The 278,944-nt window shown below is 33.3% G+C and overlaps 26 protein-coding genes and 1 long non-coding RNA gene across 47 annotated transcripts; 16 read left to right on the forward strand and 11 right to left on the reverse strand.

Annotated features, from left to right (window-relative positions):
- The first annotated feature begins 5,727 nt into the window (after nt 1-5,727).
- LOC110632412 (protein LAZY 1-like) lies at nt 5,728-8,454 on the forward strand. Its single transcript, XM_021780630.2, has 5 exons — nt 5,728-5,867; nt 5,983-6,049; nt 6,595-7,412; nt 7,671-7,953; nt 8,190-8,454. Exons 1-5 carry the CDS (start codon nt 5,862-5,864, stop codon nt 8,207-8,209), a joined length of 1,194 nt encoding a protein of 397 aa, XP_021636322.1. The 5' UTR covers nt 5,728-5,861; the 3' UTR covers nt 8,210-8,454.
- Nucleotides 8,455-15,373: 6,919 nt separating this feature from the next.
- On the forward strand, nt 15,374-17,290 carry LOC110648467 (probable WRKY transcription factor 75). The gene is made up of 2 exons (XM_021802705.2): nt 15,374-15,868; nt 16,970-17,290. Exons 1-2 carry the CDS (start codon nt 15,447-15,449, stop codon nt 17,148-17,150), a joined length of 603 nt encoding a protein of 200 aa, XP_021658397.2. The 5' UTR covers nt 15,374-15,446; the 3' UTR covers nt 17,151-17,290.
- A 3,806-nt stretch (nt 17,291-21,096) lies between these two features.
- LOC110648471 (uncharacterized) lies at nt 21,097-27,000 on the forward strand. Of its 2 annotated transcripts, XM_021802712.2 has the most exons (14): nt 21,101-21,380; nt 22,154-22,227; nt 23,401-23,478; nt 23,898-23,979; nt 24,206-24,270; nt 24,529-24,630; nt 24,930-25,019; nt 25,109-25,183; nt 25,275-25,307; nt 25,407-25,487; nt 25,765-25,803; nt 26,115-26,180; nt 26,472-26,516; nt 26,599-27,000. In XM_021802712.2, the coding sequence occupies exons 1-14, from the start codon at nt 21,338-21,340 to the stop codon at nt 26,782-26,784; spliced, it is 1,059 nt and encodes a 352-aa protein (XP_021658404.2). In that variant the 5' UTR covers nt 21,101-21,337; the 3' UTR covers nt 26,785-27,000. The 2 variants fall into 2 exon arrangements, with proteins under 2 accessions (XP_021658406.2, XP_021658404.2); XM_021802714.2 differs by lacking the exon at nt 26,472-26,516 and having other exon boundaries at nt 21,097-21,380.
- A 678-nt stretch (nt 27,001-27,678) lies between these two features.
- Nucleotides 27,679-34,817, forward strand: LOC110648468 (probable DNA primase large subunit). Of its 3 annotated transcripts, none has more exons than XM_058128865.1 (13): nt 27,679-28,036; nt 28,192-28,253; nt 28,479-28,527; nt 28,619-28,666; nt 28,783-28,872; nt 29,016-29,075; nt 29,447-29,506; nt 29,873-29,945; nt 30,279-30,364; nt 30,535-31,168; nt 31,283-31,390; nt 32,152-32,211; nt 34,689-34,817. In XM_058128865.1, exons 1-9 carry the CDS (start codon nt 27,905-27,907, stop codon nt 30,284-30,286), a joined length of 582 nt encoding a protein of 193 aa, XP_057984848.1. In that variant the 5' UTR covers nt 27,679-27,904; the 3' UTR covers nt 30,287-30,364; nt 30,535-31,168; nt 31,283-31,390; nt 32,152-32,211; nt 34,689-34,817. The 3 variants fall into 3 exon arrangements, with proteins under 3 accessions (XP_057984848.1, XP_057984847.1, XP_057984849.1); XM_058128864.1 differs by lacking the exon at nt 34,689-34,817 and adding an exon at nt 32,731-33,218; XM_058128866.1 differs by lacking the exon at nt 34,689-34,817 and adding an exon at nt 32,731-33,218 and having other exon boundaries at nt 27,900-28,036; nt 28,119-28,253.
- A 350-nt stretch (nt 34,818-35,167) lies between these two features.
- LOC110648470 (squamosa promoter-binding-like protein 16) lies at nt 35,168-40,159 on the forward strand. The gene is made up of 4 exons (XM_058128863.1): nt 35,168-36,611; nt 37,411-37,902; nt 39,022-39,158; nt 39,271-40,159. Exons 2-4 carry the CDS (start codon nt 37,496-37,498, stop codon nt 39,873-39,875), a joined length of 1,149 nt encoding a protein of 382 aa, XP_057984846.1. The 5' UTR covers nt 35,168-36,611; nt 37,411-37,495; the 3' UTR covers nt 39,876-40,159.
- Nucleotides 40,160-57,941: 17,782 nt separating this feature from the next.
- Nucleotides 57,942-64,406, forward strand: LOC110648469 (agamous-like MADS-box protein MADS4). Of its 2 annotated transcripts, none has more exons than XM_021802709.2 (8): nt 57,942-58,415; nt 61,569-61,647; nt 62,999-63,066; nt 63,234-63,333; nt 63,454-63,495; nt 63,567-63,608; nt 63,810-63,946; nt 64,076-64,406. In XM_021802709.2, exons 1-8 carry the CDS (start codon nt 58,231-58,233, stop codon nt 64,149-64,151), a joined length of 729 nt encoding a protein of 242 aa, XP_021658401.1. In that variant the 5' UTR covers nt 57,942-58,230; the 3' UTR covers nt 64,152-64,406. The 2 variants fall into 2 exon arrangements, with proteins under 2 accessions (XP_021658401.1, XP_021658399.1); XM_021802707.2 differs by having other exon boundaries at nt 57,944-58,415; nt 62,996-63,066.
- A 3,495-nt stretch (nt 64,407-67,901) lies between these two features.
- Nucleotides 67,902-102,120, forward strand: LOC110648474 (MADS-box protein FLOWERING LOCUS C). 2 transcript variants are annotated; one of them, XM_058128867.1, is made up of 8 exons: nt 67,904-68,192; nt 99,019-99,097; nt 99,279-99,344; nt 99,448-99,543; nt 100,640-100,681; nt 101,414-101,455; nt 101,569-101,704; nt 101,784-102,120. In XM_058128867.1, exons 1-7 carry the CDS (start codon nt 68,008-68,010, stop codon nt 101,674-101,676), a joined length of 618 nt encoding a protein of 205 aa, XP_057984850.1. In that variant the 5' UTR covers nt 67,904-68,007; the 3' UTR covers nt 101,677-101,704; nt 101,784-102,120. The 2 variants fall into 2 exon arrangements, with proteins under 2 accessions (XP_021658410.2, XP_057984850.1); XM_021802718.2 differs by lacking the exons at nt 99,019-99,097; nt 99,279-99,344 and having other exon boundaries at nt 67,902-68,192; nt 99,444-99,543.
- Nucleotides 102,121-110,410: 8,290 nt separating this feature from the next.
- On the forward strand, nt 110,411-113,179 carry LOC110635385 (uncharacterized). 2 transcript variants are annotated; one of them, XR_009140542.1, is made up of 2 exons: nt 110,411-112,061; nt 112,902-113,179. XR_009140542.1 is itself a non-coding variant. In XM_021784693.2 (2 exons), exons 1-2 carry the CDS (start codon nt 110,885-110,887, stop codon nt 112,916-112,918), a joined length of 414 nt encoding a protein of 137 aa, XP_021640385.2. In that variant the 5' UTR covers nt 110,412-110,884; the 3' UTR covers nt 112,919-113,179. The 2 variants fall into 2 exon arrangements, 1 of the variants encoding a protein (XP_021640385.2); XM_021784693.2 differs by having other exon boundaries at nt 110,412-111,281.
- A 1,222-nt stretch (nt 113,180-114,401) lies between these two features.
- On the reverse strand, nt 114,402-115,015 carry LOC110635390 (uncharacterized). Its single transcript, XM_021784698.2, has one exon. The coding sequence runs from the start codon at nt 114,777-114,779 to the stop codon at nt 114,570-114,572; it is 210 nt and encodes a 69-aa protein (XP_021640390.1). The 5' UTR covers nt 114,780-115,015; the 3' UTR covers nt 114,402-114,569.
- Nucleotides 115,016-117,697: 2,682 nt separating this feature from the next.
- LOC110635391 (uncharacterized) lies at nt 117,698-118,268 on the reverse strand. Its single transcript, XM_021784699.2, has one exon. It carries the CDS (start codon nt 118,026-118,028, stop codon nt 117,819-117,821), a length of 210 nt encoding a protein of 69 aa, XP_021640391.2. The 5' UTR covers nt 118,029-118,268; the 3' UTR covers nt 117,698-117,818.
- A 4,271-nt stretch (nt 118,269-122,539) lies between these two features.
- LOC110635377 (calmodulin-binding transcription activator 4) lies at nt 122,540-130,406 on the forward strand. The gene is given in 14 exon segments (XM_058128868.1): nt 122,540-122,995; nt 123,095-123,220; nt 123,317-123,432; nt 124,090-124,178; nt 124,440-124,485; nt 124,890-125,382; nt 125,639-125,754; nt 126,032-126,119; nt 126,215-126,438; nt 127,225-127,904; nt 128,566-129,148; nt 129,363-129,656; nt 129,991-130,051; nt 130,054-130,406. Coding segments are annotated over 14 exon segments (2,973 nt in total). The 5' UTR covers nt 122,540-122,982; the 3' UTR covers nt 130,098-130,406.
- Nucleotides 130,407-130,920: 514 nt separating this feature from the next.
- On the forward strand, nt 130,921-132,279 carry LOC110635378 (uncharacterized). The gene is given in 3 exon segments (XM_021784682.2): nt 130,921-131,217; nt 131,690-131,825; nt 131,827-132,279. Coding segments are annotated over 3 exon segments (576 nt in total). The 5' UTR covers nt 130,921-131,073; the 3' UTR covers nt 132,123-132,279.
- Nucleotides 132,280-133,996: 1,717 nt separating this feature from the next.
- LOC110635388 (nuclear transport factor 2B) lies at nt 133,997-135,872 on the reverse strand. The gene is made up of 2 exons (XM_021784694.2): nt 135,428-135,872; nt 133,997-134,309 (listed from the first exon to the last, which is right to left on the reverse strand). The coding sequence occupies exons 1-2, from the start codon at nt 135,722-135,724 to the stop codon at nt 134,235-134,237; spliced, it is 372 nt and encodes a 123-aa protein (XP_021640386.1). The 5' UTR covers nt 135,725-135,872; the 3' UTR covers nt 133,997-134,234.
- A 10,963-nt stretch (nt 135,873-146,835) lies between these two features.
- On the reverse strand, nt 146,836-154,526 carry LOC110635375 (histidine kinase 3). Its single transcript, XM_021784677.2, has 11 exons — nt 153,112-154,526; nt 152,416-152,697; nt 151,927-152,096; nt 151,370-151,582; nt 150,905-151,091; nt 150,774-150,825; nt 150,429-150,658; nt 150,045-150,143; nt 148,257-149,377; nt 147,487-147,848; nt 146,836-147,289 (listed from the first exon to the last, which is right to left on the reverse strand). The coding sequence occupies exons 1-10, from the start codon at nt 153,595-153,597 to the stop codon at nt 147,587-147,589; spliced, it is 3,102 nt and encodes a 1,033-aa protein (XP_021640369.2). The 5' UTR covers nt 153,598-154,526; the 3' UTR covers nt 146,836-147,289; nt 147,487-147,586.
- Nucleotides 154,527-159,801: 5,275 nt separating this feature from the next.
- Nucleotides 159,802-165,824, reverse strand: LOC110635387 (uncharacterized). Of its 4 annotated transcripts, XR_009140546.1 has the most exons (5): nt 165,526-165,801; nt 161,516-161,693; nt 160,675-160,793; nt 160,236-160,581; nt 159,802-160,083 (listed from the first exon to the last, which is right to left on the reverse strand). It is a non-coding gene; the product is annotated as an uncharacterized LOC110635387 (long non-coding RNA). The 4 variants fall into 4 exon arrangements; XR_002491142.2 differs by having other exon boundaries at nt 159,802-160,581; nt 165,735-165,824; XR_002491143.2 differs by having other exon boundaries at nt 159,802-160,581; nt 165,526-165,798.
- A 462-nt stretch (nt 165,825-166,286) lies between these two features.
- Nucleotides 166,287-167,978, forward strand: LOC110635380 (uncharacterized). Its single transcript, XM_021784686.2, has 3 exons — nt 166,287-166,463; nt 166,897-167,053; nt 167,677-167,978. Exons 1-3 carry the CDS (start codon nt 166,461-166,463, stop codon nt 167,721-167,723), a joined length of 207 nt encoding a protein of 68 aa, XP_021640378.1. The 5' UTR covers nt 166,287-166,460; the 3' UTR covers nt 167,724-167,978.
- An 805-nt stretch (nt 167,979-168,783) lies between these two features.
- Nucleotides 168,784-174,550, reverse strand: LOC110635379 (F-box only protein 6). The gene is made up of 2 exons (XM_021784685.2): nt 174,250-174,550; nt 168,784-170,240 (listed from the first exon to the last, which is right to left on the reverse strand). The coding sequence occupies exons 1-2, from the start codon at nt 174,405-174,407 to the stop codon at nt 168,995-168,997; spliced, it is 1,404 nt and encodes a 467-aa protein (XP_021640377.2). The 5' UTR covers nt 174,408-174,550; the 3' UTR covers nt 168,784-168,994.
- An 8,067-nt stretch (nt 174,551-182,617) lies between these two features.
- Nucleotides 182,618-185,954, forward strand: LOC110651859 (4-coumarate--CoA ligase-like 1). Of its 2 annotated transcripts, none has more exons than XR_009140547.1 (6): nt 182,618-183,181; nt 183,503-184,084; nt 184,214-184,412; nt 184,506-184,643; nt 184,726-184,793; nt 185,496-185,646. XR_009140547.1 is itself a non-coding variant. In XM_021807321.2 (6 exons), the coding sequence occupies exons 1-6, from the start codon at nt 182,669-182,671 to the stop codon at nt 185,767-185,769; spliced, it is 1,782 nt and encodes a 593-aa protein (XP_021663013.2). In that variant the 5' UTR covers nt 182,630-182,668; the 3' UTR covers nt 185,770-185,954. The 2 variants fall into 2 exon arrangements, 1 of the variants encoding a protein (XP_021663013.2); XM_021807321.2 differs by having other exon boundaries at nt 182,630-183,181; nt 184,506-184,651; nt 185,496-185,954.
- Nucleotides 185,955-187,665: 1,711 nt separating this feature from the next.
- On the forward strand, nt 187,666-193,565 carry LOC110651856 (squamosa promoter-binding-like protein 2). Of its 5 annotated transcripts, none has more exons than XM_058128871.1 (7): nt 187,978-188,404; nt 188,538-189,266; nt 189,474-190,234; nt 190,422-190,558; nt 191,255-191,524; nt 192,590-192,982; nt 193,312-193,565. In XM_058128871.1, exons 3-6 carry the CDS (start codon nt 189,534-189,536, stop codon nt 192,934-192,936), a joined length of 1,455 nt encoding a protein of 484 aa, XP_057984854.1. In that variant the 5' UTR covers nt 187,978-188,404; nt 188,538-189,266; nt 189,474-189,533; the 3' UTR covers nt 192,937-192,982; nt 193,312-193,565. The 5 variants fall into 5 exon arrangements, with proteins under 5 accessions (XP_057984853.1, XP_057984852.1, XP_057984856.1 ...); XM_058128872.1 differs by having other exon boundaries at nt 188,538-188,662; nt 188,923-189,266; nt 192,590-193,565; XM_058128870.1 differs by lacking the exon at nt 187,978-188,404 and adding an exon at nt 187,666-187,808 and having other exon boundaries at nt 192,590-193,565.
- A 2,452-nt stretch (nt 193,566-196,017) lies between these two features.
- LOC110651857 (ranBP2-type zinc finger protein At1g67325) lies at nt 196,018-200,863 on the reverse strand. 4 transcript variants are annotated; one of them, XR_009140549.1, is made up of 11 exons: nt 200,712-200,863; nt 200,455-200,500; nt 200,100-200,215; nt 199,238-199,511; nt 199,021-199,091; nt 198,582-198,633; nt 198,380-198,489; nt 198,128-198,152; nt 197,903-198,054; nt 196,462-196,549; nt 196,018-196,335 (listed from the first exon to the last, which is right to left on the reverse strand). XR_009140549.1 is itself a non-coding variant. In XM_021807319.2 (10 exons), the coding sequence occupies exons 1-10, from the start codon at nt 200,718-200,720 to the stop codon at nt 196,544-196,546; spliced, it is 861 nt and encodes a 286-aa protein (XP_021663011.1). In that variant the 5' UTR covers nt 200,721-200,863; the 3' UTR covers nt 196,018-196,543. The 4 variants fall into 4 exon arrangements, 2 of the variants coding, with proteins under 2 accessions (XP_021663011.1, XP_021663012.1); XR_002494269.2 differs by having other exon boundaries at nt 196,018-196,355; XM_021807319.2 differs by having other exon boundaries at nt 196,018-196,549.
- A 26,613-nt stretch (nt 200,864-227,476) lies between these two features.
- Nucleotides 227,477-233,748, forward strand: LOC110634507 (YTH domain-containing protein ECT3). Of its 3 annotated transcripts, none has more exons than XM_021783535.2 (8): nt 227,477-227,625; nt 228,257-228,337; nt 228,430-228,553; nt 229,241-229,317; nt 229,426-229,935; nt 230,091-230,618; nt 231,215-231,427; nt 233,208-233,748. In XM_021783535.2, exons 2-8 carry the CDS (start codon nt 228,323-228,325, stop codon nt 233,532-233,534), a joined length of 1,794 nt encoding a protein of 597 aa, XP_021639227.2. In that variant the 5' UTR covers nt 227,477-227,625; nt 228,257-228,322; the 3' UTR covers nt 233,535-233,748. The 3 variants fall into 3 exon arrangements, with proteins under 3 accessions (XP_021639227.2, XP_021639225.2, XP_021639224.2); XM_021783533.2 differs by having other exon boundaries at nt 227,501-227,802; nt 228,249-228,337; XM_021783532.2 differs by having other exon boundaries at nt 227,501-227,802.
- An 867-nt stretch (nt 233,749-234,615) lies between these two features.
- LOC110634506 (non-specific lipid transfer protein GPI-anchored 1) lies at nt 234,616-235,860 on the reverse strand. Its single transcript, XM_021783531.2, has 2 exons — nt 235,315-235,860; nt 234,616-235,018 (listed from the first exon to the last, which is right to left on the reverse strand). The coding sequence occupies exons 1-2, from the start codon at nt 235,661-235,663 to the stop codon at nt 234,804-234,806; spliced, it is 564 nt and encodes a 187-aa protein (XP_021639223.2). The 5' UTR covers nt 235,664-235,860; the 3' UTR covers nt 234,616-234,803.
- Nucleotides 235,861-239,013: 3,153 nt separating this feature from the next.
- LOC110634505 (probable methyltransferase At1g27930) lies at nt 239,014-240,045 on the forward strand. The gene has a single exon (XM_021783530.2). It carries the CDS (start codon nt 239,050-239,052, stop codon nt 239,902-239,904), a length of 855 nt encoding a protein of 284 aa, XP_021639222.2. The 5' UTR covers nt 239,014-239,049; the 3' UTR covers nt 239,905-240,045.
- A 1,376-nt stretch (nt 240,046-241,421) lies between these two features.
- Nucleotides 241,422-243,013, reverse strand: LOC110634516 (uncharacterized). The gene is made up of 3 exons (XM_058128874.1): nt 242,762-243,013; nt 242,572-242,664; nt 241,422-242,461 (listed from the first exon to the last, which is right to left on the reverse strand). Exons 1-3 carry the CDS (start codon nt 242,804-242,806, stop codon nt 241,520-241,522), a joined length of 1,080 nt encoding a protein of 359 aa, XP_057984857.1. The 5' UTR covers nt 242,807-243,013; the 3' UTR covers nt 241,422-241,519.
- Nucleotides 243,014-245,510: 2,497 nt separating this feature from the next.
- Nucleotides 245,511-248,781, reverse strand: LOC110634504 (uncharacterized). Its single transcript, XM_021783529.2, has 5 exons — nt 248,369-248,781; nt 248,163-248,266; nt 247,352-247,465; nt 246,134-246,217; nt 245,511-245,784 (listed from the first exon to the last, which is right to left on the reverse strand). The coding sequence occupies exons 1-5, from the start codon at nt 248,664-248,666 to the stop codon at nt 245,728-245,730; spliced, it is 657 nt and encodes a 218-aa protein (XP_021639221.2). The 5' UTR covers nt 248,667-248,781; the 3' UTR covers nt 245,511-245,727.
- A 4,522-nt stretch (nt 248,782-253,303) lies between these two features.
- Nucleotides 253,304-257,586, forward strand: LOC110634524 (alpha-ketoglutarate-dependent dioxygenase alkB). Of its 2 annotated transcripts, none has more exons than XM_058128875.1 (7): nt 253,304-253,621; nt 253,722-253,876; nt 254,198-254,556; nt 255,736-255,874; nt 256,168-256,234; nt 256,331-256,452; nt 257,042-257,586. In XM_058128875.1, exons 1-7 carry the CDS (start codon nt 253,509-253,511, stop codon nt 257,173-257,175), a joined length of 1,089 nt encoding a protein of 362 aa, XP_057984858.1. In that variant the 5' UTR covers nt 253,304-253,508; the 3' UTR covers nt 257,176-257,586. The 2 variants fall into 2 exon arrangements, with proteins under 2 accessions (XP_057984858.1, XP_057984859.1); XM_058128876.1 differs by having other exon boundaries at nt 253,307-253,621; nt 253,725-253,876.
- A 1,077-nt stretch (nt 257,587-258,663) lies between these two features.
- Nucleotides 258,664-263,751, reverse strand: LOC110634519 (uncharacterized). The gene is made up of 6 exons (XM_021783547.2): nt 263,595-263,751; nt 263,382-263,484; nt 262,544-262,806; nt 262,223-262,434; nt 261,827-262,091; nt 258,664-259,323 (listed from the first exon to the last, which is right to left on the reverse strand). Exons 2-6 carry the CDS (start codon nt 263,473-263,475, stop codon nt 259,030-259,032), a joined length of 1,128 nt encoding a protein of 375 aa, XP_021639239.1. The 5' UTR covers nt 263,476-263,484; nt 263,595-263,751; the 3' UTR covers nt 258,664-259,029.
- Between the last annotated feature and the right edge of the window lie 15,193 nt (nt 263,752-278,944).

Consider the following 278,944-nt stretch of genomic DNA (forward strand, 5'->3'; position numbering starts at 1 on the left):
TTGAACCCCTCCATTGCCTTTGGGAAGAAAGCATATTAAATTTCTATTTAAGCAAACTCTTTTTCTTCGAAACAGATATATTTGGAAACAAAGGGAACAGTGGGGGCACAGGGGTAGGGCTGGATACAGATAGTGAGTAGTGAATTATTTTAGGATTATTTTATAAGATATACTGTACACAGGTGATGATAGTCTAGGGTTTGTCCTCAAATAGAGGTTGTTGAATACTTTTATCTATGTTAGGTATAGGATGAGGTCATGTTTGGACTTTGGATCTCTTTCTATATGAGAAGGTAAAACCTATAGCATTGTAATATGCATGTAGGGATTCAAGTTCTCTGCTCATATCACCCATATATGCCTTTTTATAGGTCACAAAAATTTAACTGCAAATAGTAACATCACCATATCTATCTTCCTCAACTCCCAACTCATGATTGGGAAAAAATTAGTCCTTTTATGTTCATATTCATAGTTGTATTTCACATATATAGTAAAAACCAAACTTTTTTAAAATTCATTTTGGATTAGAAATGTTGCTGCTTATTATTATTATTATTTTGGATTAGTAAAATTTAATGTTGTTGCTCTTATTATTATGAATTTAATGTTTTAAAATTCATTCTCTTTAGAAAATCTTTTATTTACTAAAGGCAATCTACAAATTATAGAAAGTAGATGGTACGGTTATGTGGATGAAAAAGCACCGCTCTCAATAGTTTGTATGATTTCTCATTATTAAGGTAGGTGGATTTATTTGTCATAATTAAAGTAGTTAGAACTATATTATCAAAGAATTTAAGGAGTGAATATTGGAGACTGGATGTTAGTTCTTGAACTAGTTAAAAACCTGTCACAAATCAGATATGAAAACCCATAAATCTTGTTCAAATGACAAACGAGTAGGTTCAGATAAGGAGACGTGTTAAGATAGATGACAATTGCATTTGCATTACCAGGTTACAAACAACATCAACCATGAACCATGTTCTTGAGGTGGTTTCCTATACTAAAATCTTCATGTCTTTAATAATAATACTACTTACTAAGGCCAAAGTATAAGAAACAAAAGAATACAACAAATTGATCTTGTTTCTTTGGCAAATTTAATAAATCACTGAGTTTTAAATGACCTTGCTAGAGCAGTGGGAGAATATTGTGCTATCGAGTATAGACAAAGAGACCCTCATCATTTCATCATCCTTCCCTATTCACTAACTAGATTTCTAGGATCTTTTTAAGCATCCAATTAATCTCCTCAAAAGGAGGCTATGATTCTGTTTACTGTTTTTCTCCCCTTCTTTATATGATGACTTTGAAATATTTAAAAAAGAGAGAACTTACCCAATAGCTTCCAATTCTTTTCAGCTAAATTGCTAAGGTCAACTCTAAGGAGGTGCAAAATGAGACTTGAGATTTTACTGCAAAAGTCTACTTCATTATAGCATACATCTCTAGCTTATGTCCCAGCAGGCAGCATTTACCAGTCTTTCACTCCAAACAGTAAATTCTTAGGCGTCTAGATAGACATGGAAACTCTAAAAAAAAAAAATTGCAGTCCAAATCAAAGAACTAGCTAGTTATACAAAATGATCATAAAGCAAAGTCTGTATTGAATGAAACAAGCTTAAGGATGCTAGTCTGGATTGATTTCACCATAGAAAATTTGCATTCTTGTGTTGAGAAGTATATGAATGTTGACATGCAATAAGGCCTCATTCCAGGACAATATGAGCAGGCCCTGCATGCCTAAGCATTGAAATCCAAATAGAAATTAGAAAAAAACAGAACATCTGATGATCATGATATATTATTGCATGGGTTGTCTCTGGTTGTTTGCCAAATAGAGGTTGATATGAGCTGTCCATATCACACTCAGAATTTGGTCAATCGATGACCAAACACGTGTTAAGCATCAAATCAAGGTCCATTTCCAACCACAACAGATTAAGTTGATGATGATACTACCTTCCATTTTAGTTGAGATTCAGCTGTCGAGTAGAACCGACATCATCTTCATCGCTATGTACCCACAACCTGCTAGACCCTTTCTGTTAGCTTGATATTCTCAGCTGGTTTTGTCCCGAAAATTCCTCTGCTCAACAGCTTGATGTGTTCCAACTAGAATTCATATCACTGTGGAAAATCTGTGTCCACACTGGATGATGGAAAAAGATCAAGAAAAGATGAATGGACCTTTTTACTATGTGCTGCAGATTTGGGGCTGGGAACTGTCCAAAAGTTGGTATTTTATTTTCAAGAAGGTACCAACAAAAAACATTCACCTGATGTATTCTGTCGCTGCAGCCAGGGGCGGATCCAGGATTTAGACACAAGGGAGGCGAACCCTGCAATAGAGATGTTTTGTTGAATAATACATGCATTTTATATAGCCATTTAGATTAAATTTCATAGTCATTTTATTAATTTTTTAGTCAATTTTAGTTAATTTTAGTAATTATTTAATTACTTTTTCATAATTATTAATTTTTGAACTAATTTGTAAGTTTGCTTTTATTTTATAGATAAAATGTATTTTTGAGGGATTAAAGAGTAATTGTATAAATGAGAAGTAGTTTCTAGGTCCAAAAGTATCAAAATGAAGCTTGAAAATTTAAGAATATGAAAATTACCGAAATCTGCATAACTTGCTGCAGAGCCTGTGCAACTTTTGCACAGAAATCAAAAATAATTTTGGACTTATCAAAATGTATACCAGGGACTACACAGGCTATCTAGGTTACCTATACACTCTCACAAGAGAAAATTTACACTTGCTGAAATCTGCACAATATGCTACACAGCTTGTGCAGCTCGATTGTGCACTTTCATGAAAGACATATGAAGTTATCGAAACTTGCACAATATACTACATAGTTTGTGCAGGTCAATTGTGCACCTTCACGAAAAATTATCTGACATGCCAAAACTTGCACAGCCTATGTAACTTGGTTGTGCCATTCACAAAAGACCTCTAAACATATTGAAACCTGCACAGTCAACCCGCACAACCTGTGCATCTTCATGAGAAGCCTCTTGAACTTGCTGAAAATTGCATAAAATCTTGCACAATCTGTGCACATCCTCATTTATTGGCTGAAGACAAAATTTTCTCACATGGAATTACCTAAGACACATCATTTTTGGGCCAACCTAGGGGTTCCCTGTCAGGGATATAAAAGTCACTCTTACTTCATTTTGTTGCAAGAAGAAAGACTGGAAAAAGGAAGAAAAAGCAGAGTAGGAGCCGACACTTCCATTTTTGAACTAGGATTTAGATTCTTCTCCTCTTCTTCCTATTTTTTACACTTCATCAACCGGGTTTCTTTAATTTTAGTTTATTTTCATAATTTATTTTCTCTTTTATTTAAAATTTCTTATGCTAAATATGAATAGTAAGTAGTTTTTCTAAGATTCTAAAGTTGAGTATTTAATATTTAAGATATTTTGTGAATTTGAGTTGATTTATCTAGATTTTATGGTTATTATAAGGTTTTATCCATTTCTTGTGTGCCTAATGACACGTTTAGTGTAGAATCCCATTAAGTATTATTCTTAATCCTTGGTTAAAGTATGAAAAGAAAAAAATCTAATGATAGATAATCAATAAATTTGACTTAGTTAATTTAAATTTAAGAAATAAACTAAGGATTAAGTGGATTAATAGATTTATTGAAGAACATAATGGGTCTTAATTAATTTTAACTTCATGAAAATAGGAATAAGTTAATTAAGATATTTTTTGTCTTACTCGAAAGAGTTTTCAAATGATTTGAGAATTAATTTTCTTAAAACTGATAATTTCATAAGTTTGGATAACCAATTTAAAATTTTAAAATAACTTAATTATAAATTCTTAATCTCCGAAATCATTCTTTTATTATTGTTGATTGTTAATTGATTTTTATTGCTTGATATATTTAATTCTTGGCATATTTTATTGAGTCTGATTAATACCTTGTAATTTTAGTGAAATTTTCTATTTTAGCATTTTTTCATATAAAATTTATATTTATACCCTTCAACTTTATATCTCTTCATTTAATTAATTTTTAATCTAATTTAATTTAAATTGGTATGCTTTTATATTAAAAATATAATTAAAAACATAACTCTTCACGTGAATAATTTTTTTTTATACTATTTAAACATTCGTTCACTTGTAGTTAAGTCACATCATTGTACAGGAAACACCACTATTTTCATCCACTCATTTACCAGGCCATAAAAGGGTTCAACACCTGATCACCACTAATCCAGAAATGTGTATGGCCCAACTATACTTGTTCTGCCTCCAATTGCTTTGATTAACCAGAAAGTAAACAAATATATAAGTCATGGAAAAAAATCAAAGTAAACATATCAATCAATCAATCAGAACTACAATTATTTAGTAATTTAGAAGACTCTGTGCACATATTTAACCATTAAGAGTGTAACAGAGAGGTAAATTCTGTATCTGACAAAAATTGTTAGTCAGCTTGCATAGATATTTGTTCCAATCATGGGTATCTCTGTTACATTATCTTTCTTCGTGGTATTAACAGCCCATCTTCTCATTTCTCAGCTAATTTTCAGCCGCTGCTATTTGTAAAGTTGCTTGTGGGGCACACTCAGTATCTGGAGGCCAACAGTCCTGGTTCGGAGCTGACGTTGGTACAGAATCTGATCATGACTCGCTAACTCAGAAGGAAAGCTAATTATCTCCCGTGGCAACTTCAACATCCCACAACAAAAAGTAGCAGGAAGTAGGTCTCAAGTTCAAGCCACAGTTGGAGCCATATCAATCACCAAAAAAAAAAACAAAAAAAGTGGTAGGAAGTGCTGGGGTGGGAGAGCCTTTAATATTTAAAGTAAAAGAGTAATGCATTATAATCAATCAGCATAAATAAACCAGGTTCTTAAGAGTTGGATGGCATACAATAGAGGGTTGCCAACTGCAAGTATTTGTAACTGTGAGGGTGTACAAGGTTTCTTCCATAATTTTACAGCTTTAGAGAGTTCAAGTAGAAGCTATTGATTGATCATTGTAAACATGCAAAGTCTAAGAATATGAAGATATTTAATAAAGACAAACATAATTTAGTGTATTATCAGATAAAGGAAATTTCAGAAAATACCCTCAAAAAAGCAATGGGCATTTCAGCTTATTGTGCCTAGTCCTTGAGCTCATTAAACACCAACAAAATATTCTCTGTCGCCACTTTTGAACGTGGAGTCTTGAGTCTTCTCTCACCAAGTACCCAGCAGAACAACAGTACACAAGTAATAGCTATTATTAGAAAGATAACAGAAAGTGCATGTGTGTAAACATGCCAACTTGGAAAGGGCCATGTGTGTAAACATGCCAACTTGGAAAGGGCATTTTTAAACAAGGCACATAACCCATCTGTCAATTCAATGTACTTAAATGCATCTGCAAGTATAGATTTATTAGTTTTGCAGAAAATAAGAAGCATGCTAGAGCATCAAAAATCAATGGCTACATCAAGTTACATCTAATGCTTAATGCAGGACAATTATATAGAGCAATCAAAGATGAAAATAGAAAAAAAAATGATCAATCTTGCAACAAAACAAGTATGTGGCTTACACAAAATCATCTGTTGGAAGGGCCCAGGACCCACTATCAATTTGCCCACATGATTTGATCTTGAAATGAATAGCCAACCAAAAGCTTGTAACTATCTCCGTGTTTCACTCCAGCCACCTTCATCTTAGGCATTAGAGGTTTCCAGGGAGCAATTGATATCTCATTCATAAACAGTTCTACTTTTAATTATGAAAAGTAGCTTATCTCCTATCCTCTCATCATAGCCAAAGTGAACAAAGCTCAGGTTTTCTGAAGAGAAAAAAAGAAAATGAAGGTTATGTCTATGCTTCTTATGGACCCAATAGAAAACAGTACTCTTTATGCTTGGAAAAGAAAATTATCTTCCTCAATGCTTCATGAGCTAACCACCAAATGGCTTCTTACTGCAGTTACTAGGTTGGATGCACCGTAAGTTCCGGCAGAATAGCAGTGAACCGCTGAAGGATTTTGCCATTGGTAAGTTTCGTTCTTCCATACAGATTTTCCTGCTGAGTTTACAATTCAAATAGGCAAAACCATGGAAACAATAATCATCATTTTTGGGTTGCTACAACACTATCCTTGAAAGAAAGATGAAAACCTTAGGTAACTAAAAGATGGTCATGCATAGCTCATATTATACACCTGCACAATAGAATGAATTCTTGGCAAGCAAGCTCTTATTAATATCCTAGGACACATAGTTAACCATCAGAAGCCTGATATGTACTGGCACTACTTAAGAATACACCAGAGTTTAAATTGATGATTTCACATAAATCAGTAGAATGATTTGCCTTGGGACTTTGTGGGAGGCCATACTCTCTATGCTGCATGCCACTCTGAGTGGAATACAGCCATAAGACACCTGAGAAATAAATTACTCTGAAATATATGAGAGCCGACGAGCTATGGACTTTGAATCTCAAACTGACATAACATCAGAAATAGACTCATATTTCATTCTTTCCTAAATGAAATGGCAGAATTTTTTCAATCACATTTAACACAGTTAGTGTCAGGTCATGCTTGTAATTGTCTTATAGGACAGCCATCACTTGATGACCAACAACACTACACAAAACCAAACTATGCAACCAGATCATTCAAGCAAGCCCATAAAGATCACCTTCGAAAATCTTTTGCCGGTCTGGAAGCAGCAAGAATAGAAGAAGAAGAAGATGAAGAAGAATACTTTGAAGAGGAATCATCAGCTGCCATATCTGAGCTATTCCATGGTTTTCTTGCAATTGGTACCCTGGGTTCAGATCCAGTCAATACCAACCCCTCAACACCAACATTCGCCATCTCTGTTGAAAACATAACTGAAAAAGAGACTGTAACCGAAAATGAACTGAAACTCATCAATGACGAGTTGGAGAAGGTTCTGGGAGCTGAAGCTAGAGAAGATTATTGCAATGACTCATCAGGAAGGAACAGTTATGTCAGTGCAGGGAGAAGCAGTCATGGAAGCACTATTACCCTTAGTGGCAAGCCAATGGAAGGCCAGGAGACCAATGTGAATGGAACAACAGTCTGTCCACTCCAGGGATACCTTTTTGGGTCAGCAATTGAACTATCAGAAACAACGGCTGTGGCAAAGAAGGAGCACAGGACATCACTTGGTGAGTTGTTTCAGAGGACTAAAATAGCAGAAGAGAATTCTGGGGTTAAATGCGAAAGGGATGAGAAGCGCATCGAGAAGGAAGCTGATAAATCTGCTGTGCATCTCATGAAAAAGATACTGAAGAAGAAAATGCTCCATGCTTCTTTTAGGAGCTCTACTGCCGCAGCTGCTGGAACTGTTGATCCTGCTTCAGCAGAAACAAAACTGCAAAAGGTATTTCTAAATAAACATCTCTGTCAAAATCCTTCTTGCTTGAGCTTTGCCAAGTTTGATACAAGAACTAGTATCTCAATGTGATGCAAAGTAAAAAAATTCCAACAATCTCTATCTTGCAGCCCAATGATCATATGTATGAATTCAATGCATAACTAAAAATTTTGCCGCCCTAGACAAGTATTTTACAGATATCAGGTTTTACAGGATACGTGTACTATCCTAAGTATAAACTTTTGATCAATGTGTGGTGTGCAGATCATACATATGTTCCACAGGAAAGTTCATCCTGAAAACTCAACATCAGCAAGGAAGGCAGATAAACCCCAAAAAAATGAGAATAAGAAGACCACCAACAATGGGGGACACAACAATGGAAATCAAATGCTCCTGGATGAAGAGATCACAGTACTTCCTCAGAGAGCCCTTTCAAAGCGGAGCATAAGGCGCTACGAGAGTCAATCTAACCCACCTCAATTCACTCTGAGCGGCAGTGACTCGAATGGAAGCAGGGAATACTGGATCAAAACAGATGCAGACTGTAAGTACATATACAATTCACATTCATAAAATACACAATTCAAAAAACCCAAGCAGGTGTTTGCATGCTACTGTCCAATTGGAGATCTTATTTTAGCTTCTTTTTAAGTTGCACTCAAGCAGATTTTCATATTGTTAACAAGCATGGACTATTCCTAGTATCAGTTTTAGTAGTCTCCTCGGCTTGGTAATAACTTTTAAGCAACTATGCTAATTCAGTTCTACGTTTGATTGTAGACCTTGTGTTGGAGCTCTAAAAGGCAGATGCAGCAGTCAAGCATGGTTCTAAATTGCGGTCTTCGATTTAGTACTGTATTAGTGTGATTTTATGGGTGATTGGTGCTAGTAATGCATGAGTAGTTGTTGTTATATGGAATTTGAGTGGAACAAATAAATAAAAGATTCCGTCCCAAAAGGGGCCTCTAAACAATTAATGTGTAATATAACAAATATTATTTTTGCATTAATCATGAAGGAAACTGTGGTGCATTTACAGATTGTATCATGAATGAAGTCCAAAAGAACCATGTTTAGATGAAGCTCTTTATAAACAAGAACTATATACTTGATGTGCCAAATTTCAACAAGCTTCTCAACCATGCAAAAAAAATCCATTAATTATGCCATTGAGCAATTAACACCACTATTCAATCTCATCTACCCAAAATTTGAGCCTCATCTAAATTCAAGAAGGATTCGAAAAGGATACAGAAGATAAACACACTTTGATAAATAAATATGCATGTGCTAGTAATATCTTCCAGAAATCCTTGAAAATCAAAATTAAACAAAACATAATCATATTCCTTTCATTTCCTTAGTATTCAGAAGAAGCAAATAATGGAGGATCAGAAAAGGAATTTTTTCCTGAATAATAAATTGTCTATTATCCTGATTAAGATCCTTTTTCTACTATTGATTTCTTTTTCCGTGATAAGTAAAACAAGAAGGAATCAATAATCTATAACAACCAAAGCATCAACAAAAAGTAACCCATTATAGCAATCGAGGAAATTTTCCTTGTCTTTCAAAGACTAGCTTATGACAAAACTTTCCCCTTTTTCTCTTGAAAAGCAAACCAAAAAGCAATAACAAAAATTTTTTACCATTCTGAGGATCATAGCATCAATTTTTATGGCGAATTCATTAGAAGAAGAAGAAGAGGCACGACCCAGTTCAGCTCATTATTGGCAGGTTAAAATGATCCTTGCAAATTACTACACATGAACTGGAAGTCACTGAGAAGCAGAAGGGTACAAACAAAAGTGCCTCAAGCTGATAAAACATTTTCCAATACGTGAATGAATAGACAGCCCACCTATTTTCTATCCAGTACACCATTGCAGCTTATGCACCATATTGATTCCGTATAATAAAATTGAGCAACAAAAAAATAACTAAAATCATCCATCAATCCAAGAGAGAATAAAATGATGGCCACAAAGCACAGGGACAGAAATCCACATTGAGAAATATCACAGAACACATGGAGGACACAAATGCTTTGATTTTGATTTTGATTATTTCAAAGCAATCCCGCAGACAGTTGCTTTGGTCTCTTTTCTTGAGGAAGAAATTTCAGCAAACTCAAACTTATTTCAGAATTCCTTTCACAAAAGCGTTCGCTTAGCATATGAATGGGTCAAGCAGCTAACGCAACCAATGTTTGAATCCCATAAAGATGCGTGGAGTCACATAGAAATCCTGGATTAATTAAGTGACTAAAATTAATTAATTACTAACAATTTAATTTATAAACAAGTTCAAAATGAAAATTTCAGATTAGATTCACTGTTTTTGGTATTTGAATTTCTACAAATATTTAAATGTATAAAAATTACAAAAAGAAAAAATAGCAAAGAAAGATAAAACATCGTATCAAAATCATTATCAAATAATTTATAAAAATCATAGTTTATCACGCTACTATTATGGATCAGAGACTGATCTACACTGTTTTTTTTGAAATTAAATTTGAGTGTGAGGGAACGTATTAAGATTTCACATTACTTTGGGATTAAACATTACAAGATCCCACCTATGTCCCTTTTAATTAGGCTGAACCACAAGCTAAAAAGATCTGATCAACTCAGCAACAGCAAAACTATCTTTGAATTCAAGCCAGAGATGAAATGTAGCAAATGAATATATAAAATTGAAGAAACTTAAGAATTAATGCTTGGATTTCTTTTTTTTTTTTTAATTATCATTTAGCCTGAATTGGCTGAAGCTGGCGTCTGCAAAATTTGACTGGACTTTTGGCAATGAAGATTCATACTTGGACGCGGGTTCTGGTGGGTAATAACAATAATATAAAATAGAAATGCTTGCTGAGTATAAACAGATACTCAAATAAACATCATTTTTTTTTTAATTGTTTCAATTTTAATATTAAACAGACGCGTAGTATATAAATATAATCCGACTTAAATATTTCCTATTAACGATAATATTGGGGTGGCTGCCCGTCCAGCCACCGATGATCCATCACTGCTAAAAAAAATGATCGTTGAATAGATTGCAATAATTGGATTCATGATGTTGATTTTCACTGATGAATCAGTACATTGACTGAAAGCATAAAAACAGAGGGACAAGTATCCATCATCAAAATGAAAAATGGTTACCACAACTAATTTCTTAGAACAATCCAAGAAAAGGGTTAGGATCAGAAAACAATAGCTGGTCACCGTCATAATTTGAATTCAATATCTTGCAGTTCTAAAAATCGCATTAATATCATTAAAAAAAATACAAATCTATGAATTCTCTTTTGTCTTTGTAAAGAAAACTGGAAAATGACTCATGGAATGCAATATTCTTCTGTTCAAATTGGACAAAGCTAGGCCAGTACACAACTAGTTTGATTTCGATAGCAAGGTTGCTGAGGTCACTAATGAAGCAAATTTGTAAAAATATCAAGAGGAAATGATAGAACTTCTATTTAATTGCTAAGTATAGACGCAAGTGATGCCATTAGGGGTGCCTGCGATCAATTTTATGTTGAAGTTAGTGATGTGGGAGAACTCGGACTGTAAGATTTCTTTTTCAATTATTTAATATGAATTATATTAATTTCACATTTTTCAACTATTTTTTTAATAATTAAAAACCTAATTTATGTATTAGCTAGGCAAATTAATTTTCTTTTTGTATAGCACTAGGCTACAGGCTGGTTGTAGATAATTTAATTAGCTAATTATTTGACCATAAGATTTAGTTAATGCATCATTAATTTCTTCACTTAATTGGCTGGTGAAACTTTAATGCATAAATAATTCTATTATTTTTTATGTTTAACTCACGTTAAGATCTTATTTGACAGTACTAATTATTTTAGTAACTGTCAATTATTTTATTAACGATGGACGGCGAAAACATTATGTTGGGCTTACATTGACACTGAGAGATGAAATCTAGCTGAGCGAAATCAACAGAGAAATAAAATGGAGTATCTAACAACATATCTTCATAAACAGAGAACTACGAGATCCTACCATTAATTATTATATATTAGCTATTAGTAGTCAATTATTTATATAATAATTTAAAAGATAAATATTCGATAAAAATAGCTATTGAATTAATTATTAAATGTAAAATTGTGGTCATAATTAAAATATTATCTTAACCTTTACAAGCTAATATAAATACTATATCACTGAACAATATAAATAAGAGAAGTAGTCTTTTGATCCTAATCAAAATACTAAACACTATCTTAAAAAATATTATAAAATCTAATTAAAATGAAAATTTAATTTGGAATATAATTTATAAAATTAATTTTCTTGGATTAAACGATCATTTTAGTCTACACCCCTTGAGTGCACAGGGGGATACCCTAGCTAGAGATAAAGAAGAGAGTGGGAGACCAATATAAGATACACAAGATTTGCATTGATGTGATTATCTTTTTAGAAATTAGAAATGATAATTTTTTTTATTTGATATGTTAATTTCATTTGAATTTATTTTACTTAATGCAATAATTCGTTTCAATTTATATTTAATTTAAAATAATTCTAATATTAATAATTCGTAAATTAGATAATTAATTCAATAAATCATGTCATAATTCGATTTAAATTTAATTTATTTATGATTTATTCGTCAATTTAAATTTTAATATTTAAAAATTATATTTTAAATATTTATAAGTACTTTCATCTCATAAATTAATTCAAAACCATTTTTATGTAGATAATTTTCAAATTATAAATGCAAATGATTAATTAGTTTAAAAAATGACAATACTTGAGCATGAATGATTTAAACTAAAGCAGTTTTCATTCACATCTAAAAAAATTTTAATGTAATTTTAGCAGGAAATTAAGAAAGTGAAAATTCGATATCTATATATACAGATGAATAATATATTTTTAGCCATTAAATTAAATTAATTTAGACAATTTTAGTTCATTTTAAATTATAACTGATTTAAAATAAAAAAATAATAATAATCTTTGAATTGGGTGATTGCGAGTTAATTAGATTCGTTGGTCTTCAACCTACCTACAAATCCTACCCTATCATCTCAAGGCACTCAATATGTTTGTCCATATAATTAAATGCAGAACAAATTAATAAAAAGAGTTTTTTTTTTTCATAAGATTAGAAATTTGAGTATCAATTAGAATTAAGTGAAAAAAAAATATGACTAAACTATATCCACTGCTATAAAAAAAAAAAATTAATAACTCATAAAAAATGCAATAGAATTAAAAATTTTAATTAATTTATAATAAAAAGAGAAATTTTTGAAGAATGGGGATATGATTTTTTTAGCTTAGATAAAGATATTTTTTAGTAAATTTATGGGTATTAAGATTTTTTTTTTCAAGTAATTTTAAGAATATCTATCTTCTATTTTAATTTAATATGATTAAATTTTTTTAAATAATTATATATTTTTTTATCGATAGATAAAACACACGCACACACAAATCAGTGATAGAAACAAATCACTATTAAAATCATGACAATTTTAACAGAGTTATTGTTCCTATGTAACTTACATACACACACTTTATATTCGATGTGGGATCTCGAAAATAATCATAATTACTCTTAGCAAAATTCAAATCTAACATTTTCTTTATTAAGAGGAGGTTTTATAAAGTAATAAGAATTACTTTAATATATTTTCAATTATTTTATAAGAATATAATGAGAGTATAAGGGTTTATTTGACATTATTGTTAAAATTATTATTAAAAATTTATTTTTTAAATATATTAATTAAAAAATATTAAAAAATTTTAAAATTAAATTTAATAATTTTTAATCATAAAAATATTAAAATAATAAAAATATTTTTTAAATTATTTTTTTAATAATATTTAAAATAATACTTTTATTAGAAAAATAATTTTAACTTTTCAATTACAATAAGATGGCAAATATTATACGGTTCTTTGAGGCCACATGGTCATTGACTCATTGCCCATTGTAGCCTCCTTTCTCAGTTGGTGACTTTGCGTTCAAATTCAAACCCACGTGCTCATTTTCAACAAAAATAAGATGATTTGAAAAAAATATATCAAATTATTGAATAATGTATTCATTAAAACGTCTCTTTTTGTTTGGAATAAATTATGCATATCTAATCTTTGTTTATCTCATTATAGTTGAACATGAACTAATTAACTTTCTCTTTCTTTTATGGGTTATAGTCAAAGAGGCAATGACTAACAATAGTTGCATACAATAATATATTTTGAATCCCTTTTAACTTGGTGCACTCTATAATAATATAGTTGGTTGTTTCTTTCAATGTCCTTCAAGGGTTTGATAAACTTTCCTTGTTAGCTAATATTTTAATTGTTCAATTTTTTATTTATTTAATTAAGACATAATAAATCAAGTATAACTTAAGAGTTACACAACATGAGAGTAATCCTTTTTTTTTTTTAAATTATAAAGTAAATAATATTAAAATAAATAAATGTAAAAACTCAAACTCGAAATCTCTTCATTTTTTGCATTTTAAAGATAGCAATGGTTACATATTTATACATCATAATGAAAGAAGATATATATTATACAGAGGTGAAGGGTTTGAAAACTTCAATATTTAATATTAATAAGGAATTGGATTAGTTCAAAGTTAAATAATAACAAAAAAAAAAGATTTAGATAATGATTTTAATTATTAAAATTAATTTATTGTGGTTTATATTAAAGAAAATGAAAAAGTCAAATTTTATATTTTAAAAATTCAGTAATTATTAGTAATGTAATTTCCTCAGCACATTAATAGACTTTTTAGATGATAGATCATTCATGTTTTCTAAATTTAAATAGTTCTATTTTACCTAATCCAAGAGAACTTCAATCTTTGCTTTGGAAATTTAGAGATGAAAATTCAAATTTACTCTAATTTAGTACCACTTTGTTTTAGCTTTTTAGGTTGAAGCATTCATAGTCTTTTTTTTTAATATGAAATTACTTTTTTTAAAAAAATATTATTCACTGTTATATATATATATATTGTCTAGATTAAGTCAACCATACATAAAAAATATAAGATATACGGTGAAATTTATCTATTAAGATCATGTTCAATAATATTAATTGTTATAGTAACTATTAGTTATTTTAATAACTATCGACTGTTTTACTAACTGTTAGTTGTTAGATATTAGTTATTAATTATTACTTGTTTATATAGTACTTTAAAATAAAAATGTTCGATAAAAATAACTGTTAGATTAGTTGTTAAATATTAAAATAGTTATATTATTTTATTGATTTGATCAAAACGCTCTCTTAACATCTAAAAGTTAAAAAAAATAATTTTTAATAAATTACTCCCTTAACCTTTAAACACGAATAATATAAATAAAATAAAAATATTACTTTAAAAATTATTATTAAACAATATATAAATATATGTCACTGTATATTTATATATTAAAAAGGTTATCATCTCCTAACGTGAACCATAATTTCAAAGAAAAGTACTCATGTACGAAATCAAATTTGGGTCAAAACCTACCCAAAATATATTTATATAATATGTTTTTTGTTTAAAACGTTTCCCACTACAATTATTTTTCCAATCTTAATCATGAAGTCTGGGGATCTGGTTTTAGTCAAAATTTAATTTGAATTAGTGATTCTTATTTAAAGTATTATTAATTTCTCCTTGATTTAATAATTTTGATTTTTATTTTATAAATTAAATTCACTAATCTCTTAAATTTTACCATATAAATTTATTTTTACTTGAAATTTTCTATATGGTCCACTTTATACGAAATCTTTGTTAATTTAATAGGCTAATTACTAGTTTACGTGACGTTTACGACGAAAAAAAAAGGCTGAGACTCCTCTAGAGTCTAGCCATCTTGTTCACAGCCGCCTCTCAAACATCACACCATATTTTTCTTGCTTTTAATAGCTCTCCATTAGCAGCCACTTAGCTTATCTCTCTCTCTCTCTCTCTCTCTCTCTCACCGTCTCCTCTTCTTCCTCCTTACAACGTCTCCAATGGAGAATAATTTTACATCATTTTTTCCCCTTTCATCTTCTGCAGCAGCAACAACCACGTCACTAAACATGGGCAGTTATCATGGTTTTACAGATTATTTTCAAGCTAAGGAGGAAAATGGATTCTCGGGTTTGATCCAGGAGACTGAAGATCATCATCATCATGCTGTGGTGGGTGGTTTAAATGGTAACAATACCAGCAATAATAATAGCAATTTGTCTTCTTCTCAGAATAAAAGCTTTACTGATGGGTCTGAAAATGAAGAGAAATTATTATTAGGGACGAAGAAGAAGGGTTCTGAGAAGAAGATAAGAAAGCCAAGATATGCTTTTCAAACAAGGAGCCAAGTTGATATTCTTGATGATGGATACAGATGGAGAAAATATGGTCAGAAGGCTGTCAAGAACAATAAATTTCCGAGGTCAGTAACTTTTTGTTCCCTCTCTTATCATATATATATATATATATACATATTTTTTTTCTTCCATCTTTATAATATAATGATCTAGTTATTGGGAAAAAAAAATGATATATTTATTCAAAATAGAATAGAAAGATTGATGAATGAAACTCCATTGCAACAAGTAGTTGCATTGGTTATGTACACGTTCTTTCACTTTTACAAACATAATTAAGGTGTTTTCAATAATTAATAAAAGGATTAATCTTAATGCAGTGATAAATTAAAGTTAATTTCTTTTAAATTACAATTATAGGCTGTGCGATATATATATATATATATATATATATATATATATATATATATATATATATATATATATATATATATTCTGCACAAAAGCTTTAGCCGATGTATGTATATGTGTAATATCCTCTTTAATTAGGATTAGCCAGCTACTTCAAACATTGATAGAATCTATATAATTAAAACTTTCTCAAAAATTCATTTGATCACCTTGCTAAAATTGCTCTTTGGAAATAGAAATAAATTATTGTCAACAGCATAAACTATTTTTAAGTATCCTATCTCCATTGGGTATGTGCATGTGAATAATATGCCCCTTATAAAAACATAGGTCCTATTCGGCAATATTAACTATTTTATAAAATTAGTTGTCAGCTTAGCTGTTAAATATAAAAAACAGTGGTATTATCTTATTAATATTAATCAAAACACTCACTCAAATTTTTTATGAATCACTTCCTTAACCTTTAAATATTATGCCACTGAACTCTATAAATAAGAGAGGTAGTCAAAATATTAAATGCTACTATTGCTAAGCAACACCTTAATTTTGAGTTAGCTTTTGAGAGATGAAACGCTCAATCCATTTTCTTATCATCTATGAATCCATTATTGGTAATAATTTGATTCTTCTCATTCATGTTTGTAGTTGTAAACATGAACAAGTACTCAACTATCTTCTAGATTAACTTAGTGTTTTGAGTTTCAACCATATGATATGATGTAGCTTATATAATAATTAAGCTAAATTAATTGACCTTAATTTACAGTTAGTATTAATTACTAACAAATTTGTTTCTTGTTTACAACTTGTAGAAGCTATTACCGGTGTACTCATCAAGGTTGCAATGTGAAAAAGCAAGTTCAAAGATTGACAAGAGATGAAGGAATTGTTGTGACAACTTATGAAGGAATGCATTCTCATCCAATTGAAAAGTCCACCGATAACTTTGAGCATATCTTAAGCCAAATGCAAATCTACACTACTTCCTTTTAATTAAACAAGTTCCCTCTCCTCTCCTATACAAGAATTAACATTCAATTTTAGTTTCTTGTACATTGTTATTTACTCGTGAGTGCACTTCCAATATAAAGTCCAAAAAATAAATAATGCAATACCTTATTATTTTACTATCATTAAGCTAGTGCGTAGCTCGAGGAGTAATTGATTAAATGTTTACTTTATATATATATATTCAAAACTTTATGTTTTATTTTTTAATATGTAATTTTAATTATATACATAAGATTTGCTTGCACAATCATAGCTAATAAGTGACAAAATTATATCTTCACCTCTATATTTCGTGGCGTTGAATGGGATTCTTCAATCTTTGCCTGCTCAATTCTTTCATCAATGCGTCCGTTTTCTATTTGGGCCACTTCTACAGAATAAAGCAAACTTTTAGCCCAATGGGCAATTGCACAAATCCATATGTAATTGGAGATTAAGGCTTCGTTTGGAAAATTACTTCAAAAAATAATTTAATTTATATTAAAATTAAATATTTTTTAAAAAATATTTCTACATTGTTTCAAATTCACTCAATGCCAATTTGGAGAAGAATCAATAGTGTGCGTGCTAATTTTTTGCTGGTCTGCTGGTCGAAGTATTTGCTTTTGGATTGATTTGTGACTTCTAGTTAAAGGTAATTTGGTTGAGAAAACTATTAGGGAGGTTCTCTCGTTTTTATTAGAGAAGAAGATTGTTGATTTTGTGGTTGGAGGGTGTTGTTGGAATTGGGCAGTGTTGAGAGATTATCTTCTAATAGATTTTTTAGCTCTTATTACTGCAATTCCTCTTCCCAACAATAATCTTGGTCCATACAAGGTGTACTGGGCTGAGTCGTGTTTGGTTTTTTTCTTTATTAAGTCTACTTACTCTGTTTTATATGGTGATAGTTGGAATGTTAGAAGTGTTGTCTGGGATTTAATTTGGAAATGAAAAGGACCTCAGCGAATAAGGTCTTTTTTCTTGTTGATTATGTATAATGCTTTGCTTATTAATATGGAGAAGGTGAGAAGGCATATTGATTCTATGGAGGTTTGCCCTGTTTGTATGTTCATTTTGAATCTATTTTGCATGTGCTCAGAGATTGTGTGGTTGCTAATTCCTTATATCGGGTTCTTGTTCCTTTGCATAAATGGGACGAGTTTAAGTCGGCTAATGTTTTGGTGAAGGATTGGATGGAGAGTAATTTGGGCTGTAAGTGAGTTGAGTTGGGATAGTGTTCATTGAAACATTTTTTTTGGAACTGGGTGCTGTGGAAAAGATGGAATGATGTGATTTTTAATCAAGAAGTCCTTCCTTCTAATCCTATTATTTAGGAAGTGGTGGATCGTTATAAGGAAGTTTTGTTTGTGGAGAAATCTTTGTTGGTGAATGATATTTCTCTTCTAAAGAATCAACAATGGATTACCTGGTCTCCTCCCCTTTCTTCTTTTTCAAACTTAATATTGATGGGTCTGTTAAATCCCACTTGAATTTAGCGTATGGGGGTGGTCTCATCCAAGATGACTTGGGATTGTGACAGAAGGGTTTCATGGGTTTGTTTGGGCGTTATTCAGTTTTGGAGGCTATGTTGTGGGCTATTCTCCATGGTCCAAGATTGGCTTGGGAGCTAGGCATTTATCGTCTGTATCTGGAATGTGATAACCAGCTAGCTGGTACAATCCTTAGGAAGCAATGTGAGGTGTCTGCATCTGTCATATCTCTTTTTCTTCATATTCTTAATTTGGTTAAAAAGAATTGAATTATTAAGATCAGCCATATATATCGAGAGGCTAATTCTTGTGCTGATTTGCTCGCGGATTTGGCTTCGTCGCTCCCATTGGAGATTGTCATTCACGAGGATCCACCTGCTGCTTTTATTCCTTTGCTAAGTACTGATGTGAAAGGTGTGGCTCAAGTTATATTAGTGTAGTTTTAGTTTTTTTTTTTCTCTTAATAAAAAAAAAAAAAATTCATTTGCACACACTTAATGCTTCACTTCATAACGTCTCGCCTTTGCTGCTTCATTTTTTTTTTTAAATTTAAATTTATATTACGTCACATGAGCATCTTATTTTATTTATTTATTTTATTGGTTCCCTATGCAATACCCGTGACCTGCTGAAACAAAGCGCGTGTTTCATTTTGCACCCCGTAAATCCAAATCGTCAAGTAAAACGTTGTTCTTCTGCTTGCCTCCACTCAAAATCTCATAATATTTATGCTTTTTTCATTTTCTTAATTAAAAATATTTATATTGTGAATACTTATTATAAATAATATCATAATAATTATAAATAAATATAAAAATAATATTTTTTTTTTATAATTTATCTATAAATACAAAAATAAATAATAAAAATAAATATGATATACTTCATAATTTTGATTTATATATTGAAAGTATATATATCAATTCAAATTGTTTTTTTATTTCTATTTTAATTATTTTAAACTATTTTACTATTATTATTATTGTTTTATATTATTTTTTTTGTGGTAAAGTATGAGCCACTGTTCTAACAATAATGTTAGATTATTTTATCTTATTTATATACATATTATCCAGAGTAATTTCGTGTTATAACAATGAGAGATTAAATTTAATTAGTTATTGAAAATTATATTTAATTTTAAAATAGTCAGGATTATTTTATATTATTTATTTTTTTTTAAAATAATTTAATTATTAAAAATAAATTCTTTTAAATTTTTACAAATATATCTTGAATAAATTCTTTTAAATTTTTATAAATATAACTTGAAAATTTTTGACATATTTTCAATTAGTTGAATTTTTTGAATTAAAAGGAACGATGAATACACCTTTAAATTTTTATTTAGCTGTTTCATTTTATTAATAAAAAATTTTGAATTTCTATTGATTTATTTTAATTTTAAATTATTTAAGGGTTTATATATAAATTTAATTTATTTTTTTTACTATTTTAATCTATTATTTCAATTTTCATTGTTCTTAATTATTTAATTTGCATTTATTATTATTATTGTTATTATTATTATTATTGTCTTTCTTAAATCAATTTTAAGATGAATTTCTTTTATGGAAAAATTAATTTTACTTTATACACTGACATTTTATTAATGAAATATCAGACTTCCATCTCATTATAAAAACAAATTGTTGATAATTTTAACAAAATTTCTGGTGCTATTTTTTTTTTTATAAACACTACTTTAAAATAATAAGTTTTTATTGACATTTATAATATTATAATAATTATTATTATTAATAAAATTATTGTTGTTATTATTGTTTTTAAAAAATATTTTTTTATATAAAAATATCCATAGACTTTTTTTAATGTCTCTTTAGAATTATTAATTTATTAAATATGTAAATTCAACTTACAAGTAATAATTAAATTTGATTTACTCTGATGTACTTTATACAATATTTAATTTATTTTTTAATAATAAAAAATAATTTTTAAACAATTGCATATACATTTTTTTTATAAACTAAACCTATATATTACCATAAAAATAATGTTAGGCTTTTTTTAGATGGATTAATTATTCTTTTAAAATCTATATTTCTATTATCTTCTTTTATTATTATACTATGCAATTCTTTAGAAAAATTATGTAATTATATATTTTTATTATTAAATTATATAAATACTATATTATGCATATTAGTTGGTCTTAAACTAAACATTTGTAATGTAGTGGTGACTAAAATTTTGTTTTAATTGAATTAAATAAATAATTTTATTTAAACAATATAAGTATAGTATTTTATATTATTATAAAAATAGAATTAGATATGTTTTTAATATAATATTTTTCTATTTATCAATTTATTTTGAAAATATTTTACTTATTAACTATATTATATTAATATGATAAATATAAGAAAAATAATACCAGCATGGCCCAGCCCAGGTTTTTAAAGCTTGTGTTAGTTACCTAACCCGCTGATAGGGTTTTTGCGTTCCTAGGCCAAGGGGCAACGGGGCTCTACTCGATTCCCAGTTCCTCACCGAAGCCAGGCAAGAAGTCAAAAACCCATTCGAACACACACACACACAGAGAATCCTTTTCTTCACCAATTTCCTATTTAGAGACTTGGCTGATGCTTAATAGCTGCGATGTGGAGTGATTTTTATGGGCTATAGATATAATTGATATTGTATCAATCGATTTTCTTACAAGAAGAATCACTGGCCATGGCTCTATCCCTCGGCAAGTTAACCATCCTTGTGGGTGCAGGTCTGTACAATACAATTATTCCTTGTCTGATTTTCCCTGCTTCGATTTTGTTTTTTATGATTACAATTGGTCCCGAATAGATTCCTTTTTTTTTGGGGTTATTTTTGATGGAGTATAAAGTATTTAGGGATTTTGATAAACCCTAGGTTTGGTTTTGATGCATTTATTGATGTGGTTGGATTTCTAAAGGTAAAGATGTTTTGCGTTAACGTGATCTCTTGGTTCAAGGTTAATTACCAGCTGACTTAGCCACCAGTGCATCTGTTTTAGCACTTATTATGAACTGTTTCATTTATTTAAAATTGTATGAATAGGGGATTTTAGCTCATTGAAAAGTTTATGATATGTTACTTCTCTCTGATATTGATGGAGACGTGCATTTTAGGAATTTTATGAGTTTGAACTTCTGTGCCTCTGCTGTGTTCATGTATTTTGTTTTTGCATGCTATTTATAGTAAAATGAGCGTTTAATGTATTTTCGTGTTGTTGGTGCTCACCAGAGCTGTTTATAGACATAAATGGCAATAGTTGGGAAGTTGAAGTAATAGTATTATTTTCCTAGGAAGTGGTTGAGCTTGTTGAGCAATGTGCCATTCCTGCTTTCGTGTATTTTCCTTTTCAATCCCATTTTGCCGTACTTTCTAAATTAACGATTCATCTTTGTTTCTTCTTTTTTTAATTTTTTTAATTTTTTTTATAATTAATAGACATTATTTTGTGTCCAGGTGGAATAATTTTATTGCTTACTGAATTAGTTATATTATGCCTTGCAGGCATTCTTGGCTCAGTTCTTGCAAAAGAGGGGCGCTTGTCAAATGTGTCTGACTTGGTTTCTGGTGCATTCAAGGTACTTGTGGGACTAAAACTAAAGTTATTCTGAGCAATTTGAAATGCAAGAAGGCAAATTGTATTTTTTTTTCCCCTGCTTTTAGTCTTTATTGATAGAGTAACTTTAGACTTATTTTCAGCTTTCTTTGTTATTTTATGGCGTTGGAGTTCCATATACATCTGTCATAGAAAATGTTCCACTTCTCATTGCTTTATTTTCACTCATGTGGGAAGACAGACATGCTACTCTGAAATTAGTTCTTTTTTTCTTTTTTTTTTTTTTTTTTTTCCTTTGTTTGGTTATGGATTCCATTCAGAGCATTACATACTGGTTCTGATATGGTGTGAGCCAACTTCACTGAGTATAATTTTGGAATAATGCATAATTTTACTGGTCTTTATTATTCTAAGATCTTATAGTATACAATTGGTTTTGCTTGATATCATGATCTATCATTTTTCATGATAAATCACAAAGTGATCTTTCTTCAACGTTCCTTTGCATTTAGGCCTCGTTGTTTGTGTTTTACATAGGACTGATGAAAAGTGACATTTGATACTCTTTACATACCATATGTTCCCTAATGCTTTTCTTTGATCATTATGATTGTTATCTTCTTAGACATTATGAGTTCTTTCAAAGTTTGATCTAAAATTTTCAGTCACTCATAGGCTTCATTTGTTTTCTGGAAAATATTTTCCTGGGGAGCATTTTGTGGTTTTTGTTTCTGTAGGAAAATTAGTTAGTGGAAAAATTTTTCCTGGTTGAAGGGTAAACTAGTCATTATTGGACTTTTACAAACTCATAAAAGGGGAAAAGAAAAACCTGCAAGAGAAATACATAGGCATATACATTGATTGCCACTTGGCCATTGCCACCGGCTGCCATCATTCAGCATTGACTGCTAAAATTTACATTTTCTCTGATATTTTCTTTTCTATTCAACAACATTTGGTTAAAGTGGAGTTCTTATGGGTTCAAATATTCTTATATTCTATTTCATGGAAAGAACTTCAAATTTTTCAATCTACTCCAAACAGTAGAAAATAATTTGAGTTTGATATTCGGTTTTATAGCTAAAGAACAGAGTTTTTGGTCTACCAAAAAATGTTTTCCAGAGTGGTTACTTTTAACATAGCTTTAGTCTCTCTGTTCAATGCTAATTACTAATCAATTTGTATGTTATTGCAGATTGCTTTTAAGCAAGTTAGACGAGATGATTCTACCTCATCAATTGGCAAGCAACATAATGATTCTTTGATGGCTCAGGTTTGCATGCCAACTTTTTTGTCATAGATTTAAATTTTTAATATAATTTAGGATAAAGCATGGTAGTTTGATGGTTAATGAATGTGTGATAATTCTCACTTGCTCGAGGAAGCATAAAAATATGTGCTTTCTTGAAGATGGATTATGGTCATCTGCTATCACTATCATGTTTGCCAAGTCTAAATTCTTTTATGTTTAAGTGTTCTTTCTGTTTTCATACGTGCAATGCATGCATGCGCCTGCACACACCCAGATCATTGAAGGGAGCTGAATTTCTTTAAGTTTGTTTTTAAGAATCAAATTTGCTTCAGTTTTCTTTTCTTCTCAAATGTGTTTATCATTTTATGAAAGAATACTATCATTTTCTTGGAAATTTCTGCTAGAAAATGTGAAATAGAACCTGTTTTTGAATTTTATAGGTTGACAGTCTTCGGCAGGAGCTGCAAATGTTAGCATCAAACAGACCGGTTACAATTGTAACTGCAAGTGGGACAGGTTTGGGTATGTATGTAATACTTTGAAAAAGGGCAAAAAAAAAAAAGGGAAAAAAATACTATGATGTTCCATATCTTGAGAAGTCTTAGACCATGTCTTTCTTATTCCTACTCTTGAATTCCTTTAGCTAAAATGACAAATCTCTACTTATTTTTGTTGAAGTTCTTGTGATGTATTGAATTTGTCTTTGGTCTTTCTCTGTGGTGTTCTTAGACGTGTTTATAATGTGCAGGTGCTAGTAGATATGGTGTAATTGTTGTCGTGGGTGTTGTTGGATATGGCTATATTTGGTGGAAGGTGATGTTTTAGTTTATACAAGGTTTTGTGCAATAATTGATAAGAAAATAAAGACATGATGATGAATTTGTACAATCCAAGGCATCTTCATTACAAACTGCAATTACAATTGAATTTGATTCTTATTTACAGTGAAATCCTAATCTTTTATTTGAATGGGTGTTGAGTGTGAAAGTAGATGTAATATTCAGTGGTGCATTTCAGATGCATAATGTTCATTGATATTGGTCAACATTTTGAATTGTTTTATATTTTCAGGGTTGGAAACTTCCAGACATGATGTTTGCAACAAGACGGAGTTTATCTGATGCTTGCACTTCTATAGCCCAACAGCTTGAAAATGTTTATGCGTCAATCAGGGTAAGAGCTGTGCTTACACCTGAATCATGTGCCTTGCTACACATAGCCCCTCCTACATCATTTCCATCTCTTTTGCAATTTCTCCTCTTGTCCGTCTTGTTGCTAGAGGGTTCCTATTCCCTATCTTTTAGCTTCTATTCTTTTCGGCCTCGCTTTCAATTTTGCTTACATTCCTATGTTTCAGATCAGTGATATTACAGTTACAGATGTTTACTCTAGAAATGTTTGTTTGATTGGTTGCTTCTGAATGTAAAAAGGTTTCTTAAATAGCTTTTTTTAATTTTATTTTTTATATATAGAGTACTAGGAGGCAACTATCTTCAAATATTGATCGCGTGGATTCTAATTTGAATGAGGTTGCTGTACTCACTGCTAATACACAACAAAAGGTTGGTCCAAACTCCAATCTTGATAGTCTACTAATTATTTTCATATAATGGAGTGTTCAGACTTACACAAAGTATACCAACCTATTTAGGTTACTGAACTGTTGGAAGATTCAGGAAGGATTGGTCATGATGTTCAATATGTTCGTGATGCAGTTGAAACACTGGTAACTTGATTTTCCTCGTTCAATTTCATAAACTTTTTATCAGATGTGAATAGAGGACCTAATTGCACTTGTTTCTTTTCCTAATCTGTAGGAACTAAAAATCAGTAGAATAGAAGGGAAGCAGGTAATGTTATTGACTTACTATCAATGTCATGTGCAGTCTTGTCAGGCATGAGTTGTTTATCTGATGGCCGTTATTTAATTATTTGGATAAACTCTTTAGGACATGACAAACCTTGGAGTAAAGAAGTTGGTTGACTATGCGTACAATTTGGAAAACAACTTACTTGAAGAGAATACTCAGGCATGTACCCAGCCTTTTGTTCTTGAATAATATTACTCTTGTATATCTGCAATGAAACCCAAGTTTGATTTTTCAGAACTGTTTTTCATGTCTGTTGTTGTGAGACTTACTTTTTAGTCTATCAATCACTTGCATTGCTTTGTATGACACCAAGTCAACCAAGAAAATTTGTTCTGGTCTCTTTGTTAAGCTTGATTACAACTTCTATGAATAGATTCTCTTTTTGGCTTCTATTCTATGAGTTTCTTCTATTAATTGTTTTCTCCAAATTCTGTAGGCTTCATCATCCAGTTCACGAATTACATTCTCATCAAAGGTAATATTTTCTTTCTGAATTATGACTTGTGATGATTGCAGTTAATTTGATTTGGGAGGTTTGGGATATCAACATTTTTAAAAGCTAGATAATGTTATTATTATTATTATTATTATTATTCTTTGCTTGGTCACAAGGTCTGTTCAGAACTGGAAATTTGTAATATGAAACTGAATGCATTTTGCATGTCTATCCCAATTAATGTACTCTGTTCTATCACTTCATTGGCTACAAACTTAAAATGTCATGACTACAGTGCTTGCTGTGTTCTTAATGTTGTTTGCTAATAGCTTGTGTTTGTGCTTTCACAGAAGGGTTCTTTGCCGCCTCCATCAAGTGAACTAACTTCTCCATCTGTTTCCAGCGGATCTTTGGAGGTTTGTTGACTTCCAGAAAATTTAATCTCATTCTTTTACTTGGGCTCATATGCAAGAAATATTTTGTGGGATTCAATGAGAGATAATTGATCATGTTTCTTAAGTTTACCCCTCCATGGTGCTCTTCCATATCTGAAATTTAAAGAATTGTTTTTAGTGACTTTAATTAGTGGTGACTTTTAGTTAATGCCAAGGGCTTCGTTTAAGAATCTTTTTTGTAGACTAGAAGACAGCTCTTTTACCTGATTATAATAAGCCCTTATCCATTAAATGGACTTGGATCTTTTTTAGGTTCAACGACCCTTCCACAGAGCTACCCCAGCCACCCCCCAGCAGGTTGACCTTGATTTTCAATTTGCATTATAACTACTTATTTCAGCTCTTCTATGGCATCTCAATGGCTTAAATTCTGTTTCAGAGGGGTAATGGAATTTCAGAAGCAGTCGAGGTTTTAAGCAATCCTGGGATTTCTAGTAGTTTCCGTGCTGTAGAAGAAACAAGCAATGGCTCTTCGAGTTGGTTTAAACCAAAATTTCTTAGGAGAACGTGCAGTGCAACAAATGCTGTAGTACCTCAAACGAGTTCAAGCAGACAACAATCTTGATGTGATTTTATTCTGAAGAACTTTGATTTTATGTGGTAATTAGTTGTACATTGGGAATAAACTTTGATTTTATGCGGTAATTAGTTGTACATTGGGAGGTCTTCCAAGGTTAGTTGTTTCTGGCTTCAGAATCTTCCCTTGAATATAAATACCAAACTGGTACTGAATCTTGTAGAGAGAGAGATATATATATCAGATTCATTATTTTTTAGCGAATTTGAAATATTTTATAAATTTACGAGGACTGCTAAGAAATTAATTAATTAATTAATATGAAATATTGATTAACTGAATTAATGTAATTTTGAGTGATGCTACTCAACTGTACATGTTTCAGTCTCATCTCTCTCTCTCTCTCTCTCTCTCTCTCTATGTATATATATACTAAAAACCTAAATTAATTTTAAAAATCTCAACCCTAAAACCTAATAAGAGTAAAATTGAAAAAATTAGTTGATATTTCATAATCTTCTTAAAACGATAATTAATAATTATGGACAAAGCAATTTTTAGAGCATGAATAGAGTAATTTATGCAATTTATAAAGCAAATTTTAGAGCATGAATAGAGTAATTTATGCAATTTATAAAATTGATGATTAATAGAACTAAAGTTATATATATATATATTATAATAGTTGGAAAATTTTGTAACATTTATTTTCAAATAAGGTGAAAATATTTATTATTTAATCTTTTCATATGTTATATATTTAATTAAAAAAATGAAATATAATGGTACTAATGAAGCAATAAAGCAAAAGTTTTATTGACTTTTAAAATTTAATTCGATGTAATAAAAATAAAACCGCTTTTTTTTTTTTGGCAATATCTCAATTATTTATACCATCTCTCTAAAATAAGAAATTGCAAGAGTCTCCAGAACGCTGCGGCCCATAATAGTTCTAAGGCCCAAATTGAGGTCCAAAACGGAGTTGCCGTGAGCAAGAACTTGACTGGATTGTTTCCCGCCATCTTACTTCCTCGATTGGCGCGCAGATGAAAGCAAGGAAAAATCGTGTGTCCACCCTTCCATTTGTCTGCACTCAGCACTTTCCTCCTGCTCCTGCAGTTACTCTTTGTTTGTGTGCGAGAGATCAGAGAGATAGTTATATATAAAAATGGAGATAGTTCGACCTCAGTGGAAGCGTCCATCCAACGACGTCGTTTCGACACTCCCCCTCTATCGCTCTGCCCCGTTCTTGAGGTCAGACTCGAAGATTTCGAGCTCTACGCCATGGATCACCTTCGAGGTCATAGAATTTCTGCTTCCTTGCTTTTTTTTTTTTTTTTTTTTGCACAGTACCAATTTTCTTATGCAAAATCGATTTATAGGGTTGAGTCTGATGGATTGTGGATGTACACACATTATACGTATTTGATGCCAATTTATTGCTTGAAATTCCAGTTCTTAAAGGTATCTCTGATGGATTGTCTCGCGGGAAAAAACCTGAAGAAATGGAAAATTTGGTAAATATTTGTACAATGAAACTCTAATCCTTTTTCCCCCTCCTTTTGTGGGGCTAAATCTTGTATGTTGATTGTTTGTCTTTTTTGAACAGGTAAATGACCTATGGAAAGTAAATATGACACATCCGCAGGATGTGCTGCTGCATATAACAAAAGCTTTGCATGGCTCCACAAGTCTTAGGCTCCTTTTACACATTTTTGCGAATGAGGGATTTTTATTTGCAGGAAATGGACATCGATGATCAGAGAACAGGAAAAGGATTGCTTAACTTTTGTGAGTGTGGAATCATGAATACTGTAATTTAAAATAGTCTTGTTATTTTTTTAAATGAGGTATTTGGCGTAATGTTTGGGTACCTTTTTAGATTGTGGAAGCCCTATGCTCAAGTTATCCGGGACCTGACTATTCTCAGGTATTCCAGTACCTATATATGTTTTCAGTTCTGTTACTATAGGTCATATTTTTAAGTTAATTAAGATCTATTTGATTGACTGTAATTAAGATCTATTTGATTGACTGCCTTTACAGCCTAAAGAATTTGCTGACTTATCAATTAAAGACATTGACTTGGTAGCTAAGAGTTCATTCCCTCTATGCAAGAGCCACCTGTTTGAAAAAGTGGGTTCTATCATTTCAAATTTTCTTACTAATTTTCTGTTATATTTTCCCCTTTCCCTTGGTTTGCTTCTTTAAACATAATGGTCATAGTTTCTTTTCTTTTTTTTCCCTGCTTACTTATTGTTGTGTGACACATTTTGCAGCTCAGAGAAGATCATCATTTAAAGCATGGAGGAAGGATGCAGTTAGGTCTTTTTCTCAAGGTTTTCTTTTTCTCCAATTGCATATAAATTCTTGATCTGCCTCGATGAGTGTAATATTCAAAGCTCCAGAATCATCATTTGTTCTACTGGCTCCCATCTCTCCCCTCCTTTCAATTTTTTAGTTGTCTGCATTGATCACACGCTTTTTACTATTTAAATATGCAACCTGCTTTCCACACTTGAGTTTATACTGTTGTTTTCTATAATTCAATAATGACATGATTCATGCATCAGACGAAGTGCTTCAACATGCCAGTCACTCATATGTGTTCCTAAGCCCCTTTTTTTAATTTAAACTAGTACCTCTGCCTTATTTTTAATTTAAACTAGTACTTCTGATTTTATAAGCATTCCCCTTATTTGTACTTTAGGGTGTTGGTTTGAAATTGGATGATGCACTTGCATTCTGGAAAGCAGAGTTCTCCCAAAAGGTAAGTTTACTGTCAAATTAATGGTGATATTGATTTTTCTTTTTAAATTGCAATTACTTTTGGATTTTATTATATTATTGTTATTGACTGTGTCTCCAGAAATAGGATCAATCACATTGTAATTTTAATCTTATTTGTTATGTGTTGTTATAGTTTACAAAAGAGGGAGAGAAATATGTTCTGATCTCCAAGTTCTGTTATTTACTTAATGCCTATCTATGATTAAATATGGTTAAAGGATATTTTGCATCAGAGTCCCTCTCCACACAATTAGCATGCGCATGCCATGTTATTTTGGATGTATCTGGGGAATTGAAAGTACATACTAAGTTACTAACTATTAATTGCTTCTTTAACTTTCTGTAGGTTGGTGCAGAGAGGTTTGACAAAGAATACGCCTACAGCATACGCCATAATTATGGAAGAGAGGGAGAGAGAAGTAAGATATTGAACCTATCAGCATTAGTTTCTTATTTAGATATTGAATATATCGGTCATTGTCATAGTAGACTACGACACTATGTTCAGTATCAGGTGATGCTGTAGATCAGAATTAATGAGATTATCATATGAAAAAATAAACAATGACTAAATTAATTTGTTGGAAACATTACCAGCTTGAGATTTTTTCCCTTAACTGATAAATCCTGGGTAATTTATTTATTTATTTTAACTCTTTAATTCTTCACAAGCATTCCGTCTGTATCCAGGTATTTCCATTTCTCTTTATATTATGATTGCTTAAATTTCTTTTGCATTTTTGTTGTTGCAGGATTATAAACCTTATTCTTGTCAAAGGATCATCTCTTTAACTCCTGGTGTTGGAGATCATCATGGCTGTCCTTATCGGCATTTCAGGTTAATTCTCCAACTAATTTGATATTTTTGCGGACATGAAATTAGGCACAGCAGAAAAAGAACGCAACACAAGTATTTGTGACTAGTCATTTTTAGCAATCAGCAATCCTCAATTTTGTTCCGAGTCTTGTGATTTTCAGATGTTTACTATCTGCCTCTGCCTATTGCAGTTCTCATCCTTCATACGGACTGGGGAACATCCAAACCATGGCTAACCAATTATTAAGGAATATACTATACTTTGGTGCATTTCATCAAGAATTCTAGTGACAGCTTTTTGAGGGCTACAGTATTTTTGAAAGAAATGACCCTTGCAAAACAGTATAATTAGAAGTTTTTGTTCCTTGCTTCCAACTTTTTTTATCTGCATGCAGCTCCTTTAAATTTGTTGGTACTATCAACTTCTGTTCTATACTAAGCCTCATAGCACGTGGGCTTCTTAGTCAAAGACAACATGCAAAATTTGACTTGATATTCTAAATCCAAGTAGAAGGTACCTGATGACACTTGCATTTTGTTTATGGTATTTTTTTTAGAATCTGTGGATGCTGACATTGATGATTTGATTCCTGGAATTTATTAGCTATTCTATTTCATTTTATATTATTTTCTTATTTTAAATTAAGAAAAAAAAATTACTTATTATTTTTATGATGTTCTACAAATGTATTGGATTCACATGATACTTGAGTGTGTTTTTGGCATGACAGTGAAGAAAACTTGAGGGCTGTGCTCAGTGGAATGGGAGTAAACTGTGGTGCAGTGGAGGATGTAATGGACGAAGTGCGAAATAGACATTATCAGGTTGTGAAATTGCCAGTTGATTCTAATTTTGCTTCCAATTGTGCCTTTTTTTTTTTGTTACATTTTTGTGGTCATTTGAATGTGGATTTATTTGATTGACTTTGTAACATGCAGTAGGCGTGCACACTGACATTTGAAGCTATTCATGGTTTATCATGTGATGCTGGGATTAATCATCCTAACCAGTACTTCAGTGAAAGTCAAAAGGTCCTGAAAGTCAAGGTAGATGCTATGATTTTTGAACTCTGATTAACCTTAATATGGATTCTTAATCTGCGTTAAGATTTGCTTTGGTGAGGAAGTTTGTCTGGCATTTGTTGAAATTTTTATTCCCCGGATAACCAGAATCTTGGCATTTAACGAGTCCTTCAAGTATCATGTTGCAGTGAATAGGATGATGTGTTGCCCCCTACTTGAAGGGGCAAGTCATAATCACTGTCATTGTGAGATGTGACAGACCAACTAAAGCTTTAATGTGGCCTATGGCTTCAGATGTATGATATATTCGGTAGCTTTTCTTTGGATGGTCATGAATCAAAAGCGCATGTAATGTCACCATTCTCACTCAAAGGTTAAAAATCCTTAAATGATACTTGTGGACCTGCTTCAATTTACACAGGTTGTCTAATCAACCGACTAGTGGGATGTTTGCAAGAATATGGTGGATCACATAGAATAAAAAAAATAGAATAATGAATAAATAATTCATTTTACTATGGTCATTATTATGTTTTATTAATTTATTATGTTCATTATGTTTTATTAATTTATTATCAATGAACCACTAATAATTTTTAATTTAATAATATTAAAATTAAATGAAAGGATAGGAGTTCGAGAATTTTCTTAATATTTGTGTTGGAGTGATGGTAACCTGACCTGGGCTGCTAACTACGAAAGCTTTAAAAGCCTTTGTCGTTTTATTAATATATACAAGAAGGGGAAGTGGGGAACGATAGGCTTAATATGTTTATTCATTGCAGAGCCATTCCCCGGAGCAAGGAGAATCTATTGGCGATTGATAATGTTGCTCCCCTTCTCAGGTTTGTCATTTTCTGAAACACAAGCTCCCTGCAACGGCATCTTCATAGAACTGTTTTATCACGTGTAATGTAGTTGTGTCAGCCATACGAAGGACCCACAAAACCCAACTAATCTAGCAATTAGTCAAATTTAAGACAGTAATATTACTTGTCCAGATCTTCCACTCACAAGAAGCAATGTGACGTCCCCGTAGGTAAAAGATGCAAACTTGTCCGCTAGTGGAAGTGGCAAAACCCCCTTCTCATTCTATTATTGCACTGAGATTGATTGTCCATTTATTTCACGTGAGTGGTTTTGTTGTCCTTGAAAGACACTGGAAATTGGAGTTGATATATATAAAATTTGTGTGATCTACATAAATAAATGGTCTAAATTTATCAGTGGTGGGGTCACAAGGCTAACGTTTTCCTTGAGGTTAATTTTAGCTTGACACCTTTATGCTTGAGAACCGACCAATGGGGTAACGACAATGCATTGGTTGTTGACCCTCTAGTTTTGTTCAATTTGTTGGTTGGCAGGAAAAAGTCCCACTTAACAACCTTAGGCGTGCAGTCAGAATTGGATGAGCAAAAAATTTGTGGTATATTACTGGAACTTAGATGAGCTCAGATTTGGTTAAACTACAGCGAGCTGTTCAGCTGGGTGCCATTTGGATCAATTGGCTATATTAGTTGGGCTAGTAGGTGGTTTGTTGTATATAGGTGCACTTAAATGCTAAGAGAACCATTCTTCTATATGTTAGGAGCTGACATTCACCTCTTTAAAAGTTGTAAGACAATGTGTGAATCAAGAAAAGAAGAAGGAAGTTTTTTTGGTGTCTAGTGGAAGATAAATGCCGTAATTATGTTACATACTGCTTGCTCATATGGGATTTAAACTGTAAAATGTTGGCGTAAATAGTGTTCCAAATTAGTACTTCTCAGGTCGTTTCATTTTCTCTCTTTGCATTCATTTGGGAGCGATTAGTTGTTTTCTATGAAATTAAGTGAAGTATCAATTTTATTGATTTTCCTTTTAATTCTCATAATGGACGTTTGTAACATATTGATATGCACATGTACCTATTGGAGGTATAGAGCACTTCATTTTTTAGTAAAATATGAATATATTTTGTTAAATATGAACTCTACATTGTTTAATAGAACATTAACTCCACTGAATATTCTGCTTTGGTGGGATTAGATTTTTGATCTATGGGAAAGAAGCGGATGTTAGAGCATTTCTATTTCTGGCTAGATTGGTCCCAGCATTTTTATTAATAATTAAAGATGAAAAAGGATGATAAAAAAAAAAAAGGAAGAAGAATGGGCTGAATTAAGTAATACATGGGAATTATAATCATTGAAGGAGATGAATGGAATTATTGCTTTTAGTTAGGCCTGGGTCTTATCCTGTCTAGAATGTGGTGGTGTAACACTTTTGCATAAAATATTTTAATGAAAGAAACTACAAATATGCTCACAGAAGAGTTATAAAGCGGAACAAGTGCGGCACTATAATGCTTGTATAGTAACTTTAGGTCAGTTTAATTTAGTTTACTTGACAGATAGTGGATGGATGTCATCAACACGTATCAACTTTTGTTAGGGACTTCCTTTTTGGTAAAGGATTGAAATTAGATCATAAGATTCTTTATTTTAATTTTTATTTTGATTCTGTTTATCTTATTTTATTAAATTTAATTATTAAATATTTTTTTTAACTTATTTTAACCTAAAACCGGACTGTCGGTTTTAATTTCAATTTGATTTAAAATTGATTTTAATCAATTTTAATTTTGAATTTAATTAGATTGTTTTAAATTTTGTTTTAAATCAAATCATGATAGGTCTAATTAAATTATTAATTTAAATAATTGAATATGATTTTACATAAATTAAAAATAAATTTTTAATCATTTCATATCTATCATGTCTATAATTTTAATTTAGTAATTATAAAATATTAAATTTAAATTTCAAATGAAATAAATTACATATTAAAAAAAAAGCCATTAAAATCTATTCTTACAAGAATGGGTAAACCACTTCACCTTTGCTTTAATAAATTCATGCTTCTTTTAAATTATACGGAGTGAAGGGCCATCTCCTTTGGTGTTTTATGCCAAGGAAAAGTGGATCAACTGCTGCTGCTGCTGCTTTTATTTATCTTTTTGGTTATTATATAAAAACAAATATGAATTTCTTACTTTTCTAGGGTTAGGACGGGTCAATTGGTGCACATGCCTTTCGTTTAGACTTACAATTACACGAAATCTACTACCCTCCCTAGTGTAGCTTTGGTTTGGTGCAGAAAAATTAATAAATGAAAAAAAAAAACAAAGAGAACCTTCTTTCTTTATTACCTAGTTATAGGCTGCACTGAAATAGGCCTTGCGTTGCTGGACCAGTTAACGAGTTTTCTTCTTGCATCATTTTTTTTTTTCATTAATTCCTTTTTAATTAGGACTATGGAATTTTTTTTGTCGTCTTCTTAGAAATGGCAAAGGAGCATATCGGTTTCGCTCCCATGTTCCTGCTCCACGAGAATTCATGGTCGGGCACTACTTCCCCATCGAGAAACGGGCGGGCGGGCAGGTTGAGTTTTCCGCAATTTTTTTTTTAAATTTTAATTTATTATTTTATAATATAAATTTATTTTTTTAAAAAATAAAATATAAAATTTAAACATAATTTTAATAATATATATATATTTTAAAAATTATAATATTTGAATATATAAAAATAAATTATCCTTTAATGAAAATAATAATATATTATAGGCTCAAAATAAAAAGTCCTTTTCTTTATTTTTACTCTATATAATATTGAAATTGGAGTAAAATTGAAAAAAAATTAATTGAATCAGGTTTATAAATGATTGTTACTCCTATTTTTTCTTTTCTTTTACTACCTACTGCCGCTTATGTGTTAAAAATTTTAAAAATTTATATAAGCAAAAACGTATTTGGACCATCTTAATGAGAGATATAAATAACTTTTTGTAAGATCACATGGACAACACAGACACTGTAGAATTTGTCCTGGACTTAAAAGGACAGGTCCGATCCCCACCACATAAAAACTTGAAGATTAATCCAATGGAAGACGACAAACAACAAAAGTTGGGATTTTGGTCCCGAAATTAAGAGTCTGTCTAAAACAAATATTTGAAGGGGTGAAAATAGAGCTGCTGCTGATCATTCTCCGAGACAATTAAGTTCCATGTACGTCTGTTTTAGACACTCTTGACCAAATTTTGGTGAATTGAAGGTATAATGATGATTAACTTAATAATTCAATATTAATTTTTAACTTACTTTTCATTTTTTTTTTTTAATGTCTCAAATACTGTGGTTCTTAGTCCATGCTCATCATTCCTAATCCTTAAATCGTCCAAAATTTCTCTCAACAAGTGGGCAAATACAAGGCAAAACTGATTATATTAGCATGCAAAGAAAGCTAAAAAAAAATACCAGAAAAAAAAAATTGTAAGAAATTTTGGTTGTTTTCTATCAGACAACTTGTGTTTGGTTTGACTTGAAACCTTAATCCTAGAAATCTTTTAAGAGTCAAAAATCCAACGGGTAAGAGAAGGCACCAAGAAAGAATTGAGGTAGTGGTAGAGAGTTCCCATAATAAAAAAGAGTAGAGACCCCAAGAGGGGGACATCATGGAATGTGAAACACAAAAAACTCATACCTTTCCTTCCCAGAGCCTGGTCCTCCTCTTTCGCTCTAAAGTTGAAAGCAACTGCAACTTGTCGCTTTCTCTGCCACTCGTTCTTATGGCTTTTTATTTTAATCTCTTCAGCATTATTATTATTATTTTTTTTTTCTCCCTTGCCTTCTCTTGGAAACTCTTTTTAGAGCCACAATCCTAAAAAGGTAGGGGAAGAAACTTGGAAAGAGCAACTCTTTAGTCTTCGTAGTCACCTCCTTTCCATTTTCAATCTTCACAACCCACGACACCAACCACCCCCCACCCCCCCCCCCCTCTCTCTCTCTCTGAACACATTATCCACTTTCTTTGTCACTTCCAATAATTGTCACAATAAAAACCCAGTCTTTCTATTCTCCCTCTTGCTGCTTTCTGTCCCGTTCAAGCCGTGGAAGACAAAAGTTATACTCTATCTTTCTCTTTCAAGACTATTGATCAAAGTGTTGTCAGGAATCTAATGGCTTCTTCTTCTGCTCCTGCTTCTTCTTCTTCTTCTTCTTCTTCTTCTTGACCTTCTTTATTCTCTGCAATTTTTGTGTAATTGAGTTTTAGATTTCCAATTCTTGCTTGTTCATACTTCAACTTGCCGCTGTTTCCTTTCCCGCCTCTTTTTCAAGGTGTTTCTGCAATTTGAAAGCGTGGAGATTTCCAAAAGATTCGATTTTTGCCTCTTCTGTGCATCAGTTCTTGGGTTCTCTCAGGTACCCATCATTAAATTTTTGCTTTTTATGCCTTTTTTTTTGCACTTATTATTTATGAATTACAAAATCATTGTGTTCTATTAAGCCTATGTATTTTGCAGTAAAATTTTTATTTTTGTATAAAAGGAAAGCACTGCGAAAGCAATCTCAAACAGTAATGGTTGCTGATACATGTGGTTCTCCTAGCTACCCGAATAAAGTGGTGTTCCTTGAATTAGTGAAGAGCCTTTACACGTATTAGAAAATAATTGTCTTTGAGATAATTTTTTAGTTTTTAGATGCAGTTAGCCAGTCATGCTTGGCCTATAATCAGCTTGTTTAACAATTAACCTCGTTTCAAAAAAAAAAAAAAGGGTTTAACCTATTCGAACATGGCATATTTTGGTCCATAAATGAACTTATATTTTAGTGGAATCAAAATGATTTGTGAATTATTTCTTCAAGAAAAGAAAATATTTTCAAGGCTGATTGTGGCTGGGATGAGAGTGCCGACTAGCATGATGTGACAGGTATCCAGTGGATGAATAGCATTAAAATTGCACTTTATTGTTGAAGTGCAATGACAAATATGGCCCTTTTTCCTGCGCTTTTCCCTCGAATTGTTTCATTGGAAATTCCTTTTGTAACATACCAAGTCCATTTGGATAAATATTTTGTCATGTAACATGGAAAACAAAGGTATTATCTCTTCAAATTGATCTCCTAGCAAACCTTTCTGTTTCACATGAATTCTTTTTCCCATGAATATTCTCCTTCCCTCTATGAATATTCGTTCTTGGTTTTATTAGTAATTGTGTAGTGATTGGCTAGGTGGATCACTTGGAGAAGAATTCTGTTTGAAAGGGCAGAAAGAGAGAAAATTACTTACAAGACAAGTATGTTCTATGGGCTATAATCTTAAGACATCTTGGAGATTAGCTGAATTGGACAACCAAAACATTCCTCACATTGCACAAACTACTGTGTCTAGTTGCTTAGGAGTGCAACAGGCTACAGGGCATTGCTCAGTAGACTTAAAATTAGGGAATTCAAGTGATTTGGAGGACAAGTTGGAAAAATTTGCAGGTCCAGAGGACTCTTTAATGGAGTCATCATCGTCTGGATCATCGAAAAGAGTTCGGACACCTTCCGGTGCAAACCAAGTCCCTACGTGCTTGGTTGATGGATGCACTTCAGATCTTAGCAAATGCAGGGACTATCATCGACGACATAAAGTATGTGAGCTCCACTCCAAGACCCCTAAGGTTTTTATTAAAGGTCAGGAGCAGCGGTTTTGCCAGCAGTGCAGCAGGTAAGAACCAACATGCTTTGAAGGTAGAATTCTTTGAATTTCAGCTATTCCTCAGCTGCCCTTTTAGCTTGATTACCCTTGTTTTTAATTATAGGGGCTTAAATTGAAGAGTGGCGTTCTTTTTTGGGTTGCAATGTATTCTTAGGGTCAGTTTAGCAATGTTGTTGGAGCTGCAGTTTTCCTAAATATATTAGTTAGAGAATATTAAAAATTAATTTATAATTAAATTTTGACATATTTTAGTAAAAGAAAACCAAATAATAAAAAATTATTTTTTAACAGCATCTAAATGGTGCTTTTTCTGAAAAGTTGTTGTTGTTGTTGTTTTTTTTTTTATTATTATCTCTTCAGAAAAGCCCTTTTTTTGGCCCCTAAAACTAAAAGCTCAATGCCAAATGAGCCCTTACGGCCTCCAGATTCTTGACGTTCTCCATTAGATTCACAGATGTGGAAAAACTTATATAAGCTTTAAATTTTAGATGCAGTAATCTTAGTTCAGGCATTCTTAGCGTTACATATGAAAGTGTTCTGACCTCTGCAGCATCTCTTGCATTATGTGGTAGTTACGTTCACAAAAAAGGTTGTTTTTTTTTTTTATTTTATTTTTTATTTTTTATTTTTTTTTAATCAAAGGATTCACAATAAAGTTAGTTACCACCCAATGGACTTTCAGTATGCTATATGCTTGGTTACCATGAAAAAAGATAGCAACTCATTGGCTTTGATGTGATTGTGAAAAGTGATGCAGCAAATAATGCTTTGCCATTAAGGAGAAGACCATAAGATCACAGTCATGGTCTTCAAAGAGGGACATTTCCTTAAATAGTTCCAGTTTGACTACTGTTCTTTAATGCATGTGCTTTGTTGGCATTTATCTTGAGTTGCCAGGGAAAGTAAATATGAATGTAAATAATATGATAATACTAGTTGGTCTAAAGGTCAAAAACAAAATTATGTTGTAATTCAGATGATTGATTGGATGCTGCTTAGTTAAAATGGACAGAAACAAGGAATGAGAGAAGGATCTTATCACTACTCATCCCCAAGAGATAATATTTTGTTTGCCAAATTTCTTCAGCACTCGTAAAATTTTTGTTGCTCTGAATGCCTCTATGATAGGTTCCATTCTTTGGTGGAGTTTGACGAGGGAAAGCGAAGCTGCAGGAAACGTCTTGATGGACATAACCGGCGTCGAAGGAAGCCTCAACCTGATTCTCTGTCTGTAAATTCTGCAAGGTTGTTGTCCAATCGCCAAGGTTCGATTTTCATCTTCAAGTAATTTCTGTTGCGCACTTATCTCTTGTTCCCTGTTCAGTGAACTTTTTTCTCTTTAACCATCAAATTGGAATACACAAAACTACATTGCAGGTACTAGATATCTGCGGTTTGGTGGCTCCCAAATGTTTTCTACCAGTCCTGAGAGCACTGCATGGAATGGTGCAGTCAAACCCGAGAATGATCCAATGCTTTACACAAGCCAATCCTCACTTGACTTCAGCAGCGGAAAAAACCTTTTTCCTGGCTCCCTATCTCATGGCTATAGAAGTGGAAAGCAGTTCCCATTCTTACAATGCACTAGTTCTGCACTCCTTGGAGAATCTGTCTGTCAAAGTATTTTCAATGCTGATTCCACCTTAGGCAGTACCTGCAGCAGCCAAAAAATGTTCTCTGATGGGCCAAATCGATTCCTTGACTCGAACCGTGCTCTCTCTCTTCTGTCATCTCCATCAGCCGAGACTAGGGAGATTGGCTTGAGCCACATGGCACAGCCTAACTTGAACCCCCAAGCTCAGTCCCCGATCTCAAACCTCAACTTTAGCTGTCTCGGAATGGAAAGTGGACCTGTTAATTCTGTTCTGGTCTCTGATGGCGGTAGCAATGCAAATCTCCATGGTCAGGATGTGTTTCAGATTGGACCTGAAGGGTCATCCACTAGCGGATCTCTCCAGCCACTTTCCTTCTCTTGGGAGTAATTTGCACACCATTTCCAAATCTTGTGCATTCTGGCTTTTGTGATCGAATGCTTTAAATTTGAAAAATAAAGGATTTTATGTCCTAAACTATTGGATTGCTGTGACATTGTTATGATGCTCCTGAAATGTGGGATGGATCCCTACTCAGACAACTGTGGGGATTGTAAAATGCCACTGTATTGTATACATGCGTTTTCTCCCTTTCTTCTGTTCATTAAACATTAAGCTTCCAATGTTGTAAGACGAATGCATTTTCTGAAGAAAATAAGTGCATTATTGGCTTCCATAGGCGTTATCCCAGTGCTATTAGTATATCAAATTCCTCATTAGCTAACTCATTGACTGCCCTTTCTCAGTTGCAGCCTTCATCTTTTGAAAATCTAAAACTTTGATGTTGTTAGACACAAGGTATGGCCTATGGGCGCTGCAACAGGAGTTGTCTGCTTACACCGGCAGTGGGTCATCGAGTGCCTCTGAAGCTATCTCATCCTTTTATTTTCAGCATGCCAGGCACTTGCAGACTCAGGGAATAGCAAATGTGTTGTTCTTCTTTAATTCCTTCACATGTAATTGCAGTTGTTTGACTGTTGTCCCACTGATAATTGCCACTTGTACATTGTTGTTGCATTTTTTTTTTCATTTCATATCATGTGCAAAGATGACCTCCACCTCCATGAAAGAAAAAAAAAAAAGAAGCTATATTATTTTAAGTAAAAGTTTAATCTTTCATTAAAAATGGTAAAAATTGTATTTATTTATGAGACTCATAACATATTTAAAATGTTATTTTATATTGCGACATCAGCAAATTAATAGTGTTACAATAGTTTGTCCCTAAGTGAGAATCGAAATCTGAAAAATATTATTCTTACAAAAATTAAATTATAAATTATAAAAACGTGAAACACATAATATTTTATTTATATTTTTCTCTAAATAAAATGCGCATATATTCTATACTTATGGTGACGCCTATATTCATATAACTTGTCGCACGTCTTCTCCTATGGCCTACAATTCATTTTATGATTTTTTTTTCTTTATTTTTGATGTGTCCCATTTAAAGAGTTGTGTTAATGATTAAAATTTTGATATAAAAATTGACTAATTCAAGCTAATTTTAAAATTCAAGTGATAGATTGATAGAAATTGAGGTGTGAAATCTATATATGCAAAATTAATAATCTAATTACCAATATGAAGATTCAAGTAAATTTGCGGTAAATTAAAATGAGCAAATTGAAAAATGGCAAGATTTAAATTGACAAGTAATTAAATTCGATTAGAAATTAACAATGATAAAAGGGCGATTCCGGAGTTTGGAAATTTATATTCAAACTATTTTGGAATTTTTAAGTTGGTTATCAAATTTTATGGAAATTATGAGTTTTAAGGAGATTAATTCTTAAATCCTTTGAATATCCTTTCGAGTGAGATAAAGAGTGTCTTAATTAACTTAATATACTTTTGTGGAGTTAAAATTGATCAAGACTCGTTAGGTTCCTTAATTAATTTGTAAATTCTTTTAATTCTTACTCTATTTCTAGATCTAAGATAATCAAGTCCAATTTCTTAATTATCTATCACAGGATTTTCTCCTTTCGGTACTTCAACCATGGATTAAGAATAATATTTAATGGGATCATATACTAAGCATGTCATTAAGCAAACAAGAAATGGATAAAATCTCATTAAAACCACAAAATATGGATTGCCCAATCAAAATCTATAAAATATCTCAAATATTATATCCCAACTCCAGAATCTATGAAAACTACTCACTATCCATAATATTTACAAGAAATTCTGAGTAAATATGGAAATAAAACTTGAATCTATGCTAAGAACTAAGAAACCCAATACAAGAAAGGTAGAAAATAGGAAAGAAATGAAGAAAACTCCAAATCTAATTCAGAAATAGAGAAGTGACATTTCCACTACTCTGTTTTTCTGACTCTTCCTCTGCTGCTGCTATTTTCTTCTTTTTCTCTCCTTTCTTATGAGATCAGGACATATTTATATCCTTCTGACAAGTAGCCCTAAAATAGTGTGTTTGAGGTGAAGTTCACGTGAGAGAATCTTTTTGTCGGCTCATTATGAAGAGTTGCACAAGTTGTGCAAGCTTCTTATGCAGGTTCCATACAAAATTGGTGGTTTCAAGTGCTTCCCGTGATGTTGCATAAGTTATGCAGGTTGGTTGTGCAGTTTTTTTCAAGTTTTGGAGTCCTCTATGAAACTGCATAAGTGGACTGCATAAGTTATGCAGGCTCTTATGCAGATTTCGGCAGGTTTAAGGGCTCTCTCTGTAAAGCTGCATAAGTAAGGAATGGATCTGCATAAGTTATGCAGTAGCTTATGCAAATTTCGGCCAAGGTAATTATCTCCTCCGTGAAGTTGCATAAGCAGAGTGCGAGACTGCATGAGTTATGCAATTTTCCGTGAAGCTGTATAAGCAAGGTTACCTGCATAAGTCATGCAGATTTCGGCAGGTTTAAGAATTTGTTTCTTCTCCCTGTGCAGAACTGTACAACTTGTGCAGCAGGTTATGCACATTTCGGCTATTTTGCATTCTTCAACTTTCAAGCTTTGTTTTTGATATCTTTGGCTATAAGAATCACTCTTCATTGGCATAATTTTTTTTTAGTCTCTCAAAAACACCATTTTACCTACAAAATAAAGCAAAATTACAAATTAACCCAAAAATTGACAATTATGAAAAACTATCTAAATAACTAATAAAATTAACTAAAAGTGACTAATAAATAAATGAAATGGCCATGAAATCTAACTTAAATTACTATACAAAATGCATGTATCAATTTTTCAAGTTCAGCAGAAAATAACATTAGGTTTCTCATAAAACAATTTGACTTGCATCATTTTTATCTACTTAAATTCCATCCCAATGAGCTAAGGTTCCGTCCTTTTTTTCAATTGCTGATTTGCGGCCGACTCTGCCCTTCAAGGGCTGGCGGGCCTCCACCTTCTCTAGCCCGATAGCGAGTTTATACTCTCCCCTTGTTTGGATTGAATTGCATATATTATTTTGATTTTTCCTGTAGGTCAAAATTTTACCAATAAGAATTGTTTCGATTGATTTGAGCAGCATTATCTTAAATATATGTGCGTTTTGTGACTATTTATAAGTGGTTTGGAAGCTCTCTGAACAGCTTGGGCTCCTCTGTTACTGACTTGTGTACCAATCTTGACTGATGATTAGCTCACAGTGTGCGATAATGAGGGTCGACTCGATCGGTGCGAATGGAACATCAAGGAGCCCCATTGGAACTACCCTTTGCTTAGTTTGGTGAAGTTTTTCGTTGCTTTCATGGCTTTTCAAGATAGTCCAACAACTTATCCTTGTGGATTTTGGTAACTAGGTTGTTTTCTTTCTTCAGCCTCAGACTTGCACATGCTTATAAGATCTGATTTATGCTCTATCTTTCTACTATCTCTACCACATGGAGAATGGTGTTTTGTGGTGGTGCTTTTCTGTTGGTGGCGATTGGTGGGTGATGCATGTAGCCACCTAGGGTTCTTTTCCTTGGCTAAGCCTTGTAATGGGTTGGGTAGAATAAGTTGCTTGGCTTGTTGGCTATGTTGTTGAGCCCCTAAATATTTAATATATTGGATTGGCTTCTGTGTTGGCCGCTACTTTATATTAATTATGAACTTAGCAATTTAAGTAGAAAATTTTGATCTTTGAAAAAAGAAAAAAATCAATCCCATTTTTTTAAAAGAGAGATATTAATAGGCCCAAAATCCACAACTAGTAGGCTGATCTCATATAAGCATATTCCCTCACATCACACAGGTAATGTTGATAGATTACATTTAAGACGGCAGACAATAAGTAGCTGCTTATTATCCATTTATGTCTCATAAAAATCCTTAGAAAAAAGATAATGAAAACATAATCCGTCAAGACTCAAGAATCATCAAGAATAAGTAAAAAACTTTCGGTTGAGCAAAGGTTAACTATTCTTTATAATTGAGCTCACTAATTAAATGACTTCGCAGGTAAAGATCGAATTCTTTCAAGAAATTCTTCAAAATGACCCACCAAATTAGACACCGTTTCTTCCCTTTCAAATGCCTTTTTGGACCATTCCAACACGGTTATCACCTTTCTGCAAAGGTCTGCATTTCATATATTCTAATCCATCACCTCTCTTCAACTATAATCTTGTATAAAGTTAAAAGAAAAGTATACTCTTGTTTTTTCATTATTTAATATCACGATTATTTCCATATCAATTTACAAGTATCAAGAATTAAAATGATATATTTTTATATATCAATCTGATGTATTCAAAATAAATAATTTTAAAATATTATTCAGTGAAGTCGAATCTGATTGATAAAGAATATGAATTTCGCTTTTATTTACTAAATTAATCCTATTTAATATTACTTAAGAATTATATAATTGAATCTAGAATATTTAAAAGAAAATTATACACTAGATCTTACCACTACTAATTAATTGTGAAATACCCCTTCTTCTTCTTCTTCTTCTTATTATTATTGATAAAAAGATATATCCAATTAATAATGTTTATTGCTTTATTTGCTTTTACATATGTACGCAAGGGTTCAAATCTTTTGTGCTATCAAGAAATAGCATTAGATTGAGAAAGGAAAAGGATGGGTCTTATCTAATGTCTATCTAGTGGCTACCAAGGTATCAAACCCCAAGTTCTCCATAATCCAAAAATCTAAGCAAGAAACAGTTTAAAAATTCAGCAAATGAATGGGAATATATCCAAAACCACACAACATAATCTGATCAGAGGGATTAAAAGGGCGGTGGGCCAACTAGAAATTTCATGTCTATTTCCATGAATAACTTTTGCCCTATTCACACAAAATCCTATTACAAACAATTGTTTTACTCATCGGTCGGTACCCACACTGTCCAATCAAAAGCCACCACCTCAACCTTAGAGAGGGGCAATTATCTCATTTACAAATTTTGCAAGGGCAGATTTGTAACTTCAAATTATAACTAGAGAACAACCTCTATATATAGCATTCATGCCTCTTGTAATGGACATAGCACTTGATTGAGTTTCAGCTGTTTGATTTCTTCACCTGTTCTCTATATTCTAATAAATGGAGACAACAAGTCATAAGGGAAGAGGGTTCTTTAGAGGGAAGCTAGCCAAAACCAAGACTTTTCTTAGAGTGAATTCCAAGCCTTCTATGCCAGGGCAATGCGGCAGCAATAAGGCTAGTCCAAGTCCATATAACCAAAATGGCTCTGTGGATTTCCCTAGTTTCCAGAGCCATGCAAATCCTTCATCAATCCAAAGGGTGTCTAGTGCTCATCAACCTAGTAGCAAGGTTAGTCCTAGCCCATATACCCCATATTATAGCTCCATGGATTATTTTCCCCATACCCAATCAACCCAGGTGTCTACTGCTCAGTTGAGAAGCTTCCATGACTATGGTGGTGATGAAAATGTTGATACAAAGGCTTCAAGCTACATTACTTGCGTTCGTGAGCGTTTCAAGGTCGAGAAAGTTGATTCAGAGGCATGGTAAAAGGATTTGGATTCTCTAAAATATATATATATATATATATATAGAGAGAGAGAGAGAGAGAGAGAGAGAGAGAGAGAGAGAGAGAGAGAGAGAGTGTCATGTATTGAATTTCATCCGGTAAAATTAGTGTAGTAGAATTCTCACTGGTAACTACTAAGTGAGAAACAGTGATTAGCCAGGTTACTTATGACTAATAATCTATGTATATTGTGTGTTTTGAATCCTTCATTCTAGCCATCTATGCATATGTATGCCATTTTGAAGTAAATTTTTGTATAAATAATTTTTATAAATTATGTTGCAAATCTTTGTTTTTTTTTTTTTTCAATAGAAGCACAATTGATCGAGTAATAAATACTAGATTACAAATTGAGAGATAGCCATCCTTTTTCTCGTTATAAAAATAAACAGGAAAAAAAATGGCTTCCAAGTTCCAAGCAGGAAAGGAATTTATGCCTATTGCTTTTGTAGTATCTATGCAAAAATGCAGCCAATATCATTAGCATAATAAAGCTTTTTAAAGCACAACATGTTTCATACTCGATCTTTCCAGGAAAAGAGATGCAGAGAACAACCACTGGAAATCTTGGAACTCTCTCAGTGGTTCAGTGAGATTGGTTAATTTATGAGAGCATCCAGTGACGTTATAATCCATTGCCAGCCTTCAAAACCAAAAATAGAGTAAACCCATTAAATATATATATATATATATATATATATATATATATATATATATTATAAAATACCAATTAATTATACTCAGAATTAGTGCTACTGCTACTCCAAGCATATTATAAAGTACACATAATGATCATGAGTGGGGCCTTAGAACATATTCTATTGTAACATATGACATTTAGCTAATAATTTACTGGAAAATCAAGAACCTAATTAAATTAATAATGATCAAAGATAATCTATAGAATCCAGTTGGAAAAACTTCACGAGGAAGTGGGTTTGTTGAAGTTGGTGCAGTTTTCTTTCAGGAAAGGCAAATGTGACATTTAATTCTTTACTTATGAAAGTGAAAGGCCAACCTTTGTGGTGTAGGGTTGGCATGCTGCAGTTTTAGGCCATATCTTACCATTTTTTACTTTAAAGCGAGTTCTATTCTATTGATTAATCTATAAATTTTCTTTCAATCAATTCAGCTTAAACAAAAAATTAAAAGGTAGGATTAGATGTGGTAAATTTTGAGTATGATCCTCCGAATTTGTTTGATTTAAATTTTACCCATAAAATTAAGAATTTGAAATTTTATTATTAAAGTTTATTTGTTATAGCAAAAATATTGAATTTTTAATTATTTAAATTATAATTAAAGGTTTACTGTTATTCTAATTCTAATTTTAAAATTAATTATTTAAATAAATTAAATAAGCTCGATATTACGATTAGAAGTGTCATGATTATTCGAATAATCCTAAAATATTAATGGGGATATCATTATCATTTTCACTGAAAAATAAAAGGAGTAAAAATATAATTGAGCATAAAATTATATATAAATAGGCAATTCATAATCAATCAATCAACTCCTAATCATTCAGCTTGGTACATATCTCAGAATCGAGCTGTGACTAGTAAGTCTCTTCTCTCATGAAGTGTCAGGATTATATGTAAATGAGAATAATGAATTAAAAAAGCTCGAAAATTTTGAATTTTTACCCGTAATATCGGAAATGGCCCAATGTTAAGCGCAACAAAAGATTTTTGTTCTTTGTGGTGTCCGGGCTTGTAAGCCTAACCTTCCCCTATTGGGCCTCTGAGTAGCTAATTCACATCAGGCTCCTCATCCATAGCGTGGAGTTTCTGAAAATATTAAAAAATTATATAAACTATTTAAATGTCTGTTAAAATAAGTAAAAAAAAAAATTAAATAATAAAGAAAAAAAAAATTTATTAATGAATTTTAATTCAATAGTATTAGAGTCATATTTATGATGGTGAAATTTTAAATTCAAATTTTAATAAAAGAAAAATGAATATAAAATAAAAATAAAAAATAATAATAAATTTTAGTAAGTAGAGTAAGTGGGATTTTAAATATAAATAAAAAATAATAATGGTAAAGTAGGTTATTTTGAATTTTTTTTATACAAACAAAGTAGAATAGAGATAAAAATGAACAATCTTTAAAACTATAATAATTTTAATAGAATTCTTATTTTTATATATTTTATAAACTCGCACACTCAGAATTCAATGTGAAAACTAGGGAAGATGCATACACATGCACATGCACGATACAGACAGGTCAATCACATAGCATAGGGTTCACTAAATCATGTAATGAAAATAAAAATCAATAGGTTTAACCTTAAAGAGATCCCAAAATAATTGTGCAAAATAGGGACAGGAAGCAGCAGGTGTTCAGAGCTTTGTTAAGTATTTAAAATCTGGTTATCTCTACTAAACTGGGTAATGAACAAGAAATGCAATAAGGATTAATTAAGGTTTTTTTTCCAAGTCTTGCAATAAATTTACAACTTATATTTGTACCTCTTACCTTATTACTTGTTTTGGTCTCCCTGTTTGAGCATATGATGCTAATAAAGTGCAGACAGCTTCTTTTAACTTGTGGGTTTTCCTTTTGACAATTAGCATACTTCATTAATGGCTTGCCTGTGGACCCTTTATATATATATATATATAATGAAGGATCAATTTATTTTATTTTATTTTTAAGCGTAGGAACTAGGGTTTTGAGCTCCTTATAATTTATTTCCTTTAGAATAAAAAGAATGGTGCAATTAGCAACTAGATTTTTGTGCGATACAATTTCATTGGCTTAGGGTATTTTTTTTCTATTGATTTTTATTGAAATTTGAACTCCAAATTTTATAACCTTAAGAATTATAAGTATTATCGAACTCCAGATTTTATAGTTTTAAAGATTATAAGTATTATTGAATTTTAAACTTTAAAGTCTTGATAAAAATACTTTCTCAATATCTAAATATTAAGAATATTAAGAGTATAATTTTTTTTAAATAATTTATTTAACTTCTAAATATTAGTATCAAATAGTATAAATAAAAAATAATAATATTTTAATTGCTAAATAGTTCTACAACGAAACCTTTGCAATTCTTAATTTTTCCCATAATTAAACTAAATAGTGACACACATAACCATCATGATGACTCAAATTAACAAGCTTGAAGCCCATTAAAAAAACAAAAAAATTCTTGCTCTTATTTTTCTCAATAAGAAGGATTTTATTTTTATTTTTGGACAATGGACAACTGAGACAAGAGAAGTAAGACAACTAAGGCACGGAAAAGGGGCTGCTCACTAGTGTTTCAAGGGATAAGACTTGGGCTACCAGAGAAACCCCACTAGACGTGACTTCCTTAAAGAGAAGTATATCCAACTATAGGTATAAGGGCGACGTGTCATTATGATTGACGTTGATATTGCCTGCCTCAAAATGGAAACAAATCAGACGTTGCTACAGTAGTGGATGGAGCCTACTGCATTCAACTGCTAGCCATTTGGATTTCCATTACACCCCATGAATATGATAATGGTCCCCTCCACTACCCACCTAATTCCTTTGAAACCATTTTAAAATTATGAAAATTCAAGTTAAAACTTGCATTCAAAGCATGATCTTCATCTACTAATTCAGGACAATTGAAATGGTTACTAATTTGGGCACTAATGATCTGTCAATTATTCTTTCTTTCAAACTTAGTCTGTAAATTAGTAAATAGATCACCAGAAACCCAGCCTCCTTAGCTCCGTCAATGGACTTCAACCAAATCTAACCATGCTTTTTGTATATGAAGGTTAAAAAGAAAGGTGGTACATGTCCAAATAGTACCCTTTAGTTGTTTGGCCTCAATTTAACAGATTTTAGCTCAACATCTTCACAAATGGAATAGATCAAGAGTGTGTTGTGTGTGTGATCATCATCTAAATTGGAATTTGTAAACCTTATAGCACATGATAAGTAGTGACAGACGGTTACTTATTTTACAAAAATTTAGATACAGTTAATTCAAATTTGTAAAATTTCAATCTGATTCTACTTCATATTAAAATAGATTTATTTTTATTCAATTTTAAATAAGAACTGAATCATGAACCGTCTATTTTAAGTGGCCCACTATGATAATTGAAGAAGAAGTGGAAAATAAAAGCTCATAGAAAGAGTTGGAAGCTAGTCACAATCAAATAGGTGTAAGTGTGTGTTCTGCTTAGCTTCACTCATTTGCTACTGTACCCTCCCTCTAGCTAGTTTTCATCAGGACATCTATATAGTTCAGGATTTAACTCTAGTTTTACCTTCACCAACTTTTAACTCAATTACCCAAATCTCCAAATAATGAACCCATAACCTAAATCTCCATTAAAATGTTAAGCAGTAAAAATTTAGGCTGTTAATTAGGTTAGAATTTAGTTATGGAACTTTATTATACATGCATTATTGAGGCAATCAAGTGTATATAATAGTATCTTGCTCTAATCACTTGATCAATGCAATGGATGATAGGCCAACTATATACCCATCAAAGGTCCACCAACCGAAGTACTATTGCCTTGTTTGGACCACATTACACAGTGCTTGAAACTTAGCTTTATTTGCGAACCCATGTGGGCTTTATTTTGTCACAATCCACTTGATGTGCTTATACACACCACTGGTCCCCCCCACCTAGCTCGTAATCTTTGATTTTCCTTGAATTCAAAATAAAATTCATATTCTCACCACTTCAGATGATAAAAAAATAATAATAATAAATTTAAACATTTATTTTTTATATTTTAACTAAAATTTTTAATTTTAAATGTTCTCGGTAAATTTTATCGATAAGCCAATTACTGGTGCACTATAAAGGTGTCACTATTTTTTCAATAAATGAAATTGTGGAGAAAATTTAATAAATTACTAATAAAAATTTTCGTTGGTATGTATTTTCATTTCTTGTACTGAATTATATTTAAAATGATAATTAAAAAAGAAATGAATTTTATATTGCTTGGCTTGGTGGATAATGAAATTATAGCAAATTAAAAATTATAATTAAAATTAATGAACTTTATTTATATATTTTTAATAAATAAATTTTATTACTTATAATTATAAATATTATAATTATTTTATTCATTAATTATTGAGAATAAACAACTAACAATAGTTGATATTTTAGAGTCACTAAATAAGTTAATTTATTTGTTAGAAGTCAAAAAATATCAGCAAAACCCTAATAATAATTAAACTAAACACCCTTTAAATTACTAATTGTTAATAATAATGAATTAATTACGATTATATATGTTGGTAATGGAGTTTTAATCTATAGGATATAGGATTCCTTGTAATTGCACTTGAAAAATTGGTGGGATGATCACTCATCATGCCATTAAATGTGATAATAAGATAGCTAGTAAAATGAAATCTTGCATACACTCAAGGTCGAGGGATGGAAATTATAAAATACGTGTATAATAATTTCATTATAATTACTAATTATGGTAGATTTTATATGGATTTCATCATAATCAACGGTTAAAATTTATGTGTTATACATATGATAATTGTATGAATTAATCTCACAATTGAGACATATTAAAATAAAGTTACTCTTTTCTAGATGCTAATCAATTTCAGGTAGATGACACGAATCAACTGAATCAATTGGATTTAAAATTTTAATTTTAATTAATTTTATTTTAATTAAATTTAATTTAAAATTAATTTTAATTCTAAATTGATTTTAATTGGATCTAATTTCAGATACAAATTGAAAATTTTTAATGAAAAATCATAAAAAATAATAATGGTTGGATGTTGAGAGAAGTCATTGTATTAATAGGAAAAAAAAACAACTTAAAAATGTAATATGCTGAAAAGGTAACAATGGAGCAATTTTTTTTTTTTATTGAAGATAAATATACACACACAAATTTAGTGAAGGAATACACTCCTTAATAAAGTAATTACAATTTTATCAAAGCACGCTGATCCATATAAGACCACGAGTAACTTCACTTTTGGCATATTTAGCCTCAGATTTCTCTCAAACCTCAACCTTTAACTTTCACTTACACTTATTAACTTTCGCTTACACCTACTAACACTTTTAGACGGCCTTTATCTAGAGAAATTATATAATATCATTGTAATTTCACGTAAGCATCTGACATGAAATGACAAATAAATAATAACTAGACATATAAGCAAATATATAGTTATTATTTAAAAAAAAAACTTATATATTTTGCATATTCACTCATTGGGACTCACATATATGTATATACATATTCACTCACTATTAAATTCTCATTCTATGTGGGAAATTTTACATAAAATTACTGCTTTATTATATAATTTCTCCCTTTATTTATGTTTGGTAAGACCTAATTAAAAGTATAATTACATTAAGTTGTTATGCTAAGGAGTTAAAGTTATGCTTCTGCTAATATTTCAAACTTTTGACACGGTGGTAAGCGCTCAATCCTCTATGTATGTATGTATGTATGTATATATGTATTTTTACTAAAAATTTAGTGTATACAGGATATATGTATTCAACACCCGAATCGAAATATTAAAAAAAATATGACAAAAAAATCTGAATTTTAAAACAATTAATAAAAATAATATAATTTCATTTCACATATAATTTCATTAAATAAATCATAAGAAAAATTTATAATAAAGTTAACCATCAAAACAAATCATACTAAATAATTTACCTAATTTAAACAAGTATACTACATAAATTAAAACTCAACTTCATTATAATGATTATAAAAAAAAAAAAAAACTTCATAAATTATATCAAATAATATGCCAAATAACAATAAATTGAAAATTTAATCATAAAATTCAATGGGATTTTGCCAGATTTATGACCCAGTTCTATCTCATTGTAAAGCTAGCCAACCTTTTTTTTTTTTTTTCCTTTGTTATGTTTGATCTTTGTGGATTTGTATTGTATAATTTCATTTGTCAAATTAGTGTGCTTTGGCTTGTGGTTTTATGAAAGAGAGCAAGGAGAAAGAGCGAAAGAGCAAGGCTTTGAGAGATTGGATATGTTATTTGAGAGAAAGAGGGGGTTTACCAAGGTTATTTTTATTTTTATTTTTTTGAAGTAAAAAATGCCATATTAAATTCGACACACTCCCCCTAAAATGACTTTAAAATTTAAATTAAATTTTTATGAATTTTAAAATTTTATACAATTGTGTCTAGATTTAAACATTTGGATTAGAACCCAAAAACACAAAAATATTTGGATTATTATTGGATGGGGTTATTATAAGCTCAAGCTTATATGATAAGGAGTTTAGCAACAAATTCTAATATAAATATTTGATTTAATGATTATTAAAATCGTTCCCATATAAAGTTAAGTTTGGATTAGATGCACTCACTATTATAAGAGAAATTTTTTGGTAGATTTAGTCAACCATATCATTCATAGAGTAAGTTAATTAATAAAATCATTGTATGATAAAATAATCTTGGATAAACATATGATTTAGTTTTTAATTGTATGTAAAATGATAGATAATGTGATAGTCAGAGTCCATCTGTCGTGACTCAAATTTTGAGTCGTACCGGTACTAGAACTTAAATCAGCATAAGGCCCTTAAAGCTCATAGTAAGTCTAACTATTTCTAACCTAAATATAAAGCTCATAATTATAGTCTAATTTTAAGAAAATAAACGGACAGAGTCTTGCCATAAATTAAACTATCCAACGGAGAGTTTTTAACTCACCCGACCTGTAAGCACGAAATAACCCAATTTAGGGAGCTCAGCTCACCCTCACAATTCTCGAGACAATTAAATAATCAAATAGGAGCTCAGCTCTCTCGTCCAAGGTAAATCCTCATTTTATACATCCAAACATACCCACATAATATGTTCACAAGCTTAAAAGAATTAGATTATTATAGTACCAAATAAGATTAGAACACTACTAATACATGTGGAGTTATAGATTATAAATTAAGGAAATAAAATACAATAAGCTGCTGCTATGTAAACCTGCAAGAAAGAAAGCAAATTATTCACAAAAAAGAGTCAACTTGTCATCTGAGAAAAAATGGTTGAACATGGGTGAACGTTCGACTTATAGAGTAAGATAATGATTTTAAATACAATTTCTATAACTATCTAAGCCTAATGCACTCCTATGTATGAAATGCAACATATACATATATTTCCAAACAAGTCAAACAATATTCACACAAAAGATAATTTGGAGTATTCACACACCCGTGTGTCACATCAACACACACACACTTACACATACACACACATATATATATGAGAGTTGATCCCTTATACAGCTCTCTTAATTCCAACACCTGCCAGCAAGATCAACTCGAGCCAGATTTTCTCTTAATAATCTAAATGCGGGGATCAGCGAGATCAACTCAAAGCTGTACTCACCCTGACTTATCCATAAAAAAGATTGTGTCCCAGTGAATCAAGCTCCAGTCGCGACTACCCATCCTACCCATATCCATAAACACATCACACGCATGCCGACACGTACACAGTTTCAAATTGCCTTAAGGCGATGTCCATAACAATATCATCAATTAAATATGCAATATAAGGTATACCTAATAATTAACTATATGCATATATTTATAAGTGAATGCATGGGCATGCCTTGAAGATATAATAATATTGAAATTATAAATAAAATCAATATCTACTCACAATATACCAGATATCACTGTGGCAGCTAGACGAAAGAAGAAGGCTGATTCTGATAATCTAAACAGTTATATTATGAATTTATCAGTAAAGAAATGCGACAGAGTTTTTTTTGTACCTAGGACCTACCTAACCTGTAAAGCAATTCAAACATACTTCTAAAATCAAAGGCCTTAGGCTCACATCTTAACAACATCATACAGTCCCTCCTGGGCTCACCAAACTAGACAATTCTCAAGTAATCACACAATTCAGTTATAAGACTTAAAACTAATATTTTTTCAAAAATCATACAAACCAATTTCAAAAATTCTATAAACATGTCCCGCAATGCTTAACGATGCTATTAAATTATTGCAAAATGAATTATAATTTTTTGGCTGCCTATGAATATTTTATGAATTTTTATCCTAAGCCCAACATTAGGTAAACAGGGCAATTTTGAGTTCGGGATTACCTACGCCAATTCTGACACTTGAAACGCATCCGGAACATCTGAAAATGTTGGGAAGCACTGTAATAGTGACCCACTTCTGAAGTGGGTCCGGCAACTCGCTTGTCCGGCCCGAAAATATAATACCGATCACCATTATAATTTCTACAAAACGAGAACACCTACGCGAAGCCCACAACAATAAAGGTTAGAATATAATTTTTTTTAATTAAACAAACTCATTAAAGGCCCGAAAAAATACTGCAAAGCTCGTGGGATCCTCAAAAATTTCGGTGTAGGAAAAATTTTAAATTTATGTCTTTGTAAAGCTCTCGCTGAGTGGAGGGTGCTGGTGGTTTTGTAATCTTCGTGAGGTTCACGGTTTGGGAGAAATCTAGCCCAAAAATTGAAATGGGCTAAAACTTCTCCGACTTGATTCGCACAAACCGCTCGATGAAAATTGGTGTTCTAAGTGTCTATGGAAAACTATCGGAGAGTAGAATGCAAAAGGGACTAGACCTAATCCAATCAGTGCCCGGATCGGCTAGAATCAGGCAGGAAAAATGAAAAGTCGCCCGACTCAAGGGAGGACTTTTGGAGCGATTTTCTGGCTAGCTGGAGGGGCGGCCAGTAGCGGGGGAGGTGGCTGAGGGTGCTCCAGCATGGGAGGAGCAAGGGAGGGTGGCCGACCGGCGGTGGGGAAGGGAGGAGAGAGAGGAAAAAGAGAGACAAGGAGAAGAGGTGATGCGTGCAGGAGGGGAAAAGGAAAAAAAAGGGGATCGATCTGATTTGACCGGTCTGATTCTATCTTATTGAATTCTGCAGATTCGATTTAAGATACCTGAAAATTGATTTTTACTTTACCCTAAGATCCAAAACGAAACTCGAAAATTCTAAAAAAATTACAGAAAACTCAAAAAAAATTTGTGGAGTCCAAATATATTTTTAAATTTGCCACATAATCTTTAAATTATTTTTTAAAAATTGATAAAATTAATTACCTTGAAAAATAAAAATCTGATTTTGAAAACCTAGAAGATTTAAATTAATTATCATAATATTTAATATATTAAAATATTATAATTTTACATATAAAATAATAATTTAAAAATTCAAGGTGTTACACAATCTATGAATCTCTCTTATTGTAATATGAACTTTATTTATTTATATATTTTTTTATTTAAAAAGTTTGAATTTCAAACTTCGAGAACTATTTGAGTTAAAGCTAAGAAACTCTAAATCATAGCTGAAAAAAAAAAAAAAAAAAGAAACTCTAAATCATCAAATATGAAAGTCATGAGAAATTTCTGTAGCTTTCCTATGAAAACCCCATTTAACAGAATGCCGTCTGTGATTTGATTAATTTCATCATCTGAGAATTAGAGAACTTTTCTTTTATCCTCTTAACCAAAAAAGGCAAATTTCCCACATATTTCATGACCAAATAAGCCGTATAAATTACGGGTAAAAAGTGCCAACCAGCCATGTAAGAACTCATCGATCAGCTTCAGTTGAATATGCGTAGCTAGCTGAGAAGCTACAAAGCAAACTTGTTGACGATAAGGGAAATTTTATTTTGGTAAAAGTTCATTCGAAATTTTCCTTTTCTTAATACGTTAATCGTGTGGAACTACTACTTTGAATATATATATGTTTCTTCCTACTAGTCAAATTTAATGAAACACGTACCCTTAGCACTTCACCTTTTTTCCTAGTGTTATGACTTTGTTGGCCTTGTATTATTGATTTCTTTTAATTAAAATGATGATGGAATTTATCAATTAAGCTTTGAAGATGAATAAAAATGATCTTAGGTGTTTGAACAAAGATTCATTCCATTAATTGAAAGGCCTAAAGACAATTGGTTTACAACAAAGTCAAAAAATAAAGATACAGAAAATGATAAAATTTTTGTCTATAACCAGTTCATTATATATAGATTCAGCATATAATATACATGGTGAGACTTACATGTAAAATACGTAAATTATATCTTAAATCCCTATTGATCCGACGCAACTTAGCCAAAGAAAACACAATTTGACAATAAGCCCAAAACAGTCTGAGACTAAGAGTAAAGAGCACTATTTGCCCATAACACAAATTGGAGATGAAGTAGATCATGTGTTTCAGGACAAGCCAACTAGGTACAAGTTCCAAATCGAAGCAAGCAACCAACACAACCCTTAGATTATTTTTCTCACACAAACCAGTTTCTTATGGTGCTTATTAGAAACCTTCAAGATTGCTTAAAATTGCCAGATATATGAGTTTTGTGAAAAAATAAAAGATAAAAACCACTACCACCTATATAGCCTCTGAGAATATCTTGTAGTGCCACCATTTGATGCTTTCTTATCTTTAAAGCATATAAGAGAGTAGTAAAGCTCGAGATTATTAAACCTAAGGAGAAGAAATCAAGATTAGATCTTGAAAGAAGAATAATTTTATATGCTTCAATGGTGTACGTCTTGTAACTTCTATATATTTTGTACACACAAATGATCATTTTTAGGGCTTAAGTGCAAGTCATCTTATACCAAATGAGCAAGATGTAGAGGTTGTTGATAAATTACCATGATATGTTGCCTTTTAACTCTAAGAGTATGTTGCTTATTAATTCAATAAATAGATAGATTAGAGTAAAAATTACCTTGGACATAACAAATAATAACTATATTTAACACAAAAGCAATTAATGTAATTAGAATATCACCATGATTGTATATATTAACCTCTATATATTAATGTCTCAACAATATGAGTAAAACATGTTTGATTTATAAGAGTATTTTTGGCTTTTAATTCAAGAAAATTTCACTACTCTCTTATTCGTAAGTTGGGTTTGGACTTTTGGCGAACGTTTCACAAATTTAAGTAATTTAACTCAAAGAGGATTAATTCATGCCCAGCATGGCATATGGGTTTCAAGTCTTGGCATCAAACAATTGGTAGTAGCTATACATTTTTCTAATTTCTAAACAAGCAATAGGGGATTCCTTTTTGTGAAATTAAGCCAATTAGGAAAAAGAAAAATTTGAAGTAAAGCCTTAGCTTTTATATCTCGAGTTTGAATAAACCAACGAAGAGCATGAAGGTGGTGCGGGTATTAGCTTAAATGGATGGGAGGAAATATAGTAAAATTCACCCTGTTTAAGGTTCGGTCACATGACTGCCCGAACTCGAAAATGATGAAGCGGATTATCGGACGCCTTCACACTTTATCTTTCGACACGTAGCAAGACCCTGACCCACTTTTGCATTTATTGCCACCAACACTGGCGTTTCCCTTCTTTCTCCCCTTAAGCCATTCTGTGTTTTCCCTCGAGATTTCACACTTATCCACCGTCCGATCCATACACTTCACATCATACACGTCCAAACAGTAGAACTACTTTGATTTTAATAAAGGACTAGGTTTTGTGATTCCCTCGCGTTGCTTAGAGTCATATCATTGTTTAAGGAGAAAAGAGAGGCTTCATATAAATTTTTTAATTGGTTTTTTTAGATTCTTGTGAAGGGTATAGCTAGCTAGGTAGCTTACAGTCTTACACTAGGTGGGTGGTGAGAGAGAGGGTATATAAATAAAGGGGTCACAGAGCCAGAGAGAGAGATGAAAAGAGTAGAATCGTTGGGTGTGAAGAATTTTTGTTAAAGATAATCAAAAGAAAAGGAGGAGAAAAATGGGGAGAGGTAGGGTTGAGCTGAAGAGGATTGAGAACAAGATTAACAGGCAAGTGACCTTTGCAAAGAGAAGAAATGGGCTTTTGAAGAAAGCCTATGAGCTTTCCGTTCTTTGTGATGCCGAGGTTGCTCTCATCATCTTCTCTAATAGAGGAAAGCTGTACGAGTTTTGCAGTAGTTCAAGGTATATCACCAAAACAACCAAACTTCGTAGTAGTACCCCCCCAATACACTAAAAAAAGCTCCTCTTTTCCTCTTCTCTCTCTGGTAACCCAACTCACAGCTAGCTAGATTCTCTCATTTCTTTGATTCTTTTTTCTTGTTTTGAAATCTAACTTTAGATCTTGAGAGCTTAGTGAGGTGATTTTTGCTGTTTTCAGTGTTGGTTTCTTTGAGATTTTGTTTTGAAAGAAAAGAAAAAAAGAGAGAGAGATAAATAAAAGTTGTGTTTTCTTATCGCTGTTGAGGTTTTCCGTTTCCGTGAATGTCTTGGCGTTTATAGCAGGTTAAGTGTGTGATGTTAGATCTGCAAGTAAAGAACCAATAAAAGAAAGAGAAGAAGAAGAAGAAGAAGGAGAGAATATCACTGTTATATTGACCCTATTTTATTTTTCTTTTGTTTTGGTTTCCCATGTCTTTGCCTTTTCTTTCCCTCTTTTTTCCTCTTTTGTTGAATCTCTGAATTTTCCTTTTCTGTGTCTTGAATTTCTCTGTGTATGAAAAAGAAAAAAAAAAGGATTTAATTTGATTGATCTGTTGCTTTTCAAAGCTCTTGAAAGTCTGATCATAGCTGATTTGGAGTTTCCTCTTAATTAAACAAAGCTCAGAAATTTTTATCTGTTAATTTCTTTAGAAAGCAATACGTTGTTTATGGAATTTTGTTTACTTTATTTTTGTTTCTTTTCCTCAAGGTTTCTTTGAGTTTCTTTTGGCTTAAAATTTTCTTTTCTAAAGCTTTCATTGCTTTGATTTGATCAGTTATTTCACTTCTGGTTCAAGAAACTTGCAATCAAATTGATCTCTCTCTCTCTCTCTCTCTCTCTCTCTCTCTCTCTCTCCGTCTCTCTTATCCGCAATTTCTGATCTTAGGGTTTTGTTTCACTTTCAAAATCTAAGTTCATGACATTTTTGTTTTCATTTTATAATTTCAAGAATTTTTTGTTGGCTTTTGTCAGCTGCATCACAAGGGAAAAACCAAATTCATACAATGACAAATGGTTAATTTATTGCTCACTTCCCCATGAATTTTGTTTCAGATGTTTTTGGATCAATCAAGCAGATTGAGAACTTATGGCTGCTCTTCTTTTTCTCCTGCTCTTTCAGATTAGTCCTTTCTTGTTAGGAGCTTCTATCCTTTCCACTGGATCATAAACTTATCTCCCTCTCTCTCTCTCTCTCTCTCTCTCTCTCTCTCTCAAGTTTTCTATCAGTTTATCTGATGGAGACGTTTAGGGTTTTGATCTTCCCAAAGCTACTATGAATTTAGGGTTTTCTTTTCTGCAGACAAGTCCTATATATCTTTCTGTGGTCTACAAGAGTCTTATTTCTTTCCGATGTGAATTTATGTTGTTCATGATATGTGTTGAAGTCTGCAATTGAGTTTAAGTGCTTTGGAGTGATCAATCTAATGTCCACAGTATGCTCAAATTCCTCTTCATTAGCACCTCATAAGATCCAAGTGTTATTTATTATATTATATTATATTATAATATAAGTGCTCATTTTAGGGTATCCCTATATCCCTTAATCCTTTAGAAGTTTAGATCCCTTCTTTGTAAACATACATACAAAATTCTGGCACTAAATATTGACATAGATCATCATAGACTAAAATGAGGGTTTTGCATCTGTGTCTTTGGGTTTAATTTGTTAATTGTGACAAAGGAGGAGAAGGAGAACATGAAAATGGTCTCCTCTTGCTATTGATTTAATGGATCAATAGGATGTGTTTCACAAAAACTGCTTGAATTTAAAGGATTTCAGTATTTCTCTATTTTTAATATTTTGACCTTGGCCTTCTCAGTTAACATTGCAGAAATGGAATTGCAACTACTTAATTTTAGATTGTCTAGTTCATCAGGAAGAGAAGAAAATAAAATTTTAAAAAATCACTTGAAATTTTTGGACTTCCTCACAAACTTCTGCCAAGATTCCAATATTCTTCTTTAATTGCTATCATCCTTATTATTATTCATTCCAAAACATTATTGTTGAGATTTGTCACCTAATTCATCCACTAGCTGATGATATATTGCTAGAAAACTTGCTTCCTATAGGCATATCAATTTTTTTTTTTATATCATTTTTGAAAGACCTTTTTTCAACAGACTTGAAATCTTCATCCTCATGGACTAGCATTACAACTATACATGGGAATCAGAGAGAAAGGGGGGAATGGGGTATGTGACCCTATTTAGGTTTTGAATTGCCAAAATGAATTTTAAATGGAATTGTAATTGGTCCTAGTGAATAATATTCTCGTCAACTTCTTTCATTTCCTGAACAAATTTTGTGAGATATTGTTGCTTGAGTTTATATTCTTACGCTAAGCTTTCTTTGTTTTGCAGAAAATAGAAAATATTTTCTTATAAAAAAATTTTCAAATTTAGAAAATGAATCAACAAAAATATTTTTCAGGTTAAAGGAAAGATTAAATTATTTTTAAAGAAAATGGCATCATTTTTTTTCAAAAAAAAAAAAAGAGAAAATGACTTCTTCTTTTCAAAAGAGGGAGTCATTTTCTAAAATTTGATAATCTTATGAAAATGTGAAAATACTTGTACATATATGACACACATACATACCATTGTAACTAAACAATTTCAAATATTTTCATGGAAAATATTTTTCATATACAAGTTATCAATTTTTTACGAAATAAACAGAGCCTAAAATTACAAAATTAAATTATCTTGAATGTTATCTACTTTATTTGTTGCCTTTTTATTGGTGATTGCGGAGAGAAGACCTGGAAATCATTTGATATAAATTTTTTTTGTTATGATTGATTTTCATGAACATTTTTGCTCAATATTCTTTTTGAGTGTAATCTCAACTGCCAACTAAAAGCCATTGACTAGGCATATTTCTCTACGATGCATTTAGTTTCTTGATATATTAATTTGGGATTGATCACTATTGATCTATCAAAAACTCAGATGACTTGTAACCAATCTAGTTGGTCCTCTTACTTCCCCAATATTGACAAATTCTTTATAAGCAATCAAGTTCTATATGTTATGATTTTTGCATCAGTAAGTGTAGAATTTTATATGCATGTTGAGGCCAAGATACCTTTTTATTTTGTGTTTTTTTGTTTTAATTGGTTCAAATTTAGCATGCTCAAAACACTTGAGAGGTACCAGAAATGCAATTATGGAGCACCAGAAACAAATATATCCACAAGGGAGGCTCTGGTAATATTTTCCTCCTCTTTTATTCTCTCAATTTCCCTATTTCTGTCAAATTTAAGTATATGAAATTGGTTACTATTTTCCATATGCAGAGACAATCAGGTTTTACATAGTAATTAAGAGACATATGAAATTATTATTATTTTGTTCTCATTGCAGAAACTTAGCTTGCACAAACCATTAATTGATTGTTTAGGGTGAGTGTATTGAGGAAACCTCTGACTTGAGACAGATCGGTGCACCTTATTAAGTTTATATATATATATAGAATTCTTTAATTTTAATAAAATTGCTATTTCTTATAAAAAAAAATCATTAATTAATTCTTTCAAACAAAAAGTAGAAATTTTTAAATTTTGATTTTAATTTAAATTTAACATATTTAAGTTTTATAATTTTTTTTTATTTGACTCAATTTGATACTCGAACTGAAAATGTTATATTTTTATAGATTACTCTCATATCATTGAGGTAAAAGTCAATGATTTTATTATAAAATTATTATTGCTTATCAAAAAATACTTATTCCCAATGCATATATTTAATAATTTTAGTCCTACTTAACTTGAAATCCTTAATGCTATCATTAGGCTAACCTTAGATCTTTACATTTCACTTCTTAATTTTGTCTATTGAAACTACATCATATTCAGAACACCTCACACCAAACAGCCAAATATAGAGTGAATAAATAAATAAAATCTGAAATCTTGCTATAAACCTTCTCCCCATTGGTTAGAATTAGAATCCTCCTAATGGGAATACATTTCAACTTTTGGCCACAATTTCATATATATATATATATATATATATATATATATATATATAACAAAAACAACTTAAAATCAAAAGAAAGAGATGAATGGATGAGTGACATATGATGAGGGGTTGAAAATTTTCAAAATGAACTTACCTACATTATTAATTTTACCAAATTTAAATTTTAAAAATGAAGCCACAATAGAGGTAATTTTCTTCTTTGTAATTAATCTAGTATGGATTGGCTTAAAAATCATGTATCATGCTTGCATTGAAATAATTATGATACTCTACTGGCAGTTGTTTGATATATATAATATAGCACTTTGTTAAGAAGAGTAACACAGTGCACAAAGTATCTCATATTTATGAGTTTTAGGGAGATTTGATGTATGCAGCCTTACCCTTACTTTATAGATAGACTGCCTGTGACCTTCAGGTTATAAGCGGAGTAACTTTACCATCATACTAAAGCTACCCTTAATATAGCACCTTGTTAGTTGAAAAGAAAAAGAAAGAAGAAGTAAAGTACATATAATTATTCTGAATAATTCATACTTCAAATTAAGAGAATTTTTTTTGCTGTGATCAGCAGGAGCTAAGTAGTCAGCAGGAATATCTGAAACTAAAAGCTCGCTATGAAGCCCTGCAACGGTCTCAAAGGTGAGAGATTAGCCCATTATCTTTCTTCATGCACCATTAATTTTATCATCCACGTACTTAAGCTCTCCAGCTAACCCGTGATTTTCGCTTGAAAATTCCCATATTTAAAAAAAAAAAGATGTATGAACTTTGAATATGATACATTTATGTTCTTGCTGTTGCACTAGAAATCTTCTGGGAGAAGACCTTGGCCCTCTAAGCAGCAAGGAGCTTGAGTCACTTGAAAGGCAGCTTGATATGTCATTAAAGCAGATCAGATCAACGAGGGTAAATTGGCTTCATATGCACAAATATAATTTAAGTCGTAACTTTGTTATGTATATAGAAATTTAAGAATTTGTAGATTGTTTTATGTCTCACCTTCATCAATCCTTCACCTTTGAACAGACCCAATGCATGCTGGATCAGCTCACTGACCTACAACGCAAGGTATATATAGAAAAATCTGAAACTTTTTCATCTCTTTTTTTTTTTTTTTTTAATTGGATTCTTGCATGCAGGAACACATGCTGAACGAAGCAAATAAGACCCTGAAACAAAGGGTAGGTTACATTTCCAACTATATATAACAAAGAACAAAGAACATATATTATTTTGGTCATAAGGCTTCCTTCTTGATTCAGAGGATTTAAGCGTAGCTGTTTCATATTTTAGTTCATTTACCATGATTTTTCTAGCTTTGAAAAAAAAATAAAGAGCATATATCAATCTTTATCCAAGTTAATGAGTTGGTGGCATTGCAGCTTGTGGAAGGATACCAAATAAATTCAATGCAGTTGAATCCAAGTGCAGAAGAAGTGGAGTTTGGCCGCCAAGCAGCTCAACCTCAGGGAGATGGCTTCTTTCATCCACTGGGGTGTGAACCCACTTTACAAATTGGGTATGCTTAGCTAGCTAGTCTCTGCTTTTAATGCATTAATTAACTAAGTATACAGGAATTAACCTTATATTGTGGAAAGAGGAGAATTTGTTTTCTTACTACTGCATTTTGATTCCACTGAAATGGCAGATACCAGCCTGATCCAATAACAGTAGTCAATGCTGGCCCAAGTATGAATAATTACATGCCAGAATGGTTACCCTGATAAGAAGACTACTCTCTCTCGCAGAGCCATTGGTATCCATTCCTTTTCATAAGAATCAGCAAATTTATATTTTGTATGGTATTTTGATGATGAAACAAGCACTTGTAATTTGAATTTCTATACCTTAATTAGGAAACAATATGCAAGTAATGTTTTATGTGTGTGTATGTGTATAAGCACTGCACTACTTTTAGCAGATGCAGGACATTGTTTTAAAATAATTATCATTCGCATAATTTTAGACCATTTAATTAAGCTGTTATTTTGTATCTATTTCATAACAAACCCTAGTTGAGACGGCTCATATATCTGATCCAAATCCCGGAGGGACAACGCAGAAAAGAGAACAGCGCCGCCGCTATTCACCGAACGCCTCTTACCGAGAGAGAGAGAGAGAGAGAGACCACACCAAAGTGAAGCACTTTAATCAAGCAGTGCATGGCTTAATCGTCTTACCTTATATCAGTCACATTGTTGTCTAGATTATGGGCTTGGCTTGTGCTTCATTGCGAAGCCCTAACTTCTTCGTCTTCTTCCCTTTTTTTTTCCCGCGAGGCCCAAAAATTATTCGCCTGTTCCATCGAAGTGGACCACCACCATGTCTAGCTTTATTAAAAATATCAATGGGACATTGTCAACCATCAAATGCCAATTTTTATCTCATAATTTTAATTATATTTGACTTTTTTTAATTTCTAATTTTAAAATTAATAAATTATTGTTATTAAGTCTAAACCAACAAAGTTAAATATTTTTCACATTATTTTTTATTAGAGTGAAGAGTGTAATTCACCTATTAATTAATTTAATTAAATATATTAAATTAATATAAAAAAAATATCTTTTAAAATTATCTGGTGAGAGAATTTAGTCTTGGAAACATAAAATGTTCTATGAATATCCTAACGTATTAAAAAAAATATTAATCTAATAATAGAGATTAAAATGAAATTAATCACATGGTTTAAAAGTTAATCTATAAGTATCAATAGTTGAAAAGTATTTGAAGTAAATATTATTTATAACTTTCATGGTGTAGATATACAATTAATAAAAATAAAATTATTTAGATGTCAGCAATCACATACCTATACATATAGTATTGTTTTTAAGTAGTTATACACCGATTTGTGTCCGTGAAATTATTAAGTGCACTCAGACCAATAAATTTTAGTGTTGATTATATTTATACAAATGTGTATTTTTTTATAAATCACATCTTATGAGTGTATTGTAGTATTTGCCATCAATTCAATATGGAATTTGGAGGGTTACAGGCTGCATTCTTAGGAGGAATCAAAATTTTGTTTATTGTACAAGCTAGCATATTGATAAAAAAAAAATTAAATAAATCATTTATATAATGAAAAATTAATTATTTATTAGCTTTTTTTTTCTTTTATAATTAAATATATTATCTCACATTAATTTAAAATGATAGCTTTATACCTTTTGAATTAACTTTTAGAGTAAAGTTAGGTTCGATTCATTTTTTTTTTTACATAATATCATAATCTATCCTACTTTTATTTACTTATGAATTTTATATTATAAATTTTCATATCTAGTATAAGGAATATATTGTCCTACATTGATTTGAAATAAGAGTTTTTTACTAAATATAAAATCTAAGTGAATGTGTAATTTTAAATTAATTTTTGAGAAAAAATTAAATTTAATGTATTTTCCCGCAAAATAAGTTTTTTCTTATTAATAATGGAAACTTTGAAAAAATTTGAGGTTCCCATAATATTCAGCATAATAATGAAATTCATGTCATTGTCAAGTTGTAGTTTTGCACGTGCGGAATCTAACATTCTTTGTAATTTGTTTGTGTGCAAAAAGATGAAAGATGTGCCTTCTTTATACGCTATTATGGATGTTAAAAGATAAGGGTATTTCAGAGTAAGATAAATAAAATAAAATAAAATAAAATATTTTATTTTATTTTTTATAAAAATTATAATATATAATAATTTTATATTATTTAAATTAAAAAGGATGAAATAAAATATAAAAATTATTTAATATTTTACCATATAAAGAGATATAACAAGTAAATAAAGGTTTTGAAAACTTTTAAAAATCCTTTACTTTCAAACAAGTAAATCATGGGTTCATTATTTTAAAAATCATCCATCACTTCTACAAAAAAGTATTATGGTTGAGAGAAAAAAAATTCAACAAAAAAATTGTCAAAATAATAAAATAAAGTTAAATAAATGGTCAATTTTAAACGTTTTAATATATTATTTTTTTATTAAATTAGTGATCAATTAAATTAAGTGAAGTGTATAAATATATATAATAATATATATACTAAATAAATATATATTGTTACAATATTTGTAATTTTATCACAACTTCTTATAAATTTATATTTTAATTTAATATATTACATAATTAATTTCAAATAATTAAATATATTGAGAATATATTTTTATTTTTTAAGATATATATATATATATATATATATATATATATATATATATATATATATATATATATATAATTAATATAAAAGTAACATATATTCAAACTCAACTCAATAGGATTATTTAGTCTAATAATTTTAAATCCATCAATTTTTAAGTTTCTCTTTATAATTATTCTTTTCTTCACTAATTTGACAAGAAAATTAATAAGAGGGACGTAAAAAATTATGAGTTAAAAATCAGACATTAAATAATATATTTAAAAAAAATTAAATAATTAATTTTATCAAAATATAAATACTAAATTATGTATATACTAAATCATACATATATATATATATATATATATATATATATATATATATATATATATATATATATAAGGTTAACCCGTTTGTGCTATTTCCGCGCCTTCTAGCAGATATTTTGGGTGGGTGCCCAGATAATAAGAAACGGAGGCTGAGATAAAGACAAACGCGTCCACTTGACCGACCGCACACCTTTGTGTTTGTAGCAGAGAGTGACAGCTCCTTTTTTCATATTTATCTTTCTATTTTTAGTAAACAACCCATTTTTCTATTGTTCGAAAAAAAAAAAAACAAAACTCCTTTTTCTATTTATTGCAACCGATTTTTTTTCTCTCAATTCTCTCCCACAATTTCGCTATCTTACAGGATATGAAGATATAATTTAATATAATTAATTATTTTATTACTATACCTTATCAAACAAAAAATTAAATTATTTTTTATTATTTTATAAGTAAATAATTTCATGAAGTAAAATTTAATCAAGAAAATTTTTATAATTAAATAAACACACTTTTGAAATTATCTTTGCTATAAAAGTTATGTGTTGTTTAAAAAGATGAATGACTAATATTTATAAATATATAAATTATTTTATATAATTAAATATATATATATATATATATAATAAATTAACACATTTAATTTTTTTTGTTAATTAACATTTAACTTTATTAAAAGTATTTTTAAAATAATTATAGATAATATATAATAAGTATATTTCATTCAAGGTGAACAAATTTTATACTGTAATATTAAATTATTTGCAAAATTATAAAAATTTTAAATCTAAATTTTAACTGAAATTAAAAATTTTAAAAAAATTCAGAGGATTGTTCTTCCGTGCAATGCTGGTACTTTTTGGACTAACCGTTATGACGGAGGCTCGCCCAATGGCCGGAAAGCGGAGAGAGCCGCAAAGGGAGAAAGACATGCGAAGTACCACGTGTCAGCAAGGCAAACATTTCCATTTTAGACCTTACCTGACCGACCTTCCATAGTCCACTACATTTTTAAATGCAGTCCCAACAGGTATCTATCCCATTTCACTTTTTTCTTCACACTTCTCTTCTGCTTTTCCTCTTGCAAATTGGGCAGGAATTTTGATCGAGCATGGGGCGGAAGAAGGTGGAGATGAAGCGAATCGAAGACAAAAGCAGCCGTCAAGTGACTTTCTCCAAGAGACGAAACGGATTAATCAAGAAGGCTCGCGAACTCACCGTTCTCTGCGATGTTCAAATCGGTGTAATCGTCTTCTCCAACAGCGGCAAGCTATATGAATTCTGTAGCACTGGCAGGTACGCCTCCTCCTTTTTTCCACTTTCTGTTTGGTTCCTTCGAAAATACCTGTAAGAAAAAGCATCCTAAGTCTTAAAAACGCTAGAAAATGAGCTTTTGAGTTGTGATTCTACAGCGCTAGTATCAAGTAATATTTGTGCTTGCTGATAAAAAAAAGAGTAATGTTTATGCCCTTTTCTCTTTCAAAGCTCCCTAAATTTCCCATTTTTAATCTTTATATCTTAATTACTTTTTCCATTATCTCTTTTTATAGGGATTTGGTAAATTTTGTATTTTAAATATATCTCTCTCTCTTCACTCTAATGTTTGACTTATCCACGTCATATTTTTTATATATGCTTCATTTTGTGCTATTTTTCTGTGCTTAACGTGTGGTCGTTTCGTGGTTATATGATACTTCTACACATTCCTCACAAAGTCGCTGTTTCTGTTGTATGTATATACGATACTCCATTAATCAGCTTCTTCACTTTCGCATTGCAATTTTGTCTCTCTTCTATCGGTATAGATAATCCGTAAACGAGATCTTTGATTGCCAACTGCCTTGCGCGTGTGTTTTTATGCTGTTTGTACGCAACTTCTCTCGTTCCCTCTTCACGATCTTTCTCCATTATTCCTGTTCTGCAAATTCAGTGCTAATTTGTTTGCTATATCTCCTCCACTCTGTCTCTCGATTTCTCTGCATTCTAAGAATGCTCTTTTAAAATTTTCTAGAACTTTTAGCCTTCTAGAAACTTCAAATTCCTCGGTTCTGTCAGTGCCTACACGTTCATTAAGAAATACAAAATGGAAAACTGCTAGAATTCTACAAATCTTAAAAATATCATTTGCAAGCTATAGTATTCTAACGTTTACCAGTTACCATAACTCTTACCAGGATTTATGACCACTAATCATAAATATAATTATACAGTAATTTCGACTTCCACATTATGCTCATCACTAAGCCGCTAGTTTGTTGATAATTAAATAATTAACTAAATTCAAATTTCACTATATGACGTTTAATGGTATATATCTTTTTATCAAATTTATTTTTTTTTAATTTACTACTATTATTATTACTTTATAATAATATATATTTTTATTTCTTGTACAACACATTGAAATTAAAGGCTAAAAAAATTATATATTTGTTAACATTTATGGTTTTTTTTTTTTTATTAAGGCGAAACATTCATTAAGATAAATCCGTTTATCAAGGCAAAAGATTCATTAAGATAAATTCGAATATAATACATCAGAAAGGAAAGCAGGAGGGACAGGATCTCACTCTTGAAGACTAAGTTGGGAACTCACAAGCTTTGCCAGACAATGATCAACTTAATTCGCTGATCTAGGCACAGAAGCAATAGATTATGATCTAAGCTCTTGTAAAATAGAAATACAATCTGAAATAGTAAGGCCAAAGTAGGAAGAATTTGATAGTCGGCTCTGAATAGCTTGAATAAGGAGCAAGGAATTAGATTCAAACATAATCTTGCTAAAACCATTTCTTTTCTCCCAACTCAAGCATTTATGGTTAAAACATTGAAAGATTGTATTTATTAATATTTACTAAATTACATAATATGTGTCTTTGTCCTTTTATTCAATTAAGCATTAATTTTTATTCAATCAACCGTTAATTTAGTTTAGTAAGATAAAAGTTATCAAAAGAATTCATTGGTTCACGTCAAGTTGGAGGGAGATTCATATAACTTGAGAGTTCTCGAGTTAGAATCACATTACAAACTTCTTGGTATGATAATATACCTACATTCAATTAAATATCATTCACAATAATATCTTATGCCTTAGCCCCGATATAGAAACCTCTTTGTGTAATGGTATATTTATGTTCAATTAACTCTATCAATAAAAGTATCTTAAATTTTATCCCCAATATAGATGCGATGAGAATGCTTCCAAATATGTATGGGTATGAAAAGTATGATGTTCCCTACTTGATATGTACATTAACATATCCATACATTCATTTTTTTATTAAAAAAAATATTGGTGAACTTTTCAATATTTTATAATTATTTTGTTTCTATTTGTTATGAAAATCACACCCACACAAATTAAAGAATACAAAATAATTATTTAATCACTAATTATTTTTCTCACTCATACAAGTCACTCAAACAAAACTCACGAAATTCTGTGTACCTCTCCACTTTGTAACCCTCTACTATATAATGGCCCCAATCCTTTCGAGAGATATAATTATTATTAAATTTCATAATTTAAATTATATCAAAGTTATTATCTTATCTAATTTCCTAATTTCAATTTAACTTGGATTCTAACAATCTCCACTTCCAAGTTAAATGGAATTAGTCTTCAATATTTTGCAAAAGACAATTTTCTCTTAGGTACTTTCTTGCACTCTTGATTGTTAAGGTTGCCTCTTATCTCAACGGGCATTTTTCCAATCCATTTGCTTTATTCTAATTTGTAGATATTTTTCACACCAATATTCTTACCCTTCATCTCGGGTATCTCTCATGACTCCACCATGAATTGAATACCTATAACCTAAATAATCTAACTTACCTAAAAAAATTAAGTTCCTTTCGAAATTAGGAACACACCTCACTTCATCGAACAATTTCACACGATCGCTATGCAACTTAATCTTTACTTTACCACATTTTGTTCTCATCATTAACCACTCATCTTGTAATGGCTTTTTTTGCTTTTTTCTTGTCATTATCACATTTAAACATTAACTGTCAATACCATCATCAATTGTAATTGAAGCATTTTCTTTTTTCTCTTTTTTGCGACTCTTCTTGAATTGTTTAAACTCTACAAAATCTTCCTTCATATTTGTACAATTATATCAAACATGGCCTTTCTTATGACAGTAGTAGCATTTTTCAAAGTCTATTTGTGGTCTCGAGCTCAATGACTATTCTTTCTTCAGTTGTTTCCACTTGGATTAATTCTACCACAATTAGAATCAGCAATGAAAGCTCCACCTTCATTGCTACTACTTGTCTTCTTAAACTTCTCATCATCCAAGATAACTGCAGTAATCTCTTCCATCTTTAATTTCTCTTTCCCAACTGTTAGGCTATCAACAAACTTTTATAAGATTGTAAGGGAAATGTTAAAAGCGAGAGGGCTTTATCCTCTTGATCAACATTCACACGAACACTAGCCAATTGGGTAATTAATTTATTAAAATCATTAAGGTGAGCCTTCACATTAGTAAATTCATCCATTCTGAGCTAGTACGACTCTTTCTTCAAGTACAAATGATTTATGAGTGACTTTGATATGTAAAAGCTCTCCAATTTCTTCCACAAAACAACTGACGAAATTTCCTCCAAAACATTGTATTTCATATCAAGGGACTAACGTCAATCTAATCATACTTACTGGCCTTTGTTGAAGTTCCACTCAATTATCTTTCATGGTCATCGGTTACTTTTCGTTCAATGTTTTAATTAATCCTTATTGTACAAGGACATTTTTTACGGTACTTTGACACATGCTAAAATTATTTTTCCCATTGAACAGCTCCACCTTAAATTTTATGTTCGCCATTTTTGACATCTCGAAATACAATTCTGATACCAATTATTATGAAAATCACACCCACACAAATGAAAGAATATAAAATAATTATATAACCACTAATTATGTTTCTCATTCTTAGAAGTCACTCAAACAATATTCTCTACACACCTTTCTTGTCACGACCCAACCTATGGGCCGGACCGGCACTAGGACTTGGGCCAGCCTAAAGCCCCCGAGGCCCGTAGTAAGCCTAACTATTCATTAACCCAACTCTACGGCCCGTTTGGGCCCAATTTCAAGAAAACAACCGGACAGAGTCGGGCTATAAAATGGACCTTCCAACGGGGAGTTTTTGACTCACTCGACCTGTAAACACAATAAATACTCAATTGGGGAGCTCAGCTCACCCTCCACATACTCATGTCAGCATAAAAGTAAATGGGAGCTCAGCTCCCTCATCCAATCCATCAAACATGCATAGAATATTAAATTTACAGGTCCAAAATAACAATTTAGTTTGCAGACCCAATTCAAATAATATTTCTATCACATGCGGAAATTCTAGAAGTAAATAAAATTACACAAATATTGATAAACAACCTGCGAGGGAGATAAGCAGGTTAACTACAATAAAATCCTCCTGTAACCTGAAAAAATATTGAACAGGAGTGAGCGTTCGACTCAGAGAGTAAAATATCAATTTTAACCATAATCTCTATAACTATCTAAAACTAATGCAACCTGTAGAGTGAAATACAACATCAACAACATTTTCACATCATAACATCAAAAATGTAATTTGGAGCACTCACACACCCAGTAATATCAATCATAATATATGGGAGCTGATCCCCTATACAGCTCTCTTAAATCCAACTCGTGCCAAGAACTCAAGCCGACTTCGCTTAATAAACCAAATCGGGGTCCCAGAACTCAAGCCGTGACTACCCCCCGAAGGATCGGGTCCCAGCGAAGATCTCAAGCCGTGACTACCTGTCCTATCCATAGTCCACACCACATCACATGCACGCCAATGCAGGCACACTGCTCCAAATTACCACAGCAACATACATGGCACTTTCACAGTTATGAATGCAACATAAAACGTGTCTAGAGTTTATCTACATAGATACATACATATAAGTGATGTATAGACATGCTTGAACATATAATAATAGTGAAATTACAATTAAAATTAATATTTTACTCACAAACTTGACAACGCGGAGGAAGAAGGCTCACACGACAATTATATTACAATTATTTAATACAAATGACTCAATACAAATCAAGAAAAGACCAAATACGCCCTAAGTCTTGAAATCCAGTCTCCCCTATACCTAGGACCTACCCAACCTGCAAAATGGCTCAAAACACACTTCTATATTCACAATCCATATATCCACAGCTCAATCATATCACACAGCCCCTCCTGGGCCCATCAAATCAGTCATGCATCACAATATGTAAAATTTCAATTTAGTCCTTATAATTGATCATTTTTGCAAAAACTGCCCAAATAAGCTCTAAAAATTCAAAAACTTTGCCTCGCGGTCCTTAGCAATATTACTAGGCTATTGCAAAAAGAATCATAATTTTCTGATCTACCACGAATATTTTATGAATTTTTAATCCTATTTAAGCACTAGAAAATTATGAAAAAGCAAGGTTCGGGTTTACCTTTGTCGATTCAGATTTCAGGAACGCGCTCGGGACGTCTGACAATGGGGGGTAGCCAAAACCTCGGTCCAATTCAGAGACTTTTCCTGTAACGGGTCTGTCTAGCCGGAAATTCACAAACCCGGACAACTGTCGAATTTCCGCGAATTGAGGATACCTACACGAAGCCCACAACACGAGGGTCAGTACATAAATTTTTCAGAATTTTCTAAGCTCATTTAATGCTCGGAAAACACTGCGAAGTTCCGTGGGACCCACCGAAAAACGGTGTCGAAAAATTTTAAAATTTATATCCCCGCGAAGCTCTCGATGAGTGGAGCACTTTGGTACTCTCAGTTTTCTCGTGGGGTTCACGGTTTGCGAGAAATCTAGCCCGAAAGTCAAAATGGGCTAAAACTTCCTGGGCAAAAATTGGACAAACCGCTCGATGGATTTCGGTGTTCTTAGTGTCTATGGAAAGCTCTCGACAAGTAGATGAGTTTAGACACGACCTAGTCCGATTGGTGGCCGGATCGGCCGGATTTTGGCCGGGAAGTCGAACGGTCGCGAGGGACGTCGCGCGCTTTTTTAGCCGGGAGGCAGGGGAGGTGGCGGCCCGGCAAGGGGAGGAGGGAGGAGAGAGAAAAGAGAGAGAGAAGGGGAGGAGGTCGGACGCGCGCGGGGAAGAGGAAGGAAGAAAAAGAAAAGGCCGGTCCGATTCGACCGGTCCGATCCGGTCCGGTTCGATTCGGCCGGTTCGATTCAAGATACAAAATTTTGAATTTTTACTCTGCCTCGGGATCGAAAATGAGGTCCGAAAATTTCGAAAAAATTCTAGAAAACTCAGAAAAATTCATAGATTCCAAATATATTTTTAGTTTTGCCACGTGGTCTTTAAATTAATTTTTAAAAATCATCAAAGTTTATATTTTCAGAAAATCGAACCCGATTTTTAAAATCCGTAAAATCTCAAAAAATTTTCTAAAATTTAAATAAAAGTAAAATACCAATAATGCTCATAAAATAATAAAATTTAAAATTTTGGGGTGTTACATTCTTCTCCCCTTACAGAAAATTCGTCCTCGAATTTTACACAAGGCAGAATAAAGCACATGATTATACATTGAACAGATAAGGGTACTTGCTACGCATGTCCCGTTCTGACTCCTAGGTGTACTCTTCCACTGACTGGCTCCTCCACAAAACCTTAATCATAGGGATCTGCTTTGATCTCAGCTGTCTCACTTGGTAGTCCACTATGGCTACAGGTTACTCCTCAAACGTCAAGTTCTCTTTTAACTCTATTACATCCGGCTGTAGTACATGAGAAGGATCTGGAATGTATTTCCTGAGCATGGAGATGTGAAACACAGGATGAACGTGAGAAAGGTTGGGTGGTAGCTCCAACCGGTAGGCAACTGCTCCAACTCTATCAGTAACCTCAAAAGGTCCAATATACCGAGGTGCCAACTTGCCCTTCTTTCCAAATCTCATGACTCCCTTCATCGGAGAAACCTTCAGGAATACATAGTCGCCATCGCAAACTCCACATCCTCCGTCTGGGTCCGCATAACTCTTCCGCCATCTTAAAGTCAAGTTTTCAATCGTTCCCTGATTAAAGGAATTACTTCTGAAGTGTACTGCACTAGATCTACATCATGCACCTTCGTTTCTCCCATTTTCGTCCAACACAGAGAAGACCTACACTTTCTTCCATATAATGCCTTATAGGGTGCCATCCCTATGCTGGAATGGTAACTGTTGTTGTAGGCAAACTCCACCAAAGCTAGCTGATCATCCCATTGACCTCCAAAATCCAAAACACTCATGCGAAGCATGTCTTCCAGTGTTTGGATTGTCCTTTCGGACTGTCCGTCTGTCTGAGGGTGGAAAGCCGTACTGAAGTTCAACTGTGTGCCAAGTGCCTCCTGCAACTTTCTCCAAAACCGAGAAGTGAATCAGCCCTCTGTCAGATATTATGGAAGCAGGAACTCCATGCAATCTGACTATTTCTCGAATGTAGAGTCGGGCATACTGTGCCACAGAATATGTAGTCTTCACAGGCAAGAAGTGAGCTGATTTGGTTAAACGGTCTACAATTACCCATATCGAATCATATCCTCGCGTGGTACGAGGCAACCCAGTCACAAAATCCATAGTGATCATTTCTCACTTCCATTCTGGGATAGGGAGCTCTTGCAGCTTCCCAGACGGTCTCTGGTGTTCAAACTTTACCTTCTGACAAGTCAAGCACTTGGACACAAAGTCTGCTATGTCTCTCTTCATGCCATTCCACCAATAACTATCTTTCACATCATGGTACATCTTGGTGGAGCCTGGGTGGACATTGTACAGTGTATAGTGTGCCTCTTGCATGATTTCATTTCTGAGATTGTCCACATCGGGCACACATATCCTTGAACCTTGCACTAGGACGCCATCATTGGCAAATCCAAATTCACCACCTTCACCCTGCTGTACTCTTTCTATGATCTTCATCAATTGTTGGTCTCTGTGCTGGGAAACTCTAACTCTGTCTCTCAAGTCTGGCCTCACTGAAAAATGAGCCAGCAATACCCCCTCATCTGAAAGATCTAGGATTAAACCTTGATCCATCAACTCATATACCTCCTGAATCAATGGTCTCTTCTCTGCTGAAATGTGCGCCAAACCGCGGAAGATTTTCTCGCTCAAAGCATCTGCTACTACATTGGCCTTCCCAGGGTGGTACTGGATAGTGCAATCATAGTCTTTCAGAAGCTCCATCCATCTCCTCTGTCTCAAGTTTAAATCCCTTTGTTGGAAGATGTACTTCAAACTCTTATGGTCGGTGTATATCTTGCACACTTCATCATACAGGTAATGTCTCCAGATTTTTAGTGCAAAGATTACAGCCGCCATTTCCAAGTCATGGGTGGGGTAGTTTTGCTCATGCCTCTTCAGCTGTCTTGAAGCATAAGCCACTACATTTCCATTCTGCATCAAAACACACCCTAAGCCAACTCTGGAGGCGTCACAATACACGGTGTATCCTTCACCACTCTTAGGTAGTGTCAACACAGGGGCAGTGGTTAGACACTCCTTAAGCTTCTGGAAACTCTCCTCACAGTCATCTGTCCAAATGAATGGAACATTCTTCCGGGTTAACTTAGTTAGGGGAGTTGCTATCCTGGAAAAATCCTGTACAAAACGCCTATAGTAGCCAGCTAGACCCAGAAAACTTCGCACCTCAGTGACTGTTGTAGGCCTAAGCCAATCAGTTACAGCTTCAATTTTCTTGGGATCCACTTGAATACCTTCACTAGAAACCACGTGTCCCAAGAATGAGATGCTTTCTAGCCAAAATTCACATTTTGAAAATTTGGCATATAGCTGGTGCTCCCTCAACGTCTGCAACACCATCCTCAAGTGTCACACGTATTCTTCCTCGGTCTGAGAGTATACCAAAATGTCATCTATGAATACGATGACAAAACGGTCCAAAAATGGCTTGAACACCCGATTCATCAAGTCCATGAAGGCTGCTGGTGCATTAGTAAGTCCAAAAGACATCACCAAGAACTCATAATGACCATATCTTGTCCTGAATGCCGTTTTGGACACGTCCTCATTCCTGATTCTCAACTGATGGTAGCCTGATCGCAGGTCTATCTTGGAAAAGAATCTAGCCCCTTGGAGCTGATCAAACAGATCGTCGATCCGAGGAAGTGGATACTTGTTCTTCATAGTCACCTTGTTCAGCTGTCTATAGTCAATGCACAACCTCAATGACCCATCCTTCTTTTTCACAAATAGAACAGGAGCACCCCAGGGTGAAGTGCTCGGACGTATGAAACCTTTGTCCAACAGCTCCTGTAGTTGCTCCTTTAACTCTTTTAATTCCGCTGGGGCCATCCTGTAAGTTGGCATGGATATGGGGTTTGTACCCGGAACAACATCAATGCAGAACTCTATTCCCCTTTCTGGTGGCAACCCTGGAAGCTCTTCAGGGAAGACATCCATGAATTCTCTGACAACAGGAACATTTTCCATGTTGACACCTTCTACAGATGTATCTCTCACCAATGCCAAATACCCTTGGCATCCACGCCTCAACATTTTTCTAGCACTAATTGCTGACACCAAATTATATGGAGCCACGCTCCTGCCACCATCAAAGCTAAACTCTTCCACACCAGGTATGTGGAAATACACCTTTTTGTTCCTGCAGTTTAAAGTGGCATAATGAGTTACCAACCAATTCATTCCCAAAATTACATCAAAATCCATTACTGGTAGAGGAACCAAGTCTGCTGGGAGGATCTTTCCATCCACTACCACTGGGCTACCCGGAAAAACCATATCTACATCTATGTTGTCACTAAGTGGGGCAGCTACCGACAAAGGGCATTCTAAAGTTGTAGGATTTCTACCCAACCTCATGACAAACACAGGGGAGACAAATGAGTGCGTAGCACCCGGATCTATCAAAACACGAGCTCATAGGAACAAACCAGAAGAATACCTGAAGCCAGGCATCCTAGTGGGTCAGTGAAACCGAGCCACGAGTGGCGTAACTGACATCGACCGGTTCTCCAAATCCACGTCCCCTTGTCCTCGGCCTCCGGTGCTTCAAAGATCGAAGCATGGCCATACAATCGCCGAGGAACATTTGCAAGGGGACCTGTGGATTTGGTCGCTGAACACGGGGCATACCCTAGCAAAGTGACCTGGTTGGCCACACCTGAAACATACTCCTGAACCCATCAAACAAGGTCCTGAATGTCCTCTTCCACACTGTGCACAAGGTGCGTAGGAGGATCTGAACTGCACCAGAATCTGCTGCATTCTAAAGCGTGACCACTGCTGGATCCGTATCCTGGTCTGAACCCTCGAGGTTTGTGTCTAAAACCACTCTTCTTGTTCCTACTTTTTCCTCTGTAATTACTCTGGCCACCACTGTCCGGAGTACCCATTTGGGGAACACCGGTAGAACCCTCTGCTCTGTTTTTCTTTGCTCTTCCCCTGTCATCCACAGCATAGCTAACCTCAATCTGTCTGGCTCGATCAACCACCACATCAAAAGACTGATCAGACATCATGGCCAGGTTCGCATACCTTTTGTCAAGCCCCTTTAGGAATCTCTTCACCTTCATAGTTTCTGTAGCTACTGCTGTAGGGGCATATCTGCTCAATTCCAGGAATTCTGTAGCATATTCATCTACAGACCTGACATTCTATCTTAAGGCCTCAAAGGCCCACTGCTTCTGATCTCTGAAGATTTCTGGCACAAACCGATTGATGAACAGTTCCACAAACTGAGTCCACGACAAACCCTCCATCCGAGGTAATATGTAGTCATTCATCCATTGTCTAGGCATAGGCCCCATGACATGCTGCATACACTCTATAAGTCTTCTATCAGTCCAATCGTATTGCTCTGCTGTCAGAGGAATCCAAAAACCGATATGCATCGTCTGACACATCATAAGTACCAGGCACCAACTTCTTGAAATTTATGATCTGTTTGTAAGGTTCCCCTCTTGGTGCGGTAGACTGCTGCTGCTGTGGAGGATGGACCATATACTGCGCCATCATATCGATGGTTCTCTGCAACCCAGCTAGAGTAGCTGCCATTGGGTCCATGGGACCCTGTGCCATAAAAGACTGATCCTGAACTATTGGCAGCTGCTCTTCTACTTGAGCAGCTCTAGGCCTCCTACCCCACCTCCTCGGGGCAGGCGCCTTATCCTGTGCCTACACCTCGTCCGGCACATCTGGTTCTGGTGCAGTGGCAGCTCTCCTACTTTTACGCATTTTCCTGAAATTCAGCAGCATTAGCCCACAAAATTCAAAACAACATGTTACACAGCTCTATGGACTCATATTTATACATAATTATATGAAGCAGAAACTAGAAGCAAAGATGACAATGCAAGACGAATGTGGACCCTATTTTCCGCATGTGACTCCTAGTAGACTCTTCCCAACACTTTAGACAAACATTCCCTAAGAATCTGGAGCCTAAGCTCTGATATCACATTTGTCACGACCCAACCTATGGGCCAGACCGGCACTAGGACCTGAGCCAGCCTAAAGCCCCCGAGGCCCGTAGTAAGCCTAACTATTCATTAAACCAACTCTACGGCCCATTTGGGCCCAATTTCAAGAAAACAACCGGACAGAGTCCGGCCATAAAATGGACCTTCCAACGGGAGTTTTTTACTCACCCGACCTGTAAACACAATAAATACTCAATTGGGGAGCTCAGCTCACTCTCCACATACTTATGTCAGCATAAAAGTAAATGGGAGCTCAGCTCCCTCATCCAATCCATCAAACATGCATAGAATATTAAATTTACAGGTCCAAAATAATAATTTAGTTTACAGACCCAATTCAAATAATATTTCTATCACATGCGAAAATTGTAAGAGTAAATAAAATTGCACAAATATTGATAAATAACCTGCGAGGGAGAAAAGCAGGTTAACCACAATAAAATCCTCCTGTAGCCTGAAAAATATTGAACAGGAGTGAGCGTTCGACTCAGAGAGTAAAATATCAATTTTAACCATAATCTCTATAACTATCTAAAACTAATGCACCCTGTAGAGTGAAATGCAACATCAACAACATTTTCACATCATAACATCAAAAAGGTAATTTGGAGCACTCACACACCCAGTAATATCAATCATAATATATGGGAGCTGATCCCCTATACAGCTCTCTTAAATCCAACCTGGTGCCAGCGAAGAACTCAAGCCGGACTTTCGCTTAATAAATCAAATCGGGGGTCCCAGCGAAGAACTCAAGCCGTGACTACCCCTCGAAGGATCGGGTCCCAGCGAAGATCTCAAGCCATGACTACCCGTCCTATCCATAGTCCACACCACATCACACGCATGCCAACGCACACACACTGCTCCAAATTACCACAGCAACATACATGGCACTTTCACAGTTATGAATGCAACATAAAACGTGCCTAGAGTTTATCTACATAGATACATACATATAAGTGATGCATAGACATGCTTGAACATATAATAATAGTGAAATTACAATTAAAATTAATATTTTACTCACAAACTTGACAACGGTCACTGTGGCGGCTGGGCGGAGGAAGAAGGCTGTCCCGGCTCACCTGAAAATTATATTACAATTATTTAATACAAATGACTCAATAGAAATCAAGAAAAGACCATATACTTCCTAAGTCGTGCCGAAAATCCGGCAGAGTCTCCCCTATACCTAGGACCTACCCAACCTGTAAAATGGCTCAAAACACACTTCTATATTCACAATCCATATATCCACAGCTCAATCATATCACACAGCCCCTCCTGGGCCCATCAAATCAGTCATCCATCACAATATGTAAAATTTCAATTTAGTCCTTATAATTGATCATTTTTGCAAAAACTGCCCAAATAAGCTCTAAAAATTCTAAAACTTTGCCTCGCGGTCCTTAGCAATATTACTAGGCTATTGCAAAAAGAATCATAATTTTCTGATCTACCACGAATATTTTATGAATTTTTAATCATATTTAAGCACTAGAAAATTATGAAAAAGCAAGGTTCGGATTTACCTTTGCCGATTCCGATTTCGGGAACGCGCTGGGAACGTCTGACAATGGGGGGTAGCCAAAACCTCGGTCCAATTCGGAGACTTTTCCGGCAACGGGTCTGTCTAGCCGGAAATTCACAGACCCGGACAATTGTCGAATTTCTGCGAATTGAGGATACCTACACGAAGCCCACAACACGAGGGTTAGTACATAAATTTTTCAGAATTTTCTAAGCTCATTTAATGCTCGGAAAATACTGCGAAGTTCCGTGGGACCCACCGAAAAACGGTGTCGAAAAATTTTGAAATTTATATCCCCGTGAAGCTCTCGACGAGTGGAGTGCTCTGGTACTCTCGATTTTCTCGTGGGGTTCACGGTTTGCGAGAAATCTAGCCCGAAAGTCAAAATGGGCTAAAACTTTCCGGGCAAAAATTAGACAAACCGCTCGATGGATTTCGGTGTTCTTGGTGTCTATGGAAAGCTCTCGACGAGTAGATGAGTTTAGACACAAGACCCGGTCCGATTGGTGGCCGGATCGGCCGGATTTTGGCCGGGAAGTAGAACGGTAGCACGCGCGAGGGAGGGACGTCATGCGCGTTTCCGCCGCTTGGGGCGCGGCCGGTGGGTCGACGGTTGGGGCCTGAGCCGGCGAAATGGGAGGCAGGGGAGGTGGCGGCGCGGCAAGGGGAGGAGGGAGGAGAGAGAAAAGAGAGAGAGAAGGGGAGGGGGTCGGACGCGCGCGGGGAAGAGGAAGGAAGAAAAAGAAAAGGCTGGTCCGATTTGACCAGTCCGATCCGGTCCGGTTTGATTCGGTCGGTTCGATTCAGGATACAAAATTTTAAATTTTTACTCTGTCTCGGGACCGAAAACGAGGTCCGAAAATTCAGAAAAAATTCTAGAAAACTCAGAAAAATTCGTAGATTCCAAATATATTTTTAGTTTTGCCACGTGGTCTTTAAATTAATTTTTAAAATCATCAAAGTTTATATTTTCGGAAAATCGAACCCGATTTTTAAAATCCGAAAAATCTCAAAAAATTTCCTAAAATTTAAATAAAATTAAAATACCAATAATGCTCATAAAATAATAAAATTTAAAATTTTGGGGTGTTACATTTCTACTTTGTGATCTCTTTACTATATAATAGCTATTCTTAGAAGTCGCTCAAATAACACTGTCTACACACCTCTCTACTTTGTGAGCTCTCTATTATATAATAGTCAACCAACTAATTATATAAGCAATTAAAATCTAATCCTTTTAGGACTTCTAATTATTATTAAACTTTATAATTTAAATTCTATCAAACTTTTTATTTTATCTAATCTCCTAACACTACTTTTATTATTCTTCTTATATATAATTAGAGTTGATATGCTATCTTGATCTCACTTTTATTTACTACTGACATGGTCGAAAGTAGAAAATGTATTTTGCAATTAAATATTATCTAATATAATAAAATCTCAAATTGATATGCTAATGTGTATAAACATTCAAAAGAAATCTAGCTTAAACTCGAACTTTGAGCTCAATAAAAAATTAAACTGAGTCTAGCAGGAAATCTTTAAAATTCAATTCAGCTTATCTCATTTATACCCCTGCTTGTTACAACCGGCTAACAAGGAAAAACCTCCATAAGAAATGAGAAAGTCTTATGAAACCTTTCCAGAAGTAGGTTTACAATAATAGGGCTTAGATAAAGGCCGTGCATTGATATCATGTAATAAAGTATAGGAATTGTTTTTACATAACAGTTATAACAAATACCATTTTTAAGTTAGCAAACTAATAAATTTTTTGTTTATTCAAATACAAAATAAAAATTAACTTGAAAAATAGAGAATAAATTATATATGATTCTAAAAGTGAGAAGAAAAATAGATGTCAAAGCATAAATTTACGTTAAACAAACAAGAAAGGATATATTTTATCTATTTTTCCTGTGAGGAAAGATTATAAACTTAAGAATCCTTTAACAAGAAAGAAAACAAAGCCTCTCAGATTAATTTATACACACTCACACCAAGTCTCCTCTTTGGATGATTCTGAGAATACACTTCTCCATGTTGGTGTTGAGAAATTGAATTCTAATTTATAAGAAAGGGAAGCTCCAAATTTTATTACTGTCACGACCCAACCCATGGGTCGGACCGGCACTAGGACCTGGGCCAGCCTAAAGCCCCTGAGGCCCGTAGTAAGCCTAACTGTTCATTAACCCAACTCTAAGGCCCATTTGGGCCCAATTTCAAGAAAACAAACGGACAAAGTCCGGCCATAAAATGAACTTTCCAACGGGGAGTTTTCGACTCACCCGACCTGTAAACACAATAAATACTCAATTTGGGAGCTCAGCTCACCCTCCACATACTCATCAGCATAAAAATAAATGGGAGCTCAGCTCCCTCATCCAATCCATCAAACATGCATATAATATTAAGTTTACAGGTCCAAAATAATAATTTAGGTTACAGACCCAAATCAAATAAATATTTCTAACACATGCGGAAATTCTAAGATTTAACAAGTTTATACAAACATTAGTAATCGACCTGCGAGGGAGAAAGCAGGTTAACCTCAAAATATCCTCCTGTGGCCTGGAAAAATTTTTGAACAGGAGTGAGCGTTCGACTCAGAGAGTAAAATATCAATTTTAACCATAATCTCTATAACTATCTAAAACTAATGGACCCTGTAGAGTGAAATGCAACAATAGCAATAATTGCACATCATAACAGCAAAAAGGTAATTTGGAGCACTCACGCACCCAGCAATATCAATCATATATATATGGGAGCTGATCCCCTATACAGCTCTCTTAATTCCAAAGAACTCAGACTTCCACTTAATAACCAAATCGGGTAAGAACTCAAGCCGTGTCTAAGATCTCAAGCCGTGCTTACCCGTCCTATCCATAGTCCATACCACATCACACGCACGCCAACGCACGCACACTGCTCCAAATTACCACAACAACATACATGGCACTTTCACAGTTATGAATGCAACATAAATCGTGCCTAAAGTTTAACTACATAGATACATACATATAGGTGATGCATGGGCATGCCTGAACATATAATAATATCTAAATTACAATTAAAATTAATATTTTACTCACAGACTTAACAACGGTCGAGGAAGAAGAAGGTCATTCCACAATTACATTACATTTATTTAATACAAATGACTCAATACAAATCAAGAAAAAGACCAAATACGTCCTAAGTCGTGCCGAAAATCCGGTAAAGTCTCCCCTATACCTAGGACCTACCCAACCTGCAAAATGGCTCAAAAAACTCTTCTATATTTACAATCCATATATCCACAGCTCAATCATATCACACAGCCCCTCCTGGGCCCATCAAATCAATCATCTATCACAATGTGCAAAATTTCAATTTAATCCTTATAATTGATCATTATTGCAAAAACTGCCCAAACAAGCTCTAAAAATTTTAAAACTTTGCCCCGCGGTCCTTAGCAATATTACTAGGCTATTGCAAAAAGAATCATAATTTTCTGAGCTACCACGAATATTTTATGGATTTTTAATCCTATTTAAGCACTAGAAAATTACGAAAAAGCAAGGTTCGGGTTTACCTTTGCCGATTCCGACTTTGGGAAGACAATGGGGAATAGCCAAAACCTCGATCCACCTCGAGACTTTTCCTGACAAGTGCATGCTGCGGGAAAATCACGGACCCGGTCCCGAATTTCCGCGAATTGAGGATACCTACACGAAGCCCACAACACGGGGGTTAGTACATAAAATTTTCAGAATTTTCTAAGCTCATTAAATGCTCGGAAAAACACTGCAAAGTTCCGTGGGACCCATCGAAAAACGGTATCGGAAAAATTCGAAATTTATGTCGCCGCGAAGCTCTCGACGAGTGGAGCGTGCTGGTACCCTCGGTTGTCTCGTGGGATTCACGGTTTTCTAGAAATCTAGCCCAAAAGTCGAAATGGGCTAAAAACTTCCCGAGCAAAAATCGGACAAACCGCTCGATGGATTTCGGTGTTCTTGGTGTCTATGGAAAGCTCTCGTCGAGTAGATGATTTTAGACACAAGACCCGGTCCAATTGGTGGCCGGATCGGCCGAATTTTGGCCGGGGAAGTGGAGAGAGAAAAGAGAGAGAGAAGGGAGAGAGGTCGGAAGGGAAGAACAAAAAGAAAAAGGTCGGTCCGATTCGACCGGTACGATCCAAGATACAAAATTTTTAATTTTAACGAGGTCCAAAAATTCGGAAAAAATTCTAGAAAACTCAGAAAAATACGTAGACTCCAAATATATTTTTAGTTTTGCCACGTGGTCTTTAAATTAATTTTTAAAAATCATCAAAGTTTATATTTTCGGAAAAATCGAATCCGATTTTTTAAATCCGAAAAATCTCAAAAAAATGCCTAAAATTTAAATAAAATTAAAATACCAAAAATGCTCATAAAATTTAAAATTTTGGGGTGTTACAATTACTAACTAAACTAACTTAACTTTATTGGATAAATTCTCCTCATTGTTAATTTTTATGTTATTATACCATGAGATTTGGATGAAGTAAATGGCTAAAAAGCCTTTAGTTTGTTATTCTCAATTAAGTTGCAAGCTATTGTACATTGTTTGTTTATTTGTTTTTTATTAAGAAATAATATATAAGTAAATCTTTTGTTTGGTGATAGGTTAAGGTAATGTGTTCTAGAAGCGAATGTTTTCATCATTAAAAAAATATATTTCTTAAAACAGTTTCTTAATTAAATTATATTGTAATGATCAAGTAATTTTATGAATTAATTTTAAGGGAAATAAAAAAAATCTTTTTGTCAATTACCTTAAAATAATGAAAATTTATACACAATGTAACGACCCAAACTAAGGGCTGTTACCGGCGCTAAGCTAATGGGACCTGTAGTAAGCCTAAAAATTATAAAACATACACATATTCCTGTACTTCACCATTTAAGTATACTACAAACCATTACACTTTAATCTTTTCATACATATTTAGACATTCATAGCATGGCATATACATCATCATATTTAAAAATACTACATAACTTTAAATTTCTTAAATTACCAGCACAATACTATCCATTCACAGTTTACATGTCTATTTACTCATACATCATCTATAAAGGGAAAGGCTAAAGCTACCCTTGATGTTCTTCCTTCAAAAAACTCATCTAGTTCTGCAACCCTGCATCTAAGAGTTAGGGGAATGGGGTAAGCTCACACAAGCTCAGTGAGTAAACTAACCAACATTAACTATATCATTCATTCACACATATGCAATATATCATTCACATGGGATTCTACATCACAACTATTTCACGTAGGATGGACTCGTCACCAGTAACTCTCCAAACTTTCACTTAAAATATTATTTATGTCATACACCTTGGGGCAACTTACAAACATAGTCATAAACATGGGAAGAGTCAGTGGGTCATTAACATCCATCAATACACCAACAATAAATTATGCAATATCTTCATATTCTAGATGCAGACAATCCTAAATAAATATGACATGATTCATGAGGATGATTATTACTTACCTTTAAATGGTTTCCATTTTATTAAGGTTATAGTTACTCACCTCTTGAAACCTATCAATCACCTAACTCGAATGATAACTATCCTTCGATCTTTTAACCTTCCAAGTCCCTCAAGTCTGATTTTATAAAATCGGATCCTAGAGTGTTACACAAAGTTTTAAAATTCTATACGTATCATAAACATCTTATCCTAGGCCCTTGAAAATTATGAAACTATGTTTTGGAACCTTAGAAAAAAAGAGAGAAAAAGTGAGGCAGAACCCACTTCGACTGTGGAAGTCTCGGGCTTTGGATGACATTTTTGTCCAGTGCTGACTTCGGCTGCTGAAGTCTTGGACTTCAACTGTCAAACCTGAAAATTTTTCAGATTTTCTGAGAAACTGCATGTTTCAACTGCCGAACCCTTAGCTTTTGGCAACTGGACCTGGTAATTTTCAGAATTTCCCAGTCGAAAACTTGCAGAATCCTTCTCCCATTAGCGCCAAAACTCATTCCAAGGTTTCAAAACACAATCTTATCACATATACATATATTTAGAGCCTAAAACAACTTAAAAACATGCTTAATATCTATATACATTAATAAAAAAACCCAAACCCTAGGTTTTCCCCAAACCCAACATAACATATACGTAGATTTTTTCAAATCTATCGAGGGAAACTAGTCATTTAAGGCTCATAACCCTTAAACATAACTATTCTAACTACAAAACATGCAGCTTCAACATAAAATCACAAAACTCTAACCCTAGCATATATAAACTTTCCAAATTTCAATTTAAAAAAAAAAAACTTTAATAAAATTGAAGTTAGAAAAACCTAATTCCTCATTAACTCTCTTAGATCTACCTATTAGATCAAGAAGAAAAGGAAATTACCTCTTTTCTTAGAGCTTGGAGATGAGAGAATCAAAATCTCAAGGCTTGAAGCTAATCTTCCAAACTTCTAAATGGAAAAATCTACCTCAAAATCTTTAAAAACTCAAGGAAATCTCTTTAAAGAGCTCCTTGTATGTCTCAATGTTAAAAGAGAGAGGAAAGAAGAAAAACTCAAATGTTTTGGACAAAAAAATGAGCTAGTTCCTTTTATACCCTTGATAGTCAAGGGACTTTCAGTTACCGAAATTCATACTTTTGGCTGCCGGAATCGGTTATGTCCAAATAGATATTTGAACCATAAAAAGGACTTTGGCTGTTGAAAGTTTTTCCTTCGACTGCCGAAGTTCCTTCTGTGCAAAACAACCACTTTTAAAACTTTTAAGAAATAAAATCTTTAAAATATTTTTCATTTTTTTAAATACATTTTGAACATCTCAACCACACATACTTGAATATACTTTCATATCTTACCGCCACTCCCTCGACAGTGAAGTTTTAACTTTCACCAGAATATTCCATTAAGGATAGATATTTCAACATTAAAAAATAGCATGTATTACATTCTCCCCCCTTAAGAACATTCATCCTCGAATGTTAAAACAAACATATAAAAACATAACATACATGGCATACAGAACATACCTAGACAGGTGGAGATGTTGTATCATAGAATCAAGGGTTTCCTACATGCACTCTTTCATATTGTGGCAATTCCATAACACCTTGACTATAGGTACCTCCTTGTCCCTCAGATTCTTTGCTTGAGTGTCTACAATCCGAACTGGTTGTTCAACATAAGAAAGATCTTCCAAAATTTCCATGTCAAGTTCATTTATAACCTTGTTCGGATCTGATACAAACTTTCTCAACCTAGAAACATAAAACGCTGAATAGATTTTCTCCATTTCTAGTGGCAGAGCTAACTTATAAGATACATTTTCCACCCTTTGCAACACTTCTTATGGTCTAATGTACCTTGGAGCTGGTTTTCTTCTCTTTTCAAACCGGTTGACACCCTTCATTGGAGAGATATTCAGAAGCACCATGTCCCCTTCCTAAAAAATCACTTCTCTTCTACGGAGATCTGCGTAACTCTTATGTCTACTGGCTAATGTTTTCAACCTCACCCTGATTAAGGGCATGGCTTGATTGGTGACTTCCACCAACTTCGTTCCCGCTAAGGCTCTTTCACCTACTTCTTCTCAAAACATAGGAGATCTACATTTTCTCTCATACAGAGCTTCATACGGTGCCATTCCAATACTAGAGTAATAGCTGTTATTATATGTAAACTCAACTAGGGGAATGTAATTTTTTTATGATCCTCCAAAGTCAAGTACACACATTCTCAGCATATCTTCCAAAGTCTGAATGGTCCTTTCTGACTGTCCATCCGTCTGAGGGTGAAAAGCCGTGCTGAAGTCTAACCTGGTGCCTAACTCATTTTGAAGACCGCGCCAAAATCTTAATGTGAACTGTAGTCCTTTGTCAGAGACTGTTATCATTGGAGCTCCATGCAATCTTATTATCTCTGCCACATAGATCTGAGCCAACTTATCCACAGAATAGTTAGCTCTAATAGGAATAAAGTGAGCAGTCTTGGTCAACCTGTCCACTATAACCCATATCGAGTCATGTCTGTTGGAGGCTACTGGTAACTCTACAACAAAGTCCATGGCCATATTTTCCCATTTCCACTCTGAAATGGGTAGGGGTTTGAGCATTTCTACTAGCTTCTGATGCTCCAGCTTCACTCTCTGATAGACCTCACAAGTAATCACAAACTGTGCAATCTCCTTCTTCATGAAAAGCCACTAATATACCTTTTTTAAATCCTGATACATTTTGGTGGCTCCGGGGTGCAGACTATACTTAGCATTATAAGTTTCCCTCATAATGTCTCCCTTGAATTGGATGTCATTTGGTACACACAATCTGTTGCCATACCTTAACACTCCTTTTCCGTCGAACGGAACTCACTAATCTTACCTTTTTGTACTGCTTCTGCTATTTTTACCAATTTAGGGTTTTAATGTTGTTTTTCTGGCATTTTCCTTGGGTACAATGGTGTCACCTTCATCTGAGCTATCCAAGTACCCTTAGCTGATAACTCCAACTGCAACCCTTCTCCAATCAGCTGGTGCAACTCCTTCAAGATGGGCCGTCTTTCTATGGATATATGAGCCAAACTGCCAAATAATTTTTGGCTAAGGACATCTGCAACGACATTTGCCTTTTCTGGATGGTACTGGATTGTACAATCATAATCGCTGAGTAGTTCTACCCATCTCTGCTATCAGAGATTCAACTCTTTTTGCTTGAAAATGTACTAGAGACTTGTGGTTTGTGAAGATCTCACATTTTGCTTCATAAAGATAATGCCTCCACATCTTTAAGGCAAAGACTACGGCCATTATTTCTAAGTCATGAGTGGAATAATTAGCTTCATGCTTCTTCAACTGTCTTGAAGCATAAGCTATTATTCTTCCCTTTTGCATAAAAACACATCCCAAACCCACTCTGGAGACATCGCAGTAAACAGTGAAATCTTCATTACCTGTAAATAGAACCAGTACTAGTGCAGAAATTAGACACTCCTTAAGCTTCTGAAAGCTCTCTTCACACTCATCACTCTATTCAAACTTTTTATTCTTCTAATTTAACCTAGTTATTGAAGCAGCTATCTTGGAGAAATCAGGTACAAATTTCCTATAATAGCCAGCCAAACCTAGAAAACTCTTGATCTCTGTCACTATGGTTAGCCTTGACCAATTTACCATTACTTTTACTTTCTTAGGATCCACTTCTATTCCATTCTTTGACACTAAATGTCCCAAGAAGTATATACTCTTTAGCCAAAACTCACACTTAGAGAACTTGACATATAACTGATGCTCCCTCAACGTCTAAAGAACTATTCTTAGATGTTGTGTATGCTCTTTTGGATTTCTGGAATTCACCAAGATATCATCAATAAAGACAATTATAAAGTGATTCAAATATTGTTTGAATACCTTGTTCATGAGATCCATGAATGCAGCTGGGGCATTGGTAAACCTAAATGGCATTACAAGAAACTCATAATGCTCGTATCTGTTCCAAAAAGCAGTCTTCGGAATATCTGTCTCCGTAGGCCTGATTTGATTCTGTTTCAGAACTTATTCTTCTTTTGCCTCTTGCCAAACTTCCCTCTTTTATCTTTCTTAGTTTCGGATAAGGAAGTTGTCTTGGTTAAGTGATCAAACTTCCCTGCATCCGTAGCCTTAAGAATTGCTAATTGCTCAGTTTTTGTACTTTTCAACTTTATACTCCCTTTTAATGATAGCCCCAGCCTCCATATCAATGAGGAGTATCTAGAGTGCAATCTCTAAGTGTACCTATTCGCCTTCTTCTTATCCGTATCATACTCTATACTGCAGAAGATTAACTTGTTTGTATACTCGTTAACACTCATATCAGCAGTATGTCTCAACTATTCAAACTCCACCACCTTCAGTTCCTTAGAGCTTTCTGGGAAAGCTCAATTAACAAACTCTGTCACAAGCTAAGACCAGGTCATACTGTCGACCCTGTTAACAATACAGGACTTATATCAATCCTTCGTCTTCTTACATTTTATGGTAAAGTCAGCCATTTGAATGGCCTTACTATTTTTGGCGTCCAAATCATCGGCTATCATTTTGACCGTCTTTACTTACTCAAAAGGATCATCTCCTTGTACTTGGGAGTATCCAGCTTTAAGTAGTCCGTCATCTTTATTTTACCTCGACTACTTGTCCCAGTCTCCTGTGTAGGAGTTGTAGGAGCTGCAGGGGATGGTGGTACTTACTCTCTTGTAACTCTCTCCATGGGATTTTGAGTTTCCATGGTGGTGAAAGAACTTTGGGGGTACTGTTGTGGATGGCATATGGGATATGAGTTGTACGGTGAGAAGTAAGGTGGGTAAGGTGTAAAAAGAGGATATTGGGGATAACCCATAAATCCAGGGTTTCCAAAACTTCCCTGTTGAGGATATTAATATCCAAATCTATACTCTAGTCCTGGCTGTGGAGGAGATACAAACTCTTACTCATCTCCTGCTTTGTGCATCTACAGACATTCTGGGTGTCTGTGCAGTCTCCCTATTGACTTCAAAGGACTTTCTAGGACCTCTTAAAGATCTCCCATTCCAATTCTGCTTGCTCTCTCTCTAATAACAAGGTTGACGGGTGGTGATCCAATGCCCTTCTTCTCGGGTGGAGCACCAATTAACCTAGCGGACCGTCTTAAACCTTGCATTTCTAAAAGTAAACAAGAATTGTTGAGCACATAAAAAGTTCATGCGCATTTACATGAACACACAACATATAATCAGACATAACATGAAATCTAACATGTGCATAACATTCATCACATAACATACAGGGACTCAACCCTATTGGACATGTATTTTCCTAATTGTGCTGGTCAACATACTTCCTTTCACCTCTCTTCTATACTTTTACTAGAGCAAGCCTAAAGCTTGTAAAACTTGTAAAGGAACCCAAAGCAAGCCTAAAGCTTGTAAAACATACACATATTCCTGTAACTCACTATTTGAGCATACTCTAAACTATTACACTTTAGTTTTTTCATACATACTTAGACATTCACAACATAAATTTGGTTTAGAATTTGAACCTTAACATACATAACCTCTAAAGCGTAATGGTTCGATTGTATACTCCCAAAAAGGGTTATCATAGCATATACATCATCATACTTAAAAATACTACATAACTTCAAATTTATTAAATTACCAGCACAGTATTATCCATTTACAATTTACATATCCATCTACTCATACATCATATACAAAGGGAAAGGTTAAAGCTACCCCTGATACTCTCCCTTCAAAGAACTCATCTAGTCCTGCAACCCTACATCTAGGGGTTAAGGGAATGGGGTAAGCTTGCACAAACTCAGTGAGTAAACTAACCAACATGAATTATATCATTCATTCATATTTGTGCAATGCATCATTCACATGAAATTTCACATCACAAACATTTCACGTGAGATGGACTTGTTACTAGTAAATTCCTAAACTTTCACTTAAAACATGACCTATATCATGCACCCTAAGGTAATTTACATATCTTCCCTGAAGGGCATAGGATTTACTTATGGGCCATAATATACATAATGTAACATAGTCATAAACATAGAGGGAGTCAGTAGGTCATCCAGCATCCATCAATACACCATAAATTATGCAATTATGCAACATCTTCGTGTTTTAGATACAGACATCCTAAATAAATATGACATGATACATAAGGATGATCATTACTTACTTTTAAATGGTTTCCAATTTATTAAGGTTAGAATTATTTACCTCTTGAAGCCTATCAACTACCTAACTCAAACGGTAGCTATCCTTAGATCCTTAACCTTTTGAGTACCTCAAGCCTGATCCTATAAAATCAGATCCTAGAATATTACACAAGGTTTTAAAATTCTATACATATCAGAAACGTCTTACCCTAAGCCCTTGGGAACCATAAAATCATGTTTTAGAACCTTAGAATAGAAGAGAGAAAAAATCAGGCAAAATCCACTTCGACTGCCAAAGTCTTAGGCTTTGGACGGTACTTTTGTCCAGTGCTGACTTTGGCTGTCGAAGTCTTGGATTTTGGCTGCTGAACCTGAAAATTTTTCAGATTTTTCAATAAACTACATGCTTTGGCTTTTGACAACTGAACCTGAGAATTTTCAGAATTTTCAAGTCGAAAACCTGCAGAATTCTTCTTCTATCAACGCCCAAACTTATTCCAAGGTTTAAAAACACAATCTCATTACATATACACATCTTTAAGACCTAAAACAACTTGAAAACATGCTTAATACCCACATACATTAATAAAAAACTTAAACCCTAGGTTTTTCTCAAACCCTAGGTTTTTCCTAAACTCAACATAATATATATATGGATTTCTTCAAATTCATTGAGAGAAACTAGCCATTTAAGGCTCATAACACTTAAACATAATTATTTTAACTACAAAACATACAACTTTAATATAAAATCACAAAACTAGCCATTTCATAAAATTGAAGTTAGAGAACCTTAATTCCTCATCAACTCTCTTAGATCTACTTATTAGATCAAGAAAAAAAGAAAGTTACCTCTTTTTTGGGAGCTTGGAGGTGAGAGAACCAAAATCTCCAAGCTTGAATCTGCTCTTACAAACTTCTAAATAGAAGAATTCAAATCAAGGTCTTTAAAAACTCAAGGAAATCTCTTCAAATAGCTCATTGTATGCCATAAAGTTGAGAGATAGAGGAAAGAAGAAAAACCTAAGTGTTTTGGGCAGAAAAACGAGCGGTGATCCCTTTTATATCATTGATAGTCAAGAGACTTTCGATCGCCGAAATCCATACTTTCGGCTGTCAGAGTTAGTTCTGCCCAAATGGGTATTTGAACTATAAAAACGACTTCGGCTGTCGAAAGTTTGTCTTTCGGCTGCCAAAGTTCCTTCTACCCAAAATAACTACTTTTAAACTTTAAAAAAATAAAACCTTTAAAATATTTTTCATTTTTTTAAGTACATTTTGAACATCTCAACCGCACATACTTGAATATACTTTCATATCTTACCGCCACTCCTTCGTCAGTGAAGTTTTAACTTTCACCAGAATATTTTGTCAAGAACAGATATTCCGACATTGAAAAATGACAAGATTACACAATATTTTTTTTTTCATATTTTGACCACGTTTTAGAAGTACATTAAAAATTTGAACTTATTAACCAAATAAAATCATACCACCATTTTTTTAAAAAAAAAATTAATGTTTGATCTTTGTATTTTAACGAAACTAACTATTTGATGCTTATATTTTGAAAAGTATAATATTTTAGTTTTTATATTTTGCTTTCGTAAAATTATTTAGTCCCTCTGTCAAATTTTTTGTTATTCATACTATTCACACTACTATTTAGTCTATATATTTTAAGGAAGCTAATTAGTTGATCCTTGTACTTTGAAAAATACTATTATTAAGTTCTTTTATTTTAGTGAAATTAATTAGCTGGTCTATGTATTTTGAAAAATATATTCTTTGATGAAAATAGAAATTTTCCTATATGAAGACTAAATATGAATTTACATTTTTTTTAAAATTTTCAATTCCTTAGATAGTTTATATCATTTTTATCAACAGACAAAAACAAAGAGAGAATGAGGAAGAGAAGGGTATGGGAGTAGAGAAGAAGAAACATGGAAAAAGAAAGAAAAAGGGGGAGATAATTGGGGTAGTTTAGGTATAAAAATAATTATGAGACTAAATAGTTAGCAAAGTCAAATTAAAGGGACTAACTAATATGTTTTTACAAAATATAGGAATTAACTAATTAATTTCACTAAAATAGAGAGACTCATATTGACAAACAGAAAAATTGATGGAGGGACTAACCAGTTTAATGAAAATAAAATACAGGAATTAAATAATGTATTTTTCAAATATAGAGACTGAATAATTAATTTCATTAAAATATATGACTAAATAGTAATTTACTTTTTTTTTTGTTTTAGATTCCTTCACTTTGTATCCGATCACATTTTGATCACAACTTTTAAGTGATCTATTAAACATTAAATATTTTTTTCTTTTGCTGAAGATAAGGATTCATTAAAAGCCTCTAAATAGGTAAAATAAAAGATAGAGAGTGCACTTACGATTCTTCTTGATCCAAGGTGGATTAGGATAGGACTTAGGATTCCAAAATTCTGATTTGCACAAAACCAAATTGCCACTAATTTGCTAGCAGACCCTTTTCTCTAACAAGTTACTTCCCCACATAATATTTGGCCAGCCTGATGAAGCATTCCTGTCAAGCAGAGCTTCCAAAAAGGATGAATAAGGGAGATACTTCCCTTGTAAAAGACAAACCAAAAGAGAATGAAGTTTTGAGATCAAGCCTTCATCCTTATTTAGCTAAAAGGGCCATATTAAAATCCTACATATCCTTAAATCCCATACCCCTATGTCCTTATTTTGTCCTCAGCAACTTAAGTATACAAGTCCTAAACGAAGAAGGAATAAACACTATTAAAGAGGAACCAAATTCTATCAAAATAGGAAAATTAAACATTCCAACACATGGATTTGGTACGAATATGAAAAGAAATACTAAAATTGGGAAAGCTTGACACATCCATCTAGAGGCCAGTTTATGAATCCGATTCGGATTCCTTGTATGCTTCTGCAAGCTTGGATGCTTGGACTTACAACTATCCCTGTCCAAAAAAATTTGTGCTAACATCTCCCAGGTCATTCACCTCTACTTGGGTAAAACTCAGCCTTAAGTTTTAAAGTGTAGAAGAATCATAAACTGTATTAGAAGAACGCTCAATATTAACTTTTTGGATGATATCAACAACATTAACTTGAAAAACTTCATATTTGTGTTTGAATCCTTTGAAACATCTGGGAGAAAAAATCAGTCAAAACAGCAAGTAAAAGACTTTAATTCTCTAGGAATTAAAGAATTAAATAAATCTTGAATCTCTATCAATTCATGACTTGAGTTTCTTCAGTCTCCATTATTGTTTCCATGGCTTATTTTCATCAATCTCCTTTGAAATTTTCTTGGCTTGATATTCTTTGTTCCCTACGACAAATTCCCTAAGCTTTTTAGCTTCTTCCTCTAGAATAGATTGCTCAAAAGTTCTCAACTGAGCTTACCATCTTCAATTTCATTATATGCAACAGCCATAGTGGAAGGCACTTCAACCAAAGCTTTGGACTTTTCATGTTCGAATTCTTTAAGCTTAAGTTTTTCAATTTCCAGTTGCTTTTGTTATTCAAGTTGTTCTCTTTGTTCTTGCTCTACTCTAAACCTTTCACTAGAACCAACCACCTAATAATTTTCAAGTTTCTTCCTCCTATCCTGTTGCATCAATTCTGCTTTCGTTGCCATATTCTCTGCCTCTAATAAAGTATGCAGCACCTGAACACCATTTCTATCTCTATAGCCAGTCTCATCCATTCCGAATACCTCGTAACATGCTGCCCTTGAGACTCGTGCAAATTATCTCAAGACCAAGCTCATAAATTATGCCATATACTCCTGTACAATTTTATTTTCCTACGACATTGCTGGTATTGTTAAAATAAAATTTGCTCATATTTGGGGGGGGCTGAAATTCTCTTTGCAACAAATACTTCATTCTATATCATGTACGAACTTGCTCGTTCCCCTCTCCTTCTCTTTTAGATTGCACTTGGTCCACAGAGCATAAGCACTTCCCTTTGAATGACACAACACCAATTTGATTCGTTTTTTTGGCATTCTTTTCATGTAATCAAAGAATTGATTTTTCTTATCTAAACTCAATCAATCATGGACCTAAGACACAAATAATGTTGTTCAAAGAACTTGTCAATATCCACAATCCAATCCAAAGGCTCCTTTATATTCATACTCCTATTAAAGCTAGGAATATCGACTTTCAACCAGAAATCATTATTATCCCTTTCATAGACCTGTTGTCTACGTACAGTAATAAGTATGTCGATAGGGTCAGCACAAGTTGATTATACTCTAACCTTCTATCATTATTATGATTCTTGTTTGCATCAATTCCCAAGGCATCCAAATTGCTCCAATTATTGCAATATTTTGTCCCTTTGGTCTAGGGCTCCAGTCCTCTAATCACTGTTACAAGAACCACTACCAGCACTAACAATTTCCATCCTTACTTCGATACCACTTAAACGTAACGAGAAGCACTACAATTCGTATACATCCCAAAATAATTTGAAGAAAAAAAAATTGTTATTGTTCTTGTATGATATTTAGGTGTAGTAAAAACAAAAAAAATAGCCTTCGCCATATGAAATATAAATATCAAGTAATAATAGCATGGCATTTTGAATTCGATATAGATATAATTTTTTAAAAAAAAAATATTAAATTAGATTGGATTATATTTATTTGATATACTGTTGTCAATATGAATGTGAATATATTGAAAAAAATAATACACAATGAAAAAAAATAAATATGAATAAAGTATGAATAGAACACAAGAGAAGGGAGGGGATAGTAGAAAAAACTTATAGAAAGCTATATATAAACTTTACAAATCCTAAACTAAGAAGGAATAAATATATAAATAATAAACGAAAAAGGAATAAACTCTACTAAACAGGAATCAAATTCTATTAAAATAGAAAAACTATAATTCATCAAAAATGGGATCCGCAACATTGCAATACAAGGATCTGGATACAGATCTGGAAAGCTTGGCACATCCATTCAGAATGCATTATTATGTTTTTTTTTCCCTTAGTATATAATTTATTATTGTATAATATTTTTTTCTCTAGTCAAACAAAACAAAATTTTTTTGATCACACGAGCTCAATCTCTTGACTTCGCCCTTGATCACATATCTTATTTAATATCTTTTTTTAGTTATTTTACTAATAAATGTATTTATAAGTTATTTTTATCAAGTACATCAACCACTTATTAGTCATTTATAAACATTTTAACTAAATACGTATATACTTAAAATTTTAAATGTTTATAAGTTCAAATTACCTTATAAGATAATTATTATAAACTAAAGTCAAGCACCCTTTAAAACTTGCTTTTCAGTTGTAAAATGAACTTTAACAGCTTATTTAAGAGGAAGTCTTTGGAGGTAAAGAATGAATTTTTAAAGTACCAAGAGGAAAGTATTTTAAAGAAGGTAAAGTTTTCGAGGATTTCAAAACCTCTAAAACACTCACATTTTCAATCCATCAAATTGAAGAATTGGGAGATTTTGCTAACTTACTTTCCATTACCTTACTTTATAAAACCTTCCCCCACTTCATACAAACACACTAAAAAAATACTTACCCCTTGTTACTCCTTATTACCTGCAAATTTTCACATAAGAACTCAACCATAATAATTTGAGTTCATCACATTTTTAGCTAGTGAACCCTCACTTATAACTTTAAATCCTTGTAACGCGCAAGAACCTATAAAAATTCATTCACAAGTCACTGTATGCAAGTTATTGTTCAGCCTCAGATTGCGTAAGAGCCAAAAGCCTTTTTCTCATCAAATTAAGTAATTAGGGCTTTTTATCACCCAAAAAAAAAGGGCTTTTGCTTCGAGTTACTTGTAACCCTATTTCTCATTTTCCATCAATTCATGAAACTTCTAAATAGTTCAGCAAGTAGTTGAAAATAAAAGATGGTTATACTCTTAAATATTTTGATTAAAAAACTAATAAAGCTCAATCTTGATGGTTTTGGCAAGTTTTGAATATAAAAAGTGGAATAACTGCCTGCCTCCTGGAAAGCATTTGAAAGAATGTTGATCCAACAGGCGACTTCAAGAGTAATACCAATTTAGCCTTGGTTAATTAATTATCAGTCAAGGAATTGCTGGATCAGCAAGCTTAAATTTTTTGGAAAAATTAGTGAATGCTGTTTATGAATATTGCTTTTAGCTTTTCCTTACTGTTATATGATGTGTTTTGAGATCATTGTTGTTGAACTTAGTTCCTTGTCTTTTGCCTACTTTCCACTCGCCAAATGCTTAGCTAAATCTTCTATAGTACAATTAAGCTTTATAAATGTATTCTACATGGATTTTGTGTTTCAATTAAGAAGGTTCATGTTGTTAGTTCTTATGACTCAGTATGGCCAATTTTTTAAAAGAATACCAGTGGCATCTTGAAGTGGAAGCTGCTTCTGTCAAAGGTGCTAATGATACAAAGGTAACAAATTTAAGACTAAGTTGGTCTACCTAGCTAGTAGCTTGAGACTAAAATCATTTCCATGTGAAAAAATATTATGCAAGATAAACTTTAAATGGATTCCGTTCTCTAAGCTCCTAAAATTTTCTGTGTTGTGGTGTATTTTATATTATCTACTACTTGCTGAATATTTTTCACACAGAGCTATCAAGTGGATTATTCAAGCTCTAAGTCATATGCAGAGCTACTGCAAATAGTTGAAACGCAAGTACTCTATCTCTAACTACTCTATGTGTGTCTGTTCTAGAAGCTAGAAGATAAATGCATATAAAAAATGGTTGAATGACTATAAATCATGTTGACACAGGCAGCTTGAAGGGCCAAATTGTGAGCAGCTTAGTGTGACTGATCTTATCAAATTGGAGAATCAATTTGCTGCCGCATTGACACAAATCAGAGCTAAAAAGGTTTGTTATAGAACTTACGTGTGATGCCTCTCTCTCTCTCTCTCTCTCTCTCTCTCTCTCTCTCTATATATATATATATATATATATATTTATATATATACCATGACATTATTGAATATCCACCTTAATAGTTATACCAGTTTCACTTTTCACTCTCTTGCTGTGCTTAATTAGGATGACATAAATTTAGCTTTGAAGGCCTCATCTCATAATTAAGAGAATCAGTCATCACAGATGCTTCTTGACCAAGGCTAGAAAATAAAGCACTTGTTTTTGTTGCACCTTGACAAGGATAGTCTTGTATACCAGTGTCATTTATTGAGTACGAGAAAGCAGGTGAAATATGTCAAAATGTCTACTGCCATACTATCATCGCATATTTTGAACTCCCTAGATTGATATGGTTTATGGCAAATGCAAACAGCATTCCATCTTAAAATAAGAGAATAATATGCAACCATTGCAGCCTTTAACATCTAAGACTATGATGTTGGTCTGGCTAAGAAAATAAAACCTTATTTTGAGCTATCTTCATTTTACTATTCCAACTCGATAGCTGCTTAATCCCATGTTTGATACGCGCATAGGCGCGCAAAATTGCATAATTAGACAATGGAGGTAGCAGCAGCACCTACTGTGTAAATTGTTAAACAAGACTAATACAACCTCTTAGTGGAGAAATTGATGTATTTTGTTTCTGTAATTTAAGTTACTTTCTGGTCTACATAAATATTGTTTTTCTGATTGATACTTTTCATCATATATTTTCTGCATAAACTAAGCCAAACAACAGATGAAATTGACTTACAGGTAATATTGCAAGTATTACTTACTTAACCTCTACCTTTATCTAATTAGCTAAAATAACCAAATAAATTATATGGCATTTTTTTTTTTTAATTTGATAAACACCAATATTAGACTTGCCACTTGTTGCATGACGGTGAATTTTGTTCTTCTTTTATCCCTGCTTTTCTTTAGCCAAATATGTTGCAACTACTTTCTGTCATAGAAGTTTGATATATTATTTTCACTGAGTTCTTTTTCCAGCTCATATAGTTATACTTCTTTTCTCATAGCATAAATGTTCTTGCAGACAGAACTGATGTTGGATTTTATAAAGGCCCTCCACAACAAGGTATGAAATTGATTCAAACTCTACTTAAATTTTTTAATTCTCACCTTCGGATCTAGTTAGTCTACACAATGGTAAATAATATGAATAAAATCCTAGACAGGGATATTTTCGAATAAAGCATCTTGTTTCACTTCCTAACTTGAAGTTTTATCCACTGGGCCATATCTAATTACCCTGCTAATAGCATGGTCCTTGAACCAATTTCATTCACCTGTAACTTAATAAAAAATTTTGACCTCCTACAATTATTGCAAGTAAAATTGCCCCTGTAATTCCTGGCTTCAAAAGTTATATGTTTGTTGAATTAAGAAGTGTACTCATAACTTTAGCTCTCATTGGATCAGAATACCAAAACAGAGTTGTGATAGAAAAGAAACCTAATGCTACTTCCAGGTTATAGTAACCTGAACTCCCAGAACAGGTTAAATTCTTTGCTCATTTCCTCATAATACTTTATTGAATGATGTAAATAGAAGTGAGGGAGATCAAACCAAAAATTCCTTATAATACTTCATTGGTATATCACATTATCATACCAAAAAGTAAAATTTTTTTGTGCATTTATTTCCTGAAAGGCTATGTTATAATTAACTTCTTGATAGTTAACAATTTATAAGTACTAAGGTTTTTCTAAATTAATGAAAACCTTAGCACTAATATTATGAGTAAGATAACAAAATATTGAAGGACAATTTTATGTTGGATTGTTCTGCGTGATAATTCTCTTAACAGGAAATTATGCTGAAAGAGGACAATGTTCATCTAGAGAGGGAGGTAAGAATATGGAATTGAAATATTATGCTTCTTTAATTAAAGAAAATCACATTCAGCAAAGTCCCAGAAAAAATGAATCACACTGACATTATTATTTTACCTGTTACTCACAGATGGAAGCAATGAAGAACGGTGTTGGCATGGTGAAAAGGCTTAGAACCCATCCAAACCTCCATTTGGTTCATTCTCCACAACAGGCAACTCTAAGTTTACTTCAGTGATCAGCTATAAGACAGCATTGATTGCCAGGTTTGAAGTTAACTGTGATGGGAATGAGGATTTGACAATTGTTGAAACTCTACTAATCTCCTTATTAATTTCTAAACAGGTAGACTTCCTGTTCTTGTTGCCATGTGATGTGTCCACTGATTCCGTGTTTGTTGTCATATTTGAAAGGGTATTATTTTAAGCACATTTCCTCCTTGCTCCCAAGTATCTTGATCTATGGCTCAACCATCTTTGATCAAGTGATATCCCTCATTGTTGACTGTACTCCGTGAAGTTGTATGACACACAATATTATGTTCTGATGAATCATCAACATATCCAATAACTTGTGTGGAAGACATATTAGTTAATAAGTTGCAGGAGCTTGTACTCATTTGGGATCATGCAAGACTGGGTTTTATTTGATTTTCTGTGTCATATATATTTCTCTTTTATTACTTGTTTCATGTTCTAGAAAAAATCCTGCATATATTGACTGATGCGTATGTAACAGAATTTATGCGTACGATCTTTGAACTTGAGTTGTTAGGATTAATTTGAAGAAAGTACACAAGAATGTTGATCGCATGCTAATCATGATGATGGAATTTATGAAGTTGCAATTTCAGTGCAAGGATAAATCTGCCTTGTGTGGAATTTGAGAAGAACATCTAAGGATATGCTGAACTCTAACCAAAAATGAATTATAACATACTCCTGATGATGCACTAAAAAATAGTACACGTCATGCTTACAAACTTCTATGTATTCTTTGAAGTAAAGAATGTAAATCCTGTGTATGTGGAGGAGCATTTGCTCCTGGAACATTGAATATTCTTCTCTTTATTATGTATTCTCAACTGAAATGGCTCCTGGGAGAGGAATGGCATATCACAAGATGGGTAAGTAGTAATGTAGAGGTGTAATGCATAAACTTATTTTGATATTACTGTGCTGAAATTTTCTTTTCAGAAAGAACATGCAAAGCTGTTCTAAAGCATGGAGAAACTTTACAACAGTTGGGATACAAAGGAATGTCCATTCACTCCTTTGACCATCGAAAAATCCAAAAAATATTGGACGCATTCAGAGTACTAAATTTTAATTTCATAAATTGTGAATAATGAGTAAGAAAACAATACTACTGATATATTTTATAATTTGCTAAAAAATAAAATATAAGAGCATGGAATTCTTTTTTCAGATGAACTTACCAGGATTCCTTCTATGCCGAAAGAATCAATAGAACTCTAACCAAGGTTAACTTGCCTTGCCAGCCAGCCCTGAAAGGTGAAGGGCAAAGAAAGGGACTTGTGCATTTATCAGTTTGCTTTTATTATCACATTCTACTTATAAAAAAATGCTTAATGATAGCTAACCTTAAAAAAGAGAACCTGTGGAGGCACCGCAATGAACAAGGCGCTCACCGGGGAGACGCACGTGACAAAGCATCAAAGCATCTTACTCCTTCCTTGTAAGGGCCTGTTTAGCATTAGTGTTGAAATTGTTGTTGAAATAATTATTTTTTAAAATATATTAATTAAAAAGTATTAAAAAATAATTAAAAATTAAATTTAATCAGTTTTAGTTATAAGAATATTAAAATAATAAAATGATTTTTTTTAAACTGTTTTTCTCAATAGCATCTAAAATTATGCCTTTTTTCATAAAAGTAATTTTAGACTTTGAAAGTCAATACTAAACAGAGGCTAAATAAAAGCCTACGGGACAAGTGCCCTTATTACTTACGGTTCCTCTGTTGGGCAACCTCTTGAGTTCTACCTCCCGATGGCGGGGTGGATGCCGGATGCTGCTGGTGCGTGTGTACTCTTTATTTACTAGTATTTTTGTACTGCTAAATTATTTTCGAAAGATTATTGAGTTTTTTTTTTATAAAATTTATTTATTAAATATGTAAATTTTATTGATTTATATTTTAAGTAAATTTAAAATCAAATTTTCTTTAATTCACATAAAAAGTAAGTATTTCTTTTCTTATAAAAAAAACTGTCATTATAATAATTTAAAAGGTAAATTTTACATGATTATAAAAAAAATATATATATATATATTGTAACACCCTAAATTTTTAAATTTATTATTTTGTGAGTAATATTAATATTTTATTTTATTTAAATTTTAAGAAATTATTTGAAATTTTTCTGATTTTAGAAATCGGATTTGATTTCCCGAAAATATAAAACTTTGATGATTTTTAAAAATTAATTTAAAGACCACGTGGCAAAACTAAAAATATATTTGGACTTTACGAATTTTTCTGAGTTTTGTAGAATTTTTTTCAGAATTTTTGGGTCTCGTTTTCGATCCCAAGGTAGAGTAAAAATTTAAGATTTGTATCTTGAATCGGACCAACCGAATCGAACCGAACTAGATCGAATTAGTCGAATCGGACCGGCCTTTTTTTTTCTTCTTCTTCCCTTCCCCGCGCATCCCGACCTCTCTTCCTCTCTCTCCCGTTTTCTCTCTCCTCCCTCCTCCCCACGCCGGCCAGCCACCGCCCCAGCCTCCCTAGCTCGCCGGCGCGCCTCCTCGCCCTTCCCTCCTCGCCTGTTGCCACCTGGAACGCCGGGAAAATGCGCGCGAAGCCACCCGACACCTCACCTTTCCAGCCAAAATTCTGCCGATCCGGCCACCGATTGGGGCGGGACTTGTGTCAAACACCATCTATACCTCAAGAGCTTTCCATAGATACCAAGAACACCAAAATCCATCAAGCGGTTTATCCAATTTTTTTCCAGGAAGTTTTAGCCCATTTCGAATTTTGAGCTAGATTTCTCGCAAACCATGAATCCCACGAGAAAACCGAGAGTACTAGAGCGCTCCACTCGTCGAGAGTTTCGCGGCAATATAAATTTCAAAATTTTCCGACATCGTTTTTTGGTGAGTCCCAAGAAACTTCGTAGTATTTTTTCGAGTATTAAATGAGCTTAGAAAATTTCGTAAAAATTATATACTAATCCCCGTATTGTGGGCTTCGTGTAGGTACCTTCAATTCGTAAAAATTCGACGGTTGCCCAGGTCTATGAATTTCCGGCCAGACAGACCGACTACCGAAAAAGTCTTAGAATTGGATCGAGATTTTGGCTACCCCACCGTTGTCAAATGTCCCGAGCGCGTTTCCGAGATCGGAATCGGCATAGGTAAACCCGAACCTTACTTTTTCTTAATTTTCTAGTGCTTGAATAGGATTAAAAATTTATAAAATATTCGTGGTAGCTCGGAAAATTATGATTCTTTTTACATTAGCTTAGTAATGTTGCTAAGGACCGCGGGGCAAAGTTTTAGAATTTTTAGAGCTTACTTGGGTAGTTTTTGCAAAAAGGGTCAATTACAAGGACTAAACTGAAATTTTACATATTGTGATTGATGACTGTTTGGATGGGCCCAAGAGGGGCTGTGTGAAGTGATTGAGTTTTGGATATACGGTTTGTGGATATAGAAGTGTGTTTTAAGCCTTTTCGCATGTTGGATAGGTCCTAGGTATAGGAGAGACTCCGCTAGATTTTCGGCATAACTTAGGACGTATTTGGTCTTTTTCTTAGTTTATATTGAGTCAAATTTATTAAATGATTGTAATAAAATTGGCAGGTGAGCCGGGACAGCCTTCTTCCTCTGCCCAGCCGCCACAGTGACTTTCGGTTGAGTCTGTGAGTAAAATATTAATTTTAATTGTAATTTCGATATTATTATATATTCAAGCATGTCCATCCATCACTTATAAATATGTATCTATATAGTTAAACACTAGGCAAATTTTATGTTGCTTTCATAATTGTTAAAGTGCCATGAATGTTATTGTGATAATTTAGAGCAGTGTGCGTGAGTTGGCGTGCGTGTGGTGTGGTGTTGGCTATGGACAAAACGGGTAGACATGGTTTGAGATCTTCACTGGGACCCGGTCCTTCGGGGTAGACACGGCTTGAGTTCTTCGCTGGGACCCTGATTTGGTTTATTAAGCGAAAGTTCGAGCTTCAGTTCTTCGCTGGCACAGTTTGGATTAAGAGGGCTGTATAGGGAATCAGCTCCCATATATGTATTGTTTGACATTATCGAATGTGTAAGTGCTCTAAATTACCTTTTTGCTGTTATGATGTGAAAAGATTGCCGATGTTGCATGTCACTCTACATGGTGCATTAGTTTTAGATAGCTATAGAGATTATGGTTAAAATTGATATTTTACTCTCTGAGTCGAACGCTCACTCCTGTTCATTATTTTTCAGGCTACAGGAGGATTATTGTTGTGGTTAACCTGCTTTTCTCCTTCGCAGGTTGTTTATTAATGTTTGTGTAATTTTGTTAACTTCTAGAATTCCGCATGTGTTAGAAATATTCATTTGATTTGGGTCTATAATATAATTACCATGTTGGATCTGTAAACTTATTATATGCATGTATGTTGGACTAGATGAGGGACTGAGCTCTCCGATTAATTATATATTGTGTTTACAGGTCGGGTGAATCAAAAACTCCCCTTTGAAAAGTCCATTTTATGGCCAGACTTTGTCCGGTTGAATTCTTGAAATTGGGCCCAAATGGGCCTTAGAGTTGGGTTGAGGAATAGTTTGGCTTACTACAGGCCTCGGGGGCTTTAGACTGACCCAGGTCTTAGTGCCGGTCCGGCCCATAGGTTAGGTCGTGACATATATATATATATATATATAATACAAGTTATTCACTATTTAAAAAAATAATTTAAAAAATAATTTTATTATTTTTAATTAAAATATATAAATTGAATTTTAAATTATTTTTTAATATTTTTTAAATGACTAGTCTTGTTGGTTTTTACCAGCCTTATCTATCAACCTTAATTTTATAAATAGAAATTGCTCAATTATCTCAAAAAGAAATTGCTCAATTGAAATGGTTCTGCTTTAAAGAAAATAAATGAATATTCAAATTAAGGTTTATAAAGTCTTATTATACTACTATTAGGAATTTTATAATTGAAATTAATTGTTTATTTAATTGAATGATTCAGTGACCATTTTCAATTTTTAGATTTTTAAATATTGGTTATAAATATTTAATAAATATAATTTAGTCAATTGTTAATAATTTAAAATTATAACTATATTATTAAAAATTGAAATTTCTACTAACATTAAAAAATATATTATATAATATATAAAAAAATTAAATTATATATACACTTTTAACAACAAATTAAATTATATATAATATACATGAAAACATTTAATCTTCGACTCAGTTTTAACTTGATATGATTTTAATATAATTTTTAATGAAAAACTAAAATTAAATTAAAATAATTAAGCATATTTGATTCAATATAATTTAAAATTTATATTAATAATACTTTTTTCAATTCGATTTTTAATTAATATAATTTTATAATAATTTAATTTAATTTATTTATTTTTTCAATTCTTATATTTTTATTGAGATGATTAATTTTTTTTAATTTAAAATAAATAAAATCAAACATAATTACATGAAAAATCAATTCAACTAGTTTAGGTGACTTCTCTTTCCTGACAGCGTTTCCCCATATCATTGAACTAGAGCTTGTAATTAGACCAATGGCTGCTGATGGTCTTTATAATTACAACTATAAGGCACGAGGGATGAGGCAGCTTGCCAAGAGCATGCGTATTTGGTTTCAATTAAGTGGCCCTGACAGAGACTCAACACCAAAGTGGACCTTCCCTTGAGAGGGGAAAAGTTCAGTGTGCAAACACATTCAATAATGTCATGCACTCTTTTTAACTCATAATTCTTGGCTCTATATGTAGGTGTTGTTAATCTTTCAAAATCATACACTAGCTTTTCCAAAAAGCAACCCAAAATTAATTTATATAATTAAAATATAGTAAATATCTATTTAAACATTAAATCATGAAACTTTAAACTTTTTTAAAATTTCATATCATATAATAAAAATATATATAAATTATATAAAATTAAAAATTTTATTAAAATTATCATAATTTTATCAGTAATTTAATTAAAAATAAAAAAAAAGATATGAAACTTTGACACATCAATATTTGTCACTTGAAGTGCCTTGCAAGCTTAGACGCTTGACAGTGATCAAACATGGAAAAGTGTTGGAATCTTTGACAAACACATGTTGCTTTTTGTTTACTATTGGGTCGATTTATTTAAGTGAATTAATTATTATTTTTTAATTATTATATAAAAATTTAAATTGTGAATAAACGAAGTAATTCTTATTTATTGACAAAGAAATCTTTGACTTTTTTTTATCATTGCTATATCACAACTAAACTTTTTCTTATATCGTTTATATTACGTTATTTAATACCAACATTTTTATTTATTAGGGGTAGAAGCTTATAATTAAAAGCGTAGTATATAACACAAAAGGTATGTCAATTCCAATTATAAAATTTGAGTAGGTAATAAAATGAGGTCTTGATTTAATTCTAATGATTGTAAGGTAAAGATTAAATTATGATATCAAATTCTTATTTAATTAATATAATTCCATTTAGAATTGAGGTTTAAATGATAAAAAAAATATTTTAGATATTATTAAAGGCTTCATGTTAATTTATTTACTTGTCAATTATTTTATAAATAAAATTATCTAATTAGTGGTTACTGGTAGAAAAAAAAATAGAGAAATGAGATAAGTTTGATGGTGAGAAAGATAGTTGGATGCGTTTTATGAATCTTATTTTTTTTATTCTTTAAAAAATTAATAAAAAAATATTTATAAAATAATTAACAAGTCAGTAAATTAAACTAAAATTTTTAATTTTCAATTATAATGATTTTTAAAATCAATTTGAAATTCAATAAGTTTTAAAAAAGAAACTAAAATTTAATGACTTTGATGAAAACATTCATAAAGTTAAGTGATTACATGTAATATTTGCCCATATATAAATAATTTCATATTTTCATAAGATTACCAAAAATTATAAGGTAAAAAATGACTTATTCTTTTTAAAATTAAAAAGTTATTTTTTAAAAAATATTTAATTTTTATTTTTTGTTAGATCAATTTTTTGGAATATACTAAATGCTAAAAAATATAAAAAAAAATTCATGAAACAAAATAAAGCCTAGAAAAATAAGTAGGGGTAAATAACTTTTAAAAGACTTTTTCATTGTTTAGATAAGAGAAGAAAAATAAATTTTATTTTTTTCTAGTTAGTTTCTTTTCAAATTGAAGAGAAAGTAAGAAAAAGGAAAAAAAAAAAAGATTTTAATGTCAACTCTTTTATTTTCCTTTTATTTTTTATTCATATAAATATACTCAACTCAACTAAATCTTTATCTCAAAAATTTTGAATCGACTATATGGATTCATTTTCTCCACTCTAAACGATTTTAGGTTAAATTTTTAGAAATGTGAAATGCTTATAGGTCATATTGTATTAGTCTCCTCCAAGTCAATTTAGGTATGCCGCTTTTTTTCTTTCTATCCTCTAACCTAATGTGCTATACTTTAACTGCAGCCTCTGTATGTCTATGCTTCACATGACCAAACCACCTTAATCTCTATTCTCTCAACTTAGCCTCAATTGGCACCACTTCTACATTTTCTCTAATATTCTCATTATGGACTTTATCTAGTCTAGTATGACCACTCATTCACCTTAACATTCTCATCTCCGCAATTCTTATCTTGGACACATACGACTCATTCAGTGTTCAACACTCATTACCATATAACATAGCCGATCGTATGATTGTACGGTAAAATTTTCCTTTCAACTTATTGAAAATCTTGCGATCACATAAAACTCTAGTGGCACGTCTCTATTTCAATCATCCGACTTTAATCTTATGACTACCATCCTCCTCACATCCCCATATACTTGAAGGACTGAGCGGAGATATAAATATAAAGAGAAAAAATAAAAAATAAAAAATATTTTTTTCCTATTATTTTTTTTTTCTAAAATTTATTTAAATACAGTGTTAAAAAGAAGAGATAATTTTATTTAAAACAAAAAAGAATGGTAATTTGGTTATTATCATTATTTACCCCTAATTGATCGGATGAACTTGATCCGACGAGCATTTTTGTTTTTAGTAGTGGGTAATTTGATTATTTTATAACTCGAAATTTATCTGAAAATTAGGTGTTATAACTGTGCGTTATCCTGTACACTCAAATCACTAACAAATTCACATCTTCGCCACGCGCTTTATCCGATTCACTATTATAACGCCAGGCAATTACCATGTAGGCTGTGTAATTTTTGGTATAAATTAAAAAATTGTATTGAATTAAGTTGAATTGATTTAATTTTTTTATTTTTATTAATTTAATTTGATTTAAAAATTTAAATATATTCTATTTTTAGTTTAATTTGACTTTTTATCAGTTAAAATCGATAAAATTAATTAAACTGAATAGTAAAATGATTTAAATAATTTTTTAATTTAAGATGTATAAGTCTTAAAATTTAAGATACATAATTCAATCTAAAAAAAATAAAAATTTTAATATTTTTTATTTAATACAATAAAATAAAATTAAATTAATATTTTTCGATTTGATTTTTTTTAGGTGATCGATTTAATTTGATTTATATTTTTAAGTGATTTAATTTTTTAATTTTTAATATTCAATTCGAAATCGATCAATTGAATACTCTATACCCTAAAGATAAGCTCCACGTCACCTTACCCCATGGTCCACGTCACGCCAAATCCAAAGAGCGTTCTTCACACTCTCTCCACCGACGCATGGGCCTGCCCATAAAAAAAAAAAGGAATTCTTAAAAAAAAAAAATGGAATTAGTGAGTGGTGAAGCAATGTTCCTTATGGATAAAACTATACTATATATTTGCGTGGATAAACTTCCTACATTCTGCATTTTCTCTCGATCCAAACGCTATCGAGAAAATTTGCCAGAAAAATTTAGTATACTTTTAAATACGATAGATACAAACGTCGCGTCACCTTCTCTCTCTATTGTTGTCAAAGAATTACCGGAGAAACAAACAAAATTTCGCTTGTCAGAAACTCTTTGCAAGTGCAGAAGGTTAAATTGATAAGTTCTTCTCCAGTCAACCGGCGTTGTAGATAGAAGTTTGTGTGTTTATCCACTTACCTCGTTTTTAGCAATATGAATTTGAAAATTTTCTTAGCGGATTAGGCTAAAAAGATTTTTAAAAAAGTTTTATTTGGTTATATTGGGGTTGTTTTTTTTCTCCCTTTTTTTTTTTTTTGGTTTTCGAGAAAGGAAATTAGAATGATGAGAAGTCAGCAGCAAGATCAGCAACAAGATCAGCAATCAAGAATTTTCTACGAGCTGTCCGCTCTGGTTCTCAATCTGCTTCGTTCACCTCCTTCGCCGATCCCGTTCTCTGACCAATCCTCGGCGATTCCATCTGATTCTTCGAGGAGGAGGTCATCGGCGCCGCCCCAGATCTCGCCGGCGGGCTTCGCATCGTTGATGCTGGGGATTTCGATGGCTTTGATGCTGTGTGGTTCGGTCACGTTCTTTATTGGGTTCATGTTGATGCCTTGGGTTCTTGGATTGGTTATGGTTTTTTATGTGGCTGGGATTGTTTCTACCATCTCCATGTTGGGCCGTTCCCTTTTTTGCTACGCCTTGGCCCCCTCGTCTTCGAGAAAGGAGATTCCTGGTAAGTAACTTAACGGTTTATTTTCAATTACGTCTTTTTTGTCGGTTCTAGATTTCATTACTGACTTGTTGGGGAAATATCTGTTGCAATTGCCTCTCCTTTTTGTTTAAAGGTTTTGGCTTTTCCTTCTCAAATTTGTCTGGATGTTGTTCTATTCCCCTCCTTCTTTTCTGTTTTTTCCTTTAGCTTTCGAGTGTCAAATTTCACATATTTCGTCTCATCTGTTCTCTTATCTTTTTGTAAATAAAATTGTGGTGTTCTGAATCTATTACGACGGTGAAAATTGGGAACTCTCTGCAATTTTGTGCAGAGTATTATTATTATTATTATTATTATTCAGATTTCTTACCGTTTTTCCACGTTATTTTAGCTCAGTTAAGAATGAAAATAGAAAATCAGCGTCGAGTTTATTAGAGGATGCTAACAGAATTTCTCCAGCCACAATCTGCTAGTTCTTAATTCATGGGTCTTGGGTTCTCTTTTTAGACTCAGCAATCCTATGATTAATAAGCCTGCGAGATAGTCCCCAATCTTTGTCTTCTGTCAGATGTGTTTTCATGTGCCATAAGATTGGAGCTTCTGGGCATTCATGGTTAGATTAGCTAGATTGGCAGGATCGCTGAACCAAACCTGTAAACCAGGTTTTCCACTCGAGTGGGATGCCTTTTATTGATCTTGCCCACCGTCCTTCATTTATGGGAAAACTGCATTTACTCACCTTTCAACATCCCTTGTCCTGCTGTAGATGCCATCAATCATAGTGTGTTTATGCTACTCAAGGTAATGCTAATTTGACAGCTATACAAACTATTTGTTTCGGTGGGATGTTGTTTTCTTTAGTTACGTTTATATTTTGTCTGTTTTATTGGCTTATTCCACAATCTATTTTTGGTCAATACATATTTGCTTTCTTAATTGGTTGGTTTCGTAATATTTTGGAAATATAATTTTTCTCTACACGTAATCTTTGGCTTACATTGCTGCAACAGCTGCTCTTGTATCGCATGATGAATGATTAATCTGAAAATGTTTTTTACTGTTCTTATGAGTTCATTTTTTTTTTTAAAAGTCACTTCAATGTGGTTCATAAATTATTTGTCTAATGCCACAACTTTCTATATTTGACGTTTTTAAGATGTTCTGAAGTCCTCGGTTGGTGGGCTCTTCATTAGTTGTAACATTTTCTTTATGAAGAACATCCTGGATAAAGTACTTTGGGCGTTGAATCTTATAATTTTAATGTCAAAACCTTCAAATGGAAGAGATTTGAGAAGAGCTTGTATAGTGTTACACTTGTATTTCTGCACCTTTCTATTGGATCTGAGTTGCTTCAGCATATATTGGTGCTTTATATTCAGATAAAGTAAGGCAAATATAGGATTATCTGAATCATTTTGGAAATATTTTAGGTGCATCAGTCACTCTCTGCTATTCATGCTGTGAAATAGGGAGCTTCAGGAAAGGGTGCTATTTTAAAAGGGAGATATAGCGGGATTCTTATTGAAAAGTTTATGAAGTGTACTTGCAATTACTTATGTTTGCAGTGCCTGTGTATTAATATAATCAAGCGTGCACTACTTGCGAAAAATTATACTAATTTTCCCCCCCTTTCTGTTGCAGCATGGAAACTTTTGTGAAGATGAGGGGGTTGTTCAAAGAGTTTCAGGAAGGATTATGCAGCAGTCATATTCTAGTGAGTGGTGCTGCTGCTAGAGACGTACAGGGAATGTGAGAAAGTACCCAGCTTTTTCAAGTATTGAAGCAGGAATTATGGATAAACAGTTTTTCCTGATGACTGAAAATTTGTGGATATGGCTTCTTTATTAAGTAAAAAAATAGTGAATCGTTGAAGGTTTTAAGAACTAATATTTTAATGAATTCCTACTTGTTAGAAGAAATGGGAGGATTATCCCCAGTTTTTCTCTCTATTTGATAAGCACTATATCTGTATGTGATCAAGCATCAGGAATCAGGTATTATGTGTTGCTTTTTTTTGGTGGCAGTAATTGAATTTTACTAGGAACAAGATGATTGCAAAATCTGAAAAAGGCATTAGCTATCAAAATGTGTGTTGAATAATTGAATCCAGAAAGGACAAAAATTCAAAAGAAGAATAGAATTAGCTAATCAATACTAAAATCATCTTACAGAGTTTGAGGTTTTAGTTGAAGTTAAATGATATATGGATGAGATTTGACCTTGTTGCCAATGGAAGTGTCATTCATTTGATAAGCTTGTTCCTATTTTGGCTTAATCATGATCTAATAATATTTTAAATTTAATAGACTTCACATGTGGTTGATTCTATAAATTTAATCATGGATTTTGGTTTTTTCTAGTTCTAAATTATTAGATTCTGTAATAATTTTAAAACTCGGTTTACTCAAACTTTTGGACATAGTGAGTCCCGTCCTCGTTTTCCAGCCGTGTACTCTATTAATGCCAATGAAGATAAGCTTCTTCTTGGTTGTTTTTGATATATCTATACAATGAAACACACTTATGTCGTTTATATTTTTGTCTTAGTTTATAAAAAAATAAATAAATTTAAATATGTATTTATATTTTATTATATCCACGTGGCATGAATGTGGACTTCCCATCCTTAGATGATGCATCTCTGATGCCTTTACTTCACTCTCTTCCACCTCAGCCGGGACAGGGAGGAAATTATACTTATCACGGATTTATTTAATTAATAAAATAAATGTAATTACTAAATTTAATTAAAATCAAATAATGATTACTTTTTAAAAAAATATGATTAATCAATTTTAATTAAAATCAAATTTATTAATTTTAATTTTAATTAACATAATTTTGATTAATTTTAAATATGAAGAGTGTGTGAAATTTCGATAATCACAGACTTTCAACTCATAAATTAGCATTTGAGAGGGTAGAAAGCATATGAAACATTATTTAAATATTTAATGTCCATTAAATTTATATAACTTTCAATTCAGAAGTTAACTTTCTCTTAGGTATATTAAAAAAAAAAAAAACTAGCCAATTTAGATTAAAGAGTAAAATAACAACATTATTGCCAACAAAACATAAAGTAATAATTAATAAATTATCATCCATACAGAGATATCTATATAAGTTTCTGAAAGATGATTAATCCAATTCAGAATTTTGAACCTCTTATTAATTAGAAAACGAGTATTTAACAACACATGAAAGTACACTAAAATTAAGAAAAATTAAAGCCCATAGTAACAAAACACAAGAGAATCAGACAGTACAAGTGAACAAAACAAAACAAGCTTTGAAAAGGGTGATGAACTATCCTGTGTAAATATGAACACCAATAGCTATAAGGAAGATGGTGATAAGAGCAAAGAAGATGATTGTATGAACTAGTATAGATATCCCACTTGTCTGCATATTCCCAAACTCCACAATTCTGCCTTTTCCAGGCAACTGGATTAGCAATCCAGGACTTAACAGCACAAACAGCACCACTGCTATTACCACAGGCCCCCAATCTGCCATTTTTTTCTGTCTGTTCTTGTAAGTATATAGCTACCTCTCTCTCTCTCTCTGTCTCTTTTAATATAGGAAAAGGAAGGAAGAGCTGAGTGATTCTGATCTGGTTTTGCTTAACAAGCTAGCAAGGAATATATGAAAAGAAGGGGATTTAGTTCTGGCAAGAATTATATACCCTGATGTCACATTCGGTGTGCTCTGGATACCTGCAGTAACAGTACAGTGACACGTGCCAGCTTTACTCGCTTGCTTCCTAGTTAGGACCTGGACATTAATATTTTTTTTTTGGAATATGGTTTTAATAATTACTCTTATTATGCATATTTTAACTAATTTTATATAAATTTCGATAAGAGTTTATATTAATATATACTTTCCCTAGTTAAAATTCATTGAAAAACTTGCAGGAAAAGTGACTTCTGAGTTGGGTTTACATTAAATTCAGGGAAGCCTACGTCCAGAAATAATATTAATAGCACCTACCAAAATTTTCAAGGTCTATTAATGTAATTTCTATTGTGGCAGATTAATTCGGCCTTCAAATATCTTCAAGGAAATCGATTTTTGACCTTTATTAGGATTCAAAATCATCACCATCATGGGTGGGGGCACTTGATGCTGCTCGGCGAACCCAAAAATTAATGGGGATGTAATGTATGAACAATTGTCTCCTAACAGCACAACCACCTTCCGATATTTATAGAGACGTGGTGCCAAGCTAAAATTTATTGCTGTGTAAAATTTTCAAGGCTCAGTTTGTTTCACTGCATTTTCTAGCATTTGAGGTGTTGAGATAATTGTTAATGAAAAATATTTTTTTATTAAATAAGGAAATTAAGTTATTTTTATAAAAATTAATTAAAAAATATTATTTTTTATTTTTAAGTTTGATAATCTTATATTAAAATATGAAAATACTTATTCATACATAATATAAATATATATTATTAATTTAGTATCGCAATCAAATAATGAAAAAATATTTTTATAAAATTTAAAAAATATTTTTGTTATTTTTTATTAAACAAATAAAGTCTAAATGTAAAAAATTAAAATAAAATTTTTTTATTAAGTTGAAATAAAGTTTCAATTTAAATATTTATAACTTAAAACACAATTTAAATATTATATAAATAATTTCATTCATTATAAATAAGATTAACATTATAAATTATACAAAATTTTCAACCATTTCATGTTATTATAATTTAATTGAATTTTATCATTGTAAATGTGTTCATTCTTAAAAATGTGAATTTCACAAATAATTAAAATGAACTAATTAATAAAACACAATTAAATTTTTTTAAGCAAGAAAAATCTTAGAATCCTATGGCTTAGACGTGTCTATTGTGAGGAAAGTAATATCCTGCGTAATCTTGTGCTGTAAAGCTTTGAGAGCAATGCTTGCTGGCTAGCTAAATGCTTCTTCCTGCTAGCATTTTTGGTTGCCAATTAAAAGAAGCTACTTAATTGAATCGGATTCCATTGCCCCCTCAGGCCTTTAAAAAACAACATCTAGCACAGATTTATAAGATAGCAACAGATATGATACCCGTAAAATCACTTTATTCAAACCTGAATTCGATTAATATTATTAAAGATATCCGTAAAATCACTTTATTCAAACATGAATTCGATTAATATTATCAAAATTCGAATCTGTCTTAAACTCAATTAAAATTTATTCTGAACCACTCAAACCATTTCTAAACTCGATTATTATTATCCGAAAAAAACTCGAACCCGTTTAATTTTATATATTTTAATTAACATTTTGCATAAAAAATTATTTTAATTAATGATTTATATTTTAAAAATTTAATAATTTTATAAAATATTTAAATCTCGTTTTATATAAAATAAAATATATAAAAAATTATAAATATTATAATAAAAAAAATATATTTTATATTTAATTAAGTATTTATATAAAAACGTTCGGGTAACGGATACCCAACATGTAAAACTTGAACTCGACCTGAACCCATCACGAGTATTATTTTTCAAATTCAAACTCATCCTAAATTCAATTATATAATGTCTAAAAATATTCTATTAAAATTCGATCTAGTCGAATATCCATAAAAACCCGACCCATTGTCATCCCTAAATTTGTTCCAAACACATTTTTTAATGGCTTACATTTTTTAAATTTATGCTCATAAAAGTTTAAATTTTTAGTGCGCTTACATTAAAGATGGTAAAAAATTTAGTTTTTTTTAAGTATTGAATTTTAATAAAATGAATTCGAATAATATATATTATAATAGTATTTAAAATTTTTTTATTTTATCAGTTTATTGATTTTAAAATATAAATAATTAATAAATTTTATTTTTATGTAAATTATTAATTAAAATAAATAAAATTAAACAATTTTAAATAATATTCAAATAATAATAATAATCAAGATTAAAGTAAATATGAATAATTTAAAATAAATTTTAATTAAATTCAGGTGTTAAAATTACACATTCTATATTCATTGCCATATCTCTCGTCTATATTATTAGTAATTTAATATTAATAAAAAGACTTAAAAATTGCGTTTATTTATATATTAACTCATTCAAAATTATGATTTTTTTAAGAGAATGAGATTTCAACCTTCATATATATATTTTTCATCATGAGAAACTTTTACCTATACTTAATGTGTATGAACTCAATATATAAATATATAAAATTAATATATTTAACAGATAAATCTCATTATAAATAAATCTTAAATGCATAATAATAAATTGATAAATTTAAATAAAAAAAATTCCTTCTAAAACCAAAATGGTTCACAACAATTTTTTTTTTTTTTGGCAATAAATGCATTACAAGGCTAATTATTGCATACTTCCAATCCACATTACATTCACCATGCTTTTCTCTTTCCCAATTGCAAACCCATTTCACTAATAATTCAATAATCTCTAATAATTCAATAATCTCAAAGAATTACAAATACTTGCATTGATGCATTAGTAGATAGCTTATGTATAGGATACAACTTAAACAAAGCAAGATACCATGATCACTAGTACTTACTAATTAATCAAGGTACAAGTGAACCTTAACAGCTAGCAAGAAGACGCAAACAAGAGCGAAATAAAGCAGAGAATGGACCATAATAGAAGCACCACTGGTCTGAAAATTCCCAAACTCCACGCACCTGTGGTGCCCTGGAACCTGAAACAGCAGCCCAGGACTTAAGAGCACAAATAGCACCACTGCTATGAATACTGGACCCCAATCCGACATTTTCCTCCAACTGGGTGTTTGTCTTTTCTTTGTTTTTTATTTAAAGAAGCGAGAAGATGATAGGGACGAAGAGGAGTGGAGATGGGTTTTTATAGAGAGGGTGGTAGTGGTGGCGTGGGGCGGAGGTTGGAAGATGAAGTCACTGGGGATTCTGTCCCCGCCGTCCTTCATTTGTGATTCTCATTTCTTAGTGGCTTTGTGTTCACGTGACACAGCAAGGGAGTATAGCTGTAGTTGATGAGTTGGGCTTGGAATGAACCTTTTAAAGCCTCATTGGCGACTGCTGTTCATTGGGTTAAAAGCAATTGGGTTTTGTGAAGGGATGGTACGTGAATTAATTGTTCCATTTTTTAATTGAAATTAAGTAAAAAAAAATATGTGATGATATATATTTATTTTTTGTGATCTCAATAATTTTTAATTGTAAAGAGTTTGATCACATATTTAAGACTGATCCAAGTTAGTTTTTGATCAAAATTTATTATTTCAGCTTAAGATTTAAGGGGGATTGGAATTTAATAGTAGGATTTTATTGGTCTAACTTTGATTTAGTTTTAAATTTTATTTTAATTTGATTTAATTTAATTTTTAATATAATTTAATTAAATTTAATAATTAAAATTTTTTTAAAATGACTTTAATTCAAAATTACATCAATTAATTTCAATATAATTTAATATCGATATAAAAAAAGAAAATAAATATATACATATAGTAAAAAAGTATTTTTAATAATTCAATAAATAACTAATATGTAATATTCTCTTTCATAATCTCTCTTTCATAATATTATCACGTATAATTTTTTATTATATATAAATTATAATTTATTTAATAATTACTTTATTAATATTACAATGAGTAGCGATTATTATAAAATAACTTACGATACATTAAGATATATTAATTTTATATATTTATATCTATATTATATAGACAGAGGTTTTAATTATTTTTATTATAAAATATCTATTAAAAAGTTTTAAAAATAAAAATTAAAATAATTAATAAATTTTTTTTAAAATGTTATATTATTTTTATATATTAAAATTAAAAAAAATAAAATTATTAATAATTAATTGCATTAACATGGGCAGTTGATATATAAAGACAACAAAAGTTACTTTTTTTTCTTTCATTTCCTTTTTTTGAAAAAAAAAAAAGTATATTGGTATATATGTAATTTCAGCAAGTTTACATTAGTCCATGTGTGGGGTCAAATTATTGCAATCACTTAGTTGCCCACGTGAACTTCATTGCATATTTTACAGCTGTTCAATATAATTATTATGTGTATAATAAATATGAATAATATTTAATTCCAGCTACTCACAAATTTAATTTAGTTTATTTAAATTTATATTTTTTTATCTCTATAAATTAATATATAATTTAAAATTGTTTTTTAATTTGAAGTCAATCAAATTTATTTGAGTTTATAATTGACAATTGTAAATTCTCTTAATTATTAAGTGGAACTCAAGTATTTTAAGTATTTTTTCTAAGTTTAATCTTTTTTTTTTTTGAGTTGGACTAGATAATATAGTAATTTAGGATTAAAAAAATAATATAAAAAATTAGAAATTAATAAAATAATTAAAAAAAAACTTGATGGCACTATAAAATAAAGATAAATGAATATTTAAATTAATCTATTCAAACTTTATATGAAAAATTAAAACCATTAATTTTGAATATTTATAAATATAAAATAATTTAATTATTTAAATTGAATATCATGAATAAGAAAAGAGTTAATAATGAGAGAAAAGATAAAATAGAAAATTCATATTAAATGAGAGAAAAGATAAAAAGAAAATTTTTATTGTCCCATAGGATAAGAAATAGAACAAAAATCTAAATTAAGAAATCCCATTTGACTTTAAATGATGTAACCAGAAATTATTAGATTGATTTATATTTAATTTTTCAAAATTATTACTAATCAAATTTTAATTTATAAATATAAATTTTAAATAATTAATTTAAACTGAACTTACTATTTATTTAATGATAATTAAGTAATTTTAACCCTTCAATTAAAACATAATATTTCAACAAATAAAAAAATTTTAAAAATAATAAATTAATTAATTATAAACATTAAAAAGTGAATAGAAAATTTGAGAAAATTAATTAATAAAAAAATAAAAATGACTTTGTTTGGTGTCCAAAATCTTTTTTTTTTATATAAAAACTTAAATTTATTAATGATATATCAAAATTTTAAATATTACTAATAATTATAAGAGGAGTAATACTCCACTTCCGTAGATCAGGTATAAAATTTGCTATCGCAAATAATAAAATTCGCTGATTTTTTAATATAATAATATTAAATCTTTCTACTTGAAGAATACCTTAGACAAAAAATATAAATTTTCTAAATAGTGATTATTTTTTTTTTATTTGGATGACAAATAACTTCTCTGAATTTTTTATATCTATATTATTTTTTTGGAATGAGTTTCAACCATTATGTGTCAGTGTCAATGGAAGAATAGGCCATACTACTAGGCTCTATTGGTATAATTCATATATGCAAATGAAGATTTAAGATCTCTAATCAAATAAAATTAGTAATTATAATTTTATTTATAATGACTAAAAACTAAATACTCACAGATAATCATAAAATTAGAGAGAAATAAATTGAAGATATTTTAAAAATAGACATGAGAATAAATCCCTAATATCCATTCTAAAAGGTCCAACCTCTGATAACCCTTAATAGAGGGATGACAAGTGAATTGAAAGTTCTCTATAGTTTTTATTTTATTTTTGATTTGGTTTGATTTTAATAAATTAAAAGTTAAAATTCTTATTTTTATAAGGAAAAAAATTTTCATTTTAGTGCAAAATTGAACCAAATCATACTAGCCTATTTAAATTAAATTCAAATAAAATTTTATTTAATCAAATAATAATTTTGATAAGAATCAATCCCATTTCAAACAGGAGCGTGGGCCTATAGTTGAAGTCATTGTTGTAAGACTATGAAATCATTGTAATAATACCCTCAAAGAAATTCTGGTTGCTGAAACGTGAGAAACTGGAAAAATAATCTCAACCCAGTCTTCCTATTCACATTGGTAGGTTGCTACTTACATTAGCCGTTGGATGATTCAGGACTCAATCCAACGGTACACACTTCGAAGTCAAGAGAACAAAAATTGTTAATCCACGAGTCGACTCGATAACCAAATACAGCCAAACTTTTTGACCCGTGGCACCAAAGTCTACGTACACAGGGCTTTGCAACTTAACTCAAGGGCTACCGCGGGCCTACCGTTGGCCAGTAGCAGCTCTTTGCTCTTCCATTTTCCTTTGATTTTCAGTTATAATTTTTTTAGTCAAGAAAGATAATTTCTTTCAAATCGATGAATTTTTCACGAGTTTTATTAGGGTTTCTCCATTTGAAAGAAGAGTTATATATATATATATATATATATATATATATATATATATATATATATATATATATTCCAGATCTTTGCAAGTGATATCTTTTTTTCCTTTTGAAGTTTTTTTTTTTAAATTAGTATAGATTAATAAGCAGTTTAATGTTCTTTATTTTATGAATTTTGTTTGGAAAAAATATTAAATAAATTCTTATATTTTTAGTTATGGGTTAAATAAATTTAAAATTAAGTTTTGAGCTAAATAAGTTTTATATTTTTTAATTAAGACTAAATAAATTTATATTTAATAAAATATTATTTTTAATAACAAAATATTAATTTTTTAGTTTTAAATAAAAAAATTTATTAACTATGGTTTTTAATTTCTTTTTTATTAATTTTATTTTAATTAAAAGTAGTAAATAATTTTTAATATGTAAAATTAGGGAAAATAATCTCTTAGATTAAAAAATGATATTTTAATCTAAAATTTAATTTTAAATTTATTTTATCATTTATCGAAAGTTCAAATCTTGTTTAGTATTTTTTTTTTTAATTTCATTAGGTAAAATCTAAGTATTTTATAGAGAAAATCTTTTTTTTTTTAACTGACACAGGACTACTTTAGTAATTTAAAGAGTACGGTTAAGGAAATAAAGTTTATTTTACTCATTAAATTTAATTAGATAATTACATTAAATATTATAAAATTAAATAAAACTATTATTAATACTAAATTGCTTTATTACTTTTAAATAATTTATTATTAAATTTTTAAAATTTTAAATGAGTAATAAGTAAATTTTATTTTTTATAATAATTTTATATAAAATGATTTTAATTTTTTAAAAAATGTTTTTATAAAATGATAATTTTTCTTAATTAATTTGGGATGCATATTTTATAGAGAGTTAAATTAAAATAATTTATTTTATTAAAATTATTTAGTTTATTAAAATTTGAATATAATTGACACAATTTTATCATTTTAAAATTAATTATTTCCTATCTCTAAATTTAGAGGGTAAATTGATCTTCGATCAGAATATTAAATTATCTTATCCACAGACCAACAGCTTGCTGCCACCCCACCACTTCTAAAGTACTTCCCTTGTACGTGCAAGCAGCAGGTTAAAACCCTGCTGCTTCTCAGTTTCTGGTTTCCACAAACCCACCTGGAGCCATCGTCTTCTTCTTCGTTCTGTGACTCTGTCGGGTTAAGACGTTCAAATCGTACGGCCAAAGTCGAATCAAAATAAATAGATTCTCTCTCTTTGTGTATATAATCTTTTTTTGAGTTTCAACCGGTTAAACTCCGACCCAGTACAGGATTGTCTCTCGTCTCGGAATTATGCTTCTTTACGGCCATGACCTCGACGGTTTCCACATGTAGCGGCTTAGCTTTGTTTCGTGCTTTATCGTAGATTTTGCCGATACTTGAACTGAAGGATGAGCGTCTCCGGTTCGCCTATGAGCTCCAGGTGAGCTCTAGTGAAGTGAAGTGAATTGATTTCTCTGCAATCCGTACGGTGCTATCATTTTGGGAATCCGATATGTCAAAATCAGGTGAGGACCTGAATTAAGCATGGAAGGAAAGGTTTTTAGTCTATATTAGATGATTTGGTGTTTTCGATTACTATATAGCTGCTTTCTGTGCGTTTTCAGGGTATGATATTAATGTTCTGTTTCAAGAAGCTCAAACGCGATGGCTGAAACCTGCAGAAGTGCTCTATATATTGCAAAACCATGACAAGTACCAGTTTACCCAGGAGCCACCTCAAAAGCCAACTAGTAACCTTTGTTTTTATTTTTTAATATTATATAGAATTGACACAATTCATTTGATGGTTTTTCTATGTTAGACTGACTTTTTTTTTTCCTCAACAGGTGGATCATTGTTTCTTTTCAACAAGAGGGTCCTTCGGTTCTTTCGCAAAGATGGTCATGATTGGCGTAAAAAGAAGGATGGAAGAACTGTTGGGGAAGCACATGAGCGACTTAAGGTTTGTTATTGATGCCAATGTGGCATTCGCCTTTCTCAAATTAGAAGCCAGCTAGTTGTTGCATTTGTCTGTTCGTTCCCTGTTGGCACATTTAGTTCCATTTTGTAGATTCCTTCAGTTTTGGTAAATCACTTCTTCATTCACCATTTTTGTAGTATTTTGCACAGAGTTGCCTTATTTTCTAAACTTTTACATATAGTTTTTTATTTAAAAGCCGCAGCTGCATGTCTATTGTGCCATTCTCAATTTCCTGTGCATTCAGATTTCTTGCATATTAGTGTGTGGAGGATCACTTTTTATGTTGGTTTTTATATCAAAGCATTTTATCCACAACCACATGCATAATGCTCCTGTTCCCTGTCTTGCAGCTATCTGCATCATTGAAGCTTGGTGATGCAAAATGTAATAAATAGTTTAGAAAAATAAAAATAGAAAACAACCAAAGATACTATGTATTGCATGGTTAGATGGAAAATTATCTGACTTAGCTTGAAATTAATAAGTTAATTTTTGTTGCAATGGTGTCCTACAAAAAGAAATGGTACTGTTTGATAGGTTTAATGGCTTTTTATGTGAAAAGTATTTTGTTTCATGCATTTAGTGTACATCTTGGGGTTGATGGAGTTCTATGTATTGACTTTTTGTTTGCATGAGTAGGTTGGAAATGTTGAGGCTTTAAATTGTTATTATGCACATGGAGAACAAAACTCAAATTTTCAGAGACGTAGCTACTGGATGCTGGATCCGTGAGTATACATATCTTCATTGGTGACACTTATTTTTCAACACCTTAAGTTTCCTCATATGCTATGATTTTAGAGAATTTCTTATTTAGTTGATGAAATTTGGAGGAGATGGAAATGTAAATGTTATGCAGACAAAGGGGGGAAAAGTCTATCTTAAACTATCCACCCAACACTCCATTATAATATATCTTACTGATAAACAAGATAAATTGATGATAATGTCAAGGGCTGTATTTACTTACATTTTACTTATCTTGGCAGGGCATACGAGCATATTGTTCTTGTTCATTATAGAGAGATTGGCGAGGTATGTTTTTAGAACCAGAAATTGTAAATGCAATAACTCATAGTACTTTTTGACCTTTGTATATGTACAACAACTGCAGCGATAGCGTATGAAGCCAGGACATGTTGACTTTACTGCAAAATCTGTTGAACTCTGATCTATATCCATCCACAAAACTTTGGGGATTTGTATCTACCTCCACCTGCAGATGAATTCCCCACAACCTAGTTTCCTTTTTTTTTTTTTTTGGTGGGACTGGGGACATCATTCACTTCTACTTTGTTTGCTTTTATATGATACCTTTCTTTTGCTATCAAAAAAATTTGTATATATATATATATCAACATTTGAAATAACAACTAATTCTGCACAGATTGAGTTTCAAATATTATAATGTGCACACATGGTTACATTTATGTCTGCAGGGAAAGTCCACTCCTGGATCTGCTGCACAGTCATCACCACAGTTCTCTTCTGCTTTCAGCCCAAGGTCAACATCACGTACAACTCAGAATCGAGATTCTACCTCTGCAGTTAGTGATTTATGTGACCCACGTCAGACTTCATCCAGTCCAAGTTCTGTAGAAGTCAGTTCAGAGATAGGCACCAAGGACAATGGATTAGAGACTACAACAGGGTATACTAGTTCTGCAAAGGATGAGGTTAGTCGATTTTTGAGAAGTCTGGAGGAGCAGTTGAGTCTGAATGAGGACAGCATCGAAGAAGTTGATCCGTTATACAGTGAGCAAGGAACCAAAAATGATTCAGAACTTTTGGAATTTGAAAAACAGATCTCCAAGAAGGATCACTATGAAAATTTGCTGCATGGATCCGAATATATTGTGAATAAGCAATGTTATGCTGAACCTCCTGGGTTTCAAATGCAGATCAACAATCTTGTTCACCTTCAGTATGCAGGTTTGTTGTTATGACATATATATGAATTGAACTAGTTTAATGGGTCTTGATCAGTTCTGCTAGTTGCTTAATGGCTTGTTATGTTATTATACACTTTTCTCATATCTTGTTTAAATTGAAAAGGGAAACAATTTCAAATGAGCATCATACTTACATATCTTTCGCTCATTTATGTCCCTATTAGTTATTTTCTTTGTTCGTACATAAATAAAATAAAATGGGGAAGCAAGGAGTTGCTAACGACTTTTTTTTGTAGGTGATAGTGGCAAATACCATCAATCTGTACAGGAGCATGCAGATGGGAGTAAAGAATCCATGTCCTGGAATGAAGTGTTAGAGCCCTGTAGAGTGTTATCTTCTGTGGAGTACCAGGTGAAATATTCAGAAAGTATTCACATTTATGATACTTATATCATGTTTGTGATATTCCTTGCAGCATGCAGTCATTTCATAACTTAAATTCACATCTTCAACATCAGGTGTCTGTTCACTCTGTGACTCTTGTGTGTGTGTGAGTGCGTGTGTACATGCCCGCACGCACTTGGATGACGCTATATAAATCATATTGATCCATGTAAATTAATTCAGAATTCTGAGAGCCAATTTCGGTAATTCTTTCATGATGGTGATCTAGTAATACTTGCAACAGGAAAAGCCACAGCCTTCTTTGAGGGAACCAGCTGAAGAGCATGAGTACTCTCGTTGGCTAAATTTCAATGGAGCTAAAGTCAGAAATTGTATGATTTCTTCTTTTCTTTTTGATAATTGACATGGTAACTTTCAGCATCTTGTGAACTCCTAATAAGCTTTGACAATCCTTTCATATTGCCAGCTTCTGTATTGCTGCCTCAAGAAGTTCAAAATGTTGAAATTCCTGCGTACTCTCCTGTCTTGGTAACTCATGAAACCAATCCTGACTACCATCCAGTGCTATATGACCAAGGCCAGCTTGAAGTGCCAATTGAAGCAGATTCAAGTTTGACCATTGCACAACAGCAAAAATTTACAATCCACGAAATATCCCCAGAATGGGGTTTTACCTCTGAGGCTACTAAGGTGTGCTTCATCAAATTCCATATCTTTCTTTCGTCTTACAGAGTTTCACTCTTCATTTAATGAGAAAATCGTAATATTCCAATAATGGATCTATTCTGTGGTTTAAAGACTCCACTAATTCATTGTTTAAGCACTTATTGAAACAGGCTTCTTTTGGTGTGGCTTAATAGCATTCCCACCCACTATTCTGTTTGTAGTGCCTTGATACTGGTGTAAATTAGAAATGGCAGAATAGGATATACTGGGGTAATCTTAAATAGTTGACTAGAGCATATTATTTGGCAATCCTCCTGGCAGACAAAATTTGCATCTAAGGCAGGACCTGCACCAGCATATATTGAAGCGCTGTCAATCTCAAGAGATGCTTCCTACTCTGTCTTTATATATATCTCTCTCTTTTGGCTAAGTAGAAGTAACCTGAGCCCTTACTCAGCTGCTCCCTATCCCATGTTTGATCTGGCCAGAGAGTCAAGTCCACCTCATGATGACTAGATATGTTTGAGAATTCAACTTGCAAAGGCGATATTGGCTTCATCTGTGACCCAGATAGCATTTTCTGCCTTTCTTTAGTTTAATTATGTTTGCTCTGCTTAATAAGTTGCATTGTAAAATTCTTGTAAATAAACCTGCTTGGTGCACTGGCCTCTGGATTTTATTTCTTAGATAACGGTGCATAACACTTACCATCTGAATTTTCTTAAAATAATATTCTGATGCATCTTTTGTTGTGTTGATTTTCCCATTAGAAGAATTTTGCAAATTTTGAAGCCTATATTCTTGATGCAGGTAATTGTTGTTGGATCTTTTCTATGTAACCCATCAGAATGTGCATGGACTTGCATGTTTGGTGATACTGAGGTTCCCATTGAAATCATTCAAGAAGGTGTTCTCCGCTGTGAAGCTCCTCCCCATCTTCCAGGAAAGGTCACTTTCTGTATTACTTCTGGCAATCGGGAGTCTTGCAGTGAGGTCAGAGAATTTGAGTATCGAACTGAGAGTAGCTGTCCTCATTGCAGCTTATCCCAAATGGAAGTTGCTAAGAGTCCAGAAGAGTTGTTGTTACTTGTCAGATTTGTGCAGATGCTTCTGTCTGATTCCTTTTTGCAAAAAGAAGACAGCATAGAAACAGGAACTCAACTACTGAGAAAATTAAAAACTGATAATGATTCATGGGGTACTATCATTGAGACTCTCTTAGTTGGTAATGGAACTTCGACCGGCACTGTTGATTGGCTTCTGCAACAGCTTCTAAAAGACAAATTGCAGCAGTGGCTTTCTTCCAAGTCCCAGGAAAGACAAGATCAACCTAGTTGTACCTTGTCCAAGAAAGAGCAGGGGATCATACACATGGTTGCTGGGTTGGGCTATGAGTGGGCCTTGAGCCCAATTCTCAGTCAGGGAGTCAATGTAAATTTCCGAGACATTAATGGATGGACTGCTCTTCATTGGGCTGCTCGTTTTGGAAGGTAACTAAAAATCTAGTGTATTTCCATAAATTTTCAATTTCTTATTTTTGGTTGTAGTGTGTTAATGCTGTAATAGAAGAAGAGGGTTACATGTCTCAAGGCAGGGTGAAACCAACTATGCTCTTAAGTTTTGGTACTGCTCAAGTGGTTGTGCATAATTAGCTTTTATGTGTGTACATGAGAGAGAGAGAGAGAGAGAGAGAGAGAGAGAGAGAGAGAGAGTAAACCAAAGAAATTCTCTGCACACTTTCAAGATAACGCATGAACTGGAACAAAAAATGGTTATGATCAGTGGGTAAATTATGACTATGAACTTGAGAAATACCCAGATCTTTAAGAATCAAAGTTTATCTTTGTAATTGCTCTGGGACAAAAATAATTTGTCTTCCCTCTTTAAAATAGTTTGTCTTCCCTCTTTATGGGTTTCTACTTTAGGGGGTTTTAAAGAAGTGTCTTTAGCTGGTATTCAAAGAGATTGGAGGGTGTTAAATCATTAGTTTTCTCTTCTTCTTTTTTTTTTTTTGGTTTTTGGTTTATTTTCTGGTTTCCTTGAGAGGGGTAGTTATCTTATCCTTGGACTTTGAATTAGCTAAATCTCATGCAAGATTTTTTTAGTGTATAACAACCGGTTTTTTTGAGTGGTGTACATTGTTATGCACAGGGAAAAAATGGTTGCAGCCCTTTTAGCTTCTGGTGCATCAGCTGGGGCTGTGACAGATCCAACTTCACAAGATCCAGTTGGCAAAACTCCAGCATCCATTGCGGCCAACTGTGGGCATAAGGGGCTTGCAGGTTATCTTTCAGAGGTGGCACTAACAAGCCATCTTTCATCCCTTACACTAGAAGAGAGTGAGCTTTCTAAAGGATATGCTGAGGTTGATGCTGAGATAACTGTAGATAGCATCTCAAAGGGGAGTTTTGCTGCCAATGAAGACCAGGTTTCACTTAAAGATGCCTTGGCTGCAGTCCGAAATGCAGCTCAAGCTGCTGCACGAATACAAGCTGCCTTCAGGGCACATTCTTTCAGGAAGCGACAACAGAGAGAAGCTGCTGTGTCTACTAATAATGTAGATGACTATGGTGTCAATTCCGGTGATATTCCAGGGCTTTCAGCTATGTCAAAGCTGTTCTTTCACAATGCACGTGATTACAATTCAGCTGCTTTATCCATTCAGAAGAAATATAGAGGGTGGAAAGGTCGCAAGGATTTTCTAGCGTTTCGACAGAAAGTTGTGAAGATACAGGTACTTTGTCTTTTTCTTTTTTCCTTTGAAACTGTCTTCTTTCTATGTACTTGTAAAAATATCAAAATGTGTTGAAATTGGGATTTGCTTCATGCTTCACTATTTATGCATGTACACACAGCACATTCATGTATCATCTTGCACAAATGGAATGAATAACGTATTCTTTTGAGGGATGGAGTACATTGGATTAGACACTTATCTTTTTGGGCAGGCTCATGTGAGGGGTTATCAAGTTAGGAAGCACTACAAGGTTTTCTGTTGGGCTGTTGGAATTCTAGAGAAGGCTGTGCTGCGTTGGAGACGTAAAGGGGTTGGTTTGCGAGGTTTCCGGAATGAGGCAGAGCCTATTGATGAAAGTGAAGATGAAGATATTCTCAAGGTGTTCCGCAAACAAAAAGTTGATGCAGCTATTGAGGAGGCTGTCTCACGCGTGCTGTCAATGGTTGATTCTCTAGAGGCACGTAAACAATATCGTCGGATGCTTGAACGTTATCACCAAGCCAAAGTAAGTAGATCACAAATTTTCATTGACATGAAATTTGAGAAATGTACTGTGATCTAACTGGTTAATGTGTTGTCTAAGCCTCTTGTCTCTTGAGCATCAGTTGATTCTGCAGTTTATGGAACTAACAAGAAGCAGTGCATTAAATTACCTTTTAGTTTTTACACTTGTTATCTGCTAAAGACCAAGCGGCTCAAAGAAGTCACATCAATTAGCACAGGATAGAATCTGGATCACTAAATGATTATTTAAAGCAATAATGTTTATCTTCTTTAGATTATGAGCATCAGTTTTGGAAGGTCAATCTCAGTAATGTGTTATTCAACTATTCTTTCAGGCTGAACTAGTCGAGGCAAGTGAAGGAGCAGCAACTTCTCTGGCTGACATGGAAAATGAAGATATTTACCATTTCCAGTAGGAGCAGCTTCTAACAAGCTAACTTAAGTTTTTACCTCCTTGACCAATCTTAAATTGCCTGCTACAGGGTTTCTGGATTGAGTCTCTGTATAATGGCATGCATTCACCTTAGTTGTAAGTGATTAGGAATGATATGCACGTTTTCCCATATCAATGCTGTAATTGCTGCTTGTGATATAAATAGTTTCCTATGAGGTTGGTTTTGGTTTGTATAATCTTTCTGATACTTATGTGTCAGAATGTCATTCGTAAGGTGTAGCTTAATCCATAGCCATTTTGATCATAAAAACAAATGCAAATTAATCTATGAAGCTTTTATGAGGTGTTTTTCACTTATTCAAAGGGTGAAATGTATGCCCTTGTGTTTTGATTTGTAGGAATCTGTTGTCAACTTGCAAGAACGTGCAGTAGAGTCGAGTAAAAATTGTTATTCTTGTGTAAAATGTGAACATTAAATTGAATCAAGTTAATGAACAAATCGAATTAATTTAATTTAAATCAAATTGAGCAAAAAAAATTAAAATATCTTTTTATTTTTATATTTAATATTTATATAAAACATATTAAAATATATGTAAATTTTATTGATTTGATTCTGAGTGTACCATTGTGTCATTTGGTAAAATTAAATAGAGATATTGCAATTCAAGAAAAAAGAAATGGAGATGTTGACTAGTTATCATACTCGTAATGCAATCTAAGATGCCGATAAATTACAATGGGCACAACAGTCCACGTAATCTGAGACCATCCCAAAATGACAATGAAACGGTCGGTGAGTAACAGCTTGTCCACTTCCAAAAAGCAAAATTCAATAGACGACATGACGTTTCAGAAGTTGTACTGTTTTAAGCGATGAGTAGCGTATGAGCCACGTGGCTCACTTTTCCGCTCTCGACATTGATAAGCTGGCCGGTGAGGTTTGAGTTTCTTGTTCTTGATTCTTGAATTATGTATTAGATTCTCCTCATTACCTAAGACAGAAAGATCGCAAAAATTAGCTATGGAATCAACTCAAAAACTGGAGCTCATTGATCAGGCGATCCAGCAGCTCTTAGCAGACAAGATCAACAAAGAATCCTTTGCTGATACTCTCCAAGAAGATCGTGATACTCATAAGATTCTTCTCTCTAGATTACTTTCTAAGGTATTTATTACCTTATCGCTCTTGGGGAATCCATTATCTCTATTATTTGATCTACTTTTAGCTTTTGTCTATTTTATAAATTAAATTTATAACTGGTATTAGAAAAAAAAAAATTAGAAAAGCCCGTGTGTTTTAGATTGATGAGGAACTACACGAGTTCAACTTTTTTTTTTTTTTTTTTTGATAAGCCGAGTTCTTTAACTGTTACTTCCTCTTGGGAGTTGGGTTTGCGTTAAAGACCTTACTATTGACTGCAGCTTCCGATCAGATTACCCTAATTGATGAAAGCTTGGTCTTAATAGATGCATTAGAGGCATATGCACATTTTATTAGTGCATATTCTTAATCATATCCATTAGATTTACATTTTAATTAGTTAAACAAGGAAGCTACTGCTAATTATCCAAGATTAATTGTTTCTTAGATTGAGGCTCCAGCTTAAGTTTCTTAGATTTGTTTCTTCTGTTAACAGTTGGATTCATTGAAAAGTGGAAGCAAAGTAGAGCAATCTGAAGCATCAGCTGAACAGGAGGATCCTTCAGTTGTTGAAGACGAGTTGAAAAATGAGAAAGCCAGCCAAGTGGATAATTGCAGCACTCAAATTGGTGAAGGAGCTTAGAAAGGTAAGGAAGCAGAATTTTCTGACCCATTGCCTTCTTTCAGGCATGATTGTCCTCACTGTAGCTTGGCAATTATCTGAGGTTTCTCTCATTTTGAAAATTAAAGATGGGCTGAATCACCCATTTAAATCCTTGGGAAGTATGATTACAGGAATGCTAAAAGCCCCTGGATCAAATGCACAAGATGCAGAAAAACAACAGCACACAGAACCATCTTCTTCCATTCCTCTCCAAATGCCAGAGCTTCCACACGTGGACTTGGGCTTAAATGGTAAAGAAGAATGAGAAGGTTTTTATTGTATTCTAAAATAAAACAAGGGAGGAAACTTGCCCTTTGCTGGAATAATCTGAAATTGTTTAGACGCTATAGAGAATGTCATTGTTGTACCATATTGTAGTCTAAATTTTTTAAAAATAAAATGGAATAGCTTTTTTCAGCTTATTCTCTGCCAGTGTTCCTTCTTTTAGACCCACAAAACTGCCGATGTTGTATTATATGCAATTTGTGTTTTTTATATAACTTTTATTTTAATTTTGATTAATTAGATATAATTATAATTAATTAAATCCAAAAACCCCAAGAGAGAATACAACACTCATAAAAAAATACGATATATATAAATTAAAAAACCATGTGACCCAAAAGGAGAGGAGTTAGAAATAGACCCCATGCAGTACGACAGACAATGGCTGATGTATGATACTTCTCTTCTGAAACTCTAAGAAGGCTGCAACACTTGATTTCCAATATCTTGTCTTGGTTATATTTATTTGACAACAACCAAATTACATCTCGTTAGGAGGCATAAGCACAGTATTCTTATTCATAACGTTTGCCTAGCTTTCATTGCACTAGCAAATTCAGTGATTTAGTTGCCAGTTGCCGTTTACTCGCCAGATAGTTTCTTCAATTTGACAGATATCAAGCTCAAGAATCATACTTAATTTAGGCAAAAGTTAGAATTATTGGAAGGATCCCTTCAATCGGTGAGGCAGAACTCAAAAATGGGAATGGTCGGGTGCATGGTATTAATACAAAAAAGATAGTGGAGGAGCTTAGAAAGGCAAAGACTAGAGAGGCAAAACATAGAATCGATTTAAATCCTTCCTAGTCTATCTTTTCTGCACTAGGATAACCTGCAAGTCATCAACCTAAAACTAGGATGGAATATGTGCCCTTTCCTAGAATAATCTGCAAGTCATCAACTATTCAATAAATAGTGTCATTGTGGCATAGTCTGTTGACATTTTTGAAAAAAATTGAAATGCTATGCATGGCTTCTTGTCAAGTTGAACTATGATAATAGCAGAATGCTTCCTATCAGCCATTGCAAGTTGCAAGATGATACACAACACTTTGTAAACCACAGCTGCATTGGTTTAAATTTTCAATCAAATTCACCCACAGTGTCCTTGCAAAGTTTAACTCAACTCGACTAAGTTTTTATCCTAAAAATTTATTGGGGTCAGCTATATGTATTCTTTTTTTCCACTCTAAACGATTTTGGATTAAATCATTGAAAATGTGTAATGCTAATAGGTCATGTTATACTACCCTCTTCTAAGTCAGTTTAGGTCAACCCCTTCTTTTCTTTCTACCCTCTAACCCAATGTGCTCTACTTATCTAACTGAAACCTCCGTATATCAACGCTTCACATGACCAAACCACCTCCATATCCCTTCTCTTAACTTATCATCAATAGACACCACTCCTACATTTTCTCTAATACTCTCATTATAGACTTTATCTAGTCTAGTATGGCTACTCATCCACCTTAGCATTTTCGTCTCTGCAACTCTTATCTTAAACACATACGACTCCTTCATTGCCCAACACTCACTACCATATAACATGGTCGGTCGCATGACAGTACGATAAAATTTTCCGTTCAACTTATTGGGATGTCCTCGCAAGGTTCATGGTGACAAAATCAATCATACGTGATGGAGGGATAGGGCACATACTTTAGGATGCCAACTACACTTCCTAACCAACAATGTTTACTAATCATGCGGAGCAAATGCACACACAATCCTAAATATTAACATAGCAAATAATTTATGCAGCTTTTTCATTCCAAATCATTCTGAAATGCTAAATCCAGGAAACTATAAAAATTAAATTAACTAAAAAGTTGTGAAATCTTGACCACTCATCTTTTAACTAGTAATCCAGAAGAGCATCTTTTTACCAATCCAACCAATCACAATAAAGCATCTCTGAATTTTCAAGACAACAAGGCGGCAACATGCAACATTAAACATAAACAAAAAAAAAAAAAAAAAAAAAATCATTGCAGTTTAAATATAAAACGTCTAAAGCCAGACTGAGATAAGCAAAGTTGTTTAACCCTGAACATTTGAACCACAAAGACTTGAGTGGTTGATCTTTGTCTTCATGCATAGTTCAACCGGAAAATGTCATTGAACACGTAAAAGCTCCCCTGTGGTGTTGGCATCAAATGGAACATCTGAGAGCAGAAGCATGACAATGAAATGGTGAGGTAGCAGCAAAAATTAAATGCCATATGCTAAGTACATTTATGATCCTAGAAAAGCCAAGGACAAAAACCAAGCCAAAATCACGAATATACTGCTCATCATTGACAGTATTCTGAACTTCTTTTCATAAATCTGGACAAGAATTTGAATAACAAACTTCTAGAAACACTCATTATGCATGTGCTTATGACTAAAACTAGCAAAAATATATAAGCTCAGCTATATTTAACACCCATAATTGCCTAGTTAAAGATATGTCATTAGGATTTGAGAAAAAATTAATAACACAACCCATCCGAGGCTTAGATGCATGAAAACTAGACTAATTTTCATTAAATGATAATATATCAAAGCATTGATCATGCAAAAACACCATTACAGCTCAAAATCTTACAACATAAGAAATTTAATCATTTAAACATGAAGTAATTTTGGCCTAATTTATCAAATCATAGAATCTCACTTTTATAATATTCACATTGTGTAACACCATGGAATGCAATTCGTAACATCCAACTTGGAGTACGTAAACCACCAAACAAGTTCAAGCAACATTTGAGAACAAAAATCCCAGGAAACACAATATGCATCAAACACCATCACATTTTTGACGTTGCCTAAATTTATATCACATATGACTGATGCCAAAAGCTTGGACTTGAGTAAAATGCACACCAGATTGTGAAAAGAATTTATTGCTCCAAAAAATTAATTAAACCCCATAAGCCCACATTAATAGATATATTCGTAATCTTCAACGGCAGAACTTGATAAAGTGCAATCCAGAATCCAGATCTACTTGACAGAACAGAAAAATCGAACTATGGAGAAAAAATCGGGAAAAAGAACTAAACAAACCAAATCCACAATAAACTCATTCACATTGAAGTTCAAGGAGATCCAGATTTCCACATCCAAATACCTCCACAGGCAACCATAAACAATCAATCACAAATCTAAGATCGATCACCAAAAGATCAATCCAACACAAACTTCGAATCTCAAAAACCCCAAAAAAACTCAATCGGTATCAAATATTTTTTTTTAAAAAAATCTAATCCATACATGCATTAATTCATATCTGTACCTGGCTGAACTTGAGAGCATGTTGTTCGCCGGTGAGCTGGAGGTTGCCGGAGACAAAGACGAGCATGCCACCGGCGGGGCCCGAGGGCTGACAATCGACGGTGGTGATGCTGTGCTGGCACTGCTGGAAGGGAAGGCTAGTAAGCTTAGCGACGATGTTTTGGGCGCCCTGGATCTTCTGCCCCTCGAAGGTGAGCATCGATCCGTCTTGGTAGAGATTGGCCAAACCCGCCCGATTCGCATCGAAAGTGGTGTAGTAGTGCTCGACAAACGCCTTGGCCACCGCGTCTGGATCCATGTAGGACTTAGAATTCTGATTATTTGCTCTGTATCTGTTTATCTCTTTTTCTTGGCCGCTCTTAGTTGTTTCGCCGCTTGCAAGTGACGCTAGTTAGCGTCGAGAGAAAGTGAGAAGTGGCGAGAAGAAGGACGAGGAAGAGAGAGGGTTTTCGTATTTATATTGAAATTACAATGGCTCCATATTTTTATTATACTTTTAACATATTAATTAAATTTTACACAATTATTTGTTAAAATAATTTCCGAAAATTTTGGTCCAAATTTATATATTTATCATATAATTATATTTTTATAAATATATTAAATATTATTTCAAATATTATATATTAATTATTGTTGAAACAATAATAATAATAATAATGAATGAGTTTACTTTGTTAAGTTTGAATTATTAAATTAATATTTTAATTAATTTTAAATTAATTAACGTAAAATTCACAAATGAAAAGAAATGGAAAAAAATCTGATCGGCTCGAGGGGGAATCCGTTCCCCATAGTACATACCATAAATGGTAACAAGATGGGACGGGATTAGGCCTTCCCGCCGCAGTCTCTACCTTGATTTCCATTAATATATTTTATATTATAATTTAAGTTATATAAAAAAATATTTTTTAAGAAATCATTTAATATTATTTAATTTATTAATTTTTCTTAACTATAACATATAAATTATAATAGAAGTATTTTATAATAATATAAAAAAATATATTATTATAAAATTAAAAAAATAAAATAGAAAAACTGCTTCCACTGAGTTTTTTTTTTTTACACATTTCTTTTAAAAACTTAATAAATAAGTTTTATTTTAATAGTATTAAAATTATTTTTTAAGACTTTAAAGTAATAAATTTAAATACTAATTAAAACTAATTGTAAAAATTATAAAATTCAAATTTAATTTAATTTTTTAATATTTTAATTCAATTTTGATTAATATTTATAAAACGCTTCAACAACTAAATTTCCAACTCTCGTACGGAGCAACAACTTTTATTAATAACTTTTATTAATAGAAAAATTTTTATTTAAATTAATTTATTATGAATTCAATACATAAATATATAAAATTTATATATTTAATATATTTTATATTTTGAGTTTAAATCCAGACAATAAAAATCTACAGTTAAAAAAATGGTGGATGACAACCTGTACCTTTATGCAATGGAAGGGCATATGATCTCACCAATAACAGTAGCATGAGGTCAAAATGTTCTAATCAGAGAAGAATTGTTGACCCCGTGTAGCTCAAAATGAGCATTGATTTTGATGATAACAAAACTCAAAGAGAATCTATCTAACCTAACCTTGAAGTGATGTGTAGATTCTTTGTCTTATGCATAAAGAACCTTTGAAGTTGTATCTAAGGAGAAAGGATACTCAAAGGTATTTCAAGACAAATCCAAAATGAGAAAAAGGCTATGGAAGCCAAGACTCAAAGAAAAGGTATGAAGAGTATAGTGTTAGAGTCTTAGGCCTTTTTGTGAAAAAGAATATATGAGAATTTAGTCATATGGAGCTCAAAAATAAAAATTTATTTTCTGATTACTTTTTCTCATCATGACCTTGAACACAACCATTGAAACATTTTTCAAAGGTCTAAATCATTTTAAATTGCAAGTTGAGAAATGCATTGTTGACTTAGTTTCCTAAGCGGTTTGCTAAAATTTTCGGTTTGCTAATATGTTTGCTAAAAACATTAGTTTGCTAACAGGTTCTTTGATCGCTCCTAAAATTTTATTAGTTTGCTAACTGTCCAGAGCTGCTCAACTTCGCACAAAAGGACAAAATAACGGTCATTTTGTCTTGGGCAGTGTGTATAACGTTCCAAAAGGGTTTCAAACGGTCTAAAATAATTTGGGACTATATATACACCTTCTCTACTTCATTTACAATTTGATGAAAGCTAACAATTGAACTCCAACATTGATTTTTCATTTATTGCTTTCATTCAAGAGCTTTAAAGATTTTGAGCTTCCATTGGCAAATCAACTCATCTCTTCTTTACAGTTTGATTTGTATTGAGTAAGAGTGAGTGTTGAAATATTAAATTGCATTCAAGAGAGGTTGTACAAGCACCTATTGAAGCTTGGGAGAGTTAGTGCTTGTGATTGCACTTGAGAAGGTTTCAAGCTACCTTGGTGTAAAAGCTTGGTGTGGAGATATTGTAAAGGGCTTTTGGTCTCTTGCCTTCAAAAGAGCAAATAGTGGAGACAAGACTCAAAGAGGGTTCTTTGAGAGAGTGGATGTAGGCTAGTTAAGCCGAACCACTATAAAAATCATTGTGTTTGATCTCTCTAACCTTTACCTCCTTAATTTTGTGCAATTTAAATTTTTCTTGCTATACATGATATTGAATGTTGTTTGAATAAGATTGAGTTGATATATTTGAGGACATATTAAGTGACTTGAGAAATCAATTGTATATTGTATGGTGCATGCCTTGTTAGATATTGCCATATACATTGATTGAGAGTTAAATTGCAACTTAGGAACACATTGTTGAAGCTCATATTATTTTCATTACATATAGAGAAACACTTAGTTGAACATAGCCACAATTTTTCATTAGGCTACAAGCAAGGGCCGAAAAATTGTTAAAGTCCAATTCACCCCCCTCTTGGACTATATTTGGGACAACAAATTGGTATCAGAGCCTGACTCTCTTGCTTAGGGTATTACAACCTTAGAGTGATCCATAATGGCTAGTTCATCTAGTAATACTGCCGGTATACCTGCACCTTTAGTTGAAGGCTACTCAATCACTAGACCACCACTTTTCAATGGCACTAATTATTCATTTTGGAAAGTAAGAATGAGAAATTTCATACAATCTGTAGATATTGATGCATGGAGAATTATTAAAAATGGTCCACATGTTCCTCAAAAGAATGGTACTGGAACTACAAAAGTTCCAAAACATGAAGATGAATATGATGACAATGATTGGAAGAAAATCTCTATAAATGCTAAAGCTATTAATATTTTGCATTGCTCACTTGACCTTAATGAATACAATCGTGTTTCAGGATGTCAATCTGCTAAGGAAATTTGGGATAAGTTTGAAGTGACTTATGAAGGAACTGATGTTGTTAAAGAGTCCAAAGCAAACCTTCTGATTCGAGATTATGAGTTGTTTGAAATGAGGCCAGGAGAATCAATTGCAGATATGAGTACAAGGTTTACTGATCTTGTAAATCTTCTCAAAGCACTTGGTAAAAAATTTGAGGAAGCTGAACTTGTGAAGAAAATTCTTAGATCACTTCCAAAGTCTTGGGAAGCAAAGACAACAGTTATCCAAGATACCAAAGATTTCAAAACATTCACCTATGATGAACTCATTGGTTCTCTCATTGCACATGAGATGGTATACAAGAAGGATGAAGTTGAAAATGAGCAAAAGAAGAAGAAAAACATTGCTCTCAAATCAAACAAGGATGAAGATAAGAAGAAAGGAGTTGCATTCAAAGTTGACTCAAGTGACAACTCAAGTGCTTCAAGTGAAGATGATGATGAAATGGCTATGCTTGCAAGAAAATTTAAAAGAGCTTTCAAGAAAGGAGGAAGCAAATACAAGAAATTCTTGAAAAAGCATACTCCCAAGGATAAGTACTTTAAAGATTCAAAAGAAGAAATTGTATGTTATGAGTGTCACAAACCTGGACATATCAAGCCCAAATGTCCATTGCTCAAAAAGAAGAAAGGAAAAGAAGATAGGAGCAAGAAAGCTATGAAAGTAGTATGGAGCAACAGTGAAGAGTCTTCAAATGATGAATCAAGTGACAAAGAGGCTGCTCTTCTTTGTTTGATGGCATGTGAGGAGAAAGTTGAGAGCTCACAAAAAGATGAAGAAAGCGACAATGAGGTAAATTCTTATGAATCTCCTAATGTAGAGGAACTTGAACTTGCATTTGCTAGAGTATATGATGAGTATAGAAATTACAAGAGGAAGTGCACTAAAATGAATTTAGAGATTGAATCATTGAGATCACAAAATATTGCCATGTCCAATGTGTATAAAGAAAATGAATTTTACAAGGGACAAATTGCCATGTTTAAAGAACTAGATTTAGAGTTGAAAATCTCAAAAGATACTTGTGAAATGCTCATTGAGAAAAATAAAGTTCTTGAAACTAAAGTAGAGTCTTTGACAAATGATTTGGCTAAATTTACAAAAGGAAAAGAAACTCTAGATGTACTCCTTGGAAACCAAAGAATTTCAAATGAGAAATATGGAATTGGTTTTGATGGTTTCATGAACTATGACAAGTACAAGAATCATTTCATTAAAGCATCTACATCCTCCTTGCCTAATGTTACATGTTATTATTGCAATAAAAGAGGTCATATGATTAGTTCTTGTGCATTTAGAAAAGGTCGTCTTAAGGTAAAGAAGGTATGGGTACCGAAGGGAACCTTACCTAAGGTCACTAACCCCCAAGGACCCAAAGTTGCTTGGGTACCTAAAGTTCAATGATTAAATTTCAGGTTTGTTTCAAAGGGATGAAGGGAAGTGAAAAATGGTACATAGATAGTGGTTGTTCAAAGCACATGGTAGTGAAAAGGACAAGTTTTCAAAAATCACAATGAAAGATGGAGGATATGTAAAATTTGGAGATAAAGGTAAAGTAAAAATAATTGGAAATGGCACAATTGGAACCAAACCTTGTATTGAAGATGTTTCACTTGTTGAAGGTTTGAAATACAACTTGCTAAGTGTAAGCCAACTCTGTGATAAAGGTTTTGAGGTAAAGTTTACTTCTTCTCTATGTACAATCAATAACTTAGATAATGATACATTGTTCATTGCCAATAGATCCAATAATGTTTACTTGCTTGACATGAATAATTTTGAAACTAATCATGGTACATGTCTAGTATCTCTTGATAACTCTAGTTATTTGTGGCATAGAAGACTGGGTCATGCAAGCATGCATACACTCTCAAAACTGTCTAAGAAAGAACTTGTTAATGGTCTTCCTAAGATTAAGTATGAAAATGAATTTCAATGTAGAGCATGTGCACTAGGAAAGCATACTAGAGCATCTTTTAAGTCTAAGAATATTGTGTCTACTACTAGGCCATTAGAATTGCTTCATCTTGATTTATTTGGACCCGTAACTCCTACTAGTCTTGGTGGAAAGTCATATGCTTTAGTTATTGTTGATGACTATTCAAGATATACATGGACATTTTTCCTTGCTCATAAAGATGAAACTTTTGAAAAATTCATTTCATTTAGTAAAATGGTTCAAAATGAAAAAGGCTTTTGCATATCATCTATTAGAAGCGATCATGGAACTGAATTTGAAAATCATTTATTTGAGAAATATTGTGATAAACATGGAATCAATCATAATTTTTCAGTTCCTAGGACACCACAACAAAATGGGGTAGTAGAAAGGAAAAATAGGACTTTGCAAGAAATGACTAGAACTATGTTGAGTGAAAATAACTTGCCAAAGTACTTTTGGGCTGAAGCTGTTAATACATCTTGCTATGTGTTGAATAGAGTTTTGATAAGACCAATTTTGAAAAAGACCCCCTATGAGCTTTGGAAAGGAAGAAAACCAAATATCTCATATTTCAAAGCATTTGGTTGTAAGTGCTATATTTTAAATAACAAGAAGGATAATTTAAAGAAATTTGATGCTAAATCCGATGAAGGAATCTTTCTTGGGTATTCAACAAAGAGTAAAGCCTATAGAGTGTTCAATAGAAAGACTTTGGTTATTGAGGAAACTATTCATGTATTGTTTGATGAGGCTAACCCTTCTATTAGAAAGAAAAATGCTTGTGATGATAATGATGAACAGGTTTTTGAAAAAGAAAATATAATATCAAGTCAAGAAATGGAACAAGTTGATGACAAAGATGAGGAAACTCAAGGAGAAACTACAATAGATGTCCATGATGCCAATGAAGATCAAATTAATGAAGAAATGCCAAATTTGGAAGATTTACAAGTAAATGAGCCCCAACATGAAGATTTACCTAAAGATTGGAGATTCCATAGAAACCATCCTCAAGAAGACATTATTGATGATCCATCTCAGAGGATGATGACTAGAGCACAATTGAGAAGATATTTTGGTAATGTTGCTTTTGTTTCACAAATTGAACCTAAATGTTTTGAAGATGCTCAAAATGATGAAAGTTGGATTCTTGCTATGCAAGAAGAACTAAATCAATTTGAGAGAAATAAAGTTTGGAATTTAGTGCCTAGACCAAAAGATCATTCAATTATTGGTACTAAATGGGTCTTTAGAAACAAAATGGATGAAAAAGGCAATGTTGTTAGGAACAAAGCTAGACTAGTGGCTCAAGGCTACAATCAAGAGGAAGGTATTGATTTTGATGAAACCTTTGCTCCGGTTGCTAGAATTGAAGCTATTAGAATGTTGTGTGCCTTTGCATGTTTCAAAGATTTTATGCTTTATCAAATGGATGTCAAGAGTGCATTTTTAAATGGTTATATTGATGAGGAAGTGTATGTTGCACAACCTCCAGGTTTTGAAAATCATGAACATCCAAATCATGTTTATAAACTTACTAAAGCCTTATATGGTTTAAAGCAAGCTCCTAGAGCATGGTATGAAAGGCTTAGTAAATTCCTTTTACAAAATGATTTTCAAAGAGGCAAAGTGGATACAACACTTTTTGTTAAGAAGCATCATAATGATATGCTCATTGTGCAAATTTATGTTGATGATATAATTTTTGGTGCTACTAACGAATCTCTTTGCAAGAAATTTTCTAAGATTATGCAGAATGAATTTGAAATGAGCATGATGGGTGAGCTCACATTCTTCCTTGGACTTCAAATTAAACAAATGAAAGATGGCATCTTCATAAATCAATCAAAGTACATCAAGGATATGCTAAAGAAATTTAAGATGGAAAATTTGAAGAGCATGGGCACTCCTATGAGTTCAACAATTAAAATGGACGTGATGAAAAAGGTAAAGAAGTAGATACCAAACTTTATAGAGGTATGATTGGCTCTCTTTTGTATCTTATCGCATCTAGGCCATATACACTTTAGTGTTTGTTTGTGTGCAAGATTTCAATCATGTCCAAAAGAATCCCATCTAAGTGCAGTCAAAAGGATTTTTAGATATCTCATAGGCTCACAATCAATTGGTTTATGGTATCCAAAGTGCGAATCATTTAATATTGTTGGCTATAGTGACTCTGATTTTCTTTGGAAGTAGATCGATGAAAAAGTACCTCAGGTACTTGTCAATTTCTTGGTCATGCACTAGTTTCTTGGCACAGTAAGAAACAAACTTCAGTAGCTTTATCTACAGCTGAGGCAGAATATATAGCTGCTGGTAGTTGTGTTGCTCAAATCTTATGGATGAAACAACAATTGGAAGATTTTGGTTTAAAATATAATCTTGTTCCAATTAAGTGTGACAACACAAGTGCCATAAACTTGGTCAAAAATCCAGTCCAACATTCAAGAACTAAACATATTGAGATTAGACATCATTTTATTAGAGATCATGTTCAAAATGGAAATATCAAAATTGAGTTTGTTACCTCTGAAAATCAACTTGCTGACATTTTTACAAAACCTCTTAATGAAGAAACATTTTGCAGAATTAGAAGGGAAATTGGTATGTGTAATGTTTTACATTTTGTTTAATATGTGAGTGATCTGCTGTGATATAGGTTTGCTAAGAAATCTTTAAAGAATATTAGCTAACTTATTTGTGTACTCGTGAAATTAGTTTACTAAGTTGTATGCTAATATTGCGTGACTAAAATTAGTTTGCTATATCGTGTACTGTTCAAATCTCAAACCAAAACGTGATTGTGCTTGAAATTTTCTGCGTGTCTAGCAATGCATTTATCTTTTCACATTTGATATCACATTTTTACTGCTGTGTCAGACATGTAGAAATATATATTTGTGCATATAAAGATAGATAGACTTGTTTGAAATAATAAAAAAAAAAAAAAAAAAAAGGAGAAAACAGGTTCAGAGAAAGTACACTGAAATAAAAAGCGCGGGACTCAAGAGAACTTAAATCCTCTGCCACACGAAACCGTCACCTTCTCTCCTCTGCTTCGGTTCACGACACCTCCAAAATAAACCCATTTTCTTTCCGGCAAAATATATCCAAACCCATCAGACCTCTCGTCTCTCCTTTCCTCTCCACTCTTACATACCGAAAAACTAGTACTCAATTTCACATTTTTTTTTTTTCGTCAATGGCTCATGCTAAATGAAAATCTCCAGTTGCTGCGGCTGCTTCCTCATCCTCATCAGCCTCCGACGATATCCCTGTCGCTGCATTACGAAAGAAATTGAAAGGGAAGAAAAATTTACCTGAATCGAAATTAACAAGTGGGTCTTCCGACCCATCCAAGGCTGTCGAACCCACTGTAACGACGCCAGAAAAGAAAAAGAAGCGGCAAATGCGAAAGAGTGATACCCAACGCAAAAATGGGGCTGCCCAATCTTTGAGCTCAGTGGATAAAGCACTATTAGATTGAAAATTTATCAAATGGGAGTACTTCAATCAGGTAAACTTTCAATTCAAAGAGATTTTTGAGTTTCAAGAATGGATGGCTGTTTGTGAATGTACAAATGCATATTACCCTAGGCTTGTTCAAGAATTTTACAGAACTATGAGAACAGTTGATGATGAGGACAGATTTGAAATGATTTTGAATAACAGTTTATATGATGTATCTGTTGAACTGATAGCTACGGCTTTGAAATTGCCCAATGATGGAAATAAAATTTCCACACATAAGGATGTTGCTAGGATGGCAGGCTTTAATTTGGTTAAGTTTGAAAAAGGTGCTTAGAGCAATTTACTATGGTTATTTGAGTCACTTGGATATGTGTATCATGTGGCACATTGTTAACAAAGTAAAAATGAATTTGGCATATTAGATTTTTAAGAACATGTGCAAAGCTTATGGATTTGGAAAATTGCCTTATGCACATCTCTTGACTGCTGTGTTTAAAGAGCTGAATGTGAATGTCTCTAAGGAAAGCTCTAGGACTGATTTGATGGTGCTTAGAGAAATACATTGCATAATCGATGGGAGAAAGAAAAGGTTTGAAAAGGGTGGTTCCTCCTCTGCTAAAATTGGTTCTGATTCTTGCATATTTAGTTTCCTAGTCTGTTTGCTACTTTTGGTTTTTAGTTTGCTACTGTCTACCTTACTGCGTCTACTTTGGGCTGACCTGCTTCTTTTTGGATTATTTTCTCCTATTTCCTTTTTGATTGATGACAAAAAGGGGGAGAATGGAAATATGTTGATGTGAATATGAAATATGTTGATGTGAATATGTGTTCATACTTACTTGTGTTGATGGAAATATGGAAATATGGAAATGTGTTGATATACTTGTGAAGTGTGAATATGTTTTATAGCATAATTTCAGGGGGAGCTTATGTACAGAAAATGGATTTCTTGGATATTATGTGCATATATTTAGGGGGAGCATTTTCGGTATACTATACTTGGATTTACATACTCACATAAATTCTCACACACTTTTATTTTTGACTGATTGATTCAGTTGAGTTTTGTCATCATCAAAAAGGGGGAGATTGTTGACCCCGTGTAGCTCAAAATGAGCATTGATTTTGATGATAACAAAACTCAAAGAGAATCTATCTAACCTAACCTTGAAGTGATGTGTAGATTCTTTGTCTTATGCATAAAGAACCTTTGAAGTTGTATCTAAGGAGAAAGGATACTCAAAGGTATTTCAAGACAAATCCAAAATGAGAAAAAGGCTATGGAAGCCAAGACTCAAAGAAAAGGTATGAAGAGTATAGTGTTAGAGTCTTAGGCCTTTTTGTGAAAAAGAATATATGAGAATTTAGTCATATGGAGCTCAAAAATAAAAATTTATTTTCTGATTACTTTTTCTCATCATGACCTTGAACACAACCATTGAAACATTTTTCAAAGGTCTAAATCATTTTACATTGCAAGTTGAGACATGCAGCTGTTGACTTAGTTTCCTAACTGGTTTGCTAAAATTTTCGGTTTGCTAATATGTTTGCTAAAAACATTAGTTTGCTAACCAGTTTGCTGACTGCTCCTAAAATTTTATTAGTTTGCTAATCGCCCGTAGTGCTCAACTTCGCACAAAAGGACAAAATAACGGTCATTTTGTCTTGGGCAGTGTGTATAACGTTCCAAAAGGGTTTCAAACGGTCTAAAATAATTTGGGACTATATATACACCTTCTCTACTTCATTTACAATTTGATGAAAGCTAACAATTGAACTCCAACATTGATTTTTCATTTATTGCTTTCATTCAAGAGCTTTAAAGATTTTTGAGCTTCCATTGGCAAATCTACTCATCTCTTCTTTACAGTTTGATTTGTATTGAGTAAGAGTGAGTGTTGAAATATTAAATTGCATTCAAGAGAGGTTGTACAAGCACCTATTGAAGCTTGGGAGAGTTAGTGCTTGTGATTGCACTTGAGAAGGTTTCAAGCTACCTTGGTGTAAAAGCTTGGTGTGGAGATATTGTAAAGGGCTTTTGGTCTCTTGCCTTCAAAAGAGCAAATAGTGGAGACAAGACTCAAAGAGGGTTCTTTGAGAGAGTGGATGTAGGCTAGTTAAGCCGAACCACTATAAAAATCATTGTGTTTGATCTCTCTAACCTTTACCTCCTTAATTTTGTGCAATTTAAATTTTTCTTGCTATACATGATATTGAATGTTGTTTGAATAAGATTGAGTTGATATATTTGAGGACATATTAAGTGACTTGAGAAATCAATTGTATATTGTATGGTGCATGCCTTGTTAGATATTGCCATATACATTGATTGAGAGTTAAATTGCAACTTAGGAACACATTGTTGAAGCTCATATTATTTTCATTACATATAGAGAAACACTTAGTTGAACATAGCCACAATTTTTCATTAGGCTACAAGCAAGGGCCGAAAAATTGTTAAAGTCCAATTCACCCCCCTCTTGGACTATATTTGGGACAACAAGAATCAAGAGATTACTAAGATTTGATACACTGTCACTATATAAGTTACATCAATTCTTGGTACAACAAACTCTTGGTATTGTTAGAAACAAAACGAAGCAGAAATGAGACAGCATGAGTACATCAACATCTTATTAATGAGATAATATACAATGTACATGATGTGTTTCTCTCCCCCTTTGCCAAGAAGTTTTCTTTCATCCTTTCACATTAATCTACCCCTACACTACAAATTGATAATCCTCAAAGAAAGAGTGCTACTTTCGGATTATCACAAATTTATTACAAGAAGAGGGTGCAATTCCATAGCTTCTATGATCCACTCAGATAATAGAATTCTCCGTCCATTTGAAATTGGTATCTAAGTATCAAATTCGATGTCCTACCCTAAAAGCTTTGCCTCTGCACAAGTCTCACATAACCAACCCTAAACAACAACTAGCAAATGAGATCAACTTTACAAGGAAAATTGAACAAGCTTCACCGTGTGGTTCACAAAACAATCAATGAAACTCAAGCTCAATCAATCATGGCTTCTATTTACACTCTCTGAAACAACACATGTTTTCCTGGAGAAATGTCAAGTAACCAAGTAGTCAATGAGCCAGTGAAAAAAAAACAAACAATTCCAAGTTGTAATCTATAATAAAATGATTCAAAGACCAGTTGATTTATATCAAAAATATATTCGGGAATTTTATAAGAAAAACTCTCAGTACAAAGACAGTAAAATGTAAATATCAGATTAGGTCAATGGGATACTTACTTTTGGGAGAAACTCTCAACCCCATTCAAGTATCCCACCACGTCCCAGAGAACAGGCGCTTATGCTCATGTCATGAGCATGTTTCCAACAGAAGTCCCCTCTATATCACATTGGAAGTTGTCTGCAAAAATCGTGAAACTTCCCTATACAGTTGTTCAGCTTCAAATGGTTTAGAAACATATCCATCCATTCCACACTTCAGGCATTCCTCATGTGTAGCTTGGATTACATCTGCAGTCATTGCTAAAACGGGAACATGCCAATTAGGAAGATTTTCATAGGCTCCAACTAAAGCATCTCCATTTTGAATAGAATTGTTGAAATTGCGTTCTTTATCACGAACTTTCCTGGTAGCTTCAAACCTAAGGGGAAGGACATTATATAACTTTAGAAAAAGCTATAGAGCACTTGACGTAAACTAAACAAATTGAATGGAGATGCAATTATACAAATGCACATTATACTTTATTTATTTTTGTATCTTTTTGTTGCAGTAAAGCAGTATACTCTACTGACCTACCGTAGCATATCCAACAATTTGCTGCTTTCCTACTTGTGTTAAGTGTGATAACACAATGGACAATTATGCCCTTGTACACATATTTTGAAGATTAAGCACATAATAATAATGACATATCTCTAACACAAACAAGGCAGCTACAGAAAACAATTTTAGCAGAAGAGGATGTAAATTCTAATTTATATGGGTCTCAAAAATTATACCCCAAAACAGAATAAACTGACCAGAAAAACTTAAAAAGGAAACATACCCATCCATTTCTGGCATCTGGATATCCATAAAACAGGCATCAAACTGGTGGGGTGGGGTAAGCAATTTGATTGCCTTCTCCCCACTATCTGCGCAGACCACATCAGCTCCATACTTTTTCAAAGCACCAGCAGCTACTTTGAGGTTCACACCATTGTCATCTACAACAAGAATTTTTCTTCCAAGAAGAAGGTTGCTGAGCTCTCCATTGCGTGCATTCCCCTTATTCCCAACACCCATTGCTCGTTGTAAAGATGCAGCCAGCATACTTGCCCTCAGGGGCTTCATGATGACACTTGGGGTATAAACACCAGAAGTTGCATCATTTGTTCTGAAAGAACTGATAGAATTAGCCAGAAGGAATAGTTTTAGAGAAACACTGTGATCAATTTTCCTAATATTATTGACAAATAGAGCTGATTTGCTTGAATCCCTATCCCAAACTTCCTGTTCAATAAGAACCATGTTGACAACTGCATTCCCATTGCTTGTGCTACATAAAGCTTGATTTAAATCAGAAACCACTTCAACATTAATTCCAAGCCGCTGGATATGATATCTTGAAACCTTGGCCCTAACAGGCCTTGGATCCACAACTAATGCTGTCATGCCATGAAATTCTGAAGAGATAGCATTAGACTGGTTGCTGATTTTGTGACTCTTGTACTCGTTTGAATTGGTGCAGCCATTGGTAAAAACAGCAGTAAATGTAAAGGTGGTCCCAATCTTGGGTATGCTTACAAACCCAATTTCCCCATTCATGAGGCCGACCAAACACTTGCTTATACTTAGGCCAATCCCTGTGCCTCCATATTTTCGGGAAGTGGATGGACCAACCTGCATAAAAGGAGTGAAAATGCGAGACTGGGCTTCAAGAGGGATCCCTTCTCCTGTATCCTCAACAGAAATGATTAGATTGATAAAGTCAGAAGAGCATGGCAAGAGAGTACGACCAGATCCTTCTTGACTGAAAGTCCTAAATCCTGCCCAGCTGCCGCATCTATCTGCAACAGGCAAACCACTCAAGGTGTTCCTTGATGATGATTCTGTCTCTACATCTATGGAGTCGATCACATCCTCCACAAGATGTACAGTGACAAAGATGTGCCCTTGATGTGTGAACTGGAGGGGGAAAAAAAAAAAATTAAAGTTGCTACTTTACAAAAAGGGTATAAGACAATGTGGATTAAACTATGCAGATGAGTACATTAGAAATTCTATAAGCTTGTTTCAGGGATCCTGTTCTTCCATACTCTTCCTCCAACAGACTATTCCATATGAATTTTCTTAACTTTCTTAACTTTCTTTTAGAAATAATTTCTTGGTCACAAAACAGTCAATCCCCTATACACGCCATGTATAGTGCAATAGGCTCCCCATAGAATTACTAACAAAAAAAAAATTGTCCAGTTGGAGAGCTCCGTGAAAAATAGTCTTCTGTTCACCCAGAACTTGGCTGATCACCAACTTTGAGTCTGCTATGACCTTAAAGTGTTGGACATTGAAGCAGAAGCTCAAAGTCTGGCAATGAATGATTCATGCTCAGCGCAGAACAAACTACAAGCTAAGTGTTGGAAGTTGAAGTTTTACCCAGGTGCAGCATTCAAATTGCAAAATTAAAATATGCTTCACAAGAAATAAAGATTGAATAAGTAAATTGATAGATAATATTTTTCTCCTAAATCTCTATGGTGAAGGAAGACAGAGAAAATTTTGCGGTACCCAATGATTGTAAATCTGAAATATGTTCATTATAGAGGCCTCAATCCAAAATTAGCTAGACACTTACTTTTATTGAATTTCCCATGAGATTTATGATGATTTGCCGGAACCTCCCTGGATCACCAATTAGCATTTCAGGAACACTATCAGAGATGTAAACTGCCAACTGCTCTTCCCACCAATTTGACCATGCCAATGTTGAAATTTAGATATTAGATAGTGAAATCAAGGTATAGATAAGAAAAAGTAACTCGGAGGGGGAGGATGAGAGGAAAAGAAACAATATAATGTGCAAGAGGAGAAATTATTAGATACTGCTTATGTAGTGTCCTCTCATAAAGTGGTTTCCACACAGCATATGCCAAATTTATGGTAAGACTAGTATTTATGTCAGACTAGGAAGCAGAAAATGGTAGTATCTAATAATTTCACCAGCTAAATAACACATTACCTCTACTCCTTTCCCTTGAGACTTGTCAGAGAAGAGTGACAGCACATCATCCAAAATTGCCCGTAGATTGAACTGCACTTCCTCAAGCTCAAGCTTACCAGATTCAATTTTCGCTTGATCCAAAACCTCGTTGATTAGTGAGACAAGAGCTTTTCCACTGTCTTGTGCAGTTCTGACATAATCTTGCTGAGTTAAATCTAGATCTGTGTCCATAAGCATATGTAACATTCCTGAAAAAATGAACAGATTCACATTATCACATGAAGTTTACTCCTACTTATTCTTAGCATATATGCCAAACAATGCATAAGATTTTGAAGAGCAAAGAAAAATTTTACAACTCACCTAGAACACCATTCATTGGGGTTCTGATCTCATGGGAAACTGTAGCCAGAAACTGTAGAAAGTTGAAATTGGATTAGGCTTTCATGCTACTGAAACAAAATCCTACCAAGTAAATTAAGAGCATCAAATACCTGAGATTTTGCAATATCAGCTGCCTCTGCTCGTTTTTTAAGCTCCATCATTTCATGATAATCATCTTCAACTTTGGCAATTCGATTTACAGTGGCATGGAAAATATGTCCAATAAGCAATGCAATCACAAGGACCCCAAATGAAGTTGTTATAGCCAACCATGGCCATGGTGGTTTTTGTTTGAATCTGCATCAAGTAAAACCTAATTTATGCTCCAATTCAGCTAACATACATATTAAAACCTTCTATTTAGTGCATTCCAGGCCCAGATAGAGGATAAAGAAATTTTTTTCTGTATCTATGATATGACAACAGAAACACCACAGTGCCACATGTAGATTTGGAATAGCCATATGAATAACTGGACTTTCATTGTGTGATCCTTAGCAGTAAACTGGAAAGGTCCAAGTCAGGCACAATTTGAACTCAGAACATTGAATGAAAGAGAAATGTTTGTTACTTACCTGCAATGCATCTCATGCTTTCTATGGGGATCTCCAAAATTAAGAGAGCTCACATGTTGCAACCCATCATCTGATACATTTGAGCCATACATGCTAATGGGGTGAGATTGATTAGTAGTGTCATACACATCCACAAGGATGGTTTGTTTACTTGCAAGTTGTTGAAGTAGCTTTTCCACAAGTGATTCAATATCAAAGACTCCTCCAAGATAGCTGCTTGGCAGTAGCAGGAACACTATATGAGCACCTTCTTAATGATCATTGTTGTAATAAGTAATAACTCTATTTTTGTAGTTTTTTCATCAGATTATCAATTGAAAGACATCTTCACAGTTCACACCACAAAAACAAAAGATCATTTTACTTGTTCTCATAGCCTATATCAATATTAATTTTTCTTCTTATAGGATTTTCAAGCATTGCCTGTACTTCTAGTTTCTGAGTCTGCATTTCTAAGGCAGGAAGGAGCACCTATTTCTACACTAATTCTATAGCCTGTATTAAAAACCACATGAAATGTTTCCCATGAAATTTCCAACTGATGACAAAAATCATACCCATCAGTCGCTTGAATCCTCTCATTTGGAGTCGCATTTGAGGGGAGATCCCTCTTGTAGACAGCAAAGGTCAATATAACTCCAAGACGGTTAGTTTTGAGTAACCTAAATGGAGCAGTTAGAACTCCAGTTCCTGATTCTCTAGCACGCAACACATTTTCGCGGTCTTCCTGCAGGAATAGATATAAGCAGAAACCCATAAACAAGTATCCACGCTATTAATTCAATGTGTCAGAAAAACAAACAACTCTCAAAATGTAATAAAAAGAGTATCCCAACTTATGAAGTAGTGACCACTGCAAAATCTGTTTAGTACTTCATTTTAAATTATGAAGGTCTTATTGAAAAAGTGAACGTGAAGTTATCACTGCAATTTTAGATTTAAATTATATTGTCCCATGTGGTGACTGATGGTATAAATTTCAGTCAAATTCACAAGTGCAGCTTAGGTATTAAACCACAAGAAACATCCAAAACAAAGGAGCATACTTTTCCAGACAGCATATCAAGAGAAACCACATGAGAAATAGTATCCTGCGCAAAGATGACAGGGGCATATTCTTCTTGAATTGGGGATGGCTCCAATAATTCTGGGATATAGTCATCTTTGTGAACTGGATTTTGTTCAAGGGTATCCATCCTCTTAATCGTCCAGCCTTGTTGTCTCTCAAATTGTTCCCTTTCAGAGTGAAGTACCCTTACAGCATATGCCACACCACTTGTGAGGGGTCTCTCAAAAGCAGTTCTTTCTGTGTACCTTGCAAAAGTCCTCTATAAATTCTGAAAGTTAGATTGTGTTTTTGACTGGATGATAGTGATTATAGACAAAAGAACCCAGATCTGCTTCTGGATTAAGCTTTAATATTCAAAAATGGAAACCACAAGTAAAATCAGCAAATTTAAGATTACAAATTGATTTCTCGTTTAAAAGAAACCCAAAAGAAACAAAATTATCCACTGAAATTAGAGAATTACAGGCAGATGCAGATTAACTACGTTAATCTAATTGAGTGAGGCAGTGAGCTAATGGATCAAGGCTAGTTTGCAAATTACAATACCGACATCAAGTTCACATTCTTGAGCAGAAACAACAAAATAGTCAGGCAATTAAGGATTGCGTATGGAGAATTATCATTTTCTAGCAGACTTAGTACCTAGCTAAGATATGAAAGGAGATCTAGTAACCTGATCAATAGCGGAAGGGTTCTTGCCATGGTGAAAGGTTGAGATTAAAATGGACATGGCCTGCACATGGTTCATGCTCACATTAAACTGATCCTGTAGCATCCTGGCCCTCTCATCACACATGCTTGAAAGTGTCTCTTTCCTCTTCTCAGTGGCTTGTGAGCTCATGTACCATAAGATCCATAAAGAGACCATGATCCAGCCAATTACCCATGCCACCAAGAGCTTTCTCCACCATGTTTTTCTAACTCTCTTCGACCCAAAATACTGGTAGTAGTGATGGTGCATCTTGCAACTATTCCCTGAGATCTTCTCCCAGAACCTGAGCCACATCTTGCCACCATCACCAAGCAAACCAGTCTTGCTCTCCACAATTCCACCATTAATGAACCAGTTCATGGAAATTACTGATACAATCCAGCAACATAGCATCCAAAGTAGATGCCCCACCTTTAAACCAAACCCAAATACATGGAGCAAACTCATCCAAAACAGTAGCCGACGCAAGCTACCAAGAAACAGTACCAAGCTGAAGTGGCTTTTACTGCTAATTCCGGGTTGAAAATATAAAAGGGGGGAGAGAGAGAGAGATAGAGAGAGAGAAAAAGACCCACTATCAAATCTACAGAAACTGTCTAGCAAAAACCCAACGTGAAGAAAATCCAAACTAAGAAGAACAAACGAGGCACAAGAAATAAGGAGGAACAAATTCCACCAAACTCCAAATTCACTGTAAACAAGTGAAATCGAAAAGGAGAAGTGATATGAGAGAAGATGCTATCTTATCCACTAACAGGAGCTAGAAATTCAGATAGAGCGCAGGAAACAACCCAAAAATTGAAGATAAGAAATTCACACACACCCACAAGAGAGAATCATAGAATACATAGATTCTGAGTTTCTAATTCCAAACAGAAGTCTGTTTTTATCCTTGTAGACACCACCTCCCAAAACCCAGAACACGAAATAGACCAACAGAGATTCGAACGTCAGTTATGAAATCAGAAACCTCTGACGGGAAAATCTAGTCTATTAAGAGTCCATAAATTCCCAAAATCAAACAACAAGAAGAACAGAAAATCAATAACCCATAACCATGTGAATGAGTTAAAGTTTTACCCTTTACTGTATACATCACCAACTTCTTGCAAAATCTAGTTTATGCAACCCAAGTAGTAACATATGAAGAATTGTTAAGGTCAATAGCAGAGGTTGTAGCAGTTTAAGTAACAGCAGAAGCAGATGTAGTATTGCAAGAAAAAGAAGCTAATAAGAGTGGATTCATGGACACAACAACAAAGAAAGAATCTGAGAAAGGAGATGAAGTCGAATATGGTTGTAGAAATGTCTGCTAGCGTAGACCATTATCTCTATCCATACCATCCCAATCCAGCCCAAAAATAATTTTTTTTTCAAAATCATAATATCATTAAAACTAAAATATTTTTGTTTACTACTAAGAATATTCTTGTGTTGATTTTCATATAAATATTTTAAAATTAAAATTTAATAGATATCAGTGATAAAAAGAGATATTCTTATTTATATTAATGAAAGAAATTTTATTAAATTACATTAAAAATTAAAGGGCAGAAAAGGTACAGTCCCACTCAGCAGAAATCACTGCTTTTTCACAACTACAGTTTGCGTTCATATCCCCATCCATCCATCCATCCATTGGCCAAAGCGGACAACTTACACACGTTAAGTCGTTAACTCCATGCGTTTGTTTGGGCTGTACTTTTATTTATTTATATATATATGTAAATAGACCAAAGTACCCTTGCATGAAAAATAATAAAACATAGACAGGGTAATAGTCTATTTTTTTATTATAAAAATAAATAATTTTAAAATTAATAGATTTATCTATTTTCTGCATTTTAAAAAGAATACTAATCTAACTAGTCCTGATTAGTTAGACATTACCTTTTCTATCATCAATTTTGTCATTAAATACCATAAACTTTACCAAAATTACCACTAGATAGGACCATAGTCAAAAAAGATTAGGTAAATCAAAGATGAGTTAGGCCCCATGATGGGTGCCTCTCAAGGTGTTATTATGTTATCCATCTATTCCTCCATTGGAATCTAATTCCCCATTTCTATGATTATACACTTTACTTATAGCACCAACCTATCAACCCCATTAATTATTTCTTAATAAGCTATAAATATCTTACACATATTGATGTTGCATAAATAATTTATTTATTTAATTAATTAAGAATAATTTAATTTTTTTAAAAAAAATTTAAATTCAAATCTCTCCATTTATCTATTTTAAAATAAAAAAAATACATATACAGACCTAATCTATTATATCTTTATTGAATTAAATAAATTATCATCAAATAACAATATTATCATCTCATTTAAAGTATGTCACTTAAATATTACAATAACAAATATATAAATTTTTTTTGTCATTAAATTCTGTTTAAAAGGAATAAAAGAAAAAGTAAAATTCCATGGAAAATGGGCTTTTATAATACAAAATGGGGTTGTGACCAACTCTCCCTAACCTATGGAAGATAGGGTAAGCATCTTCTTCTTTTTAGCCTTTTTTTTTTTTTTTTGAATTAAAATGTTATAGGAAGCCACAAGAGGCAGAAGAAGCAATCACTTTTTGACCAAAGAAACTACTTATGGGATATATTGGAATTAGGGGTAATATTGGAATTAACGAAGAGAGAGTTTCGGGACAAAGGAAATGGAGAAGAAAGGTGGCAAATTGGTAAATAAGTGGGGGAAAGAGGTGCAAATGTATAAAAGGCACTTTAATCAAGGCTTGTCACGAAGTGATTAGGCCATCACAACCCACTTCTTTTTGGTGTCCTCTGGGGAGCTCTTTCTGACAGCGACAACACACGTCAGCCGCACTGTTCTCTGGCGGCAACCAATCACATGGTCCAACGTGTACCGTCGTAATACGTTCAGTTGCTGCGTGTCAGCTGCGGGTTCGGGATAAAATTGTACCTCTCCCTTCCACGTGTACACATGGGCCACCCTCTTTCTTTTATAATACCTTGTTCAACTTGCCAAAATAATCAATTCATGCTAATTTTCCCTGTTTCACTTTCACCCCTAACATCAAAATAAGCAATAGTAAAATTTTAAAATAAAAATTATAAATAAATTATAATATGATATTTACTAGTACAACTTTAATATTTTTTTAGTGATAATAATTTTTTTATGATAAATTTAAATGATAATTAAAATTATGTGTAAAAAAAAAAAAGGAGGTAGAACATAATTTCATATTTTTTTTACTTGAAAATCAATAATGGGTTAAAGGAATTTTTTCAAAATTTTTTAAAAATAAAATTAAAGTTTAAAATTTTTTTAATAATAAATTAAAATTAAAAAATAAAAATAAAATATAAAATAAAATTTAACGATCTGGTAAATGATAATTAAAATAAAAATGAAAACTGAAATGGAGAAATTCTTTACTCCAATTTCAGTCTCCTTAATTCTAAAATCAAAATCATTGATTTTATTTCAATTTAATAAGTACATTAATTTCCTTAGTAGAATTCTTGCCAACTCATTGCTCCTTTTTTGGGTTGGACAAGAGTAGTAGACTAGTAGCTAGGCTTTTAAATATTATTTAATAAAGATTAAATCAAAATTAATTTTGTAAAGCAAAATTAACAGTGTCCCACAACCCTCATTATGTCAAATTCTAGCTTAAAAATATATATATTCTCAATAGGTTGAGAAAGGTGACTGAAGCTGGGAGTGGGTTCCAGGGCTCGTTAACTTAATAAAAGAAAATACTCATAAAATATTATAAATAAATATATTAAATATTATTTTGACTTTCCCTAAAATAAATATAGGCTGCGTATTAGGTTGAAATGTTTGAAAGTTTTCTAAACTCGCATTTATTTTCTTTAATTTTCTTGATTCGTTGATTTTCATTGTTTTCTCACATATTTTTGTTATCTTATTATGGCTATTTAAATATCATTCTCTTATTTGTTTAGTAGTACAGTATTTAAAATAATATTTAAAAATTAAAAATTAATTTATAAAAAATTAATTTTTTTAAAAATATTTTGATAAGAATTAAAAAGATAATATTATTATTTTTATATTTAATAGAATCAAAAGGATAATATTATTTTTTTTATATTTAATAACTATTTTTATCAAATATTTTTATTTTAAATAAATAATTAATTATTGTCAATTAATAGCTATTAAAATAAATAACAGCTACTAAAATAATTAATTTTATCAAATATTAAGTTTTTTTTTCTTAATTTTCTGAAAGTTTGTTGTTTTTTTTTTACTACATTCAAAGGCAATCCAATATTGTTGAGTTATTGTTAATCTATCATAAGTATTTAACATAATTTTCTTATATTGTTTAATTAATTAGAAAAGTTTAAACTTTAATTAAACCCAAATGCCTTTAATTTATTTTATTTTATTTTTCTTGTCACAAGCCAGCAACAAGTAGGAGAGATTAGGTAGAAAGTGAGTATTATTTTTTTTAAGTGACCAAGAAAATTCAACATTCAATTGGAATTTTTCTCCATTTTAATTACTAACTATATTAACAAATTTAACACGTTTTAATAATAAAAATTTTATAATAATTAAATTCAAATTACTTTTTTAATATTTAATATGATCATTTTAATTTATTATTTTTGTTAACCTTTCAAATTTAAGGTCAAACAGACCTATTAGCTTATACATATTACTGAACCTATTAAGAATTATTATAAAATTTAAAATCCATTTGGAGAAGATTTCCAAAATATAAAAGGATTCGCTTTTATATTATGTAAATGCTCTAGTGTTATATTTTTGCAACGTGGGAAACGTTTCATTTCATTTTCTAGCCTGATTGTTAAAATTAAAAACAAATAATTAAGACTGGTTAAGATTAATAATAATAATAATAATAGTAATACTAAGCATCCAGCCTCAAAAACAAAACCAACCAAAGCGTCAGAGATTGCGGCTTAGCAGCTTGCACAAACCACCAATGTGCAGGCAGCCCTGATGAGATGCTTCCGTCAACAAAGCAGAATCAAACCTTCATAACTTTTTTCTTATTTTATATCAATAAATAATATTTTTAATATTTTAATAATATAGTATTTGAAGACTTCTATAAATTAATATTTCTAGCTCTTGCTAGGCAAATCAAGATGCCGGTGAGCTTTTGCTGAGGTGCTATGGTTATTCGGCATGTGGCATGGGTAGGAAAAGAGGGGATCTAATCCAATAGGGTTGAACTTTGAAGCAGTGTTAAAGAGAGTTGATCAAGTCCAGCGTTTATTAGCGTTTAATTAAAGATTAAATTAATGGAGAAATTTGGTCACAGAACATTTTCCATGGTGGACCAACTTGTCCATTACTGGTATAAGAAAACGATGTGTCCACACATGATCAATGGTGGGAATTTGCCTACCTTATTCTTTATCAACCCCAACAGGCAGCAGCAGCAACAGCTAATTAACCACCGACTGAGGAGTGGGGACTAATCTATCCTGAGAATAATTACAGCTTAATTAAGATAAAAAATGAAAAAAAAAAAAAGGAAAAGGAAAAGGGCACAACTTTAGTTAAACCACAGAATTAAACAAAGAATATGTGATTGTTATTATTAAATATGCTCCATCAAATCACAATTGGGGTTGGTTGATAATCCTACTTTTTCTTGGTGACTCACAGCGCAATAGCAACACTAATCATAAAACATCAGCTTATATATCTAATCTAATCTAATCTAATAATAATGTAAAAAGGAAAACGAACGAAACACACCATCACTCTAGTGATCGAATGTTTCATAAAAGCTCAAATTCTTACTTCTCATTTGAGCGAAGAAAAAAAAAAATAAATGTATCACAATATTGATCAAATGAATGTTTTATAAAAGCTTAAAACTCTGCTTTCCATTCTAGTAAGGAGAAAAAAAAAATAAAAATAAAAATAAAAACAAAAGGGATCTAAGAACATCATTTTAATGATTAAATGTCTATTTCATAAAAGCTCAAAACCTTACTTTCTATTCGAGCAAAAAAGGAATTAAGCGCGCCAATCTAGTGATCAAGTGTCTATTTCGTAAAAGCTAAAACCCTTGCTTCCCATCTGCTCCGTTTTCGAGCAAGGGGGGAAAAAGGGGAAAGGGAAACAAAATGATGATTTGCATTCTTCAATTTTTGGTCTGCAGATGTCCTAGAATACACGGAACAAAGTCTACATAGAAATGGGTGGTCTAAATAGCCAAGCCAATTATGTCCAACATTTTCAACACCAGGTAGGGACTGGACAACTGAACTGCTAGAACCATCAACAATTATAATGTCACACAGCTATCCCAAGGGAAAACAGGATTTTTACTGTGAACTGTGCAGAAAAATTGATCTATCTGAAATAATATTCCTGCCTTTGCCTGATGTTTGGGACCTTCCAATTCATTTATTTTTCTAATTCTCTTAGAAGCTTTTATTTTGGATATTGATGCAGAATTGATTTTAAATAGAGTTAGCAAAAAATAATTAATATAGCCGATCCTAACTAATTTGAGATTAAGGCTTAGTTAGTTTTATTGTACTAGAGGTTTATTTCTATTTCTAAGTTCAAGCACATCAAAATGCTGATACAATCACAATTTGGTTTCATAGCTAGATAATACAGCAAGCAATCTACTAAAAGTTGAGAAAAGGGATGGATTTTAAATAATTAGATGAAAGAGAGACGCACTACGTGGCATTTGTGAGCAATACAGAGATGAAAGAAAGAAAGAAAGAAAGAAAGAAATAACCCTTTTTTTTTTCCTTTAACATGTGTCACAGTTGATAATTGACTTGGTACATGGCTGGCAAACAAAACACTCCAAGCAAATTGCGAGTCCCCCCAATGGATGATAAAAGAATCCATGAACGGACCTTTTTGAAACGTATGCAATGTAAATGGGTCCGCCAAGCTCATCACAATCTGCTGGCCAGGCAAATGGTTGTTTCAATCATTGTTGATTCAGTATAGGAAAAAAGTTAAGGGGAATAATAACACTTGAGTAGAGAAACAAAAACATCAGCTCCCCATATCATAATCCTAACATGCATCATCCCACTTAGATCAAAACCTACCGGGCCAATGTAAAAATCCAACGATAGAGGATAATCTCTAAAGTGGAGGTGGTCTGCCTGCTTGATGGGTCCTAGTTTCTTTTCTGTTGGTAAAACAAAGAAGGCAATTTACCATCTCCCAACAATTGGCCAGAGAATCATACATACGTCTCCAGTAAAAATCCTCAATTAATAAAAGTGCTTGTTATTCTTTGAAAAAATGTAATTGCTTGTACTGCAAATAGGACAAAATGAATTTGACAATTGAAAATTATTGAGGGACCATTTATGGCACAAAGCCACCAACTGGCTCCAGGCGTTCAGGTTGAAGAACCACGGAGTCATGAACTTTCTCCTAACTTTTTTCCTGTTAAAAGAATTTGTATAAAAGCAAAAACTAAATAGAGGATCCTAACAATAATGAGAAACAACTATGACAAATTATAAAAAGGAATCTTACAGTGCATCTGCACAGTGTCCCTCATTAGTTCTACAAAACAAAAGCTCTGTACAACATTGACTTCACAGTTGATGACAAAACTGAGCTTCAACAATGCTTCTAGACCTTTATTTGGAACCCTGTAAAGCCAAACATCAAACAGTTCTAAGATTCTTATATGCAGAAAGATTCGACTGAGTTTCAATAACTATCCCAGAATTGTGAAAATTCCTGAAAATCTCTAAACCATAGGCCCCTCCTCCAAAAGAAAAAACTTTTAACTGAAACGAGAGATGAAAAAACAACATTTGATTAAGCCTTACATATGAATCTCAGCAGAGAGAATACTAGCAAGATTTTCTAAAAATTAAAATGGAAGCCTCATTAGAAAAAATTTAAAAGCAGAAGGGACCAAAAGCCAGTAAGAAATAGGACTCTTAAAACCACCAAAGATAGCACATAATGACGACTCCACATTAAAACTTCTGACATGAGGTCTGGCAAGCACATAATGGCAATACCTGTACCAGTTGACCAAGTGATGTTTTTCCCCTCTTCCCTAAATTGACTAACTTAAGCCTTCTAACCATATTAACACCATTTCAAAATCAAGCATCCCTCAGGGAAGCCATTGACCATTGGATCAACAACTCCAAAAAAAAAAAAAAGGAAAAATAAACTGAATCAATCAATTCTTGCCAGAAGCCTCAACTGAAAAGGGAAAACAGATCCATATTATCAATGGATTGCAAAAGTAAAACCTCCAAACTTTATCTTCTATTTCTAGCAATAGAACATGAAAAGTGCAGTGTTTAATAAGAGCTATAAATTTCAATCAAGTGAGGAGAAAAAAATGAGAAACCTGCAAATGTCCTGAAATATCCTCTCATGCCTCCTTAAGCGCTTTAATTAATATTGTAATCATGCACTCAGTCCAAATCTATTTGCCTAGTGTTGCATTGCATGTACTGCCACTCTTTATACCACCTCCTTGTTCTGCCGGATTTAACAAAGAAACTGGTGCATAAAAGTGCTCTGAGCTAAAAATTTACAAATAATTAGGGATTATGACATGGAATCAAATAAAGTGGAAAAACTAAGGCAGTAAGAAAATGGAAATTGAGATAATATCATAAGAAGCATTTTGCAAACTAATAATCACCTCAAACACAACTCAACTCAACTCAACTCAACTAAGCCTTTATCCCAAAAATTTGGGGTCGGCTATATGGATTCGCTTTTTCCACTCTGAACGATTTTGGGTTAAATCCTCAGAAATGTTTAATGCTTCTAAGTCATGTTGTACTACTCTCCTCCAAGTTAATTTAGGTCTACCCCTTTTTTTCTTTCTATCCTCTAACCTAATGTGCTCTACTTGTCTAACTGGAGCCTCCGTATGTCTACGCTTCACATGACCAAACCACCTCAATCTCTCTTCTCTCAACTTATCTTCAATTGGCACCACTCCTACCTTTTCTCTAATACTCTCATTACGGACTTTATCTAGTCTAGTATGGCCACTCATCCACCTTAACATTCTCATCTCTGCAACTCTTATCTTAGATGCATACGACTCTTTCCAACACTCACTACCATATAACATAAAAATTTTCCTTTTAATTTATTGGGAATCTTACGATCACATAAAACTCCGTGCACGTCTCCACTTCAACCATCCGGCTTTAATCCTATGACTAACATCCTCCTCACATCCCCATCTACTTGAAGGTGAGCCTAGATATTTAAAGTGATTACTTTGGGACACTCCATTCAAACTAACTCCTTCCCTATCACCTGGCCTTCACTGAACTTGCAATGCATGTATTCTGTCTTCGTTCTACTTAACTTAAAACCCTTTGACTCTAGAGTACTTCTCCAAAGTTCTAGCTTCCTATTGACTCATTCTCGTGTCTCATCTATCAGAACAATATCATCCGCAAACATCATGCACCAAGGAATACTCTCTTGTATATGTTTCGTCAGTTCATCTAAAACTAATGTAAAAAGGTAAGGGCTTATGGCTGATCCTTGGTGTAATCCAATTGAGATCGGAAAATCACTTGTGTCACCTCCCACTGTGCGCACAATAGTAGTTGCTCCTTCATACATATCTTTCAATACTTGTATGTACCTAATAGATACCCTCTTTTGTTCTAACACATTCCATAAGACCTCTCTTGGAACACTATCATAAGCCTTCTCCAAATCAATAAAAACCATGTGTAGATCTTTCTTCACATCTCTATATTTCTCCATCAAGCTTCTATTGAGAAAGATCGACCGGGCATGAAACCAAATTGATTGAGAGAGATAGAAGTATCATGACGTAGTCGATGCTCCACAACTCTCTCCCACAACTTCATAGTATGGCTCATGAGTTTAATTCCCCTATAGTTTGAGCAACTCTGTATGTCTCCTTTATTTTTAAAAATAGGTACTAAAATACTCTTCCTCCATTCATCAGGCATTTTCTTTGAGTTTAGAATCTTATTAAATAATTTAGTTAACCATGCCACTCCCATATCTCCCAAATACTTCCACACTTCAATTGGTATTTCATCGGGTCCACAGGCTTTACCCACTTTCATTCTCTTAAGTGCTTCCTTTACTTCTAAAGATCGAATCCTTCTGGTATAATTTACATTCTTTTCTATTGTTCTATAATCTATATTCATGCTATTACCATTTTGACTATTATTAAAGAGATCATTAAAATAATTTCTCCATCTTTCTTTAATGTCCTCATCTTTTACCAACACTTTTCCTTCTTTATCCTTAATGCACCTAACTTGATTGAGTTCTTGACATTTCCTGTCTCTACTCCTTGATTATCTATAAATATCTTTCTCCCCTTCTTTAGTTCCAAGTTTCTTATATAACTTTTCAAAGGCGCTCTTGCTTGACTAATTTTGCTTCTTTCTTTGCTATCTTATACTGTTCATATGCCTCATTATTATCACATTTAGGTAATTTCTTATACCATTCCCTTTTTCTCTTCTTTGTACTTCCTCATTCCACCACCATCTCTCTTTTGAGGGTGGTCCATGTCCTTTAGACTCTCCAAGTACTTTTCTAACTACTTCTCTAATCTTTGATGCCATCTGTATCCACATATCATTGGCCTCCATATCTAGCTTCCATACTTCGGACTCGAGAAGCTCATTTTGAACTTCACTTGCTTTACTCCTTTGAACTCCCACCACTTTGTTCGAGCTACACTATTTCTTCTAACCTTACTTGAATTGTTCCTAAACTTGACATCCAAGACCACCAACCTATGTTGACTTGTTAAAGCCTCCTGGAATGACCTTGCAATCCTTGCATGGAGCTCTATTTGTCTTCTGGTTAAGAGGAAGTCGATTTGGCTTCTATGTTGCCCACTTTTGAAAGTCACTAAATGTGACTCTCTTTTATAAAGTAGGTATTTGCTAGTATTAGGTCGTATGCCATAGCAAAATCCAGGATGCTTTTTCCTCCTCATTTCAAAACCAAAACCTCCATGAACATTCTCATAACCTTGCCTATCACTTCCTACATGTCCATTCAAATCTCCACCAATGAAAACATTCTCTTCATTCGGTATGCTTTGCATTAAATCATCCATATCTTCCTAAAATCTTTGTTTACTCTCTAGTCCTATTTGTGGGGCATAAGCACTAACTATATTTATTGTTTCTCCTTCTAGTACTAGCTTTACTAGTATAATTTTATCTCCTACTCTTTTCACCTTTCAATGTTCTGTCTATGATTATACCCACTCGTTCTTATTTCTCTCCTTTCCTTACCCACTTCCTTACTTTTCTCTCCTACCCATTTAGTCTCTGAATGCAAGCAATATTCACCCTTCTCTTTTCCAAGGTATCCACAAGCTCCATCAATTTTCCTGTAAGTGATCCAACATTCCAAGTACCAACCCTGATCCTCCTCCTATCCTGCTCCTTCCTAATTGGTCTCCTTCTATGATATCTTCTATTGTTTTCTATATCTATCTTGTGTTCTGTTCCACTATTTGTTCTATTATCTGTCCTATGGACTAACTTCTTTACCCACACATGATGTGGGAACCCTTGCTCACTTAACACCACACCGAACGCCCTACACCCTTGCATATTTATCACTACACCCGATGTAGCGTCGTTAGTAGAGGACGCCCCAACGTTTATATCATTTGAATCCATATCATAGGGTGTGACGAAATTTTTACGCTGGTTGTCACCTACCGCAACCCTCCTCCTTTATCCGGGCTTGGGACCGGCTAAGCGCAAACTACTTAGGCGGAGTTAATAATCACCTCAAACACAATCTCAATAAATTGAGCAAAACTACAGACATTGAGATGGGCGTTCCTAAAAAATTTTACATGAAACCCTTAAAACATTAAGTCCTCAGTTTTCATGTGCTTGTTTGGCGAGGTTCAAAAGTTGGCTTGAACAAACAGCATTGCCACATTCATTAGTATCCTCTTCCCCTTCCTTCCAGATTCCAGAACTACCAAACTCATGCAAAAAGACTAAGAGCCTGTTTTGAATAGTGGTTCAAACACACCTTTTATAAAACCACCATTTTAAGTATCATTTAAAAAGTAATTTAAAAAGAAAAATTAGCTATTTTATAGTTCATATAACATATTAAATTTAACTTAAAACCAAATTTTAATAGCATTTAACTAAAATATTTAAAGAGTTGTTTCTCAACATCAATGACAAGAAGAAATGGTACAAACAGCTAATGAATCAGAAGCACAGAAATGGTACAAAAAATCTGGACAATTTATCCTAGCACATAGGTCCCGCAGTGGGCCTTCAACGTTTGCCAATGGAACGCAAATTTTTATCACTTTTATGCACTCTTAGTTATAGCAATTTCAGATACCTTTCTTGAAAGGCGAAGAATGATCCAAATTTTTTGCTTCCACATTCAAGAAACTTACTTCCCAATTTACAACCAACAATTCCCAATTCAAGTTGAAGAATGAAAATCCGAGATTAACACTAATACTATATCTTGAGGAGAGACGACTAGTTATGAAGGAAGTAATTCAAATAATCTCAACAACAACAAAACAAAATGTTAATCGAAACCTGAACAGAACTGCGAAATGTGATTGTGATGGAGAAATAGAACGCCACCATTATGGCGTTGTGCCTTGGGCTGAGAGGAACCGATTAGTGTTTGGAGAAGGATTTTTTTTGGGCTCTATGGTCCAGAAGCGATGAACAGAGAAGGTGTACGTTTGGTTACAGGCCCAGGTACTCAACTAGGCCTAGACTAAGTGTTGAAACCAACATAAATATTTAATTTAAAAATTATTAATTTTTTTTTTATATAAAATTAAATTTATATTAATTTCACTAATAATTTTACTCAAAGATTTTTTTAATAAAGAAATTGAGAAAGAGAATTTAAATAACATATATTTAATTAGTAAATTACAGAGGAGACCGCGTCTCACCGGCTCCACTTCAACCGATATAATTAATCCGTCAGTCCACACATCCCATTACTATCCGACGCGTGTTCCTTTCACATGTATAGCCAATCACATCGATGGCTGTGACGCTACTCTCCGGCACTCTATCAAGTTTTCTTTTTTTTTTTTTTTTTTTTTTTTTGGTTCGTTTGGTTGAGGATTGCTATAAAAAAAAAGCAAGGGGAGAAATTGGTCTAGTCTTCAGATTATCAGGCACAGATCGGAACTCGGTAGACAGCGAGTGGAAGAGCGAATTCGCCGGAGAGGGAAGAAACGGTATCAATCTCTAATATCGCATTAAGTTTTCTAGCTCCGGCTACCAGATCTCCCCGTAACCATGGTAAATTTCGCAGATTTGCTTATTAATTTTTCAATTTCCGTTTGGTTTTGACCTTGATCCTGTCATTGTTTAGCTTGAGAAGATCCTGTTGATATTTAGTTCTACTATAGGATCATATTCGTCGTTGATATACCTTAGACCTGAAAATTCGATTATTGATGATAAAATCGATCTTATCTGTGTTATTTTTTTTTCCCTAAAATTTGCCATTTTTCGTTTGTGATATAATTCTTGCTGCAAATTTTTATGTTGTTCATGGATAAGGTGATTAACATGAATTTTAGTTATTTCTATTGGAAGCGGTTTTTTTTTTAAAGAAAAATACTGTGATTGATTTAAGAGTTCGTTCCTGCTTGCGTTTTGATAAACTCATTTATGGGTAACGATGGTAGATTGTACTTAATTTTATGGGTATTGTTTGTTGTTTATCTAGACTACATCAAGGCGCCTTGCTGATAGGAAAGTTGAGAAGTTCGAGAAGAACATTACTAAGAGAGGAGCTGTTCCTGAAACAACTACTAAAAAGGGAAAGGACTATCCTGTTGGCCCTGTTCTCCTTGGATTCTTCATATTTGTTGTCATTGGATCATGTAAGGCTATTGAAAGTTAATTACTTTCTTCACCATCTATTTATGTTTTCATTGGCTTGTTATAATTTTCTTTCAAATTCTTAATCCTTCTGGCGACTTCGCTGAAGCTTAAATTATTAGATGTAAGAAAGGTTTTATTATATTAAGACTTAACACTTAGATGAGTGTGATTTGTCAAATGGTACGACTATGGCTAGATTCAACATAATTCCTGTAGTTTGTCTGCTTTGACAAGTGGGTTCCATATTGGGTTTTCTACCATGCAATGTCTCACATAGCTGAAAGATTTGAATTTGGAACTAAAGATTGCCATTGGAAAGTGTAGAGAAAAATTCTGCATTCTAGTACCAAATGGTCATATCTACAATTTATCAAATCAAAAAATGAGCAAGAGAAAACACATATAAATTTGTCCAATGAGGATTTCTTGGCAGTTGCTTCTGGTTTGCGAAAGTTTGAAAACTAGGGTGTCATTCCAATATGTTCATAAGAATTTCGAGATGCTCCATTTGGATCAAGATTTGCTAATAATAAAAGCTATTGCAAGATTACATATCTCTGTCCTTATTAACATGGTTGTTTCCATTGTTAATGATATCATTTTCATTTGATGTTTGTAACAGCTCTATTCCAGATAATACGGACAGCAACAAGTGGGGGCATGGCATAAATGTAGACAAAGACGTCGAGAAACGGAAAGATGATGTTAGTCTGTAGTTGATATATGAGAAATACTTTGATGACTTGTTATTCATGTTCTGAACTCTGTTATTTTCATAAAATTGTCCTTTCCTAATATGTTTCTATGAGGCATATGCATATATCGTCATTCCATTATACGATTGGGAATCCGACGTATATTTTTGTAACCCATCCTGTTAATCTTATTCTTTTGAGTTTACAATAAAACGAGAGGGTTTCAATATTTGATGAGTGACTTTCTGCAATTGCTTTATTCAATGTTAATGTTAGGAGATTCTTGCAAGGCATCAGATTTTGTGCTGAAATATTTTATGCACTGGCTTCCTTGCATTGGGAAGGCTCTAGTTCCAGCAGTTGATGTATTTCACGCTTTAAAATTATGATGGTATGCATCGGACTTGAATTTTCATCATTTTTTGTTATTCTATGCGATCCTTAAAATCCTTGCGGCAGCTAAGAAAAAGGTTACATTGAGGATACTTTTTAGTGTATGACTCACAGAAGAAAGCTGCAAGTGTAACAGAATGTCAGATCTGATGCCTGCAACCCTACATGTGTACAAAACTACGAATAAACACTTATAGAATCGTGATGCTGTAGCTGTATTTGGCGCCCGGAAGGCATATAAATCAAATAAACATTATGTTGCGTTTTGGTACCTACATTCAGCAGGATTCTATATGCTCGTTAACCTCGTTGCAATAACACGCATTTTCTCCTAGCTCCAGAGAAACATCTGCATTTTTTAATGATGAAAATACTACATGCAAGCCTGAAAGAATTGTGAATGGCATATACTGTAAAGCTTCACAACGTGAATTTGAATAAAATACCATGGGCCTCGAAGAACCATTTCTTCTCCTGTAATCTTCCAGCAGCCTTACAATGCATACTTGCGAGGATTTCTTGAAGCTTCATCTGACGGCAATTCTCAACAAAAAAGAAGCCATCAATGGCAATGGGAGGTTCATTTAATAGCTCCCGTCTCTTTGCGACGTAAAGAAATATAAACCACCTAGCTGAGCAGATTTAAAACATAGTCTTTCCCATTCATAGTTATTTTTTTTCAACAGGTTTGTACAATAATCCCACGGATCATCAGCTTCATTAAAATTAAAAAGAAAGTTGGCTGGAGAATTAGCAGCAACAGTTTGCAGCCAAGTGACTGACCATAATGCCAATAGTGAGTACCCAGCGCTAGCATGCAGACGCTGCTACAATGCACAAAGACAACATAAATCAAGCCGTAGCAGTAAGGCACGGGTAGAAGGCAGTGCCACATGCAATCCACTGCCGCTTTCTCCCTCGTGGTACCAAGCAACCAGGAACCTTAAGCCATTCCCTGGTCTTCACATTATAAGTAACCAGTCGGTTCATTTGTCTTGATCTCAATGACAACATAAGCAGACCTTTGTTGCCCAAGCAAGTCATCCTAACGTGCTTCCCGTAAAATTCCAAGCACCATATGTTTGGCATTCTGTCAACCTCCTTCCACAAGAGAGTCATCTTCTGCAGCTCCCATATGCACACACATGTAGCTGCGTTCTTTGTTAGCAATCCCGCAAGCATGATTTGGCCACCACACTCTGCAAGTGTGTGATCACTCAGATGGAGTGGGGCTGGTATTATAAATTGCTTCCATACCCCAGTTGCCATATTGTAGGACATTATCCCTTCAGGGTCTGAACGCATGAAATAGACGGTGCCATCAATGGAAACTGCTTGTGACCGAAAGTTCAATGATAGTGGTAGCTTAATATCGGAAGGCATGCTTCCTGGTCGAATCCAAGACTTCTTCACCGAGTCATAAACTTCATACTCTCCATCACAGCAAACCCATAGAATCTTATAGCCCCCACTGCTTGCATTTCCATTCAAAGTCATCCCCACAGCAATACGAGACCAGACCTTAACTGACCGGGGTGGCAACTCTTTGAAGGATTGAGTCAGAGGGTTGCAAACATAGAAGTTTCTGTGACCAATATCAATAAAGCACACCAGACCTCCTGATGAAGCAACAGGCAAGACAATCATTTTAGTGGGAAGAGAAGAAATTGTGGGGTGATGCCATTTCTTCAAGGAAGGATCATACATGGCTCCAGAATTCACATTTTCATGAGTTATGGTGTAAAACCAGGGATTAGCTTGTGGAACTTGGGCACAATGCTGAGAAAAGCTCTGAGAGTCCAGCAAAGCATTCCATTTTCGACAAACAGTGCGAAAGCGGAAAAATGTAGCAATAGGAAGTCTGGCAATGACAGCTTCAAAAAGGTCTTCTGGAAATTCTTTCCAAATTTCTTGCTCCATAACCTCAGCTGTATCAGTACTTCCAAGTAACTTTCCTCGGTTCCGCTCCTTTCTAGATTTCTTGGAAGGGGGAGGCTTGGAAGGCTCCAACATCTTGAAACTTCCAGATTTTCCAGCAGCCATCACAAGATCACAGTAATCATCTGCAGAACCATCATTGATATCAAGGACGCACCATCTGTTTAAGAAAAACAAGAAGATTTATATTTTCCTGACATGGAGTATGTATCCACTTAATGCATTTGACCAATATAATTTGGTAAAATCATTGCAAAAGATAAGCACACTGGTTCAGAATCACACAATATCAGACTTGAACAAGTTGTAAATTTAAAGTAGCTTTGTTAGTCCCATCAAATTACATGGTAAAACTAAAGCCTAAAACTTTTGTGAAAAATGAAAATATCTAATTCTACATCTGCAAAATAAAAGTGACAATAGAAATAGCAAATGCAGTCATAGATTACAGCTAGACTCGATTCTTCCACCACAAGAAATAATAAAACAAACAGTGCAAATACCAAAAAACATTTCTTCACTTATACTGACCCATGAAACCACATAATAAAGGAAAAGCAAAAAGGGCCCACTCTAAGCATAACCCTTGTACAAAGCAGATATATACAACTCACATATGGATATCATATAAATTTTAGAAGATTATGAAGCTGTTCAAAATCAAGATGGACAATTCCACTCATGCTTTGAATTGGTTTAGGACTAGGCGCAAACCCTCTTCTTTCTTTAGACTATGGCTCTCTGTTTTCCGAATATGGATTGAGCTTTTTATTAAGCAGGTGACATCACATAAACGTGCATAACTTAGCCAAATTATTGCAAACCAATAATGGAAGAACTTTAAATATAAAATATTTTTTGTAATAAACATTATAGTAGGAGATATGACATTAAGATGTTAAGAACAGAACTAAAATTCATATCAGATTAAAGCAACATACAGGATGATGAATTTTGAATCAGACAATTGGGAAAATCAACCATGGGGAATAAAAAAAAATGCAATGAGAATCCATGACTTTGAACAAATTCATTATTCCATGAAATCCCTCAAGATGAGAGATTTGAATTCCCAACTAGGAGGTGCAACATTGTGAAATCCCCCATTTTAAAGAATGGAGCATTTCATAATTTTTTAATACCAAAAATGTCCATCAATTCCATGGATTTGGAATGGATACCAAACAAGAAAGAATCTCTACCAGTATTCCATGATCACCACAGGAAAGAGTGCATGATAAATTCATTGGATCAATTACTATGATCTAAAAACAACAATAATTCAAAACAATTCTCACCATCTTCATCTTATATATGTTTGTGTATGTATGTGTATAATACAAGGTGATAAACTCACATCAGAAAGAATTTTACATGGACCTTCAGGCCAAATAAAATATTAAGTTCCCCAAGGAAAACAACTTTTAGATGACTTCAACTATACCAGCATTGACCAAAACAGCATCATTCAGGCTTCTGTTCTCTAACAAGCTATTAGCCCAAGCATAATTACCATGTTGCAATATTCACAGCACCCTGACCCAGATTAGAAGACATGGCTGTATGAAGCAATAATTGTTACAAAAGATATCATGATGAAAGAAATGATATCAATCATGAGTTTCTTCGAGAAGACATCATTCTTTGTTCCATGAGCACTATTGTAGAATCTTACAATTCTCGATTCGAATCTTACAATTAGATTTCCCGTCCTAATGATTCAAATATATAGGGTGTCAAGAGTCCCACATTGAAAAGAAAAAAGAAATTCATAGTGCTTATAAGGATGGAAGATCAACTAACTAATTGGTTAGTTCTAACCTTTTAGCAATGGTTAGTCCAAGCCCAAGTAAACCCATCTCGCATGTCACAAACTCTTGTCTCAGTCCGTTCACTCGTCTCTCTCGTTCAATTTAAGTTTGTAATATGAGGTGAATCTCAAATGTATCTAAATCTTAACTGAATCTTACGACTTGATAGTGAATCAAATGAATCGATATGAATCTACCGACTTGGTCGATTCCTTTTTTAGAGGGTTGTTAGACCCTATAGCTTCAAATTTTAATATTTCACTTCATTTTTTGCTATGAAAAGTGAACATAAAACCTTTACTTAGCTATTTTTTCTTCTACTAGCTATTCTTTTCCCTCTCCCTCTCCCTCTTATTTCGTTTTTTTTTCTTTCTTAAATATACTTCTCTAATTATAGTTGTCAAATTATGACATTTTATATTAATATATTCTAACCTTTTAATTTAACCCATTATCATTTTTTATTATTAATTATTTGTTCAAATTTAAATGGGAGTTTCAGCACATGTACAATGATAATCATTATCTACAATTCAAGAGTTCATAATTTATAACGTAAAACCACATAACAAATAAGAATATTTTATTCTATTATAAAACATCCTTCACATTAGTTAAATGATAATTCTATTTATTTATCAAAAGATGTCATCGTATTTTTTTTTTTTTACCTATGTTTTAGAACATATATTATTTTTAAATAATTTTTTGAGAATTTTTAAGATTCGATTCTCGACTCATGAAATTAAAATTTTGATTCTTGATTCGAATCTCAATTTGATAATTATGGCCATAAGTTGTAGCTTGAAATTATTGAAAAGGAAAAAAAGACAGGAAATAGGTTTGACTCACTTATAAATAAAGTCTGAAGTTGTTAGATTTACAATTGAGAAATCCCCAAAAATAACATCTGAATAAATCCTTGATCTTCATATTTATGAAAATGATAAAACTGGCACAATCAATTGAAGCCAAAGGAACTATCTCTAGGGGGAAGCATCAATACCCACACTTCAAATTCCATTTCATCAGCTCCAATAACAATTGTTACACAAAGTACAGAGCCAAGGAGAGCATTTTATCATCCATCCAAAGATTAACCACTAAAAATGGAATCTAACCATAGCACTAGCTGCTCCTCAATGAAAGAAGATGCACATATGCATGCACACAACCAAACACAAAGAGACACAAAATCTTGGAAGCAGAAAGCATTGGTACTTGATATTTTGTGAATTAGCTATAAGGAACTACTTTGCCACCATATGTGCATCTGCATTAGTGATAAATAAACAAAGGAGATCATGTAAAAAATTTGTGTTCCAAAGACAATTCTTTTTACATGCATTAAGATTGACTCAAAGCACTTGACGAATGAATAAGACAGGATTTAAGTGCAATAATTCATGGCTATATAACATATCCAGGATTTATCTCCTACAAACAGTATATTGAATCTCTTCTTTCTTTGTTTTTCCCTTTGGGAGGCAATGATAACCCATTTTATGCATGACTTTCTAAAGCATTAAAAACTAGCAAAAAGATTTGACACCAAAGATCCAATGTTCATAATCTATAATAGCATAATGCTGTGAAGTATGGACAGCATGTACCAGTTATTTAACTATAGCCATAAATTTGACCATCTATAAAACACAACAATTAATGAACAGGGTTTAAGCTGATCACCGTGATATTTAAAAAAATCAGCATAAAGCAATGAGATTCGATAACCTTCCCTAAAGAATTGTGGGGGAAATAAGCAAAAATAAAATTAAGAAGAAAACATGAACTAGAGAATGAAACACAATTAACACCCACATGATGACATTTATCTACAAATAATAGGGATAAAAAATTCTAAAACTAACCAATTTGATAGCCAAGATATCTAATTAAGCTGACACGGTCCTTAAGACCATCAAATACAGTGAAACTTGAATTTCCTTGCAGATTAAAAAGAAAAGAAAGGGAAAAAATAATTGGAAGAAATGGCAATGTCATAGTCTCATAGATCATCCCGGGAAATTAAAATAAAAAAAACTCCAATAAAAAAAAAAGCAAGAAGAAGAAGAACTACAAGCACTAAAATCGCATTGCGTGACAGAACACGGCAAGGCAAGTCACAAAGGTCACCTAACTTACCAAACAAAAAAAGGAACACACTAAAAGATGATGACTGATAACAACAACAGAAAAACTAAAAATCAGAAAACGAAACAAAAAAAAAAAGGAAGAAACAACCAAATTCAAGTTCAGGTCACCGAGAAAACAGTAAACACTACGAAACAGGAGATAATCGAGAAATGAAAGAGATCTATAGACAGAGAAAGAGAAGTAGGCGAAGGAAAAACAAACCTGTGGTGATTGTCATCGCGCCGGTGGTATTGGAGTTGAAGAAAAGGCTGCTGGTGGCGGTGGAAAGGAGGAGAAGGAGGAGGAGGAGAGCCATGGCGATTCAAGAGGTCTTGAAGCTGAGCAATAAGCTGCCTAAGCATGGCAAGCTCTTCTTCCATGCTCCGGAAGAAGCAAGGCTGAGGGAGGAGGAGGACAGAGGCCACTTTCTCCGCCTCTAAAAAGAAACCCACCAACCCAATCAAACCTGAGACACCCTGCGAGAGAGAGGCCAAGTCCCTTTCCCCTGTCTCTTCTGCCTCTTTCCTTCTTCTTTTCTCTCTATATATCCTTTACCCAATGGCCTTTTGCCACGTCGGATAACGACAGTATTAAACAACTTTAAGCTACATCCATGGAGTACGTAATCCTTCTCTCACACCATATAAAACTCATTTTCCCTCAAACTAAAGAATAATTTTTTTCAAATAATAATTAAATTATTTCTACAAATAAGCATTATATTTTAATAATCCTGAAATATTTTATAAATTTCTACCATTATTCTGGTGGAGTGATTGGATATTATTATGAAAAATTATATATAGAAAGTAATTAATATTTATGTTTGATTTAATTTATAAAAATTAATTTATTATAAATTAATTTAAATTTATAAATATTTATAATTTTAAATAGTTATATATTTAATTAAAATATTATTATATTTGATAAAAAATATTTTATAAATATATTTATTAAAATTTTAAAAATTAAATAAAAATAATATAATAAAATATTTAATCAAAATAACTTATAAATATATGACTTATAAATAATAAAATAAAAATTTAAGCTCCCAATTTATTTTTCTAACTTATAAATTTAATTTATAAATTTAAAAATTATTATAAATAAATACATTAATCTATTTTTAAAACTCATAAATTAATTTAATCAATTTATAAATCGAGATAAACACATTCGAATCCCTCCAAATTGCTACTTTCAATACTTTTCCATTAAAAAATATTTCAAAGTTTGTTGACAAGCATAATATTATAAATAAATAAATTTAATAATTAATTAAAAATTAGTTTCATTCTGTTGCCTATAATTTAAATATTAAATTAAATTATTACAAATGAAACATTTCCTTTATAATTAAGTCGTTTATTTTTTAATGAATTAAAAAATAAATTTAATATAATGTACAAAAATACTACAAAATATCACTTTATTGTAATATATAAATAATTAATTATGCATTTAAAGTTTGATCATTTATTTATTTGAAATAAAATTGCTTAGCGTAAACGGTTGGAATATAATAAATAAATAAATAAATGCTTTAATTAGGTTTCATTATCCAATTTCACACCAATTAAAGCTGAACATTCGATTCAAATCGAATTGAATTAGCGAAATTAAATTAATCAAATTATTATATTTTAAAAACTGAACTAAATCGAAATGAATGAAAAATTGAATCAAATTAAATCGTTATATTTGATTTGATTTGTTTCGATCCGATCAGTTTTAAGTTTTGATGAGCTTTTTTAATTTAGACTTGATTTTTAAGTTTTTTTGTATGATGTTAACCTTGATTTGAACCTAATAACTATTAATCAATGAATTAAATAATATATATATATATATATAATTACATATAATTCATAAATTTATTATAAAACTAAATCAATTTAAAAATTAATAAAGTAATTTGATTTAGTTCGGTACAACATATTTTTTTTGCTCTTTAAAATTAAATATAATTGAATTAATCAAAATTTTTAAAATGTAAAATCAAACCAAACCAAATTATCTTAAAAACTTAACTAAATTATCAAATTAAGACAATTTAATTTAATTTATTATATTCAAATTGAATAGTACTCATATCTGCACACAATTAAGATTTCAATTGACAAATTAATATTTATTATTTTATTATAAGTAAAGTGATAAATATCTAATAAAATTAAATCAATTAATAAGGATAAATTTTTTATTTTTATCAATTAGGATCCGAATTCGTTATGGAACTTTTTAATAATTTTAAAAGCATCAGATCGTTATGGTTAGTAAAATCTTAACCTCGTTCAAAGAAATGATTTAATTTTAATGTATAAAAGTTGATCCAAAGAGTACTCTAACCTTATGTAAAAAAGTAATTAATTTGTACAATATATTGAAAATATAAATTATAATCATCAAATTTTGATATAGAGAGTAAATATATTCAAAAATTAAATGCAATTCAAAAATAAATTCGATTTGAGATTGCTAATCAATATTATTTTTTATCATCAAATATTATTAAAAAAATTAATATTTTTATAGAATCATCATAATTATCGATTTTTAATTTTTATTTGTAAAACTCGAAGCTAAAATTTTGATATTATATGTTTATCTGACAATAAATTTTAAGATATTATTTAATATTTTGATTAGAATTAAAATATTATTTTTTATTTATATTATTTAGTAATATAATATTTATATTAATATTTAAAAATTAAAAAAAAATTTATAAAAAATTATATTTCATAACTTTTAGAGATTAATAACTATGGTTAACAACTAATTTAATGATTATTATTACTGAATGTTTCTATTTTAGTAGAGCATAAATAATTAAATATTAATAATTATTACTAAAATATGTAATATTATTTACTTAAAATTAAAAAGATTAAATCTAAATCAAATACGTAGATAAATTAATTGGGATGAAAATGACTGCATATGATTCCCTCCGCAAAGTAGAATTTTTATTTGACCTGCCTTCCACGTGTGTGTGAACGCAGGCTTATTATGGTCAAATGACCAAAACCCAAAGAACTAGCTTTTTTTGACCCAAGCTTTTCTTTCGTTCCTGTCCAATGATCAAACGGTCTACATTTCATCTCCTCCGTCTTCTTTCTTCGTTCCACGCACACCGCATCATTGTCCTCCCACTTCTTTTATCATGATTTTGTTAGAATTACGGAAGTACCGACTCCATTTCCTTTATGTGAAACGTCCTCTTTGCTCTTCCATGAGTTTTCATTATTATTATTATTAAAAATTTTATTATTTTATATTTTAATAACATTAACTATTTAACCCTTTATATTTTAATTTATATTTATTTATTCATTCTATTAACTTATTTATTAGTTAAATTACTCATATAAAAAAGGATAATGATAAATAAAAATTGAATAAAAAGGACTAAATAATTATATTATTTAATTTATAAAAATTAAATAATTAATTTGTGAAAAAATTTATTTTAAAATAAAGGAATGAGTTAAATAATTTACAAACTAAATACCCAATGAATAATAGTATAATAGTATATTTTTTAAAATTTATAAATTAAATATTTGGTTTTGAATTATTATTATTATTATTATTATTATTATTATTATTATTATTATTATTATTATATTCCTTCCGTCCTTCCCCACCCACTTTCTTTCCCATTGCAGGAGTTTGATCATTATGAACAGAACTAATAATTTCTGCAGAATAATAATGATGCCCATTTTCTTTTTCTTTTTTTTTTCATAATAATAATGATGACAAATTGAAAATGTTGAATTCATCACAAGGATGTTTAAATTAAAATAAAATATAATGGCATTTTTAAATTGAGGTGATTAAAAATAATTAAAATGTCAATTAATTTTTAATTAATACACCATTCCACATAATAAAAGGAAAAAAAGAAAAGTGTGATTCAATCTATTTAGGATCTTAAAAATAGATGTTACAAGACAAAGAATATCTCTTTGTTTTTTTTTGTTTTTAAATACTTTTCTAGAAAATGAACAAAAGTGTATAGTAATTTGTAAAATTAAAGATTCTAAATTAAATTTAGGTTAAATTCAGACTTTAAATATTAGGTATTAGTTATTTGAATTTATTTATATAAATATTTAATTAAATATAAACTATAAATTTTTTAATAATATTTATAAATTTTTATATATTTTATTTAAAATAAAATAAAATTTAAATATTTTATAAAATTATTAAAATTTTAATATATATTATTAATAAAAATAATTTTAAGTAAATTATTAATTAAAAATATAAAATAAAACAAATTCAGATAAATAATTAAATTTTTAATGAGTTTTAATAATAAAAAAATAAATTTAATCGAGTTTAAATTAAAAAAAATAATTAAATTTAAATTTAAATATTATAATTTTTACTAGTATTTTATTCATTATAATCCTAATTTTGATATAATTTAAAAGAGAAGAAAAATTACATCATTGAATCTTCTAGTAAACTTTTTTTTTTTGAAGTTGATTTGCAACTTTATAGTTTTGGATATGCTAAAATACATTTTCTTTTATGTAAATTTTTATATTTTTTAATAAAATTGATTAGACTTAAATTTAAAATTTCATGATTTAATATCATTAAATTAAGTCTATTGATTTTTATAATGTTTTAATGGATGGGATTTTTCACTAAATATAATAAAAATTATATTTTTTGAATTAATAAATCTGATAAAAATATGTGTAGATTTAAATATTAATAATAAATTAATTAATTTTGAGATTCCAATATATTCTTTTTCACCTAATGAAATTGTTTCAGGTTAAGTGTCACAGCCATCACACAGACAAATCTTGAAAGCCCAATCACAAAGTCAAGTGGTAAGTGAAGCTCAACCACCTCCAAAATCTCAATGCACACGGGTCCTTGGGATTGTAGCAGAGAGATTAAAAAATAAAAATATTATTATTTTATTATTTAAAATATATCATTTTTAATTTTAAATAAATTCATTAAAAAAATATTTTTAATATTATTAGTAAAGTAATTATTAAAAAAATATTGCTTAAAATTTATTATTTAAAAATATTAAAACATAATTTAAAATTAAATTTTAATTATATATATATTTTTTCCCAACCTCAACTCCAAACCAACCCACATTGCTTTGCTTTTGCTTCAATTTGGCACTTGGCCTTTGTTTTCCTACTGCTTGTTAGGTTATATCCCATCATTATCAAAGCAATGCTCATACAATTTATATAATTATATTTATTTATATTCTTTTAAATTGTTTTTTAAATTAAAAACTTTAATTATTTTACTTTAAGTATAAAAATTACTAAAAAATTAATTAAATTAAAATTTTAATTTTCATACAACAGGATTATAAAATGACAATGTAAAAGAAGGAAGAGAGGTGGAGTATTTGGCAATGGAAAAAGGTAATGATGAAGGGTAAAGTCTAAAGCTAAGGTAATAGGCAAGTTTTATATATATATATATATGTTAAATGATTAGGTTTGTCAAACCAAAGAGGATGGGATGCGATGGGTAATCATTTCGTTTGTCTAGGGAAGATAAGCTTTAATTTCTTTGTTCGGGTAGGGATATGCATCATGCCTCATCGTGATCATTATCTTCATCATCATGGATTCCTTCTTTTACGTGTGCATCATCTCTTTTGTTGATTGTTCTTTCCCTTTTTCAACATGGGCTTTCAAGATTTTTCCTCATTTTGGTTTTGAAAGAATTTATTAGGTCACTTTTTGTTAACCAATTGTTTTGCTGGTTCCAATGGGCAAGTACAGATTCATACCCATAAGCAATTGCAAGCCCATCCATGGTTTTCTTTTCTAAATGAAGTCCATCAGTGCTACAACCCTATAACCCATTTACACTATGTTTAGAGGTTTTATAAAGCAAAATTTTTTAAAATAAAATATGTGATGATTTTTAAATTTTTTAAATTTTTATTATTTATAAAGAAGTTGATGTTTTTCAAAATATTTGTAGATTTTAAAGACAAAATCTTGTTAATCTATTAATTTAATAATTAATTTAATAGATTAGAAAATAAAAGGTTTTTGAAGATTTTTAAATATTTTAAAAAATTATACTTTAAAAAATCTTTTTACTTTTTTAAGTGCAAGTTAAAAATTTTTAAATCTTAAAAATCTTCCTATTGCTTTAAAAAAATTTCTTCCCAAACAAAGGCTTACATGCTCATTGCATCTATGATCTATCAATCTGGCAAGTAATGCAACGATACCAATTCATCAGTTTTAATTGAATGATATTAAAATTATTTTTAAAATATTAAAATTTAATTTAAAAAAATAGAAAGATTAAAAAATGGCAATAATAGCCTCTCTATTTCAATAAGTTATTAAATATTCTGAAGATAAAAAAAAATAAATAATATAAGAGTATTTGATTTGTCTTCTAAATCGATCAAATCTACTTATAAGTAAAAAATCATGATTAGATTAGTATTTAATTTAGTTTATAAATTAAAACACTACTTAAAATAAGTTAAAAGTCATAAGTAAAGAAGGTATTTAGTTTAGCTACTTACTTTTAAGTTTTGACTTAAAATATATTTTTTAATTTATAAGTCAAATTAAAAATAAGTAATTAATTATTTGATAAAATTACTTAAAAATAACTTTTAAATAGTTAAGTAATTGGTTAAAATGTGCTAAAAAGTAATTTAATTAATTAAAATTACTAAAAGGATATGTAATTAAATGTTATAATTGTTAAAATAAGGATAATGTTGATTTTTTAAAAATTATTATAATAATAAAATCTTTTACTTGATTAAAGAATAATTTTAAAGTAAGAAGATGAGTTATAAGTAATGTGTCATTACTTATAATTTTTACGTATTTTAAGTAATTTTTTAACTTATAAGCTAAATCAAACAGTAATCTACTAATGATTTTCTACTTATAAATAAGTTTGACCGACTTATAAGTCAAACCAAACATCCTCCAAATACTCATTGCTTGTAACTTATTTACTTATTCTAAAATTATATTTTAACAAAGTAAAAGATATTATTATCATAATAATTTTTTAAAATATCAATACTATCTTTATTTTAATGACCACAATACTCAATAATTTATTATTTTTTATCATTTTAACAAATTAAATTACTTTTAAGTGCTCTTAAAAGGTGTTTGGTTTGACTTATAAGTCAGTCAAACCTATTTATAAATTAAAAATCATAAGTAAATTAGCATTTGGTTTGGCTTATAAGTTTAAAAACTACTTAAAATAAGTCAGAAATCATAAGTAAGATTATCTACTTATTTTAAAACTATGTTTTAACCAAATAAAAAAATTATATTATTCTAATAATTTTTTAAAATATCAATACTCTCTTCATTTTAACAGTTACAATACGTAATGATATTTTCAGGCATAAAGGTAAAACGACTTATGAGACAAATTTAAGGGAGGAGAATGGAAATTTTATTGCTAGTTGCTCAGGTTTTTTCTTGGGTTGTTGTTGGCCAAGGGAGGCAGAAGTCCTTTCTTGGTTGATATCACGATATATTGTAATGATATTAAGGAAGTTTTTGATACAATAAATTGTAATGGGTCCAATCTCACAAAGTTTAGTCAAGATATTGAGCGATGTTAGTTTCTTTTGAAACAAGTTTAGAATGTACCTCTTAGTGGGTTCGGAGACAAGTTAATAGGGTTGTTTAGTCTCTTGCTAAGGTGGTTCAACCTCGTGTAGGTCTAAAAATCTGGGAGAAGCCTTTGAGCTTTTCGGTTTCTATTATTGTTTTTCCATATATATATGTTTTTACTTAGCATCTTTATCATATATTGAGTGTAGTGAAATGGCGTGCTAGCCTGAATTGTCTAAACTACGGAAGATTTTATCTTGTTTATTTTTTTTTAATATTAATTAAATTTTTTGTAAAGAGTAATAGGTCACTAATTAAGTAATGATTAAACTACTTCAACATTTTTTTGTTGTTATATGATTTTATTTATCATAATAAAATTTTATCATATTTAAAAGTGAATTTTAGTTAAAAATTCATTTATTTGACAGAAGATAATTTATTTATGTAAAATTATTTTTTCAAGAAAAATATGTTTTTTTAAAAATAACTTTATATATATATATATATATATATATATATATATATATATATATATATATATTACATAAAATGACACCACTTTAATTATAATTTTAAATAAAATAAATTAAATAACAAGCATTTCACATGTTAATAATTAATTTAAGCTAAAATAAGAATTACTTTATGATTTATGCTAAAATAACAGCATGGTTGGTTGGGTGTATTCATTTAGGATAGATAAGAATTACCCAATATAGATATGCTTCGTATTCGTATTGAGAGAGAGATATTTGCTAAAAAATTTTAAAGATAATGAGTTTCATTGCAATGAAGATGGTATATAAATTGAGATCATTGATGTAAACATTGTATGTACAACTGATAAATTTTGACCGTTGATTGTGAAGGAATTCATATAGTATATTCTAAAATTTTTCATGAGTTGGTGGCTCATGTTTGAGATGACTCAACAAATTCCTACCAACCAAGCTTCATTGCAAGCTTACTTCCTCACTTGTATAACTTTCCAATCTCATGCAAGAAAGATGATCCTAAAATTTCTATCATTCCAGTTTCCTTTAAAGCACTGCTCGGTCCTACCCTTTTCCCCTCGTCCTGTATACAAATCTATAATGGCAACTCCTCCTCCTGTCCCATTGTCGGCACATGAAGAGCATATTTTCCGAAGCCGATATCCCGCAGTTCTGGTGCCAGAAAATGTGACATTGCCAGATTTTGTATTCCAGGATTCTGAATTATATGCAGACAAGGTAGCATTTGTGGAAGCTGTGACTGGAAAGGCATATACTTATGGCGAATTGGTTAGAGAAACCAGGAGGTTTGCTAAGGCCTTGAGGTCTATTGGCCTTAGAAAGGGACATGTAGTGATTGTTGTGCTCCCAAATGTTCCTGAATATGGAATTGTAGCACTGGGAATTATGGCTGCTGGTGGAGTTTATTCTGGTGTCAATCCTGCTGCTCATGAATCTGAGATTAAGAAGCAGGTTCAGGCTGCAAATGCCAAGATAATTGTCACCAATGATCTTAGCTATGGAAAGGTGATTGTTTTCAATCTTATAATATCCATAAATGAGATTTTGTTGAATTAAAACCACCAATGAGATGGTGGCCTGATTGGTTAAGAAGTGTTCATCTGCCTGTTTGATCAGGTTATTTGATCCTTTCAATATGCAACTTATTATGTGTGATGTCTAAATATTAAGCTCTAGGGACTGTGACTAAGGACCAGAGACTCCAATGCTTGATCGGCGGCCCCAGACCGATCAGCTATGACTAACAGACCCAATAATTCTTTTCTCCACAGTTCAAAAATAACAATAATAATAAAATGAATTACAGTTTCTGATCATATTCTGCAGGTGGCGGGTCTAGAGCTTCCAGTGATTCTGCTAGGTGAAGCTCGCATTGGAAGTGCCATGAATTGGTATGAACTGCTTGATGCAGCTGACCGAGCAACCGATAAATATGCCTATGAAGACGTCCACCAGAATGATCTATGTGCACTTCCATTCTCATCAGGCACCACAGGGATGTCGAAAGGTGTAATGTTAACTCATAGAAATCTGGTAGCTAATCTATGCTCAAGTCTCTTCAGTGTTGGACCTGAAATGGTTGGTCAGGTTACTACACTTGGGCTAATTCCATTCTTTCATATATATGGGATCACTGGAATATGTTTTGCCACTCTTAGGAACAAGGGGAAAGTGGTGGTGATGAGTAGATTTGAGCTCAGGACATTCCTGAATGCCCTCATCACACAAGAGGTCACATTTGCACCAATTGTGCCGCCAATTATTTTGGCCTTAGTTAAGAACCCTATAGTAGAAGAATTTGATCTCAGCAAGCTCAAACTCAGGGCAATTATGACTGCAGCAGCTCCACTTGCTCCTGAGCTACTCACAGCGTTCGAAAACAAGTTCCCTGGAGTCCAAGTCCAGGAGGTGAGTAAATTCTTATTAACTAGTTAGGCCTCTAAGGCTGAGGTCTCAAATTCAAAATTCAGTCCATGCTAATGACTTGAAGAAATTAAAATTACATGTAAGGCCTTCTCATCTCTTGCTTTTTAACAGGCATATGGACTGACTGAGCACAGCTGCATCACACTCACTCATGGGGATCCTAATTTAGAACATGGAATTGCAAAGAAGAACTCAGTAGGGTTTATCCTTCCAAATTTGGAAGTCAAGTTCATAGACCCTGACACTGGTAGGTCTCTCCCCAAGAACACCCCTGGTGAAATTTGTGTAAGAAGCCAATGTGTAATGCAAGGTAAACAAATACTACAAGCTAATAGTAATTAATAATTTGAATGATTTAATTAGCATTTCCAGTGCCATTAAAATGATCTTAATTAATTTACAGGTTACTATAACAATAAGGAGGAGACAGACAGGGCTATTGACAAAGATGGATGGCTACACACTGGTGACATTGGGTACATTGATGACGATGGGGATATTTTCATTGTGGATCGTATCAAAGAACTTATCAAATATAAAGGTTTCCAAGTAAGATTAAGATATTATTGTTTTTAGCCAACTTTCTGGTTGAATTCGCTAAAAAATATCATTTTGGCTCACAGGTAGCTCCAGCTGAGATTGAGGCTATCCTCCTCACTCATCCCTCTGTTGAAGATGTAGCTGTCGTACCGTGAGTATCACTAGCCATAAGAGATATTTATCTAATTTCATTAGCGATTGTGACTGCGTGATTAAAAAAATAAATTTTTAATAAAATTTTAAATATTATTAAAAAAATAACTTAAAAAATTAATTATTTTAAAATTTTATAATTAAAATATATTAAATTTAATTTTAAACTAACTTTTAATACTCCCTATCTATTATATTTAATATAGTATTTTCTTTAACAGTTCTAATAATAATGGTAGATAAATTCATATAAAAGCTTGTTTGGAATTGTAGTTCTAATTTATTTTTTTGGAAAATCACCATTTTAAGTGATGTTGTTTAACTGTTTTTAAGTGTAAAATTTAATTTAAAATTAATTTCTCACAATCACTAATTAATATATATATTTTTTTCTCAACACAGCTCAATCACTAATTAAAGAGTTGTATTTTGATCACATGGAATTTTGCGCATTGATCCAACAATATAGGTTTTTTATATATTAATAATTTTAATTTACATAATAATCACTATATATTATTGTATTAATAGGATAATTATTAAATAATTTATAATTTATATATAATAAAAAATATCACATGACAATCTCTTGAAAATATCTTCCTACTTTATATATATATATATAACCATCAGTGGATAAATAAAGTTGATGGCCAAATTAAAATCATATGGATGATTAATGTTACTTATGGGAGTGCAGGCTGCCAGATGAAGAGGCAGGGGAGATCCCAGCTGCATGTGTGGTGATGAAGAAAGAAGCCAGAGAAAGTGAAGAAGATATAATTAACTATGTGGCATCTAATGTTGCCCATTATAAGAAGGTAAGAGTAGTTCACTTTGTAGACGGTATCCCAAAATCACCTTCTGGAAAAATAATGAGAAGGCTTCTTAAAGAAAAGATGATTGAGAAGATTAAAGTCAATGATCCAAAGCCAATGACCAAGGCAGCAGCAGCAGCTCCAGCTCTCATATGATGACCCACACCAACTTTGATTAATTACTTTTTGGGGTTAATGTTTAATAATTATGTTTAATGACTTTGTTTCAGTTATCATCATAACCCCTTTTTTGCTTTTTTATTTTTATTTTTATTTTATGGACAATACATTCATGTCTTTGTGTCCTTTGGTTAAGATAATGTTTGGCTCCTTTTTTTTTCCTTTTTTGTCAAGAGTGTTTGGCTTTTTTTCAATTGAGAGAAAACAATTTAATAAGTTAATATATATCAATGTATGTGTGCAATTTGGATTGATGGTAAAGGAGAGAGGGACTAGTTGCTAGAGAGGGGAGATGGAACAAATATATTGGAAGTTGTTAAATGCACTGGATAATCTCTTGTTGAATATGAGTCCATGATGGCACCCTTTCCTTCCCAATCCCTCAATGTAATCGAGCTCTTGGGAGGTCCACAGCTACGGTTCATAATGTGCCAGCATTAGACATTGACATTTGGTGGGTGGTCCTGTGACCTACTATAGTGATTAAGGCATGCATCATTTTATAATTTCATTAGTTTAATTATATCCCAAAAATTGACTCAACAAGAAACAAAAGTACAAATTGGTCCGTATGTGTCATCCTCCCAATAATTAACAGTAGAGGATCTATCTGCCCTTATGCCAAGTAAATAAATAAATAAATCTATCCTGAGTTTATGGTTTAGATTCTCTTTCACCCTTTACTCTATCTGTTTCATTTATAAATGAATTAAAAAAAAATTATTTAAAATTTATTTTCCATCAAACAAGAAAAAAGAATGATAATTTTATAAATATGATAATTTTATTTATAAAATAATTAATAAATCAATAAAATTTTTATTTTTTAATTATCATAATTTTTATATAATTAAATTAAAATTTAATAAATTTTATAAATAAAATAAAATTAAAAATTTTTATAAAAATATTTATAAAATTAAGTCAACAGTCAGTGATAATTACCCGTCCCCCCGCACTTATCAATCCAACTTCCCACGCTACTGCAAATAAAAATCACGGCTACTTATTGAACCATATCATCAACATTAACTTTTTACCTTTTCTTAAATAAAAAAAAATTACCTAAATATATAAATCTTTCCCAAATTAGAAATTTAAAATCATGATGAGTTTGTATCCCATGGTCAAACTAGTAGCATATTGGCCTAGACTTAGCCTAATAGATACCACTCATTTTAAATAATATCTGAATTTGAATATTTTCAAATAAAATGTACATTTGATAAAAAAAAAAAAAAAATTTAACAGCACAGGTTAAAGGGTAAAAGTAATAATTGAAGTTATTTTTTATTTGATATTAAGGTTAGAGATTAAAATTGTTTTTTTAAAAAAATATATTTTAAATATTATTAAAAAACAATTTAAAAATATTTTGTAATTAAAACATATTAAATTTAATTTAAAATTTTTTTATTATTTATATTTTTTTAATAACAACTCTAATAATAATGTCAAATAAAATTTTAATTTATATAATAAGTAATAAAATTTAAGGCTTTATACATATTTTTAAGTTCATTAAATTTTTTAATATTGAAATTTAATATTTATTTTAGTAATCAAAATATTTGATATAAGAAAATAAATAAAATTGTTAAAGAAATGTTTTAATTAAGATAAACTTCATAAATTAAAGTTAATCAATTAAATAATTTTAAATATAAAGAATTTGATAAAATTAAAATTTGATAACTATATTAACTAGTGCCAAAATATATCATTTTTTATTAAAAAATATTAAAATATAAAAAATATATTTTTTTTGAAAGAAAAAGAAAATTATTTTAATATTATTGAGTTTACTGCTAATTATTTATAAAAATAATATTAATAACTTTATTATTGTGTTGACAACACATACTGATGCGATCAACGTTGAGGCTGAGTCGACTCGACGCGAATCAACTCAGTTCACCAGCATATGTAACATACACCCGCACCATGCTCCTCCTATTCCTTCTGCGCCACTGACAATTATCAGGCTTTTTAAACCGTCCAAAAAAAGCCAACTGGTAATTGTACCTTCACTTCACTTCTCTCTCTCTCTCTCTGCTAAACGTTTATATAATCTCTTTTTCAGATTCCATCCTCCTCTTCCACTTAACCAATTGCCTTTTCTGCTCTTTTAGCTGATAGGTATTCTTTTTTCTTTTTTTTTTTTTTTTAACTGTCAAGTTTGATAATGATAGGATGGAAAGAGGAGGCAGAAGGGTTTTTTATTTTTATCTTTTAATGTTATTCAATTTCTTCTGGTTGCTAAATTTGGTGAAACTTCTGGGTTTTTGCTTCTGAGATTGAGACATCATTTTCTGGATGGTTCCAGTAAGGAGAAATATGGAAATTGGAATGCTTGCTTTTTCTCTGGACTTTGGAAAAGATGCTTTCTTTCTTTTTGCTTTTTTTTTATGCCTTTTTTTTTTATCTGCACCATTTAATTATCCTCGGGAAAGTGGAAGATGAAAAAACTGTGTCGTTTAATATCTGACGATTTTCCCCTGCTGAAAACCCACAAATATTAAGGGGCTCAGAGCTGCAGCAGTAGTTTGTTTTTTGGTTCTCCTTATTTCTTCCTCGTTCATGGGTGAAAAATTAGAAAGATAAAAACTGGGTTTGTTGTCTTTCATTGGTAGATTTGATCAGCTTGTAGATTGGCTATTTATTTTTTTTTTGTCAAGTTTTTAGAAGTAGGTTGTTGGAGAAAGCTGTTAATTATTGATCTACCTTTTTTTTTTCTGGAACAGATTTGTTGATGAATGGATGTGGGTCTTTCTCAGGGCCCTACACCTTTGATTTAGCCCGAACAAATTCAATTTGAATTATTCCAGTTGAAGTTTTCTTAGTACGGATCAAACTTTCATGGTAAAAGGTGAAACATTTCTCTACTCACAGTTAGTTTTGGGGAGAGAGAAAGAGAGAGATTGTTGTTTTGATGAGTTTCATAAATAACGGTAAAAAAATTCTTGTGGGAATTTGACCACAAAGTAAAAGTGTTGCAGGGAATTGGGGAACAGTTTTACTCCGATTAAAAAAAAAAGGGAGATTTGTTTTTTATGATATGAATGGTGGAGAAACTTGTTAGGTAGCAAGTTATGAGAGGAAGTGATGCTTTTGTATCAATATCTTTAGGTTCCGGGAATCTGCAAGATAACGTTTCAAAGTCACTGGATTGAAAAAGTCTGTGACTTTAATTGGTTTTGGTTGGATGTATCTGTTCATGGAAATTGAGATGGGGGGTTCTTGTTTGCAACAGAGTTTGCTGTGTTGGAAAGCGAGTTTCCTTCTTTAGATGCTGATTTTGTGTTGTTAAAAGTTGTGTCTGGTTGCTCTCGTTGAATTCTTGGAGCTGTGGAAGTTAGTGAATTTGGGCACTTCATCCACTGGGACTGTTTCTGCAGTATCTGGAACAGACAGATCGGATTTTATTCTTTCAAGGGGGACTAAAGATTGGCTTGCCTAATTCAATTAAACAGGTATGGCTAACACCTTTTGATTCGGTGAAGTTCAGAAGCACGCTTTTTTTTTGGGTTCATATGCTGCTTGTAATACTTTTGTATTTGTGTAGAATTCCTTACCAATATTGACCAATTTTGGTCTGTTCGACTTTTCCTTGATTGCTTTTGCAGCTTCATCCTGCTTTCTTGATAAATTATAAACGTAGATGTCGTTTTTTTTTTCAGGATCTGGCGTCTGTTTGCTTGTGTATTTTATAAAAGTGTGTAATTGGTGAAGTTTATTCTATGAGTTCCTCCTCACTGATGGAGTGGAATACAAAACCACCCATTCAGTGGGACTGGGAGAACCTAATGATGTTTAATGCAACAACTGAACATCCAAAGAAGTTACGATTGACAGAGTGGGAAATTGATGGGGGAAGAGGAATTGATTCTGGGTCTTTGTACTCTTCTGGGAGTGGAAGTGGTAGTGGTACTGGTGGTTCTGGTTCTGATTTGGGACTTGCTTCTTTGTCAAAGAGCTCAAAGTCAGCTTCCATAAATTCTTCATCAGTTGGGGAAGTGAAAACATCCAAACTTACTTTGGAGGCCTCTGAAGCTATTCCAGAAGATTCCAACAATGAGAAAGCACTTGCAAAGGCAAAGCCTACTGGTACTTCTTCTCTTGAGGCTTCAGTTGGCTCAGGCGAGGCTCTGCTAGGCTTAAAGCTTGGTAAACGGACGTACTTTGAAGATGTTTGTGCAGGGAATAATGCTAAGACTTCATCATTTTCTGTGATTCCTGGATCTTCTGTTTCTCCTGTAAAGAAATCCAAATCCAGCGGTCAGGCTTCACCAGCCTCACGGTGTCAAGTAGAAGGCTGTAACCTTGACCTCTCATCAGCTAAAGATTATCATCGGAAACATAGAGTTTGTGAAAGTCATTCAAAATCCCCAAAGGTCACTGTAGCTGGTCTGGAACGCAGGTTTTGCCAGCAGTGTAGCAGGTAAGGCTTCTAATGAAATTAGTACATGATTGAACGGTGGAAGATAATGAGATCTCAGATTGTCCATTTTACTGCTTGTTCTGTCTCTTTTGATTAATGATGGTTATCTTGTGTGAGAATTGTGATTTATATATTTTCCGTCACATTATTAGTAATAATTCCTAGCTTGTGTGATTGATTGAGATAGGTTCCATGGACTGTCAGAATTTGATGAAAAGAAGCGAAGCTGCCGCAGGCGTCTTTCTGATCACAATGCAAGGCGTCGCAAGCCACAGCCTGAATCAGGCCAATTGAATCCTGCAAGGCTGTCATCATCCCTATATGGTATTGGTTTTAATTCTGACTTTGATGACTTTTTGGTCTGTGTTTAGAACATGCTTGAAATTGATGTTGACCTGTATTTTAATAAGTTTCATGAATTTCAAATATACAATGAAGCTCTATGAATTGAAAGGTAGATGATGAAGCCTGAAACACAGGGGTCCTATTTTTGTCTCAGCTTGGTGAGGCCTATAAAACAAAGGATAAATGAGTCAGAGGGTCCACTGGGGATGTACCCAGTGAGGACCTTGAGAGAGATAGATAATTCTTTGAATAGAAGTATATTTTTTAATTTAATTATTTTATATTGTATCAGAGTGACTGGTTTCCTTTTATTGTAGCTGCAGACTTATTTCCTTTGCCTTAATGTGCACACACTTGCAGGGACCTCTTTGCTAAGTAGCAAATGATAGAATAATGAGTTTTCTATTTTACTCATTTTTAGTTTAAATAGAACTTTTTGTCGGTGTGATTACCACTTGCAATTAATGTCACTAGTTGCGAACAATTTATCTGAAGGTGTCAGATGCCAGGTCTGAAACACTCTGGAAACTCATTAGGAAATAGAAATAACCATGCATAATCTGGCATTACTAGCATGTCTGCTAATGCATAATCTGGTACTACTAGCATACCCATTTATGCAACTTGACTTGGCAGTTAGCAGCTTGACACCTTGACCTGTGTTTGCCTGTGCAGGTGAGAGGCAACAAACGAGTCTCGTTTGGAACAGGGCCCCACTTATTCATTCCAGGCCTAATGCAAATTTGACATGGGAAGGCACATCCAGCTCTAAGTTCACGATAACAAAAAAGTGTGTAATGAAGCCTCTAAAAGTAGGAGGTACTGATGGGCAGCTGAATTTGCCTGTTAATGAGATGACAACTTCCATTCCTATGCATCCTCATGATTCCAAGAGCTTGTTGCCATCCAAATCCAAGGTCACCACAGTTGAGGTTCTCAACCAAGGTTTGTTCTTCTTTGTATTAGGAAATGAGCTTTATGATTATATCATTAAATTTCTAACTCTCTCATGCAAACATTTATTAGTGAGCACTTAGAAAGATTTAGATTTTCCACATGACCTCTACTGTCCATTGTGTTCTAGTAACCACTATTTAAGGAAGTGAGTATGTCTAAAGATCCAACAAGAGTTTGTTCTCTGTTGAAAGACCCAAACACAATGAGAGCAGTTGATTTATTAGATTCACCGGTTTAAGTCCATACGTACTGTTGTTATGCCAGGCATGCACTTTGGTCTACTCCTTTTGTCTGCATAAATTACCCAAAGACGGTTTCACATAACAGTATTTGTTATGAGCTTGAGGTTACTAAAACTTTTAGGTTTTTTTTTTTTCAGCAGAAAAGTTAATGCTAGACAAGTTTGAAATTTTTAACAGAGGCCTAATGTGGACTTGCATGATTTTGTCACGAGTTCTTGGATTGTGAATTTACAGTGGAACTAAAGGCTTAGGTTCTCAGTTTTTGAATGATAAGAAGAAATCAAGGATCTTAGCATATGTCAAGATGAAATAGTAGAGGCTAGCCTTGGGCCCTTGGCTACGGCATACTATGAAGGTTTTTCCTTTTTCACCAGTGGGTCGTGGATTCAAATCATGGAAACAACAAGCTGGGAGAAGATTGTGTATGCAATAGACACCTCTCTTCCAACCCTTTCAAGTCAAGGACCCTTGTTCATAAAGATGCCCTTTATAAAGGTCCATAAAGTATGGATAAATTAAGAGAAATAAAGATTGAATTAAAAGAGAAATTGGAAGAGATGATAGAATTCATAGTAAAGTTTCGAAATTCAAATGAGACTTTAGGAAGTATTAATTTTTCAATCACTAAAAAAGAATGGATAAGCTATGCATTTACACAATTCATCTAACTGTAGTATGATTTTCAAATTTGAAGATGTTAGGCTTTGTGAATGAGAATCAATGTTGAGAAACCTAATGCTTAGCAATAGTCCTTTTTGCCTTGGCTTTTCCTTTTTGTCTTATGTTACAGGATTGCTAGATAACTTTGCAGGTTTAGAAGAATCAATTATCTCACCCAATGTGGATGCGACACAGGATCTTCATCGTGCTCTCTCTCTTCTGTCAACCAATTCTTGGGGTTCATGTGAGCAAAAATCCGTTTCACATGAGCAGCCTGCACACACAAGTGCAAGTCACACAGGCATGCCACAGTCCGTGCTGCATGTTATGTCCCAAGGCATGCCACTTGCCTCAACCGATTACTGGAGGACTGAACAGACTACTGACTCTCGAGAGCATACCTTGACTGCTCACAATGATAGCAGCAGTTACTTTCAAGAGTTCCAGCTGTTAAGAAACCCATATGATAGTGACTTCTACTCTAGTCAGTTGAACTGACTGCTTGAAATTCAATCATTTTCAAATTGATAAGTTCACTTGCCAAGTAAGTTCTGTGTCTTGGTTCAACATCTAGCTCAGTCACTGTCAGATAATATTTTCTTGCCTTGATGCTTCAAATTTTATACTACAGTATTTGATGATTGCTTTAATAAAGTGGACTGCAATAGAAGAAGGAAAAAGTCATTAGTAATTAGAAACTATAATTCTGTGATACTAGGATGAGAAAGATTCATAGTTTCTTGAAATTATGCCATTTTCAGAATTGGTGGAATCAGATGAATCATTTAACCAACAAACCGTGAAGGTTTCGTCTCCCTGCCGAAAGTTCTCTGCTTACGTAAAGTTCTTACCAGTGTTTGTTCTTTTCTCCAGGATCTTGGCTGTCTTGACCTGTGCTTCAGATTTCAGATGATGGTGATTTAAAATTCCAAGATGATGTTTTCTCCCAAATTATCGTTGAGAATTGCAATTTCAAACTTTCCATTAATTGCATGTTATTGTAATTGATGGGATGAACATTACTCCTGACAGTGTTTTGGAACTTCTGAAAGTCAGATGGGATTGTAACTTAGATCGTCTTTTCTACTTATCAACGAAGATTGGCATGTCTCCTCTGTGTTTTTCAATCATCCTTTAGTATGCTGGAAATAGGTAGAACATGATTCCTGGCATGATAATCTCATATGATCGCATATGGTGCAGCCAATAAGTATGAGAATTTGGGTATTTTAGTTAATTTGTCTATTTTGCTTTTTTGTTTTAGTGCTCTAAATTTTATTTTATTTTTAACTAAAATAGACAGCCTCTCGAAGTATAATGGTCATAATTCACTTAGGCTCATAATGGTCATAATTCACTTGGGCCCGAGATAGGATTATTGGTTGACATTTTCAATTTAATCATATCTCATAGAAATGAATCTATTACTGAATTGGAGATGACAATTAATGAGACGAATTATTAAATAGTTTGCTATTTACTCGTGTTAAACTCCTAAGTATAAATAATATTTAATTATTATGCTAGTGTAGGGAGTCGAATCGATAGGATATGGTTATCTTACTAAGTTAACCATTAGGCTGCCACATTCGGCAGTAATTTTTTTTTATTTATTTAATTCTAATTATTGTAGTTCTATCGATAAATTTAAGGATTTTAAGGGTCATGATTTTTTTAATCAATCTGTGTAGTTCAACTTCCACATTAGAAAGGGACGATTGGATGGTGAAAATTAATATAGAATTAAAATTTTAATAGATGGTCTGAATGAACATTGAATCCGTAACATTTTAATTAATATAGAATTAAACTTTGAATAGATGGCAAATTTAAATATAAGCGTCAATTTATTAAAGAAATTAAATTTGAAAATTTAAATTAATTTTATAAAAATTAATTGATTAATTAATAATTTTTAAATTTATAAAAATTAAAAACTCGATCTAAGTAAACTTAGAGCATAAAAAATAAGAAACACAACATATATATGCTCTATTTAATATTATAATCTAAATTGTTATTTAAAAAACTTATTATGTTAAATATATCAATTAGAGATTATTGAAATTTTCTTTTAATTTAAATTTAATATATTTTATTAATGAAATTTTAATCTTTTTTCAAATTATTTTATAAATAATATTTTAAAAAAATTGAAACCATGATTTCAAAGTCTTTTGGAGAGAGAGAGAAAGAGAGTTACAGGTAATTCTATTGACCAGTAATTTAATTTAATTTAATTTAATTTAATTTTATAATTACTAGTACCATGAGGCTTGCTTTACTACCATTGAATCTCTATTATTTCAAAATTAAAACATTTAATTTTTATATTATTATAAAACAATATAAAACTTTGAAAGACTTAAACATTTTATAGAATGATAATTCAAGAAAACTAAAGTTAAATTTTAAAAAGATGACTTAAGTATTGCCAAAAAAAACTATGATTTCTCCTTTGTAAAATCACCAAGTTGTCGAGTCTCAATTGTTAACGAACTGCAATTTTCTCTTTGATTTTATCACCTAAGTATTGACGTTGTGCTTTTTTGTTTTTCACATTTTATTTTATAGATTGCCATTGGCATAGACCTAATCACAAGCCGATTTTAAATCAAATTAGAGGGTTCTGAAAAAGGAATAACCTGAAACTGAATCAACCCTAGACAGTTTTAGCTGATTTTGATTCAAGACGATTCACAAATAAATTCAATTCAATTCAATGATAATCTTGATTTCAATTTGAACCAATTTTGATTTCAATTTATGAGCAATCCAGTTTACTTTGATTTATATGATGCCCTCATAAATTTGCTCTGTTCCTTTTTTGTTAAGACATAATTGGAACTAGTATCGACAGAGATTCAAGAGTAAACACCAAACAAGCCTTTTTCTCTCTCGTGCTCCACCTACAGCACCGCTCCGGTAACTTGCTAGGGTGCTGCCAGCCACCATTTTTGGCTGGCAGCACCCCATTCTCCATTTATGTTGACTTCTCTTTTTCCTTTTTTTAGTGTTTGATTTTTTTTTTCCTGAGTTTTCCTTGTTCTTTTAACTTGGTGTTTTATTTTGTTTATTTTTTTTATTTTTAAATAAACTCCAGACCCTATGTGATTTTCTATCTCATTTTGGAGGTTTATGTCATCTCCATTTAGCTAAAGTTATCTTTGTTGGATCCATATGCAATGTGCAGAGCTTGTTTGTCGATGTTTGATCTTTTTTTTCTATTATATCCTGATAGTGCAATCCATTCCTCCACAGGAATATGGAATTCTTACCTTCTGCATTCGCTCATTCGCAGCTAGTCATTGGATTTTCAGGCGAAGCATAAAAGATTTAAATAGCTCTTCACCCACTTTGAAGATCTTTCTATTCATTTACTCATGATCCGTTCATTTATATAAAATTTCATGTAAAATCCCCAAATCTTCTTGTATTAAGTGGTCTTGTCCTTCCTGACTACTTGAATTTGATGAATAAAGTCCTTTAAAAAAAAAAAAAGCAAACCAACCTAGAATAGACATTTCAATCCAATTTCAGCTTAGGACTGGGAGGGAAGGATAAAACTGACCCACTATATAAGACTCAAAGCCAAATCAGGCTCATAAACCATTGACCAAAATTAATCCCAGATTTAACCAGGAAAAAACCCAAGCTAATTTAGGACCTAAACCGGCCCCTGGCCAGCTTTAACATCCGGTCACAATAAGAAATGAAACCATAAATCTCTCCTCCATTTTGGCCCAAAATTCTCCTTTTTTCGAAAAATAAAAAAGAGCTATTCCTTAAGCCATCTTCATTTTTTGGCCGCCCGAACACCGTTCAGGGGTTAATACAGTCCACGGAGCATCACCAACAAATAATGGAGTGCTCTATCTTATCACCTCATCAACCATGCTGCGCATAGGATTCACCGCCTGGAAGATGGGTTATCACAGCACAACCCAATAAAAGAAAAAATACGGAATGGAATTTCAACTATTTTTAGCCCTGCTAGAAACCCAAATCACACTTGAAGCATACCAGGTTGGCTAAAAGGCATTCATCAGCCATGCAAAGCCCAAGTGTAATTCAACAGCACCGAGCTACTGCCAGCTGGGATCACTCAGCCCTACAAGTATTTTAGTTTAAGCTGAATTGAATTATTTAAAAATCAAGTATTCAGAAAACAACAGGATTGATCCATAGCGACAACCATCACTTCCTTGTTCTATCTTCTGCCCCAAATTCAGATTAGACATTTCAACTATACTATTACTACATATTTACTTTGCATAATTATCTGTATTGAACAATTTTGCAGTTCAATCCAAGATACTACTGGCCCTTCTACACTCCAATTAGTATTCATTTCCCACTTAAATGAATAATAACAGAAAGACATGAGGACAGGAGTTCCTCAAACTGCAAGATCAATTCCAAGCTGAAATCATCTTGGACTGAATGGAAAAAATAGAGGACTCGTTACTATGAACTAAACAACGAAATTCACAGGCTAACAGGAGAGAAATATCTGGGCTGGCAAAGTTAAGATTACAAATATTGCATCCATGAACCTTAAAGCAAAGCTAACAATTAAAGTTAGTTAACTAAGACAAGCACATAATGGCTGTGCTATCAAAGCTTCCAAAAACCATATGACTGCATAATGAGTGCTTTTACAGTCTAGACCGCTTCTAGTTTCACACACCACTGGACCATATTACAGGCACCTAAATGAGGGGAAATGGTCACTGCATTGATTCAAACTACAGAACTACCAGACTCATTTACGAGGAGAAAACTAATTTAAATTTTGAACTTGGGATCCCATTAACTTCTAACAGAAGCATCTACTGAAACAGTGATACTGAATGGACAAAACAATCCAAATGAACATGAAACATGCTGCCTGCAGTATTCTAAGTTCATGGTAGCATACCCACTGGAATAGATGAGTTGATGCCAAAAATTACAAAAGCCTAACTAATAAGGAAACCAGAACCAACCTGTAGAATCTTTGCCAGATCAAACTGGCAGACACATGATGCATCAAAGGATCCATAAAGACCATAAGTATCATTTCAAGTAATACAACAACTTGACAGACATCATGATAAGGTAGAGTAACTTGACAACCGCTGCAACATGAGGACGACACAACTGACTTTCAGACACCCATATTGAGCAATGCTGGACGACAACTTTGGACCTTCTCAAACCTCAAACATGTCCTAGTACTCACTGGAACAATAGACAATTGCAAATCAATTGTTGCATAGTAAAAATTTAATTGACATTTAACAAGGTACATGGATCTACATAATAAAAGAGATGGGAAGGGAGAGAAAGAAGAGGGAAGGATTTGCATTGTTAGAAACATCTTACTAATGCTCATTGAGTTTGTGAATACACATGTAATTGATGAAGACAGCAGTATAAAGCAACCAAAGGAAACACAAACAAGATGAATCACATAACAAACCTGATCATTCTCATCTGCCGCTGGTGAAGGGGACTTCTTTGATTCAGCAGGTTTCTCAGCCCCACAATTCTGTCTATTGCACTTGGTCCTAAATGGATAGTTTATGTTGTTGCATTTCTCGCACTTCCAGCTTCCGTCAGGCATTTTTTGTTCTGAAAAGCATGTAAATAAGTATCAAATTCAAACTATGAGGTTCACCACCTTCAGGAATTTAGGAAGACTTACTGGAATTTTTCTCTGACTTTGCAGCCTGCAATTGTAACAGGATATTGCCAGAAATCAGATGAATTACTACTAATAAACAAGATAGAAAGCTAAAACAACAAAGATGCTACTAAGCAAGCTATTTCTAAGTTCAGTTCCCAAACGATAGAATGTTAGCAAGAAGAAATAATTATATAACAAAATGGAAAACATGAACACACACAATTCTTCCAAATTGATTCTAATATATTAAAGTAAAAAAGCAGAACAAACCTGGGATCCTGGCTTTGGTGTATTGCACTTCCTCATGTTACAAACAGTTCTAAAAGAGAAGTTGATATTCCCACATTTTGGACATGTCCAGTCATTATCACGTGTTGCATCTACATGCACATGATATGAAGAAAAATCAAAGTTAAAGCATGCAAAGGTTCCCAAAATAGTTGCTCATCCACAGCACACAGAAATGACGAACCTGCACCCTTTTTTAGAGATTTATCATCAGGAAAGAAGCCTGGCCTAGGCCCCTGTCCAAAAAAAAAACAGGTTCTCTTATGAATTCAACATCATATTAATTTCAAGAGAGAGAGATTCAAAGGGGAAAAGGGAGAGGAGAGGGGGGGGCGGTTTTGTGGGTTCTTCCGATTCTTTCATGAATACATAGTGAAAAACACACATGTGCATGTGTATGAGTATGACCTTGCATTTCTGCTAATGATGGCATGGTGCACAGCACTGAAAAACGCTGAATGATAAAGAGAACTTAAAGCATTTAATATTATCATCAAGTAATCCATCCATTCATACAAATTCAATAATTCAACAAAGAAACAAGTTTAATTTCATGAAAATTATATTAAACCCCATCTTTGTAATCTAAATTATAAATGCCAACACAGGAAAAAGAAACATACCAAAGCAGCAGGGCCCATTGGCATACCTAAACCATACCGGTCCATCAAGGGTGGCATACCATACATCCCACCTGACAGAAAAGAGGAAAAGTCATTACCTAACCAATGGAACCCCAAAAGGGCCAATTTGGTATCCCTGCTAATGTTGGTTTCTTTATTATTGTTATCCATTAGTAAGAAGTTATGCGAAAAACAAGTTGGTAAAACAAGATTTTACCATTCCCCATCATAGATCCACCCGAATATGGTGGTGGTCCAGACAAATGGAGCGGCCTATAAGGGCTGCCAGCAGAAAGGCGGCTACTGTAATTATAATGATAAGCTGAACCCCCAGAAAATGGAACATCATATGGAGGAATAGAAGATCCAGTGAAAAGGGACGATCCATATGGTGGGACACCCATATACATTGAAGAATGTGCACCAGAACCTATATAAGGAGCTGAAGATGAGTAATTCTGTGGGGGTTGCACTAGCTTGGCAGCAGATTTCTGGAAGAGGAAAAATAAAAGTACAGTTCAGAAAATAAAACTAAGGTCAATTTTTTTTCCCAAAAAAAAAAGGGTAAAACAAGCCAGAAACAGATATAACAAAATGAGTGCATCAATAAATACAAAAGGCAGACAGTTCAGCAATGATTCTGTATAATTATTAGTCAATCAAATGTGAGAATGACATGCTAGTACATAAATAGTACAACATAACTATATAAGCAGAGAGGTTCTAAAGAAAGATTAAATTCAAGATGAATAAGCAGAGACTAACCCTGCTGCAAAAACCAATCCTTACGCTGGAATGCATTCAAATGTGTTGACACCAGCTGCTTTATATAGAAATTATGGCATATCTATCATGTTTAGTTCTTAAAATTGCATAAAACACTTGAACATCATTTCATATATGATATCAAGTAAATACTGACCATCCCATCCTAAATTAAAATCCAAATAACCGTACAAGAAATGTTAAAAAAAACACAAATGCAGTCTATATCCTACAAATGAGTTGTAGAGGCAAACACCAGAATTCTAGATAACATCAGGCAAATTAGCTATAAAATTACTCCAAAAGTAACTTACTGAGTTATGATCAGCCGGCCTGGGTTGGGTGCAATTACGCATATTGCAAGTTGTCCTAAATGAAAAATTGACATTGCCACAACTTGGACAAGTCCAATCATCTTCCCTGCGACTACCTATAAATCACCAAAAAAAAATGATAAACATGATCAAATCCCAGCAATGCAGGTAATCAATCTGCCAATGATTATTTGTCCTTTGTTTGGTCCAATGACCAGGCCAGTAGGCTATTCGTCGTCCACCCATGAATCCCCATCCCCATTCCCAATCCCAGTAATTGAAATCCCAAATTCTAAACCACTCCCACAGACATCAGCCAATAATTCTACTTGACTAAAAGAAGCAAAGTGCATACCGTCTGTTCTAGCCCGCTTGGCTGCAGAGGAATTTCTGTTATCGACCTGAGCACAAAAAGAAAAACAGTAATTCACCAAATACCATAACTGATAATAGATAGCTTCATTTGCATCCCAAATATCATAAAATTGAGAAATAACAGAAATCGAGCTTAATTTTTAGAATAATGAAACATATAACAAAAATCATTGGATCTTCTAGGGTTCAAAAAAAAAAAAAGATTCAAAACAAATATTATAGGATGAGAAGGAATACCTGAGACATGGCGATGGAGAGGAATCAAGAATAAATCAACGGACCTCTGCAGCTCTGCTTTAGATTTGGGAGGCTAGGAGGGAGCGACGAGCTGTAGAGAAAAAAGTACTATTATTATTATTATTATTATTTTAACCCTTCATTTCCCTTTTGTAGGACGGTCTCCCACACGCCGCGCACCGTTTAAGGAGATACCGCAACGTTAATCTATTTTATAAAATAAAGGGTTTACTATTAATAACTATCAAATTAAATATTTATTTTAATTTATATTCTCATTATTTATATTTTAATTAATTTTATATAAATATTTAATTTAATAATTATAAATTTATTTTTATTATATTAAATGCATCCAATAATCGAACAGTAAATTAAGTTTCAATTCAAATATTGTGATTTTAACTATTTAAGCAAAATTTTTGAAATTGAGTTAGTTTTATCAATCGATCAAATTGAATAAATTTGAGATTAAAAATAATATTTCATTTATTAAAAAAAAAATAAAACTCTGTTTCTTTTACCACCCTCCCCCTATCCTCAATTCTCACAACTTACGCCCCACACTTTCTCACCACTCACAAGCCACCCCTTTCCCATACAAGTTACCCATACACGAGTTACTATTTTCTCTTTGCTATGATAGGTATTTCGTGTTATAAATTTTATTAAATTTAATTTTAAATTATTTTTTAATATTTTTTTATTAATATATTTAAAAAAATAATTTTTTTAATATCAATTTTAACGAGCCCATAATCATGACCACTCTCTTTCTCGTTAGAGATTTTCCAAAATCAAAAAGGCATCACAAGAAGGAAAAGAACCACGATTTTCAAAAAAATAATTCCGACCATTCTATGCAGCAAGTCGCCTAATCAAGATTGACTCTCAATTCCTTTTACCTAAAACTTTGAAATGGCAAAAATATCTTGCCAAATTTGGGTAATATTTTAATAGGTTAGAGATAATTTACTTGTAAGTCAATATGATTTCTATTGATTTAGGGATAATTTATGAAAATGGATAGATAGATTCAATTTCATCATATGTTGAGTAGGAATAGCAACAAGACAATGTGAGAGGCGAGGATTGCTTCCCATTCTTACTCCATAAGTGTTCAAGATTAGGTAGATACTTTTTTGCGAGAGTAGAGTAGGCTTCTACGCGAAGATTTTTTTTATTTTAATATATTATTATATAATATAAATTTATTTACTTATTAAAAATAAATTAGAAATTAGATATGTAAATTTTAAACATAATTTCAATAATATATTTTTATTTTTTTAATTATAATATTTAAATATATAAAAATAAAATATTTTAATTAAAAAAAATAATATATGATTGTGGAGCACAGGTAAAAGGTCTTCTCATATCTATTCCGCACAATATTAGGGTTGGAGCTGGATTAGGAAAATTTGATGGATGGATCGAATTAGATTTGGTAACAATTATCATCCCTAGTGTTATGCTTTCATCCATAACCGGTCATGCAATGAATGGCAACTAGAAAGAGAAGAATGAGAGAGAAAATAAAAAGAAAACAAAAGAATTTTTTTAATATTTTAATATAAAATTTGATTAATTTAATTTAGCTTAAATTGCTAAAATTAAAAGATTTTGAATTTTTAGTATAATAGGATTTTATTTATTTATATGTTATTTGATGTGCATGTAACCAACGTGTTTCAAAAGCTTTTTTTAATATAAAATAACCTATATAAAATTATTAATTAGTAAAAAATTAATATATGTAAAATGATGAATTTTAATTCATTAAGTTATTTCAAAACTTAGGATGTTTTAAATTTGGATTCAAATCAAAACCAACTATATTAAAAAAAAATTAATTAATATGTAAATAAAAGAAAAATTTTTAAAATCATAATTATTTATTCTTATATTTTTTAGTACAATTTTTTAAATTCAATAATCACTTTATCTATGTATTTATTTTAGTTAATTATTTCATATTAAAAGCTTTATATTAAATAATCTATTCATAATATAATTTTTTACGTTAAGATTGTTTCTTGGATTAATTATTAAAATAATGTGTTTTTTAAAAAATATTTACAATTCCATTATGAATAAAAAACTATTTACAAAATTAATATTTACTTAAAATATATATTAAAAAAAATTACACAGTATATGAATACATTAACAGAAGTTTTGTTCATTTTTCCAGCAATTATCATAATCTTAATAACAAAACACTAAAATCATAAAATTTCACAATCATAAATAACACTAAATTTATCACATGATTTAATATATATATATATATATATATATATATATATATATATATATATATTTATTTATTTATTTATTTATTTATTTATTTATTATTATTATTATTATTATATAATTAGCTTCAATTAAAACTTAAACTTATACCCTAAAATAATTTTAGTATTATTAAGTTAAAATTTATTAATACGATAAAGAAATTAATAAAATAGATTAGAAATCAATATAAACATAGATCATTGGTTGAAATTTAATGTATTACAAATAAATTTATTAAAATCATATAGTAATTTCATTTATAATTAATAATTTAAACAAAATAGTTATATAGTAATTTTGTTAAAGAATTTACTGAAAACTAGAAAGATACAAAAAAAATAATTAAAACATTTTAATTTACTGAAAAATCTAAAGGGAAAAAATAAAACTAATATAATTTATTAAAACAATTTACTTAAAAAATATTTTTCTTAAATTATAATTTGATTTCTAAAAATAAATTATTTAATTTATTTATAATAATTTTTTAACTTATAAATTGAATTTATAAGCTAAAAAATAAGTTGATAAATCCATATTTTCATTTTGCTAATTATAAATTTCATACTTATAAGTTAATTTGACAATATGTTTCACTATATTATTATCATTTAATTTTAAAATTTTATTATAAATCTCATTTAATAATTTTTTTTATTTTTTTAATAATAAATATACTTATAAGTTATTTTTTACAAAACAAATTAACTTTTTATTAAGTACTTATAAATAGTTTAATTAAACACACAAATGTAGAAGATTTTAAATATTTATAAGGTCAAATTAACTTATAAATACTAAGAATTTCATAAATTAAGGTAAACACCTTCTTAGACCTTTTCAAATTTATATTTATTTATATTTAACACTAATTAATTATAAAGGAAAAATTACTACTTAATCTATATATTTTAACGAAATTAAGCATTTAGTCTATTTATATTAAAAAATATGTTATTTAGTATTTATATTTTATATTTTACTTTCGTTAAACTATTTAATTTTTCTGACAATTTTTTTTTATTTATGCTATTTAAATTATTATTTAATTTTTTTATTTTAAAAAAATTAATTAATTATGTATTTAAAAAATATTATTATTGTCACGACCCAACCTATGGGCCGGACCGGCACTAGAACCTGGGCCAGCCTAAAGCCCCCGAGGCCCGTAGTAAGCCTAATTATTCACTTAACCTAACTCTAAGGCCCATTTGGGCCCAATTTCAAGAAATCAACCGGACAGAGTCCGGCCATAAAATGGACCTACCAACGGGGAGTTTTTGACTCACCCGACCTGTAAACACAATAAATACTCAATTTGGGAGCTCAGCTCACCCTCCACATACTCATCAGCATAAAAATAAATGGGAGCTCAGCTCTCTCATCCAATCCATCAAACATGCACAGAATATTAAGTTTACAGGTCCAAAATAATAATTTAGTTTACAGGCCCATATCAAATAAACATTCCTAACACATACGGAAATTCTGAGATTTAACAAGTTTATACAAACATTAATAATCGACCTGCGAGGAGGAAAGCAGGTTAACCTCAAAAATATCCTCCTGTGGCCTGGAAAAATATTGAACAGGAGTGAGCGTTCGACTCAGAGAGTAAAATATCAATTTTAACCATAATTTCTATAACTATCTAAAACTAATGCACCCTGTAGAGTGAAATGCAACACCAGCAATAATATCACATCATAACATCAAAAAGGTAATTTGGAGCACTCACACACCCGGTAGTATCAATTATAATATATGGGAGCTGATCCCCTATACAGCTCTCTTAAATACAACCTAGTGCCAGCGAAGAACTCAAGCCGGACTTTCGCTTAATAAACCAAATCGGGGTCCCAACGAAGAACTCAAGCCGTGTCTACCCCGAAGGACCGGGTCCCAGCGAAGATCTCAAGCCATGTCTACCCGTCCTATCCATAGTCCACACCACATCACACGCACGCCAACGCACGCACACTGCTCCAAATTACCACAACAATATACATGGCACTTTCACAGTTATGAATGCAACATAAATCGTGCCTAAAGTTTATCTACATAGATATATGCATATAAGTGATGCATGGGCATGCTTGAACATATAATAATAGTGAAATTACAATTAAAATTAATATTTTACTCACAGACTTGACAACGGTCCTTTGTGGCGGTGAGCGGAGGAAGAGAAGGCATCGGCTCACCTGACAATTACATTATAATTATTTAATACAAATGACTCAATACAAATCAAGAAAAGACCAAATACGTCCTAAGTCGTGCTGAAAATCCGGTAGAGTCTCCCCTATACCTAGGACCTACCCAACCTGCAAAAGGGCTCAAAATACACTTCTATATTCACAACCCATATATCCACAATTCAATCTCATCACACAGCCCCTCCTGGGCCCATCAAATCAATCATCCATCACAATATGTAAAATTTCAATTTAGTCCTTATAATTTATCATTTTTGCAAAAACTACCCAAATAAGCTCTAAAAATTCTAAACTTTGCCCCGCGGTCCTTAACAATATTACTAGGCTATTGCAAAAAGAATCATAATTTTCTGGGCCACCACGAATATTTTATGGATTTTTAATCCTATTTAAGCACTAGAAAATTATGAAAAAGCAAGGTTCAGGTTTACCTTTGCCGATTCCGACTCCTGGGACGCGCTCGGGACGTTTGACAATGGGGGGATAGCCAAAACCTCGATCTAATTCGGAGACTTTTCCGTGAACAGTGCATGCGTAGGAAATTCACGAACCGGACAATCGAATCTGCGAATTGAGGATACCTACACGAAGCCCACAACACGGGGGTTAGTATAAAATTTTTACGAAATTTTCTAAGCTCATTTAATGCTCAGAAAAACACTGCGAAGTTCCGTGGGACCCACCAAAAAACGGTGTCTAAAAAATTTAAAATTTATGTCGCCGCGAAGCTCTCGACGAGTAGAGAGCTCTGGTACTCTCGGTTTTCTCGTAGGGTTCACGGTTTGCAAGAAATCTAGCCCAAAAATCAAAATGGGCTAAAACTTTCCGGGCAAAAATTGGACAAACCGCTCGATGGATTTCGGTGTTCTTGGTGTCTATGGAAAGCTCTCGACGAGTAGATGAGTTTAGACACAAGACCCGATCCGATTGGTGGCCGGATCGGCCAGATTTTGGCCGGGAAGTCGAACGGTCGCGCGCGCGCGTCGCTCCACTTCGAGCGCCGTTTTCCGGCGTTCCAGGCGGCGGCCGGTGGGCTGGGACGGCTGGGGGTGGGCGCCGGCGAGCTGGGGTGGCAGGGGAGGTGGCGGCGCGGCAAGGGGAGGAGGGAGGAGAGAGAAAAAGAGAGAGAAAGGGAGGGAGGTCGGACGCGCGCGGGGAAGGGGAAAGAAGAAAAAGAAAAGGCTGGTCCGATTCGACCGGTTCAATCTGGTCCAGTTCGATTCAGCCGGTTCGATTCAGGATACAAAATTTTGAATTTTTACTCTGCCTCGGGACCGAAAACGAGGTCCAAAAATTCCAAAAAAATTCCAGAAAACTCAAAAAAATTCGTAGACTCCAAATATATTTTTATTTTTGCCACGTGGTCTTTAAATTAATTTTTAAAAATCATCTAAATTTATATTTTCGGAAAAATCGAACCCGATTTTTAAAATCCGAAAAATCTCAAATAATTTCTTAAAATTTAATAAAATTAAAATATCCATAATACTCATAAAATAATAAAGTTTTAAAATTTTGGGGTGTTACATTCTTCCCCCCTTACAGAAAATTCGTCCTTGAATTTTACACAAGGCAGAATAAAGTACAAGATTACACATTGAACAGATAAGGATACTTGCCACGCATGTCCCGTTCTGACTCCCAGGTGCACTCTTCCACTGACTGACTCCTTCTCAAAACCTTAACCATAGGGATCTGTTTTGATCTTAGTTGTCTCACTTGGTAGCCCACTATGGCTACAGGTTGCTCCTCAAATGTCAAGTTCTCTTTTAGCTCTATTACATCCGACTGTAGTACATGAGAAGGATCTAGAATGTATTTCCTGAGCATGGAGATGTGAAACACAGGATGAACATGAGAAAGGTTGGGTGGTAGCTCCAACAGGTAGGCAACTGCTCCAACTCTATCAGTAACCTCAAAAGGTCCAATGTACCGAGGTGTCAACTTGCCCTTCTTTCCAAATCTCATCACTCCCTTCATTAGAGAAACCTTCAAGAATACATAGTCGCCTACTGCAAACTCTACATCCCTCCGTCTGGGGTCTGCATAACTCTTCTGCCTACTGAAAGCTGTTTTCAATCGTTCCCTGATTAAAGGAACTATCTCTTAAGTGTACTGCACTAGGTCTACATCATGCACCTTCGTTTCTCCCATTTCCGTCCAACACAAAGAAGACATACACTTTCTTCCATATAGTGCCTCATAGGGTGCCATCCCTATGCTAGAATGGTAACTGTTGTTGGAGGCAAACTCCACCAAAGCTAGCTTATCATCCCATTGACCTCCAAAATCCAAAACACTCATGCGAAGCATGTCTTCCAGTGTTTGGATTGTCCTTTCAGACTGTCCGTCTGTCTGAGGGTGGAAAGTCATACTAAAGTTCAACTGTGTGCCAAGTGCCTTCTGCAACTTTCTCCAAAACCGAGAAGTGAACTGGGGTCCTCTGTCAGATATTATGGAAGCCGGAACTCCATGCAATCTGACTATTTCTCAAATGTAGAGTCGGGCGTACTGTGCCACAGAATATGTAGTCTTCACAGGCAAGAAGTGAGCTGATTTGGTTAGACGGTCTACAATTACCCATATCTAGTCATATCCTCGCGTGGTACGAGGCAACCCAGTCACAAAATCCATAGTGATCATTTCCCACTTCCATTCTGGGATAGGGAGCTCTTGCAGCTTCCCTGACGGTCTCTGGTGTTCAAACTTCACCTTCTGACAAGTCAAGCACTTGGACACGAAGTCTGCTATGTCTCTCTTCATGCCATTCCACCAATAATTATCTTTCACATCATGGTACATCTTGGTGGAGCCTGGGTGGACATTGTACAGTGTATAGTGTGCCTCTTGCATGATTTCATTTCTAAGATTGTCCACATCGGGCACACATATCCTAGAACCCTGTACTAGGGCGCCATCATTGGCAAATCCAAACTCACCACCTTCACCTTGTTGTACTCTTTCTATGATTTTCATCAATTGTTGGTCTCTGTGCTGGGAAACTCTAACTCTGTCTCGCAAGTCTGGCCTCACTGAAAAATGAGCCAATAATACCCCCTCATCTGAAAGATCTAGGATAAAACCTTGATCCATTAACTCATGTACTTCCCGAATCAACGGTCTCTTCTCTACTGAAATGTGCGCCAAACTGCCAGAAGACTTCCTGCTCAAAGCATCTGCCACTACATTGGCCTTCCCAGGGTGGTACTGGATGGTGCAATCATAGTCTTTCAGAAGCTCCATCCATCTCCTTTGTCTCAAGTTTAAATCCCTCTGTTGGAAGATGTACTTCCTCTTGTGATCGGTGTATATCTCGCACACTTCACCATACAGGTAGTGTCTCCAAATTTTTAGTGCAAAGATTACAGCCGCCATTTCCAAATCATGGGTGGGGTAGTTCTGCTCATGCCTCTTTAGCTGCCTTGAAGCATAAGCCACTACCTTTCCATTCTGCATCAAAACACACCCTAAGCCAACTCTGGAGGCGTCACAGTACACGGTGTATCCTTCACCACTCATAGGTAGTGTTAACACAGGGGCGGTGGTTAGACACTCCTTAAGCTTCTGGAAGCTCTTCTTACAGTCATCTGTCCAAATGAATGGAACATTCTTCCGAGTTAACTTAGTTAAGGGAGCTGTTATCCTGGAAAAATCTTGCACAAAACACCTATAGTAGCCAGCTAGGCCCAGAAAACTTCGTACCTCAGTGACTGTTGTAGGCCTAAGCCAATCAGTTACAGCTTCAATTTTCTTGGGATTCACTTGAATACCTTCCCTAGAAACCACGTGTCCCAAGAATGAGATGCTTTCTAGCCAAAATTTACATTTTGAAAATTTGGCATATAGCTGGTGCTCCCTCAAAGTCTGCAACACCATTCTCAAGTGCCACACGTGTTCTTCCTCGGTCCGAGAGTATACCAAAATGTCATCTATGAATACGATGACAAAACGGTCCAAAAATGGCTTGAACACCCTGTTCATCAAGTCCATGAAGGCTGCTGGTGCATTAGTGAGTCCAAAAGACATCACCAAGAACTCATAATGACCATATCTTGTCCTGAATGCCGTTTTGGACACGTCCTCATTCCTGATTCTCAACTGATGGTAGCCTGATCGCAGGTCTATCTTGGAAAAGAATCTAGCCCCTTGAAGCTGATCAAACAGATCGTCGATCCGAGGAAGTGGATACTTGTTCTTCACAGTCACCTTGTTCAGCTGTCTATAGTCAATGCACAACCTCAATGACCCATCCTTCTTTCTCACAAATAGAACAGGAGCACCCCAGGGTGAAGTGCTCGGACGTATGAAACCTTTGTCCAACAGCTCTTGTAGTTGCTCTTTTAACTCTTTCAATTCTGCTGGGGCCATCTTGTAAGGTGGCATTGATATGGGGTTTGTACCTGGAACAACATCAATGCAGAACTCTATTCCCCTTTCTGGTGGCAACCCTGGAAGCTCTTCAGGGAAGACATCCATGAATTCTCTGACAACAGGAACATTTTCCATGTTGACACCTTCTACAGATGTATCTCTCACCAATGCCAAATACCCTTGGCATCCACGCCTCAACATTTTTCTAGCACTAATTGCTGACACCAAGTTATATGGAGCCACGCTTCTGTCACCATCAAAGCTAAACTCTTTCACACCAGGTATGTGAAAATGCACATTTTTGTTCCTGCAGTCTAAAGTGGCATAATGAGTTGCCAACCAATCCATCCCCAAAATTACATCAAAATCCATTACTGGTAGAGGAACCAAGTCTGTTGGGAGGATCTTTCCATCCACTACTACTGGGCTACTCGGAAAAATCATATCTACATCTATGTTGTCACTAAGTGGGGTAGCTACCGATAAAGGACGTTCTAAGGTTGTAGGGTTTCTACCCAACCTCATGGCAAACACAGGGGAGACAAATGAGTGTGTAGCACCCGGATCTATTAAAACACGAGCCTCATAGGAACAGACCAGAAGAATACCTGCCACAACTGCATTTGAAGCTTGAGCATCCTGGTGGGTCAGGGTGAAAACCCGAGCTTGACCCCTACCCTGAGTGGCAGAACCCTGATACTGACTTCTACCTCCTGATCTGCCTCCAAATCCACGTCCCCCTTGTCCTCGGCCCTGTTGGCCACTAAACCGCCACTGCTATCTTTGGAAGCACCCGGATACAACTGGCGAGGAACATTTGCAACAGAACCCTGTGACCCCATCTGTGGCTCACTGAACACGGGGCATTCCCTAGCAAAGTGACCTGGTTGGCCACACCTGAAGCATACTCCTGAACCCATCAAACAAGGTCCTGAATGTCCTCTTCCACACTGTGCACAAGGTGCCAAGGAGGATCCTGAACCAGACCCAGAACTGCTGTACCCTGAACTGTGACCACTGCTGGATCCGTATCCTGGTCTGAACCCTCGAGGTTTGTGTCTAAAACCACTCTTCTTGTTCCTACTTTTTCCTCTGTAATTACTCTGGCCACCACTGTCTGGAGTACCCATTTGGGGAACACCGGTAGAACCCTCTGCTCTGTTTTTCTTTGCTCTTCCGCTGTCATCCACAGCATAGCTAATCTCAATCTGTCTGGCTCGATCAACCACCACATCAAAAGACTGATCAGACATCATGGCCAGGTTCGCATACCTTCTGTCAAGCCCCTTTAGGAATCTTTTCACCTTCATAGTTTCTGTAGCTACTGCTGTAGGGGCATATCTGCTCAATTCCAAAAATTCTGTAGCATATTCATCTACAGACCTGCCATTCTGTCTTAAGGCCTCAAAGGCCCACTGCTTCTGATCTCTGAAGCTTTCTGGCACAAACTGATTGATGAACAGTTCCACAAACTGAGTCCACGACAAACCCTCCATCCGAGGTAATATGTAGTCATTCATCCATTGTCTAGGCATAGGCCCCATGTGTAACACCCCGTTTGCATAGCCTGGTAGATTTCACTGTTCCGGTGACCCGTGTCAGACCGAACAATTAAGGAGATTAGAGCCACACTTAAGACAACTTGAGAAGCCATAAACACAAATAATTAGTAATGTTTAATTAGTTAACTATAAATAAGAAAAACAGAACATAAGAAGTTAAACGAGCCGAGAGTCACAGCGATGAGTGACCTCCTCGAACGCATCGTGAAGTCATTTTAAACTCAAATTTCGAACCGTAAAAAGTGACGCCGGTCCTTAAGACCCTTGTGAACACAAGTGGAAAAGAAAATCATGAAAAGAAGCATTAAGCGGTCAAATAATTAGGTCAGGGAGCTGGAAGAAATATGGAATTATTTACAAACCGGAATGAACCAGCGAGGCGCAATTTGGTCAATTGATCCCGAGAGCTGACTCCTGACCTAACTGTCAAATAAAATCGGAGAAAAGAAAATTTCAAAATCGATAATTAAATTAAAGAACTAATAGAAAAAAAAATAAGTAGAAAAAAAAAAGAAAAGAAGTTAGAAAAGTCAAAGGTGATGACATCATGAATGATGTCATAAAAGATTAATTAACTTATTTTATTAAATTGGGATTTTTGGTCTTCAAAAGGGGATAAGATTAAAGAAAATAAAACAAAAAAAACAAGATAGAAAAGTCTTCTTCTTCTCCCTTGTTGCCGCCCCATCTCCTCCATAAGCTCCCATGAAAAATCTTTCCTTAGGCTTATATTAAGCTTGATTTTCTTTACCCAATCAATATAACTCCCACCTAAAAACTTCATTCTTGCATCTTGAAAAGTATAGAAAGGAAGAATATAGGAAATAAAAAGTGTGAAGTTGGAACAAAAAGTGAAGATCAAAGGCTTCACCTAAGGTTGGTATTCTAACCTTCAATTTCTATTTTAAGTGCATGCTTATTACTTAAAATGAGATTAGAATTCATTAAATGAAGTGAAAATATGGGGGAAGGACTATTAGTGAATTTTCAGCCAGCCTAAGGGAGTATGAATTGCATGAATTCAAAGGGTTTGAATGAGTATAAAAACCTTAATTAGTTGAATGATGATAGTTTAGAACTTTGAAATTGTTAATGGTAACAAAGTTGTGAGTTTAGGGTTTGAATGTTAGGGTTTGTGAACCAAATTTTAGAGAAATGCATAAATGATATCTTTGACCAATTGTGGACTGAAAAATGGTCAATAATGACCAAAGGAAATGTATGGGAATTTTTAGAATGGAAGACAAATTCGTAGGTCAATTGGTCATGCTGCTGGCAGCTTGACCAAACCCACTTTAAAGGACCAAAACTAAAATTTTACAAGTCCAATTGATATTCCACCAATTGGGGATGAAAACAGACATAAAATAGCACAATTTTCATTAAGGAACCATTGCCAAAAACTGACCAAAACTTAGTGAAACAATTGACCAAAGTGAAATGAGAGCAGGCTGCCACTGCACCAAACTGACTAAACTGTTCATTTGGTCATAACTCGAGTTAGGAATGTCAAAATGACCTGAAATTTTACCAGCAATTAGATAAGATATAGATCTAAAACTTTCATGAAGAACACCAACCCAAATTATGTCATTAACCCATTAAAATCATTGAACAAAGTTGAGTTACTGTACCTGCGATTCTACAGAATTCCATTTGAGCAGTAATGTTTGAAGGGCTATAACTCTCTCTAGGAAACTCGGATTTAGGTGATTCTTGAACCGATGGAAACCTAAGACATAGTAGAACATTTCATATGAAGAAATTTAGACCAAATTATGAACTTAACTTAATCAAATTACTGAACAAAATTGGACCAAAAATCTGCCAGAACTAAAATCTCAGCATGAACAGTGCACGTGAACAGTAATCTTATTTTGGCTATAACTTGAGCTACAAAACTCCGATTGGGGTGATCCAAAAATGAGAATACACTTAAGACAATAAGGAACATTTTCTATGAAGGAAGTTTTGCCAAATTCCAACAGTAGATTGACCAATGGAACAGTGCAACTTCGGAGCACCAAAACCGAAAATTGGCAATTTTGCCAAAATGACCTAAGCTTTAAGAAAATGACCAAAACCAACAAGTTTAATGACTAAATGTGGTATGTGGGTGAAGTTGGAGTTCCCATACCTATTAAGCCTTAGAAAGTCAACTATTTGACTTGAATAGTGCAGTGCATAGTAACTCGAAACACAAAAATTTCAAGCACGTCGAAATTAGCACGTTAGAACTAGGTATAAGTGAAGTTAAATTTATTTTTGGATTTATGTTAAATTATGGTACTGAAACACTATAAAATTGTGTGTTTCAGTGGAAAAGAATACCGGGACAGAACCCGAGAAGTCGAGTTAAGGCCAAAAGGCGACTCATCTGAGGTTTGTGCACAACATCTCCATGCTTTGAAATTCATTGATAAAGTGAACGAAATATGTATTTTACTTGTGCTTTGGAATTGTTGAAAGTTTATTTGTGACATTATTTATGATGTTTTGATTTAAACTGTGAAAGTTATTGTGTATATTTGAAATGACAATGTTTAGCAAATTGTTAAGATAAGTTTTGAAACCACAGTGTCATGACCATATATTTGAACACCTCACTAGCACGACTAGTGGGGGTAATTAGTTTCGAATTTTGATTCCTTCTCTGGAGAAGTGTTGAGGTGTGCCAGTAGAAGAGGATGTGAATGGATATCCATATATTTGAGCTAGCTAGCTTTGTGATGTGATTTCTCTTTAGCCTCTGGCTATTGAGATTCTATTTGTTTCGAATGGCATGATCTAACTGTGGAATTTATGAAAGGTGTTTTGATACTTCGAAATGAACTTGGTTTGCATTAAAACCTCATAATTCATGTTTTGTGTTTAATGCTCATGTTTAATCAAAATTTCGAATAAGTGTGATTTATATTTTGCATAAATATTATTTTAGTATGTTGTGCACCACTGAGTCCTAGTACTCAGCGATAGCTTCTATTGCTGTCGCAGATACAGAGACTAGAGGAGCAGATCGAGCCGAGGTGTGAGGAGTCATCAGCTTGAAGTCTTCGGGTATAATTTATACCCTAACTGTAAATATTTCTTTTGACGTATATATTGCACATAAACGTATGGACATGTAAATGGGTCTTGAGCAGCTGTACAAAAATTTGTATGAAGTTGGTAATAAAGTTTAGTTGTATTTCTTTTGATGTAAATTTTGTAAGAATGTATATAAATTATTTTGTCTCTAATGAAATATGAGTACAACTATTTTATTTAATTTGAATGAAATGAATTGCTAATATTTTGATGATCATTGGATAGTGGATTTGAAATTTGAAAGTTGATAAATGTGTTGAGAAATTGATTGGGATTGAGTATGAAATTGAAGTAGTGGTTGAGAAAAATTTTTAGAAGTGCTTTTTACAGGTAATTGAAGAACGATTTTTTCAAAATACAGAGGAAACTCTGTCAAAATTTTTATAGAATTTGCGGAAAATTAATATGGACAAAAATTTTTACTAGTATTTAAACTTGTATAAATGGTTTTTAATTCCTACCAAAATGCTCACCACTTCCAAAATGTAAGAAAATTATTTTAAAATCTCTTGTAGGGTACCTAATGAGTTATCGGTAGGTGAAGTTCGGTAGTTCATTAGGTATTCTACGGAATCATGTTATGCCTTACAGGGGGATAAGGTGTGACACCATGACATGCTGCATACACTCTATAAGTCTTCTATCAGTCAACTGCAATTCTGTTCCTGCCTGTCTGCAGGAATCCAAAAACCGATATGCATCATCTGACACATCATAAGTACCAGGCACCAACTTCTTAAAATTGATTATCTGTTTGTAAGGTTCCCCTCTTGGTGCGGTGGACTGCTGCTGCTGTGGAGGGTGGACCATATACTGCGCCATCATATCGATGGTCCTCTGCAAACCAGCTAGAGTAGCTGCCATGGGGTCCATGGGACCCTGTGCCATGAAAGACTGATCCTGAACTGTTGGTAGCTGCTCTTCTACTTGAGCAGCTCTAGGCCTCCTACCCCGCCTCCTCGGGGCAGGTGCCTCATCTTGTGCTGACACCTCGTCAGGCACATCTGGTTCTGGTGCAGTGGCAGCTCTCCTACTTTAACGCATTTTCCTGAAATTCAGCAGCATTAGCCCACAAAATCAAAACATCATGTTACACAGCTCTATAGACTCATATTTATACATAATTATATGAAGCAGAAACTAGAAGCAAAGATGACAATGCAAGACGAATATGGACCCTATTTTTTCCGCATCTGACTCCTAGTAGACTCTTCCCAACACTTAGACAATTTTTCCCTAAGAATCTGGAGCCTAAGCTCTGATACCACATTTGTCACGACCCAACCTATGGGCCGGACCGGCACTAGAACCTGAGCCAGCCTAAAGCCCCTGAGGCCCGTAGTAAGCCTAATTATTCACTTAACCCAACTCTAAGGCCCATTTGGGCCCAATTTCAAGAAATCAACCGGACAGAGTCCGGCCATAAAATGGACCTACCAACGGGGAGTTTTTGACTCACCCGACCTGTAAACACAATAAATACTCAATTGGGGAGCTCAGCTCACCGTCCACATACTTATCAGCATAAAAATAAATGGGAGCTCAGCTCACCCTCCACATCTCCCCTATACCTAGGACCTACCCAACCTGCAAAAGGGCTCAAAACACACTTCTATATTCACAACCCATATATCCACAATTCAATCTCATCACACAGCCCCTCCTGGGCCCATCAAATCAATCATCCATCACAATATGTAAAATTTTAATTTAATCCTTATAATTTATCATTTTTGCAAAAACTACCCAAATAAGCTCTAAAAATTCTAAAACTTTGCCCCGCGGTCCTTAACAATATTACTAGGCTATTGCAAAAAGAATCATAATTTTCTGGGCTACCACGAATATTTTATGGATTTTTAATCCTATTTAAGCACTAGAAAATTATGAAAAAGCAAGGTTCAGGTTTACCTTTACCGATTCAAACTCAGGGGACGCGCTCGGGATGTCTGACAATGGGGGGGTAGCCAAAACCTCGGTCCAATTCGGAGACTTTTCCGGTAACGGGTCTGTCTGGCCGGAAATTCACAGACCCAGGCAACTGTCGAATTTCCGCGAATTGAGGATACCTACACGAAGCCCACAGCACGGGGGTTAGTATAAAATTTTTACGGAATTTTCTAAGCTCATTTAATGCTCGGAAAAACACTGCGAAGTTTCGTGGGACCCACCGAAAAATGGTGTCGAAAAAATTTGAAATTTATGTCGCCGCGAAGCTCTCGACGAGTAGAGTGCTCTGGTACTCTCGGTTTTCTTGTGGGGTTCACGGTTTGCGAGAAATCTAGCCCAAAAGTCAAAATGGGCTAAAACTTCCCGAGCAAAAATTGGACAAACCGCTCGATGGATTTCAGTGTTCTTGGTGTCTATGGAAAGCTCTCGACGAGTAGATGAGTTTAGACACAAGACCCGATCCGATTGGTGGCCGGATCGGCCGGATTTTGGCTGGGAAGTCGAACGGTCGTGCGCGCGCGTCGCTCCACTTCGAGCGCCGTTTTCCGGCGTTCCAGGCGGCGGCCGGTGGGCTGGGACGGCTGGGGGTGGGCGCCGGCGAGCTGGGGTGGCAGGGGAGGCGGCGGCGCGGCAAGGGGAGGAGGGAGGAGAGAGAAAAAGAGAGAGAAAGGGAGGGAGGTCGGACGCGCGCGGGGAAGGGGAAAGAAGAAAAAGAAAAGGCCGTTCCGATTCGACCGGTCCAATCCGGTCCAGTTCTGTCACTACCCAACTTATGGGCCGGACCGACACTAGAACCTGGGTCAGCCTAAAGCCTCCGAGGCCCGTAGTAAGCCTAACTATTTATTAACCCAACTCTAAGGCCCATTTGGGCCCAATTTCAAGAATTCAACCGGACAGAGCCAGGCCACAAAATGGTCCTTTCAACGGAGAGTTTTTGACTCACTCGACCTGTAAACAAAATAAATACTAAATTGGGGAGCTCAATTCACCCTCCACATACTCATAACAACATAAAAATAAATGGGAGTTCAGCTCTCTCATCCAGTCCATCAAACATGCATGTGATAATAATTTTACAGGTCCAAAATAACAATTTATATTACAGACCCAAATCAATTAAATATTTCTAATACATGCGGAAATTCTAGAAATTTATAGAATTACACAAACATGAATAAATAACCTGCGAGGGAGAAAGCAGGTTAACCTCAAATATATCCTCCTGTGGCCTGGAAAAATATTGAACAGGAGTGAGCGTTCGACTCAGAGAGTAAAATATCAATTTTAACCATAATCTCTATAACTATCTGAAACTAATACACCCTGTAGAGTGAAATGCAACATCAGCAATAAATTCACATCATAACAGGAAAAAGGTAATTTGGACCACTCACACACCCAGTAATATCAATCATAATATATGGGAGCTGATCCCCTATATAGCTCTCTTAAATCCAACCTAGTGCCAGCGAAGAACTCAAGCCGGACTTTCGCTTAATAAACCAAATCGGGGTCCCAGCGAAGAACTCAAGCTGTGACTACCCCTAAAGGATCGGGTCCCAGCGAAGATCTCAAGCCGTGACTACCCGTCCTATCCATAGTACACACCACATCACACGCACGCCAACGCACACACACTGCTCCAAATTACCACAACAATATCCATGGCACTTTAACAGTTATGAATGCAACATAAAACGTGCCTAGAGTTTAACTACATAGATACATACATATAAGTGATGCATGGGCATGCTTAAACATATAATAATATCGAAATTACAATTAAAATTAATATTTTACTCACAGACTTGTGACAAATGTCACCGTGGTGGTCAGCGGAGGAAGAAGGCTGTCTCGGCTCACCTGACAATTACATTACAATTATTTAACACAATTGACTCAATACAAATCATGAAAAGACCAAATACTTCCTAAGTCGTACTGAAAATCGGCAGTGTTCTTCGCTGGCACCAGGTTAGATTTAAGAGAGCTGTATAGGGGATCAGCTCCCATATATTATGATTGATATTACTGGGTGTGTGATTGCTCCAAATTACCTTTTTGCTGTTATGACGTGAATTTATTGCTGATGTTGCATTTCACTCTACAGGGTGCATTAGTTTCAGATAGTTATAGAGATTATGGTTAAAATTGATATTTTACTCTCTGAGTCGAACGCTCACTCCTGTTCAATATTTTTCCAGGCCACAGGAGGATATATTTGAGGTTAACCTGCTTTCTCCCTCGCAGGTTATTTATTCATGTTTGTGTAATTCTATAAATTTCTAGAATTTCCGCATGTGTTAGAAATATTTAATTGATTTGGGTCTGTAATATAAATTGTTATTTTGGACCTGTAAAATTATTATCACATGCATGTTTGATGGACTGGATGAGGGAGCTGAGCTCCCATTTATTTTTATGTTGATATGAGCATGTGGAGGGTGAGTTGAGCTCCCCAATTGAGTATTTATTTTGTTTACAGGTTAGGTGAGTCAAAAACTCCCCGTTGAAAGGTCCATTTTGTGGCCGGGCTCTGTCCGGTTGAATTCTTGAAATTGAGCCTAAATGGGCCTTAGAGTTGGGTTAATGAATATTAGGCTTACTACGGGCCTCGGGGGCTTTAGGCTGGCCCAGGTCCTAGTGCCGGTCCGGCATGGTATCAGAGCTTAGGCTCCAGATTCATAGGGAAAAATTGTCTAAGTGTTGGGAAGAGTCTATTAGGAGTCACATGCGGAAAATAAGGTCCACGTTCGTCTTGCATTGTGAACTTTGCTTCTAGTTTCTGCTTCATATATTGTGTGTAAATATGAGTCTATAAAGCTGTGTAACCTGTTGTTTTGAATTTTGTGGGCTAATGCTGCTGAATTTCAGGAAAATGCGTAGAAGCAGGAGAGCTGCCACTGCACCAGAACTAGATGTGCCTGACGAGGTGTCAGCACAGGATGAGGCGCCTGCCCCGAGGAGGCGGGGTAGGAGGCCTAGAGCTGCTCAAGTAGAAAGCGGTGCCAACGGTCGAGATCGATCTTTCATGGCACAGGGTCCCATAGACCCCATGGCAGTTACTCTAGCTGAGTTGCAGAGAACCATCGACATGATGGCGCACTATATGGTCCACCCTCTACAGCAGCAGCAGTCCACCGCACCAAGAGGGGAACCTTACAAACAGATAATTAATTTCAAGAAGTTGGTGCCTGGAACTTATGATGTGTCAGATGATGCATATCGGTTTTTGGATTCCTGCAGACAGGCAGGAACAGAGTTGCAGTTGACTGATAGAAGACTTATAGAGTGTATACAACATGTCATGGGGCCTATGCCTAGACAATGGATGAATGACTACATATTACCTCGGATGGAGGGTTTATCGTGGACTCAGTTTGTGGAACTGTTCATTAATTGGTTTGTGCCAGAAAGCTTCAGGGATCAAAAGCAGTGGGCCTTTGAGGCCTTAAGACAGAATGGCAGGTTTGTAGATGAGTATGCTCTGCAATTCTGAATTGAGCAGTATGCCCTACAAAGATCTACAGAAACTATGAAGGTGAAGAGATTCCTAAAGGGGCTGGACAAGAGGTATGCAAACCTGGCCATGATGTCTGATCAGTCTTTTGATGTGGTAGTTGATCGAGCCAGACAGATAGAGATTAGCTATGCTATGGATGACAGCGGAAGGGAAAAAAAAACAGAGCAGAGGGTTCTTCAGGTGTTCCCCACATGGGTACTCTAGAAAGTGGTGGCCAGAGTAATTTCAGAGGAAGAAGTAGGAATAAGAAGAGTACTTTTAGACACAAACCTCGAGGGTTCAGACCAGGGTATGGATCCAGAGGGTCACGATTCAGATACAGCAGCCTGGTGCAGTTCAGATCCTCCTTGGCACCTTTTGCACAGTGTGGAAGAGGACATTCAGGACCTTGTATGATGGGTTCAGGAGTATGCTTCAGGTGTGGCCAACCAGGTCACTTTGCTAGGGAATGCCCCATGTTCAGCGAGCCACAGATGGGGTCACAGGGTTCTGTTGCAAATGTTCCTCGTCAGTTGTATCCGGGTGCTTCCAGCGTGGAAGGCAGTCAGTTTAGTGGCCAACAGGGCCGAGACAAGGGGGACGTGGATTTGGAGGCAGATCAGGAGGTAGAAGTCAGTATCAGGGTTCTGCCACTCAGGGTAGGGGTCAAGATCGGGTTTTCACCCCGACCCATCAGGATGCTCAGGCTTCAAATGCACTTGTGGTAGGTATTCTTCTGGTCTGTTCCTATGAGGCTCGTGTTTTAATAGATCCGGGTGCTATGCACTCATTTGTCTCCCCTGTGTTTGCCATGAGGTTGGGTAGAAACCCTACAACTTTAGAATGCCCTTTGTCGATAGCTACCCCACTTAGTGACAACATAGATATAGATATGGTTTTTCCGGGTAGCCCAGTAGTAGTGGATGGAAAGATTCTCCCAGCAGACTTAGTTCCTCTACTAGTAATGGATTTCGATGTAATTTTGGGAATGGATTGGTTGGCAACTCATTATGCCACTTTAGACTGTAGGAACAAAAATGTGTATTTCCACATACCCGGTGTGGAAGAATTTAGCTTCGATGGTGACAGGAGCGTGGCTCCATATAACTTGGTGTCAGCAATTAGTGCTAGAAAAGTGTTGAGGCGTGGATGCCAAGGGTATTTGGCATTGGTGAGAGATACATCTGTAGAAGGTGTCAACATGGAAAATGTTCCTGTTGTCAGAGAATTCATGGATGTCTTCCCTGAAGAGCTTCCAGGGTTGCCACCGGAAAGGAAAATAGAGTTCTGCATTGATGTTGTGCCGGGTACAAACCCCATATCAATGCCGCCTTACAGGATGGCGCTAGCAGAATTGAAGGAGCTAAAGGAGCAACTACAGGAGCTTTTGGACAAAGGTTTTATACGTCCGAGCACTTCACCCTGGGGTGCTCCTGTTCTATTTGTGAGAAAGAAAGATGGGTCATTGAGGTTGTGTATTGACTACAGACAGCTGAACAAAGTGACTGTGAAGAACAAGTATCCACTTCCTCGGATCGACGATCTGTTTGATCAGCTCCAAGGGGCTAGATTCTTTTCCAAGATAGACCTACGATCAGGCTACCATCAGTTGAGAATCAGGAATGAGGACGTGTCCAAAACGGCATTCAGGACAAGATATGGTCATTATGAGTTCTTGGTGATGTCTTTTGGACTCACTAATGTACCAGCAGCCTTTATGGACTTGATGAACAGGGTGTTCAAGCCATTTTTGGACCGTCTTGTCATCGTATTCATAGATGACATTTTGGTATACTCTCGGACCGAGGAAGAACACGTGTGGCACTTGAGAATGGTGTTGCAGACTTTAAGGGAGCACCAGCTATATGCCAAATTTTCAAAATGTGAATTTTGGCTAGAAAGCATCTCATTTTTGGGACACGTGGTTTCTAGTGACGGCATTCAAGTGGATCCCAAGAAAATTAAAGCTGTAACCGATTGGCTTAGGCCTACAACAGTCACTGAGGTGCGAAGTTTTCTGGGTCTAGCTGGCTACTATAGGTGTTTTGTGCAAGATTTTTCCAGGATAGCGGCTCCCCTAACTAAGTTAACTCGGAAGAATGTTCCATTCATTTGGACAGATGACTGTGAGAAGAGCTTCCAGAAGCTTAAGGAGTGTCTAACCACCGCCCCTGTTTTGACACTACCTATGAGTGGTGAAGGATACACCGTGTACTGTGACGCCTCCAGAGTTGGCCTAGGGTGTGTTTTGATGCAGAATGGAAAAGTAGTGGCTTATGCTTCAAGACAGTTGAAGAGGCATGAGCAGAACTACCCCACCCATGATTTGGAAATAGCAGCTGTAGTCTTTGCACTAAAAATCTGGAGACACTATTTGTATGGTGAAGCGTGTGAGATATACACCGACCACAAGAGTTTGAAGTACATCTTCCAACAGAGGGATTTAAACTTGAGACATAGGAGATGGATGGAGCTTCTGAAAGACTATGATTGCACTATCCAATACCACCCTGGGAAGGCCAATGTAGTAGTAGATGCTTTGAGCAGAAAATCTTTTGGCAGTTTAGTGCACATTTCAGCAGAGAAAAGACCGTTGATTCGGGAAGTACATGAGTTAATGGATCAAGGTTTAATCCTAGATCTTTCAGATGAGGGGGTATTGTTGGCTTATTTTTCAGTGAGGCCAGACTTGCGGGACAGAGTTAGAGTTTCCCAGCACAGAGACCAACAATTGATGAAGATCATAGAAAGAGTACAGCAAGGTGAAGGTGGTGAGTTCGGGTTTGTCAATGATGGCGCCCTTATGCAAGGTTCTAGGATATGTGTGCCCGATGTGGTCAATCTCAGAAATGAAATCATGCAAGAGGCACACTATACACTATACAATGTCCACCCAGGCTCCACCAAGATGTACTATGATGTGAAGGATAGCTATTGGTGGAATGACATGAAGAGAGACATAGTAGACTTCGTGTCCAAGTGCTTGACTTGTCAGAAGGTGAAGTTTGAACACCAGAGACCGTCAGGGAAGCTGCAAGAGCTCCCTATCCCAGAATGGAAGTGGGAAATGATCACTATGGATTTTATGACTGGGTTGCCTCGTACCATGCGAGGATATGATTCGATATGGGTAATTGTAGACCGTCTAACCAAATCAGCTCACTTCTTGCCTGTGAAGACTACATATTCTGTGGCACAGTACGCCCGACTCTACATTCGAGAAATAGTCAGATTGCATGGAGTTCCGGCTTCCATAATATCTGACAGAGGGCCCCAGTTCACTTCTCGGTTTTGGAGAAAGTTGCAGGAGGCACTTGGCACACAGTTGAACTTTAGTACGGCTTTCCACCCTCAGACAGACGGACAGTCCGAAAGGACAATCCAAACACTGGAAGACATGCTTCGCATGAGTGTTTTGGATTTTGGAGGTCAATGGGATGATCAGCTAGCTTTGGTGGAGTTTGCCTACAACAACAGTTACCATTCCAGCATAGGGATGGCACCCTATGAGGCACTATATGGAAGAAAGTGTAGGTCTCCTCTGTGTTGGACGGAAATGGGAGAAGCGAAGGTGCATGATGTAGACCTAGTGCAGTACACTTCAGAGGTAGTTCCTTTAATCAGGGAACGATTGAAAACAGCTTTCAGTAGGCAGAAGAGTTATGCAGACCCCAGACGGAGGGATGTGGAGTTTGCAGTAGGCGACTATGTATTCCTGAAGGTTTCTCCAATGAAGGGAGTCATGAGATTTGGAAAGAATGGCAAGTTGGCACCTCAGTATATCGGACCTTTTGAGGTTACTGATAGAGTTGGAGCAGTTGCCTACCGGTTGGAGCTACCACCCAACCTTTCTCATGTTCATCCTGTGTTTCACATCTCCATGCTCAGGAAATACATTCCAGATCCTTCTCATGTACTACAGCCGGATGTAATAGAGCTAAAAGAGAACTTTACATTTGAGGAGCAACCTGTAGCCATAGTGGACTACCAAGTGAGACAGCTAAGATCAAAACAGATCCCTATGGTTAAGGTTTTGTGAAGGAGTCAGTCAGTGGAAGAGTGCACCTGGGAGTCAGAACGGGACATGCGTAGTAAGTACCCTTATCTGTTCAATGTGTAATCATGTACTTTATTCTGCCTTGTGTAAAATTCGAGAACGAATTTTCTGTAAGGGGGGAAGAATGTAACACCCCAAATTTTTAAATTTTATTATTTTATGAGTATTATTGATATTTTAATTTTATTTAAATTTTAAGAAATTATTTGAGATTTTTCAGATTTTAAAAATCGGGTTCGATTTTTTGAAAATATAAACTTTGATGATTTTTAAAAATTTATTTAAAGACCACGTGGCAAAACTAAAAATATATTTGGAGTCTACAAATTTTTCTGAGTTTTCTGGAATTTTTTTCAGAATTTTTGGACCTCGTTTTCGGTCCCAAGGCAGAGTAAAAAATTCAAAAATTTGTATCCTAAATCGAACCGGACCGGATCGGACCGGTCGAATCGGACCGGTCTTCTTCTTTTTCTTCCTCCTCCCTGCGAGCGTCCCGACCTCCCTCCCCTTCTCTCCCGTTTTCTCTCTCCTCCCTCCTCCCCTTGCCGCGCCGCCGCCTCCCCGGCCACCCCAGCTCTCCGGCGCCCATCCCCAGCCGTCCCAGCCCACCGGCCGCAGCCTGGAAAGTCAGAAAACGGCGCCCGAAGCGATGCGACGCGCAAGCGCACCGCTTCGTCTTCCTGGCCGAAATCCTGCCAATCCGGCCACCAATCGGATCGGGTCTTGTGTCTAAATCCATCTACTCGTCGAGAGCTTTCCATAGATACCAAGAACACCGAAATCCATTGAGCGGTTTGTCCAATTTTTGCCCGGGAAGTTTTAGTCCTTTTTGACTTTTGGACTAGATTTCTCGCAAATTGTGAACCCCACGAGAAAACCGAGAGTACCAGAGCGCTCCACTCGTCGAGAGCTTCGCGGCGACATAAATTTCAAATTTTTCCGACACTATTTTTCGGTGGGTCCCACGGAACTTCGCAGTGTTTTTCCGAGCATTAAATGAGCTTAGAAAATTTCGTAAAATTTATGTACTAACCCCCGTGTTGTGGGCTTCGTGTAGGTATCCTCAATTAGCGGAAATTCAACAGTTGTCCGGGTCTGTGAATTTTCGGCCAGATAGACTCGCTACCGGAAAAGTCTCCGAACTGGACTGAGGTTTTGGCTACCCCCCATTGTCAGACGTCCCGAGAGCGTTCTCGAAGTCGGAATCGGCAAAGGTAAACCCGAACCTTACTTTTTCGTAATTTTCTAGTGCTTAAATAGGATTAAAAATTCATAAAATATTCATGGTAACTCAGAAAATTATGATTCTTTTTGCAATAGCCTAGTAATATTACTAAGGACCGCGGGGCAAAGTTTTAGAATTTTTAGAGCTTGTTTGGGTAGTTTTTGCAAAAATGATCAATTATAAGGACTAAATTGAAATTTTACATATTGTGATGGATGATTGATTTGATGGGCCCAGGAGGGGCTGTGTGATGTGATTGAGTTGTGGATATATGGAGTGTGAATATAGAAGTGTGTTTTGAGCCATTTTGCAGGTTGGGTAGGTCCTAGGTATAGGGGAGACTCTGCCGGATTTTCGACACGACTTAGGACGTATTTGGTCTTTTCTTGATTGTATTGAGTCATTTGTATTAAATAATTGTAATGTAATTGTCAGGTGAGCCGATGCCTTTCTTCCTCCGCCACCGCCACAAAGTGACCGTTGTCAAGTCTGTGATTAAAATATTAATTTTTATTGTAATTTCACTATTATCATATGTTCAAGCATGCCCATGCATCACTTATATGCATATATCTATGTAGATAAACTTTAGGCACGATTTATGTTGCATTCATAACTGTGAGAGTGCCATGTATGTTACTGTGGTAATTTGGAGCAGTATGCGTGTGTTGGCGTGCGTGTGATGTGGTGTGGACTATGGATAGGACGGGTAGTCACGGCTTGAGATCTTCGCTGGGACCCGATCCTTCGGGGGGTAGTCACGGCTTGAGTTCTTCGCTGGGACCCCCGATTTGGTTTATTAAGCGAAAGTCCGGCTTGAGTTCTTCACGGCACCAAAGTTGGATTTAAGAGAGTCAGATAGGGATCACCCCATATATTATGATTGATATCACTGGGTGTGTGAGTGCTCCAAATTACCTTTTTGATGTTATGATGTGAAAATATTGTTGATGTTGCATTTCACTCTACAGGGTGCATTAGTTTTAGATAGTTATAGAGATTATGGTTAAAATTGATATTTTACTCTCTGAGTCGAACGCTCACTCCTGTTCAATATTTTTCCAGGCCACAGGAGGATATTTTTGAGGTTAACCTGCTTTCTTCCTCGCAGGTCGATTATTAATGTTTGTATAAACTTGTTAAATCTCAGAATTTCCGCATGTGTTAGAAATGTTTATTTGATATGGGTCTGTAAACTAAATTATTATTTTGGACCTGTAAACTTAATATTCTATGTATATTTGATAGATTGGATGAGGGAGCTGAGCTCCCATTTATTTTTATGCTGATGAGTATGTGGAGGGTGAGCTGAGCTCTCCAATTGAGTATTTATTGTGTTTACAGGTCGGGTGAGTCAAAAACTCCCCTTTGAAAGGTCCATTTTATGGTCGGACTCTGTTGGGTTGATTTCTTGATATTGGGCCCAAATGGGCCTTAGAGTTGGGTTAAGTGAATAGTTAGGCTTACTACAGGCCTCGGGGGCTTTAGGCCCAGGTCCTAGTGCCGGTCTGGCCCATAGGTTGGGTCGTGACAGGTTCGATTCGGCCGGTTCGATTCAGGATACAAAATTTTGAATTTTTACTCTGCCTCGGGACCGAAAACGAGGTCCAAAAATTTCGAAAAAATTTCAGAAAACTCAGAAAAATTCGTAGACTCCAAATATATTTTTATTTTTGCCACGTGGTCTTTAAATTAATTTTTAAAAATAATCTAAATTTATATTTTCGGAAAAATCGAATCTGATTTTTAAAATCCAAAAAATCTCAAATAATTTCTTAAAATTTAATAAAATTAAAATATCCATAATAATCATAAAATAATAAAGTTTTGAAATTTTGGGGTGTTACACATTTATTTTGATGAGCCTAATTAATTGATTCATATATTTTAAAAACTATAATATTTTAAAAAATATATTATTGAAAAAAAATGCTATGTGAAAATTAAATATAAATTTATATATTTTTGTAATTTTTAATTTCTTGAATATTATTTTTATATTTTTCCTATTGAAAAATAATTTTCTTAATTATTTAGAAATTTAAGAAAATTTATTAATTTTATTTTTTATATATATTTTGTACTATTTTATAAGTGAATGAAAACAAAGAGAGAATATGGAAAAGGAAAGTGTGAATATAGAAAAGAAAAATTATGAAAAAAGGAAAATAACTGAGGATAATAGAAAAATTAAGGAGAAAAAAATTTTAATAATTTAGATATAAAAAATAGTTATGGACTAAATAAATATCAAAATTAAATTACATAAATTATTAATGTACTTTTTTGGAAATAGAGAGATTAATTAATTATTTTTATTAAAATAAAAAAATAAATAAGAATTTAATTAATATTATTAATAAAAATGTTAATAAAAAATTAAATAATTTATTAAAAATAAAATATAAAATTTAAATAGTATAATTTTTAAAATATAAAAATTAAATAATTAGTATGGTGTGAAATATCGTCTTTAACCCAGCAATAGGAGCGCAGCAGAAACACTATATCGGCGAGCAGGTGGACAAGTAAGGTTGAGCCAACTGGGCAGCGAAATGTGAAGTTGCAGTTACGTTTGCATCAGCCGTGGCGCTTCTCATCAGTCTCAATGTCTACCCCAAAACGCGATAGCAGTACAAGGTTGTTCTCATTTCTATCGACTCTACACACCCTAAACCTTACCTTCCTTTTTTCCTCCTTCCAATTTCACTTGCCAAACACTGTACTGTAATCTCCATTCTCCAAAACATAACTCTGTCCATACCCTCGCATGGCTTCTTCCGCCTAAAACACTTGATGATCGCTTAACATCTACTGGTATGCGAGAAACGGATTTTGGTTTTCCTTATTTAAACAAGATTAAAACCCAAAAAAAAAAAAAGCAAAAAAGAAATGAAGACTTTTTTGGTTTTGTAATTTATGTTCTTGATTTTGTTCCAATGGGTGCTCTTTAATTCAGAGGTGTCGTTATTATGCCTCAAATTGGAAGAATTTCAAACGATCAGAAGGGTCCCCCCTTTTTTGTTGTTATTAAGAAATTGTATTCTGGATTAATTGAAAGTGGTTATTTTTTTTTAGCTTTGATTGTAATGATATCCATGATCAAGGAAAAAAAAATGGAAATAAAAAAGATCATGGAAATTCTTTATTAATCCTTGATTTTACAATGTGCAATTTTGTAATTCCCGTTTATTTGAATTTTTTTTTTTCTGGTTCCTTTTTGCCTTGCTTGATATCTGATTTATGTCTTTCTGTCTCTTGAGATATTAAGTTTGTAGGTACTGCTGGAGCCTTTAGTATTTTTATTATCAATACAAGAAATCTACTGGTCCAAAACATGTCCAAGGATCAGGTAGTTGCTAGTCTTTCCACATATAATTTCATTTTGTTTTTGTTTATGCAATAATTGGGTTCTGTTACAATTCTTTTGAAATCTATTGGTAGCCTTCTCTGGCCGTAGATGAAAATGTGGTTGATCCTTCAAGGGCTGCTATTGCTATTGGGTCTTTAGGGGTTGATGATTCACCCATCGCTTGTCCTTCTCAGACACAGTCAGTCTACCATGGAGGTTGGTTCTTTATATTTGTGGGTAAAAAAAGTGGAGGAAATGATATATTGTGTTCACGTGTGCCTGTTGGAGAGTATATTTCTGCCATTGGATAGGTGAAAAATGTAAACTTAAGTAAATATATGTCCACTTTCTTATTTACCATGAGATGAATATGATGGTCCTTTGTCCACTTAGGTTTTATGCTTATAGATATTTTCAAACAAAGAACTTCAGAATTTTGCTCTTGTCATTTCCATGAGATATGAGTTTTGACTCATCAAAACTTGCTTTCTTTATCTCAGTTGAATTTTAAACCTAATTAATATATTGATCATATAAAAGTATTCTTGTTTCAGGTATAACAACCTAGAAATATTGGAAATATCAAATTCCATAGCATTGTCCATGTCGATGTTTGGTTTAGTGGCATTCCATTTTTTACCGTCTTCATTCATTTGCATGAATGTTACTCATAATCTTATGATAACCCTCTCTCCCTTTTTAGATGTTGGCATGTGTTTCCAACTAAATGTTAAATGGTAAAAAGTATTTATGGAGGAATGGTCTATTGATGGAGCTGTGTGCGATTATGTTGACCGTGATGATTTGGGATGCCCATGGAGCACCAGGATTATCTAAGTTTGTAGCACATCAAAAAATTGCCTTGTTTGCAGTTTTTGTATCTTTCATTTTGGTTTTTCTCAGGTAATGGAAATATGGTTGGCACATGGGGTACATGCCTTCCAGATGTTAATGCTGAAGGCTTGGAAAATAGTTCTTATGTAAGAATGTTTCTTTGCCTTCAATTTTCCATTACCTGTTATGTTCCCATATCTGAGTTCTTCTAAGCTCTACTCTGATGTATTTGTTTCTTTTCCATCTCGCATAAGGGCATCTACGATGATTCTTCATCACTTCCATTTCATGGCCATGGGTACACTCCTCAAATGCCACAGAGGCCATTTGCCTCATTCACAACACCTCCCCCTTCTGTAAATTGTCTTGGCCCTCTATACAATGTCCAAGAGTTACCAAACTCAGATGCACCTTTCTACGAACAATTCATGACACCAAATGTTCCTAACATTGCTTCACAAACCGCACTTTCTTCTGCTAAGTGGCCAGTTAGCACTAATCCTCAAGGAGATGGCAACATATTTGGGCCTCAACCAAGTTATCTGCCTGCAATGGGATCTTTCGGTAGAGGAAGCAATTTTTCAGGAGATTCTGGAGGATTTAAACTCTTGCAGCAGAGATATGATGGGTTTGAAAGCAGTGGGTTGTGGTCAGATTGGTCAAAACCTAGGAATGGGAAGGGTTCTGTGGTGCATTTGTCATCATCAACAACTGGTCCAAAACCAATTGGTTCACTAGGTTTTTCTGCAAATCATTTTGGAATGGTTAGTTATTCTTCTAATCCATCAACAGAATTTTCACTTTAACTTTACTATTTTTCTATTAAATGGAAAAGTAGCATTCTTTTGAGATCTTCTAAGTCCTATTTATTAATATTATCAAGTTTTAGTTTGCCATCTAACAATAAAAATTTATTCAGGCTTCTCAACAAAAGGAATCATTTTATGGATTTGGATCTCATTTAGGCCCCGGCTATAAAAGCTATCCTCAAGGTCAAACTAATCGAAACTCTGGCTATGATGTTTCCTCTTCCATGTTTGGAATGAATGGTCAGAACTGGCCCACACTTCATGAAGCAAGACAGGGGGGAAGGTGCAATGACTTTTCATGCAGTTGTAATGTTGCAGTTGATACATTAGGTGAGCGAAATAGAGGACCTAGGGCATTCAAACCAAGAAGTCAGACAGGAGCAAATGAGTCTGTGATTGATAATCACAGGAATGCAGTTTCTGATGTTTATAATGAGTCTTACAACCGCCTTGATTTTGTCACTGACTACAAGGATGCGAGGTTCTTTGTTATCAAATCTTACAGTGAAGATAATGTTCATAAGAGCATAAAGTATGGTGTTTGGGCAAGTACCCCAAATGGCAACAAGAAATTAGATGCTGCATATCATGAGGCAAAGGAGAAACATGGGACATCTCCACTCTTTCTGTTGTTTTCGGTAATTTACCCATTCTCATGTGCTGATGTTTTATAATCGGACATATCCATAGTTCATCCAACTGGGAATAATTGAATAACCTGCTAGGAATATTGAAAGTTGAGAAAATGTGTAGGAAATGTAGTTTAAGAAAGGGGGAGATAGGGTAGATATTTTAATGCAAAAAATGTAGTGGAATATGATCCCTTTCTTATTTGGCAAGGTCAACAATGCAACTACATGCTTCTTAGGTGATGCATCTTGGTTTTTCCACTAATGGTTGGTTGATGGCCTTGAATACATGCGGAGCCAACTAAATGTATCTTTGCATGTATTTTTTATTCTCTCATCAATTTATGTGTTTAGATTTTGTTTATAATTTCTCAATGAAAGCAAAAATCTTCCAGAGTTATATTTTTCTCTTTCTTTTCTTAATTGGCCATTGCCAGAATATATTTGTCAAGTTATTTCTCTAGCCGGCTATTAACAGATGCTTGCACTCTTGCATTGGCCAACTTCTTCTTCTTCTTCCTTTTAAGTATAATGTGAAAGCCATAAAGTAAAAGATTGAATTACCAACTCAATTTTTTTTTTTCATATTGCATGATTATATACAGGTGAACGCTAGTGCTCAGTTCTGTGGAGTAGCCGAGATGGTTGGGCCTGTGGACTTTGACAAGAGTGTAGATTACTGGCAGCAGGATAAGTGGTCTGGACAGTTTCCTGTCAAGTGGCACATTATTAAAGATGTTCCTAACAGTCAGTTTCGTCATATTGTGCTTGAAAATAATGACAACAAGCCAGTCACTAACAGCAGAGACACTCAAGAGGTAGGACTTCACTTGGTTTGATCAACTTTCTCCAATTTTATTGTTGATAATGGTACCACTATGGTGATTTGCTTGCCAATAAGCAATTTCAGTTCAATTTGCATTTGGTTGCGCACGTTTACCAATTTGCTGTCAGCTGGCTTTGCTGGTTATTATCTAACTAGTTGCTTTGTCTGTGCATTGTGTAGATTATTTATTATATTATTTTAATAATGTAACTTAATATTTATTTTTTTTATATTTTATATTTTCAAAAATCATATTATAAAATGTTGTAAATGATAAAATTCTTAATTATTTATAATTTTGTTTTAACTGTTAATAAATAATTATTTTAGACAACTGATATAACTTTATATTTAATAAAAGAAATAAAAATATATACTACTTAGTTTTAAATTTTGAAATAAGTTGATTAAGAAATTATTTTCTATTATTTTTTATATTAAACCAATAAAAGGATAAACAAAGTTGAAAAATAAAACTTATGCCACATGGCGATTTTTGGAAAAATAAAACTTATGACACATGGTGATTTTTGGAAAAATAAAACTTATGCCACTTGGCGATTTTTGAAGTATCATTAAAATTCTTATGTTTAAAATATGAGAAATGTTTTTAACAATAAATGTTTAACTTTTATAAATAATTTTTTAGTGAATAATTATTTAAATATATATTAGTTTAATTTTAAAAATATATATTTCAATTACTATGAATAATGGGACAATCTAAAGATTTTAAGGTAATTCACCATTTTTCTGAAAATTTAATTAAAAAAATTGATTTTCAAATATATATATATATATATATATATATATATATATATATATATATATATATATATATATGATGAGTGGAGTTTTATAATGCCGAAAATTGTAAAGTTAATAATTTTAAAATTCTTAATAGATGTAGTAAAAAGAACTTTAGACAACTATTATTATTATTATTATTATTATTATTATTATTATTATTATTATTATGTGTGAGATAAGATTTTAGCAATTAAATTTTGAAAACATTTAGATAAAAAATTAATGTTTAATATAATAAGCTAATTTTTTTATATTTATATAAAAAAAAAAGCAAAAATAAAGATAAAAAAAGGCCTCATGGTGATTTTTAAAGCAAGCTTATTGCCTTACTCTTGTGAAGCCATTTTTAAGGTTTAGCTTAAATATGTGTGTGTGTGTGTGTGTGTGTGTGTATAAGAATTAGTTGCCGAAAGTGTGAAGCCAGGTATTGGACTTTTACAGTATTTGTTTCATTTTTCAATACTGTTATACACAAGGCTGTAGTTAACTACAAGAACTAGTAATCACAGTAAGTTTTGATATTTTTCAAATATGATTCAGGAATGGCTCTCTATGACCTGCAAGATAACCTTTTTTCTTTTTTAATCTAGAAAGCCTTTTAATGGTCTTCTCTGATTTATAGCACATCTTGAATTGAGTTGATTACTTATCCTTGTGCCACGCAAACTAAATGTAATAGTGACATTGCTAATTTCATTACTCTTCCCAAGATTTGTCTCCATATGACTAATTTGTGGATTGTGGATGGTTATATCTTTTCTGCATACATTTTATTAGTCGACTCTGTTAAATGATGAATGTACGCAAAATATAAACAGTCTATGTGAGATGTTGTGTTCCTTGGTTCTTTAAACTGAAGCCTGCGCTTCAGGTACGATGCTTTGTTTTAGGTCAGCTTCATTTATTGTGAATTGTGTTATATTTCTTCTTAATGTTATTTTATGGTGTGTGAAATATTACAGGTAGAACTGGAACATGGTGTTGAAATGTTAAAAATATTTAAGAACTATGAAAGTCATTCATCCATCCTAGATGATTTTCATTTTTATGAAGAGCGGCAGAAAGCGATGCAGGCAAGGAAGTCAAAACAGCATCAGCGAGTAAGCCTGGTGCCTACTTCAGTGATTGGAGATGGTGAACAAAATCCTGTTTCAGTTTCTAATGATTTCACAAAGAAAATGTCTAAGAGCTTTGCTGAAGCTGTATCTCTTAATGAGACCGAAACAAAGTTGTCTATTTCACATCTGCCTCAGGGGGCCATGGGAGCTCAACATGAAAAACGAAGCTGACAGAAACAGCATATCCAGCTAATTGGATAGGTAGGAAATTTATTTTAGGTGTCTTGAACAGGGAAGTTTGAACTTTATATTACCTCTCATTCTCTGTTTTTGTTTCCATTTATTTGATTTTATTATATTTGAATTTACATGGAGATTATCTGGATTGTTTGATAAGATTTATGGGGTTGGCATATTACATACAATATATATTTTTGTTTTACAAGTTCTGTTGTGGAACTCATGTTGCATCATTTTCATATGGATATTGCATCTCTTGCAAACATCAAGGTATGAGAAAAAAGGAGGCAGAAAAGTGAAAAGGGTATGTTCACTATGTCTCTTTTTAAGATTAAAGCAGGAATTTCAGCTTGGATTTTTGTATTGGTTCTTGCTTGTGTTAATTATTAAAACCTTGAAGTTGAGAATGCTGTACACTTTCCCCTGTGGTACTTCAAAATTAATTTATTTTGATCACTAATTTTTTTTTATTATTTTATCTTCTCATTTTATTTTATATTTTTAATTACAAATTACCAATTAGAACATAGTTAAGCTTAAATTTTTTGTTTTTATAATACACTATCAAAACATAATATAGCTCATTGGCATTGAAGTCTCTAGGGCTAAGGTTATTTGCACTAAAAAAAATCAATATTTCACCCTTTTCACTGATAAGGAGAATATTTACATTAACCTAATGATGGTAAAGTGAGACCATCTACAGATGGAAAATCCATGTATGTACAACTGTTGATTGTGGTGAGTTTCATATCAGTCTCACCGTGATCATTGGTTTTTATTAAAACCCACTATGATCAATGGTTTTAACCATTGTATGTACTACAAATGGGTGTCATGATTTAAATTTAACCCACGTAAAATCTCTTCACTGATAAAAAGTAATGATATAAAGAACAATATTCGACAAAAAAAAATGTTAAATATCAATGTATGTCATAATTATATGGTAATCTCTTCATGTAAACGGATGTTAATTTGCTTATTTAGGTGTTAACATTCTAGAGCTTTTGACTAGCACAGCGCAGTAGCCAGGAACTTTCCAGAGAGTTAAAGATGAGAGCTTTGAAGATGATGGTCTAAAATGCCAAAACACGTGATAGAGAAGTCACAAAAGTTCAGAAGATTACAATAAAATGCATAGAAACTCAAATGCAATCCTGGGAAAGTTGAGAAGAAAACAACAAAATAATACAGAAAAGGGAACTCAGGCTTTCGCTACTTTTCACCCTTCCCAAATGGTGATGGCCTTCCATATTCTCAAGCGTAAACCATAGAAGTAGACTCAGAAGAGAAAGTGTAGATAAAAATGGCCACAGCAATCGCCGGAGGACCGAAGAGGAGAGGCCTGTGCGTGGTTGCAATGGAGGAGTCAGATTTGTCCGATGTTGATGATCCGGTAGAAGTAGTGGGAGCAGTTGTAATATTTGTGAAAATTGCAGCATCTGGGGAGCTAGGAGAGAGGCCAAGAAGCTCTGTCCATTCAATATAAACAGAGAAATTACATCAGAATAGTGAACCACTCAGTGGCAAAACCATCGGTTTACATGCAAATTTGTTATGTGAAAATGCCAAGAAGAAAAAATAAAGACTTCAAAAATCTTCAATCGCAGTAATTGCTAACTAGATCTACACTGAATCAGGGAAACAAGCCCAGGGGCCTTGAGGGTTTGGCCTTGTAGGTTGAAAATACAAGAATTAACGAAAAAAAAAAAGTAAAAAACAAAACCCTTAAGGATAGAGAGGGTGGGGGGGAAGAGAGAGAACTCACTAGGGCAAAAGCTAACACTGGCATTTTGGAGCTGGCAAGCAGAAGGAAGTTGAAGCAACCTATCCTTTTGGATACCCAAGTTCTTGATCTGAGCACTACCATTATTAGTCTGTTGAATTATATAACACAAGCATTTTGGGTCATTTTCCTTCAAATCCGTCACTGCACTACAACATTCTTTTGAAGGTGTATTCCCTTTCCCTGTTGCGTAATCCAGGCATGGCATCACCTTCTGAATATCTTTGTTACACTCCGCACTTACCCCATCTCCATCTACACCTCTAAACACACTAAAACTCGAAAAAATTATCAACAAAACACTGAACAGAACAATTGAGTGGCCACCCATTTCCTGATATTGAACTTTTCAAGCTCTTGTTGTTCTCTGAACAAGAGAGAAAATGATAGCTTTCTTGTATATATAACAAGTTAACAAGTAGTATAGAAAGTAACCGTAGTCTATGTAAGAGAAAGGCCCACCATGTTTTAGATCAACGGAGGAGAGGGAGCGGTGAACTGGTTCTAACAAAACAAGAAAGAAAAGGTTTTAAATGGAGGTCTATTAAGGTGGTTGGGGTTGCAGTTAAGGCCAGAGGCCAAGGTAGTTGGCGGTTTCGGATTTAATGAGTTTGAGAAGTAAGAACTGAGAAAGGGAAGCCACGTGTCCCGAAACCCACCATGCGTACAGTTTGTTGAAAATTTATAAAACGAAATCCTCGTTTGTACACCGAATTTTTACTAGTGTATATAATAATTTAATTATAATTATTAATTATGTAAAATTTATTATAATTAATGATTATATTATTGTAATTATTATTTAATTGTATAATTTTTTTTATACAAAGGTTCCACATGGGGACCATGTATACATCAGTCCCACTAATTTGTGATGCTCTTATTTTATACCTTTAATTGGACGGCTATGATTTTATAACATTGAATACTTTATTTTATGGCAAAGATATATATATATATATATATACCCAACCACCAAATTATGGGCACTAAGTTAGATTGATCCATGAATATGAAATTGAGAAATTAACTAGTGGTGAATTAGGAAGATGAAAGCAAAGTTTGATGTGCCTTAATAAAAAAAATCTCAACCTCATTATCATCATGAAAACTAAGATAAATAAATATTTTTGTTCAAATCTAATTCATTATATCAGAAATAAGTTTAAGGGTCCGTGACAAGGATTCAGAACCTGCAGCCTTCAGAATGGTGGCCCATGGCAGAAATTAAGGGTAGGTTACCAATTGGTCGACATGAGTAAAGCACAAAGATACTAGTCAGTCAACCTCATGATCCTAGAGATATCATGCACAAAACTATCACAACTCCCTCCATAATCAAATACTGAGATATACTACAAAGATTCACAAACAAATCGATTGAAGCAAGTCCATAGATGAACCCTCTCCAAAAAGCATCAGACCAACAACCAAAATAACAACATAAAGCAAAGTCCTGCAACTCGAAGGTGAGAAGGAAGAAACTCACACTCCAGGCTAGAGAGGAGTCTTCCCTTACTTGGAAGGGGCAAAGAAAGGCTATAGGATAGAACTTGGGCAGACTGAAAGTCTTGAGAAACCAAGAAACAAAGAAAAATTTCTCTCTTTAGAACTTAGAGGTAGGGTATTCTAAGTACTGAAAATTAAAAATTATCATTGATGTTACTTTATAATTTAGATTATTGATTAATATGAATCTTATATAAGTAGAGACTTAAATAAAATTTATTAATGAGAATTATCTTTAAAATTATAAAATCTCGAATTCAAAGGAAAATCTATTTCAATCAATTATTTAAATTACATGATTATATTACATTAATTAATTGTTTAAATTAAGTAATCTTGTCATACCCATGACTACAATTAGCATTATCCATAGAAATGTTTAATCAATTTTGAGAATTTAATTCAGCACCGATCTTTTTCTACTCTTCAACCAAACACTCTTAATTCAACCCAACACCCTTAAACTCAACTGTATCATTTATGGCCTGGAATTTCCTGCATTCAGCAGCGTTCTTTTCAATCACATTCATGCAGTTGTGCACAGTTTTGACGGAATTTTTTATGAACCATAAGGCCATAGCTAAATTGGTCTAATTGGGTAGCCTTATTCAATTCGATTTTCTTTAGCAAGAGAATTAAATCTAAATTTGTCAAGTAAGTAAGCGTTTTACCTTCAACAATCAAGTAAAATCAAATTAAATTATCCAAATCTTTTTTTTTATTATTATTTATTTTTATCGAACCTCCAAAACGAATTATTCCTATCATCCATGCATTGGATGTTAAGGCAAGCATGAGGATTGGCCCATTGAATTGGACCAGATATCAGGGCTCTAAGTGGAGCCCCTTTCAATGAGCTCGCTCAAAGCACGCCATTTGAACAAAAGAAAGGTCCATACTTCCATATGAACAATCAATTGTACAAAATTTATGTTAATTTAATTTTTTTTTATTTTAGAATAAAATAATTCAATTTTTTAAATTAAAAAATCATGTTTAAATAAAAAAAAAATTATATATGATTATGTAAGAATTAATTTTTTACAAATAATTTATTTCAAATAAAACTATTGTATATTTAAAAACTTTTTAGATAGTCAATTATTTATAAATTAACTTAATAAAATTATTTTATGAGAAATATAATTTTTAGTTAATTTTTATATTTATATAATTATAAATAAATAAAAATAATATAAAATAATTTAATTGATTTAACCAATAAATGACGTGATAGATTATAATTAACTCATTATTTGAAATACAATAAAATTTTATTTATAATTTACAATTAAATTTAAAATATATATATATATATATATATATATATATAGAGAGAGAGAGAGAGAGAGAGAGAGAGAGAGAGAGAGAGAGAGAGGCAGAAAATCGATGAGATACTAACCTATATGCCACGAAAATACGCGAAAAAGGAAAAGAACTATAGCGTGGGTGAATTGACGAAAATTTTAGGCCTGACAAATTTATCAGTTTTGATTCTTTGGGCTCAGGATTTAGAATCTAATTGTATTATAATATTTTCAATTTTGAACCTGTAAATGTAGAGGATTAAGGGTTTTAAAATTTAATTAAGATCCAATTAGAATTTAATTGATATATTATTAAATATATATTATAAAATTAATAATAATGATATTATAATTATTTTTTTTATATAATTTATGAATAATTATTAAAATAACTTTAATTAACTTTTATATATGTAAATAATTTTTTAAAAAAAGCTTTTAAAATTTTAATTAATAATATCAATTATTTATAATAAAGAAATGTTTAAAATTAAAATAATACTATTTAAATTATTATAAAAATTATTATTTCACAAATATTTACTAAAATTTTTAAAATTTATACTATTTGAAATTTAATATATGTTATTTATAAAATTTGGAGCAATAAAAATATTTTAAAAACCAATTTATATGAAATATATTAAAAAAATATAAAATTACTTATTATAATTTGTAAAAAAAACTCATATATACAAATATAAAAATATTAAATTTATTTCTTTAATTAAAAAAAAAAAAAACTTGACCCTCAATCCCAAAACGGTCATTTGGTAATTTGTCAACGGCAATACTAACCACTCATCTTTAAACAGATATTCTTTCATTTAATTTTAAGATAAACACCAAACATCATTCCCTTCTTGCTTTGTAAAAAGACAAAAATAAAAAAATCTAAGATATGAAGAATTATAGACATTATCTGCTCCAAAAATCGTGGCTTATCGGTGTGGCCATCGGAGGTCTACTAATAAGCGGACTGATACTATCCGGCCTCATACACTCCGGTGAGACCACCTTCCTCTGCTCCTCGGCCAGCTCCAGAACTCGTACTATGGCAGAGTATGCGGCGACGCCGATCCAGCTCCAAGCCATCGTCCACTATGCCACCTCAAAAATCGTCCCACAGCAATCTTTGGGTGAAATCTCCGTCACCTTCGACGTCCTCAAGGCTCTCGCACCTTGCAAATTCCTCGTCTTTGGTCTCGGGCATGACTCTCTCATGTGGAATTCGCTCAATCCACGTGGCACCACCATATTCCTCGAAGAAGACCCAAAATGGGTGCAAACCGTCCTCAAACACGCCCCTACTCTCCAGGCTCACACCGTAAAGTACCGGACGCAGCTTCAGGAGGCAGACCGGCTTCTCGCCACGTACCGGAGCGAACCATACTGTTCGCCAAGTAAAGCATATTTGCGCGGTAACTATAAGTGCAAGCTCGCATTGACTGGATTACCGGACGCAGTGTACGATAAGGAGTGGGATCTGATCATGATCGATGCACCGCGAGGATACTTCGCGGAGGCACCGGGAAGAATGGCAGCGATATTCTCTGCGGCGGTGATGGCTAGAGCGAGGAAAGGATCTGGTGTGACGCACGTGTTCCTGCATGACATAAACCGGAAGGTGGAGAAGGTTTACGCGGAGGAGTTTTTATGCAGAAAGTATCTGGTAAAGGGCGTAGGTAGGCTATGGCATTTCGAAATACCGCCTGCAGCCAATGCGACCACCGCGGGTGGCGAATGGTTTTGCTAGAAGCCACCCTAGCCGAGGATGCCATTAACCCCCTTATTAGATTGAGTGCAGCCCATATTGTATAGAATCATATTATATGGTGTGTTTTTTCATTATGGATATAATAGTCTAATAAAGTTTTTATTTAGTAAGATAATATAATATGGTAAAATAAATATAAAAATAATTAAAATATTTTTTATTATTATTTTAAATATAAAAATAATTTAAATATATTTATTTAAATAAAATATTAATTTATAAATAATAATAATAATAATATATATATTTTATATTTTTTAATTAATTACTAAATATATCTTAAAAATATATAATTAAAATTTTATATTTTATACATAAATAAAACAAAAAAAATAAAAATTTTAAATTATGTCAAACGTCGATTTGAAAAATTATAATAAAATGATTATTAAAAGATAATCATTTTACAGTTTCAAATTATTATTTTTTAGGAATAATCTTTCTAAATACATAGAGTAATTATACCATATAATATAAAACCATTCCAAATCATCATCCAAACATTCAGTTGGGAGACATAAGAAATTTTTTTGCTAATGTTGAATTTTTAGGTATATGAAAGGAATAGATAAGGTGGGATCTTTAGACATTTCAGGTTGAATTTTTAGGATTTATATTGAATTTATTTAATAAAAATTTAATATTAAATAAAAAGATATTGTCCTTATAATTTGCATTTTCTTTCTTTTAATTTATTTTTCTTCTAAAAAAATAAATTTCAAATTTTTAGAATGGAAAGAACTGTTGATTTTTAATTTTATCATTAAAACAAAATCTTTAGTTTTGGAGTTATGCGTGGGACTGAATCACTCAATGCAGGTGGGCAGGTAGGCTTTCTATATATGGGTGTTGGTGGCAATGCGCCAATGCTAGATCATGTCTGGTTCAGCTCTTCGCGTGTTGAATTTCTCTCTCTTCATAGGGGGGGCGGGCGGTGTGGGTTTGGGGGGTTTTGTGGTGGGCGGGGGGGCGCACAATTTGCAAACCCTGGCTGTCCAAGCATACCTGAGGCATCAAGTGGTAGTAACTCGTGAAAGGAACCACATCCATGGGAGCTGCTCCTAAGTCCTAATCTCTTACATTTCCTTCCCCTGTGTTTCATAAGCGTAAACCATTCTTTAACAAGGAGTGCTAGGGTTAACACAGGCGAGGATAAGATATATTTTGGATCATTAATCTTTAGAGAGGTATAGCATAGCCCAAATATTATTGGGCCGTCGGGGATGGCCCGTGGGCAAAAACAAATGAAATTCTGAGGTGTGCTCAGAGCTTTGTAGCCATACCACTCAATAATAAGGGGACTCAACATGGTGAATTTTTTTTAAAGAACAGACTCAGTGATCGAACTTCTATTTAATGATATTGAAGTAATTTCAAAATTAGAAAATTGCAATTTTTTTATACTTATATCAGGAGTATCTCGAGACTAAATTTTCTCTTCAAGTAATCTTAAAAGTGCATTTTTTCCATGTATGCATTCAGTTTTGAGCATGCAATTGAGAAGAGAATAAAAAACGTTCCAATTGAAAAAGGAACATAATGGTAAAATGACATCCTAACATCCTCATTACCGGCAATTTTGCAGTAAGAGAATCTAGGCCAAAGATGCCGAGGTATCAAATGATATTTTCCTGACCAAGAGGCAAGTGATTTTTGAAGGCTGACCATGTGTATTATCAAGTGTGCACAGCACAAAATCTGGCCGGTGGAGTGCAAGGGCTAGCCGATCCTCCCCAAAAACCAAGCCTGTAGCATCGAGGAGAACATGCCAAGAATTTCTATGTGCCTCTGAAATCCAATGCATAGAGTATCTAGTCCCATTCACAGCAACTGGATAAGAGAAAAGGCCCTTTGGTGTGTACTTGCACTTCCTTCTAAAGTATTGGCTAAGTTGTGACCCTTTGATCCTGAGATCCAACCATGTTTCTGGCATTGGAATAACCTTTGATTCTCTCTGAGTTGCAAATTCCCTAATGGTGTCAACTTCTTCACCAAGAATTGTCATGTAGTAGTTGCCCTTAAAGAAAGGGTAGCTCTCTCCAATCATCACCATAGCGTCCCTATAGTTTGGCATGAAAAGGACCAAGTAGTCTTCTTCGCTAAGACCACAGTGTTTCAGGGCTCGATTTCGAGCTTGGATTTCTGGGATTGAAATGAAATTCCCTTGAAAGGAAGTTTTCTTGGAAAGGATATCTAGAAGTCTTGAGGCCTCCAATTGGGTTTTGTCAAGATCGGAGAGGCTACGAGTGAAGGAGGGAGATGAAATCTCTTTAGATGCAAGACTCTTGGGGGAATTATTGCGCTTTTCATCCTGAGTAGATTCCGATGATTCCTCGTTGATAGAGAGATTGGTTAGATCAATTGTGACTCTCTCTTCCACAATTCCATTGCAATATTGAGGGTACTTGGCGAAGACATACTGCCTAACATACTCCATTTCGCTAGGAGTTATTGGTCCTGACCATCTCAGGTCAAGGCCTCGGATGGTTGATATGGCTTCAGCTACCAGGTGAGCTGGAATTACCCTATTTGCTTTCTGTTATTACCAAAGCAAAACTTGAATCAATTTAAGCAAGAAACACCAATAATGTATACATAGATCTTACAAACTCGAGAGGGAAACTATTCAAAGAGAATAAGACTTGCCTTGATAACCATGCTGCTTGGCCTGCCATTCTGGATTGGTGAATTATCGGATATAGAAGCTTGTGGGTCTTCAAGTTTACATTCTATCATGTCCTGAAAATTTACAAATCCATAAACCCCACATATCAGGAATAGATGAAAATACTAGATGGGCTAAGAATTCTTGAAAATCAATGGGAAAAGAAAGTACCTTAGATTCTCCATTTATGGTAAGTTGTTCTGGATTACTCAGCATGATTCTTGCTTCTTTCTTAAAGTTCTTAACAGACCAGGAAAGACTAAATTATGAAGCTGTTTAAAAGAAAAGAAGGGAGAAAGAACAAAGCCACTGAGGTTGATGTCAAAACCAGCCAATACCATATAAACAAATTTTGTAGCAGGAAAGGATCAAAATTGGGGTAGTCATGAAATTAAAGGAATCAGGACAAAGAGAGAAACATTAACTAATGACGATAGCAAAATTAATAATAAAAATATTCATTGATTTGGACTATTCACCTAATCCTATCAATCTGAGTTGCAGAAACTGATAATACAACTAGGAAATGGCAACAACTTTCATATTATTTTTAATCAGGAATGCTAAGGCAACCTAAGTAATATAAAATTATGAAGAGATGTTGACTGGCTGAGCATTTGAGGACGTTGGAGCTTGTTGGTTATGTTTATGGTCCATTTGGATGGTGGGAGGAGGCATTTAGTGAGAATGGGAGAAAGTGAGAATCTTTAAGGACTGAAAAGGACTGGTCATGGCGTCACTCCATGACTAATTTCAAATTTGCTACTATTCGATTAGAAAATTGTTCCTTCATTGCACCTTTTAGCCCCCTCACCCCATTGTGGCATCTCGGAGGCTTAGAAATCCATTAGTAGATTATTCTTTTAATAACTATTAAATGCGTTAATCATTACTTCTTTGGATTTGAAATCGCTAATTAAGCATTATCGTCCATAATTAAAATCTCCTATAAGATGCATCAACCGTCAAACACTAATACTAAGTTATAAAATGTTGGAATCAACTATTGAATCTGCAAGATAAGAAAAAGAACACTGAATGGATTAGTTAACTGTCGTTCCGACGTCCTGGTCAATAATGGGAAGTAGACTTTAAATGGATAGGTAAAATTATTTATTTTGTGTACTTTGATGTAAATACCTACTAAGATTTGGTGTCCATAGATGAGTAAGACTAAGAGTCTATCTTGTTTAAAAGTTTTGATGTAAACGAATATCTAATTTTGACAATTATCTTGAGATTTTATAAAATGATTCGAGTATTATGTGTATAATTGAGCGAATAATTCCTTATTTAAACACTATTAAAAAAGATGAACCCTTCATTGTGATTGCCGTTATTTAATCCCCCATCATAAATCAAAGCTATCAATCATTAGTTATTAGAAGATGCATAATTAACTTTTAAGCTAGAGTTCATTGTATTGGTATTTTTTCTTCTTTTTGCCAAAACACTCCTTCTTTATTTTAACTGTATTCTTGTCAATCCCATTTATATATTTATTTGGTATGGTGTGTAGAGGTATGCTAATCTAATAAGCAATGCTAGGTGATAGACACCAATAATGTCTCAAAAATCGAAGAATCAAACTTCTAGGGGTCAGAATTTCAAATCTCGTATGGAAAATAAGTGGAAATTTTATGCAATAAAAGAAAATGAAAAAAACAACACATACAAAGAATACATCTGTTATACAATACATATTCTAGGCCCCAATGAATAAAATAGCAGAAAAGAATAAATGATTAAAGAAAAAGTAAAATAAACCAAAACTTTGAAGAGTGCAAATAGACTGTGGTAGAAGAAAAACCCACCTGCAGTGTGCCATCAATAATCAGGAGAGGATTTTTTAAAAAAATAAATTTCTATTTTATTAATTAAATTTCTTTAGTTTATGTATGTTGAAAAAGTCAAACCATGAAAAGCAAAAGAAATTAACCCTTAAATTTGTTAATTTTTAAAGTATTGTTCCGTCACTTGTGATAAATACAACCATTTAGGTTTACCGAATTGGCTATTATATTATACCATCTAAAGGTGGAAAATTTTAGGAATTTCATAACTCACACTTAATCAAATAGAGAAGTTTTCCTCGCTTGATGATTTCAGAACTCTGAGCAACTAATAAAGTCAAGCACACCACCATAATGCTAACAGTTTGCTACTTCCAAATTTCTGTAGTAAAATCAAAATGATTAAAATTGAAAAATTCGAGCTTCTCCCTAGCCTCAAATTTTTATAATGGCAAATGGCAGCATCTGGCGATTCCTAACTGCTCTATTAGATGAGTCATTGCTAGGTGAAATTAACAAACTGCTAACAGCCAACAACAGTGGCCACATAATGCCATGCATTTGGAATTTAGTTTAATGCATATTCTCAGAAGCATTTTTCAACCACTACTCTCATCATGCCTCCCATCAGCATCAAATTGACTTCTGACTTCAAATTATTATCTTAATCTAAATGGCTAAAGGAGATCACCAAAAATTCATGATGTTAATGATAGTGCTTACTTTGACTAATGCAAATAGAAATTGGAACTTACAGAAAACCTGATCAATGAGAAATGCGTTTGTTAGAACACTTGTCACTAAATAGAAAATCCCCACACCCCACTACGGGCGTATACGCATTGCTGTCTAAGAATCAAATAGTGCAATTTGAATAGGGAAAATTAACCTGAACCAATTGAAATCCAGCTTCTGCTTGGCCTCCAGTTTTTCTTTCTCAACGACCATGGAAGCAAGGAAAAAATCAGATCCCACAGTAGCAGATGCTAACAAAATCCACGCTTTCAATGCACTCAAAACACCACAAAAGTTCAAACAAATAAATTAATTCATTTCACCTGCCCAGTGTGGTGCTTATTCATAACCAATCATCTATAGCTGATTAAACATGCGATCGCAACAACGAATAGATAAATTTGCATCCTAGTTTCCACTAAAATAATCACTATAACATACATCTTCTGCAGGTATGGAACAGATCATATTGAATCATGATTTCTTCACCAGGAACAGATGGGTTAATCAAAGAACAAGAAGGAAGACGGTAAAGAAAATTTTGCGAAAGAGGCAACTGTAAGGCCCCACATGATTAGTACTCTATACATAACAAAAAGAAATTTCATACTACAAAAAGTACTTCATCCGATCATCTCTCCTCATGGCATTGTATACAGCTTGGACCTGGAAAGCAAAACAAAAGGTTCATATCAACTACTCTTCTCCTATTTCTATCCACGGCAAAGCAGAAAATATAACTACACATCAATTATTAATAGTGAACAAAGTTTTCTTGGTATTTACTTGAGCCTAGAAAGGATCACTAAATTCTTTCTCTTCCCCTTTTAGACGGGAGGAGGCATTAAAAATCTCAAGCTGTCCACATATCAACCTAAAAACCTCTTTCATTTTATTTATTGGCATTTCCATGACAAAGTGATAAATGGTACAACACTGATTCTTTTGTGTCTGTGCATGCGTATATATATATATAGGGAGAGAGAGAGAGAGAGAGAGAGAGAGGGAAGGAGACCTGTTCACTGGAAACAACTTGAACTGGACCAATGTTGACAGATACATACTTGCCCCTTGATGATACTTTCTGCTTCACATGACCCTGATTTTTTTTTTTTTTTTCTAATTAGATGTGTTCTCGAATAAAATTATTATAGGCAGCTAATGTTAACTGGTCCTCACAAATTCACCACCATAAGAAAAAGAAGCAACATATGCACATCAGAATCGCATTTGCCTATAATCAGAAATTATATTTATTTAAAATAGCAAGAAGCTCTACAACAAGAAAAGATTTGAAACAGATCACCAATAATTAAATATAACTTCACAATTCCAGACATTGCAACCACTGAATAAAATAAATTCATCATGCATAATGTTAAAAGTAATAAAAAATGTCACTCTTTAATAAGAACCCCATTTTACAGAGATTCTTAATTCCATATTATATTAAGTCTTGGAAAACTAACCAAAGTATCTTAAGTTGATCTTCAGTCCTTACTCTATAGCAATGTGTAGTATGTATTAGTAAAGTAAATTATATAATATTTATATTCCACTTATGTAACTGACCAGACATTTCCCAGCTAAACATTTCTCTCATTCAGATATTTCAGGTTTGGATGATTGCAATCTCAGCAGGTACCAGTACTTGCAATGAAAGAATTAAACTGATCAGGTGACTCACCAATCATCACCTTATTTAAATGATCATTCAACTCTCAGTGTTCTGCAATCTAATCTGGCATGGATAAAAACTTAAACTATAAAATATTTGACATTATAATGGCAGACAACAGGCACCTCAGTTCAGTTCTGTCATGTTCTATGGTTCTACGTACTGCATGCATCAAATTAACATGTTTACAAGATTCCACTCAGGAGATAAGGTGTGGACCGACAGTCACTATTCATGTCAGAAACATCTTCTCTGCTAATGATTGGCACTTGTTTAAAGCAAAGGATAAATAAAAAATCCAGCAATACCTTAAACTAACAAACTTTCAAAGAAATCTGCCAAATATAAAGTCCTCTAAAAGATAAGAAACAAAGAGTTGCTAACTGGTATAAGAACAAACTGAAAGCAAGATAAGGAACACATAATAATTGCAATAACATGCCACCTCAAGTTTTTTTTTTTTTTTCCTTCAATGCATCACTATTCAATAAGTTAAAAATCTTCATCTTTAAATCCATTTGCATCAACATGTGGGGGGAAAAAAAGAATATTTACCTTAGGAATTGGTTGCTGAATTACAGATTCAACAGCAACAACCATAGCTTGCACAAAATCATCACCTCCAGTTCCAATCGCTGTAAACCCTCTCACTGTTGGGTATGAATTTACCTGGGGAGTGAAAGATATGACTTAAAGTCAACACATTAAGATAAATTACTTTTTTTCGTCCTTGTATTATGTCATTGTAACATTTGGGTTTCTATATTTTGAAAAACAATGAAAACATCCCTAAATGTTGATCCCTTCATACACATTTGTCTTTTGCTCATTTTTCTTAACTATTGTTGTTAATGAAGTGTGAATACCTTCATACCCCCTCATAATAAATTACTATTTCATCCCTGAATTTTACCATTATGAACATTTCCATCCCTGATTTCTTTCCATTATTATCACTTTAGTCTCTCATTGGCCACTTGTTAGTCCATTGACAAACAACTAAATTGACAAAAATGGATGGAGGAATGAAGGTGTATGATGAAACTAAGGACGTTTTCATCTATTTTCCAAAATACAAGAAACCAAATGTTAATTATAGCATGACAGGTACAAAAAAGTAATTTGCCCTATCGCCAAACTGATAAAATCACAAATCAAATCAATCTAGAACCTCACTTCCTGAATTTTTTTTAATAAATAAAGCATTCAAAGTACTATGAGCTGTGCTTAACTGTCTATTGCATAACCAAATATGCAACTACGATTAATATATCATCTTAAAAAAAAAGTCCATAACTTTATAAAAGCTCAAAAAATAATAAACAGAAGGAAAGTGAGAATCAGGAAGAAAGCAATAAATCGATACCTTCTGATCCAAAGCAAGCCATTCGTTGGTAGAATCATCAGTCACTGTACCTCCAATGACCACATTTGTGGTCTGCCCAACCCTCCCTTCGGTCTTAGACACCTCTGGACTCAAACATATGCAAAAATTATCAATCAACACACCAAAATATCAACCGGGAATCACAAGTAAATCAATAATTTGAAAACAAATGGTGAACTAGGCACCAGAAATAGCTTTGAGAACGGCTTCTTGGGCCGGCCCTTGGTCCTGCTCATCCTCGGAAGCTGAGGAGTTGTTATCACCAGCAGAAGCAGAGCAATTAAGGTGGCTTGGTCCCGCGAAGTGGAAATCGTGAGCCCTACTGATGCTTCTACAAAATCCACGGATCGATTTCCCGCTAGAAAATCCAGGGGCGGCAGCAGTTCTCGGCGGAAGCGAATAGAGGACTCGATTTTGGTGGTGTAGAGGTCTCAATGGCTCTGTTATGAACGCAGAGAAATGCGCAAGAGTCCTGGAAGCCATTTCTAGTTTCGATTACGTCTCTTCTTCCAAGCGGCTTTTATATGGCTTTTGATTTTGGCCATCCGATTGACGAGATTTTTTTTCCCTTTTCATCGGTGAAGTGGCAGTTTGTACTGTATATAACAAACGCTGGGAAATTTATAGAATTCTCACGATTAAATGAGGATATTTCGTACTCATAAAATTTTAGTGGAAACATAGCTATTTAACATACCTTTTTTAAGGAAATTAATTATTTAATTTTTATATTTTTTAAAAAATATTAATTAATTTTTTAATTTTTATTTCGTCACTTTTTAATCATTCTATATAATTAAATAAAATTTTTATTAATTAATATATTAAAAAAAGTGAAATTATCATTAAAGAGGTTATATAGTAATTTTTTTTAAAATTTAAAAATTGAATAGAATTTAAATTAATATTTAAAATAATTAAAGAGATTATCAAGATTAATTAATATATTTTTTAAAATAAAAAAATTAAATACTTAATTTTATTAAAATAAAAAAATTAAATAATAATTTTTTTTATTTTAATTATTTCTTAAAATATGAAGTGTGAAGTCCATGTGAGAAAATAAGTATATACTCCATAAGCATTAAATAGTTTCTCCAGATACGAAAAAAAAAAGAAAAAAAAAACTCCCCCACTCTTTTTCTAATTTTGGAGAGAGAATATTTCTCTTGTTGGTTTGTTTTCCTCTAAAGGAGTAGTCCTCTTTGCTTTCCTTCCCCCATTTTATCTGGGTAGGGGACGACCTTTTAACCTTGTCCGAAGAGTGAGTTTTCCTTTCTCACCTCCGGATAGAGTGTATATAAATTTTGTTTCTCTTTTGTTGTGCTAAGTGAGAGATCTTTTTAGTTTGCTTCATGAGATTTTTTTGTATTGTGCCTTTCATGACTTATGGAAGGAGGACCTCTGTCTATGGAATAGTGGTATCCCTAGGGTATTAAGTGTTAGCTACTTGTTGCAGTACCCCTTAACTATAAAAGAATGAGAGGTCATGGGGTTCTGCCACTCTTCTTCTTCCTCACTCCTTGCTTGCCCGATGGTTTTAGTGGTCTACCCTTATGGGTATTGCGGTCACCTAAGTGATAAATTTTAATAACTGTCCCTGAACTTATAAAGTGTAACACTATAATCCTTTAACTTTAAAATGTAACATAAAATCTCCTAAACTTTTAAATTTTACACAGTAAAATTCCTCAAACATTCAATTACTGATTTTTCAATTACAACTGATTTGAATAGCTTTTACATGACGCTTAGTTAATATTTTTTTTCATTTCTTATGCAGAGTGTAAAATTATTCTTTTTATGTATGAAAAATTATTCTATCTATAAAGAAAAAAATAATTTAATTTACATATGACTTAAGAGAGAAAAGAAAAATACTGACTAAATTTCATATAGAAATTATCCAGACTGACATCCAATTAAAAAATTAATAATTGAAGATTAGATGTATTTTACTATGTAAAATTTAAAAATTAATAAAATTTTATATTATATTTTTAAATTAAAAAATTATAATATTATAATTAAATAAATTTAAAGACAATTATCGAAATTTATTCGTCGCCTAAGTTGTGGTGCTTCCTCTTCTGTTTGTTTTAGGCTTGCTTTTCTTAAAGATGTTTTTTTTGCTAAAGAGGTTCACTTCGTTTCGATTGATTATCTTGATCCATAAGGGTTTTGGTAATGCTGGCTTGTTAAGGTGCAAGAAAATCACAACCCATTACTAGGTAGGGCTTGGCTTATGGGTATGGGCTTTGTATTTGAGCTAGATAGCGTAAGTTGTTGGTCCCTACGAGCTGGCCTTGAGTTTTGACTTGCAATATTTTTGGACTTGATCCTTTTAACGAAATATCCTTGATCTTTGGGAAAAAAAAAAAAAAAACCTCCAAATATGATGCTCATTTCAGATCAATGATCAAGACTTCTTAAAAAACTAAAGTAGCCTTTAACTTGTGATAATTGGAAAGGAATGAGGCATTACGGCTGGTCATTGGTTAGGGCATATTTGGTTTTAAGTTGCAATTGTTATTTTCATTCATAGAATTTTGGACTTAGGATTGGATTTTAGAGTCTTCATATCCCAATTTCGACTTCAGTTTGGCTCAAATTTAGTTTAGAATTTAGTTCGATTTAATTTAATTTGATTCAATTTAGTGATTTTGATATCAATTAAAGGCTGCATTTTTAATATGATTCACTAGTTTTCAAGTAAAGAGAGTACAATAATTCAAGAAAATGATTATTAAATTCTAAACATCAACGTTGATTTTCACCAAGCAAATATTTTTCACGAGCTGCTTTCATTTAAAATTTCCTTACCTAGGCTGTAGTTGAACAAAACCAGACCTACAAATAACAAAATCATAATTTTTTTTAAAGTAAAATACCACTTTCATTAAGAAAATAATGAAAAATTTATCTCATGATTAACTAGAGGTGCAATAATTTTAGGAACCTCCTCAATCCAAATAAATTTAGAAAAATCAACGCCACATTACTTTGCTAGTCCATGAGCTACTTTGTTACCTCCCCATAATGTCAAAGACCAACTTCATGAATGAAGCAAATCTTCAAAAAGCCTGCAGTACGATGAAGCTACACTTAGGTTGTTCCTAAAAATCTCCCGTGTTGGAGTTTATATATGTTACCTTGGCAATCTGATTTCATAATAATTGATATAAAACATAAGTTGGACACTAGTTTTATACCATACGCTAAAGCATAAGCCTCAGCAATCTCTAGTGACTAAGAACCAAATACACTTTTTGCAACACAAGCAAGAACCTCACCTCTATCATTTCTGAAAACTACTCCAAATCCAATTTTATCCTCTCCCATAACCCTTGCATCCAAATTTAATTAATCAATCCCACAAGAAGAGGGGACCATTTGTGTAATACGGTTTTCATAATTTAGATTTAGATTTCACATATGATTTTAAATTTCAGTCTTTAAAAACATTTCTCCAATCCTTCCAAATCATTATCAAGAAAAAAAAAAAAACTCAATTGATTTTTGAATAAGCTTTGATAATGAGAGATACTGCTAGTAATAGACGATGGGTACATGCATGGTAATGAAGGAAGGGGCTATGTGGTTTGAAAGATAGAAGGAGAGAGAAGGGGTGAGTGAACATTGAGGTGAGGTGAGGACTGTGGGTTGCAAGACAGAAGGAAAGATTTAAAGGGAGAGGATAGGTGGATGATAGTAAGGTGAATGAGAGCATTATGGGTGAAGGGCGATGGTTTTAAGCACGTATTTCTCTGGTTAGATGTTGACGAAGTTAATATCATATCCAATCATGTAACTTAATTTGGAAAATTTAAACTTAATTGGTATATGGCTTAATATATTTTAAAGCTAAAGTTGAGGTCCAATTTAGACTTTTGCTCAGCTTTTTTTTTTTTTGAAATAAAGTTCTTATTAAAACATAACTGAAACTAATGAAATGTATAGACATATGTAGACATAGTTGTCGGTTTAGTTAATTTTCTAGAGAGAGATTCTTCTCTCAAAAGCATCGGTTTCTTGGATTCCTAAGACCCGATTTTCTCGGTTTTGTTGAGTTGTTCTTGCCCTTTGAGGCAGAGGAAGGTTTCTTTCTTCTCCTCCTTAGGGTATGGGTTTCTCTCCTCATTACTGAGTGAGGCTGTAGATAGTTTTGGTGTTTGGTTTTTGGTTGGTAATATGAGCGATTTAGAGAGGGATTCATAGGTTTCCTGCGTTGTGGGTCTGTCGGTGGAAAGAACCATGGTTAACATGGCTCTGGTCTTTCTTGACGCTGTTGAGAATCAAGTTTCGATGGGATGAGAAGGCGATCGACTTAGGAGAGATTCCAAGGAAGGTGTCTTCAAGGGTTTAGAGTCAGCACTCTACAAGTCTCTTCCTAGTTTTCCCAGGTTTAGTAAAGCCATGGCCACTATTTTCCTCCCTCCTCTATTGATGGTGGTTTTTCTAAGCTTGGTGTATATGCTGGAGGCAGTAGTGTTTTCTTTGGTTAGCCAAGCTTGCATGGCTTAGGCAAAAGAAGTCTGATTTTCTGGTCTTCGGCGACTCTTTCGATGGTACTCATAGGCGACTGCACTGCATTTGTTTTGGTGGCTTTCTGTTTCGGGTCCCTTAGTTTAGAGTTAGGGTTATGGCTAGTTGGGTTCTAGGCTTTATGAATGGGCCAGCTCATGGGTTGGGCTTTCTTTGTTTAAGGCTTAGACCTATGTTGTATTTGCCCTTTGAGCTTTTTTATGCGATGAACTTGCATTTAGAAAAAAAAAAAAAAAAAGTTTATTGATTCAATTTAAGTGGGTTTGAATTGAAATTAACAGTTTTGGTTTATTAATTTAATTAAGAGGACAATATCATACTGCAAAATTTCTCAATTTTAATTTTGATTCGATCTCACTTTAACTCAACTTAGTTTTATTTTAATTAGATATAAAATTATTTTTTTAAAATTTTTCTTCTTTTAAAGAAAAATTTTCAATTTAATTTAGAATTGAATGAAATCGAGTAGTTAAAATTTTCATTCAGTTCATTTTGATAAATTCAAATCGGTTTTGGTCTGTTTTCAGGCTCGATCAGACCGTGGCCATATATGGATAATCGATATATTGTTGCAAAGTAGATGTTGGTTAAATACTACACTTCCATTTCAAAGGAAAAAAAAAAAGGACACTTCAAAACGCAGCCAAGACGCAGTGAAACTAGGATTTTTTTTTTTTTCAAAGGAAAAACTAGGATCACCTGCTATGGAATAATTAAAAACCCTAAGTTTGAAAATCGAGAGAGCGAGCGATTCCCCCCTCCGTAGCACGACTCACAGAAATGTACGGCTCCGACAAAGTCAACGATGAAGTGGCATCGGAGCGAACAGCATTCCGGAGAACAGAGAAGAAGTACAAACTTTACTACGATCAGGATTCCAAATCCTCCAAAAAGTAAAGCTATACTTGTTCTCTTTAATTGGTCATTGTATTTTTTTTGCTTTTGCTATTGAGATGATACCTTTAGGCTTTAGGTTTAATCTGCATTTTTCAGCAGGAAAAAGCGACCAAAACAAGTGGATTTATCTGAGGTTTTAGATTTCAAGACGATTTCGGAATCTTACGACGAGAACGGTGATCTTCCTCCTGGAATTGTCGCGTTTCAATGCGGTTTTGACCGTCCCGTCTTCCGCTTGCAAAATTGCCCCGGTATTAATTTGTTATATGTCGATCAATTTTGTGGATGGTTAGTTTCGTATTGCATATGAGGTCTGATTACTTGCATAGTTACCACAGGGCCCTTGGACTGGATAGTTTGCTTTGTAATATGGGTTTGTTGATTATGGCTTTGAAATTTAAGGAATTGTGAATTGTGTACGTTTGTTGCGTAGATTGTAATACAAGCAATAGTCTTTATGTCATTATTATTAATTTAAATCAAAATGTAAAGGTTTAGGACAGATTTTTATGTTGTAGGATCGGTTTATTTCTTTAAAAAAAATAAAAAGATTATGTTATTTTTCAATACAGGTTTTTCTTTCATTCCTGGAGCATTGGGCATTGAGGAACAATGCCGATGGATAAAAGAGGGCTTGACGAGTTTCCCACAGCCTCCTAACAGAACAAATCACAATGCTATGTATGGGCCTATACATGACTTATTTATTGCTGCAAAGGAGAGGAAAGTACTTGTAGAGGATGAGAATACACATACAAGTTTAGATTCTGGATCTAATGCTTGTGTCAGCAATGAACATTCTTATAAATGGAAATTTTGTGAGGAGCATGTTGTTTCATCAAGAGGAAAGACATGTAAATCCATTTCAGCCTCAGCATTATTACGAAAGCTGCGGTGGAGTACCCTTGGCTTGCAATTTGACTGGTCCAAGGTAATTACCCATTCAATTATGTTTACGTTTCAAATTTCAGAATTGCTTCTTTCACCCTATTCCATCACATGCCCAGTACGTATCAATTATTTGTCCTTTAGGGATGTCTTCACACTAATTTATAAGTGTTGCTTATTAGGATTTCGTAGTTTGATTTATGCTGATGGATGAAAACTAACAAGTATTTCAGACATAGATCCTTTTGCAATTGTAACAAAGAACCTATTTTTGTATGGCCATGAGCTATCTATCTGACTGAAGCATGATGTTTTCTTTATTTGCTTTGCAAATCCTGAGTTTCACTTGTAGATGAGAAAACCCACTGTTGCAATGCATGCAAAGTCTGTGAATTTGAGCTCAGTCTCTGCTATGTGAGTATGATACTGATACCATGTGGTCGCTAGGACCATTTTAGCTTTCACATGAACTAGGTTGCATGTGATAAGTAGTTTTCTAAAGTTATTATGCTCTTGGTTTCTTGAGCTTGAGTTATGTTACCATGCACGATGTAAGTTTTTGTATATTATAGTGGATAATAAAAAAATATTCTTCTCATCTGGTTATTTACAACTATGGTTTTTTTTTTTTTTTTTTTTTTTAATTTTCTTCATGCATAGTCAATTTTTACAGTTTTATTTCTTTAGTTGCTGATAACTGTATGATTCTGTGAAGGTCATAATGTCCTATGCCTGTGTCTAGACAGTGGCAATTTCTTTTCATTTTTAGGTAGGTTTTCATAGGTTTTGCCCTGAAGGTAGTAGCTCTGTTTAGCCAGTAATGGTGAAAACACATGGAAGCTCATCTTACAGTGTTTTCTAAGTATGAACTCTTTGTAAGCTTGAAGTTAGTAACCCTTTATGTGGACAAAAATATTATCAAGTAATTGCACTTTTAGCTCATATTGTATGTATGAAGAATCAGCTGTATGCTAAATATATGTTGCTGCTTAAATCCATAGCAGAACATATGATGTTACTTGGAGATGCTAGCTAGTCCTCCACACCTCTTTTCTCTCTCTTCCCCCAACGACCCTCCCTTTTTTTTTAATCTACATCTCTTTGTACCTGGACACATTGATTGAGTATGCTGGGGGCAAACTAATGAAATCCAACATTAATATTAATGGAGACATTTAACAAGTGGAATGAGTTTCTAAATGTGTGTTTGTTCATGGTGTAGCGTAATTACAATGCATCTCTCCCACATAACAAGATCCCTGATGCACTCTGTCAGCTGGCTAAAAGATTGGCTGCTCCTGCAATGCCTATGGGAGAAGAATTCCACCCGGAAGCTGCAATAGTAAACTATTTTGGATTAGGTAATTTTTAATTGAATTTACATAATGAAAGATTCTTGATTGTGTCTTTTGTTCAACTTTAAGTTGTTAACATTAGTTTCAAAATGTTGTTAAATCAATAGACTGAAATTAAAAGGCAAGATGGGGATATGCCTGTTCAAGAACACTGGCACTTTCCCATGCTTATTATCTTATACGTGGCTATAAACTTTATTCTTTAATAAATTTCAATAATATTGAAAATGGAATTGACACAATCATCCATGCAGACTTGTATATAAATCGCCATCCTTATCACTTGCATCTCTTTGCAGGTGATATGCTTGGGGGTCACTTGGATGACATGGAAGCTGATTGGAGTAAACCTATTGTAAGCATGAGGTGCATAAATTGGAAATTCTCTTTAATATTTCATTCTTCATGTATTCCCAATTTGAAGAAGTTGTTGGTTGCTGATTGTATCCTTCCCCTGTTCAGTTTGGGATGCAAGGCTATTTTCCTTTTGGGAGGAAAAAGTAGGGAGGATCCACCATTAGCCATGTTTCTCCGAAGTGGTGATGTAGTGCTCATGGCTGGAGAAGCAAGAGAGTGCTTTCATGGTAAATTTTAACTTTTGGACTCTGAATTTTCTGATATTGAAGATCGAAATTACAAAATTTATAATGAGAATATTCATCTTGTTTAAGTTAAACAAATGGAAAACCAATCTGGTAGAGAAATGTGCATGAGATTGAGATGATGACAATAAAAAATTCTTCCATAATGGTGTACTTTATGTATTCCAGAAGAAGAATTTGTGGTTTGTTTTCAATAAAGATAAAAGTGTTAGTGATGGCTAATTGCCTCAATGAAATATTTATTTCCAGTACATGTAGGAGAGAAGTGTGCTACTATGCAAAGAAATAATGTTGTTCAGATCTGTGATACAAAAGCCTTTTCAAGAGGCTCTTCATTAACAGATGGGGAATTTTTTTTTTCTGGCTATGGTACTACCTTGTAGCCATAAAAGATTTCTACTTTGTGGTGGGCGATATCATTTCTGAACTATTGAAACACAGATAAAAGGGGAAGATGACCATGTGGCCAAATGATTATTTGGGTTATTATGGATAGATTTTTAATCTAGTGACTTCACAAATTTCTTGTTTCCAACTATTACTTCATGCCTTTGGTCCGTAATTGTTGTAGGTGTGCCTCGGATCTTCACAGACGAAGAAAATGCTGAAATCACACCACTTGAGCTGCATCTCTCACAAGAAAATGATTTCTTGAAGTATATTAGAACTTCGAGAATCAACATCAATATCAGACAAGTATTTTGAGCATATTGATTTGTCTTCCAAATTGTGAACTTCGAATCAGTATTCAATTGAAAAGCCCTTACCATAGAAAAGGTTAAGGTGGCAACAGGACGGAATAATGGAGAATTGATGAAGTTGTTGTAGAGAAGCATTGGAACAAGGATTAATGAGTATATCATTAAAAGTAGTGATTTCTTCGGTTGAAGGGCCAAATGATAGGTCAGAAAGAATTTAGAGTCATACATTTGTACCGCTGAGATAACAAAGATTTGCCATTTTTTTTACCATTTTACTTGCTGTTATATTTTTAGTTGAAACTGAAAAATAAATTATCAGCAAATTATTAAAAATGTCATGCCATCTTGGATTGTAAGTTTTTGTTTTTGTTTAAGAAATCGTGAATTTCAGTTGACTTGTTAGTATTGGCTATCATGTGATTAGAAGAGCATTATGATTGTACTGAAAATTTCCCCATTTGGTATTTAATGAGAGGAAAAAAAAAATTCCCTCAAAATGTTACATTATTTCCATTTTGGTTCCTTTGATTAGAGCAATACAATTTGTTTTCTTTTAGCATAATTGGCTATTTATAATCATGGATATTTTTTATTAGTTTACATGACTTGCTAAGTTTTACATCCTACAATTTTTTAGGACGGATTTTAAATCCTGTCTAAAAGGAAAAAAGTAAATAATTTGCTCAAAGTTGAATGATGTGTCCATGTGACGACCTTGAAAAGGTAGAGGTACAGGAATTGGATCGAAATTGATCTGGATCAAATTTGATTTAAGGATCTGAATCATCGGAATTGGATTTGAATGGTCGGCTCTAATTCAATTTAAACCTTTTTATTTTTTTAAAGTAATTGATGATTGTAGAGTGGATTAAACCATTTTCGAATCAAAATCAAAACCGTTAAAAACTGGAATCGGAAAGGACAGAAACCGATTGAAACTGTGGCCAACTGGGTCTATTTTCACTTCATTCTCTAGTCAGGCTCTGAATCGCTTGTTCCAGCCCGGACCGAATCGGTGGCTCGGCCGAAGAGAAACGGAGGCCTTAAAGGAGTCGTCGTCAATCAATGCAGAGGGAGTATAGTCAACAACATAATTTAAGCAGTATTAATGTAACTTAACTGAAATAACAACGTTTTATGATTCATCACCACTTCCACACAGAAGTCTGTAATTCTTCATATCATATTAGCATTAGTTGTACTGTTCCTCTTTCCATGATTCCATCTACTGATTTGCGCATCACCAGCCATCAATGGGGGATTTCATTCCACATCCGATGAGTATACTCTGAATTATCACCTTAGAGCATTTTCACTTGCCCCATCAATGACAATGCATTATCAACTAGAAATGCCATGTACAAGATAACATAACCCAAGCAATTCTTATGAATTCCAGAGTTCATCAAGCAATTCTTATAAATTCCAGAGTTTATCCAGTAAACATAGTCTTCAAGGTCGAAATCCAAAGCTAAGAAGAGTTTCAAGCATGGAACTTTAACAGGGGCACTACTAACTATTTAATCAATCAGAAGCATTTCACATGCAGGACACAAATTGTGCATGTATTGTTATTGATATCAGACCACTCAGCAGATAAACTGAGGATCCATATCGGTCAGTTCATCCTTTCTACAGCTCAACGATTGCCAACTCACTCAAAACAACCATTCCAGGTTGGCACAACCAATATTTAAATCCAAATAAATCCCACATATTCAATCATAAGACACTAGTACAAAATTTATCTTACACAACAAAATGAGTAACAGAAATTTCAAATCCTCAGCTCGGACAACAAAGAAGACCAACCAAAAAATTCTGACCTGAGGTAGCCCATCAACAATGCAGAAGGTCGCTACTCTCCAGTTAACATTGCCTTTATAATCTTATCAGACATCCCATCGATGAAAGGAAAAAAGTGCCCAGAACCAGGTAACTCATGATAATGAATCCAGGGAAGTTGTCGAGTAATGTAGCGCTGCAACTTAATAGGAACCAAACGATCTTCATCTCCTTGCCATAGATGAACAGAAACTTTATTGTTTGGGAATGGATTATCCAGATCCATAGGATCTAATTCCCAGGTGCCAAATGCAAACATCATGTCACGATGGTAGGATTCATATTCTCCTTGCTGTATCACATGTTCCTGAGAGGCCACAAATAATAGGTAGAGGAATAAAATAAACCTAAAATCTTTTAAAAAATAACAGGTAGCAGAAGTTATAGAATATTAACTCTGCTATCATGCTAACCATAGTGTGTGTTTCAACATTCAAAGTACCCAAAAAAAAAAAAAATCCTAATTTCATCTACATGAAAAATAAACTGAAACTCATTGCAAGATATCAAGATCTAATAGCTTAGTTGGTTATCAGTCTTGACGCTTTTTCACAAAATCTGGTTAATGCGTTTTAGACTTGGCCAGGGGCCAGTTCAGGCCTAGGTCAAACCCGGAACCAGACTGGGTTGATGGTTTAAGGGCCTGAACTGGAACTGGACCGGAACCAGCAGTTTGAACAGCTGGTTCTGGCCCGGTTCAAACCATATTACAAAAAAATTGGTGGTGGCTTTAGAGGGTGCCACATGGACCAAACCGACTTGAACTGGGTAGAACAGTGTGGCCTGGACTGTTGGCCAGGCCTAATGTGCATAGAAGTTACAAACCTCACCAATAACTAGAGTTTGACTTGGTTATCTACTGACAAAGTCAGTAAACAGACCTAGAATTTGTCAAGTGCTGCTCTTAACAAGAGGTGAGATGGGAGATCCTCCTAGTAACAGATACTATTACAGTCCTATGTTAGGAAAATAAACTCCAAGACTCAAAAGAACAAGATGATTACTTTTTCATTTGCAAGTATGAACTTTAAGAAGCAGTAAGATAATTATTTAGGCCTATACATGGGTCAGTTCAAACGGTTAAGCATAGAATGCCATACCGAACCAATCTCATCAGCATTAGAAATTTCAAACCACTATCCATAAAAACAAGAAAAGTGATTTTATTGGATACGTTAGTTTTGGATTTGAATCTTGGTTTCAATATCATCCCTGGCAAAACAATATTATAAAAAGAAAAATAGAAGAAGAACTAAATCAGCAGTATATAAAACCATTGATAAAAGGCAAATTATCAATTTAAGAAAAAACAATTATCACATTTGAGAACCAATCAAATTCATGTTGTCACTCATAAAATAAATCAAAGCACATTTCTTGTGAATTTCCAGAATTCTTATGATATTATTAACAAAAGCATATAAAGAGAAAATGGAAAAGGCCACATGCAAACCAAATTTAGCAATCTGATATCCTTGTAATGCCTGGAAGATCTCTAAATTGTCAGCACATCAAGTTTCTCATATCAAAATGGAGACCACCACATTGAAGTCCATCAAGATTATGGGGAATTAGATAATTTAGCTGAGAGAAGAGGGAAAGGACTCATGATAGATTTAAGGAAAGGAGACAATGCGGCTGCAAATTGGACTTACTAGAGAAGGGGTTGTACATCAAGATTATTATATACAACCACAAAATGGTGAGTTTTGATTATATAATTAGATACATGGATCAGGTCGGTTTGGTTTTCATGACTCATTGTTTTTTAGAACTCAAACTGAAGCAGAAGGATAATCGGCTTGGGCTTTCTAAAACCAGAACCGAATCATATTAATGAAAACCCATTGATTTTGGTTTAGTGATGCAGTTTCATCGGGCCCATCAGTTTACGTAGGTTCTCGTTTACACATTCATTGATAAAAAATGGTATTAGAAAATCTATAACACCACAAAAAGTGGCCAGATGAACTGGCTGGACGGGCATATTTGCCCTGGTTATGTCCTTCATCCTCTACCTCTAATTCTCATATTCCTTCTATGGGTACAAGATGAAAAACAATACTATCTTGTACATAATGAGTTCCAAAATCAAACCATGGCTGATGAGTAATGCACTTTGGGCCAGGAAATTCAACTCTAGTTCATAATCAGGTGTAAATCAGATAGCATGAACAAAACTAACAAGTTAGGGTGAAGAAAGAGATACCAGCACTGCAGAGAAATCTGCTCCCTCACATGCATAATACATGATATCCTATTCGCCGTTGTTACAATTAGTGCTATAAGTCGGCTAATTTTCTAGGTTTAGGCATCCTTTCAGTCTCTATACATCCATTTTTTGCTTTGAGCCATATGTTTCAAGTACAATATGCAAGACATACAGCAAAAGAATTCTCATATACAATTTCCAGTAGAAAAACTAAGGACTATGATTTTGCCTCAAAGAGCATAAAAGGTAAAGATTCAAGAAACCAGAGAGAGAGAGAAAAAGAGAGAATAATGATTATTCTACAAACTCAGGGACAATAAACCAACAACCAGTTGTGAAAACAGGTACCCTGGACCAACCAACAATACTTTGTAGACTTGCAACTGCCAGAGTCCAAAATTCTCTCTAATAGATGGTTACTAATTTCTAAACAACTCCAGAGGATAGATCAACATTTTTGAATAGTGTACTATAATAATTATTTAAATTAATTACTGTTATGACTGATTGGAACTTCTAACTGCCTTTGATGATATGTTCTTCCAAATGATGCAACATTAGTAGTACATAAAAGTTGTAGATTCAAACCGAAGTTTACCAGGTATCTCTTTTCTGTTGAAAGCTTTGCAAAGATTTCCTTGTCTTGCTGAGAAAAAATATCAGGATTATCAGCTATAACAGTATAACCAGAGAACCACTTTTGAGTATTCCACCAATAGGTTAGCCAGGGTGTGTAATGGGCAACACGGACTGCCCACTGATCTGGTGTAGGCAGTAGGTGGTAAGCTTCATTAGATAGGTTTGCAGGAAAACCAGGCCACCAGTAGTTAATAGCCGGAGCTAATAGCGTTACTCCTGCTAGCCTGTTAAAACACACACACACCAAAAAAAAAAAAAAAACCTCGTATAACAGAACGCACAGAGAGTAGACAGTAAGAAGTAAGCATGTGCACCACGCATAGACATTCATTTTGATTCTCTTTATCAATAATACCTGTGAGGAATGTACTTGAGGCAGCTCCAAGTCAACTCACCACCCATGGAAAGGCCAATTACATAGAATTTGGATCCAAGTCCCAATTGATCAGCCAGTTCTTCGACATCTAAAGCAAAGCTTTTCAATGTTCGTTTTGGATGAGGATCACTCTCTCCATAACCTGGTCTGTCAAATGACACAATGTAGATCCCTAATTCTTCAACAATTTCCTGGAAGAACCCATCAGTGAGTTAGATAATACTAATCACTGATACATCAAACTCGAAGACTTCAAAGGGATGCAGAAAAATAGCAATAAGATAGACAAGCAATTAATACCAGAGAAAGGTGATCAGCAACAGCAGGATTGTGCCTGCAAGCTTTAAAACCATGGACAACGATAATTTTAAACTTAGCCACATCTTTTGAGACACCATGCTCTTTATAGGCCAAATGCCTCCCATCTCTAAGCTTTATTCTTGGTGCTGTAATAGGAGGCCCACCTGGAGAACCACATGTCTTGGGTGGAGGAGGTCGGATCGCCTGAAAAGCCCATGCCAAAATCCCCACTAACAAGACCAATAATATTTTTGAAAAGATCCCTGAAATATTAAGCTCAAATTCAGACAATGTCAACAGAATTGAGCTTTTCACAAAAAAACAGAAGTACTTGAAGTAAATATCTCATGTACACTTATCATCATTACACAGAGGACCAGAAAAGGAGTGTTATACTATCAACCCAATAAAATGCAGTCCAATGATGCTAAAAATTTTGAATCTCATGGTATCTTATTTAAAAATATCTACGTTGAGTACATTTCTATGGCCTTTCTCGTCACTGTAATGCCCTAATCTAGTCGATTAATGTCATAATTCAGAAAATAAATACAAGTCAAGTCAAGTCAACTCAACTCAACTAAGCCTGTATCCAAAAAATTTAATTGGAGTTCTCCACTTTGAACGATATTGGGTTAATTCTCTATATAATTCAGAAAACAAATATATAAAGAAATTTAGTTTATAAGAATCCCAATACATTCCCATTGCTAAGAGCACATCGGATCCTAATCACCACCCAGAAGATAATTTATAGATTTCCCACATAGCATTTAAGCAAGATTATTTTAAACCGAATCAAATGAAGGAAACAAAAAAGTGAGAAAGAGAACCCCACCTGGAGGAAATTTAAGAGAGCTGTTTTGCTTAGTTCTTCTAGTGTGAGCTCTGGCTGAAGCCGCAGATATTTTCCTGTTCACCCCTCCTGTCATTTCTGGGCACTGGGAGATTTATAAAGAATTAAATACAGAAACACAGATTGTAATTATAATTATTTCCCCAAGAAAGAGATGCGGGTGTGTAAAGTAGAAGAAAAAGAGAGACTCCTTACAAAGGTTAAGCCTTGTGATTTCTTCTCTTGGGTTGACTATGGAAGGTGGCGAGGCAAGGGACTGGTCAAGGTCTTGTGCCCGTTACGGATTGTTTGGAAGTTTCGATGGAGGAGTTCTGAGCTGAAGTGAAGTAAAATGTGGTTCTAGGAGAATTCTATGTTACTTGCGATGAGGGCACGTGCGAGCAATGTTTTTTTTGAGTTATTTAGGGGTTGGAAACCTCCTAAATTCTTTCATTTTTCAATTTACTAATTTGGTAGCTCATTATTTTTTTAATCAACTAATTTGGTAACCCACTAATTTGGTGGATCCTTTCATTTTTTAATTCACTAATTTTATAATAACCCAATTTTTTAAATAAATATATTTTTATTATTATTTTATTGAGCTAATAATTTATTAATATTTTATTCATGAATTTAAATTAATATTTTACAATAATAATTTTTATTAAATGTATATTATTTTTACATGTATTATTATTTTTATCATTATTATTATTTATTTATATGACTAGTTTTAAACATCCATATTAAATGTTTAATAAAATATTATTTTATATTATTAACAATTGATTTAGTGGTTATTAAATTAATAATAATAATTATTATTATTATTGACATTGTTGTTATTACCAATTTAAATATATTAAAGAAAGATTAGGGACCTATGTGAACAAACAAGAAAAGTTTAGGGATTTCAATAAAATTAAAAGTTAAAAAAAACCCAGAAAAAAAAAAACCCAACAGCAGCCCCCTCCCCCTTTTTTTCTCCTCTCTGGCGTCAACCTTTCCCCTCACTTTCTCCCTCTCATTTTTCGGCCAGTCGGCCAGCACCATCGCTGGTGGGACTCCCCCACTGCAAAACGATGTCAAGCAGCGGCAATCACGGCAGCAAGCGGCAGGGAGGAAGAGAGAGAGAGAGAGAAGAAAGGGAAGGAAAAGAAGAGAGAGGGAGAGAAATCTAGGCAAAATTTCGGTTGATTTCGGCCACTAACGCCGGCGATTCAAGCTGTCATCAACTCCTCACGAACCCAGCTCTATTTTCCGACCAGCCATGCTTGGAATGATGAAGTTTCTGTTAAGAAACGAAGAGAGAGAAAGTTACAGCAGTGGGCTTTCTAGCAATTTTCTTGGCGATCCGACCATCGGATCAAAAATCCGAAACCACCAATGGACTCAGGACGGCAAAATATTCAAGATTGGACCGGTCTCGCCCCGATCGGACACTGTTTGAAAAAGACGATAATCGGACGATCTAGATCACTTGATGAGATTTTTGAATTTTTTCGATTTTCAAAATTTAAAAATAATTTAATGATAATTATTAACAAAATTTGGAATTAATTTAGGTGCAATTGGATCGAGGATAGCATATTAAAGCTAGGTATAAGTGAATTTGAATTTATTTTTAGATTTATAATGAGTTATGATACTGAAACACTGTGAAACTGTGTATTTCAGTGGAAAAGAATACCGAAAAAGAACCCGAGGGATCGAGTCAAGACCAAGAGGTGACTCGCTTAAGGTTTGTGCACAACATCAATATGCTTTAAAATTCATTTACAAAGTGCATGAGATGTATATTATGCTTTTGCTTTGAATTGTTGAAAGTTTATTTGTGTATGTTTGAAATGGCAATAAATATTTACTAAATTGTTAAGATAAGTTTTGAAACCACAGTGTCATGACCATATATTTGAATACCTCACTAGCATGACTAGTGGAGAAAATAAGTTTCGAATTTTGATTCCTTCTCTGGCTGAATTGTTGAGGTGTGTGCTAGTAGAAGAAGAAAAAGAATGGGTTCCCATATATTTGAGCTAGCTAGCCTTGTAACGTGACTTCTCGTTAGCCTCTGGCTATTGAGATTATATTTATTTCGAATGGCATGATATAACTGTGTGTTTTTATAAATTTTATTTTGAGACTTTTGAAATGAAATTGTTTGGGTTAAAATCATGTTTTGAATTTTATGTCTCATATTCAGTTAAATTTTTGAATAATTATGTTTTAATTCTGCATAAAGATTATTTTAGTATGTTGTGCACCACTGAGTCCTAGTACTTAGCGATAGCTGTTATTGCTGTTGCAGATATAGAGACTAGAGGAGCAGCAGAGTAAGCTGCTGGAGATTGAGGAACTACCTGCCTTGAAGTCTATTGGGTATATTTTATACCCTAATTGTAAAAACTGTTTTGATATATGTAAATGTATGTAACTGTATGGACATATAAAATTGGTTATGAGCAATTGTATAAAGTTGTATAAAGCCTGTATTAAATTTGGTTTGGATTTTTCCTAATGTAAATTTTTGTAATGATGTATACAAATTGTTTTATCTTTAATGAAATATGAATGGAAGTATCTTGTTTTAATTTGAATGAAATTGATTAATGGTATTTTGATGATTGTTGAATTTTGGAAATTGAGAAATGATGTTGAAACTTGTTGGGATGGTTGTGGAATTGATGAAGTTGTTGAGACAAATCTTTGGAATTGTTTTTTACAGGTAATTGAAGAACTATTTTCTCAAAATACAAACGGCACTCTGCTGAAATTTTTATAAAATTTGCAGAAAAATAAAATGGGATAAAAATTTTTACTAGTCTTAAAACTTCGAATAAATGTTTTAATACCTATTAGAAAATGCTTACCACTTCCAAAAAGTAAGAAAATTATTTTAAAATCCCTTGTAGGGTACTTAATGAGTTATCAGTAGGTGAAGTTCGATAGTTCATTAAGTATTCCACGGGATCATGTTATACCTTACAGAGGGGTAAGGTGTGACATGTAAAGTACAGCCCTATTACCTAGAGAACGTCAGAACTATGAATTGATGATTTACAAAGCAATGATATGATAAGAGAGTGATTAATTTGACATGGTTTTGGCAAGGTGGTAAATGTAGTGCCTTTGTTGCAGTAAGTTAGGGTATAGTCCTATCTTTTCAGAAGGGATAGAAGGTTATTACTGATAATGATGACTTATGGAATAGTGTCCCAGATGGGATTGTTGCATGAGATAGAGAGTTGTTAGCTCATGTGTCTTGGAGAGGGTACAAGTTCCATGTAGGAATTATAAGATATAAGATCAAGATGTATGTAAGCCTTTAAATTGAATGACAGGTTTGAATACCTAGTATTTTAAGTTTTAGCTAATTAAATGGATATGAAAAATTAGAGTTGCTACAGATCCCCTCCCTAAGGTAGTAGGGGGTAGCATGTAGTCCAAAAGGGTAAGAACAGAGATCACGCAGGAGAAGTATGACTGCTATTCCCTAAGTTCATCCTTAGCTTCTTAATGCTTAAGACAAAAGTATACTCCAAACAAAGTAAAAGAAAAATGACAAAAGTTAGCATCGATAATTCATAGAATATGTATATATATATATATAGATGGAGTGCGGTTCAAATGCAGTAGGAGAGATAGCCTGAATGCCAGTAGAAGTTTAGCTAGGGTAGTTAGAGGATGAATTCTAAGTAACATTGAGGTATAGATGACGTGGTAGGGATAGTGTAAAGGTATACGTTTCTGACATGACCATCAGGTTCAAAAAGAAAATAGAGCTAAAGAATGGAAGAGTGAAAGTTCGGATTTGGGTAAGATAAAAAGAGTTGGCTAAAGAATAAACTGGAAAAAACAGATTAGGATAAGATTAGGAAGAATAGAACCAAGATACCGAAAAGGTGAATGTGGTTCTAGGAAGGGTAAATGAGATAAACAAAAAAAAGTAAGGATAGAGAGCGTTGAAAAGGATGGCATTAGGAAGAACATTGTCAAGTTATGGAACCCAAAAGTAGAGGACTTAGAGCAGGTTATAATTGATGTAGTGTTAGTAGCCTGAACCTAGAGCTTAGAGTTACAGGATCTGGATTAGACCTTATCTGTTTTTTACCCCCAAGGTAGGACAATGGGGCAATGACATAAGAACCCTTTTGGTTGTTGACAGTATAATGGAAATTGGGTGAGGTGTGTGACCAAAGTAGGTAGTAGCTGTTGAGCGTGCTGTGATAACTTGAATTGTATTGTCAGATAAAGAAGCAAGATCAGTGGGAGTAAGCTGGATAAAAGTCAACATAAGAGGTTTAAATATGCAAGATGAGGGATAATGTCACAGAGACTTGATGTTAAAATTTAGAATGGTGAGACCTAGAGTCTAAAATTAGAGTTAGATAGATATTTTCAGTGTGATCGATAGGATAATTATGTAAAAAAAAAAGAGTAATAATAAATAAATAAATAATAGTATGATAATATGTAGCAGAACGCTAGTAAAGGTCAGAATAGGACAAGATAGGTATAGATGTATTTATAAGATATTGAGAAGTACATGGATTAGAGGAGTGATTGTTGGTAAGATTGGAGTAGATCTGAAAGAATCTGTTAGTGTTTTTATCTTCTAAAATATAACCAAGTATAAGGAGCATTAGACAAATAATTATAAGTATGGAAGATAAATGGAGAGTAAAAAGGAAATAGTAAATTCTAAGATGATATGTCAGGCAGGACAACAGTATAACAAATGGTAGATACAACTGATATCTTGTAATAAAGCACAATAATTACAAAGAAATATTGAAACCAAAAAGGGAGACTAAGGGGTATGAGCTAAATCTTGTTTATCAAACAATGGTATACCATAAATGGTGGGAAAACATTTCTCTTTCTTTCCAAATTAGCTCGTGTTTTGACTCAAGGAGATTATGTTAAGAAGAGATGTCGTGTCAATGTGACCCAATTAATTGAAAATTTGATGGGCGTTAGTACACATCCAATCTTTTGAGGCGAAAATGACAATAATGGAGTACCTAATGTTAAGTATGAAAGAATGATCAGAGAGGTGATAGGAGTTAAATCGAGCTAGTTACCAGGGCTTACAACCCTTTTGAACTATAAGCTGGAGGAAGTACTATTTGCTAATGAGTTACAATGAATGAAATTGTTGCTAAGGGGAAAAGTTGAGGCTAAAGTTGGAAAGCTATGGGCAGTATATGTGATTATATTAAGGAGAATGAACATGTGAGGTATCTTATTCAGAATTAAGGCATGGCACATATTTCCCACAGCCGTGTCAGTTCAGATGGAACTTTTAATTGCTGGGGCTCCTATCCATCCAGGATGAGCAATTTCCTACTAAGGCTGGTAGGGAATGATAATGTTCTGATAGTTAAGTTGGAAAAGGGAATACAAAAAGAATTTTCTATGGTTAATTATAAGTGTTACATAAGGTGAAGAATGTGCTGGTAGGAGTAAATCGTAAGGTTAGAATTCTAGAAGTAATGGAACTAGTCATTAATATAAGACTAAGAAATAAAATGAAAGTTAAAGTTGATGATGGGATAGACATCCTTGAAGGAAAAAGGTGTAAGGGTGAGATAGGACTAAGATTAAGGAATAAGTACAATATGTTGAAAAGATATCAACAATAGCAGAAATAAGAAAAGGAAGTGGATAAGATCCAAAGGACAGGAAGAAAGCTTGGTAGAGCTAGTTATAATGATGAGGATAAGAAGGAATAGGTATGCTAGGAATATACTAAGAGATGTTTGAAATAAGTTATTATGAGATGATAGATTAAAGGAGTAGTGGAGCCTCGATCTAAGTGCCAATGTGTCAAAAGTAGGCCACATACTAAGAAGCTTTAGGAAGAAGTCTAGATATTTCCATTCCAGAGAAGGAGTGGGAAACGATAAATGTCATACCTTACCCCTCTATAAAGCATAACATGATTCCATAGTATACCTAATGAATTACCGACTCCATCTACCAATAATCCATTAAATATACTACAAGGGATTTTAAAACAATTTTCTTGCTTTTTTATAGTGGTAAGCTTTTCTAGCAGGAATTAAAAACATTTAATTGAAGTTTAAAAACTATTTAAAAATTTTTATCTATTTTTATTTATCCCCAAATTTTGAAAAAAATTTCGGCAGAATGGCAACTGTATTTGAGAAAATCGAAAAATTTTACCTGTAGAAAACACTTCTAATATAATACTTCATCAAATCACAACCACCATTTAAACTCAAATCAACACAAATTAGCTCAACTCCCATAATTTAAATCAAAATTTCAGAACTCAAGAATTTCAATTCAAATATTTCCCAAAATAGAGATAATTAGTTTCATAAACATTGCATTAAAGAAAAATTAAGTTACATTCATCAGTCCAGAAATTACATCTGAAAATCTAAAATAATAATATTACAAAATCTGTACAACTGCTCATGATCAATTTATAAATGTACATACAGTTAATTACATCAACATAAACATGTACAATCAGGGTATAAAATTATACCTGACAAAAGGTCCAGAAGTAGCTCTGAAATCCTCAGCAGCTCACTCCGCTGCTCTACTAGTCTCTCTATCTGCGACAGCAATAAAAAGCTATTGCTGAGTACAATGACTCAGTGGTGCACAACATAACAGAAATACAATTTTATGTGTAAATCAAATCACATTTATTCAATTATGATACTGAAAAGGAAGAGCAGATACAAAACACAATTTATACTTTTAGTCAAACCTTCTCATTTTGAAAGTCACAAAATAATTTCATAAAAAACACACAGTTATATCATGCCATCAGTACAATGTTCATCTCAATAGCCAGAGACTTATGAGGAATCTCAAGGCTAGCTAGCTCAATCTATGGGTACCCATTCAATTTCTTCCTCTATTGGCACACACCTCAACACTACAGCTAGAGAGGGAATCAAAATTCAAAACTAATTTCTCCCACTAGGCATGCTAGTGAGGCATTCAAATATATGATCATGACACTGTAGTTTCAAAACTATCTTAACATTTTATTAAACATTTATTAACAATTCAAACATATACAATTTCATTTCCAACAATTTAGGTCAAAAGCATAATATTCATTTCAGTCACAAATTTGCAATAAAGATAAATAATAATTTATTCATCAAAACAAATTGTCAAAGAGAATTTACAGAAAAATTTTATGTTGTGCACAAACCTTGTGTGAGTCGCCTTTAGGCCTTGACTTGATGTCTCAAGTTCTTTTCCGGTATTCTTTTTAACTGAAATACAAAATTTCACAGTGTTTCAGTATCACAACTTATAATAAATCCAATAACAAATTCACATCTATTTATTCCTAGCTCTAATACGTTTAAATTAACGTTCTTTAAAATTTACATTTTGGGGTTACTATTCAAGTCAAAACGTTTACTTTCTTATACTTAATAGGTATGGAAATTTCAATTTCACCCACATACCACATTTTGATTACCAAATTTGTTGGTTTTAGTTTCCCTTTCAATTTTTAGGTCTCCTAATTGCATTTTCAAATTTTCAGATTTGGTGTCATATTTTGCACTGTTCCATTGATCAAGTTTCTGTAGGAATTTGGCAAAGTGTTCTTCATAAAAGTTGTTCCTTATTGTCTTATCTTTAATTCTCTTTTTGAATTACTCCATTTAAAGTTTTGTAGCCAAAGTTATGGCCATTTGAACATGGCTGGCCGGATTGGTCTAACCCAGATTTCTGAGCACCTCATTTGATTTTGGCAGTTTTGGATCACTAATTTTAGGTGGCAAAATGACTGGGTTATAAGCAGAATTTGGGTTGGTGTTCTTCACGAAAGTTGTAGTTCTATGTCATACCTTTCCAATGCCACAAAAATCAGGTCATTTGGACCTGTATAGCCCAAGTTATGGCTAAATGAACAAACATTATTCATTTGGTCATTTTGGTACAGTAGCAGTGCACAACACTCGGTTTTGACCTAATTGTTCACTATCCTAATGTCATTTTCTGGGCATAGTTCCTGAATGAAAAATGGGCAATTATGTGTCTATTTTTATCCCCAATTGACCTCACACCAATTGGGTTAGTAAATTTTCAGTTTTAGTCCCTGAAACAGACCTAGGTCAAACTGCCAGAATAGTGACCCTAACCAATCCGAATTTTAATTTCATTCTACCAATTCAAACACACCACAAATGGTCCCAATTGACCATTTTCAACCTCATTTAAGGTCATTTGCATTATTTGACCAGTTCCTCAATTTTTCCCAAATTTTCAAGAGGGTTAAGAACCCTAATTTCACAATTATAAGATTCAATGCACTTGAAGTGTATATCCATTGTCTACATGCTTAATTCACCTCAAGTAGCCATTCACTTTCATCAAAATCATGCACTACTAACTCCCTTAATTGTTGGTTGAATTCCTAACTAATCCCCCATAGTTGTTTTCTTTTGATTTTAAGTTAATTTCTAGGTTAATTAAACTAAAAACACAAGTAGTAAACTAAACTTTCAATTTAAATGACTTACCTCAACTTTGAAGTTCAATCACCCAATTTCTTCTCTCTTTTCTTCTTTCTTTCTTACTCAATCTACTTGTCAAGGAAAGAAAATAAGGTTTTATGAAGTAATTATGGGAGAATTTAAGGTTTAGTGAGGGATTTTAAGCTTGAATCAAGCTTTCATGGAGGTGTAAAAATGGAGGTTTGAGAGAATTGGAGAGGGAAGAGGACGGCACAACTTGGAAAAAAAAGATGAAGCAAATTTTTTTTTCTTTTAATTTTATAAGATTTTATGTGTCATTTTACGTATTTGACTTGGTCAATTATTGGGGGCAAAATTAATTTTAATTTTTGACATCATTATTGATGTCATCACATGATGTAATAAATCAACTTTTCCTTACTTTTTCTTTTTCTTAAATTTTTCAATAGTTCTTTAATTTAATTCTAGATTCCAAAATTTTTATTTCTTTGATTTTATTGGACAGTTAGGTCAGGAGTCAGCTCTAGGGGTGAATTGATCAAATTGCCCATCGCTGGTTTGATCCGGTTTGCAAGTTATTCGATATTTCTTCTGAATCCCTAACCTAATTATTTGACCTACTTAATAATTCTTTTATGTGATTTTCTCTTTTCCACTGTGTTCGCAGTAGTCTTAAGGACCGCGGCATTATATTTTTCAGTTCAAAATTCGAGTTACAATGGCTTTCGCAGTCACTTCCAGGGAAGGTCACCCATCGCTGTGACTCCCAGTTAATTTAACCTTTTGTGTTCTATTTTTCTTATTTATACTTAACTATCTGGAAATTACTAATTATTTGTATTTAGAGCTTATCTAGGTGTCTTAGATGTGATTCTAATCTCCTTAATTATTCGGACCGACACTGGTCACTGGAACAGTGAAATATACCAGGCTATGCATATAGGGGTATTACAATAAAGTTGCATTAACTAGGTTGTCAGGGAATACAAATACATTTGTCCTCTAAGAGAAGAGACCCAGTTTACTCTCTAATATTGATAGATGGTGTAGGGTACGCTTGATACTTGGATGGAATTCTACCTGACTAGTTACCTAAGATGGACAGAGGTTGGTCTAAGTACCTTAGTGATGACACAAATAGATTGGAAATTTGAAGTATCATGAAAATAAGAAGATGCATAGGTGTTGACTATTAAGGTCATAGGACAAGTAAAGATTTTGAACGGAATGCCTATGATGGGTGCTACAGGAAAACGTGGAATAAGGAACATAAGTTATGTCATTGGGGAACAGAGGTTGTTAGAATAGAAAAATGGGGACTGAAATCACTAAGAGACATGTTAGGATGCAGTGAAAGAGAGGTAAGCACCAAGTTGATTACGGTTATGAGACATCAAGTCAAGTGCAGTGAGTTATAGTAAATACTTGAGATGTCAGAAAAATGGTCAATAAATAGTTAAGAAATAAGAGCCCCTCTAGGAAGAGATAATGAGAGTTAGACACTATAGTAGAATCAGAGAGCAGTAAAATGTGATCTATAGCATACGAAGAGTTCAAAGAATAAAATGTTTCAACCATCTCTGTATAGTTAGAGGAATAATGATCGCACTTGTTCCAAAAATCTTCTTTTCTTTATCCTCAGTTTGTTTAAAAATTCAGAGACGAATTTTTTTTAAGGGGGGGAGAATGTAACAACTCAATTTTTCAAATAAATATATTATTATTATTTTTTTATTGAGCTAATAATTTATTAATATTTTATTCATAAATTTAAATTAATATTTTACAATGATAATTTTTATTAAATGGGTATTATTTTTACATGTATTATTATTTTTATCATTATTATTATTTATTTATATGACTAGTTTTAAACATCCATATTAAATGTTTAATAAAATATTATTTTATATTATTAACAATTGACTTAGTGGTCATTAAATTAATTATTATTATTATTATTGACATTGTTATTATTATCCATTTAAATATATTAAAGAAAGATTAGAGACCTATGTGAACAAACAAGAAAAGTTCAGGGATTTCAATAAAATTAAAAGTTAAAAAAAAAAAATGCAGCAGCAACCCCCCTCCCCCCTCTTTTTTTCTCCTCTCCCGCGTCACCCCTTCCCCTCACTTTCTCCCTCTCGTTTTTCGGCCAGCCAGCCAGCACCAGCGCCGGTGGGACTCCCCCATCGCAGGACGACGTCAGGCAGTGGCAGCCACGGCAGCAAGCGATAGGGAGGAAGAGAGAGAGAGAGAAGAAAGGGAAGGAAAATAAAAAAGAGGGAGAGAAATCCGGGCCATTTTTTGGCCGATTCAGGCCACCAATGCCAGTGATCCAAGCTGCCATCAACTCCTCACAAACCCAGCTCCATTTTCCGACCAGCCATGCCTGGAATGATGAAGTTTCCGGTGAGAAACGAAGAGAGAGAAAGAGGAGAGAGAAAGTGACGGCATTTGACTTTTCGACCATCAGATCAAAAATCCGAGACCACCAATGGACTCAGGACGGCGAAATCTTCGAGATAGGACCGGTCCCTCTCTGATCGGATACCGTTTGAAAAAGACGATAATCGGACGGTCTAGATCGCTTGGTGAGATTTTTGAACTTTTTCGATTTCCAAAATTTTAAAATAATTTAATGATAATTATTAACAAAATTTGGAATTAATTTAGGTGCAATTGGATCGAAGATAGCTCACCGGCGCCGAGACTGCATTTTCAACTATATCCGGCTGCCCAACGACCCGTATCAGAACATGGACGATATTATAGTCAATTATAGCATTTTTAGATGTTCTAGACGCATTCCATATGTCAGAATTGATATAGTTAAACCCGAACTCCAAGTTGCTCATTTCTGGCTAATACCGATTTAGAATAAAAATTCATAAAAACTCGTGGGTGATTATAAAATTATAATTCTTTTTGCAATAGTCTTATAATCCTATTAAGGACCGCGAGGAAAAATTTTAGAATTTTTAGAGTTTGTTTGAGTGAATTTTTATAAAACGTCAATTATAGGGACTAAAATGTAATTTTTCAAGTTTATGACTATTGTTTGATTTGGAGGGCTCAGGAGGGGCCATATGATGTTGATGAGATGTGATTATGGAAATTGAGATTTAGAAGTGTTATTTTAATCTTTTTGTAGGTTGGGTAGGTCCTAAGCATATGGGAAACTCTGTCGAATTTTCGGCATAAATTAGGATGTGTTGCCTCTTTAAATTTATTTTTATCTGAATTAGTACTAATAAATTCATAATAAAATTATATAGGTGATCAGGGTCAACCATCTTCCTACACCCAACCTCTACAGTAATCTCTAGTGTACTATGAGTAAAATATTAATTTTAATTATAATTTCAATATTATTATATGTTTAAGCATGCCCATGCATCACTTATAAATATGTATCTATGAAGTTAGACCCTAGGCACATTTTATATTGCATTCTTAATTGATGAAGTGCGATGGATGTTGTTTATGGTAATTTGGAGCAGTGTGCGTGCGTTGGGGTGCACATGGTGTGTAGTATTGGATATGGATAGGACGGGTAGACACGACTTGAGAGACTCTCGCTGGGACCCGGTCCTCTTATGGATAAGTCGAGGTAAGTATAGCTCGAGAGACACTCGCTGACCCCCGCATTTGGTTCATTAAGCAAAAGTCTAGCTTGAGAGACACTCGCTGACAGAGGTTGGATTAAGAGAGCTGTATAGGGGATCAGCTCCCGTATATGTACAGTTTGAATATTATTGGGTGTGTGAGAGCTCCAAATTACCTTTTTACTGTTATGATGTGATTTGTATGAAAATTTTAATGATGTTGTATTCTACTCCTTAGCATAGCTTTAGATAGCTATAGAAATTGTAGTTAAAATTGGTATTTTACTCTCTGAGTCGAACATTTACTCATGTTCACCATATTTTTTCAGGCTACAAAAGGAGACCTTTTTCAAAATAACCTACTTCTTTTCTCGCAGGTTATCAATAATTAGTTAATTTTATTATTATTCTATAAATTTGTAATTTAGAACTCTACATGTGTTAGTAGGAGTATGGACCTTGTTAGAAATCGTGTTAATTTAAATTATTGAGATTAATAAATGAAGATTTATATGATATTTAAACAATTTGTAAGTGATAGTATTAGGATTGAGCGGGGCTCCCCCGACTTCAGTTTTTAATGGTTATCGGGTTGGGTTAACCCGAATAAAAATATTTTATTTTATTTAATTTAATTTACATGTTGGTTCTAAGTTTTTGGGCTTTAGTTATGGATTTGGGAATAGTAAGACTTACTACGGACCTCGGAGACTTCATACTAACCCAGATCCTAGTGCCAGTCTGGCCCATAGATTGGATCATGACAAATTTGGTAACTCATTAGTTTTTCAATTCATTGATTTGGTTGGGTTGAAAAGTGTCAAGGTTTTTATATTCTTATATTATTTTTCTTTAATTTTTAAAAACTCAAAATTATCCTTTCTTTATTTTTATATTTTTAATTATTTTATAAAATGAGTATATTTGTAATATTCATATTTAACTTTACTTTTCAATACCTTTCTCTCAAACAAAATAATTATTAAATCTTCATTTACTTTATTTTACTCCATCTTCCTCTCAAATATAAAACAAATTATTACCTCACTTTATCATACCTTACTTTACTAAACATTCCTTCACTCCATCCAAACAAAGACAGCGTAAACGAATAAAGCGAAGGGGTTTTGAAGAGTTAGACTTATTCATCAAAATTTTTTCAAACTTGAGTTGGCTCAAGCTTAACTTGTATGAAGCTAGAGAATATCTATAAGTTTAAATTCGATTTGTTTAGAAAATGAGTTCTAAATGAGTTGAGTCAAACTGAACTTTTTATCAAACGACTCTCGAGGGAATCGTGATGGCACAATTCCTACTCCTAGTACTGTAGTAGTGTCATGGGTCGAAGACGTTTTGACAAGATGCTAGCCCATTACCTGTAGGGATTCAAATCCATGAACTTAGTTTTGATACCAATTGTAGGATCGATAACGTGCAAAAAATTTAAGCTATTAGCAGAACTAACCCATTATAACATAACAACCCAAATGTCATGAATTTCGAGCTATGCCCACTTGGCGCCAATATAAACAAATATCATTTTTAGAACATTCACAAATAAAATAATAATGAAATATAATAACTAGTATAAATATTTTTATAAATGAGTTGGCTCATGAGCCTAGTACTCTGAAGCTTCAACTCAGTGCATTTATTAAATAAGCCTAAAAATTAAGTTCAAACTCAACTCATTTTCTAAACGAGTCAAAATTGAGTTAAACCTTAAACAATTCGCGAGTAGCTTGACTCATTTACACCTCTAATGCCCATTATCATACATGAACTAAAGTGGCCTTTCCATATTAAGTCAATAATTGAGCTTAAATGAGTTTTAATTGATTGTTTAAGGTTAATTATAGACAACACTAATGATCTCATCTATAAGAATACCTAACATATTATTATATACATCGAGTGTAATGCTAATTAACTTATAAAAATATGGACCTTCATAAATTCAAGGGAGTAAATTTCACATGAATGAGAATGAGATGCATATGTAAAGAGTGCATGTCAAAAAGCTATAAGACTATTCAATAATAATCAAGTCAATGTATCTAAAAACTAAAAGATTAATTTATTTTAATTAAAATTTTTCATAAATGAAAAATTAATACAATTGTCCCTTAATTAATGTTATTGCATTTTTCTATTATACTCTCAAAAAAAAATTACATTTAATCAAACTTTAGGTCAAAAGTTTTGGATTGCCTACATCATTTTCTTTTGTAAGATAACATTGATATTATCAAAAGTTAGAAACTTTTACAAGAATTGATTGATTTATTTATTTGGAAATCGAAAAGAACAAAGAAAAAACGAAGCCAAAGATTCAAGAACCGCAGGTATGCGCCTGGCCAAATGTGCAAACCCTTGGCCGAAGATTGGCCAAGCCGAGCAAGACAATCAGCCACGAAGTTATTCTTGGAAAGCAATGATGAAAACACACAACTCCAGGTCTATTAAGGAGTTCAATATCTCTAAGCACCGCAGCCACAGGATGGAACCGGGAAGGATAGAGAGTGATTGATCATACTAAAGCCACATGCACCACGGTCAGATTAATTATTTCAGAAGAACTTGTCTATGACCTATATATACAATTCCCATGCAAGTTGAAGCCCCGCGAGAAAAACCATCGGTTTGCAAGAAGCACAAACAAGGAGAAATTATACAGTATGCTGCTATTTTATAATAGCATTTGATATGAAATAATAGTCTAATAATTAAATATTATGTAAGTAATTATAGTTATTTTTTTAAAAGATTATTGATTAGTTATTATTTTTTAAGATTCGTTACTAAGGCTCGTTTATTTCATGAAAAAAATATTTTTATATTTTTTTGTGTTTGTGGGTACTTTAAGAAAATTGATCAGTAAAAAATATTTTTTTGATTAAAGAAAAATTAAATCATTTTTAAATAAAACGACTTTCATTTTTCAAAAGAGTAAGTCATTTTTTCTATTTTAAATTTTAAAAATCTTATTAAAATATGAATACACTTATATATACTGAAATAAATAAATATCATTAATTTAACATTATAATTAAACAACGAATAATATTTTTATAAAAATTTTTATAAAAAATATTTTTCATATATAAATTATTTTTCATGAAATAAACGGAGTCTAAGTAATTATTATTTCATGAGATCCACTCATATATATGTATCAATATTTTTTTGAATTCTCATTCCATATAGATTGTCTTTCTATCTATAATTATTCCAGAACATCAGAGCCCACTCCAATATTACGAAAAAACACTCAACCAACGACCCTCTATGGATGGAATCGCACCCCCACCCACATAGGACTAGAATTAAAAATTATATATATTGTGAATTATAATTAGTTTTTTTATCATCTCATAATAATGTAATCAATAAATAATTTTATATTCACAAAAAATTCCCAATTTAAAATAAAAATATCCAATTTTATTTATCTTTACTTAATTTTAAA

Source organism: Hevea brasiliensis, chromosome 10, assembly GCF_030052815.1.
Source record: "Hevea brasiliensis isolate MT/VB/25A 57/8 chromosome 10, ASM3005281v1, whole genome shotgun sequence".
NCBI classification, from domain to species: domain Eukaryota; kingdom Viridiplantae; phylum Streptophyta; class Magnoliopsida; order Malpighiales; family Euphorbiaceae; genus Hevea; species Hevea brasiliensis.

Bases quoted from the DNA above. Each gene is read 5' to 3' on its own strand.
- LOC110635385 (XM_021784693.2), top strand. From the start codon at position 110,885: ATGATGAGAAGTCAGCAGCAAGATCAGCAACAAGATCAGCAATCAAGA.
- LOC110635380 (XM_021784686.2), top strand. The intron at 167,054-167,676 runs GTAAGGCTATTG...TGTTTGTAACAG, and splicing joins ATTTGTTGTCATTGGATCAT to CTCTATTCCAGATAATACGG.
- LOC110634524 (XM_058128875.1), top strand. From the start codon at position 253,509: ATGTACGGCTCCGACAAAGTCAACGATGAAGTGGCATCGGAGCGAACA. The intron at 253,877-254,197 runs GTATTAATTTGT...TTTTCAATACAG, and splicing joins CCGCTTGCAAAATTGCCCCG to GTTTTTCTTTCATTCCTGGA. The intron at 255,875-256,167 runs GTAATTTTTAAT...ATCTCTTTGCAG, and splicing joins AGTAAACTATTTTGGATTAG to GTGATATGCTTGGGGGTCAC.
- LOC110632412 (XM_021780630.2), top strand. The intron at 6,050-6,594 runs GTAAGTTTCGTT...AGTTAGTGTCAG, and splicing joins GCTGAAGGATTTTGCCATTG to GTCATGCTTGTAATTGTCTT. The intron at 7,413-7,670 runs GTATTTCTAAAT...TGTGGTGTGCAG, and splicing joins CAGAAACAAAACTGCAAAAG to ATCATACATATGTTCCACAG.
- LOC110648469 (XM_021802707.2), top strand. From the start codon at position 58,231: ATGGGGAGAGGTAGGGTTGAGCTGAAGAGGATTGAGAACAAGATTAAC. The intron at 63,334-63,453 runs GTAAATTGGCTT...ACCTTTGAACAG, and splicing joins AGCAGATCAGATCAACGAGG to ACCCAATGCATGCTGGATCA. The intron at 63,609-63,809 runs GTAGGTTACATT...GTGGCATTGCAG, and splicing joins ATAAGACCCTGAAACAAAGG to CTTGTGGAAGGATACCAAAT.
- LOC110634516 (XM_058128874.1), bottom strand. From the start codon at position 242,806: ATGCTGAGTAATCCAGAACAACTTACCATAAATGGAGAATCTAAG. The intron at 242,665-242,761 runs GTACTTTCTTTT...GTAAATTTTCAG, and splicing joins CCATAAATGGAGAATCTAAG to GACATGATAGAATGTAAACT. The intron at 242,462-242,571 runs GCAAGTCTTATT...TGGTAATAACAG, and splicing joins CAAGCAGCATGGTTATCAAG to AAAGCAAATAGGGTAATTCC.
- LOC110635391 (XM_021784699.2), bottom strand. From the start codon at position 118,028: ATGTCGGATTGGGGTCCAGTATTCATAGCAGTGGTGCTATTTGTGCTC.
- LOC110651856 (XM_058128870.1), top strand. From the start codon at position 189,534: ATGAGTTCCTCCTCACTGATGGAGTGGAATACAAAACCACCCATTCAG. The intron at 190,235-190,421 runs GTAAGGCTTCTA...TGATTGAGATAG, and splicing joins TTTTGCCAGCAGTGTAGCAG to GTTCCATGGACTGTCAGAAT. The intron at 190,559-191,254 runs GTATTGGTTTTA...TTGCCTGTGCAG, and splicing joins GCTGTCATCATCCCTATATG to GTGAGAGGCAACAAACGAGT.
- LOC110635390 (XM_021784698.2), bottom strand. From the start codon at position 114,779: ATGGCAGATTGGGGGCCTGTGGTAATAGCAGTGGTGCTGTTTGTGCTG.
- LOC110648470 (XM_058128863.1), top strand. From the start codon at position 37,496: ATGGGCTATAATCTTAAGACATCTTGGAGATTAGCTGAATTGGACAAC. The intron at 37,903-39,021 runs GTAAGAACCAAC...CCTCTATGATAG, and splicing joins TTTTGCCAGCAGTGCAGCAG to GTTCCATTCTTTGGTGGAGT. The intron at 39,159-39,270 runs GTTCGATTTTCA...ACTACATTGCAG, and splicing joins GTTGTTGTCCAATCGCCAAG to GTACTAGATATCTGCGGTTT.
- LOC110635375 (XM_021784677.2), bottom strand. From the start codon at position 153,597: ATGAGTTTGCTCCATGTATTTGGGTTTGGTTTAAAGGTGGGGCATCTA. The intron at 152,698-153,111 runs GTTACTAGATCT...CAGAATTTATAG, and splicing joins ACCCTTCCGCTATTGATCAG to AGGACTTTTGCAAGGTACAC. The intron at 147,849-148,256 runs GTATGTTTCCTT...CCTTCCCCTTAG, and splicing joins CAGATGCCAGAAATGGATGG to GTTTGAAGCTACCAGGAAAG.
- LOC110635379 (XM_021784685.2), bottom strand. From the start codon at position 174,407: ATGGAAGAAGAGCTTGCCATGCTTAGGCAGCTTATTGCTCAGCTTCAA. The intron at 170,241-174,249 runs GTTTGTTTTTCC...TTTCTTAAACAG, and splicing joins CGCGATGACAATCACCACAG to ATGGTGCGTCCTTGATATCA.
- LOC110635388 (XM_021784694.2), bottom strand. From the start codon at position 135,724: ATGGATCCAGACGCGGTGGCCAAGGCGTTTGTCGAGCACTACTACACC. The intron at 134,310-135,427 runs GTACAGATATGA...TTCTGCTCTCAG, and splicing joins ATGCTCTCAAGTTCAGCCAG to ATGTTCCATTTGATGCCAAC.
- LOC110634519 (XM_021783547.2), bottom strand. From the start codon at position 263,475: ATGACAGGAGGGGTGAACAGGAAAATATCTGCGGCTTCAGCCAGAGCT. The intron at 262,807-263,381 runs GTGGGGTTCTCT...TTAATATTTCAG, and splicing joins CTCTCTTAAATTTCCTCCAG to GGATCTTTTCAAAAATATTA. The intron at 262,092-262,222 runs GTATTATTGATA...GTGTTTTAACAG, and splicing joins CTCAAGTACATTCCTCACAG to GCTAGCAGGAGTAACGCTAT.
- LOC110651857 (XM_021807319.2), bottom strand. The intron at 199,092-199,237 runs GTAAAATCTTGT...CTTTTCTGTCAG, and splicing joins TGGATCTATGATGGGGAATG to GTGGGATGTATGGTATGCCA. The intron at 198,055-198,127 runs GTAAGTCTTCCT...CATGCTTTTCAG, and splicing joins AAAGTCAGAGAAAAATTCCA to AACAAAAAATGCCTGACGGA.
- LOC110648468 (XM_058128865.1), top strand. From the start codon at position 27,905: ATGGAGATAGTTCGACCTCAGTGGAAGCGTCCATCCAACGACGTCGTT. The intron at 28,254-28,478 runs GTAAATATTTGT...TTTTATTTGCAG, and splicing joins CTGAAGAAATGGAAAATTTG to GAAATGGACATCGATGATCA. The intron at 29,076-29,446 runs GTTTTCTTTTTC...TTTGTACTTTAG, and splicing joins AGTTAGGTCTTTTTCTCAAG to GGTGTTGGTTTGAAATTGGA.
- LOC110634506 (XM_021783531.2), bottom strand. From the start codon at position 235,663: ATGGGTGGCCACTCAATTGTTCTGTTCAGTGTTTTGTTGATAATTTTT. The intron at 235,019-235,314 runs GTGAGTTCTCTC...TTGAATGGACAG, and splicing joins CAGTGTTAGCTTTTGCCCTA to AGCTTCTTGGCCTCTCTCCT.
- LOC110634504 (XM_021783529.2), bottom strand. From the start codon at position 248,666: ATGGCTTCCAGGACTCTTGCGCATTTCTCTGCGTTCATAACAGAGCCA. The intron at 248,267-248,368 runs GTGCCTAGTTCA...GTTTGAGTCCAG, and splicing joins CGTTCTCAAAGCTATTTCTG to AGGTGTCTAAGACCGAAGGG. The intron at 247,466-248,162 runs GTATCGATTTAT...TTCACTCCCCAG, and splicing joins GGCTTGCTTTGGATCAGAAG to GTAAATTCATACCCAACAGT.
- LOC110651859 (XM_021807321.2), top strand. From the start codon at position 182,669: ATGATCCTAAAATTTCTATCATTCCAGTTTCCTTTAAAGCACTGCTCG. The intron at 184,085-184,213 runs GTGAGTAAATTC...GCTTTTTAACAG, and splicing joins CTGGAGTCCAAGTCCAGGAG to GCATATGGACTGACTGAGCA. The intron at 184,652-184,725 runs GTAAGATTAAGA...TTTGGCTCACAG, and splicing joins TCAAATATAAAGGTTTCCAA to GTAGCTCCAGCTGAGATTGA.
- LOC110634507 (XM_021783535.2), top strand. The intron at 229,936-230,090 runs GTTAGTTATTCT...AAATTTATTCAG, and splicing joins CTGCAAATCATTTTGGAATG to GCTTCTCAACAAAAGGAATC. The intron at 230,619-231,214 runs GTAATTTACCCA...GATTATATACAG, and splicing joins CACTCTTTCTGTTGTTTTCG to GTGAACGCTAGTGCTCAGTT.
- LOC110648467 (XM_021802705.2), top strand. From the start codon at position 15,447: ATGGAGAATAATTTTACATCATTTTTTCCCCTTTCATCTTCTGCAGCA. The intron at 15,869-16,969 runs GTCAGTAACTTT...TACAACTTGTAG, and splicing joins AAGAACAATAAATTTCCGAG to AAGCTATTACCGGTGTACTC.
- LOC110648471 (XM_021802712.2), top strand. From the start codon at position 21,338: ATGGCTCTATCCCTCGGCAAGTTAACCATCCTTGTGGGTGCAG. The intron at 22,228-23,400 runs GTACTTGTGGGA...ATGTTATTGCAG, and splicing joins TGGTTTCTGGTGCATTCAAG to ATTGCTTTTAAGCAAGTTAG. The intron at 24,631-24,929 runs GTAAGAGCTGTG...TTTTATATATAG, and splicing joins ATGTTTATGCGTCAATCAGG to AGTACTAGGAGGCAACTATC.
- LOC110634505 (XM_021783530.2), top strand. From the start codon at position 239,050: ATGAAGAATTATAGACATTATCTGCTCCAAAAATCGTGGCTTATCGGT.
- LOC110648474 (XM_058128867.1), top strand. From the start codon at position 68,008: ATGGGGCGGAAGAAGGTGGAGATGAAGCGAATCGAAGACAAAAGCAGC. The intron at 99,544-100,639 runs GTTTGTTATAGA...ATGTTCTTGCAG, and splicing joins CACAAATCAGAGCTAAAAAG to ACAGAACTGATGTTGGATTT. The intron at 100,682-101,413 runs GTATGAAATTGA...TTCTCTTAACAG, and splicing joins TAAAGGCCCTCCACAACAAG to GAAATTATGCTGAAAGAGGA.